Source organism: Colius striatus, chromosome 5 (assembly GCF_028858725.1).
Source record: "Colius striatus isolate bColStr4 chromosome 5, bColStr4.1.hap1, whole genome shotgun sequence".
NCBI lineage: Eukaryota > Metazoa > Chordata > Aves > Coliiformes > Coliidae > Colius > Colius striatus.
Window position 1 is genome coordinate 5,724,413 of NC_084763.1, and position 288,358 is coordinate 6,012,770.

At 39.2% G+C, this 288,358-nt stretch overlaps 2 protein-coding genes across 3 annotated transcripts; one reads left to right on the forward strand and one right to left on the reverse strand.

The window, feature by feature from the left end:
* The first annotated feature begins 2,239 nt into the window (after nt 1–2,239).
* ULK4 (unc-51 like kinase 4) lies at nt 2,240–213,320 on the forward strand. The gene is made up of 37 exons (XM_061996793.1): nt 2,240–2,288; nt 2,537–2,685; nt 5,030–5,129; nt 7,964–8,103; nt 9,347–9,509; nt 11,480–11,581; nt 12,421–12,504; nt 12,810–12,885; nt 13,483–13,578; nt 15,380–15,504; nt 15,633–15,702; nt 16,693–16,792; nt 17,236–17,340; nt 19,346–19,406; nt 20,670–20,851; nt 22,228–22,274; nt 23,054–23,132; nt 35,110–35,217; nt 40,044–40,127; nt 49,731–49,892; nt 56,759–56,941; nt 63,269–63,396; nt 69,584–69,717; nt 73,900–74,021; nt 74,333–74,389; nt 77,464–77,515; nt 77,606–77,700; nt 86,862–86,913; nt 87,013–87,157; nt 92,484–92,576; nt 104,837–104,885; nt 127,189–127,294; nt 148,272–148,438; nt 150,222–150,320; nt 160,122–160,307; nt 210,301–210,389; nt 213,236–213,320. Exons 2-37 carry the CDS (start codon nt 2,548–2,550, stop codon nt 213,318–213,320), a joined length of 3,864 nt encoding a protein of 1,287 aa, XP_061852777.1. The 5' UTR covers nt 2,240–2,288; nt 2,537–2,547.
* Nucleotides 213,321–215,030: 1,710 nt separating this feature from the next.
* CTNNB1 (catenin beta 1) lies at nt 215,031–238,992 on the reverse strand. 2 transcript variants are annotated; one of them, XM_061996398.1, is made up of 16 exons: nt 238,682–238,991; nt 223,590–223,650; nt 222,880–223,107; nt 222,508–222,761; nt 222,179–222,417; nt 221,895–222,096; nt 221,468–221,612; nt 220,961–221,064; nt 220,539–220,877; nt 220,180–220,338; nt 218,632–218,751; nt 218,341–218,491; nt 218,126–218,247; nt 217,098–217,158; nt 216,118–216,338; nt 215,031–215,831 (listed from the first exon to the last, which is right to left on the reverse strand). In XM_061996398.1, exons 2-15 carry the CDS (start codon nt 223,600–223,602, stop codon nt 216,130–216,132), a joined length of 2,346 nt encoding a protein of 781 aa, XP_061852382.1. In that variant the 5' UTR covers nt 223,603–223,650; nt 238,682–238,991; the 3' UTR covers nt 215,031–215,831; nt 216,118–216,129. The 2 variants fall into 2 exon arrangements, with proteins under 2 accessions (XP_061852382.1, XP_061852383.1); XM_061996399.1 differs by lacking the exon at nt 216,118–216,338 and having other exon boundaries at nt 238,682–238,992.
* Nucleotides 238,993–288,358: the final 49,366 nt, after the last annotated feature.

Sequence of the window (288,358 nt, forward strand, 5' to 3'; positions counted from 1 at the left end):
TTCGATTTAATGTATTTAGTTTATTACGTTTCTATCCAATAAACCAGCAAAAGTGATACCAGTGTGCAGGCCTGATCTCTCACCAAGTTTTTAGACTCTCTGCCATACCCCCTTTAAATTGTGACAAAAAGTTGGGTAAGCTGTGTAAATGAAGCTTCATTTCCTCCACATCTGCGCTTTGTGTCTACAGCCTCGGCTGCCTGAGAATGGATGAAAGAAACCCCAGACGCCTCTTGCACCTGACAACGTTCGAACATCCCTCTCACAAATAAGATCGTTTGGCTGTTTGTTTTGAGGGGTTTTTTTTCGGTGTTAAGGGAGTTTAAATTCATATGGAAATCTATGGGGTAGAAAAAGCTGACCATCCGTTACCACTGCCTAAAGAAACATCAAATCCTTACGGTTAAGCGTACCTCCTTCCTCAAACCTTACTGAAATGGATCAGCGTGTGCTAAACTCTGAGGAAGCCAAGATGAATGTGGCTTAGCTTGCTGTGCCCTACGGCAGTTTAGGAAAAGCCCCAGCCGCCAAGACCCAAGGCGGCGGGATGGGCGCCGCCCGCGGCGCCTCGGCCTCCTCGACCGTTAGCCGGGTACCGGCGGTTGCCTGGCAACGGGCGGCTGCGCCCCCGCCGCCGCGCCCTCTCCGGCACGCGCTGCCCTCTCCGTGCGAGCCAGCGCCCTCTGCCGTCTCCACCGCGCCTCGCAACATCCGGGAACACCCCTCCGGCCCAGCCCCGGTGGACCCGCTCTGACGTTGGCCCAATGGAGGCTCCGCTCTGCCTCCGGCGTCTGGGTCCGTCTCCTGGATACGCGCGGGGGGTGGCGCCCAGCGAGCAGTGCGCGGGGAGGAGAGGAGACAGACCCGGCTGCGACCTGGCGCTGTGTTCTTGATAGAGTAAGGAAAAAACCCACCACAACCAGTTCTCGGAGTTCAGCTCTGCCTCTGGTGTCGATGCCCCTCCCGCTGGCTGTATTTTGTGCCATGAAGGGACGAATTTCTTGTCGGCGCAGTTCCAAACCCCCCTTTTCCTCCCTCGCGTTGGGGCGTGGGAGACTGCAGCCGCGGGCGAGGCGCTGTCGGTTTCAGTTGATGGCGCTGAGAGCAGCGGTTTCTCGTTGTCCGTCCCTTGTCTCGCAGGTACGGCCGGCGCTTCCCCGCCCCTTTCCGCGCGCTACCAACGGCCGTTAGCGAGCGCGCGACGCCGCCTCGCGCCCCTGCGCTCTCACAGCCTGCCCGCTCCCACGGCTGAGGGCACGCTCAAAGCGGGACCCTCGGCACCCTTCGCGAAGGTCTCCTGAAGGGTAAGAGACCCGCTGGGGCAACATGCTCTGCCGTAGGGGACCCTCACCTCCGCTGCAGGAGGCTGCTGTGTCGCGGGGGTTGCAGGCTAGCTGACCGCTCCTCACACAGCTTTGACGGCTGGAGGTCTCAGGTTCTGCATGTGCTGCTCAGTTCAGGGTTGACCGTTCTTTCACCAAGAAAGGGAACCATATGTCCTAGTCCTGGATATTGCCCAGAGCAAACGCAGTTCTCTCAGCAACTGGAGTCTGCTGCCTTGGAGTGCATCTGTGGAGTTTCAGACCTGCTCTGTTACAGGTGGTGGTGTGTCAGGCTTCCAGAGCAGCTGTCACACCTTGAGATACTTCTTTTCACTTTTCATGTTGCTTCATTAGGTTGCTTTTTACTTTATGTGAAAACTGCTGATCTTCGTTTTGTGTGCTAAAATTATGGCATTGCTATTACTCTTGAGATTCGAGAAGGCAAGACTAGAGGCTTGTCTTAATAGCCTCTTGCAGCTAATGAAAATCTTACTTAAAAGAGGTAGCAAGGAAGGCTTCCTTTTACGATGGACATTACAACTCTGTCCCAATGTTCATTTGTGTGTCATTAATCTTGCTTTTGTCAGATAACTAGATATTTCTGTACTTGCTATTTAGCCTGGCATACATTTGTGTTGTATGAATGGATGATAATACCTTTCATATGACCAACATGACAGTGTCCTCTGATGTGTACATACTTTCCTCTTGTGATGAGGTACACGTCAGTTTTGAAGTGTTGGGAAGGAGGAACAAAGGAGAGACTGGAGTCATCAAAATTATGGGACTGAGCTGCAGATTGACCATTTATTTAGTTGGATAAATTTCTAGGATATTGTTCTGGAATCTTTGTGTAGTAGGGTAAGACATGGGAGTTTTTTTGTTCTTTCTTTTCTGTTTTGTTAAGCTGTCCAGAAAAAGAACATAAGGAATGATGTGCTGATCTGCATGAATCAGAAACCAGAGGTAGGGAAATGGAGACGTTCCCATCTTTTCTGGTGCTGTGTATTTGTGCCTTATTTTGGGGTGTTTGGGAAACTGATTGTCATGATTGTCATCTACCTTGTCTTCGTAGATAATCAGAAAAAGAGTCTTCCTTCCTATGTTACACTGGCTGTACCTAGCTATGTGCTTTCCCCTCCTCCTCCTCCTTTCTTTAAAGGTTTATTTGTTTATGAGACTAATACTATATTTCCAACTCGTTGCCTGTAAAGTATCCTCAAGTATGGACAACTTCATTCTGTATGAGGAGATTGGAAGAGGAAACAAGACAGTTGTTTATAAAGGAAGAAGAAAGGGGACGATTAATTTTGTTGCTGTTCTTTGTGCTGATAAATGCAAAAGGGCTGAAATAACAAACTGGGTAAGTAATTTTGTTTTTCTGCTAAATCTGCAAAAAGATACAGCCTGAAAAATCCTTGTAGCACAGGTCATATAAAAGAAAAACATCACGTGCTTCTTTACATGGAGTTTGTCACCATTTAAATTAGCTTCTTAAGATTTAAAGTTCTGGTTTAGAGTCTTATTTTGAAATATTTATTTATTTGTCTGATTTTATTGAGTTCTTTTAGGGTTTTTTTGTAGACCCGTGTTTACTGGCTTACTATTTCTATGAGGTGTCAATTGCTTTGTTTGTATTGGTTTGCTTTGTTTTGTTATTTGTGTAAATGCTGGTGGTAGTAATACCTTTTAGTAAATAGTCAATTTCTTACTTACCAAGGGTAAATGACTTTTTAAAGAAAAGAGTAGCATTTAAGGTAAATAAATTCTAGTTTGTAAAGCAGTGCAAAGTTTGAAACCTATAATGCTTTCTGGAAAACAATCTGTAACTGATACAGTTAGGCATGTCAAGTATTTTATTTTTCCAGTAGATGAATTTTATGCCTGTGGTTAACCTTGGCTGGATGCCACGTGCTCACCAAGTCACTATATCACTCTCTCACCTCATCTGGATGATGGAGAGAAAGTACAATGAAAGGTTCATTGGTCAAGATAAGGACAGAGAGAGATCATTGTATCATGGGCAAAACCCACTCAACTTGGGGAAATTAATTTGTTGTCAATGAAATCAGAGTAGGGTGATGAGAAATAAAACCAAATCTTAAAACACCTTCCTCCTACCCATCCCTTCTTCCCAGACTCAGCTTCACTTCTGATTTTCCTCTACCTCCTCCCGAATGGCACAGGAGGATGGGAATACCGGTTGCAGTGAGTTCATCACACATTGTGTCTGCTTCTCTTTCCTCTTCCCATTCTTCCTTTGCCCACTACCACTGGCTAATAACAGGTCCATCTTGGAGCCAGCTGGAATTATCTTTATCAGATATAGGGGAAGCTTCTAGCAGGTTTTTACTGAAGCCACCCCTGTAGCCTCCTTGCTACTAATAAAACCTTTCTATGCAAACCCAATATAGTTTCACATTCCGTCTCATTGTTTCAATGTTAATTTATTAGACAATTAGTGAACCTGCTCAATAAAAATTTGTTCTTTGAAGCATATCACTTCCAGAAAGCCTTTGGGGACACCCTACATACCACTCTGACAAGATACAGAGACTTCTGTGGAGATTAGTCCATGTAGCTGGAATAGTAATGTAAATTTCCAGAAGCCCTTGAGTAATTGTTCTTGTCTTCTTTTTGTTCCTCTTACTGTATTTATTATATTGTGCTATCATTGAAAAGGAAAGTAACAATACACTGTGAGGTTCAACAAGGACAAGTGCAGAGTCCTGCATCTGGGGAGGAACAACCCCATGCACCAGGACGGGCTGGGGATTGACCTGCTGGAGAGCAGCTCTGCAGAGAGAGACCTGGGAGTCTAGGTTGATAATAAACTGAACATGAACCAGCAATGTGTCCTCGTGGCCAAGAAGGCCAATGGCAGCCTGGGATGCATCAAGAAGAGTGTGGCCAGCAGGTCAAGGGAGGTTCTGCTCCCTGCCAACTCTGCCCTGGTGAGGCCTCATCTGGAGTCCTGTGTCCAGTTCTGGGCTCCTCAGCTCAAGAGGGACAGGGAAGTGCTGGAGAGTGTCCAGCGCAGGGCCACCAAGATGATCAGGGGACAGGAGCATCTTCCTTATGAGCAAAGTCTGTGGGAGCTGGGGCTGTTTAGTCTGGAGGAGATTGAGGGGTGATCTCATTAATATTTACAAATATCTCAATGGTGGGTGTCAGGAGGTTGGGGCATCACTTTTCTCTATTGTATCTAGCAACTGGACAAGGGGTGATGGGATAAAGCTGGAACACAAAAAGTTCCATTTAAACATATTTCACTGTGAGGGTGATGGAGCCCTGGCACAGACTGCCCAGAGAGAGTGTGGAGTCTTCCTCCTTGGAGATCTTCAAGACCCGCCTGGACATGTTCCTATGTGACCTATGTGATGTAGGTAGTCCTACTTCTGCAGGGAGTTGGACTAGATGATCTCTAAAGGTCCCTTCCAACCCCTACCATTCTATGACTCTATGATATGATTCTATGATTGGCTGTGGTCTGTGAGGAAAATTATCTTTTCTCAATGTGTGATTTGGAGAATAATTTTAGTGCACTGGAAAATATAAAGAGTAAATAGATGATCTAGAGTCAAATTTCATTTTATGTCATCACGGTTGTGTCTGTGTATTCACTTGCCATCTCTGACTTGGAGTCCATATATATTGTTCCTGACTTTTTTATTTCCTAGTTAAGTATGTCAAAAACTTCATTCTAGGTTCGTCTGACTCATGAAATCAGGCACAAGAATGTAGTGACTTTTCACGAATGGTATGAAACGAGCAACCATCTCTGGCTTGTAGTGGAGTTATGCACAGGTAAGATGAGCTCAAAAGGTAAAAATTCATTGAGTATTTCTAAGAGAGTTCTTATTGTCTCCACAACAAATAGTGAGTTCTTAGAGAAAACTTAGTAATTGTCTGATTATGAGATTCAAAATCCTGTTTGTATATAAAAATGGTTTTGCTTTTGGAAACATTTTTGGAAATCAATTGATATCATATTTCTTTTCTGCTTCACTGTGTATGTATGCTAAATACTAATTGATGTGACATGATGTTGATTTTTAGGAGCTGAAGAGATAGGGCTAGTCAAGGGAGCTTAAAACCAGGTTGTGAATAATGAAGGATAGCTAAGTACAAATTACTTGAGAAAAGTTTTGTAAGGGCTGGCAGTTTTGGCATTCTCTTTTCAGTTGATAACATGCAGTAGTAAAGAGAGCATAGAGCAAAGAGAGCAAGGAGCAAATCAAGTTATAACATACTAATGACTTAATATTATTCAAACGAATTTTTTAATCAAATGGCAATTCTGTAGTTAATAGCAATTTCTTTCAAGTCTTCTTTCTGTTCAGTAGAAGTATTTTGATTTTTATGTTAAGACATTAAATTGGGAGCTCTGAGAACCCAAAACTGAATTAATGATTTCACTGAATTTTGATAGATTCCCATCAATCCATTAAAGAAACCTTTTAAAGCTTTCTCTACTTGTGATGACTATGAGTTTCAAACTCCAAATAGTGTGCTTTACTCCACAGGGAAAGAAAAGAAGGGCAATTGTGCAAGTGAGGAATGTTAAGATTTTGGTATCTGGAGTTTATTTCATAGTAAGAGTTCATATTACACATAGCCTTTTCTTTTTCTCCAGAATTCTGTTTCAAAAATCACCAAAGAAGAGAAGCTACAAGTTCTGGGAAAAAAAATCAAGTCATTCTTTCAGTGATTAAAAATGAAGTTAAAAGCTTGTATGGAGACTTTGGTCTGTTTGCTTAGTCTGACTTCTGGACATATATTTATATTATTAGACAGGCAGCATTTTATTAAGTACAATTTGTACAGTTCTAAGGTATTTTTACCGTGCAACATTGCAGTTTGCTGCAAGTACAGTGTCTTGAGGCTAACTTAGAAATAGAGTAAGACATTGATTTCTTATTAATTTTGTAGAGTCTTTAAAAAGTCTTTTGAAATACAGAAGATGTCTCTCACTTGTATTGAGGTGACAAAGTGAGTTTCTGTTATGTGATGCAGCATACCTCTGTGTTGCTGGTTTCACTGGTTTGGGGTTTCTTGCATATTTGGTCATATTATGGAATTATTTCACATGTAGTTCTCCAAATTCTGTTAGAAAACTCAATCACTAACATGACAGAGAAATTTTTACTATGGGCTTGGTTTACAAGAATGACTGATATACTAAATAGCATAAAAAAAGACACAGAAAACAATTTTAATATTCAGCAGTGTTAAATAATTTGAGGAATACTGTGATGACAGCCCTTTTATTCATGCTATTCTCTGAAAGAAGTTACTGAGCAAAGAGGAAAAAAACCTCAGGAAAATCTATTCTGTCATCTGGCATTAAAGAGCTAGTATCCTGTTCTATGAAAAGCTCTCCTAATCCCTGTTTTCATTCAGGGATTTAAATTTGTGGCATTTTTACTCAGGGAAAAAAGTAATCTGCATGATTTGGCTAAGATATAGATAACCCAGGAAACCCCTGGATAATTCATGAAATAGAAACTGTAGCCTCAGGGGAACAGGTTTTGTGCAGGAATTCTGCAGGATTTGTTGCAAGAGGAGTAAAGGAGCAAATGAGGTTGAGGAAAGGTATGGGAAATGGAAATGTGTTTAGGATAGGAGACTGGCTCAAATGGTATGGGCCTGATCACATACCTCAAAATCAATGGAATGGGAGGAAGCAGATGATATGGGAAGAAGAGAGATTTTTGCAGGGACAGAGAAACAGTAACAATGGGTGAAAAGCATAGAGAGAGAATGTGAAGCCTAGGGAAGGATATAGGTGATGGAGAATATATGTAAGATGATATTTGCAAGGCTTTGTGGGTGTAATCTGATCAGAAACAGAGGAGGGGTTGGCTGGAATGTAGTATAGGAGAGTGATGATTTTGGAAAGTCAGAAAAGGGTCTTAGGATGAGAAATCCAGAGAGTTATGAGTAGGACTTGCTGGGGAAGGAAGGTGAGATTTGTGTGAGAAACTTGGACAACTGAAGTTTATTCCTGCGTAGTTTTGTTTTTAAATTTGAGAGGAATGAGAGGAAAAGATAAAAATGAAAGAACTGGGACATATGAATCAAGAAAAGGACTGTACTGAAATTTTCTCTGTGAAGAACAAAAGATTTTACCTGTTTAGTGTTGTTGACCTCAGAATGTAACCCAGTTTTACTATTACTTTTGTCTGGGAATTCAGTGGCAAATTGCCTGTCATTAGCTTTAGCACTTGTTCACAGAAGTTCACCTGCTCTTGGTGTTGTTTAATCTTTAAAACTCGAGCAACAAGGATCTGATTAAGGGATCTGAATAAACCGATTGAGTACTGTTGCATTGTGAAATGACACAGGGGTTTCTTTTTTCCTTTCTGTTGCCTTTGTAATGTACATCAATAATAAAGTAATTTTGTAGTCATGTACTCAATTGCAGTAAAATGTAAGACTTTTATCACAGTATTTGAAGTAGGTTATTTTTTCTCTACATCTTAGATTTTGTAACTTGCATAATGTCAAGAAATATTCTTACTATCTACTGATAAGGATTTTGGCTTGACAACTTTTAAAGAGGCTTATATAATGTCCTTGGGAATTATTTGCATGGCATCTTCATATGTGCTTGCTTACTATGTGTAAACATATTTCAGGTGGTTCTCTAGAATCTGTTATTGCTCAAGATGAACATTTACCTGAAGATGTAGTGAGAGAATTTGGTGTTGATTTGATTACTGGTTTATACCATATTCATAAGCTTGGAATTATCTTATGTGAACTGACACCTGGAAAGGTAAGGAGGAGTATTATTTGTAGGGGACATTGCATAGAATTTGTATGTCTTTGGCATTTCATTAATTATTTGTATTTTAATTCTTGGAGAAGCTTCCTTCAAGTTGGAGGCCATTTGAGCTTTATAATATATGTGAAGACAATGAAAGACGAGTCTATAGCTTGAGTATTTTATGATCTAATGGACTTCTTTCACTGGTTTATATTTGATACAATGTGATAGCTTCTTTTTTATTTAGTTGTACTGGTTTGAATTAATGAAGGATTTTAGTTCTCTGTCCTCAGACATATAAATTCATTTATGCCTATTCTATCATGCTTCAGAATGGTTGGAAGTCACAGACTGTTCTAATGAAGGAGTGAAGTTAACTAAACTTTATTAATAACCTCCTCTGTTGTTTCCAAATACCATTTAAATTACTGTATTACTCTTGCAAATGTAGACATCTCCATGTATCTTCAGATGCTGTGTATGTGTGTGGAGTTTATGTACAGTTTTGTTCAAGTTCATGTTTGTTTTTATTTTATGTAGTCATCAGAACTACCAAAAATATTTACTTAATAATTGATTTGGATCTTCATCTGTAAGTGATCAAGTTATCTTTCTCTGAGTTTTCTGTAAAATCTTCACAATCATACTCACTTTCTGTCATTTATGGGTCCAAAGGCAGTAAAATATATCTAAATAAAGCATAAGGAGATGACTCTTTTTCCAAGGAGGAATGTTGCTGTAAAATACTCCCGTGGAAGCAAAATACAGAATGCTAAAATAGGACTGGTTTGGGTTTTCTTTTCCCCTCCATCTTACTGACTCGGATATTTCTCTAAACAACATTTTTTGGATTATGAAGCTTTTAAGTACGAGAATAAACAATGGCTGCATAGATAAAACTCTTATCATCATTGGACAAAATCTTTGGAATTTTCTGCTAAATATAATTAAGAAGATTGACTTTTTTATCCCTCAGATGAAGTGATTTACTTATTTCTATATTTTACTTTCCAATACAGATTTTGTTTCTTTTCTATTGTAACATTATTGTTCATTTAGATTTAATAACAAGAAAACAAAATTGCACGTTCAACCTCTTGAGGGTTCTGTTGCAAGACTGTAATATTTTGGTTATAAGAAAAAAGACAATCTTGATGTTGACTTAAAAACTTTTCCATGTGTTCAGTTATAGTGTTTTGTAGTGAAAATTTCATCAGTCATCAGTTTTAATGTATACTGTTTATTCTTCTAGATTCTGCTGGAAGGATCTGGCACTTTGAAATTCAGTAATTTTTGCTTAGCTAAAGTGGATGGTGAAAACTTGGAAGAATTCTTTGCTTTAGTTGGATCTGAAGAAGGTGAAGGAGATGTCAGTGAAAGCACTCCACAAAGATTTCTGAAGAACAGATTTCGAGGTATGTTTTTACTAGCCAAAATGAACTTATACCAAAGGGCCAGAATGGAATTAAGAAAAAAACCTGTTGTTTGAAGTAATTCTGTGAGAAGACCTTGAGATTTGAAATGTTTCAAGGTCGATAATTAATGAAAAATATTACTTTTTGATTTGGATTTGCTGAGTAGGCTTGAGTATTAGCTGCTGTTTGATGAAAACTATGAAAGATAACTGAAACTCTGAAGTTCAGAGTTCAAACTGAAGCTGAGTTTTCTAACTGATGAAATAGTATTTCTGATATTTAAATGATACAGGACAGTGAATTTTTTTGAAGTTTAAAGGAAGTAGCAAAAATAATAACTTCCTTATAACCTTTTGTGCTCCAGTTATAAAGTAGTAAATGGAGAACAAACTGATACTGGAAGTTATTTGGGACTGATAAAGAGAAGCCATTTAAAATGTAATCCTGCTTTGTCTTGGAAAAAGTTGAGCTTTGGAATTATTTAGTGACTTTTAAAATGTCTATGTTGAAGATGCTTTCTGTAAGCTCTAGGATTGAAATCCATTACCTTTGTGTTAAACATAAACACACAGTTCAGTAAGTACTACACAGAACTGCTACTTCTTTCAGTGGAGGCTTGGTACTGCAATACTTTTATTGTCCTTTTTGATGCAAATGGTTCAAGTGATTTCTGTTTTGAAGTTCCACTGTTTCAGTATCTTCTAATCAAGAATGATTTTTTTTTTAAAGCATGAGAACATTACTGTGCTTTAATTCAACATGCACATCCCTGAAAAGGCAGCAGGCTGCAAATACTGTGTTATTTTTTAATTGAATAAGAAAAATTCAGAAACCTGGTCTTAATCTTCCAAATCCTTTATTAGTCATGATCTCAGAAAATCTTGCAGACTTCTGTTTCCAAAATAATCATGTATCATAGCAGTTACTGCTATTTGGTACAATGGAATTCTTGGCAATATTTTATGGGAACAAAGACAGCTTTCTTAATACTTCGCCGTCTCCTGCTGAAGAGCCACACTGCAAATACTAAGACCAAGAACAGATCTTTATTCAGGAAGAAATACAAATCTAATCTCTTTCCTGTTGCCTTTCAGAAATAGCTGTTTTGATGTGCATGGTTAATGACCTTTTGTCACTTAAAACCCAAGAACAAATGAATCCAAAAAAACCTTTTTGAAGGCACTATGGAATTGACACTTTTGCTGAGGTTATGTAAATTTTGTAGGGAGTTTTTTGTCAACTAAGTTAGAATTTAGATGGGAGCTATGATAGAAATAGGAACTCTGTATTTTGTTTTCTATATCAAGACAAAAGGGATTTGTGACTAAGCTGCTATAATTTGTGTTTTATAATGAGAGTAAATAGTGGTTTACTGTGAAAATAGCTGTAACTAGTTTAGATCAGTGATCCAACTGGCCATCTACCTTGTTTGTGTAACAGAGTTTTCTAATTTCATGAAGGTTTATGTCTTGAGATAGCTTTTAAAAACAAACAAAACTCTCAAAACCAAACCAAACCTTAAGTAAACAGAATACAAAATAAACCTTATGTAAAGATTTACATCTTGGGATAGCTTTGAAAAACAAACAAAACCCTCAAAACCAAAACAAACCTCATGTAATTGTTTCTGTTACGTGAAAATTATGTTGGTTTACAGTTCTGCTCAATTTGTTTGGCTCTGGAAGGTGTTAAGGCAAATCACAACATTCTTTGCATTGATCACTATGTTAGAAAAATGTAGCACAAGCCAGCTTGGTTATTAGAAGTGAAATAACAAAATAGCATATGCAATCCTACATAATTCAGTAAAAGTATAGAAGTTACTTATAAAGTACTTGTATTTGGTATCTCAGTTTTCTTGTACCAAGATAATCCCCATCTTACTGAAGCATGAAGACAGTTTGAAGTGTCTAACAGGATTAAATGCTGATGGACTAATAAGAATGCATTATATATGCTGTATTTTGTAGGCTCTCCGTTATACACAGCTCCAGAAGTAATAAAGGGAGAAGACTTTTCCAAAGCCAGTGATCTGTGGTCCTTAGGATGTTTACTCTATGAAATGTTCTCAGGTTGTAAGTTTGTGTATCTATTTAATATTTGTCATGATGGAAAAACATAGGTCATGGTCCCACAGTAAATTCTTGTTAACTTACTAAGGAAGTTCAGACATAAAAAACCCTTAAGACAAATTTTAAACATGTCTTGAAGAATATACTAGCTGTACTTAAAAAAATGGTCTTTATCAAATAATTAATGGAGCACTACTGTAAGATTGGCCTTTTGTCTGTGACCTAAATTTTATGATACTAACCAATGCACTAAACACTGCAGTTTTAAATTGTAGCAGTCCTTGAATTCTAATGGTGTAATTTTTGTCAGTCCTTCTTAGTATTAAACTTTGTGTCCATTATTTTGACCTTTGAAACAGAAAACTGTGTCACTAGTGTAGTACTAGAGTAGTTGGGTTTCCTGCAGATGAAGTACACTTTAGTGTTGGCTGCTGCTTGAGGAAAAGTCTGCTTATGATAGAGGGTTAGAGTGCAGCCTTCTGAAGTCGTAAAAAACACGTTGATCTGTTGCATCCCTATAGTCACATAGATAATGAGATTTCTCTGTAGACCTCCTGTTGTCTCATTGCCAATTCATACAGGGCTATCATGGTTGCTTCCATCAAGCCATCTTAGTTGCCTCTTCTGCCCATGGTTGCTTCTGTGGTTCTTGGCAGAGGAAGTTAATCCAATGTTTTTTATGTAAATTTGTAAGAGAACTTGAGAAATGAAGTCGGGGCTGAGAGTGTTTCTTTCTTTGGATGTTTCATTAGGAAAATGAACTCATCATATATCATTGTACCGGACAGCAATTTAGAAGTTTTACCTAATCTGTGAAACATACTTGTGTTTGTTTGTAGGAAGACCACCATTCTTCTCAGACAACTTTTCTGAGTTGATTGAAAAGATTTTGAACGAAGATCCGTTGCCACGTAGATCAGAAGGTAACATTCTGTTATTATTTATTAAGTAAAATCAGAGTAATATTCTCCAAGTGTAAGTTTTACTTTATACTGTTTCTGGTTTGTTTGGCTTTGGGTGTTCTTGTTGGTTTTTTTGGGGGAATTTCTTTTATTTTACTGATGATCCTTTGAAATCCCAAGAGTGTATATTTAAGCTTTTTCATACATTTAGATTTTTTCAGGTGAAATTACTATTAGAATTTTAGCATGTTGTGTAGGTGATGATTTGGTTTATTTTGAGTGACAGATCTATTTGCCCAATACTTATCAAGTGGTTCTATTTACAGGTTCTGCTTTTCACAAATCTTCTGCAGAGTTTATTAGTTTGCTTGATGGTTTGCTTCAAAAGGATCCTCAGAAGAGGTAAACTGTCTAATCTCTTACAGTTGTTTACACTGTCTTTTTTCACCTATGGAGAAAACAATTGCTATATTACTGTAGGCATAGTAGTTTGTAATTGACAAAGAATGCAAAAATCATTTAATCCCTCATATAAAAGAGCAAATTGTGCTTTTTCTTCTGTAAAGGGATATAGAATTAATGTCGTGATTAAGGATATCTTTGTATTTTTGTAGTTGGTGCTGAATACATGACTTTGTAACAGAAATGATGGGCAGTTTTAAAATTAGATGCCTTACCTTTCCGGAACAATGAGCACATCTATTTTAGGAGGCCTTGATTTCTAGCTGATATTGATAAATAGCATAAGGTTATGATTTATAAGTTAACTCAGATATTTACATGCAGTGTTCTGCATTCTTAGTGTCATAACTGTGTTGTGGGAATTATCTATTCTGATTTGAGGCAAGAAGCTTGTCCTGAAAGAAAACTTACTTGTTGATGAAATAAAAGGAAACAACAGGATTAATTATGCTGTTGTGTCACTGGGTTAAAAACCTTGTATCTCTGTGGAGCTCTACTTTGCCACTGCTTTTTCAGTTTGTTTGTTGCATTTCAAAGGTTGAATTGGACAGACCTATTGCAGCATCCATTCTGGAAAAGATCTCTTAGCCATTGTGGTGGTGATCCTGCAGACAGCCAAGACACAAGCTCAAGGTACCCACTGTTTAAGGAAGACTTTTTTTATAGTAAATACAAACCAAACAATAACAATGATTTTTTTTTTCTGTAATTTTCTTCACATTTGAATTTTGTTTAGGATTTCCATGTTGTTTATTAACTGGAGAATGGAGTGTTATATCATTCAATGAATAGTTTTGGATGTTTAGGAATTATATTACCGTTAGTGTACTACACTGTTCTTGTTCAAGAGACATTCCTTCTGGCTATCGAATATATTGAAATTCACTGCTGAACTAACTGCTCTCATTTTAATTCATTTGCTTATATAACAATGATGCAGAGTAATTTGACTTAGATTTTTTTTGAAAGCTTTTGCAGAATCTTATAAATACAGGTCAATTTTATCTTTAGTGAGATTTTTTTGTTTGTTTTTATATGTTTGGCTTAGAGCATCATAAAGCCTATCAGTACAGCATCTTGGATTTGTGGTTCAGCATTATATCCTTGCAAATGCAGCTGCCCCATATTCTTTGCTTATTACACAAAACATTAATCTAGTGGGATTTTTTTTTTCCTAAATTTGTAATGCTCTACACTTAAATATATATTCTATATATGTATAGTTCTATATATTAAAAATTTGAGCTCCTTCAAAACTCCTGTTACCTTACTGGGTTATTTTTTGTTTGTTTTAATATTGAACTAGGATATCTAGTGTTGATTTTTTTATTCTTTAGTTCTCTAGATTGGAAACTAAAGTAGCCTTCACATATTTAAAACTAATGTGAAAAATATTACTTCTAGAATGCAAAATGGTTTTGTATTCTGTTTCAAAACCCTTTTGTGTGATTTCATGGGTATTTCTGATTCCAGTGTTGCAGTAGTTTTTATTAGAAACATTTCTGCGAGTTTGAGATGGAGCTTTTTGCATTTTAATTTCATTATTACTTTCACCACCAAGGCAGATAAGAAATCAAGATTTAAAGTTTATACTACAAAGTAAGAATTTATTCAAGGTTTTAGCCAGACTTCTGTCAATCACCCCCACAGTGCTCATTTTTGAGCAATTTTCAGAGAATTAGAACAATCTTAATCTCCTTTGAAAGACTGGGATATTTGACCTGACTCTTGAGGGTTTTCTAATGCCTCTGAAATATCCACTGAGGAATGCACTAATTGACAGATATGGCAAACATAGGACGCTGGCTTGAGATGCAAAAGGAGTTCAGTACTTTTTTCTTTTCTAACTGTGAGGCCCATGTGTCTATTTTTTCACAATGTGAGTTTGCTTAATACTTGATATTAGGGAAGGTTATATGATCTAGTTCCATGTGATTAATAGAGAGATATATTAAAAAACCCAAACAACCAAAATCAATAAACATGCAATTAAGTGTGGCACATAAATCACAACAGAAAATAATGGTAGTTTTTACTGATCTTAATGTGTGCTAAAGACTTTGTTATTATGTGTAGATTAGCTGGAATATTTTCTTGTGAAGATAGAATGGTCTCTAAAACTTTTAATATTTCTGAATAACTCTGATATTATGGTAATAATTTAATTTTTCTTATTTATTTCATGCAAGTTCTACTGAAGGAGCTAAAGAATTCCTAATTTTCTCCAAGCCACTTGCTGTAAACTTACCTTTTCGTAATAGCAACAGCAATGATAAAAAATATATGTAACTCATATATTACAGTAGTTTGCTGTTCTAGAGAATAATGTCTAAATTGTATCGTAGTAATTGCAACAAATAAATAATTGATATGATCCATGTTTATTTGGTTGGGTTTTTTAAAATCTGTGTAATTAATATCTTTCATTAACCAGGAGTGAAAACACAAAGTCATCAGTGTCTTTTTGTGCCAGAGAGCCAGTGGGAACTCATAAAAGTCTAGATAACCTGTCATCCTCAAGAGCAGATAATGAGATACCAAGCAATTCTTTCAAAATAGGTAATACTGCTTGTTAATTTGAATTAGTTTGTGTCCTCTGGGTTTCATCAGTCTTACCAACATGCTTATTCCCTATGTTTTATTTATTCTCTAACTTTGACTACAAGTTCATTTTCTCTTTTCAGTAGAAACTCAGACTGAATTGCGCCCCAAAAGTGCAGTTGATGGTGAATCAAATGAATCCATATTTCTTCTCAGGTAGGAAAACCTAAAGAAAATCCTTGAAAACCAATATGTTTTTGGTTTCTTTTTTCCCTATCTCTTCAACCATTTTATTTTTCTCTTTGTAACATTTTGTTACTGATTGCCTTTTGAATTTTCTGTCAGCAATTGATATTGACACCTTTGAAGAGCTACAAAAGCACTGCATGTAGTTAAAGCAATGCTTTTATGGCTTTATTAGATGAGTTTTTGTAAGTAGACTTTTGATTTCTTATCTATCTGTCTAAACAGAAGAATTTATTTAGAACTTTCTTTCCTTTTTACATTATATATGTGAGAATATGCTTTGGCTATGTTTACTTTAAATACACAAGAATTCAGCTTAAGATCTACTAATAAATTCTGCCTGTAGCTTTTCATCACAAGGTGTTGGTAACAATGTATTAAGAACTATATAGGTATGAAATAAAAAGTAGTGATTGGTTTACCAGTGATTTGTTTTAGTTGATGCCTGATTCTTAGATTTGTACTAGCTTTCAAGCCAAGAAGATTATCACAGAATCACAGAATTGTAGGGTTGCAAGGGACCTCCCAAGATCATCTAGTCCAACCCCCCTGCAGAAACAGGTTCACCTAGATTAGGTCACATAGGAACGTGTCCAGGAGGGTCTTGAAGACCTCCAAGGAAGGAGCCTCCACAACCCCTCTGGGCAGCCTGTGCCAGGGCTCCCTCACCTCACAGTGAAAGAGTTTTTTCTTATGTTTAAGTGGAACTTTTTGTGTTCCAGCTTCATCCCATTACCCCTTGTCCTGTTGCTAGCTACTATAGAAAAAAGAGATGTCCCAATCTCCTGACACCCATCATTTAGATATCTGTAAATGTTAATAAGATCCCCCTTCAGTCTTCTCTTTTCTAGACTAAACAGCCCAATACAACAGAACTGAGCACAAAGACACTTAGTAATTAGCACAAAGAAACTTAGTAATTGATCTTTCTTGTCTTTTTTTCCCTTTCTTTTGTTGAAGCTCTCGCCCCACGCCTAGAACTAGCACTGCGGTAGAAGTAAGTGATGCTACTAGTGCCTCAGTCCAAAATCCACCACAAAGAGATTCATGCTTGAAAAAGGTGAGTAGAAAAATAATATTAAATGATGATGGTGTCCAGAATATTAGCCTGGAGTCCGTGGCAAAGTCCACTTTCTTCCCCTTCCATGATTATAACAGGAAAGCAGTTCCTGCAGTGTACAAGGTATTTGAAAAGAAGTATTTGCAGAACTTCAGGTGTAAGAATTAAGGCAGATGCTTAGTCCCCTTTGATTTTGAGTGTATGAAAAGGATAAGGCTATTTTCCTTCTTCTTGATCTACTTTTTGGATCTGGTGCTTTTCAGCAAACATAATTTTTAGTTGACCCTATCTATTACTGCTTAAAGAAAAAGTAGTTTAGAGTACGTTATTTATATGGCCAAGCTGTGTGGTGTAATGTTGAAATGAAATATTTTTGGAATAAACATAAACCTTTTTTTCTTTTTGATAAACAGTTTTTAAAAAAACCTTTGTTCTTGTTCTAGGCTAAAAATATGTTCTCGAGTAATCAAGACATGGAGTCAACATTGAAAGAGCTCATTTACACTGAATCTGATCTTATCATAACACCAATCATTGACAATCCAAAGGTAAAGCAAAATAAAAGATAAGATTCAGGAAATTGTGGGTGAGGCTATTTTTACAGAGAAATCTGTAATCGAGGTGAAACTCCTTTCCTGTATTTTATAATTCTCATTTTAAAGCAGTTCCACCCAGTCATCTGGCAAGCTCCTCTGCAATATTTTGGCAGTCTTCTATAATCCTTTTGTGTTGCTAATTTGGAGAACTGAGTTATTTTGGGATTGAATACTAATATTAAATAATATTTTAAAAGAAATAGAAGCTACTAAATACTATATTGAGTGCTTGTGTAGATTTCTTTCCTGATAACTTGCTTTGGTATCGATGACTAAAATGAAGAGAAATGTTTGTTTTAGTATACTCAAAACAAGGCCATCCATGAAGCCTTCCAGACTAGGAGTTAGACCTTTACAGAATAGCTTTTGTTACTATTCAAACTTTAGCTGTGATAATATTTCTAATAAATATGAACTTATTTTCTCTGGAAAAGAAGACTTGAGATTACAAGAAATAGCCTTCCAATTTCTGTCATGTGGATTCTAATGCACTAACAGTTTGTGATGCATCTCTTGAGCAGAAGCTGACATTTGCTTGACAGTTAAGACCTAAAAAGAATCAGGGCTCTGCATTGCAGTGATGTGCATCGATGTAATGTAATGTGCATCTATGGGCACATGGGTAGTATTGGTAGAAAGAATGATAGGCCTTGGTAGAAGGGATGATAAAGAGCCCCTTTTAGTCCCCATTTTGTTTCTGTGTTAAAAAAAACCAAAATCATTTTAGCAACTTCACTCAGTAAATGGCAGATGCAGGCAATGCTACAGTTTTCAATGGAAGTGAGCATCTTGCTCATTATGAGTGTCTTAAAAGCTTTTAGTTGCTCTATTGCTGTAACATAACAGCTTTATACAACTAGAGAAAGTAACTACCCAACTATTTTAATGTGATGGGGGGCTGGAGCCATTGTTACTAGTGGAGAATTTCAAAGGTAATTATGCATTTGAATGTCGTTTCTGTAAATTCTGTCTCAGGACTCTGACACAAAGCCTTAGCCCTTCACTACTTCTCTTCTTACTACAAGTGTAAGAGATGAGATTAGGGGTAAATGCACATGCTATTGTGTACGTAGAGACTAATCTTCTTAGCATGCAATGCCAGACTCAGAATTAATGCAAAATAGCTCACTAAATTCTAGGGACATGTAATCAAAGTCACTGCCTACTTGACACTCTTCTGATTAAAGGATGATACTGACACCTGGTAAAGCTGAAGAGCTTGCAATTTAATCTTCTGGAAAGGGATTTACTAGATGCTGGCAGAATTTTAAAAGCTGAAATGTCACCTTATATTGTAACATTTCCCTGTGTTCTGCATAGCTGTGGAACTGAAGACCTTTTTTAGAAAATAGCTCTCTAGTTACAACTAGGCTTCATCTGTCAAAGGTTAGGTTCCACTGTGGTTACCTGTTTTGGTATGCTTTAGTTACTGAAAATCACGCTCAAATGCTCAGTCACTGAGCAGTCATGCAGTTCCATGATGTACCAGAAAATAGCATTGTTGGGAAAAAAACCCAATACTTTATGAATGGTTAATTGATGTTGGTATGACTTTTTATAATCTAGAATCATCTGTCTTGATATATATTTGCTGTGTGGCAACCAGTTGCTAAAACACTTCATGAAATCTTAGCTACATATTGGCTTTCTGTAGCTTTTGAAGCCTAGATGCAACTGTTTTTCTGGATACAAGCAAAACAAAAATATAAACTGAAAAAAACTCTTCTATTTTGGATTGCCATTTTAAAAAAACACTTGAAATACTAACAATTTGAATAACAGAATTAACTCATAAATTTCTTCTGCTTAGAAGAAATCTATACCAGAAACACTGGAAAATGCCTCAGTAATGAGCAGTGGTTTGGACACCCATCCTATACAATATTTGCATCTTTGTGTTTTCATGTTCAGCTACTTAGGGATTTCCAGATTGTAATGTGATTGTTTATTTCTCCAGATAATAAAGCAAGTACCAGTAAGATATGACTTGAAAACTCTACATATGCCAACATACTCAGGTATGGATCTGCTGAAGTTGTTTAAAACTCGGTTCTGTATATTATGGTGTAATTATCACAAGATCTATATCATCCCTTTGTAGATGATGAACTGTCAGAGTTGCAGAACTCCTCACTTTTCAGAAGCTGAATTTGTTTGTATAATGTTTTAGCTAGACTGATTTGGAGTAGGCTTCAAGTGCTAATTTATGCCTTTCCTTTCTCTTCTGCCTTCTTCAGTTACAAGCCCAGGCTCAGCAAGTTTCAAAAGGATATAGTCAACACCATTTTAGTATGGGGGAAACCAACTCTTCTTTTTTTCACTTCTGTTGTTTTTTTGTGAACAACTGAGATATTTTAACTGAGATATTCAACCAAATAGATTTAAATTTGACAAAGGTAGAGAAGCAAATAAACCCAGGATCTCAATTAACATGAGCAGTGTTGATCAGCTGCAATACTAGGCAGCCTAGCCAGTTCCACTTTTAATCATGGAATGTAATGGGAATCATGTCCCAGAAGATAGTGTGGAGCTGTTTGGAGTTCAGTTTTTTGTTGTTAATGTCCAGAAAGGCTGCTGTTATTTCAAAAAACAAAAGGCTGCTTGTTGTCATGAGTGTAATGTTTCTTCCCCTGGAAAATTTAGTCTATTTAAGGAAGTATTACACTTCACTGTGCTTGAAGAGGGATATCAGCCAGATATGTAGTCCTGGAATTCACATAGTACCTCTTCATAGACATAAAAGTTCCTTTTTTTTCTTTTTACAAAATATTTATTTTGGAGAATTAATTGGTTGAAGAAATTTTGTAGTTGGCAAGGAACACAATGTCCCTCAGTCTCCCCATCCAGATTGTACTAACAGAAAATATGTTTTATTTGTCTAATATTCCAGGCAAAAACGATCAGATTCAAGTGCCTGAAAGGGTGATATTTTATTTCATTTTACATTTCAGTAGCTAAATTGTTGTATTGACATTCTGATATATTAGACTATTCTTATCTATATTTATTTAATATGGGACAGTCTTTTTTGTGGACACTTTTGGGGTTGTAACTTTGGGATTTAGTTGAGTTGCACAATAAGAAGTATTTTGACACTTTAATTGCAACATTTTTTTGCTTTGTTTCTCTTTTATTTCAGAGATGAATTATATTTGTTTAATATTTTAAATACTAACCTTATAATTAGTTGAAAACTTATTCATGTTGATATTTCTTTCTAATGTGTTAAAGCAACATCAAAGATGCATTATCTTTAACTACTGTTTGCTTCTTACACTTAGCTGAGAAGTTAACAGCTATGAAAGATATGGATTGGAATGACTTCTTGCAACGAGTATGTTCACTACTTGATTCCACCGAGAAGAATACAGGAGCAGCACGTTCTAAACTGAGCTTACTGTACTATCTATGTACTGTGGCTGTCCACAAGGAAGTTGCCAGCAGGCTAATTAACTCTCAGCTCGTAAGTAATAAAGCTTTGATGGACTCAACATGGTTTCTATACTTACCATTGTAGCAAAAATTACCTACTTTGAGTTATATTTTAGTTAATTTATCATATTATTTCTGTCAGTACATCAACATAAGTAGAGAATAATTCAAATAAATACTATATACCATGTCAGGTTTTAAAAAGGAAAACAATTTACATACATTTACATATAGATTTGTTGTGTTAGTAGAACAGTTGGGATAAAAACTAACCTTGATGGAGAGTGGGAAATAACATCTGATTAAATGTTAGTTTTAAGTGACAGACAAGACTGAAAAAAGTTCATGTTTGAACTGTTAAATCAATTTTATTTGTACATCTGTGAAGAACAGCAAGAAAAACATCCAATAAAACTTTTATTAAGCACTGATTCAAAGAGTGAGCATGTTCTCTGAGAGTGTGTTTTAGTATATACCTAAATGGTGGTTTCACCTTTCAAGAGCCATTTTCTACCCAAACCCCAATGTTACTAGTTTTCTCTGTAGTGATTTAACATAGTTGTCAGACTGTTGCATGTGCAGAAGAAATGAGAGACTTCTTTTTCCCATTATACAAAAGCATCACAGAGGTTACCCTGACATGTACACTTTTCAGTTTACTTATTAAAAGATAAACATGTTGTTGGATATAGAGATATTTGACACATGTTGTTTGATATAGAGATATTAAAGCCAAAATGCACTAGGAGAAAAATTCCATGAAGAACATTCAGGTTGGAAGCATTGATAGGTCTTACCATAGAATGATAGGGGTTGGAAGGGACCTTTAGAGATCATCTAGTCCAACCTCCCTGCACAAGCAGGTTCACTTAGATGAGGCTCCATAGGAACATGTAGAATTCTTGCAAAACAGAATTACTGGAAGGTATATTTCATTATCATTGGAGGGTTTTTTGAGGTGACACTAATCCAATAACTGAATTGCCAATGAAAAGCAAATTGTAGAAATCACATAGTCATGGAGTTTAGTTCCTAAGTGACTGATGATGTGTGTTAGTTTATCAAATTAGTGTTGGACAATACTATATGGTGATCTTTTTGTTTTGTAGATTGAAGTATTGGAGTTTTTTCCTTTGCATAGTGTTATTCATTGTGAAAAAAAGGTTTTTTAAACACATTGATACATATTAAGCAGTTTAAAGAAGAATATAGAAAGAAATTGTACTTTTACTCTGAGCTTGGGCAATATCTGCAGTATTTGTCTATGGTAATACATCTGGCAAACCTTATGCAAATACATTTTCATAAAAGTACTGTTATTTTGATTTATCTTCTTTTGTTTTTTCACCGGGACATATCAGATCACTGAAATTCACTGATTGTATATTCATTTTCTTTAAACTACAGTTTCCTATATTGCTACAGCAGCTGCGTGCAGCCGCCAACTGGGATATGTAAGTAACAATTCTTATCAATGAAGTTGTTCAAATATGGAATTATCAGTGTATTTTATTAAAGATATTCTTTAACAGGGCATTCGAGGTGTGCTTTAGCCTGTCAGTCTGCTTTGGTAGTTGACTGGCAGTATGATGGTGTATACATCACTGAATTTTTGTTTGGCAATGAATTTATGTATTGCTATTCTACAGGACCAAAGACTATAGAAAATCTCTAAGTCTTACCTAGCAGTTATTATAATTTGGTGTGTCAAACAGTGTTACTTAAAATCACCAAATCAAGCAAACCATGCCATAATAGTAATGTGTTTTTAAAGAGCCTGCCACAAATATTTTGATGTGATAGTGCCCTCTGCTGTCTCTTTTAGAAATGACGATTTTACTGTTCCAAGGGTTTTTTTAAACAAAGTTAAAACTGATTTTCTGATACAGATTTGATTTCTACTTTGTTAGCTATACTGAAAATTTTAAAACTGCGTATTTTTGTGCTATAAGAGAGCAGAACATGAGCATGATTCATTAGTAAGACTAGAACAAACGAAGGAATCTTCATTATTTAGTGCTAAAGGAAGAAATGTCTGTATGCATTAATTTATTGCTAAATTCAGATGAAATACTGAAATTATTTGATGATAGAAAAGAAATGGAACATGAAGAAAATAAATAAATAAAAGTGAACAGCTCTTCAAAGATTTCCTGCACTTAGCAGTTGGTGTAAAATATAAACGAGACATAATTGTTTTTGTGCACCTACAAAAAATTTACTTCATCTACAGCCGTGCCAAAGTTGCTCGAGTGATTGGTTTACTGGCATCACACACATCTGAACTTGGAGAAAATGTACCTGTTTCTGAGGTAACTTTGCTTTTTTTCTTAGGGACAGGAAGTTTTGTTAATGCTTTTTACTATTTGTGCAAGAAACTTCCACAGCTTGTTGGGGGTTTATAGCCTGCTTTTTGTTGTTTTTTAATAGTATGTTTAAATGAAAATGGAAGTACTTAAATTAATTAACCTTTACTAACCTGTGGAAGAACTACTCACTAATGCTAAAACCTCTAGCCTTTTTCTCTCCTTTTCAGAAAATGAAGCAGTCACTGTCGTATTTCTGGTGTGTGTAATAAAAAGAGTGTGTTGACATATTTGGTTACCCTGGAATGTAATTCTTATAATTAGTATAAAAATAGTACAATTGGTTCTTAGAATTTTTTCCAAACAATAATTGTTAAGGACTTTGGAGAAGAAAAATATCTTTAATCCCTTTTTCATTTTACATGCTCAGTAGTTGGCCTAAAGAAATGACAAGGTGATCTTACTCTCCTTTTTTGTATGTGATACATGCACACAAACTGCGTAACGTTGACAGAATCTACTATTTTAATATCTGTTTGAAGTGTGACTATGATAATTTTTCCAGTAGTGACGTCAGGATTTGGATGTCATGGGTGTCTGAGAGTGAGAAATAACTGAACTACTCAACTGGGTCTTTGAATGTGGGAAGCAAATATACTTCTGTACAGTGCAGATCTGGAGTACAGACATTGGTTAATATCTGACTTTTACTGGCAACGCAGCTAAGACATTTTTTGTTCTTCTAGGTCCCTCTGTTTATTTCTAAATGAATTGTAAGAATGATCATGATGATCTTGCTACGTTGCTTAGCATTTCAACTCTCAAAGCTGAACACAAAACATTTTAGTTAATACCATGGGGATATTGTTTGTTTATAGTTACAAAGTGAGGAAAGTGTTCCAGTGACTGAAGTCAGGAAAGATAGATCAAGTCTTTCAATGTAAACAATTGCATATAAATTAAAATCCAGGTCACAATTGAAGTGCACTCCTTGTATGTTGCAGAAGTTCCTGATATTTAACTTTTTAACGTTTCAGTGAAAGTACTCAAAAGTAGTTTTGAGATTTCCATGTAACTTTGTGCTTTAGGTATTTGTTTAGATGTTTAGCACTAACATGTTCAGTGATAATTTACCTAGCTTCCCAATTTCCATCACAAAAATTACATATCCTCAGTGTAGCTCCTTTTTTTGTTGTTTTTTTTAATATAAACATAAAAATCATTCACAGTGGAATTTAACATTTAAACATGTTAAATCTGAGACCAGTGACTTTCAAAATGAAGGTCTAGAAAGGAAAAATCTATTTTACTGTTCAAAAGGCTTCTACTGTGTTTGCTGTAATGACATAGAAGTTTTTCTTCCAAAGTAATATTTCTGAATTCTAAAAATAGTTTAGAGGGCTTACACAAGATAAAAATGATAAAAAATGGAATCCTAATATTTTTATGTCTTCAAATTTATTTTTGCATATGTAATCCAAAAACTGTAGGCAAAACAGAAAACTTTATGGTTCATTAATAAGGAAAAATAGGAAGGAGTCATTTAGGAATTTCTGATGTACAGAGTTGTGTTCCACTCTGCTCCCCCCAAAGGCAAAAGATGAACCTGTGAGTTTGTTGAACATTCTTGTGGACTTTCAGCTGTTTTATGTTTTGTGGCACTTTAAACCCCTCCCACAAAGCAAACCTTTAAACTAACTTTATATACTATATTAAAACATAATGATCTAATTTATCGATTTATGAGTTAGGTGATGCTCCAGCTGATGTTTCTTGGTGGCTGCTGTGATTCTAGGTATCAAAACCAGGCTGTTGCTAGTCAGAACAACATAATCTAAAATGACTCAGGTTTTTCAGACTAAAGAGGAGTGATCTATCTATTGCTAGTTCTTTCTCTGTTTTGTTTCCTCTTCCATTCATAGTAACTTCTAAAACTGTTTGCTTTCTTGACCCGTTAGAAAGATGAGCTGCCTGTAAGAACTATCTCCTATAGGCCCAAAATTTTGTTCACAAGTGTGAAAAGTCAGTTCAGAGCTTGTGAAGATGCTATTCCGTTTGCCCTCAACATCTACCATGTTATGTACAGCAAGCTTTCTTTCTGATTTTTATCGCTCAGTCATGACCCCCTCGCAGTTCTGTTACATCATTACATACCCATCCAGTTATTTGTGACTCATTTTGAGGTTTTAAGTATCACTGGACCTAATAGAGACTTGTGCAGGACACTGCTAGTAGACCTTACATGTTAAAATCTGGCTCTTTGTTTCTGTCCCCTCTGTCTTTTACCCCATTATAAGTTTTTTGGGGATACTGCCTTTGTGTTTGAGGTTGAATCTGCACCATTAACCTTTTCATTGGTGTTCTTTAAATAATTTGTTAGTAACATTAAGTTATGAAGAAGCAGAAAAAATGTATGAAAGAAAAGAAGCTGTATCCTCATTTCACAGGCTACAATAAACTTTCATATATTGTTTGCTAAAAGTCTTTATTGTCTTTTTAAAGAATTAATGGTTTTCCCATATTATAAAGCTATTATTATTTTTAAAAGTTCCAATTGACTACTTTGCAATTGGTTACCAGCAGTTTGTTTCGGATGTAACCGCCAGAGGTCCCTAAAACACTAAAATGCAAGTAAACTGATATGTCACAGAATAGACAAACATGCAACCGTGTTCTATTCTGCTTTATTCTGCTGATGTGTTCTAATATGTAGGTCATATTAGAAAAAAAATCATAGACAATGAATACTTATACCTTGGAATTCACTTGGAGATGATCTATTTTCATTTAAGTATTTATTGTATAATTGGATATGAAGACATTTAATGTGTAATTTCTTCTATCTGACAGTTGAAATAAAGTTTGTTGATAGCTCAGCTTTTTTTCTGACTTAGTAATGTATTTTTTCCATGGAATTGGCCTTTCCAATAGTGACCTGTATTATTGTAAGCTTCAGAGAGCAGCTTGTTAAGGGAGAGTTAAGAGTAATATATATTAGGGGAGAAGAGAGACTCTAAATTCACGTTCGTGTAGAAACTTTAGGAAATGAGGGGGCCTCCAGATACTGTATCAGAGCTAAGAGGGAAAACAGCTTCCCATCAAATGTTCTGATATTTAATTTTCTACCTTCTTTTTGGAAGCTATTTGACAGACACATGTGGACAGTCAGTAGGTGGCTAGATGTGGAGCTTGCTTGAGTTTTAAGAGATTGACGTGAACTTCTGATCTGCCAATCTCTGTGTCCCATATGTGTGTCTGAAAGTCCCACACTATTTTCCAATGAAGAGAGATATTTTACAGTATGTACTTACAGCTTTAGAGCAAGAGCATGTATGTTGGGCTTCTCACATAGTATCTGAGTATTCTAAACACAGAGCTTTGGGATATTTGGGTTTTGCATTTCTGAGTTTTTAGTGAGGTGGAGTTTTTTGTGTGGCAGGAAGAGGTGTCTCAATGAAGTCCAGGTTCATAAATCATCATATAGGCTGTGACCTTATGGTGAGTGATCAATACAGAACTGATCATGATTAGAAGGAGCTTTTCTTTTTAGATTAGGCTTATTTTAACTTGCATCTGTTCTGTCATCCAGCTCAATGTGCAAATGGTGTGCCAGGCCAAAGGAGGACATACAGCAAGATAGAATCTGGTTTTGTTGATGGTAGCACTAGTTCTACTGACTTGAAATGGCTGCAATTATGGTATCAAATTCAGAATTAATATCTGTTTAGTAAATAAGAATATTACTTAACTGTTGAAGTGCACAGCATGGTCAACAGTAAAAAATTCTCCAGCTGATAAATCTTTTTTGTGCATTTTGTTCATTCACCTGTCATGCATTCAATTCACTTACTAGGACTTAGAGAAGTGAGAGCTCATTCTTTAAAAAGCAAATTTGTATGTCTATTAGTGAGGTTGGCCATATTCAAAATCAGAGTGGTCTTAGATTTACACCCTACTTTTGAAGTTTCAGTGTATTAAACAGGAAAAAAGAATTTGAATTAAAAAAAAATGATATGTTTTGTTTCCTAGTTGGGCAATCAGATAACATTAAAGGTACAGAAGCATCAAAGTGAGTCTGTTTGGAGTTTGGATACAGTTTTAACTAGGGAGTCCAAGCTCACTTGGAGAGGTATTTCTAGCTTTTTTAAAGAAAGGCACCTGGAGCTGACCACTCACAAAGCCAAAGAGCAGTCTTGATCCAGTTAACAGCTGCTTAATGTCTTGTCTTTAATGACAAGTATTTGTCTTGGGAAATCATGATTTTCCTTATATCTGGATTTTAACCATTTGAGTATCACTTTTTGAATTGTAAAAATATAGTCATACAAAATTTACTGTCACAGTTGATTTACAACTGAGACATGTGTCAACTTATGTCAAGTTCCTTTTTTAATATTTATTGGATGTATTGTTCGTAGCTGAGGGAACTCATCTACCTTTAATATTGCTATGTAACTTTGTTGGTTATTTCAGAAGTAAACTTGTTCATATGAGGAAAGTAGAACAGTAAAATCAACTTCAATTTTGGAGTGAAACATTGGGGAAAAAAAAGCTACCTTAATTTTTCTGTGAATGCCATGAAACTGATGTGCAGTTTGAGTGTGAGACTGACATGTTTAAGTTGGTTGTGTATACAATAACACTTCCATCAGAGAACACTTTAAAAAGATTCTATGTAATTGATTATAATGATGGAGTGTTTCATGTCTCACCAGACAGCTTGAAAGGCTGTTTTCAGCATATATACTTTTCTGTAATCACAGATTTTTGTTGTTTCTAACCATTTGATATATTTCCCCATCTCCACTGTAATATTTTGGCAACACAAGCTGGGAGATTTCTGTTTAAAGCAAAATGTGACTTTGTTTTCTGCATCTGTGGCCCTTCCCACTGTATTTCTTTTGAAAGTGGGAAATGTTTCTTGTTTCAATTGCTCTGCTCTAAGCTTTTCATTTTTTAACATTGCATAATAATTTGCTCTCATACAGTTAGCTATTTGCATATTGCCACAGCTAAAGACACATTACCTCATAAAAATGCTGTTAAATAATGACTTATTCAACACAACTAGTATTTGAAGCATTAGATCTCAGTATTTTACCACTTAGCATAGAATAGTCATCATAAATGGTTTAAAATGCAGCTGTTTAAACTCTGTTGTATGACTTTCTGTAATTTCATTTTTCCCTTCCAGTGTATGCATTATAATGGGAACATACACCAAGGAATTCCATTTTAAATGCTTCTTAGCTATAATATTTAATGTTTGTAGTTGAGAGCAGTATTTTTTTTCACTATAAAAATAACTAAATTACTATTGATTACACTTTGAAAATTTAAATTCTTTGGTTGTGAAACAAGTTGATATGTTTTAAGTTGCTTATTCCTCTCTCGTAGATTATTTCCAGGTAGCTTTTACAGATGAATGACTCCCCTTGAAGGAAGTTTTATATGCACAACAACTCTAGAAGCTTTTCATGTTTAATGGGAATTGTGTCTAGTAAGGATTAAATTTGCTCAAAAAAAAATGAGATGCATCATCTCCTTCTCTGTTTCACAAGCAGAACTGTGCAAAGAAATTTCTACTGTGCAAAACCTACTGAGAAACAGAGCTTGACCCAATAGTTCTTGTTAAAAAAATGAGATAAACATAAGGCTAATTAATAATGCTAAATAAATAATGCTTGTAGTGTCAACATTGAGTAATGTTTTTCCTTTAATTCAGCTGCATGGAAAACTTACACAAATAATTAATATGTGTGTGTATATATATATATATATAATATTATATATCTATATATATTTATATATTGTATATTATATATTTTATATATTTATATATTTTATAAATATAAATATATATATTTATATTGATATATAAATAATTCTATAAGTTTTAACTTTTCTGTCCTTAATTTTATGTTTGCCTGAGAGTAGAGGTTGCTCCTAAGTATGAGTGTAAGAGAAGGAAGTAATACTTCATGGATTAGTTTGGGCAAATCATCCTTTCTTAGGCCTGCAAAGAATAAAACCTGGAAACTTCTTTCATTTGTGAGACAGCTGGAGGATTCTTGAATAGGATTTACCTTTTTGTTTTCATCCTAGGGTGATAAGCAGTTTCAGGTTAACTATTTCCAGAGGAAAATGATGATGTGATGCATACTACGTATCTGACAGCTGCCTTTATTATGTATGTGCTGTGCAGTGAGAAGCTTCTGGCTGTTACACTATGTGTGCTTTTGCTGAAATGATCTCAGTTTGTCCCACCTCCAGCATCACTTTCCTGAGGCCTTAGAATATATTTATGTCCTGTTCTCTATGTATGGAATAATTTCCCCTTGGTTGTATTTGGGAAACTGAACTGAACATATTGTGTGTCTTCTTAAAGTGTTTTGGCTTTGTTCATACACAGAGCAACATGAATTGAATGTGCATTTTATTTTTTTCTTAAATTAAAGCACAAAAAGTCAAGACAAGTGAAATAAAATCCCTTATAAGACATTTAAGGTGCCTTGATATTATTTTCACAAAACTGTAAGGGTGGCTATCCTGCAGCATTAAAATTGGAAAGATTCATCCTGTCAGCAGTACTAACTGAAAGTGATGTTAACAAATAAACTGTCAGCCACTTCACCAGTTACCTTTGGGAATACACTCTTAGCTTTCTTGGTAAAGCCTGTACTTTAGAGAGCACAGAGAGGAAAAAATTCCAAATATTCTGAAGCCCCAAGAGCATTTACTGCCTGCAGTTCCTTCTCTCTGCTTAAATTTAGGCAGCTAAATCCACATGTAGAAAGTGCAGTAGGGACACTTGAACAGCCCTTACTTCTACAGCTAACAAGCAGATCTGTAAGCTAACAGAGCCTGCTTTCTGATGAATTAACTTGCAGCTGGCTGACTTAAAACTTCATTGCATAAAGGCTACCATTTACCATACTCACCTCTTCCTTCATTAGCTATCACAAAGTTTAAACAGGAAATCCTTGAGTTAGGAGGCTGTGTTCTGATACTTGATAACTTCTGAGCTTTTTCTTTGTAATGTGTTCAAAATGTTTTCATACATGAATTCTGTTTTCAAAAGAAACGAGTGTGTACCACAGCCTTTCTGTTGCTATTCTGCTTCTAGAGGCTTCAAGAAAACAATACATCAAATCAGTATTTCTTTACTTTTGCTTAGTTTGATAGAAATTGTCTAATAGGTCTCAAATGATTGCAGGGAAGGAGACAATGCAATTGTCTAAGTACTTCTCTTTTCATGCTACCTCACTTTTCATCCCAGGGAGGGTGTGGAGGCTCCTTCTCTGGAGGTCTTCAAAATCCACCTGGACACATTCCTGTGTGATTTGATCTAGATGGACCTGCTTTGGCAGGGGGGTTGGATTGCATGATCTCTAAAGGTCCCTTCCAACCCCTGCCATTCTGTGATTCTATGAAGGCCAAAGTATGGAATTTTGTATAGTTGTGTATCACAGAACGGAAGGAGATGAGTTTGTGATGTGTTGTAGATTTAAATTACATGTGTTTTTTCACTAGTAGTTATTGTTATCATGGATAGACATTGGACTTTGCTTGTTGCATCAGTTTTTGTTGTTACTTTCACTGGCACACTGTGGATAAATTTTGTAGAATAGGAAATGAAAATTAAGGTAAATGTCAAAATTAAAATCGTATATTTCTCTGATTTCTTAGATTGACAAAAGGTTCCTCCTAGTTTCAAAAAGCTTTTCTAGCTAACTATTTGTAATATATTAAAGAAGGGGTGTGCTAAGGGAAAAGAATTTCATGTATTGAAAAAAGTAGCACCAACAGATCTTTGAAAATGTGGTTATATCTAAGAGAAATCTGTTTACAGTGTTACATTGTGTCATTTCCCTCCTTTCTATTTTTTTTTCTGGTTTACAGTTGACATCTGTTACTTTATGAGTAAATGGATATGTCATATTCTCTGGGGGTATGCTTGGGGTCTGAAAGGCTAGGTGAACTAGATGGAATATTGTTTCTGTAGTTAAAGTAGTCTAGCAATGGTTTTTTTTCCTGTGGAAGAAGTGAAATACTTGGTTGTCTTACACTGCTACATTATCAGCAAAACCATCAAATACACAGAAAATGAATTGTGAAGTTAGCATTCTTGCTGTGAGCAAGAGAGACCACACTGAAAAATTTGTCAAGCCTAAGCTTCTTGAGAGGAAACACACGACACATTCTATTAATTCTGGAAAATACAAATCTGTGTGAGGTTTTCAGTTCTTCCTGGCATAATTTTATTGCTGTTTGCAAAGTTGCATCATATAATATTACAATTAAGCGTTTAAGAATAGTGAGTATACTCTATAATATGTAGTAATTATTTTATGTTCAGTGCCTTCTGCCATATTAGCCCTGTCCAGTTCTATGAGTCTTTGGATTCTGGTACTTTTAATTGTACTTTTCTTGTTATGAAGCTACTTATAGTTATTAAAATTGTTCTAATGGACAAATGTATCATAATATTGAAGATAATCAGAATAAAAATTCATGCAACTTATTAAGTTTCTTTTCAACAAAAATGTGACAATTTTATCACAAGTCAATCACTGACCTCATGGCTCATATTCCTTCAGACAGTTCTCTGTTGTTCATTAAACCAGCTTTTTCTTAAATGAAAACTTTAATTAATTCCAGCATTGACTAGGTTTTTGGCAGTTAGTGCACAGGAAAGGAAATCACTTCTTAGTTGGAATTTTGTTAATTCAGTTTTGCTATTTTTTGTTCAAATATTTGAAAAAAAAGCAGGAATTGGAATATCGGGAGAATTACTTTCTGTTCTTATCACTTCAAAATAAAAATAACTCGGCCTGATAGTCCTAAAGTCTTGAAGGGGAGTGGGAAATACTAATTTCTGTTCACCAATATAAAATCCTGTTCTTAGGTTTCATTTTCATTAAGTTTAAATCTTATATTCTCTACTTTAATAAGCCAAAAGCCCACAGAAGATGGATGATCTACCTACTGTATTTAATGTAAATAACAGTTTTGAAAAAGTTCAGTTGAGTAGTAAGGCAGCCAAACAACTTAGTACAAATTAGTAAAGGATTAGTTTACTAAGCACAAAGTTTAATTCATGATTTTGTCTAACAAAACATAAGATTCTGAGAATTTTAGGGCTGTGTACATAAATGTATTTAGATAATTTTCCAACTTATTAACCATACTTTGGGAAAATAAGTATTACAGGTGCAAAGCAAGATAGATGCTGATATTAACAAACAAGCAATCATACTTCAGGTGTCATGATGATTTAATGTGCCTTGCTAGACTGCTAGGACTGTTGTCTGCAGCTCAGGTTATCACTTAACTCATCAATTTAATGTATATAGTATTTAGTAAATACTATTTCTTGAAGAGTTTACCCTCAGTCTACAAAGACAAAGTTGAGAGGTGTTAACTGAATATGCGTATCTGTTAATGCCACATTGCTGAGGTACTTGTGGTATTGGTGCTACAATGAAAGTAGCTCTCGAAGTACGTATTTTGTCACAAAAGCAGGTGTAATTCTGTATAGCTATAGAAAACAAATCTAATAAGAGAGAAAATGCTGTAATTATGTTTTCATCATTTAGTGCAGGGTTGCACTTGAACCGACTTGACTGTTGCTTTCTCAAGCTGATAAATTAAAAGCTTTGAAACATATTGATACAATTATTTCTTTGTTTCAATATGGAAGTGAAGCACCCACTGGAATGGCAGGCTACTTAAAGTTCCTGAATCACATTTGAAGGAGTGTTCTGAAGGCAGCTGAACAGCTGATGAATGTAGCATTACATTTAAGGGGAAAAGGTCAGAGTTTGTGTAGTAGATCTTTTTGCTTTGATTCGAATACTGTATTTCCTGGTTTTCTATGATTTCTCATTACTAAGATTGGAGTTAAGAAGCTGTAAAGGTGATTAAGGAAAGTTGGGGATTAAAACCCCTTAGTACTTTGAAGAAGAAAAACTGTGATCCTGCCAAATATATCCGTAATCTATAAAGAAAAAAAGAGTACGTTTTATTACTAATAGGCCTAGAAGTTGGTGTTTCTTGGGATGATTGTTAAATGATAAACTCACAATATTGTGTGGTTTTTCTACTACCTGATTCACCTTTCAAGTCCCTTCATGCTTTTTATGAACATCTGTGATGGTATCTTCACAGAATATTTTCTTGGAAAGTCTACTGAATTTAAGACTAAATTTCACAGATTATCTTCATTGAACTTCTAAGATTTTTGTGTCAGTATTTTGCCTCTTTCTGTATAGGTGAAGAAACTTAAGCAGTGTTTCATGTTAGCAAATTATGTAGGAGACAAGAACATCTACGAGTTTGTCATGATAAAAAAACATGAACTTCTTAGTGAGAGCAATTCAAAATTCAGCAACAGTCTACAAGTAGTTTTGTGGTAACAGAAGATGATGTTCTCCCCCTCTACTCTGCCCTGGTGAGGCTTCATCTGGAGTCCTGTGTCCAGTTCTAGGCTCCCGAGCTCAAGAGGGACAGAGAACTGCTGGAGAGAGTCCAGCGCAGGGCCACCAAGATGATCAGGGGACTGGAGCATCTTTCATACGAGGAAAGGCTGCGGGAACTGGGGCTGTTTAGTCTTTAGAAGAGATCACTGAGTGGGGATCTTATTAACATTTACAAATATCTAAATGGTGGATGTCAGGAGGTTGGGATGTCACGTTTTTCTATTGTATCTAGCAACAGGACAAGGGGTGATGGGATGAAGCTGCACTAGATGGTCTCTAAAGATCCCTTCCAACCGCTACCATTCTATGATTCTGTTTTGCAATAAATCTCAAGTGACTTACAAGATGCATACAAGCATTTAGGCAATTTTGAAATCATGGTAATAGCAGGATATTCTGATATTCTGAACTGCAAGTCAGGGATGATAATGAAATCCTCTTTTGATTTTTCAAGATTACGTACATTTTTAGTGGTCTTCTTTCAGAAAACAACGAAATTTTTGTTTTCTGCCTAGCCTACCTCTCAGTAAAAATACTTTTCAAGTTATACTATTTCGCTGTGTATTTGTTCTTATGGTTTTACTTGTTTTTTTAGTTGGTGAATATGTGGTAAACATGTATTATGTGAAGAGTTTTATGTGTTATGTATTATTATTGGAGTGGATGCATAATGACAAGTGCTATCTGCTTTGCAGTAATCAACAGCCAGGGTGTGTGGTTTGGAATTTATATTCATTGGCTGTATAGAATGGGATTTCTGTTCTTTAGATTTCTGAAAAAAAAAAATAAGAGTAACACTTTCTTTTTAACTGCTTCTTGCTTAATAACTGGATGAGACTGTTCTTCTAGGCCTTTTGAGGTAGCGGGAAGAGGGAGCATGTTAGGAAGTAGATCACCAGGACTGTTTCAGATGACCTTTACCTTTGGCTAGACAGGTCTCTTGATTCGTGGTGGTTTGTTCAGTGCTGATAGTTTTGTTCAGTTAATGTTTTTAATTATTTTTTTCCCTTGTTTTGGTATTCAATTTTTTTTTCTCTGCTAGCTAAGGCAACGAGTGTGTCTGTAATTCTCATAAACTCATGTGCCCATCTTTACTTATCACGCAACTATTCAGAGGTATATCCCATTAAATCACTTTTAGAGGAAAGGCTGTAGATTCTTTTGCTGTTCCCTTCTGGAAGAGGTACTGAAGCGGCTTTGACCCACAGTTTCCTAACAAGAGAAACTCAAACTTCTTTGGACCTATTGTGAGTTGTTAGTATTTCACCTACAGTTTTTCTTCATTACATTTTTCTCCACATTGCATGTATAATCTTTTTCATAATTATTATTTTTTCTTGTCTTTTCATGCATACTAAATCCTTTGCAAGGATCTCATTAGCATAAGTGAAGAGTGTATCAGTAAGATGGCATTTCAGATAAAGCTTGTTAAAATTAACATTACTTTTTGCTAGTGCAAAGATAATACCTGTTCAATAATTTTTTATTTTATTTTATTTTAGGCAGTTATGCTTCTGACTGAACTCATCAGAGAGAACTTCAGAAATAGCAAATTGAAACAATGCCTTCTACCAGCACTAGGGGAGCTTCTTTACCTCATAGCCAGCAAGGTGAGACTATCAAGCAATCCTTATAAATTAAACAAATATGAAAAAACTTTCCCATGGAAAAGTAGACAAAAAAAGCAAATTTGTTGCATGTATCCTGAATAGTTTCTTGTCCTTGTATGTTCTATGATACTTTTTATACTTCAAGAAACATATTAGTCCAGTCATATACTTCATCTGAGATTAATTCCATTCTTCAAGTATAAACTATTACCTTTTAATGTCATAGAATGATGGAATGGTTTCAGCTGGAAGAGACTTTTAAGATTGAGTCCAGCCTTTGTCCCAGCCTTATCAACCACTGGACCATTTCCCTAAGTGCAACATCTACCCATCTCTGAAACCTCTTCAGGGAGCAGCACCTCCAGTACCTCCCTGGGCAGCCTGTTCCAATGCCTGACAACCCTTGCAGGAAAGAAATTCCTTGTCATATCCAGCCTGAACCTCCCCATGTGCAACTTGAGGCCATTTGCTCTTGTTCTATTGCTTGTGACTAGGGAGAACAGATTGATTTCCACCTCGGTACATCTTCCTTTCAGGTAGTTGTAGAGAGTGATAAAGTCTCCTCTGTATCCTTTCCAGCACCTCAATGTCCTTCTTGTAGAGAGGGGTCCAAAACTGAACACAGTATTTGAGGTGCGGCCTCACCAGTGCTGGGTATGGGGAATGATCCTACTGACGGCACTGTTCCTGTTCCATGCCAGGTGGCTCTTGGCCACCAGGGCACACTGCTGGCTCACGTTCACCTGCTGTCAACCAACACTACCAGGTCCCTCTCTGCCTGGCAGCTTCCCAGCCACTCCTCCCAAAGCCTGTGGTGCTGCTGGAGGTTGTTGTGTCCCAAGTGTAGGACCCAGCACTTGACCTTAATGAAACTTATGGAACTTCATCATCATAATGACTGCTGACCTCCAAGTGCCAAATCTAGAGGTTAGAACATCTTAGCTAGAGACTTTGATTGAATAGGATGTATCAGGACTGCCTATGATATCAATAAATCAATATCTCTGCTCTATATTGGATTCACAATGCTGTGGAAAGGGAAATGGAATGATCCTGACTGATTTTAAATTGAATTATGGTGATTACTGGGTAGACATGATTTAAACTTTCAGTATAGAAGTAGATTCACATTAAAAATAAACAGAGGTTATTTGTAGAAAAGAAATATTGTTAATACTATAAATCAAGGATAACAGCTGCTCTAAACCCTCACCTTTCTTTTTCCTTATTCAAAGAGTAAAATAAGTTACTTCAAACAGAAAAAGCCTAGCCTTAGCTTCTTGGAAGCCTTTGAGTCAACTACATCATCTACTTGCTGTGCTATCACATAAACAGTGTGTGAGGTTGCTTGATAAAGGAATGAAAGTACCAAATAAATCTATATTTTGGTTTATAGGTATGGTTTTTTGCTGGACTCCTGTGTTTTATTGTCCTTATTATCGAGTTCTTTTGCATGTAGTGGTAGTGGTTGTCTTGGTTTTTGTAGCTTAGGAAGCATTGTCTTTTTTTGGTTAGACAGTTGCCAAAATTTGTCAAACATAGAGTCACAAAATTTGTTCTTACACTGAGAAATTATGTTATGGAAAATGTGTCCACATTCACAATTTATTTTATATATTTTAATACTTCCTCAGTTTTCCTTGGGGGGAAAAAATGAACTGAGCATCATTATATATCTTGCAAACTATGCATTTTTAACTGCTAGTGAAAACAAACCTCTAAGTTGAAAATTATATTTGGCAAAAGGATTTTGCACTGCTTGAATTTGTTTAGAAATTTAGTGGTTGAAACAAATCTGTTTACATTGGCTCTATAATGACAAAATTATTTGCATACACTGATCTTAATAGAGTTGGGTTTTTGTTCTGAAAAATTTGACCTGGCAAATTTTTGATGCTATGTGTTTGAAGCATGAAGATTTGTATTTAACTAGCTACTGTCATGTTTCAGGAAGATCTGTAGTAGTAGGTTGCATTATTTCAAGTTAAAACTAAGTAATATTTAGAGAACAGGACGAAACATTTGGAACTACTCTACACATAAGAATTCAAGGCACTGTGCCTTCGTAAAACTTGAAAAATACTGGTTTGACTTTTATGCTTGGAGACACTAATTTTTTTTGGTGTTTTTTAAGTAAAGACCTTCTTAAAGTTCTTTATTTGTCTGTTATATACATCCTTAACATCAGAATACTGTATTGTTGTAGGCATTTTGTTGCTTATTAAAGTGCAGAACAGTAGTGTTGAATGACCATACCAAAATCACATACCAAGTCAGTGGTAGTGTAATGAAACAAGAAAGTTTATCCCCAATTTATATCTTTAAATTGGAAAGAAAAATCTTATCTGCCTCTAATTCATTAAGAACTGTGCACAAAGTGTTTTTGGTTTTATTCTTTTCTTGTTTTGTTGCATTTTGCTGTTCAGCTTACTTGATAGTTTTATCAAGCAGCTAAATATTTGTCATTTAAATCATAAGTTTTCAAGGGCATAGCTGATGTTAGGTATTGATTTATTCCCTCTGGGGTTTTACTAAGTGTTTCTAGGTCCAACCATAATATTAATATTAAATAATGATAAAGATTATTTCACCTAACACTTAAAATCAACTTCAGCTGTCTAGGTGCAGTATGATTCATTAGTTTAAATACAGGATCATTGATTGCACTTCTGTGACTTATAAAATACGAGGGAAAAGTCCAGATAATCAATGATCCTCTGCAGTCCTAAACTCTGACATTACTTGTATACTTGCATGTGAGATCTTACATGGAGTGAAATCTTACACTCCATCTCTGCATTTTTTTTCCAAACAGAAGCCAAGAGCAGTTCATAAATAGCATGAGCAGACCTCAGGGAAGATGTTCTGTTACTGGACAAATTCCCTTGAGGCAAAGCTTTCAAGTTCTATGTAATATTTCTATTAATTTTGTGCCGTTTGTTATATTAGGATGCAAAACCTAAAGTTTAATCAAAATCAACATAGGCTGTGAGCAAAGAGTGGGAAGATTCCCCAGTGTTTGGTGATAGATTTAAATTTATTAAATGTCAAATTATGTAGGTGTGTGTAGATAATTAATTGTGGTGCTAAGTTTCATACACCTTTTTGCATTTTTTTTATTTCTAAACCTTGCAGGAAGTCATTAATAAATCTGAAGAATGGAAGAACTATTAATATTTCAGGACTGCACCACTTCTTAAGGCTTTTTATTTTATAGTACATATAATATGCATGGTTACAGAAAAACTTGACAGAGTTTCTGATTAATTTAGATGAGTAAAATGAGAAACATATGTGCCAGTTCCAGTATAGACTGTCATTTTAATTCTCTTTTGACTTGTAGTCTTCTGCCTTTTTCAGGGGGAGAAGATTCCACCTTTGGCTGTTAGAAAGTAACCTTCTATTCTTTTTTGAAACTTGGGCTGGCAGCATTTTCTTAAACTTACACATCAAACCTTGGAAGGAAAAGTATGATTAAATGTCAACATGTTGTTACTCAGATAAGATGAAGGAGGTGGAGTGCAGTAGATCTGATGTCTCTTGGATGTCAAATCACTCGTATTGTCAAAGGAGATGGTTCCATGCTTCCTAATACAAAGTTAGCAGAAATAAAGCTTAAAATATTGGGAGATATAACAAACTTTATTGATGTACGTTGCAAATAATGTTTTGATGCATTTTTAATAAAGAAAGAAAATGTTTTTACTAGGCAATTTAGTAATAGTCTTGCCTACTGATGTACTGTGCTGTAGTTAAATGTTTGACATTATCACATCATGTGTGTCAAATTAGTGCAGGCCACTCAGAAATCAGGAAGTTTTGAAAGTATGTTTTGTTCCTGTGTTGTTAATCCCCCCTTGCCCAGCAATACTTTTTATTACAAGCAGCTAATTAGAACGCTAAAAATCATTTGCTAATATACCCAGTAGAACTCAAGAAAGGTGTGATTTCTGAAGAAATGGTTGCTTGTCATCTGTTGTCAACTTAGTAAGACAACCTACATATGGATTTCATGACCTATCGTGTTCATACCATCCAATGCTCATTATTTCTCTCATTTCTCAGAAGAGGCTTTTTTTTTCAGTTGCTAATATCTGTGTTACTGGCCTAGATATGGAGGTTGTTTCAATTAATGATATCCAAATATCCTCTTTTAAACTTGAAATTTTACAGTATGCAGCTATGGGGGCTGGGGTAGGGAAGTGGAGTTCACTAGTTTTTAATGGAAGAATCAAAGCCTTCATTGAACTAGTAGTGAATGAGCATCGCTAATAAGTGCTTTCAAGGAAATGTACATAAAGATCTTTGAACAGTGTTCGTATGTACTGAAGGCTATACCATATAGTAAGTTTTATTAAAGTTTATATCTCCTTGTATGATTCTAAACCTTTTTTTTTCCCAAGTTGACCTATTTTTTTAGTTGCTAGACAGAAGTGGTTTCGTTTGTTCAGTATAATTAAATAACATTTCAAGAGAAGCATTACTACTTTTAATAATCAGTCGTCTCTTTCTGAAGCAATTAAGATGATTGAAAGGAATGCAAGTATATATTTGTGTGTATGTGAATTAGAATGTTCTGAAATGTCTTATGGGTTTTGGAGACTATTTGAATAAGGTAATAAAATATCAATTTCAGTGCTGCATGTGAAATAACATTCAATAGTAATACTGCCCTGGAATTGAATATGTTTTCAGGCATATGTTAATTTGAAGGCTGTACAATATGAACCTTATTAAAAAACTGTTACCCATTTTTTTATATGACTGAGATGATGGTGATTTTTATATTTTTGATTTAATCATTTGTGCCATTGGCTTCATTTCAGGAGGAAAAAAGAGAGCACCCCAGAGAATGCTGGGTTGTTCCCTCGACTGCTTACACTGTGCTAATGAGATGTCTTCGGGAAGGGGTAAGGCTCTTTCATTGTCCTCGATAGAATTTCTCCACTGTAATAACCCTTTAGGCATTGTGCAAGGAATGTAGCCTGCAGCACTGCAGTACCTTGTCAACCAAGGATTGCTCTGGAATTTAAATAATCACGATAAGACCATGACCTAAGTGGGAGATTAATGCAAAACCACAGTGTTGTTCTCTGTGCATTCAACATTTATGTAGTGCTGCTTGTCTTTTGGAAACGGGGCAGTAAATATAAATTACTCTTAGTAAATATGGAATTTATTAATGCTGTGGATCTCTTCAGAGAATTGTTCTGACAGTTTGCATCGTCCTCTTGCATTTTGATTTTTGTACATCTTTCGTAGATCTTTGAGCAAGATTTGCTTTCTGTTTTGACGTGATTGATACAGTTTTTGAAAGCTGCATTGTTATCCTACTGAGTTGTTAGCATTGTTTTGAGGCCAAAAAGTAGCAACTAGATTTGTTCTCATACGTTGGCTATACTATATTCTTCATTTTTCTTGATCATAACTTAACTGCATTAGAGGAAGGGAAGAAAAAGATGCATATATTTCCAATGTGCCAAATGAAAAAAGAATTGAGTAGAAGGTTTACATTTACTGTTTGTATGAGACCATTTGACTTTATTTTTGCCCAAGGCAAAGCTCAAGGCAGAAAACATGTCGGAGACTGCTGGAGGGGGAAAGCAAGAGAAATACCTTTTTTTCTTCTTTCTTTGAGATCTTTATTGCTTACAGATTGTGATTAATAGAGGAAGAGTTTAGATGCATTTTAATGTCTTCAGACCTTCAGGTGAACAAGAATGCACAGCTGTGCGTATTGTGGAATATTTCCAGCTCATAAATTACATAAGATGTAATTCTAAGGCATGTTAGACATGTTTCTTAGTCTTGAAACATGTAAAACTTTTCTTATCTTGATACGTTTTTCTTGAAAAAGTAACACAAAATAGAAGTACTTTTCCTGTGCAAGAGATGTAATTAAGTGTAAATTTAAAGTTATATCTAGGCTAAGCAATTGTAAAAGTGCATTTCTACAGCTTCTCTTTGTGAAGAAGCTTGAAGTTTTTAATGGAATTTTAAGTATTTGGACTTGTTTGTATGGGTACAATGCAAATGTACCAATACAAATTGCTCTTTCTCAGTTGTAACAGATGCAACTTCCCAGAGCAGCACCATTTGAAGAATTAAAAATAGTCATAAATATGTAAAGTACTTCACAACATATGGAAATGGAGCGAGAAACTTAACTACCCTCTTTTACTAACTTTTACTACTTTTTTCTTCCACTTTTGTAACAATCCTCTTATCCCCCATAACTTTTTCAGCCACCTATCTTTCTTGGAAAATGATGTTGCAGCATCTAAAACTAGATGGTTAAAATCATAGAATTGTTAGACATCTGTTTACAAGAGGGTTTTTTTTAAGGAAAGAATAATCAGTTATAAGGTTTTCTGCCAGATGTTTTAGATGCAGGGGTAGAGGAGGAATGAATAAAGATGCAAAAACAGAAAGAGAAGGATTTTAAAGTATTCAATTAAATTTACAGTGTCAGTTTTGCATTTTTTTTCTAAACTTGTGAGAGTAGGACTACTAAATTAGATGCATCCAGGACGATAGTAAATCAGTCTGTTCAATCTGTCACATTATTTAAGGAAAAAGTAGGTCTTGCAGTCTTTAGCAACAAAAGTCAGACAAAAATTTTTACTTAATGAATTCTAATGAAAACATCTGTGCAATGTTGTCAGACTGACTTAAAATATAGCCACATGTCTTAGAGATATTTTTCTTTAAAACATGTTTGAAGCTGTAAAACTATAAAATACTTGATAGATGAATCTCTGGAGACATCTAATCCAACCTCCTGTTTAGAGCAGGTCTAAATGCATCAGATTGTTCAAGGACATTTCTATTTGACTCTTGAATGTCTTGAAGAATAACGGCCCTACAACCTCTCTGAGCAATGCTGGGTCCACTCTCATAGGAAAAATATACAAGATTTTCCTTGTATATGATGAGAGCTTCCCACGTTACAACTTGGAACCGTTGTCTCTTGTCCTATGTCCATGCACCTCTGAGAATATTTGTCTCCAGCTTCTCTTTATCCTTTGATCAGATGGTTCCCTGAACCTGCTTTTCTCAAAGCTGAACAGCTTTCTCAGTCTCTCCTTTGATGTTCCATGTTCCAGCCCTCTCACCAACATGATTTCTTCCTATGATGTAGACATGACTGGCACTGTGGACAGAGGGCAGGCAGTGGATGTTGTATGCTTTGACTTTAGGAAGGCATTTGACATAATCTTTTATACTCTATCACTAGATTGGTGAGCTGTGAACTAATTAAATGGAAGATAAGATGGGTAGGAAAATTCACTCAAGTGATGAGTGGTGCAATCTATCTGGCAGCCAAAAACTAGCAGTGTCCTTCAGAGATCAACATTGTTTAATGTCTTCAGTAATGATCAGAGTGACCAACTGGAGTGTACTTTCCAGTTGGATAACACCAAACTGGTGAGGAAGCAGTGTCAATATGCTGGATGTCAAAGATGTTAGTCAGAAGGACTAGGACAAACTGGAGAAGTGGGCTGGTGGAAACCTCACGAGTCTCAACAATGAGCTTTACATTCTTACATTAATAATTAAGAAACTGTCATTAAATTTAACCAAACCATAACTTTATTTTAATTGCTCTAAGCTTATTCAGTTACGTTTTATGTCAATATGTTTTCTGGAGTGACTATTTGTGTATGGTCTCAGGATCTATGAAAATGGCAAACTAACTTTTTGTAGTATATTCTGAATTACCAGTGCATTAAGTGTATGCATTGTAAATACTTCTTGTTTTTATTGCCCATTAAGAAGATTTGTTTGATGTATTTAATAACAATTCAAGAAAATAAAACCACTTCATGTAGTTCAGTACTATAGTTTATATAGCTTTGGGTTTTGTAAGGTAAATTCACTATTTAATTATGAATGGCTCTGGAGTGTACTTGGATCTCTGGAGTTTTGTAAGATTCATCATTATCGGAGCTGAATTGCCCTCTGATACAGAACGGTAGAGTAGGAAGGAGTTTGAGGAGTGTGTGTGTTCCTTTAATTTGCCTTTAAAGGAACAAAATGTTCAGAAAATGCAAGTAGTGTCCTTCCCTATACCTCTATGCCTAAAAATCTAACACTGACAAGAAGTGTACATGAAGGTAAGAGGAGTTTTAGGAAGAGAAAGTCTTTTATCTATAGGGGATCACAAGTTCAGATTTCCTGTACTTCAGTGTGGTTAATTTGAGATAGAAGCTGATATTCAGTTCAGGTAAAGAACAGGCATGTTCAATGATGAATCAAAATAAAGAAATGGGTACATTGATAAACAAATAAATGATAAGCCTAATTTGACGTATTTACACTTGGTATAATGTTACAATCTGTAAAAACCCATGCAGTAAATGTTCCAATGTTTATTTACTAATCTTTTTCAACAACTGTTTCCAACAGTGACACAAAATACCCGTTCCAGGCATCTGTGTCTGTCGCTAAACTTGTAAATATTTTGTAAGGTAGCAGGATCCTGATTTGTACAGCATAAGTGTTCAGCTCTTCCAGCTCCTGTAAGGCAGTTGTGAAAGGTACTTTCCTTTTCATAAAGGATATTCATAGAATCATAGAACGGTAGGGTTGGAAGGGAGCTTTAGAGATCATCTAGTCCAACCCCCCTGCAGAGGCAGGGTCACCTAGATCAGGTCCCATAGGAACATGTCCAGGCGGGTCTTGAAGACCTCCAAGGAAGGAGCCTCCACAACCCCTCTGGGCAGCCTGTGCCAGGGCTCCCTCACTGAAACAGTGAAATAGTTTTTTCTTATGTTTAAGTGGAACTTTTTGTGTTTCAGCTTCATCCCATTACCCCTTCTCCTGTTACTAGCTACTATAGAAAAAAGGGATGTCCCAATCTCCTGACATCCACCATTTACATACTTATAAATGTTAATAAGATCCCCCCTCAATCTCCTCTTCTCCAGACTAAACAGCCCCAGTTCCCGCAGCCTTTCCTTGTATGAAAGATGTTCCAGTCCCCTGATCATCTTGGGGGCCTTGTGCTGGACTCTCTTTCATCCATTTAACTTAATTTATTCAAAACTCCTTTGTTAAAGTTACTCTTGTCTACTTCACCAAAAATTTATCATCTTCTCTTATTTGAATCCTCTCACTGCATCTGTTCTTTTTCTTAATCGTATTTAAGGTTCAGCCTAATCTTAACTAAGTGAAATTTCAGCTTCAAGTTTCTTTTCCTATTCTCCCCCTGTTCCCGTTTATGTTCCAGTCAATTCTCTCACCCTTCTGCTTCCATTGTTTTCTCTCTCCCTTCCTTCAGATCATCCTTTAGAAGGAAGATACTTTCTTTTTTTTTCTGATAGCTGTCTTAGAACTGATGATCTTTCCCATGTGAAAACTACTTTTTGAGACCGTTAATAATTTTTCTTTTTGATTTGGTCTGGATTGTGTTGCTTTGATGATGTCCTTCACTGAAACTAGGCAGTGGAGTCAGAAAATGTGCAGACCTCCTTTTACATTTTTCTGTGTGAAAACAGAGCAGAACCATTGAAAAGGCTTTCAGGAGCTTTTTATCTTGTCCATTTCTGTTTAGCATGTAAATATAAAGTACACAATTATATGCAATTTTAGTAATAACTTTGTAGAACCTGGAAAAAAATTATATATATATGCAGTACTTGCATGGGTAAATTAACATAAACAACAGAAGCTAATTAGCTGCATCTGGCTTTTAGAATATGCACAATCCCCTCACTTTAAAGCATTGCACCTGGAGAGTAAATTTGATTGAGAATTAGTGAATGAGGTTACAAAGGACAATTTTCTGCTCTAGGGATGTACAAGCTACCATGTAAGCAGGATTTTTTTCAATAAATTAGTGCTTGCCAGTACGTTTTGTAGTACACATTGCCCTGTTTCATATGGACTTGTTCTTTTATGAGGGAGCAAGGTGTGAGTTTGAGGGTTTTGGTTCTGACCTGATGAGGAATTTGAATAATAAAAGATACATTTTAAAGTAACTCACAATAAATAATATAAGACAGTATGTTTTATGGTGTATGTCCTTAGCAAGAGCAGTTCTTTTACAGAAATTTGGAGGAGAGTAAAATCACAGAATCTTAAGAGGAAGGGACCTCAAAAGATTATCCAGTCCAATCCCCTTGTCAGAGCAGGACCTCCTAGAGTAGGTCACACAGGAACTCATCCAGGTGGGTTTGAATGTCTCCAGAGGAGACTCCACACCCCATCTGGGCAGCCCATTCCATAACTATTTTCTCAGAAAGTATAGAACAGCCTCTAGTATGAAATTCATAGTCTAAATTATATATATTCTCACTTTTATTTCTTCTTAAGGTATATTTTTGTGTGTTTACTGACAGAACTGGTGATAGTATAAAATTAATGCTCTGAATCATATGCATTCTCACTTTAATTTCTTCTTTAGATATCAGTTCTCTAGCTTAGTGACAGAATTTCTTTTTTTCCCCCCAAAAAAGATATTTTCAAGTTTTATTTCTATATGTTTCTTCTTTCCCGTGACAGCTTGATGTTACAAATTATTGCCAAATTAAGATTTAATTCCTAACATCCTGAATGCTCAGGATGATACAGCTTTACTTCATTATGTCTGTAGTTTCTTTTTATTATGTCTTTTTTAGGTTAAAGGAAAAAGTGTGTGGCAGTTGATTTAGAATGATGGTGGAATACAGTGTTACTTCCTGAATCTTTCTGCTTTCCCAGTGTTTTTTTGTCAGTATTATGCTTTTACTCAAGTGCATGTATCTCTACACAGTATAATATAAAAAGATCATAAAATGTTTTATTAAACCTTTAGAGAAAATTATGCTATTCTTAGGTAGTATGTTGATTGGCACAGTGTACATTCCATGTCTCCAAAAGTTCTAGTGCACTGTGAAGTTTTTAACAATGAAATATCCTGTAGGTTCCATTATTTGAAAAAATGAATGTGTGTTCTTTGATGACTTGATTTGTACTTTTCCCCTAACAACTGGAATAGAAAGACTTGATTAAAAGAAGTTTTCTTTTAGTAGTTAACGTATATTTACCCTTTTGGTATTTGTGTTCTCACTTGGGGCTCGTTTTTACTGAGCATCTGTGACTTCAAATGGAAACATGTCTGCAAGTGTTCAGCATGACTGAAAATTAGGAGCTTTAACTGTATTTTATAAAACTAGTTGAAATCTAAACCCAGTGAAAGTATGTGCTGCTTTTTGATGCAGTTCATGATGTGGGCAGAAGTGTTACATGAAATCACTTTACTCATCTCTTGAAGATCTATTTCTATTCACTAACGTAGCTGGTAACAGGACAGGATGACTCCTTTAGTTAGAGGCCAAGTATTAGTTTAGGTCAAGCATCCCAACCAGAAGTCTAATTAAGCAGTAAATGATACAAATCTTGTTGCTTAGATATTGCTCAGCAACAGATCCCAGAGGAGCCGAGATGGACAATCTCAGGTAGCAGCAAAGGGAATTACTCTGACAGCCTCATAGAGGTTTTTAGAGCACTATGGTAACACATGACCTTTCTCTAGCTAAAACGGTAGGACTGTTTGGCACATGGCATAAGTCAAAGGTGGCTGCAAGAAAGTAAAACGCAGCAGAAGGATGGCGAGGGGGAATGCAGGCCCACTGCTAAACAGTGAGGGTGCCCTGGTGTCTGAGGGTGCAGAGAAGGCTGCACTGAACTACTGAATGCCTTCTTTGCTTCAGTCTTTACAGCCAAGGCCGACGCTCAGGAAGCCCAGTCCAGCAAGGATAACAGGATGGCCAGGACAGCAGAGGTCTTCAAGACCCACCTGGACATGTTCCTATGTGACCTGATCTAGGTGACGCTGCATCTGCAGGGGGGTTGGACTAGATGATCTCTGAAGATCCCTTCCACCCCCTACCATTCTATGTTTCTATGAAAACAGATCTTCAGGACCAAGTTTGATGTATAAAATATGTAATTGGATTTGGAAATTTATGAACTTTCTTACTAACTATTATCCACTGTATAATGCTTTGATTATTATTAATTATTGGGATTGTAGTGCATTTTTAAAGTGTCTCTGCCTGCTTAAAGCAGCAGCGGGGTCCTAATTGCCATTTCTAGTAATTACTTCATATATGAGAGATTTAATCTGACTATTAAAGTTTTAATTATTGATTTGATTTTACATGCATATAGTCAGTTTGAGAAATCATTTTCTTTTTACTTCAGCTGTACCAAAAGACCTCCCAAAACCCGAAAATCATAAATACAATTTGCAGAAAAGTATTAAAAATCAACTGTATCTATAAAAACTTTGAGAACCTTAGTTTTGGTAAACAAGTTTGTTTATTTAAATCTTTAATAGATGGAAATTATACAATATATTACAGTTTTTATTACTGCACAAACAGAGAAGCTGAAATCTTTTTTGGCTTCAGGTCTGTGGATCAGAAAGAAAACCAGAGAAGTGAGTAGAGTTTTATAAAAGAGTATAACTGATTTAGCTGGGAACAGACTTTGGTATTTCTTTAAATATATTGAGTAGAGCTGTAGTTCTTTGGGAGAATAGGAAGGATTAGCATTAAAATGATTAATACAGCTGCTTTTTTTTGACAGCATTATACTAGAGTTTCCAAACGTTTCTACCTCAGCATGTATATTTTAGAATACCTAAGTCAGTAGAAGCAAGAGTGGATGTTGAATATATTTTTAATGAAGTTCTCTACTTCTGGAAGGCTTTTGTAGTGCTTACTGGAAGGTTTCATTATCATTGCTCACAGTTGGTGGGTCTGACTGTGAAGATAAATGTCGGAAATCCAAAGGTTAGTAGGATAATGTGGAGATTAGTTTAAGAAAGAAATCAGTTAGATATAATGATGAATTATTTGTGAAGCCAGGCTATGAGGTAGACCTGACAAATTAAATTGGTTGTCCTCACATTAAAATTCACTCTTGCTGAACTCAAGAATGCCATTTAGGACATAGTCAAAAAAGTGCACTTATTCATAGTTAAAGAGTGAGATACATTGAGGCAATGCACATGCAAAACAGCACCAGCAATCAGTCTTCCAGTTCTATTAAGGTAAAGATCCTGCTTTTAAGTGAAGGCAGAGGTTAAAAAAAAAATAGTAAAAAAGAAGGTGAAGGAGAGAAGAGACTGACTCTGCTTTTATGAGACCTATATTAAGTTAAACTTATTTTGGAGTCAGTAACAGTTTTCTTGAGAACTGCTGCCACGTGATGTTCTTATGACTGGTGATTATTTTGACTTAATGTTTTTTGTTGCATGGAGACATTGTTGTATTATTGTCTGAAAAGTGGATTTGTTACCTGATGCACAACTTGCCAATAACTACACACTTGAGTGAGACATTGTTGATTTATTTCAGGTTTGCAGAAGCCCTGGTGCTCAGTGGTAGTTCTACAAATGAAGTATGCCAAAGGGGCTTTCTGTGCAGCACTTATATACATAAACATTAGCATACTATACATATCTCATTCTATTATATGGTTAGTCACAGTTTTGCATATTAGTATAATATTCCTGTCATTCTAAACATAGGTCTACTACTCATACTCTAATACGGTCTTCAGTGGTCTCTGATGGTTGTTCACAAGTGTTGCCCATAAAAGGAGCTCTAAAAGTTCATTCTCCAGTCAATTTTATCTGATTTCATCCAGACTCTTCCCCAGTCTTCCATCATTATGTTGCAGTCATCGGCAGTTGAGTATGTAGCCAGGTTGATATTCACTTAGTTCCTGGAATGTAGCATGTCCTGACCTGTGTTGAAAACAAAATTTCCCTTTTTCTTTTATGGCATGTATAACAATATTAATACTGTTATGTAGATATTAAATGTACATGTACGATGGCTTTCCACAAAGGATTTTGAAGATAAAATTATTTGATTATTAGTAAAATTATGAAGGATTCAAAATCTATTATGGAAATTTGGGGACTGATGCAAGACTCAATGGTTTATCTTAAACATTGGTTGGGATTGTCTGCTTTGGAAGATAAGGGAGTTATGGAATCATAACTTGACTTGAAAGAAGGCATTTTCTTTATCTTGAAGGGTTATTGGCTCTTCTGAATAAAGAGGGTTTAGTATAGTTAATTTCACTATAGTTAACCTCATTAATGTATGTCTTATAATCTTGCTATCTAGAGCCTGTTGTAGAGGTGAGTTTTGATACAGACATTCATTGATAAAACACTGGTCATAGAGCACCTCTAGCGTAACAAAACCTTTTAATTTTTTTAGTGACTAGGTTTGGAGTGATCATTTAGATTTGAAAGATTTTGTATTAAATTGTGTTTGTATTAAATTGTCTTTGCAGTAGAAGAGAAAGTGTGTGGTGGTAGGATTTGTAAACATGAATTTGGAACAAGGTGAAGTTTCCTATGAAATTACTTTGGCAGGTATCAAATAAGAAACCACACTAAGACAGTATAAGTGAAATAAAACATGGATATAAGTGGTAGTTTAAAAAGCAATGAGAAACGTTAGAAACATTTGTATATGAATTCTCCTTTCCTCTCCTTCCTATAGGAAGACCGGGTAGTGAACCATCTGGCAGCAAAAATAATTGAAAATGTTTGCACTACTCTCTCTTGCCATGCACAAGGATTTGTAACTGGAGAAATTGGACCTGTCTTGTGGTACCTTTTCACACATTCTGCAGTAGATTCTCTGAAGATAACTGCCATTTCGGTAAGGAATTTCCTTTGTGATATGGAAAGGTTTTGAAGTTGATTTTGAAAAGAATTTTGAAATGAACCAGAAATATTTTTGAGCATATTTTCTACATGTGTATGTACTTCTATTTCACATTACATTAAAACATATTTACAAGCTTTCTGAAATTGAGAAGTGCATGCATTACAGTCCAGTGCTTATGAAAATTTCTTGCTATTCATCATTTTCTAGACCATATATTTTCTTATGCTGGGGATAACGAGTTATGTTTGAGAAGTTTAATCTTTCAAAGAATCAATTACATTCTTGCAAAGTCTTTTTTTCGTGATGTTTTACATGAAAAATGTTTACTCTGTTGATCACAGACTTTGTTAGAAGAAATTTGAAATCATCATGTTGCTTTCTATAGAATTGTCAGGGCTAGTGTTGCTTTGAATTTTTAAGTTAAAATAGGATGATAACAAGACAAACAGAGCAAGCTAAAAGTTTGGAAGATTTGTAAGACAGAATATACTTAGCAAGGCTGGGAGTTTAATAATATCTCTTGTTGACAAGACAAAAGCCTACCCAACAATACAGGTGATCTTTCAATGTGAGGGTGATGGAGCCCTGGCCAAAGCTGCCCAGGGAGTGTATGGAAGCTCCTTCCTTGGAGGTCTTCAGGACCCACCTGGAGACGTTTCTATGCAACCTGATCTAGATGGGACCTGCTTCTGCAGAGGGGTTGGACTGGATGATCTCTAAAGGTCCCTTCCAACCCCTACCATTCTATGATTCTATGATTTTAGAAGTGAACACTAAATCGATGTATTTTAAATCAAGTGTGATAATGGATGCTCTTTTCCTGAATAGAACTCAGGCTCACTAATGAGTTTACCGTTGGTTTCTCACATAGCAAATGCTGATGTTGCTGCAGCAGCAGTCTCTGCTTAGACACATATAACATTGAGGTAATGAGAGAGAGAGAGAATTAAAAATACATCTGAAATGAGACTGAAGAAATAGTTATGCATTTATTCCACTGTTTTAAAAAATAAATGTTTACCTCTGTGTAGTTGTGGCAGTCTTGCCTAGAAAATCAACTACTAAAACCCTGGGAAAATGTGTTGACCTCTTAGAACAGTCAATTTAACAGTTAACTTATTTAGTAAAATACATGTTACAGAAGCCTTTGTTCCATGTCATCTGAAATTCTTTGTAAAAACAATCTTTAGAACTTCTATCATGAGATTGTCAGTCTAAAAATGTAAAAAATATATGTAACCTTTACATAGAGCATTTATAGCTTAACCATGCTTGTGAATCTGGCTGGTAGGCTACTTTATCAGCAAGGCTTTTTTTGAGCCTTTATCCATTTGATCTGTGAATTTTATGCTCACTTATCATGGCAGTATATATGGTAAAAGACCAGAGATTAGAATTATAATTTCCTTTACTTATTGAGTATTTTAAACAAATCTGCTCAATCCTTTCTTCTGTCACTACTTTTGCCATGAGAGATGTTTTCATCCTTTGCTTTCCATTCTTATCAATCATTAGACTAGGCAGTTGTTCTTTGTTACTTGATCATAGTTCTTTATTTTTACCTCTTTCAACTAGTCCTGATGTTTTTCTCCAGTTTGTCTGCTATCCACCTCAAGAACTTTGCTTTGAGGTTTACCTTTCCCTTGACTCTCCATCTCTGGAGGTTTCCAAACCCACCTGGATGTGTTCCTGTGCTACTGATTGAGGGGAGCCTGCTTTAGCAGGGGTTTGGACTGAGTGATCTCTAGGGGTGCCTTACAACCCCGACCATTCTGTGATTCTGTGACTTCCAACACCAGGCTTTTAGAGCTGCTCCATTTGTTGGGGCCGGATGGTTATGCCTGTTCCATGTGTCACAGTGAGGAGCATATATCCCAGTCTGTCTGAACTGCATTCAGATGTTGAACAATGAAAGACCATGAGAGGAATGTCAGTGGGCTTTATTTTTTTTCCCCTCACCTCTTGAAAAGTCATTTTTTCTCTTGGGCAAGCTACCACTACTTATGAATCAATGAGGCATTTTAAATTGTTCAGTCAAATAGTGCCAGTGTTTGTTTCATCTCTTCCTAGTGAGGAAATGGAAAGTACTACAGATTTTGAGTTCATCAGTTCCTTAGCTACATGTCGTGGCAGCTGTGATGGAGCAACCTGATCTGTGTGGGCTTCTTGCTCAACCAGGAATGGTAAATACAGTGGTATGTCAAGTAGGTTAGCCTATATATACTGTAGTTCAAAGTTGAATCATCTGGCCCTCCTGGGTTGATACTCATAAGACTTGCAATGGTATTGTTTTTACTTCCTGATTTTTTTTTCATCCCTTTATAATGCAAATTCAAAAACTTGTTTATCAAGGCTTATCAGTCTTCAAGGATTACTCCAGCAGCCCTCTTAACAGGTAACATCTGTTAGGAAAAAGCAGTGTGTTTTAGGAAGTCAAGACAGCTGCAATTACCAGGATTCCCTACAGAAGCTCAACTGATTTGCAAGACCTCCTTTCAATGTCAGTTGCCAATGTAAGAGAAAGAAGTGATTTTTATCATTCTATTAACTTTTCTTAGTCAAAGTTCCTTAGCAGTGCATGCTTTACTGTCGAGGCTGGTGTTTTAGAGAGATGACCAAATTGTTTGTGTATACCGAGTTCTCCCGAGGAAGAAATTTCTTCAACGTCTTGTGGAAATCGGTGGTACAAATGTAGATATGGACAATCTAAATGACAAAATAACTTCCCAGCTAACATTTTTGTCCTGTGAGGCAGTAGGCTTATTGGAGGTCATACCTTTACCTTGGGCAGTTACTGAGATTTTAGTCATGCTGGATGTAGGGCTTGCTCCAGACTAGCATATTGAATGCAGGCAGCAGTGAGAGGGACTGCAAGAGGCATTCACTCTACATCCTTGGTCCAACTGCTTCATTTCTTGTTTTTGTGGTCTTCAGGGAAATTATTGTTATCCATGTAGTCATTTCCTTCATCCAGACAAATGTGTGTGCCTGGATTCCTCCACTTTTTTGTGGCTTGTGTCCTTTATCAAAATTCTGCAGTTGAATTATGTTATACTGCATATGGAGTGAATTGTACAGGGAACCTTCTAAGGTAAAATCCAATGAGGTGATACTCTAATCCTTTTGCTGCTTCGTAGTGAAACACTAAAATAACAGAGATGAACTTATTGGATTTATTACATAATGCCTGATGCAAATCATGGTTATGTATTAATACTGCTGAGCTTTTCAGGTATATAATCTTAACTTCAGAAAAAAATAACCAATCAATATTGAAATCAGGCAGATCTCTTACTGACTAAAGTTTATAGAGATTTCAGTGACATAATAATTTTTGAAGTAAAATAGTAATGTATTCTACAGCTATATTGTACTGTAGAATTTCTGTGTTCATTAAATTGTTGCTATAGATATGTAGGCATTTTTATTCAACGTTACCACATAAATTGAGATCGTCAGTGTCCTATTGTATTTTATTATGCAGTTGCTCCTACCTTGTTTGAATGTATCCTGAAGAATTTATTCTTCACTGATGTCTATATTCACAAGGAAAAATACATTTCTCTTAAGAAATACATGTGTCATCTTTACCTAGAGGTAGAAATCTGTCTGCAAAGTATATGAGCAGTAAGGCACAATGGAATTCTACTTAAGGTTATTTCAATCAATAATAAAAATATATCAAGAAGATTCTCTGTCTTAAGTCTCTGAGTCAAGAAATGACACTTCACCTTGTCCTGCCTGTCAGAGGTGGCAAATGGGGACCATGTCTCAGTATTTTTGCTCTCTTTGGAGTCCAACATGCCTCACATAAGTATCACAGATTTTGCCTGTAGGAAAGCTGTATCTTTTTATCATTTTGCTAGACTCAGGGAAGAAATAATTCTGTCAGATGTCCAAGTGACATTCTGACAAGCTCAGCAGCAAAAAGAACATTTTCTTTCCAGTATACTGAAAGTTTTAAAACTTTAATTTTAAGATAATTTTTAATTTTATTGGTGTTAGATGGCTTTTTCTCCTGGAGGAGGAGTAACAAAACTTAAGCAATTTAAGCAGAAACTAATTTAGGAAAGCTCAACACAATCTTCTGGGGATCTGTTGCTGTATTTTGTTGGTTTGGTTTTGTTTTGTTTTTCTTAAATAATTGGTGGTCCATAGTTTATTTCAGAGACTTGGGTATTGCAGATACATAAAATCATTTTTAGACTTGAGAGACTCAGGGCGTACACCCTGAAAGGATGAGTGTCACCTAGCCACTCTGTGGCATATAAGACCAGAAGGCAATGCATAGGGCATAGCTCATCACAGAATCACAGGGTCTTAAGAGTTGGAAGGGACCTTGAATGCTCATCCAGTCCAACCCCCCTGCCAGAGCAGGACTGCCTAAAGTAGGTCACGCAGGAACTTGTCCAGGTGGGTTTGAATGTCTCCAGAGAAGACTCCACAACCCATCTGGGCAGCCCCTGCCAGTGCTCCCTCACCCTCACATCGAAGTTTTTCCTTGTGTTACTTTAGAACCTCTCATGTTCCAGCTTGTACCCATTGCCCCTTGTCCTATCATTGGCCATCACTGAGAAGAGCCTGGCTCCATCTTCGTGACACCTACCCTTTATATATTTGTAACCATTAATGAGGTCACCCCTCAGTCTCCTCTTTTCCAAGCTAGAGAGCCCCAGATCCCTCAGCTTTTCATCATAAGGGAGATGTTCCACTCTTAATCTTAGAATATCTCAAGTTGGAAGGGATGGATGAAGATCATGATGCTAGAGTTGGAGCTGTGAGAAGGAAAGGTGCTGGTTAAGACTGTGCAGAGAGCAAGGACAAAGGAGGCACTTCGAAGAAAATATCTGCCAATGCCTTAGTCTCACTGATCATTTTCTGTTCCAAGAGTGTTGCTGAGTGAACTTTACTTTTCATCAGTTCTCAATTCCTGTTCCATCACCTTTTGACTTATCTATATCTATTCTTGCCAGATACTAGATCTACAGAAAGTGATTTAGGATATTTTGTCTTCTTTCCCTCTATCTTCTGCTTTTCTGCTGAAGTGTTAATTTCACTCACACAGCAGAGTGCTCCGTGACATACAAGCTAATGGGGGTTAAAAGCTTCTCCCCTTGGCTGTTGGTCTGGAGCTTTTCCTATCTCCAAAGCTGTAGTATGATGCCATGTCTTTCCTACTAGATTTGCCTGGAGATGGTCTGTGGCCTGTGGGTATGATCACTCTTGTTTGAGGTCTGTAGCAGTGAGCTAAGCCATTGTCAAGTCTGCATACACCACGTTAGCACACCAAGTTAGCTCAGTGTTGCATTTGACACAGTCTGTCCCTAAGTCCCAGCAGTTCACTTATAATATGACCCTCGAGGATTTGTTAAATGAATGTACATAGCTCCTGCCCATTAATTTTGAGAACTCTGACGAGAGGTGAAGAGCAGGATTATATCCTTAGGGAAATAGAGCACGATGCACTAAGAAACTGATATTAATATCTGTGTTTTAAAAAAGGGGGGGTAAAAAAGAAAACCTGAAATCAGTTTGATTCTCAGACCAGAAAGGACAGGGAAGAACAGGAGCAAAGTAGATAGCTGGTGTCAATTAAATGTCTGTTTAAAAATCACAAGTTCTTTATTTATTGTCTTTTCTGCTTCCTGGTTTGTGAGGGGTTTTTGTTTGGTTTTTTTTAAGGATGTTTTGAGTAGTTTTATAAGAGCACTGGCGAACTAAGAAGTTTCTGAGGTTCTTACGTGGAAAGCTTCTCTCTGGTGATTCTGTGGGTGTAATTGACTATAGCCTCTCTTAAATGAGACCTCACTATTGAATGCACACCAAGTAAGCAGCAATTTCTAAAGAGCTGGTCTGAGAAAAAAGAAGTGGTAACACTGCCTACTTTTCACAGAAGAAAATTGCTTTCAATTTTTTTTCCCTAAAACCAATTAAGATTTTAATGATTAAGGTTTTCAAGAACAAAATAATTGCCATAATCTGTTTTCCAGTCCTAACACTACATTCAAGCCAAAGAAAATGAAATTTAAAATGTCTAAAGTATCTTACTTTCTTTATCTGGAGAGAACAAAAGCAGTTACAGTATCTTGAAGGTTGCATTTCCAGTGGTATGAAAATCTCTGAATCTCTGTTGCCTTGCAGATCAATCCACCCTGGATGGCATTTGATAACGTTTGGTAGGAAATTGCTAAGTGTAGTATTCACTGAGTGGATCTGTGTGCACTTCACTAGAACATTGTCAGTATCTGCATTTTCTGTTAGAATTCCTTTAATTGCTACTGTTGGGAAATCAATCATTTGGAAAATAGTTGGCATGTTCAGTAAACACTGTTCCTTAACAAGTTTCTAAAACAAAAGTAGCATCTGGATCTAAAGAGTGACTTTTGATAGTGAACTATCATTATAGTGAACTATCATGGCCTATGAGCAGTAAGATGCCCTCCTTTAAAAGGTGTCCAGAATTTCTATGGTGTGTGCCACCTCTTTACTTTCTGCTGTGCTCCTTTCTAGTGCAGTGTTGCCTGATGATGTCTAAATTTTGTCCTGATAAGACTCAAGCGTGGACTATTCTGCTCTAACAGTGTTGTTCTGTAGAGCAAAAGAGTAACGTGACTGATTCTGATGTGGATGTACCAAATATTCCAGTTTCAGCTGCATGGAGTGTATAGCAGGATATGTAGAAGAATTCCAGGTTTCTAAAAATCAAGTAGCTTTTCCCTCTAATATTTATCTACTGAATTCTATTTGAATTCTCTATCTTGTTAAACTATTGGAGAAGTCTCCACCTGTTTTTGTTCTCAATTATTTTTCTTGAGATAGTAATCCCACTAAATAACTATTTTTTTCCACTTTTGTAGGCTTTATGCAGAGTTACTCGTTACTCAGCTACTGCTTTCCAGAGTGTCATTGAAAAGGTGGGATTAGCAGCTGTGCTAAATATCTTGGCAAATGGAATATGCAAAATTCAGCAGTACATGCTCACCATGTTTTTGGCGATGTTGTCAAGTGGGATTCATCCACAGAGGCTGATTCAAGAAAAGGTTTGATTTCAGTTTACTGTTATTCTCAGGCATGGGGTTTCACTAATGGAAAGTTTAAAAAGTAGCAGTGTTTTTGTGTTTTTTAGAATGGTTAACTCAGTGACATGTATCTGAATGGCAGGAAATGAGGAATGTATTTATTTTATATATTTATTTGCTTAAAATGTAAGTATTAAAGTCTATAGTTTTTGTCTCTCTCATACAGATCTTCAAGAGATGGTACTAATGGGTATATAAATTACTACTGCAGCTAGAATTAAATCAATTCACAAAACTCTAGCCTGACCATAACTGATAACGACCCTAAGGAAAAACAATAAGAAATGCATGAGGACAGCTGTTTGACATAGCTCTCTTAGACATTTAAAAGAGAAAATAATGAGTGTCCTGATTGACTCTAAAGCTGTATTTTATGTCCTCCTTAAAGCACCGTGGGCCAATTTGTAAGCGAAATGTATTGCAGAAATTATCATTTTAATAACATTGGGTTTTCTTTTTAGTGTCACTGAATAAAATGACTAGTTCTGATTTATATAGTTTTGGGAAGACATGATTAAAAGCTTTCTATTTTGATCACCTTATTATTCTGTGTTTAGAGAGATAGTGTGGGTTTGTGGTTTTTTTGGCAGTAATTCTGCGCAATTCATAAACCAAAGTAATCCTCCATCTGCTTGCAAAGGATGAAAAACACAAAGAAAATAGGAACTCCATCCTGAGTTTACATCAGATACTCTGTTGTAACGTATGCTGTAACCTGACAGTCATCTTGACTTTTACAATCTATTAGGCTTTAGCTGTGAGATATTAATTTGATTTCTCTACATATTGTTTTAATGATGTTTAAATTAAAAAATAATCTGTTTTCCACCCTTCTCTTCCTCCAGCTTGTAATCACTCATTATCTTCCTAAAAGTAATTTCTGAGCCTTGTCAGAATTGCCAATGTGTTTTTGTAAACGTGTCAGCTGGCCTTAAGCTTTCCACAGATTCCACTACAACAGCATTAACAGGTGGCAAATTGTCTTGTGAAGTCTCAGTTTCTAATAGTGCACATGACTGCGTGTTGGTGGGAGTCCGAGAAGTATGTTCCAAAAATATTCACTGGAACATTCAGTGAAAGAATTCGATGTGTAACAAGCAAACAGCTGCAACATGATACTTTCTGTGAAGCACAGAATCTTAAGAGTTGGAAGAGACCTTGAAAGATCATCTAGTCCAATCCCTCTGAAGAGTCTTTTGTTTGTGTAGAGTTTCTATTGTTAAAAGGGCTTCCTTTCTGACACTACAGTTCTCATGAGCTATTTTAATCATTTTTTTAATGTTATAAAAATAATAAACTCTGAAATTCTCTGCCTAGTTATAGGAAAACAGAAAGTATTTTGATGGCATGCAGTATGGTAATGGCTTGAACTTTGGGGCTTTAAAATCACTGCTTAATCATTTAGGAATTGTAGTAACTGTTTTATGATCAGTTATAAGTGTTGAAATTTTGCAGATCAAAAAATTGAAATATAGGCAAATATAGCCATTCTTTTAACAGCATATAGCAAACTAAGGATAAAAGTGGGACTAGTATCTAAAGCTGTAAGTGGAAAAAGTTGTATTTTAAAAGCTGGTCAAGAGGGTCTAGTTCTATTGCATATGACCGCATTTGGTAACTATCTGCCTTATAGCTCAGATAAATCTATATCTTGTAGAATGACTAATTTGCTCAAATTAGGTTGTAGGATTTTGGAAGCAGAAACTAAATTTCTGTTTTCCTTGAATATTATCTAAAAATATAGTCCTGCTGCTGAATTGAACTGCCAGGTGCTGTCACATTACATGGAGTAATAATATTTTCTTGCCGAAAATGGAATTTAATAATCCATGCACTTTTCAATATTCTATGAGCATGACACACACATCTACCTTAATGAGTGAAGGGAAGAGAAAGAACAAGTGGGTAGTGTTGGCCTACGATTTTGCCTTTTGGAGAATCCTCATATACTATAGCTTAAGAGGCAAAAGGACCTCAGTGGTACACAGGGACTGACGAGGTTGTGGCTATTTTTTAATGCAGCTGCAAACCAACATAAGAAAAGATGTTTAAAGATATACATTCAAGATGGAGATCCTTTGTATGTATTATCTGGAAGCTCTCTTAGCTTACTTAAGGCTGTCCTTGTTTTCTACTCTTTTCAAGACTACTGATAAAACCAATTACAAAATAGAAGCCAAAAGACAAAGAAGAAATGCAGTTCTGTGGACATCTGCACTTGAATCAATCTTCAGAGAACTACAGTAGCTAAAAGGGACTGATTTGCATCCCTGTCCTATACAGACCCTTTCTATTTTAGTTTCCTGTCTTGGGAAAAAAAAAGCCAAAATTATGTTTTTAAAATGAAGTGTGGAAAAAGAATTAAAAATTGGAAATCTTTGACCCATTACAGGAGTAGATAAAACCATTACTAATTACTTTCATCTGGCTGTTAAGATTCTCCTTTGAATGAGTGAAAACCAGTCATATATACTTTTGAATGCAGATAGATTCTTCCATGGTTCTTATTTGTTTGTTTGTTTGTTTTTCCTGAGTATTAATAAGTAAAATTATTCAGGTAGTTACAGCAATGTGTTGTGACAACTACATCATTTCCTTGCATCCCTGCATCACTGGCCATATTCTTTTTTTATCTTGACTATGTCCAATTATGGCACTGAAAAAAGCATTCTAAATGCATTACAAATGTGATCCTCGTATTTCATTTACTCTTTTTCTATGTGTATGTGGACAAGAAGCTACCTCTGATGTGTATGGTCTTGTGGATGTCAGTATGGATTAATAAAAACATACAATGATTTGGTTGAAGACGTAGCTCTTCTAATATGGAGGCATTTACAATGCATAGAAAGGGAATCTGAAAATACACAACAATACATGTGTTTGCTATCATAACTTCAGTTCCTATGTAGTGAAATGGTGGTCTAACTGTTTTCCCCTTGTGTAGCCAATTTGAAAACATCATTACTTTTTGTGATGTGTTTAAAACTTGCTTTGCAGTATTACTAAGAATATCCAGTATGAAATCATGGTCTCTGCAGTCAACACAGTATGTTCACTTGCAATGAAAAGAGTGTCCTTACCCTTCAGAGACTCTACAGATACATCAAACAATTACAGGGAGGGGTGGGAGGGTGGGAAGAACAATATAAGAGTGAAATGATTAATAATTAATGTATTAGATGATATTTCAGCAGTTTTTGGCTTTTCTGATCTGTTGAGTTCTGCAGGTCAGCAAAGATGTGCTTCAGAGTTTATTTGGATAAACTGTTGTTGTTTTGCAGTTCTTACACGAACCAGAAAAGCAAATTCCAAAATGTCACGTTTATTTCTTTAGCCAAATTAATGGAACATTCCCAGATGGGTCTGATGTAACTGACCTTAATTGATAATGTTGTCTTAATTCATGGTAACTCCTCCCTGTGGCACTGAAATACTCTTGCTTTTCAGAACACAAGGACTAAAAAGTCAAACGAGTTTTGGCTTGTAGTTGCATATGTCTTTGTCGTGGTGTCCCTGTGCTTGATCTATCAAGACCATTTATGTTACCAGCCAGTGTTCTGTTGCATACTCTTCCACTAAGTCAGAGGTTTTACAAAGTTTCTTAACATAAAAACTTCTTTTGCTTGTTTTGAGTTATTTCATGAAAAAAACCCAAACTCCACAAACCCTCACTTTACTAAAATTTTGAACTTTGCTTTAATCTTGCTTTAATGTTGGTTTAATTGTGCTTTAAGGACTGTACTGCTGCAGGTTCATGTTGGAGGAGCTACAAGTCATGCTCCACAAGCATTTGAAGTGTTTAAAGAAGTAAACTTTACACAGCTTATGCTTATTAACCACAAGATTGAGGAACTCTTCTATTTATGGAACTACAGTGATACAACAAAACAGTTCTAGAATAATGAATAACAGTTTGCTTTGCTGGGATTTCTGCAGATAATGTCTGCTGACTGCTTTTGAAGACAATGTTAAGACAGCATCAGAGCAAAATCTGATGGTTTGCTGACCAACTCCTTCCCACCTCTTCTTATTCTAGTTTCTGTAAAGAGGTACAATTATTTGCTGCAAAGACTACCTGTAATGAACCACATGAAGTGATGATTTTCAGTTTTATGGCAATGAAATTGCCCTGCAGTTATTCTGTCAGCAAAAGAGGGAATTTGAGTCATACTTTGTGTTACATGTTGAGTATTACTTTGTACATGGTCATGTACATACATGTAGTCATACACTACACACCTCTATTCTGTAGTGTCACTCCCTCAAGAATCCACCTCAAATGTTTGCATGCAGTGTCTGTTGATGAGGCCATTTGTGCTCAATGTTATTGTTGGGTAGAGTCAATCGGTTTAGTTTTTAATTGGGATTTTTTTTTGAGAGTTAGATTTGAAGTAGGGTTTCTTTTCAGATGACATTCTGATCAAGAGCTGACCAAAAAAAAATACCATTGCTGCTGCTAACAAGGTCATCTTTGAAACTGGATTTTTTAAAACTCAAATAGCTCAATTGGTATTCATGGAAGAAAAGTCCCAATGAGTAGCAGGTATTTTTGTTCCTCAAAGACAGAGGATGCCCCATATGTTTTTTGTTTCTTTTTTAGTTCTTCAGGAGTTAAAACATATCATTGGAGAGAGCATAAATGATCCTCATCTTATGCTTTTTACAACTCATAATACTTTGTTCGGCTATTCATGATATGAGAGCTCTTTTTGCCTTCCACTGGTACTTAGTTTTATTCCCTTGGAAGCTAAGCCAGTACACATGAATCACATCTTTCCATGTGTCAGGCCACATTCCAGAAACTAGAGAAGAAAGTCCTTTCAGTATATAGAATAAAATAGAGAGAGAAAAAGAATAAAGTTGTAATTCAGAATCCAGTCAGCTAACCTTTGTTAAGCTTTTCAAAGGAAATGTTTTGTGATTATTTGTTGTTTCTCACTTGTTAAGCTTGAAAAATTATTCTTTCATTTGGATTTACAGGAAGGAAAGAGTTAGCAAGGATCTTAGCAAATTCTAAATTGACTTCATCATAGGGATGGAGAACAGTCAGTGGATTAGGAAAGTCATGGCTCCTTACTGTTTGTGGTTTATCCTTCTTCTTTCTTTCCAAGTCCTAATTTAGGTTGTTCCTTGGAAAGATGTTCTTCATTTTATAAACCCAAAATAAAATCATATTAATGAAATTTATGCAAGAACAATCAAAAAAGGTAGAAACAGTTTTACTATTTGGAGCATCTGTTGTGCAATTTAGGATCTGATATAGACATGATTGTATCCACCAAAGGCATTGTTTTTAATCTTCCTGCCTATGTAGGAATTAACAGGTAAGCATCTAATCATATTTGTGCTGAAATAGTTACATTTTCAGAAAATCCTTCAATCTTCTTCTGAAATAAATATTAAAATTTCCTATATTAATCCTAAGGTTAAACATTTAAAAATACAATATTTTGTAATTCATTTTAAACTATTTTGGACATAGTACCTTAGCTACTTTTTACAGCTTTTGAGGATGTACAAAGCAGCTTTGCAATGGGTCGCTCTGCCTTGGACAGAGTTTAGTTGGTAGCGTTTTATGGACTCTTCACAGAATCACAGAATCTCAACGGCTGGAAGAGACCTTGAAAGCTCATCCAGTCCAATCCCCCTGCCAGAGCAGGACCACCTAGAGTAGGTCACACAGGTGGGTTTGGAATGTCTCCAGAGAAGGAGACTCCACAACTCATCAGGGCAGCCCCTTCCAGTGCTCCCTCACCTCAACAGGGAAGAAGCTTTTCCTTGTATTTCTTTGGAGCCTCTTCTGTTCCAGCTTGTACCCATTGGCCATCACTGAGAACAGCCTGGCTCCATCCTCCTGACACCTGCCCTTTACATATTTGTAACCATTAATGAGGTCACCCCTCAGTCTCCTCCAAGCTGAAGAGCCCCAGCTTCCTCAGCCTTTCATCAGAAGGGAGATGCTCCACTCTCTTCATCATCTTTGTGGCCCTGTGCTGAACTCTCTCCCGCAGCTCCCTGTCCTTGAACTGAGGGGCCCAGAACTTTACACAATATTCCAGGTGTGGTCTCACAAGGGCAGAATAGAGCGGGAGGAGAAGCTCTATCCAATACTCTTTTTGACTTACTTTCTTTTTCCTCTTTGTTATGAGTGACAGGAAAATACCTTACTAATACACAATGCACATGAAAATGACTAACTTCTAAATGTCTACTGTGTTAAAATACAGAGCAAGTAACCTTTTCACGTAAAATAATAAAAATGTCTTTGTGTTTATTTCCACCAAGGATTTTGTGACTACAATTATTCGTTTACTTGAAAGTCCTTCAACTTTTATTCGAGCAAAAGCCTTTCTGGTCCTGCTACAGGTTTTAATTAATAACAAGGAGATGTTTTTACCCAGTTGTCAAGCGAGGTAAGGTGACAATGCAAGATAATTAGAGATGCAATGTTTATTTCCAATGTCATAGCTGAAATAGTTATACAAGTCAGTGTTTTCAGAGTGAACTATTATCTGTGTAATAAGAATCCTTTTATTCATGAGAATGTCAAGGAAAGAATGTTCTCTTTTGTCTGGGGTCATCAAGTGATGATTACTCACAAGGGGAAAACACAGTCTAATAGGGAGCATCTATAACTTGTGATCCCAGTGAGCATTAGCAAGGAGCAGATTTTGCTTTGGGTAGGGCAAAAGAAATACTGCAACAGTGAGTTGTTGCTATGGTGGAAAAGCGAAATAAAAAAGGTCCGTCATGTGCATTCCTCCTCTTGGGGTCTGGTTTAATCCACACTGTTTTTTATATAGACACATTCAAGGTAAAATAATATTTCTTAGCTCTGAGTGTTGTTGGAGTAATTTGTATAATGACCACTGAATTCCTCTTTTACATCAAATATTTTACTTGTTTCTGTGTTTTTAAATGCTTTGCAAGAAATGACTGCTCTAAAATGATAATTGACTCACAGTGGAATAGTTATTTGATTTTAATTTTCTTTCCCTTATCAGCCAAGAGGAAATCAGGCTCTGTTAAAATGTAAACTATCACCATATTTTGAGGGTGGTTGGAAAAGTAAGATGGACAAAATTTTATTTGGGATTTGTATCTTTCCCTGTTCATTATGAAGAGCTGCCAATGTAGTGTAAACACAGTTGTTATGGTATTAGAGTAAAACAGGTTTGGAACTAAAAGTAAAAAAGAATGTGGCTTGTAGGCATCTCTACATGTACATTTACAGCAAATGTAACTTATCTCGTGTATTGACATTTGAGAAGAGTTAAAGCATGTGCTTTGTAACTAAAGGGCTGGATTGGAAAGAGCAGTTGAGTTATACCGTGAAGCCATAGTGAGAGGACAGTTTGTGGGATGCTATCATTACATATCCCTCTACTCACATAGAAATCAGTAGAGATCTCAATTTTTGTAGATCATAGAGAGTAGGTACTTAATCCAAGTTTCTTTTTAATCTGTGTCTTTCTATACTTCCATGAATGTTTTATCAGGTGATGTGTTCTAGTTAGTGTAAAATGTCTCTAATGGTTTATATGTGTCTTTAATGATTACGTTTTTAATGACTGCTGCTGTTCATGTGCCTTGTTGGAATGATCGTTGTTTGGAGAAATGTCTGACAGAAGTCCTATACTAGCAATTACAATTTTTTATTTATAGCTCAAGTATTATGTAATTGAGAAGAACTTTAATAATTTTTAGCAACAATTTGATCTCTGTATTTACAATGCTTTTCAATGAGCACCCTTTATCAAGAGAATGTCTTGTGAATTTAGGATATTATTTAGTATTGTGAATTTTGGCTTTATCCTGCTGTTTTATTGTGATACTTCAGACAGAGATGTTTAGGGACCAATATATAACAAAACACATCAGGTAAAACAATCAGCAAGCTGAAAGCAGCTTTTTTTTTATTGATTAACTGCTTTTCCTAATTGGTTATGTTTTCTTCTTAATTGTCCTTCGGTGAGCAGTATACGTCCTGATGGGATAAATCATCTAGACTAAAACCTTTCTCTTACATCCAGAAAGTAAGATGATTACAATAGGATGAGAGGGGAGAAGTGGCCCATTATGTGTGGAGACAGCTCCTTTCATAATATCCTAAAATCTTGATGAATTTTATTAATCCTAGTGGAGATAATGGATATTCTTTGACTTACACTATTGAATTCATATTGGAGTATTTTAGTTAAATGCCTCCAGTTCTATGATAGAACAGGTACTTCAAAACTAAGACTCATAAATTCAAAATTACTAGTACAGTAAGCAGTAATCAGTTGGATAACTATTAATATTGGATATTCTAAAATTCTCTTCATGAAGGTGGTTTATTTGAGAAATATAAAGAGTATGTAGTAAAGCATGCATAATTTCTGCTTATTGCTTTGACTTTAGCAGTTGCAGCTAATCCTTGTGACAGGATTTGTATTGCTTTAGATTATAAAATCTGTTTATCATGAAGATAATTGATATAAGGCAGTTTTTTCTGTGTGCATCAGTTAAAGGATATGATGCAGATGATAAAACTGTCAGTAAAAACTGTTTCATGGCAATACTACATAAATCTCTACAGCTTCAAGTTGTCATTTGGCATTGGAAAAGGCTTTTGATTAATTCAGTAATCAGAATTATACATACCTTTGCAGATGTTTTTGTGATTATTTTTTAAAAAAACAAATTCTCTGAATGTATCATGGAGTGTTTTTAAAGTATGAAATTAGTTGTGGTGGGAGAGTGGAAATCAAGAGCTTGACAATGAATGTCACTGGGGAAGTTCTACTAGGACTTCGCAAACTACTTGGAGATTTCAACATATCATAGAATCATGGAATGGTAGGGGTTGGAAGGGACCTCCCAAGATCATCCAGTCCAACCTCCCTGCAGAAGCAGGGTCACCTAGATCAGGTCACATAGAAACGTGTCCAGGTGGGTCTTGAAGACCTCCAAGGAAGGAGACTCTCCTCTGGGCAGCCTGTGCCAGGGCTCCCTCACCCTCACAGTGAAATCGTTTTTTCTTATATTTAAGTGGAACTTTTTGTGTTCCAGCTTCATCCCATCACCCCTTGTCCTGTTGCTAGCTACTATAGAAAAAAGGGATGTCCCAACCTCCTGACACCCACCCTTTAGATATTTATCAATGTTAATAAGATCTCCCCTCAGTCTCCTCCAGACTAAACAGCCCCAGTTCCCGCAGCCTTTCCTTGTATGAAAGATGTTCCAGTTCCCTGATCAACTTGATGGCCCTGTGCTCGACTCTCTCCAGCACTTCCCTGTCCCTCTTGAGCTGAGGAGCCCAGAACTGGACACAGGAGTCCAGATGAGGCCTCACCAGGGCAGAGTAGAGAGGGAGCAGAACCTCCCTTAACCTGCTGCCCACACTCTTCTTGCTGCATCACAGGATGCCATTGGTCACGAGGGCACATTGCTGGCTCATGGTTAGTTTATCAATCGGGACTCCCAGGTCTCTCTCTGCAGAGCTGCTCTTCAGCAGTTTGACCCCCAGCCTGTCCTGCTGCAGGGGGCTGTTCCTTCCCAGATGCAGGACTCTGCACTTGTCCTTGTTGAACCTCATGAGGTTCCTCTCTGCCCAACTCTCCAGCCGGTCGAGATCCCGCTGAATGGCAGCACAGCCTCTGGGAAATCAGCCAGTGCTCCCAGTTTGGTGTCATCAGGGAACTTGCTGAGGGTCACTCTGTCCCCTCATCCAGGTGGTTGATGAAGATGTTGAACAAGACTTGGCCCCAGAACCGATCCCTGTGGAACTCCACAGGCCTCCACCTCGACCCTGTGCCATTGATCACCACCCCCTGGGCTCTGTCATTCAGCCAGCTCTTGTTCCACCTCACTGTCCACTCATCCAAGCCACACTGCTTGAGCTTTCTGATGAGGATGTTACGGTAGGCAGTGTCAAAAGCCTTGCTGAAGTCAAGGTAGATGACATCCGCTGCTCTCCCCTCATCCAGCCAGCCAGTTATGCACTCATAGAAGGCATCAGGTTGGTCCAACAGGATTTCCTCTTGGTGAAGCCATGTTGACTCCCCCTAGCATTTATATGTAATATCAAATGTAATTTTGAAGTGAATTTTTTCTCATACAATATTGATACAATTCACCTGTTATTTTTTTTCTAGCTGTCTCATAGTAGTCAATTATAGACCATTTTTCTTCCACATGAGATGATGTGAAACCCTTTAGGCTAAAATACTGCTTGTTTTCTTAGAATATGCAAATTAATTTATTTTGCTAATGACTGCCAGTTTTCTAGTCTGCTTTCTTTTCTCCATGATTTGCAAAGGCAAGTTACCTGTTAATGAGGGGAAGGATACAACCTGAAGTTACTTTGAGGCTTATAATTTCACCCTTTTCTGAATTAGTAGGAATTTTCAATTAGTTTCACTGATTTGTTCTTTCTTGATCAGTTTCAGAGCATTTTGTAGGTGAATAGAGACTGCCCAGGACATTAAAATTCCTTCTTAAAAAGTTTATTTAAACTTCTTTCTTCTCTCTTCTCGAGGAGGTCCCCGAAGATGTTCACAGGGTCGCAGCACCTCTCCCATGAAAACAGGCTGACAGAGTTGGTTGTTCAGCCTGGAGAAAAAGTCGCTCTGGGGAGACCTTATAGCAGCCTGCCAGTACTTAGCTCTTGTAGGGGAACTACAAAAAAAGCCTGAGAAGGACTTAAGACAAAGTGTAATGGCTTTAAACTGAAAGCACGTAGAATTACATTAGATATTAGGAGAAAGCTTTTCCCCAAGAGGGTGAGGAGGCACTGGAACAGATTGCCCAGAGAAGCTGTCACTGCCCCATCCTTGGAAGTGTTTGAGGTCAGATTGGATGGGGCTTTGAGCGACCTGCTCTAGTGAAATGTGTCCCTGCTCATGTCAGGGGGTTTGAAACTCGATCTTTCATAACCCTTCCAACCCAAACCATTCTGTGTTAATTTTGTGATGGGTAGGACAACACAGAATGAGAGAATTTATGAGTTTACACAAAGTTTATGTCTTTCCTTTCTCAGAGTAAATGAACCTACTTTGTGTGCTTCTCAAATGTGATTAACTAATAGAACATGCTTTTAAAAAATTAATCCCTTTCCTCCCAGCAATAAAACCACTTATGTTAAAGTCTATCCAGCCTATTTTAAGTACAACTTAAACTGATCTGAACCATTCCAGCATTGAATCAAATGACTGTTAAATCGTGGAAATGTTACATATAGAAAAAATCCATACACTCTCTGATCTGTTGTCATTTTTTTGTTCAAAGTTAAAAGATTTTTGGGTAAAAATTACCTGATTGTCTGCAAACACTAGAGGGATTTATACCATTTACATTTAAAACATTCATTTTTTTAAATTTAAAAAACCTTAAAGCTTTTTAAAGGAAAACTTTAATAGAAATGTAGTTTCAGATTTCTAAAGTAGCTCTTGTCTATCAAACAAATTAAAATTCCTTGTAACTTAAGAAAAATAAAAGATGTCCCCATAGTGTCTGGGAAGTGCAGCTGAATCTACTGCATCTTGGCTATTGCAGATATGAAAAGTAGTAACTGAGCAGGTCTTTTGATTTATCTTTGTCTCTGTAGCAAAGATCAGGAAAGATAAGGTGAATTGTAGTGGTGATTCCATAACAATCATGGACCCAATCATGTTTAGGGACCTAATCCTGCAAAATGTGTTATCAGGTAGTTTTTATTTTATTGAGTAAATTCACACTTCCTAGGATAAAATTTTGTGTTTGTGTGTCCTGCAGTTTTGTTTCATACACTTGAGGCAGTTTAAATAGGTTATTTTCATACTTTTATTAAATAACATTGATATGCTGAAGTGCAGTCTTAAAATCCAAACCATGGATTTCATTCACCGGTGACTGATGGTTTTTGCATAGGACCCCTAGGGAGTTGAATGTGAAACAAAGATGTCAATATTATGCCCCTAAGGGGAAGTCTGGCCCTTCTGTCTATTCAAATGAGCATTTTAAAATTTTGCCTGAAGCATTCTGTTACAGGTATATTATTAAAGCAATCTCTTGTAAGTTAGCCAATGGCTAATAAATCAGTTACCATAGTTTACTATGAGAAATGTCATTCTGCAGAATGGCAGAGCTACAGAGCACTTAGTAGTTTTAATGTAAGCATTGAGTTTGTCTTTAGAAATCTTAGACACCAAACTGTAAGGCTGGTTTGGACTTTTTCTGAAAATGAATGTCTTTAATGTTTTGCTCATACTGCACATTTTGATCATATATTTCAAAATGAAGTGAATTTTAAAATTAATCTTTCTTTAGCTAATTCTGAGAAGGAATTCACTCCTTATATAGTATTAAATATTCATTTAAACAACTAGTGTTGCACTTAGACTGGTTCAAGGGTTTCTTTCCCCTTGTTCCTTGACTTAGTCATTTGTATTATTTGAAAAATTGACTTCTTGTAAAGGGAAAGTCTAAAATTTCAACAGAATTACCGATTGTAATTGTAACCCCAGATACTTGACTGTAACCACAAATGCTAGAAATGTCTGGTTCACTACTATTTTTGAGATACAATGTCATTTTTTTTGTTATGAGAGGTAATATTTTTCACTTGCTTAAATGTAGACTCGTGATGTATATTGAGAGAGACAGCAGAAAGACCACAGCAGGAAAAGAGCAGCAAGGCGGCAGTGAATACCTGTCAAAATGCCTGGATCTTCTCATCCATCACATTGTGCAGGAGCTGCCAGGAATTCTAGGTAAACTCAGTTGGTTAACTGAACTAATCTTACCTTTGCTTACTCCCTCGAGATCCATAAACAGGTGGAAAGACTGTGTTGTCTGATTGCATCAAGTTTGCATGATGTCAGCTTCGTGTTTTATAGTTATGTCACGATCAGGTGTTTCATGTGGGAATGTGTGATCTCCTATATTCACAGTTTGTATTTGTTGAATGGAAGCCACATCAGCTCTGTCAGGAAAGAGGCAAAAATGTACAAGAGGTTTGATCAGTCTTTTTTAAATGTACTCCAAACATTGAAAAACCTGAGAGCAAATGGCTCATGAAGCACAGAGCTAGGAGAGATACAGCAGGGCATATCTGTTAATCACTCTGAAACATGTTGAATATTTACTTCAGGTAGTTCTTCTGCAAAATTTCAGCCTAGGTACTTCAGTTGTTCTAGACATCTGAAACTGATTTGCTCATGCATAAGAAAAGATGAAAAAATTTTCTCTGAGAGAATATCAGTGCTACCTCAGCCACTCCGTTAAGCTTAGGAATGAGGTCTCAAAGTTTCAGCAAAGTAGCTTTTGTGCCAAAGATATTGGGGAACTTTGTGAATATCTGCTTGAATGTCAGTAGGTTTTGAGCCTTCCAAAACATTAAAAAGCTAACTTCATGCTACTCAAATAGAAATTTCTTTGGGTGTTGCAGCTGAAGTCCTATTGTCATTGAATATTCTTTGCAACTGACTCATTCAGCAATCAGAATTGTTATAGTGGGGTGAGGTACTGGGGAAGAGGGGACTTGCAGAAAGAACAATGGAAGGCATGCATGCCAATTGGACAAAACCTGCAAATTGCAGGGCATAATTTGGACTCATTGGACAATCATAGAAGAAACTGGAGTGGGAAGAAATTAGTTTGAGAGCCAGGGGAGTCCCTCAAGAGAAAGTGATGAAATGGGATGGCAATTTTGGCCATTTGTATAGAAGAAATAGACAAAATCTTGAAAAGGAGAATCTGTTGGTGAGATCTGAACATAGGGTTGATACTGAATTTAAAAAAAAAAGCTACAGAAATTACCTTAGATGAATAAGATAGGTGGGACTGCCTTTCTTGGAAAAAGCTGTGCTGTATGTTATGTGAGGAAAGATGACATTATTATTTGAAAAAGTTAATTAGCAGTGAATAAAGGAAGAAAAGAAAGAAGGGAAGGAAGTGAGTTAAGGAGGAAGGGGAAAGAGAATGAAAGAAGGAGAGAAGAGCAGGAGGAAAAGAAGGGAAAGGGTGGAGGGAGGAGAAAGGAGGGAAGCAATTGGAGGGAAGGAGAGAGGGGTAGAAGGGATGGAGAAAGAGAGTGGAGGGAAGGAAAGAGGGAGAAGGAGGAGTCAAGAAGGAAGAAAGAACAAAGTATAAGATATGTGTGACTAGTCTGAATCATGATTAAAATTCTTATTAAAATTTCTAGTGGGTGAGATCTCCCACAAAATAGAGTAAGAAAGCTGAATAGGAAGACAAGGGAGGAAGTGCTATGAGTATTCAAGAAAAGAAAGGGAGCAAACCCAACCCTGATTGTGTTTTCTTTGTCATTAAATAATAAAACTTTATACATGAAATAATTTTCTGATGAGATGACACCTGAGATGATACCTGATTTTTCATCTTTTCTACGTTATCTCTAGAATGTTGAAAAGGAAATGGTAGCACTGCAAAGGTCACTAAACCTAAATGTCATGCTACTATTTTAAAAGAAGCTTTCCTTCCTATGACAATGCAAATTTTTGCCTTGCTGCAAATACTTGATCCTTTTTTTCTAACTAAATATCAGACTAGCATGTTGGCTATATTTCAGGATTTGGAAGTCTCAGACTATAAAGGTTGGAGGCAAAAATTCACCTTCTGCTGTCTGTATGGACTATATGCAACTAATACAGCAGATTGTGGTGTTTCCTCAGAACCTGAAAGTATTCTACCTGTGATATATATAAATATCAGATATATTGTATATATTATTCCATAATACATAAATACATCAATTGCTTTAACATATATTCTGCTGATTTTCTTTTAACTACAGATATACAACTTCAATGCATTGTTGAGAATTAATATATCAAGCATAACTTTTACCCTTTGTTTTCCTTTCCAAGCTAGATTTGTGTTTGTGTCCATTGTTTTTGTTAAGCTATCTGTCCATAGTTGTCTGTCAGAAGGCTTTATATTGCCATGAGTATGACAAAGGAACACATTCTGCCTGAGGAGGCAAAAGCTATGGACCCCTAAGAAAAATAACCAGGTTTGCAAATTGGAATGGTTAAAAGCCGTTTAACTGTTGATTTAGAATGAATCCTAGTTGGCTTTTATAATACACATTCATGTAAGTGCCTTACTGATCCCTTCTTCTTCCACCAGATGTAGCTATAAACCAAACAGATTAACAAGTTGTAGAAGTTGGCCTTAAAATGAAAGAAATGAAATGAAAGAAATTCTTAATCTTGTGGATAATGTAAGAAGTTGTTAGTAGTTGTAGGTAAGAGGGTAATTTTGTTTCTGTGTTGATAATATCTAACCTCTTTCTAGGAAGTACATATAAAATGCTTAGATCCTGGCAAAAATTGAGGTCACCACATTTCTTCATCAGTTGCAAAATTGGCAGATGTGATGAATATATAGGGCTTAAAACACAGAAATGGAGTAAATTGTTCAGTAAATTATTCATTACTACCCACAGAGTGGTCTTTCTGAATTACTGTATTGTGAACAATTCAAAACAAGTAAGTGTTGATGAAAAAATAGTAGTTTGGTTTATGTATTTGGAGATCCTTTTAGACAATGCATTCTTTTTCTTGAGCAGTATATTATAGAACAAGACAAGTCTCTAAGACTAGGTGTTTTTACACCTGATTTTAGTGCCAGGCTCTGTCATTTCTGCTTATGTTGAAAATTGAACTCCACAGGAGCAGAAGAAAAGCACTGGTATTATTCACGATAAACTCTGTGACTTACTCTGAAAGTAACACCATTGTCTGGCATGAAAATTGTGTAAGATACTTATCCTATCCTTTATTTGTTAGATGTCTACATGATTTCTCTTTTACAGTTTTGTGCAGCCCTCACATTAGGTAAAAAATATAGCAACTGTTATTTCAATACAGGATTTGGCTTGTAATGTTTTGGCTTTAAACAGAGGCAGATTTTTCTCTTCTTTGCCTAGAAGCTGCTACTTTTGTTGCTCCTGTATTTTATCCTATGCAAAAAGGATCTTGCTTTATTGGAAACAATAGTTAATGTAGCACAAATTTAGCATAATGTTCCTTAATTTATAATTTTTACTATTGCAGTTAACATTTTATTCCTTCATTATTTTGTCTGAGGTTTGTTAGGGAGGCAACTAAGTTTTCTCACTGACTTGCTGCTGCATCTTTTATGAGAATGTGAGAAGTCCTGTTGCTTTAGGTTAACCTTTTGTATGAGAAAGTATGTGTGCAGGTGGACCTGCTTCTGTAGGGGGATTGGACTAGATGATCTCTGAAGGTCCCTTCCAACCCCTACCATTCCATGATTCTATGGCTGGTGGACAGATCTTTTGCAAGAAGCAGGGAAGATGTTTGTTTATTCCTTCCAGTGGCATTACACTGCAGGAAAAGCATACTGCTTAAGCATTATGTTACCCACCAATTATGATGAATTCAGCTCTTGGTCAGTTGGAAGTCATGAGAATCTTACCTTTTATTTCACTGGAAAGAAAATTGCATCCATAGAATTACAAGAGAATTAATTGCATGCATATATAGCCACATAAAACCGGTGTAAGTCCACTCTGCCAAGAGACACCAAGCTGGGGGATGTGCATAGACCTGCTGGAGGACAGGAAGCCTCCAGTTGTGCCAGGGAGGTTTAGATTGAATATTCAGAAGAACTTTTTGCCTGAGAGGGTTGATAAGCACTGACACAGGCTGTCCAGGGAAATATTCAAAAGATACATAGGTGAGATGCTGAGGGGTGTGATCTAATGCCCAGTTTGACAGGGTTAGGTTGTGGTTGGACTCAGTGACCTAAAAGGTCTTTTCCAACCAAAACAATTCTAAGAGTCTATGAACATTACTTTAATCAGGAAGGAAATGTCAGGATTGAACAGAGGATACTGGAACAGAGATGTTTCATATGTCATTTGCTGTTGTTCAGTAAAGCAATTTTGTTTGAAATGTTTTCTGTAGGTGACATTCTCACTGCCTTAGGTAATGTCTCTGGACGTAAACACCCATCAAAGCTTCAGGCCAAACAGCTGAAGCTGTGCCTTCCTATGATGCCTGTAGTGCTTCATCTTGTGACATCCCAGGTAGATTATTTTTTTCACAAATTCTTAAACAAAGGTCAAACTCTTGGAGTTTCTCAAAATCTAATTTCTGATGATCATGAATGGATAATAATAATTTATTCATGCACTGATACATTTATGAGCATTCCAGCTATGTAAAAGCATTAAAGACATAAGCCTCATTTTTTGCATGTTGTAACACAACTCTAATGATACAAGCAAATACTTATTTTTTCCTTTTTTAAGATGGCTGTGAAATACATATTGTGCTTTTACTGGTCATAAAGTATGCACTTAATGTCCTTTTTTCAACTTTTGCTGATTTCAAATAGGTATTTCGTCCTCATATAGTCACAGAGGAGTTTCTTTTCAACTATGGGACCTTGCTTGTGAGTAAAACCATCTAAGTTATACTTTGTTTACAAAACAGGCAAAAAATCTTGAGAATTGTTTTAGTGTAATAAAATTAAACTGAATTTATAAATTGGAGGGAGAATTTTCTTCTGAATATAAAATCTCAGCTTTATGTTCAAAGCATTATATATTATCAGAAAATATTTTTTGCAGTAATGTATTGGGCCAAAGGGAAAATATGTTATCCTGTGTTCAAGTATAGAGAAACTCTACACATATGGTAAACTGAGAATTTTTTGCATGCTTTATCTTAGAGTAGAAAAGTTTAGCTCTAAATTACTGAGAATATTCTTTCTGGAATTTTATGCTAGTATTTTATGAGTAGAAATGAAAGAGTAATCTAATCTCTATTTAAGATCTGTCCTTTTGTCACTTTTGTGTATTGCTAGTACTTTAACCCTGTAGTTAGTTGAGGAAAAGCTCAGTGTTGTAAGCTACAGAGCTAAGACATGTCTCATGTTGACATCTACAACCTATTTATGACATTCGCAATAGAAAATGAACTTTTAATCTATGCCAGAAAACAGTATAGCAAAAATGAAGCAGTACTGTTTGAATGTAATTTCCTCATATGAACAGTTATTTCACCTAAACGAGGAAAGAGCATATTCTCAAGTTGCATATCAGACTTAAGCAAATACTTTTAAGCACATGGCTTCATAAATGATAACTAGATATTTACTTCCCCAGTAGTGTTAAGAAATGCTTCGCCACAAACTGCTAGACTGACGTTTGCTGTTCAGACTCCTTTTTCTCCTTTGACTTTTGATTCCAAGAAAATTTGTGTTTGTCCCTACAGTAATATTTTTACAAAAATTAGCAGTGGGGTGAGGAAAAAAAAAACCCAAAACTCTACAAACCCTATTATCTCTTTGTAACATTTGTAGCTAGGCAGCAAGTTTATTTATGGTTTTGGATCAACCTTCTAGAAGGTGAAATTCTTCTGTCAACAGTATAGGTACAGCAGACCAGGTACAATGTAAGTTTTCTTTTGATGTTACACCAACTTGCTTGAACTACTGACTGAGGAAGTCAGGCTAGTTAGACCAGCACAGCTTTCCTCTCAGGTCAAGGAGGAGATTACTGTATATTTCCTGCATCGTGTGCTTCTGTCTCCATCAAACAAGGCAGTTCAGGAACTTATGTATACTATTTAAAGTTGTGCATGAAAAAGGGAGGGGAAATAGCGTATCTGAAAAAAAGAAGAACAAATTTGAATCCATTTTGTGTAACTATGTTATGATATGACTAATGTAATTACTTCTGGAATAGTAACTATGCATTCTACCAACAGTCTACTTGGGAATTTTGTGTTTAGCAACATTCCCACTGGCATCTATAAAGGGACATTTGATCATCAGCTTGTACTTTTTCAAAGTACTGTGCTATAATTGAGGCCTCTAAGACTTTAGCAAGTCACTCTTTCAGTTTTTTGTTTTTCTTTTTGTTTTTTAACTTTTTTAAAAAAATTAACTCATATGATTAAGAAAGGATTAGGAGTGGAAAGCTGTGTGCTTGGTATCTGGAAGGAAAAGAGTAGTTATTTTCCAGTAACTTGTTCATTGAGAGTTTTTTTTTTATTGCTGCTTTGAAGTTGTTTCCATCACCACTGTAATTTTCAGTAGTGTTGTGCAAGGAAATAGGGAAGGAGTTGGGACAGACCTTTCATGTTTTCAGCTGTGAATAGCAACAGGGAGGACATGCTTTGCCCTAGAGGCATAGCTAATAGTAGGCTCTTAGTGGAGTACATAGGGCACAGACTCACCTGTAGGGCAATAGACACACTTTTCCTCTCTGTTGCTTAAAAAATCCAGAGTTGTTTTTTATATAATGCATCTTCTTCTTGTGTTTCTCATATAAAATGAGAAACACCAGCTATTGTGATTTTTTCTCCAATTGGTCTTGAGACTATGGTTAGGTGTTAAACTGTCTTAAATGAGCAAAACAAGTTAATTACATAATAACTAGTAATTTTCTTCAAATGATCAGGAAGATAAAATAAATGGATTTCATAGAAGCAGTTGTTTTTTATGACTGCCTCTGAAATGCATTTCAATGATGAAATATATAATTAGTTTCTGTGTTTTTAGTTGAGGAAGAATCTTTCAGATATTTCTCACATACTGAGAAAAGATAAACTATGCAGATGCTTCTAACAAATTAATATATCCCACTATCAAGTTTTTATTACTATATAAAACAAGCATCATTTTCTTAATGCTTTACATCGTATAAATAAACAGACACGTGGGCAAATTGAAAATGAGAGATAGGTAAATTCTCTGTGTATTAAATACTGCAGTAGTAAAAATGAACACACTGTAAATTCTGCTGAGTTTTTCCTTCTTTGGCAAATGTTAATAATACATCTTTTGTCTCCCCTATGAAATAAACAGTTATACATAGAAATAAAAGCAAAAGAGTGAAATCCAGATTAAAATGGGTCTGATTGTACAGTATTACCCAGATGATTAGTGTTTCATTGGCTCTGTTTCTCTGTGACTAATTTACGTGATTTTTATTAGAACATTATGCTTTTTTTGTGTGTGTTTTCTGTGTGTAGCTGTATCCATAGTGTGTGTAGTATGCATGGAGATCAAAAAGATGGTACAAATAACAGAAAATTGCATGTTCTGGAGGGTCTTTGGTCTTCTTAGTGAGTTATTTTAACATAGCTATGTCCAAGGTAGTTCAAAGTCTTGTAAGAAATTACAGCTTTCTCCTAACAATAAAGACATTTAATTACCATCTATTTAGTTGGAAATATTATCATTCCTGACATTAGTCAAAGTAATAGTCCTTACTGTGCTCCATCTTGAAGTGTCCAGCAGCATTACAGACTTGCAAATTTATAACAGTCAGACCATTTGTAGATTCAATTTCAGCCTTTCATATCTTCATAATTACAACAGTGTTTCCTTAAATAGGTGCATTAACTTTTGTATTTTCACAGCTTCTTTAAGAATTTAATGTTTTAATTATTCAGTGACTATGCTTCTTAATTTTTGTTTCTTAAAGTGTTTTAACATAAATGCTGCTTCCCCTGTAGAATTTTATCAGATCGATTGATTCAGGAGAAACGAATTTGGATGGAGCAATAGGTAAGGTAACCTTTGATATTGCAGTACTTTTACATACAGATGTTTTAAGTGTTGCTTTTTATAAAGAAATATGATGGTTTTTACCAATAGGGCAAGCTGCAACAGAAGAATTGATTAAGACTACTTTATCAGCCTTTGAAGCAGTAACACAGCATCCTGTCTTGTTGACAATCCATCGCTTGACCGTAAGTCTGGCAACAAATCCCAATAGCTGCAGGCTAATTGGCTTAATTCTATTGATAAATGGAGTGTTTTGATGACTTAGAAACTGTTTAAATTGTGGCTTAAAATGTACTGTGTTTCTATCTGACAGGAGAAAATCCTTATTGTTTATAGAGAGATTTCTTTTTCAAAGAAGCACCAAGACATTCAGACTCAGTTTACTGTATTTAGTTGGGAAGTTAGAGAATGAGAAGGGCTTAAAGTTTAGGAATAGCAGTTCTTAAAATTATTTTCATCCAGCACTGGATTTGCTAAGTCTTTTTCAGCCTCAAAGCAAGTATGTTGCTATGTATTAGTGAAAATGTCACCACTTTATTTGTCATGGTGCTTGGAAAGACTACCTCTGAGGCTGCACATCCCATTGCACAATACTTGTTTTGAGGAGATCATCAGTAGCAGTTCTGTTGTTTTGTTTTCTTTAGGAATAACAGATTGCTTACCCAAAATTGTATTACAGTTACTAAACTCACATACTTATTCTATCACTAAGATATGTTTTCTTTTGAAGCTTATGGTTAAGTGATTTACTGTGAGCTAGAGCAAGCTGAAGCCAGAACAATTATGTTGTGAAACAGTTGTCAGCAAATTAGTAGTTTGGAATGTTTGAATAGCGTTTGACAAGTTATTGCAACCTGTACCAATGCATTTTTGTGCCCGAATTCCCACCAAAAGTATAACTTACTGTACTTACTAGGGTGACCATTTAATTAAAACTGAATTGTATGTGTTTGTATTGAAGTTAGGTTAAGGACTCACTCAATATAGCACTTATAATTTACTAATGCCTTTCTTGATTTTATACATAAAAATGAGTGGTCTAGGTAAGAACGTGTGGTCTTAGAATTAAGTGATTTTGGAAGGTGAATCCTATTTGGTGTGTCTATGTTGAGTTTTTAAAGTCTTAATGAGTAAAATAGCAAAATTAACCATAAAGATGCATTGGAATTGAAATAATGAAATGTTTATTTTCATTAATGCTCACAAAAGAGTGATGTTCAAGAAAATGGTCCTTATGCACAAAAATGTAACCAATTAATAAAGAGGAAATAGTTCAGAATTGAACAGCTCGCTTCAAAGTAATATGGCAAAAAATGTTCTAGAAAAGGAACATAAATATAGATGAAGTGTTAAAGCCTGTTGATACCTCTCTACATACCTGTCAGCTTGCAAGGCACTGTATTAGGCTGTGTCATTCTAGAATTGACTCAGTTTTTTAAGATGCTATTTTTACCTTTGTGGGTTATCAGTGTGTCTTATATTGACAGAAATATGTATCATTTTTTATGAAGGTCTATTGACATTTACTTAAATTCCTATTTCTTATGTCAGCACATTAAATAAAATTCCACTAGGTGTTTAAACTTTAATGATCTGGATTTTTTCCCCTTGAAAAAGCACCAAGGAGATGACTCTCCTTTACAACTCCTCTTGCTCCCATCCCCACATTCAGCAGAATGTTATATTAAAGCCAGGGAATGACCATCCCACCCTCTTTTAAGTAACCCCTGGCTAGCAGTAGGTGAGTTTTATTTAAGTCTCTAGATTTCTGGAGAAGCGTTACATATGTTGAAAGTTTTATGTATTTGTTTAAAATCCGTCTGAGCACATCAGTTAATCTTATCTAGCTAAAGATAAATCTTCCTGCCTGTCCAGTGCTGGTAGATTTATGACACATACCAGTTTTGTAGAATATTGTCACTGATTTAGAATAGGTATATATGGAAATTTATTAACTAAAAATAATTACATCCTTGTCAATGAAGGACTCTTTTTCTTCTTTTAAAAAGAGTATCTATTAATTCATTTATTTTTATAAGTAACAGTTGTTCCTGATTTAAAAGAGCCCTCCTGACACTCAGCAAATAGCCATTCAACCACAAAATAAAGTGGATAAATTGCCTTGTATTTGGTGTGTTAAATTCAAGAAATTGTCCAGTGTAATTAATAATCTCTAACCACATCTGCCACTAGTGGTGCAAACAGTAATTAGTTTAATACTATTTGCAAAGTCTAGTGTGCTAATTATACTTGAATGTACAGCAGACATTACTTGAGAGGAAAGTGGTACTTCATCTTCTATGATGCATACGGAATATTTTTAGAATTGCTGTTACTCAAGGGATATCTTCTAATTGCTGCTCACTGAGCATGACTGGAATCTATGAATATAAATGCCAGCACCCAGTGGAACTTGGTGCTTTTTTGAAAAGTTGAAGCAAGATGTGTTAGAGCTTCCTGATCGATATTTATGTGCAGCAGTGCTTAATATGAAACTCTTTTACTGGAGAGAAATGCGTACGATGGGCTGATCTCTGAAGCCTGTACTGCTCATTTAGACCAAGTACAAACACTGTTTTATGGAGGGAGTGGAGGGAAGGACAAACTTTCTTGAGAATGCATTTTTTTCTCCTCCAATTATGGTGTTTCTTTAAAGGCTATAATCAGATATTAAATACATTAAAAAAATGTATTGAATTTTGAATTTAGATTTAATAAAAGAGGTTACATTAAGCAAGCAGAATGAGTAAGTTTTTCCATTCAGTTCTGGTTTTAGTTTAGCTGCAATTGGAAGTCATGCAAATTAATGGGAATTGAAAAGGAACGTTTCAGGTTCTTTTCCATTTTGAGAAGAAAAGAATTGCTTGTTCTGACTTTTAATTCATGTTTGATTTATCTTTGTACATTGAACAAAGAAAATTAAATAGATTGCTTTTTTAGTGATCAAGTTTCTGATTACCATCATTACTGAAGTCAGTTACTGAGGAGATCCATCTCTTTGGGGACTGGCTATACTCTATATTGCTAAGTGTGATAAAGTCAAGGCAAATTGATTGAAAGTGCTCAAATGAAAGCTAGTAGTGAGCAGTAATTTCATTTTGCATGCAGTTGTGTGGATTTTTACAATACATAAACCAAAGACCAACACTAAGTGTGACTCAGCAATTTTGGACAAAACTGTAGATTTTCAGGTATGCACGTATGATGATGAAGGCTGTCAAGAAGAGACTATATAGACTGGAGTAGAATATGAGTTCCAGTTTCTTAAATTGACACAGGTCTAACTGCCTATTTCCTCCATGTACCTCAAGTGGAAAAGTATTTATCAAATTCAAATAATAGTCGTTACAATAATAGTTATTTTCAGATTTTGGTAAAGGTTTACATATAATTAACTGGGAGGATTTTGTGCTAGCTGTATCATTTACATTTTTCCTTTCTTTGTTAAATATGTTTATTTGCCTGAGAAAAGGACATATGCTAATTCAGAACACTGTGAGCAGTGATGAGGTTCATGATGGCAGGCAGTTCCTGTGGGAGTCCATTCTGTACTCTAACTAGCTCCCACAAATGATCTTTATGCTGTGCAAATGATCTTTTACCCGAAGCATGAAAGTTCTTTGGTTGAGGCAAAAGTTGACAGCAGTGATCCTTCTCCTCAAGGTTTTAAATATTATTTTTAAATATCAGGGAAAAAAAAGCATCCTGAACATGATGATTTGCTTGATGAGAAGTCAAGGGAAAAGCAGTATGACATGGAAATCTACTGGTTGACAATATATGAGTTATTATTTTCACCAAAGATGACAACACAGGGGTTAGAACTTTCTGGAAGTGCTTTTTTCTGCTCATCTTAGTCTTTTCTTGTTTCAGCATCAGTGGTGTTCTTCATCTACATGCCACCTTAATTTTGTCAGTGTAGGATATGACTATATGAGCACAGCGTACAGCATTTCTTCAAGCACTTTTCAAGTGGATTAAAATTCTACACCTAATGTGGCTTTCTGACCATGAAACTAATCTGTATGACATAAGACTTTTTTTGTGAAACCAGTTCTGTACTAATTGACATATTGAGTCAGTCAGTCAGTGCTGTCTCTTCCTAGAAGTAAGGAAAAAAACCCCTCTCAGTGGAGATTCTGAAGTTCTGAAGACTTTTCTGAAAAAAGAAAACTTACAGAAAGGGCATTCTTCTCCCAAATTCATTCTCATAGGTATTAAATTATTTTTTTCTATTCCATTCTGAGAGATTACTGGTAATATTAAAACATTGAGGAGCATGCTGTGCCTCCAGAATATGCTTTAAGAAATGTTAAGACACTGTGATCTCAATTCCATGGTCACTTTGAGCAATAATTTTGTGTGTGGAATTTTAATGAGAATAAATGTCAAGGTGATGTTGGATGTTGTGGATCTTATATGTAACTGGAACTGGAGTTAAAAAAAAAGGGGGTTTAGGAGCTGATATCCTTTGCTTTAGTGCATTCTGCTTTGAATTGATGATCTTAAAGATCTTTTCCAACCTAAACGGTTCTATGATTCTGTGAATCATAGGAGAAGAGAAGAGGAAGATAGTTGTCAGTAGCTATAAGTTAAACATATGCACACTGAAAAGAACCAGATATCTCTATAAAAATGTCTGGAAATAATGTGCTTAGTCACTTGGTGAGTTTGGATGTGATTGCTGCCTGGAACGGATAGCGTAGGTTTTTTATGTAAGTTGAATTCTGGGGTGTGATTTTTTACTTCAATAGCATGCTTCCATCCAGTGTAACACCAAATAAGACTTCACAAATCGATGCTTAAAGGCCAGAAACTCAGTTTTAGTCAAGGGAGGATTTTTTAGGTTGATTGTGTTAATCAAATTAAGTTCTGTGGCGCTGAGAAGAGGGTTAAACTATCCGTATGAACATCACCTAAATTGTAGGGGGTAAGGGATAAGTTCAGCTATATGCTAGTTTGTTAATATGTGGTGGTTGGTTGTACGTGTTGAATAGCTGAATTCCTCCTTGCTGACTGACACAAGTGAGTGGAAATTTGGTTTCTTATCATCATTCTTAGGAGGTACCTCCCACTAAACAAGGATTTAGTGTATTGGATCCTTCCACTGTGAGCTCTTGCAGTATTATAACTGCAGATTACTTTGGGGGTACTTGTGAAGCTTGAACTTTGCTTGGTGAGGTTAAGTAAAGCTGAGTCAATATTTGTTCCTAACAAAGCAGGCACATATATCATAGGGTGCAAGCCTTTAGGTCTGGTGTCTCCTGAAGAGTGGAGATAAGCAAAGAGGGACTGAAATTACTTTTCTCTTTCTTTAGTTTTCTATTTCAAGCCCTTCCTATTAGCTGGTGAATACTTAACTCCTCTGAAATGTGGCTTAACTCTCTGTTTTGAGAGTTAAAGTATTACACTGCAGAACAATTTCTATAAAAAATTTACCTTCTTTTCAGAAGATCTGATTTTTGTAAGTAATAAAATACTGTAGAAAAGTGAGTACAGCTTTTGCTGGGTGCTCATACCTCACTGGTAGAGTTTTCCTTGCAGAAATCAGTAAACGTGGAGACAGGAATTCTGGGTTTGAGTGGTGTACTTATGTTTCAAAAAAATTTATGACCAAGTCATGCACCAAACCCCCTTCAAATCCATCAGTAGCCCTTCCCTCTTACCCTCTGATAGATAAGCTTCTTCAAACTAGTTAGAATTTACTAAGTAGAGAATAAAGATCAGTTTTAAAAAATAAGGTGTCTTAAGAGCGGTGCTTTACAAAGATCTGTGTTGCAACATAAGCTATTTATAACTCATCCAGGAAAGGCAATGAATAGAAAGGTGGCAGAACTAACTAATAACACTAAATTATTCACAGTAGTGAAAATTAAAACTGCCAGAAGAGTAGCAAAGGTTTTAAGATATTGACAAAAGGACAATAAAATGACATGCAATTCAATACTGATAAATGTCAAGTGATGCATATGGGGAAAATCATTCCAACTGTGCATATGCAGTGTCAGGCACGAAGCTGCTTGTAACTGTTTTTAGCATCATTTTTTAATGAAAATGATAGCTTTATACTCAACACTAATCAGAAAGACAATTGAATTATTAGAAGTGACTGCTAAAAGATTAGACAAAAAGCAGAAGACCTCGCTATGCTGTGGTAAGTCCATGGTGCTCTCAAGCCTTGAATACAACACAGTTGTGGTAATTCACACTCAAAGGGAATACAGCTCGATGATGAGAGGAGGGACTTGAGAGTATAGAATTATGAACAGTATGGGAAAGATGAATTAGAAATAATTATTGATCATTAAATTAGTGGGTATCAAGTTAGCCACTTCAACATAAACAAGGAAGTGCCTTTTCATAAGGAATAATTGAGAAGTGGAATTTAGTGTTGTAAGTATTGCACATGCTAAATGTATAAATACGTTTAAGATTGGATTGGACAAATATATAGGACAAAAGTCTAGTAAGCATTATTGAGTGCAAAAATCCAGGCACAATGTCAGCTGAGGAAGTTTCTTAACATGAGAATTATTTTGATAGAAACTATGTTTTATGCTTGGTCAATTTCTCCTGCTCTTTCTCTACTGCTTTCCAGTTGTTACAAACAGGATTATCAGGTTTGAGTTGCATTTTTGTTTGGTCCTGTACATATGTATTATAGCTGGAGGTGTGACTATAGTGTATATGGAAGTTTATAGGATTTCATTGCTATTTTGGGTACTGATAGCAGCACAGTTGGGCAGCAGAGCCTTTGAATGCCATCACTAGAGAATTATACAAGGATAGCTTGGTGCAGCTAGAGATTTCTCATGAACTGGCTATCAGGCTGTTTAGCAGATGATGGAAACCCAGATATAGCTCTGATCATATTCAAACTATCTAGTCTGTAGACTTAAAGAAGAGCAGTTCCTACTTTTTTTATTGTAAGTAATCTTAGTGATAAAGACTAAGACAAGAAAACTACCCGACTACCTTCACACATCTATCGTTTAACTCCACATAGATGTCAGCAGTCATTTAAAAGAAAAAAAAATGAAGAATGTTCTTTGACTTGTTTCAGTGTCTCTAGAAAATACCAAAATACTCAATCATGCCTCAGTATACATAACTTACAGAAACTTGCACAGTTGAATAAATTCAAGTTGGTGATATGTTCTGTACTATTACACTTCAGTTTATTTTAGCTCAATAATTACTTGCTTAGTTCATGTCTTGTTTACAAATTTGTGTGCACTTAAGTGAAAAAACCCAGTCACCCAAATGGCATGGGGAGAAGATGAGGATTGCAGAGTTAGAGGAGTGTCTGGTTTAAGGTTCATGTACAATTGAATACTTGCTTCTCCCTGCAGCATGTGCATTCTGATATGCTCGTGCATCATGAAATAAATTGCCACGGGATTAGTGCTTCATTTAGCTGATCTCTCCATCACACTGAACTGACATGAAGCAAGCACCAACTACTGAGAATTCCATTTTAAACACTTTACCAGAAGTGAGGTTTGTGTTAGAAAAAGGTCAAAAAAAGCTACTACAGTTATTTAAGATCTGAAGAATCTTCTTTACAATGACAGTTATATTTATCTTAGAAAAGACTTATGACTGGCTGAAGTAGGTTTGCTAATGTGGAAAGACCATTGTTAATATCAAATGAAAGTGAAAGAATATTTTCAGTTTTGGAAATTGAGTTTGTATCATACTGCTCTATACAGATGTTTTAATCAGTATCAGTCTGAGTCAATGCCGTTGCTGAGCAATTCGTAATATTTTGAGTCCCCACATTGCTTCAGACAATCAAGAGCTGCTTTTTTGCCACTTTTGTGTTTCACAGCTTTAAATTACTGCTTAAATATGCCTTTTTATTTGAGAAGCATTGCAGTAGGTTGAACTGGTTATTTTGAAAGAAGTACATACTTCTTTTTCTATTCTACCTGATAGATATGTTAGGACTGATAAATTACCAGTTGTAGAACAGTTTAGAAACCTGCAGTAATGAAGCTGTTGGAGTGCCATGTAGTTATAATATTTATCTTTCTGCATGTTAACTAGAAAGACCATGAAATATTGCAAAATTATGAAGTGTTGTAGAAGTCACTACATCTATGCATATATAGCATTCTCTATGTAGGCATAAAGGCTATTTGTACGTGTAAGAGTACTTAGACTTCCATACCTCAATCAGAGTCCTTTACTCCTTTTATTTAAAGCATATGACTAAGACATCTTCTGGGGTTTTTTTTCCAAAGTGGAAAAGCTAGAATAAAGGAATCCCTTAAAGTCAGAAATTCATTTAACAAAGACCACTGATGAAATAGTTGCTAATTGTAATTACTTCTGACTAGAGGCTAACTTCATTTACCGGCCTCTTTTAATATCTATACTTCAGCTTCTACAGACTTCCATCTTCTGGTCTCAATCACTGAACAAAAGCACATGGGGATTATAACACAGTCTAGTTTCACTAAATTTTGTCCATGGTGTAGTGAGAATCTACATGGTAATTCTATTTGTATAAACAAATCCAAGGACAAGCTGTGTTCTGTGATGCATATTTAAAAATTGCAGGCTCCTCAAAACCAAAGCAAATTATATTTCACCTATGACTTAAGAATTTGTAATTCATTCTTTATGGAGAATGCTAAAAATACACTTTTTGTAATTTTAGGTATATAAAACTCAGTTACAGCCTAGTTTGATTTCAGATAGAACTGAGCTGACCAGTCCTGTGACAGACGATTGATCTGTAACAATGCAATTGTAGACAATAAAGAATTAACTGTATTATTATTTTCATCATTCAAATCTGAGGTCTGTAAATTTAAGTTTTAATGGAAGACACTGTATTACCAGAGTGGAAGAAGTTAACATTTTATCAAGACTCTCTACTAAGCTTAAGGATATTTCATTAGAGGTAATACATCTTCCCCGATGTATTCTAGTTCCGTGCAGGTTTGGTTTAGAAGGATGTTTCTTCTGAGCTCTATTCAGTAGTTAGGTTATAAATTAAAGCATCAGTATCAATAGATATTCTAATGCTATTTTTTCCTTAAGTCTTGCATCTGCAAAAAATTCTATCTTTCTAATTAAAGTTCTCTCTCAGTGAATTAAGCCAAAGTTACTGTTGTTTCTCTGCATGCAAGTATGCTGCTGTCTGTAGCTTTGACAGCTTACCAGAGAAAAGTAAACTCGGTGGCTTTATAAGCGTGTTTATGGTTGAAATGCCTTGATTAGGCATCTCTTTGATTAAGGGCTCTAGCAGTGGGATAAACATAGCTGATAGTGTATCTCTTCTATTTTTTTATCCTGTGAATAATCTAAGCCAGATCTTTTCAATCCTCTGTTTTAGGTTGAAGACTGCATCCTCCCACCGCTAGTTTCTTTGGTCCACAGTCAGAATGGTAAGTATATGGCCACATCAACTACAGTTTCCGTGAGTTCCACATTTTGTTTTAATTAGACTTCAGTGTGGTCACATTCTTGGCACCTTTATTTTCAAGTGGAATGGAGACTCTTCAGCTTGCGGTTGCTCTCGGAAACCACATCACTGCTTTTAAGCGACGAGGTCACTGCCGAGGAGAAAGGGGAGAGCCTCGACTCAAACAGCAAGCTTCTGTCTCTCATTAGAGATTCATTGCTGCCTCAGTAAGTATAATATTGCTCCTGTAATAGAGAATAACTTGATACTCAATCCATTTGACAGCATATTTGTTTTAACTACCCTTCATATGTTGAAATGGCAAAATGAAGAGAGGAGTAGTAATTCACTGCTGCCAGAGTTCTCTGCCCAATACCTCTCTCCTAGGTTTATTTAGTACTTTGTCATATACACAACACACACAACTTTGGTGTGACACTCATTTCTGATACCATGCCTCAGGCTGCTCTTGGAGTGAAACAGCTTTCCTCTAGTTTCTGCTAATAAACATTCGAACAGCAACATATTTTTGACTGTTTTGGATAGTGTTCCCTCATGTAAGATGTTCTGAAATAATATGAAATGGTGTGTAACTTTTTAAAGATGAATAGTATAGGATGGATTACTTCTCCATGATCTACCCAGGGGTTATTGCCTTTAAATTGCTGTAGTTTCCTGCTGCCCCGAGTAGTATAAAAACCCTACATCAGAGTAGATGAGAAGGCCCTACAGCTTGTGGGCCAGATGTGTCCTGGAACTTCGTTTATGCTTTATGGTCAAATGAGGTTTGTTATTTCAAACTGACTCTCAGGTCAGCATAAGGAGAGGTATCTGTGTTATGCACATACATACTGTGAGCTGATAATGTCTGTGAGTAGAGGGAAGGCAAGCACACACTCAAGATGAGTGCAGTAATGATGAGTAATCATTTATCTGTTGCATTACTCTAATGTTACCGTGTATTTTAATGTGTAGTCCTCAGAAGTTAAGAATTTTGAGGAATTAGCTACCCTAAGTGAGAAATTTGTTCCTCACCACTACATTAAGTAATAGAAAAGTGGAATAATGAGTGCTGGATTATGATGTAAAACAGTGCCTTCCCCAAAAAATGGAATTATCTCTTGCTTATTGACTGAAGTTCTTATAGTTTGAGCACCAAAATTCTGTCCATGAAGGATGTGTAATCTTTTCTCTGTAAGACACCATGGGAAGGAGATCTTAGAGCTCTATAGAGAAGCTTGTTTTCGTACTTCACATAACTTTTTTCCTCTGGGAAGTTTAGAATTTATTGACATAAATCAAAATGGAAACTGGAAATAAACTTTTTAAAGTGGAGTATATTTGTTACTAAAAGCTGTCAGATAATTTTCTTCAGATAGGAGAAGAGACTTGGAGTCAAGCAAAACCAAGTTCTGTCTTTGCTCTGAAGTTTGTCCTTTGTAGACATGCCCATCTCATAAAATGTTTCTCATTGAACTGGAGGAGTTTAAGGGGTAGGTGTCATACTAATTACAAACCAGAAGGAATGCAGTCAGTATACTTCTGTTTCCAAGCTTATTAGCTCAATTGAGACTACATGTGCAGCTACTTTGTGGATCTGTGCAAACTTTGCATGCATTGCATTGTAGATATATGAAAAAGAGTCTTGCAAGTAGCTTAGACTTCAAGTTATTTCCTGAATCAGTTCCTTTGTCTCACCAGTAGAGGTGATTGTATTTGGAAAACTGTTTAAGGTTGTTAAAAGAAAATAAATGTTAAAGTTCATGACATTTGGAGTATCTTGGAGTTTGATATAAAGCAATTTTACTCTAGCTTAGAATAATAAAACAGTAGATAGCTCTTCTGTGATTCAGAAAGAGTTAACTATTGTCTGCATATTTAACTCATTGCTTGAACCTGTGGGGAGCCAACCTCTAGTAAATAAATTCACCTGTGGAGAGCAGGTAATTAATGCAAGAAGGCACACAGGGAATAAAATGCAGAGAAGAATGTGAGGATTTCCTAAGGAAATAAAATTCAAACTTAATTTTGACTTGACATCTTGAAAATTGAATTTAGAGAAGACTCCAAGAGACGTGAAAGGTAAGTTTTGTTTAGCAATGTTCTAGATATGAATAAGAAAATATCAGTGGGAGGTAGGAATGAATCCTCATACACTCTCTAATTCTCAAAAGAAGCTTTATCTGAATGCAGATGAATCTGACCTAAATAGGTCTAAGATTCAATGTAACCTCAATGTAAAGATAATGTAAAGCTCAGTCTTAAGAGTAAGGGTTAGAAAAGTGTGAGACAGAAAGTGAAGAGATAGTTAGCTTGTATTTGGAAACTGAAGAAGTGATTGATGATGACTTTCTGTTGCTAGACAAAGAATGGGACAGAATAACTCAGCTGGAAGACAGAAAAGGAGAGTTATGTAATGGCTGCTTGTTCATGGGCAGGTTTTGTGGGGAAGTAGGTATTGCAGTCCCTTTTGATTCTAGTTTTTAAAAACTGGGAGATGTTTAGTATAGAGGGAGGGACATCAGAGTTTAATATGTGCTGATTTTATTAATTAAGGTTCTAATTTACATATAAATATTTAATTCCTACAAATATCTTCCACAAGTTGATTTGTTTAAATGTGAAATTGACTTCAGAAACAGAATTTTAGTCACTATGCATGAAATACTTCAAAATGAAGACCATTTATAAATAAAGGAATCGAGTGCTTACTATTGTGTTATCTTCTGCATCATGAATGAAATAATAATTCTGCTAAATATTTGTGCATTTGTAGATCAGTAAATCAACTTCCTCATAAGATTTTAATCTAAATGAACAAAGTAGTCATGTTAAATTTCAGTTGACTGAAAGGTTATTTTAATAAAAAATAGAAATATTGTATCTTTTTAATTTAATTCTTAGCATTCCTAATTACCTATCATTTGAAATTTGAGCCACAACCAACAAAAGGAGGTGAATGTGTAAATGAAGTTTTATTTCATTTGAAATATTATGTAGCTTGTTCTTAGCAGACTGCTAAGCCAGTTCTCCAAGTGTGAAGTCCAGGATACTTGTAATAATTTGTAGGTAAAGTGTTCAGTCTTCTTTAAGAGCTGAAGAGAATCCATATCCCCAGATCTTTGGATCTTTTTGTCACAGTTGCTTATACAAAAGATTGTCAAAATAATTCTTTGTAGTGTAGTACCTAAAGTTTAGAGAACCCTTATAAAGTGCTCTCTCACACTATTGTTAGTAAATTGGTTTATTTTGCCAACACTGGATGCATTCATTAATTTAACAATGTATCTCAAGCATGGAATATTTTCCCTTCAGAGAGGTTTCATATATATATTCATAGCTCCTAATGACTTTTATTCAGGCGATGTGTTTAAATTAATTGATAAGGTATTGGCTTTAGTAATCTATGTTTTCTCCCATGGTGTTTGGCTTGATGGATTACTGCACCTTCCCTTAACACTAGTAAAGGATACTCCTGTCTTGGAGGAGAGGGCAATACAGTTTTGAATGAAATACAGTGAAACTGGTTTTTATTTAACCTGAGGAACTGAGATGCTAAGTGTGCATGTTAGTAATAGTGTCTCTCTCAAGTGTAATACATAGAAGACTTACAATTGTTTAAAACAAACTCCAGTTAGGGAAGATATATTGATATGTTTATAATAACACAAGTATATTGCCAAGTGTCAGATTTTTGATGGATACATTCATTATTATTGTTAGGAATTACCATTTTTGAGACCTCGTCTTATGCAGTGACCAGATGTCTTCTGGCATCTGAGTTGCCTGATAGCATCTTTGCTTGCCTCACAAGATGTAGTCATGGAGTCTGAAAAATAACATTAAAAAGCAAAATGTTCTATTATGTTTGGTAGCAATATGTATTGCCCACATGTAGGGCTTCCAGGATCAGTGGCTGCTAGTGCATTAGAGTTGTTTTATTCTTTTATGAAAAAAGGGACACTTTAATCACTAGTGAGCACTAGTTTAAGCAACTGGAATCTGGTTTTTGTAAAGGAGAGATTTTAATCACTGAGGACAGGACATAACTATGACTTTTAATTAGTTAATTGTGTAGACTCTCCAGGGTGGTCTGTAACTCTGCGTCAGCATGTTCAAGCTAAAATGTAGTAGCCATGACATATTGCCCATAGGCTGGGTGCTGGAGTGGGAATTGTTAGCTTCTTTGCAGGAAATTTTCCCACATGCCACATCAGGACTGGTCAGCTGGTGTGCCTCGTCCTCCTTGTCTCAGAGTTGTCCAGCTCAGAAACCACATCTCCCTCTTGTCCAAATCCGAGTACTAAGGTGTGATGCCTGGGGACAGCAGTGAAGAGGTAGCACACAGCAGGGTACATACCAGTACACAGGTGATGGGAAGTGATCTAGTTTACCCAGTTCAGAAAGCACTAGGGATTTCATGTAATGTTCCTGGTGATTTGCTTGATTCCACCCCCTCTCTCCACAAAAAGCAAATACTGTAATGAAAGCATCTTGTTGCACAAAATGCAAGAATCTACCATATTTTACTATAAATGATCCTTTCATTTGTCCTGGGTTAATTCTTTGTGTTTTTTTCTGCAAATGAAGAGATTTCTACTTCCAATCCTATTACTTCCACATGTTTAGAGTAGCACTATTTATAATCAAAGACAATGTTTCGACATGGCTAAATCTGTGTGGTTTTATGCTTACATCTTCCATCATTATATCCTATTGCTGACAGATCCATTTTGATATAAAGAAAATGAAAATAGCTGTGGTTGTAGGGTGGGCATTACTGAAATTCTAGCAACAGCAAGGTCCATTTTGGTTTGCAGCAGCCTGCTTTCCCTTAACAACAGTTTCCATGAGGTGATATGTGGAAATATTTCATACATTTCTTTATAGATTTATCTTCACTGCCATAGCTCTCAATAAACATTGTTTTAAACTACTTTTGTATTGTTCGTTCTGACATTACTTGCAAAATGAGAGTGTACTGTACTTAAAGCAAAGCTTTTAATATTTGAAGGAAAACACAAAGCTCAATGCAAGTGATAAAAATAACTATGTAAACATAATACAGAGCTTAATCATATTGAAAGCAGTTGATAGTCTCGATGAGCATCTAATAAATCTTCTCCCTAATATTTTGAGTCGTGGTTTCTACTTGTTTCTTGAAGATTAGCTTTTTATATTTGAATATATATCAATTAGATCAATAAATAACATGCATATAGACAAAAGGCATGTTTTATATGTTATATTTCAATATAATTTATATTCATAACACCATGTATGACTTTTGTAAATATATATGAATTGTGAATCGCTAAAAATTAATGTGTTTTATTAATGCTGCTTTTAAAGCAGCTTTTAGAGCTAATCTGATGCTGGTTTTAAAATATTGCTTCTAAATGAGCCTTGTTTATTGCTTTAAATGGTTCCAGACAGCACTGTATTTCCATGGTGGTTAAGATTAAGTTTGGAAATGGCAAATGAGGAATTTTTAATATTAACTTTTTAATCCGCTTCTATTGACTTTTTTGGCTTTTGCCCCTTCCTTTTCAGGTATGACCACATTCTGAGAGCTCCAGACCCAGTACCAATGTATGCTCTGAAACTGCTGGTGGCCCTGACTGAACACAGCCCTGCTTCTGTGAGGTGATACAACATTCTCTGTTTTGCAGGGTTCTTTCTGTTTCCTTTTTTTTTTCCCTCTAGGAATTAACAATAACTTACATCTCACTGTCACACTACTTCAACTAGTGCTTGAGAGATTTTGAAAATCCTTTGAAAGTATTGTTATAAAACACTATCTTATGTCTTATGTGTGAATCTTATATGATCCTGGTTATTTTAATATGGATTTAGCCAATCAAACACTAGAGACAAAATTATAACACTTTTAACATAAAAGTTACCATTAATGAAAAAATTAATATCAAACCTTATCAAAAGTGTTGCTCAGCCAAGCATATCCGTACTAGGACCAAGGTAATCTTGTTTCTAAAAGATTTAGACCCGTTGATTAACTTGAAAGCTGTTCAGATTTTCTGCAAATAAAACTGCCCTTTTAAGATCCTCAGTGTGGTTTTTAATGTTAGGTATAGGTACACACTGTTTAAAAGTATCTTAATGTCTCTCTCTTCTTAGACTGAGATGGGTGGGGAGGTGACATGGAACTTAAACTGCATTTATTGAGAGCAGTAAGAAGGCATATCTCTCACATGAGTGCATGCCACGTAGCTATTTCTCTTCCCAGATTTGCCCAGAAAATTAGGTTATTCTTGCACTCATCATTGTCTGTTCATGGTGTTTGCTAAGAAGTCACTGCCTGCTGCTCTGTCTTGTTTTGACAGATGGAAATGAGCACTAGATTTAAAAAAAGGGAATTGGTTTTCTCATTGTTTTCATTACAAAAGATGAAAACATATTCTTTTAGTCTTTTATGATGCTACTGGGACCAGTGCTTTAATATACTAAGTAGGCTAAGAATGAGCTAGGAAGTGGAGTGGCCTGAGATTTTAAATGGTTTGAATACAGTAAATGTACTTGTATTTTTCTTGTATAGAAGCATTTTACATTACTGCAGGATTTTATGCAGTATACAAATGAATAGTCCACCCTTCTATTTTTAGTATTAATCTACAGATATTCTAGTACTTTAAGAGTTACAGAAATACTTTCTATAACTAGAATGCTGTATGGCATAGCAGCATTTTCCCTTTGCTTAATGAATTTCTCTTTTGAGAAAATGTGTGTATTTCACAACCTACCTACAAGAAGCATAATAGCAATGTGCACTCATCTTCATGGTCTTAGAGCAGACAGCAGCTCTCTTCTTCATAATATTGAAGAGCAACTGTGACTATTCAGTGAACTATAATAATTCTAAATACCACTGTACCTGCTGCTGTTATTTAAGGATGGGCTGCTAGATTCCAGATACTAATACATCTGTAATTGTTCTGTTTCTCAAAGGTCTTACTGGTCCTTTTTTACTTTCACTAATTTCTTTGGCTAGATTTTTGAAGGAATGGAATTTATGCTGTTTTCTTGGTCTGTCTTTTTCCTGATTCCTTGACTTCCCAGTAACTTTAGCTGGAAGCAGCTGATGCATCAAAAGCATGATAGAGGTGAATAATGTATTCATATTCACACAAACCGCTAGTGAACAGAGCGGGAAAGGGGTACATGCTGTAGTGAAGACTAGATCACAATTCATTCTGTTCTGATTTGACTGGTTAATCAGTGCACATGGAGCTCACAATAACTCAATAACAATAGCTCTTATTTGCCCCTTTCATTAGGCATATGCAAAGTATCTGTAATTATTGAGATGGCAAGTTAATGGCATTTGACACAAATCCATTTGGATTAACTTTGTTATTTGTGGAAAAACTCTAGTATATATTGCTATTGATGACAGTGACATGAGTCACTTTTCATTGACTCTCTGTGGCTAATCCAAGCTTACATTTCATCTGCAATGCCTGATTTCAAGGATGGATGTTTTCTCCTGTGACTTAATTGAAATGGATAAAAATGGTGGTAGCAGAAAGACTGTGAAATGTTAAATTAGTATTTACATTATTGTTTCCATGTCTTTCAAAATTAGCTATTATTATTAACCTTATTTTGAAATGAAAAGGTGAATTTGGAGGTGTATGAAAGCTATTGGAGTTTATTTAGTTTGTTCCATATGATAGGTTGTTAACAGACATGTTTACCTAACCCATTATCTCTTTCTTGCTTCCTCTTCAATTCCACCATTTTTCTTGTACTTACCTTTATTCCTCATTTCATTCCCTCAGCCTGTGTGCTTACCAAAAGTGGCACAGCATTTGAGCAGTTCTTATTTTAGTACTTGAAAGAATACAGATGCACTCCAATATTTTGGAGTTTTTTTTCACAATTGATACTGTAAATTGACCAACTTGTGATATTAGAGGAAGAACATTTCATCTCTTCACCTTTTTTTTTGACACTCCTATTTTCTGTTACAGATAATTTGTTCTATATGGTAGAGGCACAGATATTAAAATGTTTTTGTATTTTTAATGTCTTATGAGCTTATGGTAAAATACAGCTAATGTACAATACATATTTTGAGTTACTTTAATCAAAATTTTGTAAGAATACAAAAAAACCCCTTTTTTAATCTATCTTTCCCATTGCTCCACTGTTGGAGTAGACTTTAACATTCTGTATTATGGGAGCTCTTTCATTCTATCTGTTTTAATAGAGGAGAATTCTAGTGATGTTCTATTAATGTTGTGCAGAATTAGGTCTTAGAAACCTAAATTCCAGCATCTGTAAGATGGTAACTGTAAAAAAACAGCCACAGGAAGAAAACCCAGTTTTAGAGAAGAGTATTTGCTTGTTTGTTTTTACCTTAGTGGGTTAGAGTATAGATGAGTCAGGTGTTTCCCTTATATACCTGTTTTTACATCATGCAACAATTGCTAGCTGGTACAATCTTACAGTTTTTTTACTAAGAGAATGGCAGGTACTGGGAAGATGGGCTTTGACCAGAATTTACTCCTCAGTTGCTTATTTTATACACAACTCAAAGCTAATAGTCTGGCTTTAAGAGTGTTAATAGTGCTCTGCTAAATATCTTCTTGCCTTGTTTTCTTCAAGATGTTTTCATGTTTTATGACAAGAAATGTTGTGCACATGAAAACTGGTGTGACAATTCATAAAGGTTCATCTTCAGCTGTTTTTGAGACTTATGATTTTTAAAACAAGTCACTGATGTTGCAGAAACATGTAGCTTCAGTTAATGATTAATCTCTGGACCACTAGAAATTTGTGAATTACTCTTGGTGGCTTGTACTTGTGTAAGGAATCGTTGGAGGAGCTCAGCTTCTCACAGTAGGAGCAAATCAGCTCAAGATCTGATTTACTAATGCCAAGTCCATATTCAAAAAGAATAGTATAATAAGGTACCTTGTCCTTTGTGTATTTGTCAACAACATATAGATTCTGTGTACAAATAAGAAGTCAGATATAATCTGCTAAGGGTTGGGGGGGTTTTGTTTCCTGCTTTGAGTCTTGTGTGCAGTTTAGTTGTGGCTTGTAAGGATCAGATTGCTGGATTGCTCTAGTAGTAAGGAGGAGTTGGTGTAAATGGCTTAGTTTCTATTAGTATGGTATATTGATTAGCTCTTCTTAAGTATTTTCATTATTGTGAGATATACACTGTGCTACTTCAGAAACTCATACTGGATCATGGTTCTTAATTTACCTGTTCATCTTATATATAAGGTTATGAAATGTAGCTGTGTATTTTGCTGTGTGCTGTTTTATGCAGCTACTTGTCTTTAGTTAGAAACTTATAGCATTTGATGGCATTAATATATCTGAAACATAAACACTTGAAACTATGGAATCCCTTCGTGTGGTGTTGTGTTGGATTTTTTTTAAGGGTTTTTAGTTGCAAGGAAGGGAGCCAGTAAAGCAAGTGGAGGTGAGGGAGGTTTCGGATATTGCATCAGATAATAATCATGAGTGGGATGCTTTCCAGTATTCTGTTATTAAGGTCCTTTCCTGAGGGAGAAAAATTCATCTATAAAGTAATGATATGACCCTTCTTAGATTTATGGTGAATTGAAGGACAGGGGAGCAAATTAAGGAACCTTCACCACCTCTTGTCCTTTCTATAAACTTCCCAGTCATTAGGCACTGCCCTGGAAAAGGGAGAAGGAGACAAGAAAACAAAATAGGAAGGTGCTGGAGAGCAATAAAAGCATCTGTTGATTCTAAATGACACAGATCTGGTACCTGTGAAGATGACAGGTGGATTGACCTTGTACATTGCAGCAGATTGCATTGACTAATTAAAGTAACTGTCACAATATCTTTGGAATCATCCAAGAATGGTCCTATATTCAAACTTCATTTGCACAACTGTTCATACTGATGCATTGTCTATTACAGATCATTAAAGGCACATTTTAGCATCTGTGTTAGTAATGAATTGATCCTCTTTTCATACATCATCAGGTTCTACAATAACATTTCTCTACATTTCAGTATATTCTGAAGTGCTCTAATATCCATTCCTTTGATTAAAAGTAAAAGAAAGCCACAAGCAATCAAAAACCCCAAACTCTTTTGACTTCCACGTGGTGCTTTTAATTGGTTTGTGGTGGTAGAATTGTGCTTATTTAGGAACTAGGTTTTTTAGGAACTTCTTGTAGGTTATAACAGAGGGCTTGTGCTTCAGTGCATTCCTTTCCTGGTGAATTGATTAATGTGGGCTTGTGTTAATTGCTTTAAAAACACTTTGTTCTTCTCATTAGTAATTTTAATTTCCTAGTTGAAGGTTTAAGTGCTCACTGTGAAAAGTAGATCTTGCTTCTAAATCACTTCTGTGGTTTTATGTGTTTTCTTGGTTTCTGTAATGAATACAAATGAAATAATGAGTAGTTCTGATAACAGGTAAACCTATAGGGCCTAGTGCAACTGAATTAGCCAGCAGAATGGCATGTTAGAGGTGTACAGTGTTAGTGAGAAAGTAACAAGATGGACTGCGAGATCATTAACTTTGGGGAATATTTATGTAGATTTTTGAACCTGATTCTGATTACACTAGTTTCACAGCTATGAAATTTGACCTGTAAAATCTCTATTTTTCTTATTGGAGAGCTAATGTTAATATAAAACAGCACAAAATCCATATGATCTTTTCTATTGCTATCATTTAGTATAATACTTGCTTATATGTTGCATATATAACACCAGGCAGGAAGACTTACCCAGAAAGAGCCTCTTGAAATATTGTGTGTCAGCTAATAACACTATTGTCAAGTTGCACATCATTGTAATTCATCTTCAGTTGCACATCATTGTTATTCATATCAAAGGCAGTGGTCAGGGTTCATTACTGCAAGTGAGTTCTCATAGTCTAGTCATGTACTGACTGTAATACTAATCATCATCTTTAATGTAAAACATAACTCCTTAGTGTTACATTTTAGAAAAGTTCCCCTTTAGTCAAGAAATTAGCTATTAACCTTAACCCTGTAGTTTTGTTTTGTCTTTTGTGTTTCTCATCAATTGAGGAATGTCTACATTTTAAGAATGTGAGGCCATTTGATGTTACTGTTAAGTCAATTATTGAAAAGTGTCGTATTGTAAGGTTCACATATTTACTCTTTAAAGCATTAAACAGAAGGAGAAAATGCCATTCATTCGTGGATATTTTTACTTTCAATAGTGAATTTTTACCATTGTGAATATAAATAGCAAATAAGAAATCAACAGATAATGAGGAAGGGTCAACTAGTTAGGGTACTACAGCTGCAGTTGCATGTTTAAGTGAATTCAATTCTGCCACAAATCCTCTATTCAGCATGAAGCAAATCTAAGCCCCTATCCAATCTCTTGTCTTGTGTTCAGCAATAGATGCCCAAAGAAGGCTTTGGGAAGAACACAGGAGTGTGACAATATTTTCTGCATGCTTTCTCAGCCCCCTGTTTTTTGAAACCATCTAAGAAGATACAATGTTCTGTAGATGGTGGTTCTTGATGAGTAATTTTCATTTCACTTAAGTGTGTTTAACAAAAAATTTGACAAATAACTTTCAACATGAATAGTTATTCCGTAGCATAATCACCTCCATGTGAAAACTGCTCATCTTTAGGTGTTTTCTGGTTTTTTGTTTGTTTAATCTGGCCCAGGACAATGTGTTGCCCTCAAGTTCTGACAATGAAAAAGAAATACATGGTACTTCATAATTTTCTGGCATGTTTTTCCTTTAGCTGTATCTTTTGCTGTCTAAACAGTGCTGCTATTTTTAAAGGACCTTTAGTAGGGGTCTTTATATAATACATTTTGAAAGCTCAAGGGTACCATATCAACCATCTCTCCTTTGTCCAAGTGGTGACTAAATTCCTTCAAACATTTGTCATGGATTTCATATTTCACCCCTTTAAAACATCTTGATTCTTGCTCTGTGCATGCCCATGGGTTCTGTTCCTCAGAATGGCTTCTACTCATTTGTTCAGCTTAGAGTGTCTGTAATACATTGATTTTTCACTCCTCATCTGATTTTTCTCAAAAGTTACTGTTGTATAAGTAAATTTTCTGTCTTTTAAATCTCTCCTATGAAAGTTGCACACTGCAGTTAACAACTCCTTTCTTCTCTAGTTTGTTTTGAACTCTTGGGTGAGGGCTGAAATCTCTGTCAGGGTTGACTTTAAAGTCTTAATACACACATGCTTAAAAAAAGCTTTGGAAAAGTATTTGAGACAGGGTTGAAATAACCTGTCTAAGCACCTGTTGTTTTATTTTTTACAATATTGTAATTTGGTGATGTCTTTTATGTTAAAAATATGAAAAACAGCTTGTAAAATCATTAATGCAATTTTACTATAATGTTGAAAAGGAAAGGACTAGATTGTTGTGCTTCCTTGCCTTCAAACAAGTCTACAAACTTGAGGAAGAATGGAATTGTTTTTCTTGCCTTCCAGTTTGATACAATAACAGTCTGAAATATCCAAGCACAACCTGGTAAAAACTTCAGAAAATACTGATCTTCAAGCTTTAATAGCAACAACATCAAAAGCTCTGCAAAAAGGAATGGTTTAGGGACTTTAAAGGAAGTAAGATTTACTAGGCTTTCATCATTTCTATTTGTGACAATTAGTGAACTTCTTCCTTAAGCTGATTCATAGTACTTCTTAAAATCAGTTTTCAGAGTATAATATGATTGTAGTTAAAAGCTTTTCAATTGTATCACTTCTGATACTTCAGGACATGAATGGGTTTATCAGTAGTGACTGTGATCGCTAAGCCATACTTGAAATTCATCTGATATTGCAAGTTTATGAAGTAGTGTGGTTATTTTTAATAACATTCCAAGAGCCTAATTGTGAGATGCATGTTTTTAAAATAAGATTTGAATTTCTTTTCTACAGAACTCTTATTCATTGTTATATCACTGTGAAGTCCTCATTGCTTTCCATTCTGATAACATGAACTCTGAACAAAATTTCATTGAGATGTTGATTTGTCTAAACTAAAACATAGTTAATCTTCAGTGAAATGTTGAAGTTGGGAATGAATAACTGACATGCTTTGGTACAGTTGAGCATCATAAGTGGAGTCCTTACTTAGATCGCTTTGAATCAAATTGATCAGGGACTTGGAAATTGTCTCCTAAGTCAATCTTCAGTGGAAAGGTTAATCATCCAGTTATTTACTCTAAGAATGGACACATTAGTATAGCTTTTTTCAATGTGACATAAAACATATTAAAATACATTAAGATAGTTTGAATAATTTTGAATGTATTTGCAAATTGAGATACAGATTCACCTGGAATTTTGAAAGTTGTCCCTAAGTAGAGGATTTGTTCTCTAGTAAATTCTCATTTTTAGTAATTCATTTAGAACTCAGAGTACAGTTTTGGTTGTTAAGAGGAAAAAAATATCTGTAAAATGATAATGGAAAACTGAACAGTTAGTGCCAGTTTATAGCTTTGTAAATCAGTTTCTGTCATTTTCTGCAAATTTGTGTGATATGTAAATCAATGCATGGTTTTCCTGATTTTCCTTCTTAGAGATAAGTGGAATAGGAAATGATCAACCATATACCCATGCTGAAACGTGCCACTGAACAAACTGAAATAAAGTGTGGTTTGTAGATGTTAGCACTGATGATATTGGACTATTTTTGTGGCCAACAGTGAAACCAACTGAATTTATTATATATGGAAAGCTAGGATCTCTAGGGGGAAAAAAAAGTTAAGTATCTCATCTTAGGAGGAAGACTGCTGTTTGAAAAATTCTGATGGTACTGGCATATAATTTTTCATCATAGATCCTAACACTGGGCAGGTAGTTCATTCAGAGGCATAATCTGTCCTTTCTGGAGAGTAATCAACAAGGTGAACTGGAATACTGTGGGCTTCAATCTCAAATCCTTGATATTAGAGTGCATGAAGATATTGTATAATCTCAGCAAGGCAGAAAATAGGAGACTTCTGAAAAGGGTTTGGATATATATTTTTAATATTTCAGACCAAATCAATACTTTTTCAAAGCTAGGAGGAAGCATCGACTCAGTTGTCAAGAGACCATCAAGGTAACATGTAATGGAAATTATTAATATAAATTTTTCAAGCAAAACATTCCTCAGGACTTAAAACTCAGGGGAAAGAAATGCAGTTTTTAAATGTCAGATGTTTTCAAGGAGCCAGACTTCATGCAATTTGTTTTTAAAAGTGAAACTGATTTTTTTCTTATACCCTAAAAAGTAGGAAATGTATATAATTCCACTAAGAGAAAGGTTTCATGTTGCTACTGAATGTGCAAAGGCTGCAGCTTTGTCAGAGAGCTTCAGACGTTTTATTTATGACTGTAACCCTTAGTGCCCCTCAATCTTTTGGTCACAGTATTTTCCTGGTTTACACCACATTGTAGGTCTGTAACAGCTGAGGCTGATAACACACACATTTCAGTTCTGATACATTTTTAAAATACTATGATTTTTATACCTGCTTGCAATTACTGCTTCCCTGACTGAGAATCATTCTGTGTTATGATATACTATTTTAAAAGGGGGATGTTTTGTTTCAGGTAGTTGGGTAGGTGTTCTCTGCTACTTGGGAATAGGCAAGGGTAAAACTGTAGGAAGTAATGATAAATCAGTGAAACACAAAATGTTGTCATTTAGATGTATCACAAGGCAAATATTCCTATAAATATAAGAATCTTGAAGCTGGAAATTGAACACAAATTGAATACGTAATCTGTTCTCAATAAGCTTGCTGAGACTGCTAGCAAAATGACTGGGTTGTGTTGACACCCTTCCAATATGTGTGCAACAGTCAGTTTTTAAGCTTATACTGGAACTGAAAGTAAACCCCTTTCATTTCACCACATAATTACTGGAAACTATTAACAGTTCAGCTGCTGATATGTAATAAAACCAAAAATACCATGGGCCAGTACATTTAATACAAATCTTTGCATTATATTCATTGCAAAAATAAAGGAAAATCCTACCTGTAGAGGAAGAAAACAGTAGTTTGGATATGTGGAGGCTACAGTTTTGTATTTGAGAGGAGAATTGACTAAAAATGTTTTAAAAAAGCTAGTTGAGTATATTGAATTGTTAGACAATTTTAGTATTAGTGGTGCTATTAAAATCACTTTGTTAGTGACACAAGATCAGATATTTTACTGATTTCAGTCTCTCTTTTTTCCTAACCCAGTGTAATACTCAACTTGAACACACACAACTGAAGTATCTCGTTGCATTTCCATCAGGCAAATAATTCTGTATGGGGGACCAGTACAACTTGTCTTGTTGCCCAGTAAGAAAGGAGTTAGTCTTATGCTTTCTGCTCATGACTACCTTCATTAGTGTGTACCACAATTATGCCTTAGAAAAGCAAATTAAAGACAGTGTAAATTCACACCCTGATATAAGGTGCATCCTTTTATATGCAAGTGCTGGCACAGATTAATTCTAATCCAGAAGTCCTGTTGTAAGGCTTAGTTCAAAGTGAGTGCCTGGTATTGTTAAGAGATCACACCTGTAATGAAGCCTTTGCTCCGTGTTGAGTTTACTGCAGTGGGTTTGTGTTTTGTTATAAGGCAATTCAGGATGTCTTAGAAAAAAAAGATCTTGTGTGTCTTTTGAAAGCAAAATCAGAGGCACATCCCATTCTGAAAATTGTTAGTGAGTTAAAGATTCAGATTGTACTGGTGGCAAGTCTTACGAAATCAGATCACCAATTATTGCAAATATTGGGCTTTTGCATGTAGATTTCAATCAGAAGAAAATACTTGATATTTAGTATTATCATTTGCTTTATATGTTTGGTGATGATTCTGTGTTTGTCAAGCAGAGTAGGGCCTCATTTAATATGAAGTTTATAAAAGTCTAAGAACCAAGCTCATTTTGATTTAGAACATGACTATTCTGTGAAATAAATTGAACAGCTAAACTCTTTCTCCTGCTTTAAGATATTTCAAAGTGAAGAATGTGAATTCAGTCTCTCTTGTGCACATGTATGCAAAACTGGAATAAGTAGGGTTTCAGCTATGTTTTAATACATTGCTTGATGCAACTTTATGCTTTACTATGTGTGTCATTTTCTTGAAAGGCTGCAACTCTTTCTTGTTTAAATCATAAAGGTATTCAGATGACCCTCAAGAATAGCCACATTGGCTCTACATTTGTCTTAGCTTACCTCAGCAGAAGATATAGCTAACATTGTAATGCTGTAACAGTTGGCACTGCTTACAGTTTTTGAAACCAGTTATTTCATCATTTAGGATTGCTTAGCTATTCTTAGTATATGATTGTGTTTTACTGCCAGTGTGTTCTCAGTGCAGATGTTGCTTATGTAGCAAAGTAAGCAGCTTTTTCTGGGGTAAATAATTGCAGTGTACCCTAAGCACAGGAAGATACATGCTGTGAAAAAATTGATTTTATCAATATGATTGCTGTTACAGTAGTTGCTCTTCCAGGGAGTCTGTGGTGTTTAAATGACTTTTCTTTACATTCAGTATTGTTACACCCATCTCAGCAAAATTTGGTTTTAAGGAGAAGGTGTAAGATTTTAATTTTACAGGTAGATTTGGCTGGGAAACGAACCTCAAATATAGAGAATCTTTGTATCTGCAATCCTGGGACTCTCTTATGACATTTTCTGTGTCCAAAGTGCTATAATTGTCTATTTAAGGGTTGTTAAGTGGTAAAGAGGAGAGTAACTTTCAGGTTCTTCTGTCCTGTGTAAGGAACTTACTGATATTTCCATCATGTATGGATATTTTCTTTCATCAGCCAAGATCAGAAATTGTCCTTAAATTCAAGCTTCTTATCTTAGCAATGATGAGTTTCTTTCCTTATATAAACTCTTATTTATCTCTCTCTGGTGTAACTTGTACTTTTAGATCTTTCTGTGTGTGGGGAAAAAAAAATGATTGCAGTAGTTTAAAGAAGGCTTTTAGTTACACTAAATATATTTCTATAGGTGCATAAAATCATACCAGTTTTTAGTGTTTTGACCAATTTAGTGGATGTGTTTTACTTGTGTCTAGGTCCACGTGTCAGTGCTGTACAATATCATAAATCATAAAGCCTGTACTCCCATGCCAACTTCATCATTATTACATGGTCATCTTTATTACATTTAGGTGAATGCAAGATCAGAGAAATAGGATAACAAAATGACTTAGGAAACCATTATTTATACTTAAATCACGTATCTGACTTCTGAGTAATTCTCAGTTCTTCATTAATATGGTTGTTCTTCTACCATGCCTTTCATTCCTATAATGTTTCCTTTAAACATAACATGATTTCAGCAAATATGGGAGAGGTGACATTGGTCTAAGTGAAGCATTTTTTTATTTTTATGACCCTTTGATATTTGTTCTAGACCCTTTCCAATTTTTTCATTAAATTCATAGAAGGAATGTGCAATTCTTCAGTTGTTTCAGTTCACAGTCTGAACTACTGGACACGAATAAAAACTCTTAAATAGCAACATGTAATTTCAGGAATGTATGGGTTCTTTTTAACAAATAGTTTACCAAACACAGTCTATTAAATCAAATTAGCAATGGTGCACACTGACTATACTATGTATAGTATTATATTTATGGTTTTTTATTAATTTCTGCCATTTAAAAGATTAATTAAATTCTGTTCCACTCACTTGAATCACATCAGTGAAGCAGACCTAGAAGTAATTTCCAAAGCAGTATAACATTGCTGTTTCTATTTAACAGCTGAAGTGAAGCTCATTTTTGTTGGGAGCTAGTCAAAGGCTGAGCTTCTGGGTCGTGGACCTTGGCAACAGCTATTGTAGTCTCTGCTCCTTTTGTGAATTTAGTGTGTTAAACAAGAATTCACTTCCTCTCCTTTGAAATAAATCTTAAATTATGTTTTTACAGATTTGTGGAAGAAATCCATCTTTTTCCAGTTCTTTTCCAAGCCATCACGGTAAGAATTGTTTAAGAAATGTATATACTCTAATAGATGGTATCATATCTCCCAAATCCTGTCAAGCTAGTAAGTTTTATTAAGCATGTTGATAAAGTAATATTTTGATAAAATCAAATCGGAACTGATCTACCAATACAAAAGAATGTAGTGTAAGCAGCCATTTAGGCAGTTCTCACCAACTGACCTACCTGTATAAAAAGTTACTTTCATAGGATAAACAGTTTTCTTTTTTGAACTAAATAAAAATCTGAAAAATAGAATAAATGAGCTTGGTCCTTATTTAGAACTACATATTTGCCCAACTCAAGCAAGAAATAATGAGGAACTTGCATTTTATTTAGCAATATCAAACCTTGGTTTGATCCTATTGGCATGATAATGGCAAGTTCCACTCTCTGCTTTTGGAATTTTTTTCAATATTAAGTATTTAGGATATGATTTTTGGATAGTCATATACTGAATTTCTCTCTCTAAGTAGCATCTGCCACTTATGAAGATCATAAAAACTGTTTGATGGTTTTGTTGATATCTCTGAAATGTTATAAATCAAATGTGTGTTAATCAAGAAGAAAAGTCTGTAGGCTAGTTTGGAAGATGAGTACTGTGCTATCCACTAACTTTTTCATTGCTAAGTTCCACGTTCTCTTGATTATTTTTCCAATCTTTTTATTCATGAAGTTGCATCAGGTAAGTGTCCTGTCGTGTAAGCATGTTCTTGATGAATACTAAATATACATTATAAGTAAATATGCATTATTTATACAGTGTAGGCAGATTGCATTCTTGGTTTTGTGTCATTTGTGAAATTCAATCTGTCTGAGGGTAGATGATGTTCATAAATGAGATTTAGAATCAACTTTGATATTCTTTTCTTAGGTTGAAGAATTTTAATCTTTCCTCTTCCTTTGCAGTGATTTATTTCACGGCCTATCATTTTCAATCTCTTTAATACCACATTCCCAGATAAGCCTTTTTTATTAAAGTAACCTCTTTAGTGATGATAGATTTTTCCAGTAGCATACAGAACACAGGCCTTATGATATTTTGTGTACATATGCATACAAATCTCTTCTTCTGGTGTTAACAATAAAAACATCTTTTCACAGTAGTTAATAGTTTTGACCTGGGATGAGTTACTGCTCTTATGTTTGAAACATATCTAAGTTTTGGAAACTTGAAATTTAACTGCCAGTATGTATATACACACAGACACACACACATATTTATTAGTATATAGCTATTACTTGAACATGGTTATGATGTCTAGAAATATTTCCAGATCTTGAAAGACTTTTCGTAATGTATCTATAGCCACGGAATTTAAAATGTGTGTATGTCACGCCATGTAAGTAGGATGAGTCAGTCGTTAATGCTTTCTCCTGACCTCCCCACACATTGTTTGACCTCATGAGTTCTAGAAATAGGTTTTTTTTAGAAAGCGTAAAGCAGCTAACTGCAAAATTGTCTGCATGATTGGTGAGCTGTGATAGTTTCATAGCTCTCTTAAACCTATTCAACTGTCTTCAACCTCATGGTTAGAATTGTGAGGGGGAGAAGTCTATTGCTTGTAGGGAGGTAAAAAAATTCCCCTTTCAGCATGTGTTGTTTGGAGAGGATACCTGTAATGCCTTCAGTTGCCATATATAGCTTTCAGGCTTCAACAGGACACTGTCAGCTGTGGTCTTGCTTGTCTCAGGGGGTGTGAGATGGGAGACCCTAAAGAAGTCACCATCCTCTTTACTATTACCCTATTTTCACTACAAAAAAATGAATTCAGCAAAGGACTACTAGGCATTTGGGAAGGTTTAATTGGACTGGAAGAATTGTTTGCCTGTTTTTGCTCATGAACAGAATAGAACAACTCATTCATTACGGGTTTTTGAAACAGTTTTCATGGTCTGAGTTGAAGGGAGCTGAGTATCATCTACTTTTCATTACTCTCCATGAATTAGCCTTTGGCTAGGTTTATACTTTTATTAGTTTCAAGAAACAGCACAGATCAGTAATGTTGAGCTCTGTGGTGCTGTACTTAGAAGTTTACCAGATCCTAAACTATTGATTTTTAATTATACTTCAGAGCCAGTGCACTATTTTATACTGTCAGTAAATTAATGTAATAGCTATTGCTATCAAGTTCAAGGAATATCACTAGTAGTTCATAATTTTCTATGCCAAGACCAGATGTCCAATGTATTTTCTGTTCATCATTAGATAAAGTTCATGTTATTTCCCATGGTGCCAGTGACAGGACATTAACCTTTTTAGGCTCTAAAGGGAAATAAAATGGTCTCAAAATTGATGTCTTCAGGAGCAGTCTTCCTTTCTTGGCTGTGTGTATTTTAATGGTTAATGATCACATAAAAAGTGTGGCAACGTGGATTTAAAGGTATATCCTTTTACTAAAAATGATTTTTATGTTAAGATTGAAAGTTATTTTATTCATAATTAAATACCACTCCCCAGTGATGATAGTGTCTATATTGTACAATCTAATTTAAAGAGACATAATGGTTATTTTTACTCTTGATCTGTCCTTAACACATCTTTCCATTTTTTCTAATAGTTAAAAATGATTTTAAAATTAGAGACTTTATTTTCTTTTAAATACACAGGAAAGCTGTTACTATGAAAATACAAGATATGTTCCTTTGTAATCATGTTAATATATTTTGTTTATTTTTCCTAGTTGCGTCTAGACTTGAAATTTTATACTGTCCCTGTGTATTTTGGGACTACTGCATGAGTCCATGTTAAAAAGCTTAATTACGGAATTGGACAGATTAAACTAAAGGATCATCTGTTGTTCTTGATTTTGATAGACTACAGTAAGCCTGTGCTCAAATGCTCAAGAAATGCTTTAAAATCATTGTCATGCTGGCAGGCATTGATCTTCTTGGAAAGTGTGCTTTGCTCACTTTGCTGTAATTGCATTTGAAAATCAAGTTCGTTATCCCATTGAGCACTAAAGAGAGTATGAGCTGAGCATGATTGTATAAAACACTGTAGCAGTTTGATCAAAATTAGTCAAATGTATTAATACTTTGGAAAAAAAACCACTCCATTTTTATTTGGGTAACACCATCTTTTCAGGAAAGCTAATAAATTTGTGGAAAACTTATCTAAATAAGGAGTACATATCTATGTGTAACTCAGTTCCCTTGTTTGGGGTTTTTTAATTAAAAATAGTTTAAACCAAAGCCCTTCAATAAAAAAAGTAGTGAGAAACAAGTTGTGTAGCAGCCAAATGGAAGCAGTGGTCGGACTTCATATTTCATTTTGAGTTTTAATTGGAGAAATGCTACGGGAAATGGTTGTGGTTGGAGATTCCACTCCTTGTGATCCAGTTAAAGCAATGAAACCACCTACTTAGAACCATTTTAAGATGATGCTTTTCTGACAGACTTTTCATATGAAGAATATTATAATAGAGAAAGAAAGAATGGAGAGGAAAATCAAGGGACTCATTGTTCCTCTTTTACTTGGTTTTTGTTTTTTTACTGAAGAGTACAGTTGAATATCATTTGAGAAAGGGGGGTAGAGATATTTTCCTGTTTAGCAGCCACATGAAAAATAGATGTAGAGGAACGTGCATCGGAGGTTTTTGCAACAGCTGAAGCCTTAGTTTGTGTTTGATAAACTAAGCACCTTTTAGTCCAGCATGGTTCACACCTTGTTGGTTGTCTAGAAGAATGGGGACCATGTTTCTAACTCTTGCAGGTACTTGCAGATCATCCTGGACGTATACTTGAAACAGTACAGTGGGAGACTTTTAGTCTTTTATTCTATAGAGGGTGCTACTTTATGCTGCCAAACTCATGTGGAGAAAATGAGGATAGCATACATGAGAAAATAAGATCTAGCACTTAAATCGGCAGTTGGTCCTCTAATGTTGTAAATGAGCTTTGAGCTGAAGTCCCTCTTAAGCTCTGTGCTTGCATGAGAAGATTGATATTGGTAGTAACTGATAAATATTGACATTTCCCTCCAGTCTTTGGACATACTTAATCCTTAATGTAGGCTGAGACCTCTAGTAAAAAATCAAGACAGATATATGGGATTGGTTAGGCAACATAAGTTTTAAAGAACAAGACGTAGTATTTAATTAATAGCTTTGTGTGTGATATTCCTGTTCCTATCTGTATCCTCCATGCTGTTAAGTGCAATGGCTTCTTTTGGTATATTTCATCTGCTTATTAATGCTTTTAGAGAAAATCTGTATTTATAAGGTTTCTGAAATTAGATTGATTCTGAGAGTGGTTTTATTTTATTTACTTTTCCAACTTCTGCAGGATGGGCCTTAGTTATAGTTAGGAACCTTAAATATGTCCATAATGAACATATCTCTTTCTCTTTTATAGAGTATGCATGCTTCCTAAAATACACTAGATTTAGTGGCCAAATTGTGTGCTGTGGCAGTGAGTGTAAAACTGCTGTTACAGATTAGGAAAGTAATCTATGAGGATTCCTGAAACTGAAAATGCCAAAATTGTATTTGAATGAATGGTTTATAAAGCAAAATAATTGCTTGTTTCAAAAGAGATTTAATATCCAAAGATGAGTTAATGAAACTATTGAAAAAGTGTTAGACTGCCTCAGAATTTCTAAGTTGGGAACATGAAAAAATTAAGAGGTGCTGTTTAAAGAAGATAAACATAAAGCAAATGTAAAGGTTACTATGAGTAAGAACACTTCAACAAAGACTATATTTTCCAAATGGACAAATTTCTTACTGCTGTGTTGATGTCTTGTGTCAACATTCAGTAATGCTTCCTATTCCTCATGCTTCTTGTTCCTGGTCATGATCATTATTTCTTCTTGATCCTGGGAAAATTGTATAAACCTTTTTTCTTTTTGGATGTACTTAGTGTGCTTCTGTTCTTTGGGTGTCTGAACACCTTGTCTTCTACAAAGCTATCAGAAATGGTGCTCCTCATGCTGGAAATAGGCACATTTCAAGTCCCAGTTGGACTTTTCTAAGCATCATTATTTAATGAATTTTATGTATGGTAAGATAATGTCCGAACTGCAAATGTACATCACAGGAATGTAGGGATGATAGATTCATTAGGATTTAACAGATATTCAGATTTTATGAGAAGCACTGTGGAAGTTGTAAATAAATGTGAGCAGCCTGTATTAAGAATGTCTGTGCAGATATGTCATCAGTAGGATTGCTACCAGTAAGTAAAAGAGGAACATGTGAGGGAAAGTAGGGAAGCAGAGCCGGCCTTTAAATCATTTTAATATTATAAATCAATATTCTACATAATAAAATGGCTTTTAAAGAGGAAAAAGTACTACTAAAACGTATCCTTCCATCACTCTCTTATCTGGAAAATTATTTTGAACCAGTGTTCTTGTTAGGGGAGGGAATAAAGTTATTTACAAAATCACCTGTAGCTTCCCTTCTGAGAGAAAAATTGCGTCCACTGCCTTTGTGACAGTGTTATGTTCTTTCATAGGAAGGAAATTCAGCTATATTCAGCACCTTAAAGGAATTGCTTTCTCTTGCTAGGGACAAATATTTTAGTGTGTATGCTGCATAATTATTTTTATTCTATATTCAGTGCTATGGGACATAAACCTCATGTATAAACATTATTCCTGTGTTTCATGGCTTTTTTTTTATCCTCTCCTAGAAGCCAAAAGTTTTACAGGTAATAAGCATAAATCTAGAAGCCTTTAATAAGGTTTTACAGCGAGCTATAACATACTGGAAAAGACAATCACAAACAAGTAGTGAAGTGTGCAGGTCTGTGCTTTGCAGAAATAGTGACCAGGATTACTGCTGATACTAGAACACATTTCTAAGTTTTATCACATTGTGACTGTTTTCCATCTCTTTGAACTTGCTGTTCATGTTTTGTTTTACTGATCTCCAATAAGCAGGCAAGCATACTGTTGAAGTGGGTGGTTGTGTGTTACAGTGTAAGGGTACGATGGTAAAGATATTATGATATGTCATATGAGTTATCTTTGGAGAGAAAATATATTTACAATACATTTCAAAATAAGATTTGTAACAATCACTGTTGTGCCTTGCTTGGGAAGATCTCTGTCTTTTTTATTTCTGTCCCAGGAACATCTCCCAGTGTTGCTTCAAAGTGACTTGCAGTCAATCTGAGGCCTCTGATCTCTTTGCTTCTTGAGTTGAGACAAATAGCCCAATGTAACAGGAATACATGGCAGTAATGCAGTTTGAATCTCTTCTAAGCACTTAACAATTCATAGACTCATAGAATAGTAGAGGTTTGGCAAGGGCCTTTAGATATCATCCAGCCCAACAGCCGTGCCAAAGCAAGTCCACCTAGATCAAGTCACACAGGAACGTGTCCAGGCAGGTCTTAAAGCCCTCCAAGGAAGGAGCCTCCACACCCTCCCTGGGCAGCCTGTGCCAGGGCTCCCTCACCTCACAGTTAAATAATTTTTTCTTATGTTTAAATTCTATGCAGGGTTCAAAAAACTTAAAAAAAAAAAAAAAAAGCAGCCATCTGCATTTTGGGGGATACATATGAGATTTTTGTGACTGGGTGATTTAAATCCTGCTATGGACAATTTAGGGCAAAAGCGTTAACATATTCCTAATCATTATATTTTTACTTGAAAACAGCACAACTCTGACCTTTAGGGAACGTGTTAAGTTCAGTTTTGCACCTGGCAGGTAAAGTCAATGCTGTAGGTGTTAACTAAGACCTTTCATTTTAACTCTGTCAACTTCAGAACAGTTAAGGTTTGGAAAGTACTTAAAATCTGTCCTGAGAAGATTTTGTAGTGTTCTTATGTCTAGCCCATTGTGTCCGGAATAATTCTGTTAGTCTTCTCTTATTTTAGGCTGCATGAGAGGAGTTCATGACTTTTTTTCCTATGGTCACTGAATGTGTGCCAGGGTCAATCATCAGATCAGTCCATCAGTCTTGAGATGTTAATATAGAAGGGTATTGAGCTTATGTTCCTTAATAATGGATGTCCCAGGCAGCTGAGAGTGAGAGAGCAAGACTTACCATCACCATGGACCAGCCTATAGATTTGCACACAATTGCTGCTCAGATTTTCTCCTCCAAGTTTTTTCTGCAAACAAAAAGTGTTTCAAGCAGAGTTTATGGATAAAGGTTTTTGCCACCTCTTCAATGGTGTTGGGTTTTTGTTGTTGATAGCCATAAAGCTGTTTAGCATTCCCTTATTCTTTGATCACGCTTGATTTGAGCCTTTTTTTCATGGAAGTGTTGTGCATAACCTTCAGGATCTTGTGGGTACCTGTGTAATTAAAATCCTCACAAGTTTTGTTGACACCTAATATTACTCACTTTCAGTTTAATTTGCACTCCTTTTCAAACGTGTCTGCTATCAACTGTCCCAACTCCACATACACAGCGAAGTGAGATATTGAGTTAGATAGAAACACAGTCTAATAAAAACATCTGCTAAATCCTTAGTCCTGGGCAGAAAGGCAAACTAAATGTTATAGATTGTAAGAGAAAGTATTACAATGGTAAGGAGAAAAACTTTGTGCCACGTTAATGCACGTGTGAACTTCATGTTTCCCATCTCAAAAAGATGATAGAACTGCAAAAAGGGCAAAGAAAAGACACAGATGATCAAAGGTCTGGTCACTGTGAAAGAATAGGCTTTAATCTGGAGGGTGGTGATTGAGAGAGAAGTATGATATGTACATATACATAGCATACAGTTGTGAGTGGCTCATATGAGGTGAACAGGGAACAATATTGCTGTTCACTGTATCATCTAATGTGAGAACTAAAGAAAACCTGCAGTTGTGGTCTTAAAAACTGACAAAAGGTGATACAGTTTCCTGTAGAGTTATGTTTAGTTCTGAACTCTTACGCCATAGGATCTTTGGTTTACTTGAATAAAAAAAAAAGAGACTGGACAAATTAATGGAAGAAGAATCCATTGAAAGCTGTTATGTTCAAAGATCTGCTTGTGCCTCACAGTCCTCAGGCTGTGAATTCCCTGTATACCTGACTTGCACTTGTAGGGCTACTTCTCTTGCAAGGTGTTTTAGATTGTTGGGGTAGGCAGACTTTCAGTTTGAACAGAGTCAGGTTCTGCATTATACACTGAAAATGCATTTGGGAACCTTTTTGTATTATAAGGTTTTAGTTATCAGCTGTGGAGTTTGTCTTGCCACTCCTACTTTTGTATGAGAAACCAGGTTTGATTTTTATGGCTTGAACATACTGACTTTTTTTCTGAAGCAACATTATTTTTTTGACACAGTATCAAGTTGAAAGTGCACAGTATTAACTTTGAGTTATGGTGCTGATTTTTAATCTGTGCTGTTTATTTGCTTGAATGCAAATATGTTGGTATTAATAAAGATATGATTTAAATAGTAACTTTGAGGATTGAGAAACTATTTTGGGTGTAAAGTTCTTATTTAAGCTTTTATTTTCAGTTGCATGAATTATAAAATAGGTTGTGGTTAATATCAACCTCTGTTCCAGTCCTTTCAGCAGAGTTTATGTGTGATAGTGTAGGGACAGTTAGAGATACAGACATCTGACATATGAAATGTTTTGGAAATTTCTTTTTAAGGAAGATAATAATAACAATCAAAATCCATTCCTATTTTTAAGTTGCATCCTGCTCCATCTCAGTGGGAGTTATTTAGTAGGCATATCCTGAATTTTTATCATCACTTCTTAACATAGCTTTTTATTCTAAATATTTCTAATTAAGATTTACATTGTCTTGTTTTATGTTATGTAAGAGGGGTAATGGGCCTAAGCTGGAACACAAAAAGTTCCACTTAAACATAAGGAAAAATTACTGTAAGGGAGAAGTGGCTCTGGCACAGGCTGCCCAGAGAGGGTGTGGAGTCTTCTTGTCTGGAGGTTTCCAAACCTGCCTGGATGGATGCGTTCCTGTGTGACCTGATCTAGGCGAACTAGCTTTAGCAGGGAGTTGGAGTGATGTCTAGAGATCCCTTCCACCCCAACATTCTATGATTCTATGATCCTTAAATAACATTTACTTATTAAAAAAAGCTTTTTTTAGAATACCCAAATTAATTAGGTTCTGCAATTTGATGTAACGTTGGTGGTTTTGTTTGGAGAGTGTAGCTACGTGTATGAATTTTTCACTGTTGAGAAACTTGCTGGATACAGGAGCTACAAAATGGAATATGTATTCTCAGGAGCTTTTGTGCTAAAAACTGTGTATGTTTGTTTTTTTCTCCTCATTTTCAGTTCAAGGAGAATCATTGACAGGTTATAAGACTGACAAGTCCATTTTCCATTTGAAGTGAATATCTAATATCTATGGTAGACTGGTATGTTTCCAAAAGGATGGCATTCATGAATAAGTAAAATAATATTTTCTACTTTGACATTTTGAAATTGATTTTCTAATATTTATCTAAATTACAATTGGAGATTGAGTATTTACATGTGTAAATATGTAACTATCTTGCCATGTACATAAGTCATTGCAGTTATCTCTAAAAATCAGGTGGTACCTAATCTACTTTCCTGTTAGTTCATAATCTTAACAGGAGTTTGATTCATCTCAGGGCTCTTGTTTGCATTAAAAACTTTGGAAACTCTTCTACTTGAGTAGACCTTTTTGAAGTTTTTTGCTGCTTTCTCTGTTCACTGTGGGTTACTTTGTCTCCATTTGAAATATCATTTCCTTTCGGTTTTTGGAAGTTTGGTCAAGATCGTGTTATTTTTTATACAAGCAACTAGAAGGAACATAGAGTCTGGACTAAATCAGATGAAGAGTCTTGGCTAGCCTTCAGCTTTTGTATTTATTGGTAGCCATAGCTGAAAATGTAGAAAGAAGTTACCAAAAAGAGTAGTCCTATCTGACATGCCCACTGAGTACTTTATCTACATCCCAGCACTTTCAACTTGGGACTTTTTGAGCTGGATCTTCATTCACTTATGGCACCCTTGATTTTATACATCTCCCAGTTTGCTAAAACCATTTTCTGGAATATAAAGCTCTTGTTACTTATCTATTTTTAAATGGAGACTGTTCCACACTTTGGAACATTCCTGCTGCATTCTCAGACTATTTCCCATTTCCATACATAATTTTTGAGTTGTAGGACCAGAGTGGAGTGTTCAGAGGGTGGGTGAGCTGTGGGTTTATACAGTGGCAGAGTGATGCTGTCTTTTTTTTCAGTCTTCTTTCTCTATTTCAGGTTTCTGAATGCTGTCATTGAGCTGTCATTTATGTGAAACTTTCTTTCCCAAACCAAGATGATTAGTTCATATATGAACTAATTGCTTTACTTACATTAAATTTCACATGCAGCTTCAGATCCAATCTTTCTCTGTTTATACAGATTCCCTATCCATGAGGAAATTTGAGAGCTCTTGATGTTTAACATGGCACATTTCTGCAGGATTTGGATTACATGAAAGGTTTTTTCACTCAGTCATTATAATTGGACAATTTTCACACCTATTAGAGAAAAAATCCTTGGGAGGCAGTTGGAGATGGGTAAAGGGATAATTGCACTCCTTTTTAATTGAACATTTAACTGGCATCATGATTTTCAGATCCCACATTACTTCTGTCACATCCCTTATCCTCCCCTTTTTCTTGAGCACTTGTTGCCTTTCCCCAACATTTTAATTTAACTAATGCAGCAAAAGTAGTTAAACTTCTGGATTGGTGGCTGATTCTGCCATGAATAAAATCAAAGAAGTTCTTCATCACCTCTCTTGCTGACGAAAGGTGGGGAACTGGTAAATCTCACCTCCCTTTCTTTAGACTTTTGTCTCATTCTCAGTCTTGCAGTGCCCACACCTTGGATACATTTCATTTCATTTAGTTCTTCAGCTATAATTTGATTGTACTTTTGTAATATTTGTGCATATGTGTGTGTATATATATGTACCCATGTATATGTGACATTTCTAATGTTAGAAATCTCAATGTCTTTGTGACTTCGTAAGTGTTCTTCACTTATGAGTGTTTTTGAATAAGTGTTCATTGTGTGCCAGAAAAAAGCAATTTGCCTGGTACCAGGAGTTATGTGTCCGCTGGTTGTGAGCAGGGGAAGAGGAAGGGGAGAGGACAAGTGTTTTGGGAACCTGACAGAGCTGTTCTTGTTTGTAACTGCTGTGTGCCCCAGGGCTAGCTGGAGTGTAACCCTGCAGCCTTCCATCCCTCCACCCTAACTTGCCCAGTCACTAAATCACAAATTGAGCCAAGACACACACGGAGAGCTGGTCAAGAGTAGTGCTACTGTAGCACCATGAGACAAGTTTGTGACACTCAGGTGCAGCAGAAAGACTGAGAGTGGTGATTCTTCCCAACATGAGACTTCACAAGTCTGGTACTGAATTATGTACTTAATGAGCTTGAAGTTATAGGCAGAAATTCTGACCTTAGTGCAGTTCATGTGAATTTTATGAGAAACTTTACATGGGTCATATAGAGATGAATCATCATCAATGAAAATGTTCACCCAAGGTGACGAATTTCTGCATTTAATTTCTTTTTTTCCAGTGGAAGCAATTTATTAAAGCAAAATCTCATTCCTTTCAGAGTCAAACTGATTAAGACCAATCTACTGTTCCTGCTAGTGCAAATATCAAGGCAGAGAGAAAATAAGGAAAAATACATACTGAAATAAAGCTGAGATGCGTGCTTTTCAGAGTGAGAGTTATTGGTCTTGTGACAAGAATGTTGCTGTGACATTATCACTGTTCTTTCAAATGGATGAGGTATATCTTCTGGTCTCATCTAAATAAATATTGGTGTAGGAATGTGGCAGCTGCTGACTGCATGTTTATTGACCAGCTACGTTCTGATGACTGAGGTAATAAGCATTGTGTGCTTCACAACAGAGCTTGTGAAAGAATATTGAATGTCCATGAATAGTTTCTGGCTGGAGGAAAGTTCCATATTATGATTCTGAACTCTGATCATTTATCTAGAAATTCATCTGGTTTGGCTTCAGTCATGTATAATGCATTCTGTATGTTAATGTCTTTCTGAAGAGTTTATATTGCGGGACGATAATTAGATTTTGGAATGTCAGTCTTCCACAAAGCAAAACAATTGAAATCTTCATGTTCTGGTTTCAACTTTCTGGTTTTAACTGTAGTCGTGTGCTCATTGCTGTATATGCTCAGTTTATAAATAGATTTTGTTTTAGAAAATGTTTTTGTAGGCAAGCTCAAAAATCATTGCTTTGCTGAAGTAGATTTATGGTCAAATATATGCAAAAAGATTAAGCTCTACCATGATCCAATTTCAGTTTACGGACTGTAACTTTCTAATTACGATTATAACAGTAGCATCATCTCAAAGACCTAGCTGAAATTTGACCTAGCTGAAATTGTGGTGCTCTGTTGTTTTCTCTTAAGCTTGTCTTTTATAGGATTCAATTTCTGCCATTTGTTTCCTTTAAATGAGTCGCTCACATAGGTACAGGAAGCAATACTGGGCCTTTAGAACTGTTTTCTTTGTCAAATACATGATCCCCTTCAAACTCCTGTCTGCCAAAAATTAAAAGACCCTTTTCAAACATCTTGATACTAAATATGGTGGCTGCCGGTTTTCACTGCAGTTTAAGTGATGGTCAAGCTGATCCCTGTGGCAGATACTTAAGGACTGTTGGGTGGATGACATTGCTTTTAATTTTCTGTTGCTGCATCATGTGATTTGATAAGGAGCTTGGAACTAAATTATATCATGTACAAGGACAAACCAGATTTCACTTATTTGAGTAAAGTATCTTTTCATCTTGATTTATACTTGATTTAACCAAAGCAGAAAGGACGTGTATGGGGGGATGATAGCTCTTTTCACTACTGCAGAGAGCCAAGGATTATTCTGTAAACAGTCCATTTGTTACTGTATATTGTGAAGTTCCGCATTTGCTTGCTTTATAACAAGTTCTGGAGCAGGATATAAATTCACTGCACGTAGCTATCTTTAGGACTCACATCTGGATGGCACTGCAGGAGCATATTGCTGAAAGCAAATAGACAGACAGTTTTGATGGTAACAATGGAGTCTGAGAAAACACTGGATGCCTGAATAAGATTCCATTAAAAGGGAGTGAGAGGGATGTCTAATGCAGTCCATTTAATGCAGAACTCTCCAGAGAGTGAAGTGGGGATTATGCCTGCTGCCCGTCTTATTAAAGACTGGTGTAGAAGGTGCTTGTGGGGTGAATGGTATCTCCATAACAGACGCTCTATTACTCATGAATACATTTCTAATTATATCTTAATGATCTCAGGCACAAATAGGAAAACAAAATTCTTTGTCTCCCTGAGTGGTTACCTTAGTGGCTGGAGGATTGGCAAGGTTTAGATTATCCATCTCTCCTCACTAATCCCAGAGGACTTCATTGTGAGCAATGAGAGTTGTTTATGAGGGTGAATTAAATTGCTGTAAAAGGTTATTTCCAACAGGCAGTTGGGAAATCAGAATAAAATAATTTAGTAAAAATGGGAGCTAGAGTATGCTTAATGAAACATGATTAGATTTAATTTTCTTGCTATTTTGATCATTAAAGGTACATTATCCTTTCTCAGACCTCATTTGGGCTCTTTGCCACAGACCCACTCTTGGTAACAGACTTAAACTTGCCTGTTCCATTAGGATATGAAAAGAGCTAATGATACCCTACTCTTCTCTCCCTGGCTTTTGTAACATTTCTGTTACCAGCTTTTCAGGTATATTTTAGCTGTTTTCTTTTTTCATCCTTTTATCCCCCCTCACATCTATTGTACACACTTTTTAGTGTTCAGGGAGGATAGGTGGAGTGAAATTAAGTAAAATACTAGTATAGTTACCCTAATAACTGTAAAATGGCTTATTATGAGTAATTAAAAATTAACACCCTTAGTTATTACTAGGATCCTGTGTTCTACCAAATTGGACTTTTTAATCAGTTCATATAAAACATGTTTCTATGCTATTTTATTGTAATGATCCAATTAATTGGTGTTTGGGGCGTTTTTTCAGAGTTTAATTTTTTTCATTATTCTTTAGCAGCGCAACAAGATATCGTGCAACATCATATATGGGCTAAAATTTCTGTCTCTACTGATAATAAATGTAGTTCGTGGTGATATTTTGTACCTCTCAACATCAAAATGATTTGGTCTAAGAATCCAACTCCTTTTCAGGCTATGAGTATGTATGAGAATAAAACTCCTCTTTGTTGAAACAGCAGGATCTTCCTGGAGAGAACTGGTCATGGCTCCATGGTTTTCAGGACTCAAGTGTGTTGTTTGAGGGAAGAGATATTTGGGTTATTTCAGTGCTTCACAGTGTTACTCCAACGTGAATGTAGCTTTCACTGAGAGAGACTTCTTGTGTTCAGGGTGAAATTGCTACTCAAAGTGGCATGGGAGACAGAGGAAAGAGGCAAACCTCAGGGAAGCCAGGAACCTGTTAATCAGGAATACCTTTAGGGGAAGAGGACAAGTGCAGATCCCAAGTTCAGAATCAGCCAGAGGGAATGGCTGATGTGGGTTTCTAAAGCTCAAAATAAGTATTTTAACTACTAGGCAAGATGTTTCACTAATATTTCTTGCCATCTCCTATTGAAGTTACTTCAGTTTGTATATATTAAATTTTCTTAATAATGGGCTTTAGATGATCTAGACTTTTGCTTAAAATGAGGAGAAATAAAAGAGCTTCAGCTGTGTACACTATATGGGAGATGGAGAACCAGTGTGGGGTACAGGTAGTGAAAAACATCTGGATCTTGCATACCTCAGTAGGTAATACAATTGAATCAGTCTCAATTTCTGCTTTTAAGAACTAATTTAGCAACTAGTGGGCTATAGAGAAGAGACTCATTCCTTAAGAGCTGGTGGTGGATTCAAGAATGCAGAGTTAAGGAGACCAAAGTTCAAATCCATCTACTGCCCGATTCCAACATACACTTGAAACTGAATTTTCGGTATCCTAGATGAGTGTCCTAGCTTAGTACCTTATTTAGTATATGTCTCTTTTCATGATTTTAAGCAGAAAATCCATTCTGAACCCTTCAAACCTTTTCCAGTTAAAAAATTTGCTGTCATCCTTTGGATAAGTCTGATGAATCAAAGTCCTCTAAATTAAAAATGTCACCAGCAAATTCCCCAAACTCATAAAAAGTTTGTTCCTTGTAGGGGCAAAGTGTCTATTACATCAAAGCAAAATCCCCAAGGCAAAAAAAAAAGTCAGTTGATTGGTGTCTGTCATTCCAAAGTTGTATAAGAACTAGCTTTTAATTAATGCTGAGAACACAAGTCTAACTAGTGAATATTTTGGTATGGAAATTTCTTGGTATAATGGCTGATTGCAGCTCCCAAGTGACTTCACAGTTCAAATGCCTCGCTGACACTTGAGACTCTCAAGGCATCTATGGATTTATGATACTAAATATGAAGTTAATGCTGTGATGGTGTTAATTACTTGTAGAGCTTTATTGCTTTAGAACATAGCAGCCTGAACGTTTCTGGGGTACCAAGATCTTGCTTGCTACAATGGAGTTTAATTCTGCAGGGGAAGATATGTGTATATAGCTGCTTTTCCATATTGATCAGTCTTAAGCAAACTTTTCCTTTGAGGGAGTTGGAGTGTTTTTCAGAATGAATAGCTTGAATAGTAAGGAAGCTATTTGCTTGGATACTTGATGTTTCACAGGAAACAACTTCAGAGTGTCCTCCCTGTGAAGGAGCCCAACTGTACTTCAAAGAGGAGTCTTCTCAGGCTCCCTCTGTTGACAGAATAGAAAAGCTTCCTTGACAATGAGTTCTTTCCCTAAGATTTTCAGAATCAAAAGAAAAAGCTTTGAGGTTTAGTTGGTGACAGAAATGTAGTTGCAACTCACTAGGAAGATGAAATGATGTTGCATTTAGAGGTTTACTGCTAAGTTGCTTTGCACGTCATCTGTAACACTGAATGTAAGATTTACATCATGGCTGAGTATTTTCTGTGTTGTGCTGCAAAAAAAATTGTTGTCCAAAATTTAGACAAAATGGTACATGAATTTCACTGAATGGGACCATTAGTTTCATGTTGTGGGTTACTTTGTTTTCATGAAGATGACTGTTTGATTCACTGAAAATTGACCAACAGCAGCTTTTGTGCCAATAGCTGGGATTTTTTTGGTCACATAAATACAAAGCAAGAACAAGGATGGAAAGGAGTTCCTACTTAAGATTTTGAACATTGGTAGCTTACACTATAAAAATTGTGTGAATTCTAAAAGTGTATTGATATCCTGGCATGTTTTCTGTTTTCAACACTTATAAAGTAGTATTGATGACAAGCTTTCACATGACTTCCCTCTTAATAACTGTGAGGATTTTCTACCTCTAATTCTGAACAGATTGAAGTGTTATTCCTTTTATAGAGTTTATAAATCCATGCTTGCAGATGTAGGATGTTATCCTTACCTCCATACTTAAATTTTCCTTCTTGGAATGACGTGGTTTCTTCAGCTTCCACAAATTTGAAACATGAAGTGGTCCTCTTAAAGGAGAATAAGCAGTTACCCTATTAATAAATGGTATTAAAAATACTGTTGTTGTTCACCTGTCCATTCTTTGAAGCTGTATTCTCACACGATTTGGGAATAAAATGAGATGGGAAAGGACACTGGCCTTATTTATATTTTCAGTCCTTAATGTTTCTTGTACAAAAGAAGTACTTATATGATCTTGACAGAAGCTGTTTTTCTAAAAGTAACAGATTTCATCTTTTCATTCTACAGAGGCAATGTTTTTAGAGCTCTGTTTATCTTATATGTCACCTTTCCTCCTTATCCTCTTGAGTCTGACCATTAACACTGATAAAATTGCATGTGTGTTTCCAAGATAACAAGGAGTTTGGAGAAATGAAGAGGGTATAACAACTGAGTTCCAGAATAAAAGGGAAGATTGTTAGGTGTCTGAAAATCTTAAATTAAGTACATCAAGAGAGCACACTTGTAAATTGATATGCTTGGCCAAAACAGATGTACTTCTCAGAGTATTGTGGAAGTTTGTATCACTTTCTGTTGTAGGTGAGAGAACAAAATCTAAAGCCAGCACTACTGCTTTCTCTGGTTGGTTGGTACTTGACATCCTAGGCTTTTATTAATGTCACCTTTTCTCCATCATCAGTCCTACAAAATTACTACTGTTTCACTGTCCTTGATTGACTTGGTGACTAAACACACAGATTCTCTTCCCATTACCCCAATATGCCAACAGAAATTTGTGGAACTTGCAAGACTTCTCATCATCTGTGGACTGAATATATCACTGTTGTGATACATTTGAGAAGCATTGAGCATTCCAGAAATTGATTACCAGATTAGTAGTTTCTTATTGCATGACTGTACCCAGAGGAAAATATTTGGAAACATTATCTCTGTTAGAAGTGTGCTTTTGAAGAAGGCTGACTTTTGAAAAGCAGAATAGCAAAAGACGTGACTCTGCTAACTTTGATCATCAGTAAGGAAAATAGTATTACCTTAATGTCAGAGATCCATATTTATAAGCTTTCAGTTTTCATGCATAAGGGGTCTTATGCATGAAAAGCCACAAAATGCTAAAGACCAAGTTAGCCAACTGCCTGCTTAGCTGGATTAAATTTTTTTGTTGGTAGTCTTCATCTTGTGATTTGAGGAACAAATGTGTATGCTGTAATAAATGTCCCTTGCAGAGTACATGCTAATAATACCATTTCATACAGAAGAGTTCTTCTGATGTGTCCAGAAAAGTTTCTGGTCCTGTATTTCATATATACAAAGCAATGCAGTATATCAAAATAAGCTAGGTTAAATGCAATATTAAACTGTGCTCTTGGTAGAGGTCTTTGTTATCAACAAAGCTGTGGGGTTTTTTTTGTATCTCCGACTACAGTATGCCAAAGAATCATCACACAAAAATGGAGGCTTTTAGTAAAAATAATTAAGACATGGTTCACTTACATAATTTTCCAACAGATTTAGTGTATGAAGAATCAAGCCTCTGTCTTGTTACATCCCCTTATTTACTTAACTTGCATTCGTAGGTCATATGTAAGCTTGAGGAGAGCCCCTTTAGAATTAGTCACTCTGATACTGAATGAGCAGTGGTACCGTGGTATGTAGTGGTTGTTAGATTTAATTACAGCATCTTTGTAAACGTAGCATTTAGTGCATTGTCTTCTGGATTCTTAGATACATGAGTAGGAGGCATGTATGTGAAGTCTTCCAAATGGGTAACTTATCACATTTGCTGTCCCTTTTGCTATCTAAAAAGTAATTAAAATACTGCAGTTTGCCTATGCATTTCTAAATTCTAATCCAGTTAAAGGAAGATAAATGACAGCTTTAGCCATAGTATCTTGCCAAGATTCATACTCCCAGTTTGCTAATTCACAACTTCTTACCTAAGTGGCTTTAAAAAAAAAATACTTCAGCTGATGTCCTTTGTTAATGTACAACCCTTCAAAATTAGAATGAAAAGTTTAATGGCCTAAACACAGTGCAGTCCTATTTGAAAAGCCTGATTTATCTTCAGTGGTTCCTTTTCTTATGCTAGTATTTCCTTGTTATGCCCTTGGTATTTCATAGCTGTCCTTTTTATGCACTGAAGCAATTAGTTTTGAGAAGGCTGATTCTTCAGGGTCCAGTGCTTTCCTGCCTTTCATTCACCGAAGCTGTACATTTTAATGAAGTTGTTTCATCTGTGTTGCCAAACACTAGAATTTTGCTGCTTCAATTCTAATTATCTCTGCTGGCAAATGCTATGTTTTATTAAAGCTGTCAAGTGTACTGTTCATTAAGTGTCCACAGTCTGTGGTGCTGTGCACACAAATTAGATCAGCTTTGCTCCTTGATAGATTATGAAGAAGTTAAATATTTTTATATAAACCTTGAAAATCAAGCCTAACACCAATTGGTGATTACTTGGATAAGTAAGGCATACCTGTAGCTCTTGAAAGCTATTATCCTGTTAAAATCCATCTATGATGCATATGCTAAAATTCTAGTAGTACAGCTGAGTATACTGTTTGAAAGGTTGCTTTAGAGACCATTTTCCTTCCTCAGGATATTACATTGCATCTTGAATTCTAGTTTATATAGGGTAAGATAAATTTCATTACATATGCTCTGATACAAGTAAAAGCATCAGTTTCAGTCTTTAAGTAGAGGACTGTATGGTATAATTGATCTTAATTAAAAGGAAAGATGGATTCATTTCAATTTTTCTAACCTGGTGAATGCAAAAGATTGCTGTTTTAAGCAACTACCAGCTTCTCTTATAATTGCATTTCTCAAGGGAATTTTGCCAGAAGATGTTCACTTGAAATATGTGGAGCAGTAATAGAAATATTACAATGAAAATATTTACATCAGCTCTCATTTTGGCACTTGGGGAATTTGTTTGCTTTTGTTAATTTTCTATTCTCAGTGTGTGTATCATTGTCTTCAGTAACACAAATAGTTATTCCAACTGCTTGATGTATTGTTTTCTAAGTGTACTTTAGGAGAATTAATAAGATGCTGTGATGATTGAGTAGCAGAGAAACACATTGTTTATCTTTTTAAAAGATGTTTTCCTTACCCTTCAACTATCCACGGGAAGTATCTTGAAATTTATTTTTAGTACTATGGCTTTATGGTATTGGTTACCTTAGTTTTTGAAGAATGTGGTGTTTATATTTTTCACTGTTACTTTAAAATTTATCAGGCTGTATTTTAAGTCTTCAGAGGAACAGATATTTATTGTACTCATTTTGAAATCATAAACGACATCTCAAAGTGCTATGAAAAGTCAATAGAACTTTGGGACTCTTGAATATATATTTTTTAGGGTTTGTCAAGAAACTACAGTCCTTTAAAAGGCTCTTCCTTGTTTCTTCTCCTTATGGTTGAAGGGCTGTAGTACAAACAGAAAAATTATACAGGCTGAAGTTGAATGGGAGACTGTATGTTTTACATATTGGTTTATCTGTTAATGTATTATGCTTTTTCATGTGTATTTCTTAGTATTTATGGGAAATAATAGATTGAGTGCAGAAACAGAAATTAATATTTCAAGGCAACTATCTGAGCCTGTGCCTGGCAAAACCTTTCCTTCAGTAATTACATAGAATCATCGAATGGTAGTCCAACCCCCCTGCAGAAGCAGGGTCACCTAGATCAGGTCACATAGGAACGTGTCCAGGTGGGTCTTGAAGCCCTCCAAGGAAGGAGCCTCCACAACCCCTCTGGGCAGCCTGTGCCAGGGCTCCCTCACTGAAACAGGGAAATAGTTTTTTCTTATATTTAAATGGAACTTTTTGTGTTCCAGCTTCATCCCATCACCCTTTGTCCTGTTGTTGACTACAGTAGAAAAAAGTGCTACCCCAGCCTCCTGACACCCACCCTTTAGATGTTTGTAAACGTTAATAAGATCTCCTCTTCTCCAGACTAAACAGCCCCAGTTCCTGCAGCCTTTCCTCATAAGGAACATGCTTCACTCCCCTGATCATCTTGGTGGCCCTGTGCTGGACTCTCTCCAGCAGTTCTCTGTCCCTCTTGAGCTGAGGAACTCAGAACTGGACACAGGACTCCAGATGAGGCCTCAGCAGGGCAGAGTAGAGGGGGAGCAGAACCTCCCTTGACCTGCTGTCCACACTCTTCTTGATTCATCCCAGGCTGCCATTGGCCTTCTTGGCCACGAGGGCACATTGCTGGCTCATGGTCAGTTTATTATCAATGTTTAAAGGAAAGCATTTGTTCTATTGTAGCAGAGGAGTTTCTGAAGTGGCAGTAAAGATGTGTTTCACAACATCCTGAATTTTATCCCGTTAGTCAAGAAATAAATATCAGGAGTGCTTCATTGGAGAATTTCTTGCAACCAGTCATATGATGTTTCCAGGCAGAGATTTAAATAATGTGGCTTATCTTGAATGCAGTGCTGATTACGTAGTCCTGGCCTAAGCCAAAAAGTGTCTTATAAGCTGGAGATACCACTCTGAATGGCATTCATAGGTAGACTTGAAGGGATTTCTTGGAAAAACAGTAAAATATGTCACTTGATTGCAGCTGGCTAACAGTCAAGCCAGTCTACTTCTGCACCGGCTATGGTATTTAGATGGTCAATAAGGTTATCCCAAAGGAAGTTAGATTGCTGCTCTTCTTTTCAAGCACACATTTGAGACAGAAGATCATAAATAGCTGAGCAAAGAGATACAGAAAATCAACTGGTTTTGGCCACCACTGCTCTTCCCCTGAAGGAACTTTCGGTAGCGATCCTTTGACTACATTCAAGGACTAAAATAGTTTTCATCATCTGAAATACTTCATACCAATCATCTTTCATCTTGTACAGCTTGAAATTTAAAGGTCTAGTGTCAGACGAGAAATGGATCAGAATAAATGGCATATTCTGTGGCAGTGAAGTAGATGAGTGATATCAATATATTGAGAGATTTAGGGAGAAAGGCATGGAAGTCACCTAGGTGCATGTGAGAAGTCTGCAATATGTGAGACACTACAGTTTTTTCTTAATGTTATTTTCACTTTGGATTTATATTTCAATTTGGCTTTGAATATGAAAAATGAAACAAGATATTTGCTGAACCTTCTAGGAAGATTTGAAATATGTTCAGGCTTGTATTTATATCTAGGCTCAGAAAAAGCTTACCCAGTTTTGTCTCCTTGGAAGTGACCTGAGTTATTACTCTCATTAGTGTGAACAAATTAAGACAGGATTGCACTACCCTATCCACTCTTTGCAGTTTGAGTGTGCAAGTGTCTTAACTATAACAGAGGAAAAGAAATTTCTTCCTAAATCCTGGCTCTTCCTCTCCCAGTATAGTCTGAGAAAATGGTGAAAAAAATCATTGAAGCAATCAAGCATAAGAAAGGCATCGTGAAAGTAATGCAAATCAACACAGAAATAAGTTTTTGATCTACATGTGAAATTAGTTTTATATTGGTGTGCAAACAAAGCTAACCAGATTTTATGACTTACTGTGGATTATCAAGATGAAAAGAGTGAAATTAATACCATTAATAAAAGAAACACAAAGGGAAATATTCCTGGTTCTGAATATATAGAGATTAGATTGAGACTAGGTAGAGATTGAGCTCAATGCCATTAAGAAGTCAAAGATTTTAGACCTAACTAGGAACTTTTTCAGTTCAAAAGAGCATGGGAGAAGTTTTTAGATTTCTTTCCCTGAAATGGATGTTACCTATAAAGGTATTTGACTGGTTTTCTAGCATTTTAAATGTTCAACTTTAAGGGGCTGAGAGAGTATTGCATTTGTATCACCACATTTTTGTAACCTTGCAAAGGGAAACTAGATGATTTCTTTGTTTTGTTTTCTTTCCTTGTTTTTACAGAAACACCAAGACAGTATACTTGGGAATACAATGCAAACTGTAATTGCCTTACTGCATAACGTGGTTGGTAACAAAAGCACGAACATGGTGTTACTCTTTGAAGAAGGTATGTCATCTTTTATCTTTATTCTCCTTACTATAGATGTTTCCCAGTCTGTTGTAATATCTAACACTGTGTGAAACTGTGAACTTGTGCGTGTTCATATTCTATAGCTGTTGATAAATAATGGTGTTGTAACTGAGTAGTACTCCTCATCACTTCATCTACCTCTCTTACTGATTTGATTAGAAATTTAACTTTTTGAAAACTGTTCCTCCAAGAAAATGTGTTTACAGAAAGTTTACTGACTGAAAGTCATGTTGTGCCTGTGAAAAATGGTTTTGGAAAGGGATGAGTAGAGCTCTGACCGTAAGAGTTCAGAGTACAGGCAGAGGGCCTCTGCAAGTTCTTTTTCTCATTGCTCATTGTGAAATAATAAGTTGTACAATATTCCTGCACTTCAAAAAAACCCCTAACTTCTGTTCCAGTCCAATAGTGTAGCCTTAACGATGTGGACCCCAAATTGATCATGAAGTCTTGTTCTACAAAACATTCTCTGTCTTCATTTCACTATGATTTATTATCAAAGTTCTCTTTATTTAAAAGTAAGTTCTGGTTTACAAAATGAAGAGGAAATTTCTGCTTTCTGAGATCTAGAAATTTATTTAGATGTGTACACATTGATAGCATTACTTTTGTTCATTGTTAATAAGTGAGTGACATCCAGCATTATGGATCTATACAGCTGTTTGTATTACTTGTATACCTTAGCAATTAAAGCATTCACCCAGAAAGTGGGAGAGCTGAATTCCAGGTCCTTTTCACTCTGAAGGGACTGAATGGACAATGCCCTCATTAAGGAGACAAGCTGGAACTTGACATTGTAACTGGTAACATGCTTCTGTTGTCTGTTTCAAACAGCTCCGCTCTGAAGTTACTGATGTGACAGTGGGGCCAGAAGAAAAGAAAGAGGAGGAAAATATGACTGATTTGGAGAGGGGTGGTTCATAGGGTTATGATTCTTGTTTTTTTTTTCTCAGCAAACAATATATCACAACTATATTTGCTTGGGATTTCTTGGGGTTTAGATGTATATGTTGCTTTACTCTCTTTGGGCACATCTGCTCTGCGTTGGGCAAAATTCTAAGGTTAGCACAGACCTGAGCTGCAACAGGATAGCTTGTTTAAACTGCACAATAATATGCAAAGAAGTTAGCTCTGCCTTCCTGCATAGTGAATTAAATTGCACAACTATTTAACAACATGACAAAACTGCATCCCTTCCCTAAATATCTCTTCTTCGTTGCCTCACAGAGCAAATTCTCATATATATTTTTTTATGCTGCTGGTATTATATCAGTGCTCTTTCACTTCTGCTCCAAAAATAACATGTATCTCTTCAATCATGCTAGTTTCCAAATTAAGGAAGTAGCATAGAAACATTATTAACATCTCTTATCTTTTCTTTTTGCTATGTCATAAATGATTCCAGTAATATTTTCAGACTATTAGTGATTGGATAAAACTAACTCAGGCTCACTGAACTTTAACATCCTGACTAGGAAAAACAGCACAGCAGCCAAAAATATTTTATCTCCAGTAAAATGTTCCCATCCTCATCCTTTTTTTTATTGACTAATCTTCAGAGTACTGAAAACCTGGATTTTGGCCAGTGCTTTATTGATTAAGGTCCTAATTGTTAAGTAAAGAGCTTCTGAAATTTGGTTGTGAGAATGTTATGAAGATATTGATCTTGTAATAGTAGACTCTGTGAGAGAAAAGTTATTCCATACAAATTGGAAGGCTTGGTGTCCTTTTTCGTTACCAAATGTAAATATGTAATGATCATTACAGGAAAATACCTTAAACATTCTCTACCACTACCTTTTGTACTGAGCTTGTCATTTTTTAATTGTTGTTGTGTGATGGAGAAGAATATGGTCTGGTAAAATGGAAACTAGGCTCCCTCTGTCAGAAAGGATCCTGGAGCTCAAATAGAAAAGTTGGAGGTGAGTAAGCAGCATGCCCTTGCAACAGTAAAGACAGAAGAGAGCTGTGATAACCAAGAATAACTGGAAGGTTGAGAAAGGTGACTATTCTCCTCTATTTGTCCTCCTGAGATTTTCTAGACACTATATTCTAGATGAAAAGTTTGACAGAAACAAGTCTAGCAGAGGAGGGCAACCAAGATGTTTAGGAGACTAGACCACACTGTGTGTATTTCCAGCCTCTGTTTGTACCATTGCATAAATTTATTCCTTCACAGGTACAAAGTTTTGTATTTGCCTTTGTTAAACTTTAAGAAGTTTCTGGCAGTCCATTTTTTGAGCTCTTCAGCTTCATGAGCTCTTTCTGAATGTTCACACAGCCCTTGAGCACGTCAACTGCTTGTCTCATTTCCATGTCATCTGCAAACTTGCTGAAGGTGCATGTTATTCTGTTCTATTAACACTCTGTGTCCATGTTGTTAATGAAAGCATTCAATATTCATGAGCTATTCTGCTGTCTTAAAGAGGGCTGAAGACAACAGAGCATTGTGGGTCAAAAAGTATGAGGGTTGAAAACCCAGAATACTTGCTAAACACTGTAAGACACTCAGGGGATCAGTCCTGTCAGGTTTTTTTGTTTCCAAGAGTCCAGACATTAGCAATGAGGATTTCTTTCTGATTCCATGTGTTCCTTTCTTCAGCTGCCAAGAATCAGTGTTTTTGCAGACAGATCATTTAGAGACCCTTGTCACTGTTTCCTTTTGTGCCTGTTAGCCTTCAGAACTCTCTCCTGCGCAAAGAAAGGACTTGTATTAGGTGATGGAGATTTTCTTTTTTAATGGGTTGCAGCTTACATGTTGAACTTTCCCCTTTCTCAAGGCAATCTTGCATGACTGCTCTAGCTTCATTACTAGTTGTGTGGTTTTCTGTAATAACAACGATGCAGTTGTGCATTTCAGCAACTTGTATGGTTGATTGCCAAGCATTAATTTTTCTCTCCCCTGAACTATGTGCTTTTGTGTGACAATGTCAGACATGTAATGGTAACCACTTGTAGTATTTAAAGGTGAAATGGAGAATAACATATGCAGCTGAAGTCACAGAGGGAATTTAAAGTGGCCTGTACCTGTGTTATCAGCTATTAAACATTTGTACTGTTAACATTAATGACAATTTCCTCTTGATAATCAGAAGAGAACAATATGATTCAGTTTAATTACTGCAACTGGAATTCAGTAGGAAGACTGGGATTAGAATGGGGTCTCTTATGAATAGTTGAGATGCTAAAAGACCAAGACAATGGTGGTCATTTTTTCAAGTAGTTGCTACAAATTAAAGGTAGAAAATGTTAAATCATCTTAATTGTCTGTAGTTTGAGCTTTTAAATGCTGAGTCCTGTTTATCCCTAGGTTGTATTCAAAGGCAAGGAAACATCTCATTCTAACTGTTGCATCAAATGCATTTTGTTTATAGGAAGAGTTTGGACATACATTAGAATGTAGAGAAATGTGTTTCAAGGGCATCAGCTGCATCATCAGTATCCTCATTCTGAAGAAATGAACCAAATAGGTTTTTGGAAAATAGATCTTATAGGCTGCAATGAATAACTTGATAGTCTGTCTGCAGCTATTTATTCCTGATAATGTCTCAGAGATACTACATTCATATAAATGGCTATTTTCAGTGTGTATAAAAAGTCATTCCAATTCTGTCTTTAGGAGAAGTTTTCTTTGTAGTTCATAGCTGATCTAGTAAATTGTTTTCAGACAAACAGAACTGCAGTATTACCCTACAAATGAATGCTTTTTTAGCCTTTTTAGAATCTCATTATGCTCTGTAAATGGTCTATCAATTTATTTTCATCCTGGATTTGCAAAGAGGAGATTTATATATAAAAGTTCAATGCAGTCAAGCTGAATTGAATGACCTTTTTCAGCCTTTGCTGCTGTGATCTTGTGTGTGACTTCTGCCTTGCAGTGTAAGCAGAGGTGTTTGCATGTTTAAAAACAGTTTCCATTATATGGTACAGCAAATCCTAACATTTATTTCTTTTGTGCAAAATGTTATTGAATCTCAGGAACTAAAATGAAAGTGAAATTGTTTGGTTTAGAACAATAAAAGTAGCCCTTGAGGCATGAAAAATGCAACAGCTATTAGTAATACATGGTACTTCAAGCAGTTTGTGTAAAAACTGACATTCCCAAGGAAAGACCTTTGTGGAAAGGTAGAACGGTAGCTACAGCAGTTGTTATCTTCAATATCATACTAGGAAGGCATGCTAGGTTCTTAAAGCAGGGATAACTATTAAAAAGGAATAGATCTGCAATAAACTCTCTAGTCAGATCACAATAACTCATTTACATCTCTTGAAAGAAAGTTCAACCTTCATGGGTGAGGTATCCTTATCTATCTTGTGGTCCACTGCTTTTAGTTAAATGTCAAGAGATTAATTAGATTTCAAATGTCTCTGTGTTTTTTTTTTTTTATTGCTAGAGGTTGTTAAATATTGCAAATCCAAAAAGTGGTACTAGTGAGACCAACATCCACCTTTAACCTTTTTCTTGAAGAAAAAGAAAGAAAAAGTGTGTTGGTTGTTTACGTATCGTCATGTTAAGGATCTGTGTGTGTAAATGACAAAGAATTCTAAGGTCTCTAGGTAGACTTCAAAGGTTTTTAACTTACCTAAATCTTTGGAGGATATTCTTCCACCTCTCACTTCCTCACAGGTAATTGTATTTTAGCTTCAGTCTCCAGAAGACTCTTGATTATGCTGCCCATAGCACATGTTTGCAGAACAGCTTCTAGCTTCCTGGCCAGTTCTGTCTCACCTGCTAAATCATCAGTGTTCATGAAATTAGGTGGTTGACTACACTACCTTGGCAACTAGATCCCTGCTGCACCACCTATGCAGTAGTATGAACTACTGTACAACTGTAGTGTTGCTTTGACGTTGCGTGGGGCTTTGATTTTAGGAATACAAAGGAGTTATTGGAGCTGCTGCCTTCAGAGTTGCATGATTTTCTTCCAAGATGGGATAAACTAAGACCGCGATCAGGATGAGGACCGTGGGTTAGTCCTAGTGGCAAGGGAAAGGCAGTAGTTATAAAATACTATAGAATATATTAAGGAAACTAACATGTCCTAAACAAACAAGCAAAACCCCATAACCAAATAAAAAGCAGAAGAAGTGGAGAAATCATGTGCACGTTCAGACTGGTTCTAAATACATTTGCTTATTCTGTAGTAGCCCCTATTTATTTCTAGGAGGCAGGAGTTCTCTGCAAGGGTGAGTGCAAGAAAGGAATATTTGTTTAGAGACTGAAGGCAGAAAATGTGTTGTTTCATGGTGGTGCTTCATACAAACCTCCTTATTGTACATCATAGTATGTACAGATGCAACATACTGTGATTCTGGATGGAAAGATTGGCAGGGAGAGGAAGTCAGAGAAGTCAATATAAGTAAGAATGTAACAACAGTTTTTCTGGGTTTAATCAATATTTAGAAACAAAATACTCGAAGTTAAATAAATGTCAAGTAAGAATTTATTTCAAACTGTAGAAAATAAATGCAGACAGACGTGTGTCATCCTATCTGAGGACCTGCAGATGTTGCTTCTGGATCATTTGAATGTTGTGGGGAAAGTCACCCTGTTAGGAGATGTACACCTTACAGCTTCTGCTGTGAGGGACGTAAGCCTTTTGCAACTCTCTACCAGTGCTGTAGTAGTTCAGCTCTTGAGCACAGAGATGTCTCTGTGAACATCTAAAGATAGCAGTCGTGTGTCACTATGTTTATTTGACTTACAGCTTATGTGAGAAGTCATTGTGGTTGAGTCTGAAGAAGTATCTTCTATGATGTTATGAAGTTCAGAATGTTTTTAGAGTGTATTAAGGCATGTTTTTCTGACCTAAAATGCCAGTCACTCAGGTGGAAGTGTGTAAATTCATATGGGTAAACTCAGAAGTCTGGTATCATAAAAGATAAGTGGGAATCATGTCAAAATAGCATGGTAGCAGGGAAGTCTTTGAGGAAAAAATAACCTGTGTCATCCTGTGATATTCAACAATACAGCCATCTAAAAAGGATGAAAATAGAAACAGTAATTGCTGTGAGAAACATTCAAGTAGAACCAAGCCTGTTGTTGTTGAGAGCCGTACCCATAAGGCACAAAATGTCACAGCATGCTTGCTAAGACTTCAAAGGATAAAATAAGTTAATAAAGACTCAACAAGTTGTAACATCTTGTCTCCCTAGTGCTGTACTGTAAAAGAGGACTGGCCTTTTCTGTGGCTGGAGTAGGCTTCCTGATACTATCTCTGTGGCTGGCCAAGTAGCATATTTTGTGGCATAGCTATCTGCTTAAACTACCTAACAAGATACCCTGTTTTAACACCTAATGAATAGAAGAGAAAGGAATACTAACACAAAACATTCAATACCTTTTTATTCTATGTTTTTTTAGTCTGAGAGGCTCTATGCAGAAATCTGATGATATGACTGATCAACTTAGTTGAATGAGAGGAAGTTAGTTAAATAAATACAGCAATTTCTAAACTTAGCCTGTCTTTGTATTTGTAGTATGCCAAGCATAACAGACATTTTTTTTATGCCTATCCACTTCTTAGACAAACAGAGACTTCAGTTTTTGACTGAGTGATGATGCTGATAATATTTGGAAGCAAAAAACTCACTTGAAAGATGAAATTTTCATGTTAAAATGTAAGGCATCAGTTTTCTCTCTGAGAACGTGGATATCTGAAGGTTTCCTGATGCAAACTCTGGATTGTGAAAAAGGAAAAAGAAGGGAAAAAGTCTTCAAAGCCTCATGCTCCTTCTTACTCACTTAGCTGTAAAAATGATACTTAATTCCTCTCTCCTAGAGATTGTCATCTTTGCATTTGCTCTAGGTACTGCTTTTCCTGCAGCATTATCATTTGACTTTATGCTAGTGCTTCCGTGAAGTGCAACTCAAATCATATGTATTTACACTAGTGGATTTGATCAGTTTGAGAGAAAATGGATAACTAGGTAAAACTGTAGCTATTGCATTAACTAGTAGCAAACTACTGATGACAAACTACAGAAGTTGTTACAGATGATAAATACAAATACCATTGTGATGATGCCTCTGTGTAGCTTGTCAGATATAATTAGTAAATAATATCTATTAAGGGATGAAATAAAAAATGTACCTATATATTTGAAAAGAGACCTATTTTGAAGGCAGTTATGATGCCATAAGTTGCAGAGCCATCATATATTTTCTGTTTACCTCTTAAAACAATATGAAAGCAATGTATCACTGCCAATTTGAGGTTGCAAAGGTGTACAAAGCACTGCAGACAAAATTAAACTACATCAGTCATGGCTGTGTCATAGGTAGTCTTCAGAAGCACTTATTTGATCCTACTGAAAGAAGTTTGTTTTGTCAGTTGCTAAAAACAAGCACCATTTTTTTTGCAGGTTCACATCTATATAGTGGACAGATAAATGGAGTCTGAGGTGTTTCACTGGTTTAGAGAAGGATTTCGGGTTTTTTGTTTGTTTTAGACGTTTTCAGTGGTTGTTGTAGCTCCCAAACAGCCAGATATTTTCCTCTTCTAAGTGACTTTGAGGAAAACTGTGGACTGAACGAGTGCATTCATCTCAAAATCATTTGCTTAAGCTATTTGTGGGCACCTGAAATATTTTTCTCCTTAAGGCAGAAAGGATGTTGTATCGTAATAGAGAAACTGAAGTTATTTATCTTTTTAAAGCCTTTTGAAAGTTCCAATGTATAAACAGATATGAGGTTGTAATCTCTTACTTGAGGCTTTTCCTGTGATCTTCTGATTTTACCACCTAAATATTTTTGTGTTTATACCTAGTGTGTGTAGTTTGATGTTTTCTTATTCTATTCAGGATCTAATTTTATAACATTGTTTCATTTAGATTTTCCCAAACACTGAAAGTTATATTTTTTATGAGCATTTTGTTACTGAAGAGTTCATTTCTATAGGTAAATTTCTTTTGAAGTCTAAAGCCATAGATCTATGTCTACATGTGTGTTTTTCACCATCTTGAGACACGATAAATTCAGATGACTGTCATCTTGTTCAAGTTTAGTCACGTTACCACTCCTTAACTGTTGGAGTTTTCGTACAGTGTTTGGTCAATGCCTTGTAGATTTGATATGATAACTGCTTATTTATAATATGTATTTATACCCATGAGTATTTACATTTTATAGCAGTATGTCTGCACTTTGTAAATTTTTTTTGCACAAACTTATCTGTCCATCCTGAAAAAAAATAGTCCTATTTTAACTTATCTTTCCTAATTGACCCAAGATTATATTTATGTAGAAAGGGTTTATGCAGAGAGACATATCAGCAAAGACATGTGCTTGAGCACATGTGGAGGGTTTCCTATCAGAGTTTTAAGCAAGTCAGTGCAACTTTTCATTTAATAAAGCCCTAACTCAATAAATGTTGGGGGAGGATGGGTTGTTTCATAAATAGGATTTAAAGGTTTCTATCAATGTGTCCACATTGTTAGAAGATATTCCATCAACTAGCTGTTCCCCCTTTTTGATTAAGGAAAAATACATATGCTTCCCTTTGAATTTTTAAGATGAATAGAGGAAGAAATAGGATATCTTAATCAAATCTAAAGCTCTTTTCTGTCTTTTAGGAGATTGTAAAAAATGTGAAGGTTTTTTTTTCTCTTTACCACCCACCTTTTGCAAAGACAAAGGAAAAAAGTATGGAAACTTCTTACATGCATCCATTTAGTTTCAACTTGTCTTTTCTTTCCTAAGGCCCATTCTTTCTTTGCTTATCATGTTGCAAGTTGCTTGCTCAAAAATCCCTCGTGCCTATTCCAGAGAGACTGGGAAAAAAACTGGCAAAATGTTATCAATGGATTTATTCACACTTTTGAAAGATTGTATTTCCTAGTTAACATGTTTGAATTGTGCAATATAGATTTTTAGCCAGTGGTGCAGACATGAAATATGGCTTATTTCCCTGTATGACAACAAAAATACCGTTACTAAATATTTTGTATGAAGATTGAAAAAACAGTAAAATTACCAATGATGGCTCAACATCCTTCCAGTTCATATTTTTGCTGAATAAACACAGGCAGAAATTGGATGTTTTGATCTCACCACCCTACACAAAATGACTTGAAGTGTGAGTTTATGCCATTATTTATCTTACAAGGAAAACGTACTCAAACTGTTACTTACTATGCACTTCCTTCAGAAATTACACTGAATGTTGTGTTCAGAGAGCATGTGGTTCAAACAGCAACACAAGAAGATGAATTTAGAGGCAGCATCTTGTCTGTGCTATGAGGAAAAGTCATAAGCAAGATACCATAGGCAGAATAAGGCAAATACCATAACAGAAGGAACTGGTTGTTGTAAAAACCAAAGGAGTTAGGGGCTTTCACAGAAGATATGGAAAGAAAAACATTGCTTACAAGATTTTACCTTCCAAGGCTATGGGTCAGGCAGTCACTCAGACGGAGTCTGCATAGTTAGAGGATCATCCTGGATACAGAGACAGTCAGCCTGGACTCAGTGCAAGAACTGACTGGGGGTCTGCCCAGCCTCCTGCAAAACCGCCTGTGTTCATGAAAGGCATGCATACAGTCATGCTTGAACCAGCTACAGTATCATGTAGAGAAGGCAGTAACTGACAACTCCTAGCAATAACCTCCTCATTCAGTTCCAGTAAGTTGGCCAATGTTGGTGCTGCCTGTGATAGTCTGCTAAGGCTAAATTGTAGCCTGCCATCCTAGTTCAGTGCAGTTCTGGCAGGCCAAGTCATGCCAAATGTTTTGATTTCTACTTGCTGTGAAATTACTTGTCTTAAAAAATTAATTCTGTACATCTCATAACTGATGTCTGCTTGCTGCAGCTTCTCTCCAGTTCTTGCATAATTTGTTGACAGTCCAGTTTTACAGATGCTAGTTCCTTTAGCCTTCCATTCAGAGCTGCTTTTACTTGACATAGATCCAGACTTCACTTTTTGTAGCCTCTTTCCAAACCCTCCCTCCCTTTAAGCATAATCTTTTTTAAGCCTAGTCACTTTTCTCTTTCTGAAAATATTGAACAAAGGCAAAGGACAGGCCTAGTTTACAGGTAACAACTGCATACTGGTGTGCATAAAGTGTGCTCTCCTGTACTGAAACTCATTGAGCAGCACTAAAGCCATTGGACATACTAGCTTTCTTTCTGAACCAGGTAAGTGTTTCTTCACATAAGTAGAGGGAAACCCTGTGCTCTGATGCCACCCTTCTGTAGGATATCTATTACAGTCTTGAGTCCTAGATGGAAGCAGTGAACTGTGTTGAATCTGTTGCAGAGCATATTATCTTAGGAAATCCTGGGGATATTACTTTATTGTTTCAAGCTACTGTTAAGTTTTATCATCCTTGATGTTTGTCTCTTCACTTGAAGCAACATTGAGAAGGAACAAAGAAACATGAATCCTCCTTTGCAAGCTTCCCCTTTCCCCCTCAGCACCGTTTATCATGTTAAACAAATTGACTGAACTTAATTTCTTTGCCTGGTCTTGCTCTCTAGAATCAGTGGACTGGGCATTAACAGGCTGGAAAGGGAATGTAGATGAATCGTGGTAGTGCCCAAGGCACGTGAAAAGTCAGGGATGAAGCACAGTGTGGGACAGGGTAATGGAGACTCTGTATGGAAAAAAGTTGGTAAAGTTACTGGGGCATCATAGTCCATTAATGCCTAATAAACACTTGTGCCTGTCAGAGCAGACGTGGTAGAGAAAAAGGAAAAGGTACTGTCATGGTTTAACCCTGCCTGGCAACAAAGCACAACACAGCTGTTCACCAATGCCCACCCAGTCTGGGAGCAGTGGCTGCCCTGCTGACATCCCCTAAAGTTTAATTGCTGAGCGTTACATCATATGCAGTATCCCTTTGGCCAGCTGGGATTAGCTGGTCCAGCTGTGTCCTCTCCCAACTCTTTGTACACTTTCGACTTGCTCCATGGCAGAGTGGTGTGAGGAGTAGAAAAGACTTTGACACTGTATAAGTGCTTCTCAAAAGTAATTACAATGTCTGTGTTCTACAAACACTATTTTCAGCACAAATCCAAAACATAGCCCCATAGTAGCTACTGTGAAGAAGCTTAACTCTATCCCAGCCAAAACCAGCACAGGGACTACAAGCTAGGGTTTGCATACTGTTTCTTTTGCTGTTTTGTTGCATGTCTTTTACAGGACACACACTTTAAAAAATCATGACTCTAAATCCCTCTCTTCTGTGGTGTCCATCTGACTGTACATATATCAGTGTTCTTCAACTTCTTTTTCACTCTTAAAGAAATTAGTTGCCTTTGAGGAATGCAGAATCCTGATTCTTCTTAAAGCATCAGATCCACAGCAGGATCCAGTTCAGCTTCTTATTCAGGAGGGTGGTATAGTTCACTGGTTTTGTTTCAAACTTGGGTAGCTTGGGCCAAGATGGTCCATTGACTGTTATTGCATATGATCTCTTTCCAGTGCTTACACAGAAATTGCCCCAAGAGTCTGAGACAATATTTTACTGAATTCCCAGGCTCCACTACTCTCTGCAACTGCTGCCTGCATAAAAAACATATACAGGCCTACCCCAACCCAGTGCCAGTAGACCCATGCTCCTATTGTGTGGGTCCTGCCGAGATAGGGGACATGGAATGTAGGACACAGCATTGAAACACAGGCTGACAGTTCTTGCAGAGCTAGGACTGCCTCTTGGTTAAATAAGCTTAGCCATAGTACAAGCTGATGGAGCTCAGTGCAGCCAATTGAAGCCAAGATAGTTGGGATCAGGTAGCTGTGCTGTCACAAAATGAGAGTCTGTTCGTCTAGATAGTACTAGTGATGAGTATTAGGTACTTTTGGTACAGCCTGAGGTGACAGCATGATCACAGTGTGGTGGGTTCCAGCTTGAAAATCCCAGGGGTAAGGCTGAAACTCATGTAGAGGTCAAAGTAGAACAAACATCCATGCAAACAAAGCAAGGCATAAGCCTTAGACATTTCATAATAAGAATAATAATATCTGAGGTGAGAAGTCTGTGGTGTTAGATTTTAGAGATCTAATCAGATGTGGCATTATTGGTATGGCCAGGTGACAGCAAATTAGAGAGTCTGCTGGTTATCCTGATGCTTATTTGGAAAACAATTGACCTAGCAGAGTGGGATTAAGGCTGCACAATTTAATCTGGTCATAGCTGAAAACCCAGATTCGCTGTCATGTAATGTCTTGACCTCAGTTTAAGCCCTTTGATCGTGGAAGTTTAAATACACTAAAGCCACCTTGGACAGTTGCAATTACTGGTTGCCAGCTTTCATTTCTGTTGTAAATTTAATGCATGAATATCAGGGGGACATCCCTGGAGCCTGTGGCATAGATTCAATGTTGTTTTAATAACCAGCAGCAAATTCTGCTTAGTTATCACTCTAGCCTTTGCTTTTGTTTTTTGGTCTAGTTGTAACAATTGTAAGTCTGTTACTTGCAAATCCAACAATTTGTAAGTTTTGATCTGATGGAAGACTGATGCAAATAGACCAAGAGGAGTGGGAATAAATATTTAATGTCATTTCTTACAGAGCATGACTTTTCAGTAGGGAAATGTATACAGTTTTTACCTTTTTTCTTTGAATATATGTAGGAACAGGAGTCAACTGTTTTATTTCTGCAATTTAAAGCTGAAAACTTCAGAGGATTTTCTGAAGTCAAGGTTCATTGGTCCCTATCACTTTTAGTCCAGGGACTCTTGAAGGCCTAGCTAGAGCAATTAGTGCTGGTACCATTATTCAAAGCTATTGAATGCTGTCAGTTTGTAACAACGGTTTAGGGCTTTATCTGCATTCTGAGGCTGTTCATATCTGATCTGTACAGGTTTTGTCAGAAAGGCAGCTCTCAAAGTTTGAATGCAGTCTCTCAAGGATTTTGTTAGAAGAGAAAGTTGATGCCAAAGCAGAAGCATGCTTAGATATTTGAGGCTGATAAACAGGATTTAATCTAGTGTGACAGGAAGTCTATTATTAAAATAGCCATTTTTTTAGAAGAGTTTCCAGTTCTAAATTAAGCCCAGGATATAAATTCCCTTGTATTTTATCACATGGTAATTGTTGCAGGCTTGATCTCTCTGAGCAGTAAATCAAGAGTCTTTATTGAATCTTTACTGACTCTGAAGCTTGCTGAAAGTAAGAAATTCTTAATCTAACAAAAATAACAGATTTCGATCTAGGGAAGAACTTTTTTTCTAGCTTTTGACCTTAATTTGGGGTGTTAACGAAACCTTTGTTTTTCCAAAAGACCTACACTATATATTAATTTGTAACATCCAAGCAGAGGTTCTTCCATGTATCTGTGAAGCAAAAACCACTAAAAGCTTAGGCTAGTTATAAAGGGGGTTTTAAAGACTATTGCCTCTCAGAGTAAAGTGTCCTGTTAGGTATTCTTGTTCCTCATGCAGGTCATTAAAACCTGCTGTTCAGAAAATCTCCTAAGCATTATCAAACTTCCCTCTGACAAACCCAAGAGATTTTATTTTACTTGACACTTTGTAAGTGGTGAAATAGGTGTATAAGGATCTGACTTGGAATACAGCCCACTGTGGAATTACTATGCTCTGTAAAAAAATAGACTATGAGCTGTAATGCATCTCTGATGTCTGGAAAAATATCTGACTGAAAAGCTGGTATGGAATTTGCTTAATGACAGCCAAGAGACTCAATCCAGATAACACGATTTTATCTTACTACAGTCTTGGTTTTGGGGTTTTTTTGGAGGATGTAAGGTTGTGCTTGTAAATATGGCACAATTGACATATTGAAAGACTGTATCAACAAGAATGCAAGTTGGTCATTTAATATATGCACAATAGGTGACAGAAATATCTGAAATGCATACCTTGTGAGATATTACCCCCACCTGCATCCCTTCACAGGTCTTACAGCTAGAAGGATCATTTGAGTATGAGAATCTGCTTCAAGCAAAATCATCAAGGTCAATATAAGCTACTCAGCTGAATAGTTTAAAGCAGCCTAGTACAACTTGTCAGGGGAGACTAGAGAGTATTCACATCCTCTGTCTTTCCCACACACACATAATTGTAGGGGTAATAACCTCCAACAATTGATCACTAGCAAACACCTGGGAAGAACTAGTGTTTGCTGTCAACAAAGCTGTTTACAAAATGAACAGCCTTAGCATTGTACTCTACTGTATTGTCAGTTACCTCCTGGGATGATAGCACTCAATTTTACATGCATCAAGGGCTTTATCCTCCCCACATAACAAAAAAGCAGCCTGTTTGTGATGTACATAACATATGCGTTAGGGAAAGAACTGGCAGGAAATCCTAGGACTCTCCTAGGTACTGAATTCCATGTCTGAAGAGTAAAAGTTTAATTTGAATACATAGTTTTAAAAGAAATGTTTATTTTATGTCTAGTCTCACAAACTGCCTGATACAAGCATTTAAAGTTTGTGTGTACATCTTCCGTGGATCCTACCTGTCATTTATCTTTCTGTAGCAAAAGTCCCATTACTATAAGCTACTCAGAAAATAAAACAAGCAGATAGCATTTCTAGAGACTGATCCCAACAACATGGTATCCAAGTAAATCAAACCTGACTGATAGAATGAGACACTATTAATGTCTTATCAACACTGTGGATAGATCCTCTGAACATCATGACAGTCCATAGTTACGTAGTTTTAGTTCATATGAATTTTGGATTCTTTTTTTCCAGTGGAACTGGACAGCATTTAGATGTTCTTATAGTTTGGGGGTTTTTAAAGAAAGCTGCCTTCTGATTCATCATTCTATCCATGTTAAACAGATTTGTGTTCATTTTCAATGAGTTATGCTGCTAGGAATGAGGACCATCTCGGTAAATCCTGTCTAGAACTAAATCCCCTGCCTTCCAGACTTTGATTTTCTCTGCTCATGTGTGCTGTGAACTTAGTTTCCAACAGCTTGGATATCTTTTCTGAATTAATTACAGTTTGGTTGAGTCAGTCTGACACAAAAACTGGAATTCAGTTGAAATTTTGTCACAGAAACCTTAATGAGATTCTAAGATGGGAAACTCCTCTTTCTTCTTTTAAATATCTTTTTCATTTTCAATAGCAGCAGCAAATCAGGAATTCCCAAAGGACCAGTGATTATCCTTCAGAAATACTCCTGTGTATGTCTTTCTAACCACATCTTTACATATAAAACAACCACTGCCTAGCCTAGTTGGTGTACTTCGTATTTTACTACTTTTTGTACTGATCAGTCAGGCACATTCAACATGTGATTTTGTTGTTCCTGAATTGTTCAACTTGCATTTTTACTCTCTTCTATTACACTCAAATACTTTTTTAATGAGAGAATCCACTTGGTTTTCTGTCTTTCAATGGCCTGTTCTATACATCTGGTGATCTTAATCACCTGCCTTTTTGTTCCATAGATTAAACTTTAGAAGAAAGTGGAGTTCTGTATTGGCAGGTTTCTCTTTGGTTGAGACGAGTTTTACATGGTCCCTCAGGGAGTCATCAGTCCTGTGCTATTTCTTCACAAGTGAAAGATGCTACCTATAAACTGCCTTCTAACAATAACCACTAAGTGTTGCCAGTCCTGAAAAAGTGAGGTAGAGCCGTGTCATGACTCAAAGCAGAAAAATCTTGCCACTGAGAGGGTCAGGTCTGTAATCCTCTCAGACCTCCACACTCAAGATAATATAGTACTTCTCATTCTACTTTCAACCTAGTTATAGTAAAGATGATAACTGGCTTTTCTTTCCTGCTTGTTATAATCCTTACAGCATCCGTTTTCCTGGGTATGAGGGCAGGACTGCCTGCTCAGGCACCGTTGTTGGATGCTCTACCTTGTGTGTAGAAAAAGCTGGGCCACAGGCTCTTCCCCCAAAGGGAAGCTCTGGAGAGCCTTGACCACTGCAGTGTGGCAGATTCAAATGAGATTTTTGCTTCTCAAACCTAGTAATTCTTTATTCAGTCCCAGCATGTGCAGTCACTGTCCTGGTACTGGAAATAGACTATCCCTTATGTGCAAAATTTTCTTCTTTAGATGCTATTAATTTTTAAGATCAGAATAGAAAACAGTTTTCAGGGCAGCAGGTCATGCAATTGGTCTATTTAACAGCCCTTTAATTTTGTTTTTGCTTGTTCTGACATTCAGAACTCACTGCATCTTGAAATCAGTGGCCATGTAATTTTTGATCCTAGTTTATTCTTCCCTCAGCAGTATTATAGTACTAACACAAATAGTTTCTAAAACATAAATGATAACAAATAATAAACACAGATAACAATGAAAGCAACGTGCCTCTTCTAAAAATGCCATTATCCTAGAAATACCATTTGGGTTCTGTTGCCTGTTTTCAGTTGTGCAAGACAGGAAACAGTGAGTAGTAGGGCTGTGATGCAAAGAACACAAATTGAATCCCATTTTTGTATAGGTAAATAAGGTTTTATAACGAATCTTTATGACATGATGGATTATCTTAGGTGCTCAAGTACTGAGGAGCTAATCCCTGGCTCCAGTTCTGTGATTCTTCTTAGCAATATTTTTGTGGTCTATCATTACCATGAAAAAGACTATGCAATATGTTTTCTAGTTAGTCTGGCAGTATAATTGATAGTTCCCATATGTAACAACATATAATTGTTATCTGGAGTGGTTTTAAAGGAGGGAAACAACAAACCCAAGCGGGTCTACTCTAAGTAAAAGCAAAAGGAAATATCTAGTGAATATATTTTTGGTAATATCCCTGGGGAATCAGTTGTGTAGGCGTGATACAAATGGGAAAACAGCTCTCCAGAGAGCAGTGTGTAGAAAGGAACAAAGAGAAAGCTTTTTGCCGGGCTGAGGGTTTTGCTGCTGGCTGTTTGGCTGCGCGGTGCCATTGTTCAGAGGAAGTGCACCTGCTCTAACATTTTCTTCGTCTGGAAGCAGAGAGGTTTGTTGAATGCTCTAATTGCTGGTAGGCATGAAAGGATTGCCTAGAAGATTGCTTCCTAGGCTGTCCTTTGATGTTTCATATGATTTGGAAGCAAAGATTTCTTTTCCTTTATCCATCTTGCTAATAGGTGAGAATAAAATATCTCCTCTCAGCTTTCATTCCAGAAGGTATCATGGCACATTCTGTCCGATTAGCTGTATCATGGGCCAAAAGACTCCTTTTATCTTTTGAAAAGATTTGTAAAACACAAGCATAGTCATCACAGCCCACATTCATAAAGCACTGTTAGCGACATGTTCAGTTCATTGCAGGGGTCTCGAGGCAGGAGAGATGCTCTGCTGTGAACATTGGGATTGTCAAGTGCTGTAAAACTGTGGCTAGGAGTTTTGGATGCAATCCTTCCTGTTTAATTCCAGTTATGTTAATTTATAAACACAATTTTAACGCAAAGTCCAAGTTTTTTCTTTTTTTTTCCTGCAAAATTTCCATAGCAGAGAACTGCATTGAGGCTTGGTGTTTTGAAGACTATTCTACAAATGCGTACAAGGCATGACCACTGTACCTTGAACCATGTAAGCCTTACCTGCAGCTATAAACAATAGGAAGTGATATAATTTGTTTGCTGAAACTTTCAATACAGTAATTAAAAATGTAATAAGTTAAATGATACATTTGTACTTTATTCTCTTGAGAAGAAATGTCTTATTTATTTATGAAAGAAATTATAGAATCATGGAGTCGTTATGGTTACAAAAGATCTTTAAGATCGAATCCAACCACTACTCACACTGCCAAGCCCAGCACCAAACTAAACTATATCCCTGTGATACTTTAACTCCTGTAAACTGTCACTAACACCTCATCTTGAGAAAGTGGACTATTGGCAACATACTGGGAAGTACCAGGATACTTAAAAATATGTAGCTTTTCTCAGTAGAAGAATCCTTCTCAATTTAATTTGGTATCTCTCTATGATATAGAACTCATATTCAGATCCACCATTCAAAGTTCAGGACAGCATGGGGTGTGCCTTTTGAGTCAGAGCCTATTTTGCTTTGTAATGAGAAGTCAATAATTACTGCATAAGAAGGTATGTTTGTTAAATGTCACACAGAATTACATTGTCTGAAGTTTTTAAAGGTAAATATTGTTCTAGGTGCTATTGGAAATTGAGAGGAAAGTGATTCTCAAATCAGTTGTAAAATTTGGGGGAAAAACGTCAAGATAGCCTCTAAAACTTAGAGAGCCACGTGCAATTTTTATTTTATGGCTTACTGAGTTATGAATATTATTTACTTGTTGTAGAATTGCATCCTCTTTTTTTCAGACTATCCAGTCTGAGATTCCATATTTGGAATGCTGGGACATGTTGGTCTTGCTTTTTGAGTAAACTTCTTACAGTGCCAGTGGGCAAGTCTGTTAAACTTCTTTTGAGTTTTGTCGTGGCCACTGTAAATGATACCAACTTCCTAACTTTCTCTTCTGAGGACAGAGAATGTGTATTTTGTCTTGTGGTGTTGGTAAGGAGTATATTTACACATCTACAGTTGTGGCCTCAGATTTTCATTTTGTTGTGACACAGAAGAGTATTTTAAAGAGCATGTCTGGAACTTTATTTACTTGACCAATAGGTCAGTCTGGTTTATTATTTTAATCTGTGGAACCCAATGTTTCTGTATGAGTCATCTAGCACGTGAGGGAACATTTTGCACCAGGGCTTCAATTTAGATGTCTTTATTAAAAAATTCTGATGTGTTAAATTTTCCAAAGGTATTTTAGGTCCAGGAAAAGGTGGAGGCTTTTTCCCCAAAATGTCCCAATTTAACATGCATATCTTTGTGCAGGTAACTCTGTGTAGGCATATATCTGCTTATATAAAACCCACTATTTCTAATTCTTAGTTAACTAAGTAAGTATGAGTATTCTGGTGTATTTTGGGTGTTTGGAACCTAATACGAACATCCTTAGGATGTAAATACTTCAAGAGAATAAGATCTGGATTATTATATTATGTTTCAGTGGGTGGGAAGAAGGTTTAGCACTTGGTTCACCTCTCCATTCACCAAACAGCAGCAGTGGGGCAATTGTGAGACTCAGGTTGAAACAGTCAAGGGAATAAAAAGTCATTACCTTCAAACTTGAAAGATGGATTTTTTCAAATCTATGTCCTGGATCCTGCTGTGTTGTTCACTGCTAGTTGTTCCTTCCTTAGTGCTTTAAAGGCAGAGAGGACTGCTGCCTAAAGAATTCTTGATGATGACCTGTACAGTGCCTTCACTTGAAAATGGTCTTCTCAGTGTTGATCTCCACGTCACTATCTTAAGGGTTATATGTAATCCATCTAGAAATAGTAAGGTGATTCATTCATTTTGATGTGGCTGTGGGTTTTGTGGTCATATACCGGGAGAAACGAGTGTACTTGAACATATCCCTGTGGGTAGTTTTGCAGACAACACTTTGATAGGGACCAGCTCTTACTGGACTGTTTTCTTAGGTTTATTCTAATTTAGCCTGGTGAAGAAAAAGGCATAGAATAACCACAACCTTTGTGTTGGGTAGACACATAGTTATCTCTGGGTTTTATTTCTTCTCGATGGGTATTGGTGATATCACTTGAATGTATCTCTGCATGCTGTCTCATTTTTGTATGAAGAGTTCAGAACTGCAGCAGAAACTGTAGTTTTAAAAAGGAGCAGGAAATTAAATGTGTGAGATTAGACTGATTATAATTTTGAGAGTTTGGTTTATGCAGACAAAACCACAGGAAATTCAAAGCTTAGCCTGAGCTACAGTCCATCAGTCAAACTTGTGAAAGGCTAGTAATCATAAAAACAAAAGGTGTGAGATAAGAGTGCAAGTCTTGATGATCCTAACCTGTAATAGTGTTCTAAATTAATGTTTTTGTATTTAATTTCCTGAGGAAAATATTAAGGACGATGAATAGTGGGGAGGAAAATATTTCATGGAAGTTCAGCTCGGACATCTTTCAAAGCCAAAGTCACTCAACATCCCACAGATTTGCATTACTCTTAAAAGCTGAATGGTGTCATTCCATATTGTATGCTACACTGTCTCATTTTAATCTTGTACTGATGTTTGTAAAAATATATGCAATTGCTTCGTAAAGGAGAAATACTAAAACCAGTCTGTTTTACTTCAGTGAAATCAATAGCATGCTTCAGTCATTTTTGATAGCCGTGGGGACTAGAAGCTAATATACTCATATACTGCCATGTTACTCCATATGTGCATCCAAGTCCCAGTATGGCTAATTGCCAGTTTAAAAGAAGACAGTTGACAAATATAATTATGTCTTTAATGAGGAACAAAGTGTCTTTCATTCTCTATGAAACTCTGAAAGAAAAAGATTAAGTTCAAATACAATGAACTCAGGCACTTTGAATTTGGAAGTAAGAAAGATTCTGAGTTGCATCTGTGTTGCCTTGAAATGTGTTATAATTTTTCTGATATGTCAATTGATTTCTGGGTTAAGCAAGCTGCAGCAGCTGATGTTATTAAATTCCAAATGAGCTTTAAAAAAAGCTTCACAACAAGAATGTATTTTCAGGAAACATTTTACTACATTGGTCAAATGAAGCATAGTAGAGTTTTTGGTGAAACATTCAGGATTTAATACATAATGTGCTTCTGAATGTGTTTTATGTAAAGCATAACATTGAGATGGAAAACTTCAGGCTCTGATCTTGATGTGTCATTTTGTAACAGCCTGGAGAAATGGCATAATTCTTGTGTCCAGAACTGATGTTAGGGAGACTCGTGTGCCAGCATCCTACAGAACAGTTCAGGATTCAAGGTTATGTCTTTATTTAATGAGTGTTACATAGTTTTCCATGTGGTTAGGAAATCTGATTGTTATCAGTTTAACTCACTGAGCTGCTCCAAACAATAGGAGAGGAGGTAATTACAATAATGGAGCAAAAGAGGAAATGTAATAAATATTCATAATGTATGTGAAATTTGGTTTTATCCTAATGTATTATTTTTAACAACTGCCTTCCACATTGTTCTTTTTCTGATAGTCTATTTTTTTTGTCTCAATTTCTGTGTAGGACTGGCTCATCATATCTGTAATCTCCTAATAGAAACTGTGACACTGTACTTGGAGGCAGATGATAAAAGCAGCACCAAGACAGCAAATGCTCTGCTTCTGTCCTTGCTTGACATTTTACACTGCATGCTGATGTATACAGCAAACATTGTGCGTCAGACTTTACAGGTATGGGATTTATTTCCTGTGTTCATCAGCATCTTCAACAGTTTTTTTAGTTAACTTCCTGTTACCCTAATAATGAACCTCCTCCTATGCTGATTTTATTGAATTTTTAGTGTGGTGGAAAGAGAAAAGTGTGTAGTTTTCAACTTGACATCACTATTTAATGTCACTGCCTGGCTAGTATACCTACACTAGCCTCAGTGTGTGCTGGAAACAGATCATAGTTGACTGTTTTGTTTTATACTCCATAAGTATCTTAATTCAGTATTTGCTCAATGATAGTTCAAAGCATTTTTGCTGACAATTGTATCCAACTTCATTCAAGATCATGCTCTCTGAGGTCCAAATAATTGTGTTTTAATGGAAATGTTATGAATGTTCAGGTTAATTTACATCTTTGTTTTGGGGCTGTTTAATCATCTGTTCCACAGGTGATCCACAGTAGCTGAAAGTAACCTGCAGTCTGAGTTTGAGAAGTGGACTCTGGTGACCTCATGTAGGTTTAAGGATGGTGTAGTACATTATATACATGTATAAAGTATAATTCCTTTAGTGAATTGTTCATTCTCTTTCCAAAGATGCTAAATATATATCATTTAAAGAAAGTACTCAACTCTGATGGGAGGATGGATTTTACTCCTTACCTGAGCCCTAACCACGAAAAGCTGCTGTAGTTGTTACTGAAGTGAAGGTTGCTTACTTCCCTTTCTTGATTAATATACATACTTCATTTCTTTTCTCTCTTCTGCACTAGTTCTTTTTGTCTTTCTTGGACTTTAGTGTTCCAGGTCATTGTGGTGAGTCAGCTCTTCACATCTTCTATTTTAAAATTCCTTCCAGAAGAAAGGCATTACTCTTATTAACAGTGGAGCTTCAGCAGTAGTGTTTTCTGTCTCAGGGGACACGCTCCCGTGTTCACTGAATCAAACCAAAATCCTTAGGTATTAAACTTGGATGGTGGTTTTAGGATTGAGCTTTAAATGGAACACAGTACAAAATGGGTTTTAAGTGTATTTTTTAGATGAAATGTGTACGTTTTCCTCTAGCAGCTTGACTGAATAGGGTCGTGGTCCAAAGCTGGTGCAATATCTTGAGGTTAAATGAAAAAATCTCACAAGCAGGCCTTTCTGGTGTCCTGAGGCAGGGATGGGTCACAAATAGCACTGTCTAGGGTGATAGTGTGCTTTGATAAGAGATGACAATGTTTAGAATTCCAAGTGGTGACAGATCACATATTTTGGTTGCTTGGAGATGTTGTTATTCCTAATTAAAAAGTAAATTCTTACAATGTAATACAAATATTTTCAGATTGCAAATTGAGTAAGAAGGGAAAAAATGGACATTACTGCTAACTCCTAACTTTTCAGCCACCTTGATTTTCTTGTTTTGAGTTGCACTTAAAATTTTCATGATAAAGGGGGAAAAAACTAATTGTACTTTTTTGTACTATAGATGTGTCACGTTGAAAGAGAATACAAACACATGAAATATTTATGGCTGCAGAGGTATCTTCTGCATATAAAGTTTATAGCATTTTGATGAAGTAATGTCATGTAGGTCAGTATATTCAGCCTATGCAGAATGGGGATGACAGCATGAGTCCCTTTTGCTTTGAGCTTATTGTTGCAGACACAGGGAGCATAACTGCCCAATGGGAGCCCAGATATACTTAACTAGAAACGAGTGCATGTCTCCTTCAAACTTCCACCACCTAACGGACCTAATTTGTTTCTCACAATAGAACAGTCACCAAAGGTTGCTTTTTACTTTTTCTCATCTTGTTAAGGCACAGAAATCTGGCACAGGAGGGGACACACAGGCTGCTGAAGACCTTCTGCTTATCAATAAGCCCCTGATGGACCTAATTAGCCCGCTTATTCAACTGGTGAGAATTTGCTTGTTTGTAAGTTGCCGAAGTTGGAATTATTCAACTGAATTCAACATCTTAGAGCTCTGTTTGCTAGTTCTTCATTGTTTATAAGCTCCCACCTAGTACAAAGAAAGGACTTTTAACAGTTTTAAAGAAGCTATTTAACAAGAAATAATTTAACAAGAAAATATAGGCTGCAGTGACTTGTAGCAGTGTTAAAAGTCTGTCCCAGGCATTGAAGTGGGATAAGGGACAAACTGCTGATTCTCTCACTTTGGACACATATGTATAGCCAAACTTTAGCCCTTCAGAACGGACTAGTGGTCACTGCATAGGGCAAGGATGGTATTCAAAATGTAAAACTTAATACTGTTACCATTAGAAAAGTCATTTTTTTTCTCAAGGGTTTAGTTTTATTTTAACGTGATCCTGAGGGATTTACAAGTGGGAATGGTCCCTGGTGATCTGTGAATGTCTTTGAAGTCTGTCTGTTTAAAGTTGGTCTCCAGGGTTTAGCAGATGTCACAGCACTGCACTGAAATCTCCACAGAGTGGTATGTTGTGGTCCTGATGCTACCCATCAGCTCAGCCTCCATCAGACTGTGCCAAAGAATTTTATTGACTCTGTGTATAATAGCTTGTAGTAGAGAAAAGCTTCTTGAGCTGATCAGGGTTTTTGGAGGCTGCCTTAACCTTTTATCCAACACAAAGCCTTTAAAATGGTATATGAGAATTTCCCTGTGGCATATGCTATCTTTCCAGGTTATTTAACTTAGAGGCATTTCAGATTTACTCTGTTCTCTTCCAGACCATCCCCTGTTTTTTTCATTTAAATATAAGTTTTCAGATGTTTTCTGATATGAGTATCTGTAGCTCCTTTACTATCTTTAGCATTGTCTGTCAGCTTCTATTTTGGGGAATAGCTTGATTATATTTTTAAATCATTTTTTGACGTGGTACTTGTTGCTAAATTCTCCTTTGATGGATTTATTTTCATAGAATCATAGAATGGTAGGGGTTGAAGGGACCTTTAGAGATCATCTAGTCCAACCCCCCTGCAGAAGCAGGGTCACCTAGATCAGGTCACATAGGAACGTGTCCAGGTGGGTCTTGAAGACCTCCAAGGAAGGAGCCTCCACAACCCCTCTGGGCAGCCTGTGCCAGGGCTCCCTCACTGAAACACTGAAATAGGTTTTTCTTATGTTTAAGTGGAACTTTTTGTGTTCCAGCTTCATCCCATCACCCCTTGTCCTGTTGCTGGCTACTATAGAAAAAAGGGATGTCCCAACCTCCTGACACCCACCCTTTAGATATTTATCAATGTTAATGAGATCTCCCCTCAGTCTCATCTTCTCCAGATCAAACAGCCCCAGTTCCCGCAGCCTTTCCTCATAAGGAAGATGTTCCAGTCTCCTGATCATCTTGGTGGCCCTGCACTGGCCTCTCTCCAGCACTTCCCTGTCCCTCTTGAGCTGAGGAGCCCAGAAGTGGACACAGGACTCCAGATGAGGCCTCATCAGGGCAGAGTAGAGGGGGAGCAGAACCTCCCTTGACCTGCTGTCCACACTCTTCTTGATGCATCCCAGGCTGCCATTGGCTTCTTGGCCACGAGGGCACATTGCTGGCTCATATTTAGTTTATTACCAACCAGGACTCCCAGGTCTCTCTCTGCAGAGCTGCTCTCCAGCAGTTCGAACCCCAGCCTGTCCTGGTGCATGGGGTTGTTCCTTCCCAGCTGCAGGACTCTGCACTTGTCCTTGTTGAACCTCATGAGGTTCCTCTCTGCCCAACTCTCCAGTCAGTCGAGATCCCGCTGAATGGCAGCACAGCCTCTGGGGAATCAGCCAGTGCTCCCAGTTTGGTGCCATCAGGGAACTTGCTGAGGGTACACTCTGTCCCCTCATCCAGGTTGTTGATGCAAACATTGAACAAGACTGGCCATAGAACCCATCCTCGTGGAGCTCCACTGGCCACAGGCCTCCAACTCGATTCTGTGCCATTGATCACCACTCTCTGGGCTCTGTCAGATACTGACAAAATCTTTTTGGAAATGTTCAGTGGATGCCTAAAACAAAGTAACTGAATTTCTACTATAAAATATTTAATCTTTAGACATTCTTTTCATTTATTTTCTATTAATTTTTTTGTCACTATATATGATAAACAGTAAGACATGAAGAGATGCAAATGTTCCTTTTAAAGTGAAACTAATCATAAATTTAAATGCCATTAACTGTCTTAAAGCACAGAAAATTAGAGGCCAAGCTCTACTCAGCCTGTACCACCTGGAAATCTTTTATAAGTTTTTAATTAAAGGATAGGATAATTGTATAGTTAGCATGTACTGATTAGATTCTGACTTGCCCTTGTGTTTCAGAAGCAGGGCTGCAAATTACCACTAAGTTTTGCTTTGTTCTGTATTTCTGCAAATTCTGGTATGTTTAAAAAGCTTGTTTAAAATCTGCTAATTTTAATAGAGGGATAAAGAGTCAAGGCCATTGGTGCTGCTTCTTTTGTCTGATCGATTTTGGTTTTGAATATTGTTAAATATTGTGTTAAAGACTTTCTAAAAGTGAGGTATTTTCTCTTGTGATATGTATGTGTTTTTCTTTACATGTGCTTGATTGGATATATGGAAGTTATTTTGGACAGGTTTGTTAAATTTTATATCCTTTGCCCATGGCTCTGTTGAACATTTCCTATTAAGATTCGAAGAATTTGAAAATCTGAATAATAACTTTAACATTTAGTATCAACTTGTTTAAGGTATTTCATGCTCTACACTCTTTTAAAAGGACTAGATCCTTTGAGTAGTGGATCTCTCAAGATATGTATGCCCCATGCCCCTCAAAAACACTCACACCTACTAAAGTTTAACTTCTGTGAAGCTGCTACCAGTAGTTCCCTGTATTAGTTTTGCTGTGGGACTTCATGGAATGATTTGGGTTGGAAGAGACTTCAAGATCATCTAATTCCACCCTTTTTCCCTGGGCAGGGACATCTTCCACTAGTCCAGGTTGCTCAAAGCCTGGTCTTAAGCACTGCCAGGGATGGGGCATCTATAGCCTCTCTGGGCCACCAGTGCCAGTGTCTCACCACCCTCACAGGGAAGAACTTCTTGCTTACATCTTATCTAAATCTACTTGCTTTCAGTTCAGAACTCTTGCCGCTTGTCCTGTCGTTACATGCCCTTGTAGAAAGTCTCTCTCAGGCTACTATAAGGTCTCTCTGGAGATTTCTTTTATCCAGGCTTAACAAGCCCAATTCTGTCAGCCTGTCTTCAGAGGAGAGGTGTTGCAGCCCCCTGGTCATCTTTGTAGCCCTTGCTGTGTCAGGTCCATGCCCTTCCTGTATGCTGGGGGCCCCTGTGATGGATGCAGTACCCCACATGTGAGGTCTCACAAGAGCAGAGAGGGGGCAGAATCACCTCCCTCAACCTGCTGGCCATTCTTTTGATGTAGCCAGGACACAGCTGGATTTCTGGGCTGCAAGCACACAGTGGCACATCAAGTTGAACTTTTCATCAACCAACATCCCCAAATCCTTCTCCTCAGACCTGCTCTCAATCCGTTCTCCACCCAGCTTGTGTTTGTGCTTGGGACTGCACCAACCCATGTGCAGGACCTTGTGCTTGGCCTTGTAGAACTTCATGAGGTTCACACAGGCCCACCTTTCATCCCTTCCCTCCAGCATATCAACCACACCACATAGCAGCTTGTGATCAGCAAATTTGCTGAGGGTGTGCTTGATTCCCTTGTCCATGTCACTGAGAATGACATAACCTTTTATTACTGTTTTGTGGCATTCAGTTCTTTGTGAACTTCATTTTCTGTAGGTAATGGAGGTCTTGAATTCTGAATTAACCATAACTTTAACATATTGAGTTAAAGCTATTTTCTCTGGTTTGCTATTTCTAACTATTTTACCAGATTTATCGTTTCTTATGTCACTTTGAATAATTGCTTTCCCTCACTGATTTGTAATCCCTCAAGTAGATGATTGTTCCATGCCCCATTGACTCGTCTGTTTATTTATTTCCTTCGAGTTCTACGTGTTCATCTCTCTTAATAATCCTGAAAAAATCAATACAACTTAAACTTGAAAATGTCAAAAACTTAGGATCAATTTGTCCCTTTTGTAATTGTGATTTAGTCCATCACGTAGTCCCAAGCAAAGTAAGTGTAGGAAGCATAGATGGCATGTAAATGAAACTTCAGAGTTTTTAGGAATGCAAAAGAAGAAATAATTACAAATTCTGTCACACAGAAAGCACTGCAAATATGGAGAGTTCAGTATTTAATCCCAGGTCAGTGTGTCCTTCATTAATCAATAAAAGGGAAATAATTTGATCATTTATTCTGCTGCTTGGTGACTTTGAGTTTAAAAGTTAATTACACTTAGCTTTTTTTGTGTAATGTTTCTCTGCTTCACCATAAGTGTACTTTGATTATTACATTGAAATTTCCAGCAGTTATGGAAGATGCAAGACACCTCCTAATTTTTGATGTACCATTATACTGGGAAAAGGAATAAAATATTTGCTTACTTTTGAAATCACTTCAGGGTAAGTTTTCAGAAACTTTCAGAAACCTAGCCAGTATCTATAAAAATTAGTTTCATTTCTCTAGATCCTAGACTTACATACTAGGTGGAGATCTTCCAGTCTTTTCTGCAGCCTACCAGACTGCTGAGAGAAATCCTGATGGTAGACTTCTTCATTGCTAGTATTACTACTGAAATTTACCATTGATTACTCTGCTGTGCACATTACTATTGAAAGACCAGCTAATCATGTGCATAGACAAATACGAAGCCTCAGTGCACATGGATGAACAGGGTTATCTCTTCTAGGTCCTTTCCGTCTCTACGTTGCACTGGCTGTGCCCTGACTTCAGTTTCAGAGCGTGTGAAGGTATTTGCCAATGAATAGTGAAAATGACTGCAGAAGAATGATAACCCTGTGGACTGTAGGATTTTATTACTTTTATTACTTCATAGAATATTTTTGTTTCACATTGCTTAGGAACACAAGCAGTTCTGTGGTCAGAGTGGAAGGACGTACATTTATTTCCTGTATTGTAAAACGTATTGCTGTTATTGTATTGGAAGTGGTACCTGTTCTATTTGAAGAATTATCATTTATGGAGCTACCTTAAAAACAAAACCAGAAAAAAAAAAAGCCCAAACAAAAACACAACAGAGGAAATAAGAACATATTGTCACAAACTTGGAATTTCAGAATGGGGATTTAATTTCTTAGCAATTAGGTTACATTAAAATTAACAGAAAATGTACTGTTTTAAAAACTATTTTCCCTTAGGTAGGAGATGCCAATTTCACCATAAGCCAAAAGATGTATTTTTTTTATTTAAACCTGTGCATATTTACTTTATGGGATAGCACAGTAAAGTGAGCAGATTTAGTAACCATGTTTTGCTTTTACATTTTATTTAATGTTTGCAAAATCGTCTTCCCTATAGTTCCCAATGGTGCTTCCTTTATAGCACATTCTGTAATCACATTACTGATCTAATGAACATCTATCTCTTATTGTAATAAACTCTCTTTGTGTATAACCTCGTTAATGCACTGAAATAGTGTACCCTCCGGGTAATCCAGGCAGTTTCATTGTAGCTCTAAAATTAGATGCTGTAACAACTCCAACTGTGTGAAAACTGCCACTTCAGCTCAAATGATCACACATTTCTTGCACTGGTTTGCAATTCATGAACACACCACACCTCAGTTCAAGATGAAGGCATTTTTGACAACAGACTGCAGAAATACAGATGTGTAATAACAAGAAACTTGCTGCACTTCACTACTTCAACCTTCAAATACACAGAGCAGGCTCCACATAAAAGGAAGAGAATTTTTTGTTATGACCCTCTATGGCCATGTTATAACTTCCTGTACAAATTAAGTAAATGGTAATGCAACATCTTCACTGCACAAAAATCATGAGGAAGATAAGTGGAAAATAAAACTACAATTCCAATTTAGAGAATGGCAAAAAATATGACTTCAGCTGTTCAGAAATTTATTTTAAGATGCTGGATTTTCTTCAAGCAATACACTAGCCCAGAACATTAACAGCTGCAAGGAGGAGGAGTACTAATGTCTCTACTTTACTGAAGGACTGAATCCATAATCTCCTGTAAGACCGATAAAGCAAAAAGAAACAAAGGGCCACTGGAGTTTTTTCATGTAATTATGAAATATTAAGGCACAGATATTTTCTTAGACTTAGAACTTTTTCATGGGTTTCTCCTCCACTGAAAGAACAAAAACTTAAGTAGCTGCTGTCGTGAAAATCTATAAAGGTATTTCAAAGCCTTGAAATCTACTTGTTCAGATCAAATGGAATTGTTTTGATTAGAAAAATAATTAGAACACTGTTCCAGCTGATTAAGACATGAACTATCCAGCTATATTCATTGTCTAGCAACATGATTCTAGCTTTGCTCTTCTTATTAGACATGAGATACTATTGCAAGCTGAATTTTCATTCCTTGGCTTTCCATATTTACAGGTATTTGCTTTTATTACAGTCATTGCTTTTGTTCATACCAATAATTTTCTTCAGATCTCCTACTCCTTATAACCAATACTAACACTGACTGACAGCCAGTGTTAAATTTCAGGTTACCAACTTACAACTTTTGACATCTAAATCACTTCTTGTCAGTAGTGGAACAGCAAAATGGTGAGAGTTATAGAGAAAACTGCTGATGCAGACATACTTAAATAGGGACATTGCTGAGAGTTCCTCTTCCACCTTAATTATTGATGAGTTAGACTGTAGGCCAACGATTCTCATACCCTCCAGAGTAAAGATGGTATTTCCTATTCCCAACATGTTCTCCTGTTCTTCCAAGACCTATACTGTTGTTGTTTTACCCTGAAATGTTCCCGGATGACAGCAACTTGCTCCTAAAATTCCAGATATTGTGAAGCTCAGATGGACTCTGGTGAAGCAGAGGAGCACAAGAGCCTGAAGTACAAGAGATGAAGGAATTAATTGGTATTTGTGATTGAATAGGATAATGTCATGGCTGACAAGTACTGTGAACGTTAAGAGTGTTTCCTGTGGCTGCGTTTGGAGGATGGTCACTGAAAGCTTGATATCCTATGAAGAATGAGCCTATCTGATGCCAAGATGGCATAGAGATGGAGAGTTTTGAGGTCTTCATTTCTGTTGTTGAGGGGCAAAGAAAAGCAGCAACAGTGCTGATAAATTGGGCATACCAGAGCCATTGGCCAAAGCCCAGCTCCTCCTCACCTAGGGGAAAATGTTCCACTGTCTTGCAAACTGGGGACTCCTGCTGGAGACTTCCTACCCTGACAATAATGCTAACAGGCTTAACTTGCTCATTTGCTTTCTTGAATGTGCCCTCCTTGTGTCAGGAAGAACTGCAAAGGAGATGCTGCTTTATGTATTTCTTCATGCAAAGTTGTTGTAGGGCCAGTCCTCTGCAGAGACTGACACCTGTCCATTCCTCTGATATTTTGTGAATATCTCAAAAGAAGACCTTGGGAACAGTCTCACTTCCAAGTCTGACTGTTGTGATTACTGATTACACCTGAGATTCATGCTTATAGAGCCCAGGGAACTGGCCTTCACTGCAACACAAGGGCAGGACATACCTGTCCAAATGTTCACTGATTGTTTTAATTTGTGGTTTTGGTTAGCCAACAATCAACATGTGAAAATTAAAGATAGTTCTTTCACTATGATTCACATCAGGAAATGATTAGTCTACCTGTCTACACTCATCTTGTATCAAACTGCAAGTCAGAATGCTGCTTTTAAAAGGGGTGAGAGGGATACATTAAAATAGCTTGATTTTTCCTTACTTTGTCTAATTACACTTTATTTTTCAGTGAAGAAAACACAGATTGGCTTAAAACCTCAGTGAGATCAGGGGATTTTTGATCTCTTGATAAGGACTGATGATATTAAATGGAGCTATAAAGCTTGTTCATATTTGTAGCTTGTTCTTTTTAGCTTTGCCATTTCTGTTGATGATGTTATTAGATAATTCTGGATGTTGGAAGGGAAACAATCAAATAGGTAGCATTTAGGATGGAATGAAGGAAAACCATACAGCAAAACTGTGGAAGAAATAGCTGCTGTGGTCCTGTCACTTGCATAGCATTAGGTCAAATAGAATGTGATATGTCTTGGGGCTATGTATTCAGAGCTTACATCTCAGTTCAGTCTGTTTTAAACAGCCTGCTCTATGAAGCTAATGGAAAACAGGGTTGTATTTGCATGTAGATCCCTGGGGAATAGTTACTGGGATGTTCGAGGAGTATATGTATGATGATCACAGATTATTTTCAAGTAACTGTATGGGTTTTCCTTACCACAAAAAAAACTTGGGAAGTTGACACTGCAAATTAAATAAGTAATCATTATAGAGACATTAAATATAACATTATGGTATAAATGGTTAGAGATGTTAAATAAATGGTTTCTTTTTTATTGGTAGTAAGGATAGTCTGTTAACTGCACTTTAATCTAGCTTCTATGTATTTAAATAGTACTTTTGGAATTAAAAAACTGAGTAGGAGTGATGAAAGCAATTTTATGCTTCTATACCTCAGTGGTCAAAACCACCATTGGTATATTTTGTTCAGTTCATTGATTGTAAGGTGAGAAAATCATTTAGTCTAGGATCTTATGTAACACAAGATATAGGACATTCCTAAATTAATTCCTCATTATGGTAAAGAGTAAAGTATTTCTGAGATACATAAAGTGCTCCTCTTGGTTCTAAGGAAGTTGTTTCAGTGCTTAGTCACTCTTATTAGGGAAGGAAGGAAGGCAGGAATGGAGGAAAGAAGGAAGAAAGGAAGACAGGGAGGGAAGGAGAGAGGAAGGAAGGAAAATATTACCTTCCTTATAATCTGAATTGCTTGGTCTTAAAGTTTTGAGCTGTCATCTCCTACCAGTCCTTTTTCAGGTAATTGAATTAACCTGTCCTCTGCTGCCTTTTTCTCACGTGTAACCTAGAGAATATCATCAAGTGCCCTTTAACCCTCCCTTTGATAAGCTCTAGACATTGAATTCCTTCAGTCCTTTGTTGTTATGTTTTCCATTTTATCATCATCTTGCCTGTTCCCAAGAATCCTCTATAATTTTTTGTCGAGCGACCTTCTGCGATAAAACTAGTCACTGTATTCCTGTTGTCATTCCAACAGTGCCAAATGCAAGCATAATGTAATATCTCTACTTGTTATTTCCACATTGTACCTTCAAGAAGGTATAAATTTATTTTGTAGCAGTGTTATACTATGAGAAGCTCATTTAAAGGTGATTCTTAGCTGTGCCTTCAAGTCTCTTGCATAATTTTGCTTCCCAGGAAAGGGTTTTACCATGCCGTTGCTTGGGCCTGCTCCAGTATCTGCTGTTCAAATGAATGCAGAAAAGCTGGAATTCAGCAAAAGATGTAAAATCTGCAAGACCTGCCTCCTAAGGTCACTACTTAAAATCCATTCAATATGTAGAAGATTCGCCATCATGGCTATAATGATACTCTCTGCTGGTTCTACTTCTATTTAAAGCAAACATCCTGTCTGAAAGTAGCATTTTCATTGTTCTTACGATGTTGCTGTTTGATAGAATCATAGTGGAGACATTGTTATACTTCTCCTTAGAGCAGATATGCTTTAATTACATTTTCATCACTTTTATTAAGCTTAATTTACTGGAATTTTGTGCCAATCAACTAGAAATGTTCTTTCCTAGCACAATGCAATTTTCCTGAAACTGGAAAGTTGATTTTGGTTCATTTTTTTGTTCATTTTCAGCTCCCCAGTGAAGATACTGAAATATTTGTGAGTGCCTCACAGTGCTTATCCTTGCTGGTTCAGCTGTATGGAGGGAACAGTCAGGAAATTATGTCTCCAGAAAACATGGGCAGCTTTGCTGAAGTGCTGAAGTCCAAAAAGGATACACGACAACTGAAGCTTTTGTTGAGAATTATAAAGAGGCTGGTGAGTTGGCTTCTAAGTATTTTTCAAGTTTAAATGTTTCTTTTCCATATTTGGATAATTTTTTGGGTGTTTTTTCTTTCTTCAAGTAAAAAGAGTATAGAAGAGTTTTGAAACAGAAATTAGATTTCATGTATTTAAAGAAAAGATTGCCTGCTGTACTTAAAACCTCTTACAAAATGAGGGTTGAATTTCTTGCATTTCAGTTAACTGTTCAGCTATAAAAATAACTCATGTTATTTATGTGTTTATTTAGTACTTTGGCTTTGTATTGGAACAATTTTTAAGTGCTGTCTGAAAGAACTAGCCTTGTAGCATTAAATAGCTGCTCAGAAATGCAGTGCTTGATTTTATGGTAAATAAAATGTCATTTTGTACTTGAAGTAGGTTTATGCAGGGATAGTTGACTCATTCTCACCGAGCAATAGGGATTGTTCTGCTGGAGTGGTTGTAATGTAGCTTGCCAATGAGTGAGAGTCATGCAGGTGCTTAGTCTGATGTTATTGACAGGTAAGGGTTTCAGTTCTGTCACGCTCTGACATGGTGGCATGACTGCAGTGTTGTGTCTTTCAAGTAGCTTGGGTGGAAAAACTTAGGAATCTGTAACTTTCTCTCAGATAATACTACGGATTTTATCTTGAAGTGTCTTGTAAGAAGGTTTGCCTGCATTGTTACCTTGTGTTGGTTGATTGCTTCACTTCTTACTCTTCAAAAGCAGGAGTTTTCAATTTAAAAAGGGTTATATCCTGAGTATGAGAGGTAGCAGACGCTTGAATTTTGCCAGAGTAGTCCTGACTACTAGCAGAAGGCAGCAGGAGTTAAGAGGAAGCAACTTTTTTGTAGAGCTTTCTGGGCTGTACTTGTCTTCTTTCTCCTGCCTATTGTATTTACATCATAGGAAAGTAAACATCATACCTTTCTTCCCAGTTTTGGTCAGTCCTATCTTTCCCTAAAAGAAGCATGAATAAAACTGGAATTGATATGATGGTTAAAATTCATCATTTCTCTTATTCTTGACATCATCTCAGGTTTCTTTCCTTTATTTTCTTATACTCTTCCTCAAAAGAGAATTGTAGCAAAGGTTACTTGTTGTAATGACACTTTTTACTGATTTGTTTGTATTTGTGCTTCTCTTTCTCTGTAAGTGTTGTGCTGTGTAGAAATGGCTTTTACTTTTCCCCTAAAGCAGTAAGTAATTGTGTTTATGCTATAGAGAAAAGAGGCAATGAAGTGTGTGGAAAGAAAAGAGAAATGAGGTTACAATATACATTATCTAGGATATTGAACTTTAGCATAGCATGCAGGATATTTAACACAAACTTCTGTGGACTATCTTAAGGAACAAAGCCCCTTTTGAATCTCGCAAGCTCCTATACTTTTAGATCTGTGCTTTGTACACCAGTGATGCTGAGACTTGTTATTTATAGTATCAGATTTTCTGTTATTATTTTAATGAGATCATAGGATTTCTTTTGAAAGCAGAGTTCACAGATAATTTGACAGATTATTTAATAAATCTTAGGTTACTTTTCTAAACCTTGAAAAGTCCTGTTCAGAGGATATGATTATCTTGTCAAAATTGTCATAATCACAAAAGACGCTGAAATATAATCATACCTATTTAAGAAAGATTCAGCCCACGTCAGCTGTTCGTGCTGAATTTTGAAGCCTAGAGCAGTGTTTTCCTTAATATCTGAACAGTATTTTAATAGAGAGATCATTAAGTGCCCCAATTTCCGTTTTTACCAATCAATGTTTATTGCAGAGCATCTTTCCAATCAGTGCTTACCTTTACTTCACTGTTACAGGCACGGGTATTGCATACATAATGCAGCAATGTACTAAAAGAATTCAATGTGTTTATGCTATAAATGCCTTTTTAACATGTAATTCTAGAAATAAGGAAAAAGAATAGCAGTATGACTAGTTAATCTTTGTCCAAGTGTTTCATATGACTCGAGTGAGCTAATAGAGGAAGATGTCTCATTTTCAGTGTCTTCTGTTTAAAGCAGGTCAGAGGGTTTGTTGACATCCACAATGACCTTACCTTGATGAAAGAGCTACTATGTATTATTTTAATTTAATAGTATTCATTTATTAAGTTTTCTCTGAAGTGGGTGGAAGATTTTTTTGGACAAAGTTGGATATTCATTTTGAGTTAGATTTGGGTTATTTTAAAAGGTCAGTATCAATTCTGATCAGCAAATTCACTGCAGGCCAATATCAACTTCTTGAAAAAACTTCTGCACTGATTTCTGCCCTACAACTTTGAATTCATTGACTAGACAGAAATAAAGATATAGGCCAGACTGGAGAGAAATAAAAAATATCTATGTACAGACTTATGAATGGAATTCCATGAACATATTTCCATTTTCATGTTAAAGCTTTATTTTGCTGTGGAAAGAAATCATTAGGAGTGAAACCTGGAAAATAAAAATTGCTTTTGTAACTGTGTAAGCAGTGATGATTTAAAAGCTTTAAGAGGCAGCATTGACTGTCTTCTTTCTGTTGTGTGGTTTTTTTATATTCACCTCTTAGGTATAAAAGCATTTGCTTCTGTCAAGCGCAGGTTGACCAGTCTTTTTCAGGAATGTTCTGCCACTGACATCAATAAAATAGCAGAATGTGAATCAAATTAATGAATCAAAGAAACAGGACTTAAGGGGTTTTTTTTCAGCCCATTTACTACCTCTCTTGTCTGGTTACTTCATCTTGAGTTAGAAAATACCACTATTGAGATATTCTTCATCTATTTTAGTAGCATTTTTTAACCAATCAGTGATGCCAGGAGAGTGATTTTTGTCCCATTTTTTTGGTTCTGGAAGCCTCTTCCTCCACCTTCACAGAAATTACTATCTTATCACTTCAACTTTTCTCTGAAGATGTAGCACATCTTATTTTAGAGTCAAGTAAATCATCTGGATTAAAATATTTCTTTATCAAGTGGAAGAAATTTTACTTTGGGAAGCAACTAGTTGAATTTTTGCCTACTTTACTGAGTAATTTTTAATTTCTCTTTTTCCCCTGAGGGAAAATAAATCTAGCTGCCATCTCAATTTATCATCTAGTGTGGAATGTAAAGGCAATTACCACCATGACTTGTATAGAAGTAGCCAATGTCTTTCCACTGGGCATGTAATCACTGTGAGATTGCAGCTGGGTAGTCATAGATAGACTGTTTCAACTTTTAAAACAAAGAGAATACTCTTTTTAAAAATTCTATCTAGTAATATGGAAAAAATCCTCTGAGAAAAATGAAGAAGCATCAGGTTTTAACAGCCAATTCTGCACTCTGCAGAGAGCGAACTTTTGTTCTCTGACTTTTACCTGAAGTATTTGTCAGAAAACATATTTGAATTCTATTTAAATAACACATTTTTTTTTCCTTCTGTCTTTCTAGAATCTTATTTTCACTAATTTACATATCAGAACTGTCAAAAGTTGTTTATCCTTTATTTGTGAGCAACTGAGACAGTTAGGATGTCATCTGTGTGTCATCGTATTAGGCTGTGTAGTGAAGATGTTAAGGCCAGGGTGATAATATTTGAGCTGTGTCAAAAGTCCATAGCTTTTATTAATTTCATTGTAGGGTATTGAACACTAATGTGCTTTCCCTTCCAATATGAGCCACAGCAATGTACCTGCAGGTAGATTTACTACTCTGTTTCTGATGAACCAAAGCCTGCTGCACTGGTCACTATGTCTTAAATATCATTCAAGTCGTGTCTCTATTTCTGTCATGTAGGTTAGTAATGACATCATCCTGAATTGCATACAGAGATGTGCTGAGTTCATCTCTCTCATATTGACAACTGTGTGTTTCTGTGTTAAAAATCTATGTATATATTTTTACTGTGAGAGTCCCCAGATTAGGTCCTCATTATATTAATCACCAGTCATGCATTATGAGGAGAGACATTTAGAGCTTGGAGAGAATACACAGTCTGAGTAGCACAAACGTTTGATTTAGGGTAGCAGTTCTGAAGTCCCTCTATAAGTCAAAGTTGCTGGAGATTTGCTCCTCAATAGAATCCTACATCTACAGGGAGCTTCCCTCAAAGAAGGTGAAGCAAAATCCCTAGAGAATTTCATGTAGCAACCCTTTTACGTCCTGAGCTCTGAGGATGTGATGCCACAAGGAGGTGCTTGTGTGGCAATTCCCAGTGGAGTCTGACAAAGCTGCAGGAACCTGTTGACGCAGCTCCTGCTGAGAAAGCACAGCACTCATCATCTCAATTAGCTGGAGAAAAACTTCCTATGCATCTTTCTCCTAATCTGAATCTTTTAAGCATGTCTTTAATTAATTTCATTAATTACTAAGGTAATCCATAACATTCCATTGCTGTAAGAAATAATTTGGTAACAGAGATGCTCGTCGAACTGTGAATACAATACTGACATGTGGTTGCTGACATGGGTAGGTTTGCTCACTGTAAATGCACAGATTATTATATATGTTTCCCCTAAACTATATCTCTCTTAAAAATCCAGATGACAATTTCTGTCCTTCATTAATGCCTGCATCCCTTCTTTTAGACTACCTTTTGTTGGCTTCAGTCTAATAGAATAGTGTTCTTGGGTAGGATGGGCCATTTCATTAGATACAACTTCTGATCCTTCCAAGAAGAAAATGCTAATCAGCATTAAGATACATTATGCAGATTGTAAACAGGACAAGTTTCTTAAAATGCTTTGTAGCAAATACATGGAAAGGATAATGCCTCTTCACCCTTCCCGCTGTGTGGGGAAGCTTTCTCTGTTTGCACACTCAGACAGGCCTTTGTTTTAGAGTTTTAATGAAATTGGAGAGAGTCTCCAGAGATGGGAGATGGAGAGGCCTCCAGTGCCTGCTGTTGCTTGGCAACCTTCTGCCATGGCCCTTCCACCCTGTTACACTGAAAGAAAGTGGAGTGGGGGAACCACTTGGTCCCCAGGAGTGAGGGAGATGACTTCACTTCTGGGTTTTAATCTAGTAGCAAAGTAAGCTTTTAAATATAGCTTTCTGAATTTTGCACATGGTTTGACTGAAATACAATTTAATGACACCCCCTTTAATGAAAAAAGAAGTTACAAAGTCTCTGATGAAGAGTCAGCAGGGATGTTGGTCAGAGTTACTGGGCCAGGCCAGTGCTGTTGGTCAAGGAGCAATGTATTGATATTTACAGTGAAGAGTAAGAAAAACTGGTTTAAATTTCAAAGAAGATGAATGCAGCTAATCACAAGTGCTCTAATTCAATTTAAGCAGCAATTAAACAGTGATTTAAATAGAGCTAGTATAGTGTATTTTGAAGAAATTCGGGATCTAGTGGACATAGTTCTTTTGTGCACAGCCCCTTTGCTGTACTTTGTTGTTTATTGAGAAGAGAATTGAGCCCATACTGAATAATTTAGCTGAGTAATTGGATTTTTTTTAATCTCACTTAAGATGTATTTTGAACTGTGTTCAGTTTCTAAGGTCATAAAGTTCTACCAAATTCTCATGGAAAGGAAATCTTGTACTCTCTGATTCTCTGATGAAACCCTGATGCAAGATTTTTTTTTTTTAAAGCTTAGTAAAGCATTTTCAGTAGCACTAAGAAGGAAAACATTTAATCTATGACAGTGTGGGGTGTTTATTTAAATTGACAGAGCTTAATAATATTTCATCGTGTTCTCAGACATTCTACAAGCAATACCAAGTCCTAAAATATAGATTCCTTAATATAGGATTAGTCACTTGATATAAAAATAATAGAGCTTTTCAGAAAGCTCTTTTTAAAAAGTACTGCCTGAAAACATTATGTTTATATCTAGTAATACAGACGTGAAAGGCCTACTGTAGTTGATTATCATTTAGGATCCCATGGCATTCTCTGTAGTAGTAGACATGGTTAATTTTAACTTGACTAATTACATTTGATGTATTGACATCAAGGACACAAATTTTCACTGTATAGGTCTGATAAGAATTTTCACTTTTAATCTGGAATGGTTTGATAAACTTTCACCTTAGAGGTGTTTGCATGTTCATGACCTGTGTGTCTGGCTTATGTAGCTTAAGAAGGACTAAGTTCAGGCTCATTTATACTTTTTGTAACTCATTGAGTGTTTTCAGGATGCTGAGTAATAATAACAATCTCTTAGCACTGTCCTTGACTTACCTTTATATTTTTGACATTTGCATCCTGTGCTTTCTACTGGAGGAGAGGGAAGACTATTTTAGTATTTAGGTTTACACTCTTGGTTAAGGCACTGAAGGAATTTTAACACTCCTTTTCTGATTAGCCATCCTTTTCATTTACCTATTTGAATTTTACAGTATCTTGCCATTGGCCAAGATTCTTAAGTCAACATCTTAAACTTATATACTGAAGGGATTTCTCCAGTAATTTTGCATCTGTCCTAACAAAACATGTATTGCTCCAGAGTACAATCCAGCTTGTTCCTCACATTCAAAATAAGATCAGTTGTCTGTAAGTGTCTTTCCCTAGTAGGAAACACTGACATAAAAATGACCAACCTGGGTAAAACAGATCCTTGGGCAATGTTCAGTTCTGTGCAAGCAGGAATGGGAATTTAACTAGTGAGTCCTGATTATTAATACAAAAGTATCTTTGTTTTATTCAAACTTTAAATTCTTATGGTCACAGGAGTATTTATAAATCCTTAGTATTCATATAGTCTTCATGTGAGGCCATTACCAGAAACTAAAAGAGCTTTGAAAGATATTGGTTGCCCACGTTCAAGATGAGACAGGTACAGGTACGCATAGGAATGAGGTTTATTGTGACTTTTTGCACACTCACATTGCACAGCCTTCAACAAAACCTCCCTTTTTAATGATATCTATTCTATTTAACTCTGTCTCCTTGCTCACAAGTTTAGTGAGTGTGAAATAGTCCATTATGTTTCAGTATGTATGTAAAACCACGAAGAAGTCTAATGTAGGAATTAGATTCCCTACTGGAAGGAATTGGTCCTTCTGTTGCCTTCTAAATCACCTAGTCCTTGAAAGTCACAGTGAAAGGTTTTGAGATATATCCTCTCTGTTAATCCTCAGTGCTTCCTTATTTTCCTTGCCAATGTTTCAATGCCAAAGTTTTTAAAACTATATTTCAAGTTCTGCACTTCAATATGGCATGTGGCAAATGTTAGCTTGCCTTTCACTTTATCTGCATCCCTACCCTCCTCATCTTATAAGGCTGGAGCACTGCTGAGAAGTGGGTGTTTTCAAAAATCTACAGGTCACACAGAGCTTATTTTAATAGCCAGTGTGTGGGTGCAGATAAGCAGGGAATATAGTTGGAGTGGTTAAAGAGGTGTAAGTAGAGGGAGAGAGTCCTTGGCCATCAAACTGCAAGGATGTAGGACCCTGAGGCAGATGAATTAGGCAAAGGAGAGAAATAGAGTGAGAGGGCACTTCAGATACAGATTGTCTGTCAGGTGCAAATTGTGAGTGAAAAATAAGACATAGAGACAACAAAAGTATACTGCTGATCATAAGAAGTAGACCAAGCAGTATGACCATAGGAAGCCAAAGGAAGACAGTGTTTAAGGAGTTAGAGATTGTTAGAAAGATCAAAGATGAAAATTACTTTAGAAGCATCAGTCAAAATGTACAATGAAAGAAAACAAAATTCTGACTGTCTAGTTTCTGATAGCCAGTTTCTCCCTGGATATCTTTGGCATGTGATGATTGGTTGATATGTTCATTAATAGTGAGTGCAGACTTCTTAAGTTCCAAGTCAGGGTCCATGCTGCTGTTGTAACCCTTGGGAGTAATAACTGTATCTGGGCATTATGAACATGGTGCTGCACATTTTCAGATGACTGTGTGATTCAGGCAAGTGTTCTGAGACAAGATGATGTTTAAAAATAGCATTTGTGTACATTGAGGTTATACTTTTGGTAGATTTCTGCAGTCACTGACCCTTCCCTCCACAAGATCAAACAGTGATTCCATTCAGCGTCTTCAGTGATGAAACCTCCACATTTTAAATTATGAAGACTCTACTAGTTACTTAAACATTTATGAAATGTCCAATGCTGTCACTTCTTTAAACTATTAAAACATAATGTTTTCATAGGAACATCATTATAAATTTATAACAAATGTGATTTGTGGTGATGCAGTGTTCTATGGGCTGTGAATTACTGTCCTACATTTCCCAGAGCAGATGCTTTCTCTGGGATGCAATGCTTAGTTGATGAGTTCATACAATGCAGCATGAGGGTATCTCATAATTTGTGTACCAGTTCTACTCTGCTTATGCAGCTTGCATTTTTAGACCATGCAGGGGACATTCTATTTAAAAGCAATGAAGCAGATGATGACCTCCCTCCTTTAATATCAGTAGGAAGGTACTTTTAGAAATATTTAGTGTTCATTTAGAAATGGATCAACTGATACATTTCATTTTCTAGTATTGAATAGCTCCAATGATTTACAATTCCATTTTTTAGGGAACTGTACCAGTGTACTTAATTGCAAGAGAACTGTTGCTGAGCATAACCATAGTATATGTGGAAAAGTCAGAATGGTAAATTCCATGGTGCATAATATTGTAGTTTGTGGATGAAAATCTAATTGTAATGCTGTAAATCCATGGTAATTGTAGTGAGTAGACTTATTACATGTTACAGTTGCATTGGAAAAACAATGTTATATCAAAACGTGCCCCTGCCTGTGCTAAACAAAATATGGGTCTAAAAATGTCTGCCATGTATACATAATGTGGGTATATATATGTGATGAGAGGTATGTGTACTGAACAGTGGAGTCCACCAGGCTACTGATTTAAACTGCATTATTTGTAACTGGAATTTATTGTTGTCCCATTTCATCACTGAAAAGAAAGAAGAAAGAATCGAGGTAGAATACCTTGTGCTCCTTCTGACTGAATGTGGCCCTTCATGCAAGAGGACAATGTTTTCAGGGAAATGCCTATGCAGGGCTCTCTACACGCCATCCCAGGCAGAGGTTTGCTCTGCAGCAGGCTTGAGGAGATAGAAAGGCAGGAATTCCCAAGGAAGCCTGGGCCCAGCACTGAGTGCTGGAGCAGAAAAGCTCTGCAGAGCTTACTGGTTAAGAAGCATTTAGCACTGAAATTCTAAGACCTCTCAGTAAGTAGCTGTACATTGATTATTCTCATTAGAGCAAAAGTCTACACAAAGCAAATGAGAGTTAAAAGCAAAACCACATTAGTCTTTCACAATGTAATAATTCCCATGGAAATGAGTATTTTAACACATTTCTGTAGCACTAGTTTCCTTCAAAGTTGTACCAGTATTTACATATTATATAAAGTAATTTTCAGTATAAGTGATGAAATAACAGGTTACATAAAGCACAAAAGGAATCAATTGTGAAGATCAGGGCCCTCTTTTGCCATTTAAAACCATTAGTAGAGTTTATGTACTTGCAATATAAATGGGAATATATTCATGAAATGACACACTATTTGTTTGCAATAATCCATAACTATAAGATGACTAAGAGTTATTTGTGCCCAGTATATCACTCAGTTATGTGTGGCCCTGACTCTGCTAATACAGCAATATTTCTTGTAGTTTGATGAGGAAAATTTTTATTGCCGAAAAGCAGATTACTGCTGTCATTGAAAGACTTAAATTATATGCCCTTAGGATTGCTTGAGAGGACTGTTGCTCCACTGTGGAGCTCTGATGACATCAGAGAGATGCTCGTGCAATTTATTCATGTAATTGTAGTTCCAAGGTGGAATATAGATGGTATGTTGAAGGTGATGTTATTTAATAATGAATAATTTTATAGACTCTTCAAAAAAGTCTCTATATCACATGCACCATTATATTAGGATCCTTTTCTTGTCATGTCTTTTATTATACATTTCCACCTCCTTATGTCACAGAATCTCAAGGGTTGGAAGGGACCTTGAAAGCTCATCCAGTGCAACTCCCCTGCCAGAGCAGGACCACCTAGAGTAGGTCACACAGGAACTCATCCAGGTGGGTTTGGAATGTCCCCAGAGAAGGACACTCCACAACCCATCTGGGCAGCCCCTGTCAGTGCTCCCTCACCTGAACGGAGAAGAAGTTTTTCCTTGTGTTTCTGTGGAACCACTTCTGTTCCAGCTTGTACCCATTGCCCCTTGTCCTATCATTGGCCATCACTGAGCACAGCCTGGCTCCATCCTCCTGACACCACCCTTTATATATTTGTAACCATTAATGAGATCACCCCTCGGTCTCCTCCAAGCTAACAAGCCCCAGCTCCCTCAGCTTTTCTTCATAAGGGTGATGCTCTACTCTCTTAATCATATTTTTGATTCTTCATGCAGTTCCTGAACCAGATGCTCCTGATTTCTTCTTGAGTGTTACCTTTTTTTCTTTTAAATGAAGCTGAAAGCTTTGTGGGAATGATAAAGTGTGGATGCTCTTCTTACATTTTGACCACTGCAGCTTTCAACAAGATCCTCTTCCCCTTCTTGCAGCTTCATATTTGACTCTTGCTTAACTATTTATGATCCTAAGAGTACATAATTACATTACATACTGTTACATGCTTGTATATGTACACCTATTAGGCTTGTATACTGTTCTCTAATCCTTGAAAATTTTCTCATTGACTTATAACTTTGCTTATTTTTTAGTATTTCCATCTACACAAGAGCTAAAAGTTTTTCCAATGACTAGGGTTTGAAGCACTTTAATTCTCTAAATTTAGTTGCAGAGATTCCAAAGGAAAATTAATTTCCTGAAAGTACTAATTGTTTACTTCTGAATGTCAGGGTGACAAAAAGTTTCTCTGATTTGGCATCCCAAATCATTAGTTACTCTAAGTGCTAGCAAAGAGGTGTTTTTTTTCTCTTACAAAAGGTTTAAAAGAAGAGACCAAAGAACTCTCTGGGGAACAGAAATTCTATAGGATGCTAAATATTTTGGTTTAATGTTGATTCTGTTTGAGTTCTTCAGTTGTGCATTTCAAGCAAATATAATGTATCGAAATGGGATTCTGTGACATGAAACTAAACTGTGTGAAGCCCAATAGCCTAAAAGCAGAGCTAACACTGGTAGGGTTTTGTCTTTTAAAGCTTGTATGTGTGTCTATTTCCTCACCCTCCCCTTTAAACGAACCCTTTAAATAAGAGATGAACCTAGTTCATGATCTAATCAAGCCTTTTGACCCACAAAGTTCAAATGGCTTTAAAGTGAGGCAAAATGAATTTGTCCATCTCTACTGGAAAATAATAGCAGCAAAAAATCAATCTGCACTCCCAGAACTGTTGTATTCAGCTCTTGCCTAATACTTTGTAGACTACTTCAAGAACTTAAAAAATGATAATACTTTTAGTTGAACTTGGATGAGAAAGTAGAATGCAAATGTAATCACTCTAGCAGTGATTTAGTGACTCAGAGAGATCTGGGAGTGAGGCAAGGTGCAGAGGACAGTGGCAGGATGTGCATTGGAATAAGAAAGGAGCAGCATTGACTACCAATGAATACATGTCTTGAAACAATTCAAAGTCATGGCAGCTCTGCAGTTCTGAATGTAATTCCCAAACAGTATCAATCACATTAGGTTTTGAGAGAATTGAACATCCTGTTTTAGTGGGATGTGAATCCTGTCTGTCATTCTTTGCAGCCTGGCTCACCTCTAGCACTTCTTTGATCCAGCTCCCCACTCAATTTACTGGGGTTCTGCTTGCAGTCATTCTATCCCAGCAGAGAATAAGAGATGAGGTGACTGCACTTCCCTTGTACCTTTCTGTTCCTCCCCTCTGATGGACAGGGATTTCTCTCCCACTCTTCTACAAAGAAGGTGGCTCGGGGCTGGACTTCTGTGTTGCAGTGTCCATAGTGGAGAGTGTGCTCCTGTGAAGTTGTGTACATTCAGGAAGACTGTAGGGAGAGAGAAAGGGCACCAAAGTCACCATATGTTATAACATCATGGTTGGATCAGGTCTTGAAGGAATATTTTCTAGCCAAAACCGCATTATTACTGAGAACAGAGAAGTTCTGTCAATTATACTTGAACCCTCATCCAAAGGATTCAATAGTATACTGTACTTAATGGTATCATGCTGTCAGCAAACACTCTTACCGATCAGCTTGTTTAAAAGAAAGCAAGAAGAGCATTTTTCTTCTAGACAGAATCAGCCAAGGTAGTTGGAACAGCTGGACAAGTCCATGGATATCATGGATACCATGGATATCATGGTCCATATCTACTGATAAAGCAGCTAGAGGTGCAGTACTCTCTGTATCCCTGTGTTCCCTGAAGCCTATTGCTCTGCGAGGCAGCACTCAGGCTTCATATATATATCTGCCATATCTGTCTCTGCACGTTAGTATGGTTCTAAGCACAGTCTTGATTTTGACTGGAAACTTAAGACATGTAACTAGAAGGGTTTGTCAGAGAGTGGGAATGAAAAGAAGCAAATTTGTAGCACCAGAGTGGCTCAAAGGGCTCTTTCTTCTTAATTGTTCCCTGGACAATCATTCACTTAGATGCTGCATTTTATTATGAATCAGAGCTAAAATAACTTTGTCAGACTAATACAAATTATTTCAGACCAAACAAGTGTTTCCTAATGCCAGCTGTAGAACAAAGGACAAGAGAGAAGGGAAACTGGTTGCCCTATGTATTTAGTTACATATTTCCAGATGTCAGGCCTTAAAGTCAGTGATGGTGCTGGAGTTGCACATTTTGGCTTTTAGTTCAGCAGCAGAACAATCCTGAAGAAAAACTTTAGAGAAGCAGATTATTTATTTCTTACATAATTAATATATTGTTAGAGCTAATGCTTGAAATATTGAGATGTCTGACGAGAGAGTTGTCACATCTTTCATATAAAACTAGAAAAATCAAATAAAGAAAACTGTAATATTTCCTGCCACTCACATGGTTTGCAAAGCTCATTATTTTCATGTTATTTGCCTGACATTAATCTTTTCACTAAAACCATGTGGTTGAAAACAGAGGTATAATTAGCATTAGCCCATTTATGAGAAACTACTTGTGACAGAAGCTTATTTATTGCTGTGTACAATTAAAATATGAGGTGAACACATGAGAATTTACATTAAAACAAGATTGCAGCTTGTCAGCAGTTTCCTTTGTTCAGCTGTATGTTTATTGGGCTACAGCTGCTCACCTACTTTTATATGACTTTATAATAATAGTAGCAACATCTTCATTATTGGAGATGTCTAAACCAGTTTGATTACACAATATACAAAGAAAAGGATATATCTGGTATAATACTTGTTCAAGAGCTAAATCTGGAAGTAAGGTTATATATCAACTCTTTATTGTTTTGGGGATTTTCTTACTCCTTGCAGTAAGTGTTGTTTGTGCATACCACCTAAGGTGATTTATGTAGATAATTTTGCAGTTTTATTTGAACAACATCAGTGCATCTACAAACAAACAACTTGAGGCCTGTCAGAAAAAAGCACATGCAATTTTTTTTCCCTAATTCTGTCATCATACAAAGTGATTTCTGCAGTATAAGAACTGGTCTTAGTTTATGTCTTTAAGGACCTTTGAGACTTGTAGTTCTGTTATTAAGAGGGTCAACTTCTTCATGTTCCTTGGGGTGGATAAACTGTGTGGGGAGGTCACAATGAAATATCCACACCCTTTTTCAGCTCCTGTAGCTGGATGGGTAGTATTTCAGAGCCTACAAAGAGGAAAGCAAAAGTTCCATCTGTCATTAGTGCCCCACTGACACACAACATCCTGAAGGGATACAAGGTAGGATTTATGGCCCTCATTTCTGTTTGGCCTAGAGATGTGATGAAGCATAAAGGAGTTCTCAGCAAATCCCAATAAGAAGACATAAAAAAGAGTTCTAGGAACTTTCCTGGAGCTTTCTAGACTGAAAGGTTTTGTGCTTTCAGGAGTAAAATAGGGCCATCATGTCTCCTGTGTGCCTAGGGGACACACCAGCACTATTAACTTGTGGCAGGGTGGTTCACTTTATTCTCTTAAAACAATCAGAAAAATAGTCTCTTTTTTTCACTCACTATGTGCAAGTCTAGCCATCATGAACTTTCTGAGAAGTATTGGCTTGCACAGCTGAATGTCTAGAGAGTTTTTATATCTCAAGCTCAGCCCTGTGCATAGACACAGAGTTATAGCTTGTGACTTAAACAGAATTTTAGTCTTGTTTTCTGGAGCAGAGGCAGGATGAATGAATGCATGAAGACTTCAAACCTGTGCTTCAGATTCAGTAACATGGACAGAAAGAGCTCCTCTTAAGTTGTTTCTTGTGACTTTCCTGCAAAACTTTTCTTCACCTTACTAACATCCTTTTCATTTCCACTACTCAGTTTGTTGCTTTGGCTACTGCAAACTTGTGTGGGAAGTGTTGGGATACTCTTGGAGTCAGCCCAGCAGGTACAGCATAGAATGCTTCTGTAATATGGACAAACAGGCTGGATGAACAAATTGTATCAAACAGCATACTCCAATAGCAATTGAAGCTTCCATATGCACTGTTTAAATTACTAGCAGGTTGGAGGTTTTTTTGTCTGGGAGTTGATGAGGAAAGGGGTATCTCTGCTTTCTGATACTTCTGCTGAGACTTCCTTTGGAGAAAAGTTTCCAAACTACTATGAAGTCTCACTGCCCTGTATGAGCATTTCAATTCAATTCGAGTGCCAAGTGGCACAACTGTGGTCTAGCTTCATGACTTCTGATTTGAATGACACATTTCTGCTATTACTTTTTACTTGCATGTGGCGTTGTTGACGTTGATTTAAATGGGTTATGTTCTCATAAATATCAAATCATTTATGTAAGAATATATTGATATTCTAATGCAAAAATGATGTTGTTTCTAGTTAAGTAATGACAGGTAGCAATTTTCTAGAATGATGCCAAATAATGCATAGTCCTATCCTTGAAGTACTTTCTAATTGATCTCTAGTCCCAAAACCATTGGGCAGAATATGTGGCCAGAGGCTTCTGAGTCACACTTAGTGGTTTGCTTTCTGATGGTGTCTCTACCTTTGCAGCTTTTGTTCCAGTCTGGTTATTAGTTTTAAAACAGCTCATAATGATCACTATACACTCTTGTGAAGTCACACAGTAAAAAGCTACAAACGTTTTGATGTTCTCACCTTTGAAACCTGAGGTATAAAAGTCCCATAGTTTTAACATGGTACTAATTGCTCACTAACAACAGCTTAATCATTGAGTTAAAATTGACTGTGATCTGAAGCAAAGAGGAAAGGGAGAGCCAAGATAACAGATAGAAATGTCACTATATGAGAGCATCAGAGCTTAATCTTGGGTAGCAGAATTTCTTGGGAGGAGTTTTTGTCATCCCCTCAGCATATAGGAATGAGAGGGGTATGATACAATTGCAGCTTGCAATTTTCAAGAGGAAAATCAAATAGTGTCATTGAAATCCAGGGAGAATTAGACATAGCTCTTGAAAGCTTGCATTTAAAGAGTTTTAATTAAAGTGGGATCTTCTATCTTAGTTTAAATTCTGTAGTTTCTTCTGTTTGTGTTCATAGAATCATAGAATGGTAGGGGTTGGAAGGGACCTTTAGAGATCACCTAGTCCAAAACCCCTGCAGAAGCAGGTTCACCTAGATCAGTTATAGTAATTTATTTTGAACTCCTCAAAATGTACCTCTGCTTGCAAACATAGCTGATGTTCATTGGTGTGCTTGCACTCCTGTGGACTTGAAATAGAGATACGAGAGCAAAGTGGTAAGGTGTTACAAAAAGTTTCAGAGATACCTCCCAAGAAACTCAGTCTTTGGTTTTGTGCATGTCTGCAGAGTTGCTGAGGAGGGAGCCTATGCCAACATTCTTGTTTGCCCGTTTGTTCTGGTTCACATAGTTTTAGTCCACTTGATTGTTTTCTTTTTGTGCTGGATGAAGAATCACATCGAAGCAGAAGTCAGATACTATCCTAAAATGTGTAAGCTTATTGAAGGTGTAGGTAAGTAGGCTTTGATTCAAACTTGGAACCTGGTAAGGCAACTCAAAGCCAATGTTTATTTTCTTAATAGCTCTTGTGGAAACAACAACAAAAACCTTTTGCAGTGGCCATTTATAAAACAAACAATGTTTCTGTTTACTGAAACTGATGTGTGCTAAGCAAAGTGTGTTGATGCAAGTAGGAAAAGTTTCAAGGCAGGAAAGGAATGGTTTTGTGACAGCTTGTGTTTTTAGCAGCTCGCTTCCTTTTTAATTTTGAATGGCAGTAGAGTAGTTGTAGTGCTGTAATCCATACTTTGAAAATATTTAAGATAGAAAACGTTTCCTTTACATGTCTAATACTGAAGCTTTGAGGCTTGACTTAGCTGAACACAAGTTTATGGAAAGAAAATATTCAGTGCACATGTTTGAATTTGGCAAGTCTGCTTTCCTGACTTAATGGCCCTGATTTTTATGTATCATTAACTAGCATTGGTTTAGTGATCAAAGGAAAAGACAGGGGAGGAAAAGAGATCAGGCTAAATGAATTGTAATTGGCAGGAAAGAGCTTTATCAGAGAAGTGAAAGTTTTAATCTTCCGTAAAACTTTTGTGTCTCTTTTATTTATTTTAAACATTTGTCCTTTGAAATTCAGTCCAATTTTGAAGAAAAAATGTTTAGAAACTATATACTAAGATGCTCTGTACAAAAAGTTAAGGTGCAAAAAGACTGCTGGAGACTTTCAAAGTTTGTTTCATGGTTGGTTTTGTTCCATTAGTGTTATTGTGGCCGTTTTATCAAGAACATACTTCACAGAATGGTAGGAGTTGGAAGGGACCTTTAGAGATCATCTAGTCCAACCCCCCTGTAGAAGCAGGTTCACCTAGATCAGGTCACATAGGAACGTGTCCAGGTGGGTCTTGAAGACCTCCAAGGAAGGAGACTCCACAACCCCTCTGGGCAGCCTGTTCCACTGCTCCAATTACCCTCACAGTGATTACTTCACTGATTAATCTGTGCTAATAATTAGGTGGATTTTCAGTAACTTCCCCTGTTTCTAGCATTAGTCCAAAAAAGGCCATTTGTTTCTATGTGAATTTTTGGGTGCTTTAACTAGCAGATTCAAAGCAAAATGTATTAATGTCTACATGCTGGTATTACTGCAGGTGGAAACTGGAGAGGTCATTGGGCTTCTGGCAGGATGAAACTTCCCTATGGTACTGTTTATCTGGTTACCAGATTAAAAGCTCTGTAAAATATCTGTTTTTAATTGAAGTAATCATTTGAAACCAACTATCCACCCCATTCAGGGTCATAGGCAGACTCGTTCATTTAGCTATTTAATGCTTTTGTAAATCAGTAAAGACAGTTTCTTCTTGCCTTATATCAAGGTATATATTATAGTCTTAAACCTCTTCCAGCTCCCACATAAGTGCTGGCTAATCCTGACAACAGGCATTGATTCACAGTTCAATGTGTGAGGAAGGGTGCTCAGCACTCCTCTAGGACCACCAACTTGATGATGAATTTCTTGGGGTAGTGCTGTGTTAGAACTGTCTGTGGGCCACAGCTGGCCTGTTGTTGCTGCAGAGCTTTTTTTTCAGACTGCTTCAGCTTGGGTGTTTGATGGATTAATTGTAGAGAATTGTCCAGAGTATTACTGATTGCAGTCTGAGCAGAAACTACACCTTATCACAAAATCTCATTATCTCAGCTTTGAGGCAAGAAGGAGCAAAGGGTCTTTTCTAGACTTGGTCAAGGCAACTATTCTGGGGATGTGTGAATGGATTTCAGTCTCTGCCTGCAGACACAGAAAACTCTGAGAACAGCACATCCTTTGAAATAGTGGGATTGAATCATGTATATCAGCATCCCACTGCTTGTTCAGCACATGCACATGAGAAAGCATGCCTTCACTTGTGCAGCCTTTCCTTAGGCTTCCTGGTTTTGACAGAGACACTAGTGCAGTTCTGAATCTGACCACAATCCTAAAGGAAGACTTAATTCAGATGCTTTGGTTTCTAATGCCTGAGTGGTTGGCTGTCACTGGAGCAGAATGAGGCAGTTTGATTAGCGTGTAGAGAAGACAGGAAATGATGCCTGCCTGCTAATTCACACTGTATTGCTTTTGAGTGACTAAACTCTAATTCAAGAGTTCAGATTTTTATTTTCAAGACTTCAAATTGGGTCAGTCCCAAACCATCATTGGCTTCTGACTCGTTCAAGTTGTTTTCTTCTTTGTTAGAAGCAGCCAGTTGTGTCTATTGAAAGCATGCTCATCCAAAAGGCTACTTTTGGCCTTGGTAGCTTTAACCTGCTTGATTTTCTGCTCTGGTTAGATAAAAAATTAACCATTATTACTAACTGTTTTGATAATATCAGAATATATGATAATATATATAAAATAATATATGACTCTGTCATTTTTGGTTGTTTTAGCCAGGCTGGCTAGTGATAGAGTTGGAAGTAAAATTCCTAATCCCATAATGTGATCACAGAAAATGATGCTGTATTAGAGATAGATGGAGAGCCATTTAGACTAAGGGTGTGGAGGCATACAAGGTGCTAAACTGCTGTATATAAGACTACTATTCTTTATAGATATTGTTGGACTGCAAGCATTCCCAATAAAGTTATTGTAAGACTAGTGACATGCAAGGAGATGAAAGTTGACATGACTAGATTTTTGTGTACTTTCAATAGGAATATATAAATAACCAGTGGGATGAAAAACACATATTGATCCAAAGTACTGTTAGCTCAAGGAAACTGAAATAATGTGATTTCAATAAGACTGAAGAGGTCAGCAAATATTAACACAGTCTGCCATGCTCTCCTAGGGTGATACCCTTTTGACATCTTTCTGCAGAATGATATATGGCTGCTACAGGGGACAGGTTTTAAAGCATGTTCTGTTGGCATGAAGACTTAAAATCTATTCCATCAAATGATGTACACTACAGAGCAAAAATGTTGTGATCTCTTACAAATAGATTTCATGCTGAGGTATCTTCATCTGTCAATGGAGACGCAAACTAGAGATTAATTTGTGTTTTGAGATGATGTTGCATAAATATTATGAGACGTTTGTTCATCTTTTTTTTTTGGTAGCACAGCTCTGTTGTTCTTTTGTACAATGATTCATACAGCAGTCTTCCAAGGTACAGATGCAGTATGAAATAGACTTTCTTATTGATTTAAGCACTTCCCATGATCACTAGACTAAGAAAGGCTGAAATGTTAATTAACACAGTGTCAGTGACACAGCAGAGCTGTGTTGATTTATACAAACTGCTATAGTCCAAAAATACTAGAAGTGGGGAAATTCTACATCCTAAGTTACTAGACTTTGGCCTTACTGCCTTGCCTGATTAGGCCTACAAGTTCAGTATTCCTTCACTTTGGATGAGCAGACAAACTGCTGCTTTGTAATGAGAGAAAGCTATGGCTACATATAGAAAGGCAGATTCCAGTGGAGTATGCTGTATTTAGAATTGCATTGTGACTTTTCATCTACCTTATTATATATTGCAAATTTGTGAACTGAAAACATACAGTAGGTGTAGAATAGTAGTTTAAATATAAAAGGCTTTTAACAGCTGTTGTGCTGCTCTGGTTGATAAAGCAAAAAGGAATTACAGAAGCCAAGCATTTCAAGCAGTATATCTAAGTTGAACTTTAATAATGGAATACACACAGGGCTTAGTAGCAGAAGACCAGTCTGGTGGTTGTCCATATTGCCCTGTGAGGCACCCTGTGTGATGCCAAACCCAAGACACCCTGGTATCCCCATGCAGGGGATCTAACCCCTTTTAGAGAGATGAGAAACATGAAGCTGACACCAGAGTGACCAGCTCACTGGTATATGCATGGACTGAATCAAATATTGTCAGTACTTAACAAGTAATGCTTCTTCATTTGCACAGTGATGTGTTTACAAACAGTGGTTGGTTCCATTTTTATTGGAAGTGCTTTATTCTTATTTTTAACCATGCCCTTAGAAAAAAGCCTTCTTTTTTTCACAAGAATGAATTCCTCCTTGTGCCAATCTTGTCCACCCATGCACCTTGCATATGCACACAGTAATTTAGGATGACATTCAGAAAGAAAAAACACCATTTACAATCAAGACATTAACTTATGTTTTAAAATTCAGATTGTAGAACTTCAGTGCCTGAATTTGCATAGAAAATGTCTGGTTTGCATAATAACTTGAAATCTATTTTCCTTCTCTAATATTTGGTTTTAAACTCCATTTAATCATATTTCTTTTTGGAAGGCACTGGAGCATTAATACTTAATTCTGGTCAAAATATTTGGGCTGGTTATTTTCCATCCTCTTGGATTGCAGTCAGATTTTTTTGCAAGCACTTGGGATCCAGAAGATTATTTTTTTTCTCCCCCTGTTCTTGCTTTGTTTTACCAATTATTCAGGTCTTTCCAATGTAATTAATAACAGAAACTAGGAACAAACTTAGTTTGAGTCTCCTCTGAGATTGCACCGAATACCTTCTGTAGCCCAGCAAATTAACTTTGGGATTTTAACAATTTTTTTCAGAAGACTTGGTTTGTAAGAACTTTTCCAGTGTGTCATAACCACAGCAGAAATGTCCTCTGTTCAGTCAGCAAGGACTTTGTATATATGACATGCTGTAGCCAAACTGTACTCTGCTCAGAAACATATCATTTAAGATGTCAGGAAATTGTAGGTTAGTGTTTGTGAAAGGAACTCTGACAAGCCTCATTGATTCCTAGGACTTTCTTTCCTTCCACAGATAATACTTAGCTATGTAGTTACCTTCTTTGGAGAAATAATTTATTTTCATTCCTATCCCTTCAGTATTTTTTCTGAGCTTAGTGTTTCATTGAACAGTGTTTTCTTTAAAAAGATCAACAGTTCTGTAACTTCAGAAAGGAAACACTTACGTGCCTGTGAACAATACAATACTGCAGGCCTTCCTGCACCAATACAGATGACAGCATGTGAATTAGGGGAAGTGCTGCCCCTACATCCTAGTTTTCTTATTATAGAAAAAGTATTACAAAACCAGAATGACTGGAAGACTTGAGGGTTTCAGTTATTCAAAAGGATTAGATCTGCAAAAACTGTATTCCTTGGGAGAGAGTAGACTAAGAGACTGTACTGATTTATTTTGAATCCTGAGAGGATGAGAAAGGATGAGTTATCAGGTTATTTAATTTAAGTAAGACCAGTACAGGGAGATACATTAATTTCTCTGAAAGTAAATGAGAACTAAAGAAATGCATGCAAATTTGATTTCACTTAGTAGCTGAAATATTTAACAGTTTGTCAGGTGTGGCAATCCATACAGTTACTTGCTATTAGTAGTTAAAAGTAAGGATGGAGTAATGATCCAGATTTATTAAAGCTGAAGTTTAAGTTTGAAGTGGAGTTCAGATGCAAATGCTCAGAATTTCAACAGCTTTCCTTAGGAAAAGTCATCTGCCAGAGCCAGAAGCAGGTCACGAGAGTTATGTTTTTAATGGGTCAGATTTCGTGAACTCCATTGTTTGTTCATGACTCCACATATTTCTGCAGAGTGGATATGAAGTTTCTGTACAATATCTTCGCTATGACACTTTTTATCAGAATAGATCAGAAAATAGATGCAAGTAACCAAAAGCTGAAGATGTCAGTATGTTTGAATAGAAGTAATGGAAAAACAGCCATCCACCCCACGAGCAAAACTCGTATCAGAGCAGGGTATAGAGATCGCTGCTCTGAGGCCTTGTCATGCCACATTTACAAATGTGCCACTGTAGCTGGGTTGGCACAGTTGTGGTGCCAGCCTCCCTAGCACTGATGTAGCATATGCTGAGAGCAGAAGCTTTTTTTTTTTGTTGGCAAAAGTAGCAGCTGCCTCAAATCTGAGTGACAACAGCCACCTGACAAATGCACTCTCATCGCTGTCTAGCTGTAACATAAAGCATAAGGATCTAACTAACCTGCTCTGCTGAAAAACAAGCAAAGAAACAATCCCTGAGACTCCCACCCAAGAGACACAAATGTTTTAAAAAGAGCAGCTAGTGAGAGTTGAAAACAACCAGATGCTGGTTTGAAAAGACAAGCCGTGTTGTTGTGTACCTGGAAGAGCACTTCTGTGATACCATGACTTTGAAAGCACCCATCCACCCAGTTCCAACTGCACAGTTGGAAATCAGGTTTCCTATCCATCTGACATCTCCAAAAAATATTCTGAGATGACAACCAGAATTTCCTCCTTTGCTTAATACACCTTGTTGCTGAGGATAATTGGAATTAGCTGTGCCGTTTTTTCACTGCAGCGAACAGTCATGAAGTACCTCATCAAACTGGGAGAACACTGACACACAGTCTGGTGTACAGCAGTATCTGAAATCACCCTGTCTATTTTTGCAGTGACTGTTAGACTGGGATAATACATGAAATGAAAATGTTGGTGAAAAGGGAAAGGCAGCTTTTACACAAGTTTATATAAAGGCTTTGGGGGAAGAGTAGCTTCACAGTTATCTGTTAATAGGAGTGGAGAAATAAGGGTGTTTTTTTTCTTTTCCTGCTAGAAGTTTGCATTAAAAGGGAGTGTGATTTCACAAGGTTGCAGCTCTCACCACAGCTGAAAGGGAGTAGGCTCATTCTTCTCCATGGCTTTTCTCCCTCCTGGCCCTGCCACACAGTTCTCCCTTTGCCAGTTCCACCTGCTGACCCGGCAAAGAGCAACTGCTACCCTTGGTAGTGTTCTGCCACTTTAGTGAACTGAATTAGTTTAATGTGAGATTGGATAACTACTAGGACCTGTCTCATTGTGTAACAGCAAACTGTTAATTTGTATGGGGAGATGTAGTAAAGCTGTGCCCTTAGGGTGAGGTTTCACAAGATGCTCGAGCCACTTTAGCAGCTTGCTGCTGTCAAAAGGAAGAATCCCTTAGGTACCCATTTTCCCCTCTCAGCTGGTTCAGCTGGCAGAAAATAAACTCAGCCAAAAAAAAGTGTCCCTTTAACGAGTTAACTGAAGTGCCAGAACCAGTGCAACCGCGGGCTGGTGCTGGGAAGACTCAGCAAGGAAGAAGGGAGGAGGGGCAGCCTCTTTGGGCAGCAGAGGGAAGTGAGGTTGGCTCAGCTGCCTTGTGAAACCACACATTGCTTCAAACATCATCTCAACTGTTTTCTTGTTGTGAAGGTGCACTCTGGTGTGGAATTAATTTCAAAGATTTTTAGTTGTTTTTATCTAGCACTCAAAGATACCAAGATATACTTTTTTTCCTCACAATGAAATGATTCCAAATCAAAGGTGAGAGGAAATAAACAGAATTGTGGTTTGGAGCTGTTGGGAGCCAAGGACTACCTACACTGGCTGTGGAATAAAAGGTGTTTTTGTCTGCTAAATTTGCATGCAGTCTACCACTTCCACAAGGAATGCTGAGTTTCCAGCAGCTTCTTCCTTGAAATGGGAAAAAGCTCTCAAACAACAGGTGTTTCTGTGGCCATTAACACCCGAATTAACACCTTTTGGATGGGCCTGGTAGGAGAGCCAGTGGGCCTGTGGCAGCTGGAGGTAAAGCTTTCCTAGTCTGAAGAATTAAAGGGAAAAAAAATCATAAAGAAAGAGAGCACTTGATTAATGTCATTAGAGGGGAAAAGTATAAGATATTGTAAACAGGGCACTGAATAAAAATCAGTATCAAAACACCAGTGGCTGGATGACTGCTGGTGTCACTTGGCATTGCCACGTTGTAGTGCTGCAGGGTTCGTCAGTGGAGCTATCTGGGGAAACCTCCCCCTCAGCTCCCACAGCAGAGAGCCACCTTAACTCACTATTCAAATGAAAGAAAGTCACTGGGGCAAGGCAACTTTTTGTGGAGATAACTGTGTCTGTGGGCAGGATTTTGCCAGCATTGTTAATGATACGGTTTCGGGACTGCTTGAAGCCAGGCTGTGTGTGGGCTGGCGTCAAAAAGGGAGGTCCCAGCCGTGTGTTCCTGCCGCCTCTCTGGTGCCAGTATGAGCCTGAGCTGGAAGCTGTAAAACTAACCCAGGGAAAAAAGCATGGGAGTGGTTGGCCAGATCGCATCCCTGATTTCCCACCATCTGATTGCACAAATGCCAGCGCTGGCACGGAGCAGGGCTGGGGAGGTTGGTGGCAGGAGGGGAAAGGCCCCTCGAGCAGCAGCAGAACTGGCTCAGGCTGGTGTACAGAGGCAAAGAACTGGCCTGGCTGAAAGTGGCAGGTGCAGGGGATATGCTTTTTTCCATTCTAAATAAATCATGTCGTCATAACACATTTCAAGGTAGAGATTCTGCCCGAGAAGCCATTCAGCACTTGGGAGGATGGCTCCATGTAGGTCAGTGAAGAGTGCAGGCTCTTGTTCCCAGCATATCACTACAGCTACTGCCAGCAAGAATGTAGGATTTCTTCATTAATTTTGCTCTGGTTAAGGCAGCACACACCTAAACCTCTGATGGAGTGCAACCATAGTTTCCAGTTTAACAATGCACCGAGGTGTGTCATTAATATACAGCTACATATGCTAAGTCCCGTCTTATGTAAGCAATAACACACAACAAGGCGTGTTTTTGTCAGCCAGTGTGCACACATCTTGGAGGTACTGGGGCAGCAGTGTTGCTGAGGGCTATAACACACCCAGGGTGTGGGTGTATTAGCTGACTAACACACATTTTGTAGTGTTACTGCACTCATTAAATATATTGAAGGGAAAAGTTTTCAAGTAAATTAAAATCCATATTACAAAAAATCAACCCACTGCATAACTGGAAGTGTGCAAACACGTCCCAAAGAGGGGACCAAAACTGCACAACTACTCCTGCCTTTGAAACTCCCTGTTTCGTGCATCTTCCTCACAGGCAGCAGCCAGAGGTTGTGGTTATTCGGCTGAGGAAACAGCTGGTCCATGTTTGTTGAGCCATTAAGTCCCTCACATGATGCCGTGGGGTCACTGCTCAACACTGTAAAGCAACAGCTATAGCTGTTGTGAGTCAGGGACAAGTTCTGTCACAAAGAAACTGGATCCTCTGCCTTTGCTTGGTAAAGATGGCATGACAGAAATGAGGGGAAAAAAACCCTCCTCTTCTGCAAATCACTTCTGCTTCCTGTGCAGAGCCTGGTTTCACTGATCCTTTTCCTCATCTTGCTTGGTTGTTCATAGAAGAGGGAACAACCTAAAGACTTGAGTATTGCATTTACACATTCCCCTTAATGCTTGGAGGCAGCAAGCTTTCCACAGTGTAGTGTGACTTCCCAGAATGATGCATTTTCCTGATCATTTGTCTGCTACTGCCTTAAAAACACCGAAGAAAGAAGTGTCAGACAGTTTATTGTAATGGAGCTTTTTGCCATCATCCTGTGCCTGCTGCAAAGATGAAGTTCATCTATATGTTATTGAGTACAGCTGAAAGTTATTTGAAATAACTCTCTGTAATGGCTCACCAGCATACTCCGTGTAAAAACAGTGAAGTTGTCCTGGTCTGAGTCCCATCTCTAAAATATCTACCCATAAATGGGAAGAAGTTTTATGAGAACACCTCATTTTCTGTATATCTTTATCTGAAATACATTTTCTGAGGGTGTTTTTTTCATCTGTCTTAGAAAAGAAACTTTTCAACCTTTATCTTTTGACACTTGAAATTTCAGAAGGAACAATTCATTTAAAATGAGATGACTAGTTGCTTTTGTCTTGTTTATGGGCAGGTGATTTTGCTAGGAGTTAGATCAGATCTTATTGGCTAGTCATGTTCAGTTCATTGATGGAAAGGTAAAAGCTGTGAGAGTTACAGCTGCAAAAGAGAGTGGCATGATTCTACTGGCTTTAGTGCTTTTTGCTTGATAACAATTGGCAAGTCTTCTACCTTAGATGTTTCTACTCTGTATTTTGTTGTTTGCTTATACCCAGCACTCAGTTTCCAGCTGGTGATCTTATCATACAAACAGCTGCTGTCCTCCAAGTGTGCTGTCCTCCAAGCTTTTCTTTTTTTCCTCAGAGAACATCTGAGATGTTTGCTTTGGTGCTAAAATGATGGAGAACTGGATGGCTAACAGATAGCAATGTATCAGGGATGCCTGTTCATATTCATTCCATCATCAATATTGTCCTAGAGATGAAACAATCCACAGTATAACCTTCCATCCCTCCAGTCATCTATTTACTTATTTATTGAAAGTAGTTACTGATGAAACTAGAAACTTTAAAACATAATGTTATACAGACTTTGCTCCTCCTTTGACCAGAGCAAACTAAGAGTCATTCTGCTGATGTCAAAGCTGATGTAAAGGACAGTCAGGAGTACACTCTTTCCAGTAAAAGTGCCAAGGTGCAATTACACATCATTGTATCTTGTGTGGTAGGGATATGCCTATGCACAGAAACAATACAAGTTTCGCCAGTGTGCAAAGCACTGCATTTAATTGCCCTGACTTAACTGTGCAGTTGGCAATTTGATCATGTTCTTAGCCTAATTACAAATGTTAACTTGGAAGCAGTTAAGCCAGCATTTTGCTTCTCCTCTCCATAACTGGTTAGTTTGGGTGGTTTTTCCCCCTCTATACTTTATGCCTGGTCGAAGATCTGCAGAAAAAACATGCTATATCTATACCTCACCTTGCATGCTGTGGCCCAGTTCTTGTAAGCCAGACCTTTGACCACTATCAAGAGTGCAAATAAATAATATTAGTAACTCTTATATCTGTGAATCATAGTATGGTGAATATTGGGAGGGACCTCTAGAGATCATCCAGTCCAACTCTCAGATCATAGAACCATTTAGACTGGAAAAGACCCTGAAGATTGTGAAATCCAACCCTTAACCTAATGCCACTACTAAACTGTGTCCCTAAGTATCACATCTACCCAGTTTTTACTAATGCAATATTTAGGTGGTTTAGTTGCAAAACAAAGCACTTTTTCTCCTTTCCCAGTTACCATAAGTATGAACTAGGTAAACTAGTTTCTTACTGTGAATATGATGCTTTGGAAAATATCACCTTTACTAGTTATAGCAGAAGTTTTTTAACATGTGAAGGTCTTTGATGTCTTAGAAGTCTTCTTGAAAAACACAGGTAAAGAAAATGATACCTTTCAGAATATTCTTTTATGGTCTGTCATCCTTAGTTAAGAGTTCTTGACAGGACGTAAATAAAAAACTTAACTTCTAATGAACATATAAAGAATTTATTTACACTAAGCTATTTGACTTTCTGGTAAAGTGACAACAACAGTGTATTCTGATAGCAGAAGGTGGAAAGTTGATAATTATTTTTCTTCAGTCACAGTAAAATTGTTGTAGGCAGGTATAAAAGAAGACTAGTTAGCATCTACCTCCTCAGCTTTAGAATCAGAAAATAAATCACAGCCTGCAGTAATTGGAACTCGTTTTACCATGGTGCAGAATGCCAGTGTCTGTGTTGTATGGCACTGTGGTTCAGAATCAAGATTGGCTAAATGGGCTTTTCAGGTTTGCACTTAGGAATTGCTTCATTTATCTTGATAAATTGGAAAGTTGTTGTTTAGGAGAACGAATGAATGAGTGATTAAAGAAATTTCCCTGCTATTGTTAGGATAATTTACATTCTATAGACAAGCCACTGATATAGGTAGATTTTTCCTGACCAATGTGGGTGTAAATCCTTGATCAAAGTTATTATTTTGTATGCTCAGTTCTCTGGTATGTGTTAGTATGTATGGACATAATTTCAGAAGGGAACAAAAGATTTTTATTTACTTGGTGATTTCCCTGGGGATTTAATTTTGATATTTCTAAAAAGGAGTGAATCTTATTCAGCAAGTTACAACATTTCTCTGTCAGTTCCAGCTTGTTCTATGTCCTTGAAACCTATCCCATGTCTCAGTAGCTCTAGTAACTATTTTTTTTAAATTAGTTTGACAAACCCACTGTTACCAAGTGAGTAACTTGATCTAAAAGGAAGTGAACTTTGTTGAAGAGGCTGGTGAAGACCAAACCTTGTGTTGTCTGAGTTTTGCTTGGACAGCCTGAGGAGGGATAGCCCCACTCACAGCGTGCATCAGTAACAGGCACTTCTGCCACCGAATCCCAGTTAAGCTGAAGCGCAAGGGAGAAACTATGAACTCCAGGAACACAGTAAGAGCAAATGCTCTTAAGTTGATGCTTTAAGAGCTCAGGCTCTTGAGTATCCTCACAGACGAGTGCAGCTCTAGCTCAAGTTAGAGGCAACCAGGCTTTCTTCTTCTTTCCATCAGGAGAGGGATCTCTCCTAATCTCTCAAAAGGGAGATTTTTAGCCCTGCCATGTGCTACTTACCCCAGCCATGACGTCTGTTAAAGGTTAAGGTGTAGTTTGTGTTCACCTGAGCAATTGGTTTGCTCAGCATCCTACTTCTAATAGCCAGTGGTTAGCCTCAGTGCACGGGGCCTCTCAATGGCTGGATCCTTGACTGTCCTGTTTATTAGAAGTCCCATTGGCCTTCACTATATGTCACATAAAGGGCACGTGCACTGTATGTAGGGCATTGGTGTCTGGTTCCTCCATTTGAGGCACAGCCTCGTTGTGGCAAGGCCAGTTGAGATAAGGAGATGTGAGAGATTTGAAAGTTTACCCACAGAATATTTTTGCATTAGAGATGTTTGATCACATATAGATGGTAATTTATTATGGGAAAACTTAAACAAAAGTGACCTGCATTTTATTGCTTTCTGTTTCTATTGCTATAAATATTACATAGCTGATTTGATATTGCTTGAGAATATGAAATATTCTTTAGTCCCTAGGCAATATTCCCATCATGAGCTTGCTTATTGGGTTGCTTTTTTCTTTATCTGAATTTCCTACAAGGGAGGTGAAGTTATAAGTCCAGGGGAACTGTTTTTCAATTGGGATATCAAAGGGGGAACATTTCTATGTCTGAGCCATTGGTTGTGCTCAGTGGGGCTGGGCAGACTGAATGGTAGTGGGCACAATATGGTCCTTACAGACTTTGTGCACTGCTATTGAAACCATAATAGCAGCAGGCATATTTGAACATCTGTCCCCAGTGTTGTTTTAGTATGATTTCTGAAATAATATAGAGACAGAGAAGAGAAACAAAGTTATCCTGGGACGTCGTTTACTTGGGAGAAATACTGTGCTGATATTAGTGAGAGAGAGCATGCTAAAAGCTCTGTAACAGTTGCCTGTAACTTTGGGATGTTTTGGCTCTGTTTTTTCATAATAGGTGTTGGCTTCAGGTTGACATTTTCCTAAGCTGTTCTTGATGAAATGGCCACAGTTTTCCTGGAAGTTTGCTAAGAGATATTATGTTGTTATCTGGTCATAGCTTTTTTTTTAACCTCTGCTTTTCTGAGAAGCTACTAGCTGTGGCAAGAATTTGACTTCTGTGGTGACAATGTGGCTTTTCCCATCCCTTGAAATCTCCTCTGAAATTTTGTTCAAAGCTTGAAACCCTTAAAAAAGCAGCAAATTGGTAGATGCTCATAAAGATGTCTTTCATATTAGAAACAGAAATATCTGAATACTCCCCCTGAGCATGCTAAAGCTTCTTGCAGTTATGTGGCTAATTGTGTGGTCCCCCAACAGCTGTTATTCCCATTTAAACAGTGTGTGCATCATCCCAGTCTGAGACTGAGCGTGGACTTGATCTTTCCTACTCCTACATATACTAGATTACTAAAAATTAAGTACGTTCCAGTCTAAGGCAAGAGAATGAAGCAAGAGTCTGCACTTCATGATTGTTGCTTTGGGCTAAAGTGAAACAGAGCTACACATTTGAAAGCAGAACTTCAGATTTCCCAGTATATTCTGGGTCACAACAGCCAATGATCTGGAAAATGTAAATTTAATGCCTGAGCTAATGTTTTCATGTCTGTTGATTTATTGTGATCTAATGTTTTAATTCCTACTGGTCGTTCTTCATGGTCTCATGGAATCAAATCAACAACTGGGGCAAAATCAAAGTGCTGTGTTTTCTCCAGCTCTTTAAAATGTTCACTTCCTCTCCTACACGTTTATTTTCTGTGCTACTGTTTAAAACTCTGCAACTGAGGGCATCACTAAATGCTTTCAGTTGTCTTAAGAACTCTCAGAAGCTTTTGAAAAGAGGCAATGCTTCTTCCTGTGAGGCATATTCTGAAAAGTGTGTGCAAAATAAGGGTATTATAACCAAATAATAGGTGTGCAACTTAAACTACAGAGTAAATTCTCAATTATGTACTCCTAGTGTTGAGATAACTGGTGATTTGGTCTTTGCTAATCTATATGATTCCCTCTGTGTGTGTAGAATTCATATCCAAAAGTCCATGCTTGTGTCAATTCCAATGATAAAACGTTACTATCAAGGACACTTTTCAGAGCTCTTTCACCTCTGCCTATAGATTTAGAGACCATGGAGTGCTCCAGAGACTGCACTTGCTTGACAATCACTACTGTGGAATGAGAACAGTTGGTTTTATGGACCAGTTGTCTATGTCACAAAATTATATCTGACTGATCTTTCGTTTATCCTGGATGAGATGCTGTAGTTATATGTATTACTATGAAGAACAGTATCATGTTTGCTCTGTCCCTCTGAGTTTGAGTGATATTCAATAGCTGAGGGATACACCCTAGGGCAAGTGAAGAAATGTTGGTGACAGGGCGGCCAGCTGAGCAGTGTGGAAGGTTTGAACCGGTTTTCTTAGCTGAAGAGAAGCAGAGTATTTCAGGTTTGCAAACTGAGCGTCCTGATTAATCACAAGTGCTTCTGAAAGTCCATGTGACAGTTGCCTCTGTTTTTTTCCCAAACTATAGCTTGTGAAAATAATTCTCAGCTCTTTCAGACACATCACTTCAAAATCCATCCCTTTGTCACGTTGACCTCAGAGTACTTTGGCATAGAATCATATACTTAAAGGCTTCTAAAATACTTTCAACTGATGGAGAAAACGAGATGTTTGTTACACACTGTGTCTTGCAGTACTGGATTTGGCATGTGATTTATATTTATGCATAGCTTTTCTTTTTAGAAAAAGCATTTATTGATTTGAACATCTCTTAGGTGCTCTCCCTATCCTTGTGCAATACTGAAACACTGGTTAAATATGGACATAACTTTTAATTAGGTTTCCTCAGTGCTGAACTTGCTGCAGTCTGGTCTGTTCTTTATTAGTTTGCTGGTCAGAAGTTGTTGACCTTTAGATTATGCTGAAAAACCCATCTGTTGCTGCAGGCTTTTGTGAAGAGAGATGTAAAGAAACATTCTCTCTTGTCAGTCAGCCACGTAAACAATCTTGACTATAGGCAACAGCTCGGTTTCCAAGATCTCAGTTTGTTGAAAATAAGGAGAGAGAGAGGAGAATCTGTGAACCAGTGCTCCTTGTCCACTGGAGAATCATTTCTCAGCTGTTGTACTCTAATAAAATGCCATTGTCCTATTTTAAAATCCCCCTGCTCTCCATGGGAGAAGCTGCCCTGTGGATAACCCAAACTGCTAATCAAATCCTCTTCAGTGATCCTAGAAGATGTGGGACAAAGCTTCCCTTTGCTTACCTCTCCATGTTCTCCTGATTGCCAGCTCTCAACATTCTCTTAGGGCAGTCTCTTCCACAAGATCTCCTTGTTAACAATCTGTTTTTACACTTTTTGTTGTGTGCCCATCAGCTGCCTATCTCCATACCCTAACCACCCTGACATTTCCCCCCCCATTTAGCCCTTTCTGTCCCACAGACTCCCAAGACTGTCTAGAGAACTTACCCTCTTTTTTCTGCCCCCCCAGTGCTGGTTGGCAGCATACTCAGTCTTTGGTCTATCAATCAACTAGAAGTTAGATGCCCTCATGTTTGAAATACAGTCATTCCAGTAACTTTTACTCACACAGATGCCACTGACATGTCTGAAGTTTCTGAGCACAGTTTCAAATGAGACTGACAAATAGTTGTAATTACAGCACAATGATGCTCGTGCTCCTTCACCTGCATTATGTAAATCAATGACGCCTTTTAATTATGCAAATTTCCCTCCACTAACAGGGTAAGCACGCTGTTCTCAGGACTATTTTGGTTGTGTTCTCAGATGTGTTTGCAACATTTTCTAATTTTAGCTTCCTACATTTTATTAGTCTCTAAGCTCTCAAGCTGTGATTTCTGCTTATCACTGAAATGCCATCGTATTCTTTTCTGCCCTTGTATGTCCTACAGCAATAATATTCTTGCATTTATCTGATGTGTCTGTTGCAAGTTTTGGTTTCACTTAGAAGAAGAAGAAAGGTTTAGCTTTTCTTGGCTCTGAGCATCTATTCAGAAAACACCCACAGTCCACACTGATCACAAAATTGTCCTCTTCTCATAGTTTCGTGAATCTTAGTCCTTATTATCCTTTGAAGAAATACTTCCCAGTGGTGCACACATTTAGCAAGGACTAATACACATGATTTCTTCTCAAGGTCAAAAGCTAGGTATGTTGTTATGATATATTTGGGTGCTTGTCATACATATGCTACAGATACCTGGGAATGTGCCCTTCAAAAACTTTTCTCAATTCTGTTTTCATGAAGAAACTCAGAAACTGCACCATACAAGTGTCCCTGTGAGTGTCAGTTGTGAGGAGAGTCACAGAATGGTAGGGTTGGAAGGGACCTTTAGAGATCAACCAGTCCAACCCCCCTGCAGAAGCAGGGTCACCTAGATCAGGTCACATAGGAACGTGTCCAGGTGGGTCTTGAAGCCCTCCAAGGAAGGAGCCTCCACAACCCCTCTGGGCAGCCTGTGCCAGGGCTCCCTCACCTCAACAGGGAAATAGCTTTTTCTTACATTTAAGTGGAACTTTTTGTGTTCCTGCTTCGTCCCATCACCCCTTGTCCTGTTACTATCTACTATAAAAAAAAGGGATGTTCCAACCTCCTGACACTCAGAAAGTAGTAAGAAATCATTTCAAGGTGATGGGATAGCCTACTTCCAGGCGAGGTGTTCATCAGAGGGCTTGCAAATGTCTGCAGTTTCTGTCTTATGGCTGTTTCTGTCTATTGATGTGCTGAGACTTGAAAGGTTGTTGGAAGTCTGTAGTGGTAATGTAGATTATTGTTTGTTCAGTTCTACCAAGGTGGTTAGTATGTGTTACTTAGCAAGGTCAGACATCCAGCTTATACCCTGAGGTGTACATTTTTCAGAAAATTGTCTCGTAATTGAGACCCAGATGCCCCTCTGAACCCAAGGAGAGGGGAAGTTTTGTGCTTATATCACGAGGTGACTTTGCACACTTTAGATTTTTGCTGCTGACACAGTTTAATCATCTCAATCCAGTTTTTATCTGTATAGAATTGTCAAAAAAACCTTAAGACGTTACAAAAGAGATTTTGGGACAATTTGATCAAGTGAATAGTAACAAGTCAGCTGGTCCCAATGGTATTTGTCCAAGAAATTGCTGAGCCTAAAATTATGATATGCAGCTTATCAGGTAAATTAGTACCTACACTAGAAAAAATTTAAAGGGCTCCAGAGATTATTCTGAGCACTACAAACAAGTCTGACTTCGGTAAGGCTGAGCTATTAGATATGATCATAAAGAAAGAATGAGCAAGAAGATAAATACAGCACATTACATAAGAGTCAATATGATATCTGTACAGAAAAGTCTCCAGTTCCTGTGAGTATGTGAAGAATTGTCAACTATTTGACATAGTGGGCTTGGACTTTGAAAAGACACTTTTTAAGGTTTCTCAGTAGAACTTCCTAAAGCAACTAAGATGCCATGAGAGAGAGGAGAGTTCTTCTCTTAGATTAATAACAGCTTAAATGATAGGAAATAATAAATGGCTAGTGTTGCACCATAACTGTAGATTACTGTCATAAGCCTCCCAGGATCTTTGCTCTGCAGTGCATTCGTAAATTGCCTGGAAAAAGAGATGAAGAGCTCTGTGACAAAGAGTTTTTGATGATACAGAATTATTCAAAACTAAGGCTAATTGTAAAGAGTTGCAGACAACTCAAAATATTGAGTGGATGAAAGAATTGCAGATAACACTCAGTAATGATAAATACTGAATAATGTATAGAGGGAAAAATCATCCCAGCTATACAGGCCTCAGACCTTGTAGAACACTGGTCCAAGAAAAATATCCATGAGCCCAGAAATGGGAGGTCCTCTGTGACTGGTCAGCCACTTTCATGGACCTCTCTCTGGGATCTGTAGCAGTGATGAGCTCCTAATTTTGCTCAAGGTCGGCCTATGGTAATCTTACAGTAGCCTGGCAGAAGACACAGGCTTTATAGAGGCATTTTGGAAGTTTGAGTTTGCTTGACAGGGAGGAAATGATTTCTTTTTCTCGTTGTAAAAGTGCTGGGATGTAGGCAAGGTGTGTACCAGTCCTTGTGCTGCACCAACATGAGAAGAGCTAGTTGGTGGAGGGCTGTGGCAAGTTGGAGTCTGGATCAAGATATTTTAGAGCCTGAAGGCACCTGCCTTACTCACTCTAGTGTATTGAATGATAAGAGAAAGAGTGTAAAGTCTGGGTCCAGAAGGACCACTGCATCTGAGGCATGTTTCTCTGAGCACTCCTTTGGGAGGGGTATTGGAGCATGTGTATACATCTGCACCTTGGAGAAGTAAGTAGCACTTACTTTTTGGCACAGAGAAGCATGTCAGCACCCTCCTGACAGAGGGTAACATCCCCTTACAGATCTACTGGAAGTGCAAGAACAGCTCTCTATATACACCTTTTCTGTCTGGATTCTGTTCACTGTGTCACTTGCCAAGGCTTGTGGGATTGACCACAAATGGTCAACACAGAGACTGAGACCAAACAGAGCTGTAGGAGGAGGTTTAGGCAGAAAAGATAAGACCAAATGATAATGGAAAGGTGACAAAAGTCAGACTCGAGAGTTTGGTTTTTGGAAAGGTGGTAGCCAAGTGCTTATATCTTTAGAATGGGTTTTTGCCTGGTATCCACTAGGTCAGTGTCTCCCCTCTCATCAACCATATCCCAGAGGACTCTCTGAGAGGACTGATGATGGTGATGATACTCCTTTATATGACAGTCTTGACACACAGGATTTCTTGGGAGATGGAGCTGTGGATACCTCAGTGACCTCTTCTAATGATGTAAGGGAATGCTGCCCTCTGCCATGAATTAAGTTTGGCAGTTTTATCTCCCAGGATAAACTTCCAGCAGCTGCTCACGGTGTCTGGAGAGATGGCAAGCAGAACTAGGGTTGGAGTGAGCAGGACCCTGAGGCAGTGCACATGGGGAAGAGAGAAGGAAAACATTAGCAGGAGAAGAAAGGGTATCTTCACTCAAGCTGCCCTTCTGCAAATGTGTCCCTTTTCATCCCTACTGAGGAACACAAGTTGGGTGGCTTTGGCCAGCTCTGTGCGCCTCCTGTACGGACACACACTTTATTCCTCCTTCCTGGTCCAAGGAGCAATCTGTCTGGCTTTGCCCTAGGACCTAGCACAGGTAGATAGAGCCTACCCATTTTCCCTGATAGAGCAATGCACTCAATGGAGGGATCATTTGAAAGACACTACAAAGAACTTCTCTCTCCTCCCTGACTCCATGCAGTGCCAACAGCACATAACTGGCTCTTGCTCTGGTGGATTCCCCTTCTTGCACATGGGTGGCAATTGCAAGGAGAGTTCCTGCAGGGAGAAGAGTTTTGGGTTGTGGGGTGGAAGAAGTACTTTTTGGGAGGCAGGAAAGAGGAAAGAAGGCTGAGTAAGGGCAGCAGACTTTGCCTGCTGTGGCAATTAGTGTGTGCCCAACCCTCTGATTCATATGCAGGTTAAGGTCAGTCCATCTCCTTGTACTGGCCACAGGCTTGGTATGCATGGTAGCCATTTGAGGTAGATAACCATGTCATATACCAAGAGCAAAGTGCTTTAGGCCTAGGAGGTGGGCTCTCAGGCTGACCCAACAGTCAGCAAAGAGAAACAGTAACATGTCATAGAGCTGATCTGTCACAAATCCCACTAGTAAATCAAGAATCGCAGTAACAAGAGTTGCAAACAGTTGGTAGATTGAAGTATGTTCAAACAAACAAGACGTCTGTAGGGCAGCTATGACTAGTAAGTTAATTTAAATGGTACATCTACTGTAATTTATGAGTGAAACTAGGGTCTAAATTCACTGAGTATATAAATGATTGGAAATGATTCATTTACTTTTATTAAATAAGAGGGAGGACTAGCAAGTGCTGTGTTCTGAGCAACTGACATGTGATAATGACTGCTCCTGCAGAAAAGCATAATAGAAAGTGTCTGAGTCACTCATTAACATCTACCACTATCCTTTCTGTAAATTACAAGTCATTAAAGCCCAATATAGCTTCTCTGGAACTAGAACCGTAATTTTACCTTACTAAAATATTTCATTTTCATTTACTGTAGCAATCTTAAAGGCTGAGACTCTTCTTTTGAGCAGGTTAGGGGAAGTAATTGTGATCTAAACCTGATCCACAAAGCCTTGGTTTATATTACTATATGGAGGGATAAATGTTAAATTGTTTCATTGTCATTTGGTTTCACTGCAGAGTGACAATCTTGCTGTCAATGCTCTTAGTACAGGTGTCTTCTAAGAGTAGAGTGAGAACATCACCTCATTTTTTACAGATCATCACCAGTCCACCAGTTTGGGGACCTTTGTCTTGGATTGAATTTAAATCAGCAGTTTGGATGTGAAAGACTTGATGTCTCATTAACAATCCCTTGATCCACCCAGTTCCTCTGGGTGCTGTTTTAGGATGATAATCCAAACCATTCTCCAAATCTTTATAAGCAATCAGTTTTAAGTGAAGCTCTTGGAAGATAAGACTTCTCTTGCTAGTTAGTTCTAGGAAAAAAAACTCAAACCCAACACAGGTGGGCTTTGATCAGACAGGTATTCTTTTAAAGTCAGATTTAGTCATTTGAGATTTTGTTTCTGCATGTCTGATACTATGCTAGAAAATAATACAAATACAGTATTAAAAAACCTAAGATGAAGAGCTTCAAAATGAGCCTCCTGGCCAATTTAGATCAGGTTGAGGGCTTGAACTAGTGCAGTAAATCTCTTCTTTAATGTGCAAATTTACTTTTAACCTGACTTGATGGTAACTTCTAGGTAGCTTAGCCTTACCAAAAAGGATCGTAGATTTGGTTAAACTGTAAATCTCCTTTAAAATTCAAATATCCCCTGACAAAGCACTGAGACTCTCTTTAAAAGTCTCAATATCACTGTCTCACGTTAATAGTTACTTTAATAGGGTGCCACTCGTGTTACTTGTTCTCCCTGTTATGTGGTCAGGGCCCTTGTAGGTCTTTGCTGAAAGCTAGATTTGCTGGTGTAAATAGGCATTGAGTTTATTCCTTTTCCTGGAACAGTAATGAGATCATCGCATCAGCTCTGTGTTGTGATGTGATTAAGTTTGCACTGTGACTCAGTTACCTTGTCCTGGAGGACAGAGTTGTAAGATTGACAGCCACGGTGGCTGGAGTAGCAAAAGGCAGAGTCTCGTGGCAGACATCCAGAGGCTCATTCTGCATCTGAAAACAACCAGTCCCGTGGTTTTAAGGGAATACAGTGTAAGGGTGTCTAATAACTTCTTGTTTAATGAGAATCTGCCTGCCCTCATTTCTGTAACTGTGTTCATATGCAATTTATTGACTTAATCAGGTTAAGTGTATGGGCCGCAACATCTAATTTTAGGGCACACCTTGTTCGTGGTACTTGTGCAATAGCAAATGGAAAACAGTGATGTAATCAACTGTGCATCAGCAAAAATGTCTGAGGAGTTTTAACCTGACACCTCTGAGCGAAAGCAAACTACTTTCTTAAGTGAAAATGCCTCATTTGTAACCTCTGCATATTTCTTCTGACTATGACTACGTGATAGTAGTACTTCAGAGATTTTTTCCCATAGCCAAGAAGAAATGGAGAGGAAGAAGTACCCAGTTCAGCACCCTCCCGTTCAGCAGGGTTGCCTTTAGTCAGTGGGAGCCGTTCCTCCAACGCTGAATTCACCCCTGAGATAAAAGCAACGAGACGGTTCGGATGTAAAATAAGAAAATGCTTGTTCCTACGCTGAATGGGAAATGGAACGTGTTTTGAGATAACAAAAACTACAGAGGGTTGCTTCTCTCCCTGAGAAACCTAATGGTATGATTCAGGATTGAAGTTTAACTCGCCTGAGCAAGCATTTCATGGCCAAATAAACACTGCATCGCAGAGCTGGTTAACATTCAGCCAGAGCAGCTGGACTCACGCTTATTCAGGTTTTCCCTAGGACTTGCTCTGCACTTTTAGAGAAAAGTCACTTCCCTAATTTTTTCTCAGTAGACATTGGCTTCCAGGCTGTTTGTTCAAGATAAACATCAAAATGGGGATGCAAAGGTCAATCTCTGCTGTGTTACAGAGTTACCAGAGAAACAGTCAGTTTGCCTTCCAGAGAATGTACTCCTGTCCAAGTTAAACTGTTTCCTTCCTATAGGGAAAAGGATTTCTTCTTTGGGGATTCAGCAGATTTTGTGACAGCCTCTCCCTTGCTGTGGACTTGCTTCTTAGCTGAAAGTGTTATCTTTTCAGCTTTCCACCTCTTTATCCACCTTCTAATGGCAAAAGCGTGTGAGCTCACGCTGAAGGCTCTGAGATGGTGGCTGCAGAAGGGTCTGCTGACACCTCCCCTTCCCTGTCTTTCCTGTGCTGGAGACCTGTCTCAGCCAGAGGTTAATGCAGGCTCACCTTCCTCAGCTCTTCAAGAGAATACCAGAGCAAAGGAGATGATTATGAACAGGGATCTTAGTCTCCTCTTCCTGCACTGGGGACAGGAGCCCCTAGCAATGAAGTGGAGCAGGCTGTTGGAGCGGTGATGCTTTATTTTAAACGGTCTCTTTTTTTACACCATGGCAACTAAACCCAACAAACCTCATTTATACAGCATCATTAATTGATGGCTTAACTAATCTCAATTTGAATATGTTTGGTAAAAATAAGAGGGTGTTAAAAATAATGGTGATAACATCTTTTGGTAGTAATTTCTTGCTTTGAGGTTTGACAATCAGCGAGCTTTTAAAATCTGGACATCCATCGCGGTGCCACCAAGGCAAAGGAGTTAAGGGAGCTACTGCCTGCTCAGTTGGAAATTAACACTACCTTGCCTGAGGTAACACAACTGGCTGTATGGGCATCCCAGTCTTTTACAGCATGGAGTAAAATAGGTTGATGTAAATCACCACCAATGGTGGTTCAAACCAGCCCATTTAACATTGCATTTAGTGGGTGCATATAGACATAGATTTTGCTTCCCTTCTAAGTGGTTGATGATTTCTTAAACTACTTTAACTGAAGTACTTGTGGTTGTTTGACTCTTAGTTGTATGCTTTTAATGTAGCTACAATTTGTTTAACTACACAATGGAGAAGATAAGCTGGAGTATCTGTGGTAACTGCGAGGCACAGCCTTCTGCAGGGAGAACAGGAACAATTTAAGCAGGCATTTTGTAACTTCTACATCCAGTTCTTGACACTGTGATATATTCCTCCTTGCCTTGTCTCACTTTGATCACAACTGGACAGTTGCATTAGAGTAAAATTGTCCTTGCCATGCCCACCAGCTGCACAGACAGCTAGTCTAGTCCCCCTCACTCCCTCTGCCATGAAGCATTATGCAGAGTTGTCATGCGTTGCCCTTCTTTTTATACTGTCAGAGATGAGTTACCAGCTACTTCAGTTTATCCTTAAATGACATGAGCCTTGGTCTTCCCTGACTTCTTTTATTAACAGTAAGGCAGTACATTGCCATTCATGTCACTAGTTAGTGACATCATGTTGGACTCGCAGCCTTTGTGTCTTTTTCTTCTATTGTTGATGGAAGCCTGCCAGGTTGAAGATCTTGCTCCCTTTTTGCACCCTAGCATAATAAGAGCACTTCTTGCATGTGTTGGAAGTGGCAGCTGATAAGAAAAGATGAAGAAGACTGTACAGCACTATATTGAGAGAGAAAAAAAAGGTGATTTGTCTTCTCTTTGCAAGTTTCTGCTCTAAATCATTTAACCTTGTGTTAGAGCCTGTTTGTTTTTGCAATTACAGGAAAGAAACTCTACAGTGCTTTTATTCATCTGTATTTTGAATTATTATTGTTGTTATAAAGAACAGTAAAATGGTGTTATGTGGGGGACAGCTGCAAGAGTTTCTCTTAGACACGGGCTGCCAAGTTGGGAACTCAATGAACTGATAAAAGCGTAGGAAAACTACTCAGGAACCTGTTCCTGCCAGTCACTGATGAAACCATGATAGTTAAGGGTGGGTATAAGTGAATTGAGGTAAGGAGAGGAAAATCAATACAAAATTGTCAAAGGACTAGTTTCCTGATGTCAGTAAAACAGCAGGTCTTGCAGTGGGTGAAGCACGTGGAGTCCAAACACAACTTAATGAAATGGCAAGTGTTGACACGAACCCAACCAGGATTGTACTGATAAGCTGTGGTTATGTGCTGTGTGACATGCAGTGGGAGGGTGGCTGCTGAAGCAGCTGTGAATGCTGTACTTGCAACTTGGCCTATTGAACTGTTAATTCTGTGTTAAATCTTCTTACGTTTGTTTGGAATCAGTAGAGCAAGTCTGGAAATATATGTGCATCTGTGTTCAGTGCAGATTTGGGATGACCTTTACATTGATGGTGGCTTTGAGAACTGGCACTCAAGTATTCAGACAGTCTGCACTGGCTGGTTTTTAATGACAGCGACCCAGGGGAGACTCAAATATGGGACCTGCTTTTAATTTCAGAGAGCAACAAGAATGAAAAGTCTTTGTTCCAGTGGCTGGTATACTGCAAACTGACTTACCCCCTTCTTTGGAACATGTTTATTTTCTGAGAGTGCTCTCTCCCAGTGATTAGCACTGCTCTGGTATTTGGGTACTGGGAGACCAGTGTGATTATGAATAGATACAGGAACTGTCTGAAAAGCAATACTGCCCTGGTCAACAATGAGAAATATGCTCTTTTCACACGGACAGGTGTTTTGTTTTGAGTTGTGCAGCGAAACTGATGGTTCTGAAACCTGCAACCTGTTTGTTGGATTCATTATTCAAGGCCAGTGTAATTCCCAGTGTCTGTCACTGTTGTTTTTGTTATGGAGTCCTAATTCGTTGTTTCTGTGGGCACAAAAGGATTGCCGGACTCATTTGGTGTTGCAGTGCACTGTAATTTTACACAGTGCAATGCTGTTGAGATTGCCTAGCTGTGTCATCTGTTGGGCTCATCACTATTACTTCCTTTTGACCTCCTCTCTGTAATTGCACTTGAATGACTTACTAGTTGTCATAAAGATACTTAAATGCAACTGGGCTTGTTAAAAAAAACCTAGTGAATAGACCGAAATGATTCTCACTGAGGTCGATGAGGACCAACTAGGCTGCTGCTGCTCTCTGCCAGGCAGGCAGAGCCATCTGTCACATGACAATAAGCAAGCATTGATTTCAGAAGTCCATTTGTTTTTATGACAGTTTTTACAATTTTATGGAAATTGAGCCATTACATAAAGCATCATTTTCTTCAGAAATTGGTGTTTTATAGACTTATGTCCCTGTTCAGTCATTTACCTTCCTACTTGCATTTTACATAAAGTGTAATGGTGCTTTTTTTCCCCCCTAATAAAAATTATTCAAAGCTTTTATTTTATTTGTAGTCTTTTTTTTTTCAGTGTTTGAAAGAAAATCCATGTTTGGTACTTAAGGAAAACCTCAAGGCTAGAAACCTCAGCCGAGTTTTATGTGTCCATAGAAACCAAATCTATCGGGGCTACAATGGACCTAACATTTAATATTTAGCCCAAAATCATAGCTCATCATGATTTTCTAACAAGGTTTTGCAACCCTTTATATTATTCGAGTGTGTATTTTTCATCATCTGTGTTAGTTCTTGATTTTACTTATCCTATTCCTGCTCTTCTTGGAATGGGAAATCCAACCCATGAAGTGTCAAGTTGTACAGGTCTGTAGTTCTTGGAGTCTTGTGTTCAAGTCCAGTTTGTGACCAATGTGACCAATTTTGTTTCATCCTCCCTAAAAATTAATCAGTGCCACAGAAATGTTCTGCTCAGGGGAAGCTGGGGATTTGGCATCCTAGGTCAGACTTGAATTCTACCGATAGATCTGTGTGAAGACAGTTACACAGCATCTGTTCACATCTGGCTCTCTCAAGGCACAGTAGTCTTTTGTCTTTATGAGGCACATTTCAAAGAAGGACAGGGGACAATGTCAAGTTGGAGGCGTTAATTTTTGGAGGCTTGTATGCATTAAAACTCCAATTCCTCAGTAAACTGCAACTTCTTGGCAGTTCCTCGGGGTCTGGCCAGTTCACATGAGCATCACAGGCACGGCCCACTCAAGGGTTTGTGTCCTTAGATACAAAAGCATTTATGAAGTTGAAAATTGCTTGTTTTCTTGTGTACTTCTCCTGTATGGTAATTACCAGTTAAAGGTTCTGGGTGTTACTGGGTTTTCCTCATAGTGAGAAGATGAGTTATCTGTGGTAATGATTCTTACCCTTACAAGTGTATAAACATTTGGTATTATTTCAATTGCCATAGCATGAAATACGTCAGTGAAAGACCTCGATTCATCTGTACTAGATGAACATGAAAAGAAAAGGCATCCATCCCTAACCAGTGGAGCACATTGATAAAGGCTGGATGTAACTCAAAACAAACTTTGCAGTCAGACTGTTTTGTGATTTTATGGGGAGATATAAGGGATAACAGATGCTGAAATTCAGGCATCTTACGGATTGAATTATTAGGCCATAAAAGACGGCAGCACTGGAATCAACAGGAATCAACATTTAAGAGGGATTAGGAGTTACTTGTCAGAAGCTGTTTTAGGAGAGAAGCTGACAAAGAGAGACTATGGAAGGGCATTTGAATATGAGAAATGACAAACTCAAGAGGAAATCTAGATATTCAGAGAATCTGTGCCTTGCTTTAGTGTGTGTTCATAACTGCTTTTAGGCTTTTTACTCTAAGGCAGCCAGGACCCTCTATAATAGCTCCTAAAGGAACATAAATGTGGGATCTGCGCCTAAATTGGAATTACTGTGGTAATAAAAAAACTAATCAGTGGATTTCCCAGTTCCTTTTGCAAGGGGGAAGTCACAAGAGACCATCGGGGTGAGATGCACCTGGGAGGTGGTGGTCTCATGGGATCCAGCAAGATGAGGCCAGGCAGCTGCTTGGGAGCTGCGGGAAGAGGGATCTGAGGGCCTTGCAGGGTTTGTGTTAGCTCAGTATGTGTCCCTGTTTTGCCAATGTTATGTTTGAGGCCAGCTGGGATAACTGTTTGGATGGAATGAAGCTAGTCTGAAGTGTTACCTCAGGGAGTTGTTGGCATGCAGATGACAGGTTGCAGATGAGCTCCCTGGTACCAGGGTGACGTTTATTTTTAATGTCATATTGATGCTTATGAGCATGCATAACTTATCAACACTGCTCTCCCATAGCACCTTGGAGACACCCTTTGCCAGCCAGGACTGCTATTTACTTTTGTTAATGAAGTTGTTGTGGGCAGCTGGGTCTGATGGATGTGAAGAAGTTGCCCTGTCCAGTTCTGTTAAGTCAAACCTTTTAAACTCACTAGTTCCAGAGGATGGAAACTGTGATAGTGAATATTTTCTGGGTTATTAAGACATCTTGTGTTTTCTGAAAGTGAGCTGAGAACAGTGCTCACAATAAAGACCAAATCAAAAATGCAATGAGCCAGAGAGCATTCTTCCATTCAATAATTACCCCGCGGTTTCACAACCTTCTCTTACACTTAGACAATGCCCCTCAGAGTTGGTAATTTTACAGTTTTACAGCAATCACAGAGCGTGCTTTTGTGTGCCTGATGTGTACGCTGAAGGGCAGAGACAAGCCTCAAAGTGGAAGGTGTCAGAAACTTCCAAAATCAATTAGCTGTTCTATAGCTTGTGGGAGAGCCATTCCTCATGTGTGTGTGAACAGGCCCCAGGACAGCGTGCCCTTCAGACTGCTGGGGAACCTTTCCAAGTCACTGCTGCAAATTGCTTTGAACTTAGAATAAACCTGCACTCACAAATTAGAAGGAAACAAAACACCTTGAATGAAATCTTGGCCTTATCAAAGTTAAAAGGAGCTTGCAGCTGACTTCAGTGGAACAAGAATTTGATCTGTAAAGAGGGGGAGGGGGAAAAAGCAACCCAAAAAGATTTTTGAACACTGAAATCAGAGCTAAGCTGTCTGATGTAGGGTTTGGGGCTTTTTAAGTCACAGGTAGCTGCTTGTTTTCACATGTATTTGCAGGATCTGAAGGCCGCAGTGTCTTTGTAATCGTGCGTCTGCAATCCCTGCCTGCAATAGGCCTGCCAGAGCACACCTGCAACACTCATGCTTCATAGAATCATTTCTTGTTTTTATGGCCCAGCAACACTGCTCAGGCCTGTTCAAATGAGTTGGCAATTAGCAACATAAATATAACTTGTCAGACTTGATCTGTTCTTCCCACACACGTGTTCTCTCTCCATCCGAAGCATGTGCAGAGACAAGAGTAGCCAGGAAGCGTGCTGTGATGGGGGGATATGCCAGGAAGGTTTTTGCCCTTTTAGAATGAGCTCTGGTGCATTATGGAGAGCACAAATAACTTGTGGCCATCCTAATGAGTGCGTGGTGTCTCTGTGAGCCCGCTGTCCTCACTTGTTCCTCTGCTACGCTTGCGTAGCCTGGCAAGAGGTACCGTTAATTTTCATTGAACTACTTGTAAACTGGTTGCACCTTAGTGCTTTAAATCATCCAGTCCCACGTACCTGCTGACAGCATGTCTGACATCCAGACAGAACGCCTCACAAAAGACCACTGTATTGGTCTAGCATGATGTAGAATGGCTTTATGAAAAGCAGGTCCTGCCTGACTAACCTGATCTCCTTCGATGAGGTGATGACTCGCTCAGTGGATCAGGGGAAGGCTGGGGATGCTGTTTACCTGAATTTTAGCAAAGCCTTTGATAACTGTTTCCCACAGCATTCTGCTGGAGAAACTGGCTGCTCGTGGCTTGGATGGGTGCACTGTGCTGGGTAAAAAAACTGGCTGGATGGTTGAGTCACCATCCCTGCAGGTATTTAAAAGACGTGTAGATGTACACCTAGGAACACGGTTTAGTGGTGGATGTGGCCGTGCTGGTTTAACTGTTGGGCTTGATGATCTTAAAGGTGTTTTCCAATCGAAATGATTCTGTGATACCTGGGCTTTTGTTGCTGTTTCTGCTTTTTTTAGAAATGCTGCCATGGATATATAATTGGCCTAATAGCTAGAGTGCTCCTGTGGTAAATGGGAGTTCAGCTTAATGTCTCTGACCTGGAGAGCCCTGCTGCCTCTCGCCTCCCTGATGAGTCCCCATGCTGTGATGTTACTCACTCACTGCATGGGAACCATCCAAATCTCTGCCTCTCCCCATCCAGTGGAAACTGCTGCAGCAACAAAAATGTGACCTTCACTTGCCTAGAAAAGGGGAGAGGACTGCAGGAGAGCACAGAAGCCTATAGCCTTCTGTGAGGGCACTGAGAAAGGGTTGGAGTTGTGGTCTCTGCTGTCTGGATCATGAGTTTTTATTGGCTGTGATAGCAGTTTGAGCTTGAGAAGAGAGGCAGTTTAGAAAACTCTGTGTACCACATGCAGGTTTCTGTGCCTTCCAGCAACTACACACTCCCCAAGCACTGGGCAGCTATCACGGTCTCTGCTTGGGATTCCTCTTTGGGAGCCGACACCTAAAACACCATTGTTACAGTCTCTATCTTTTAGGCTCCAAATGCTTTGTTGGGTCTGACCCTTCAATATGCAAAGGCAGAACTGCATTAATTTGTAAGAGCAAGTATGCAGGCCTACAGAAGTGATGGGTCCATTTGATCCATTGGGGAAGTGATGGATCTATCTGTATAGTTCCTCTAGGTACTGCCAGCTTCATGGATGTGCTTGGAGATGGATTTGTAATGGAAGAAATAGTTATATTTAGTAAGTTTGAATGCAAACAATGAATCTGTTGGTTTTATTTCACATAGATGCTCACCTGAACAAGTCCCTGTTTACAGTATGTTCTTGGTTATTGTGCTCCTCCATTAAGAGGATGTTTCTGACCGTGTCATTGTGAGCTGTGAATGACAAACCCATGATGTGTTTTATTTGATTAGAACAACAAAAAGCTCAATGCAGACAGCCTGGCACAAAAAGGTACCATTAAATATGCTGGGATAGGTATAAGATGAGGCACAACACTAGAAGGTTTTATCCTCCAGCCCAGGCATTGTGCCTCATTTCTGAGGTTACCATCCCATTGCCTTATTTGCTGGGCTGTCACGCCAGATATAGCACTGTTTTTGACACCACTATATTTTGTGGCATTTGCTCCTTAAAAAATGGGGATAAGGTCACACTAAGCAGCAGTGAATAGCCATCAACTTTCCTTCAGCACCAGCCTGGCCAGCATTTGAAACAGCAGCGTTGGGTGGGGATGGAAGGCCCAGTGTCCTATTGACAGTACCTTCAGACAGTCGAAGGTGGAAGCAGAGATGAGAAGTCTGAGACACACATTTAAAACTGCTGGACTGAACAATGAAGACATGATTTGAAATAATGTCTAGAGGGCAACAGGAGTTTGCTTAGTTCTTTGATTTTTATGTTTCTGTAGTTCTGAAAACTCAAGTTTTTGAACTATATTTGATGGTCTACATAGTGCATAGAAAAAATACCTTGCTGCGTGGTTTTACTGCAGTATTGGCTGAAGATACAATTCCCATCACAGAAAAGCCTCCAGCTGGGGGTAAGTGTCCCTTCATTCACAGCATGTGCTGATTTTGAAGTGGTGTCAGTGTTGGACCTAGGAATATCTGGTGGTTGTGATAAACCAGCCGTGTTACCCACATGGCTGCTCTCAGACAGCATCAGTGAAGTTGGGCAATTTGAGCTAACTAATCCTGTAATTACCCTAATTAAATTAGCTGGTTTACATTTTGAGGGAAAAGTAAGGAAGCATCACTGTATGAGGGTAAAATATTCATGTTTGGGAAAAAGCCAGTTTGTGAGAGAGAGCTTTTATGAACTGCTTTGCTTGTACCTGTGCTTACAGGTATAGTGATGGCTTGTAGAAAAGCATCTGTTGAGCATGGCAATGGTAAACATCTCCAGCAGCTGTTTATCTGAGAACACTTGAAGGTGCAGCTAAATATGCTCCTGAAGCCTTTCTTAAACCAAAAAAAAGTTTCAATTAAAAAGCTCCTTATTTTTACCCAATCAATATTTTTCACTATTTCCCAGTTTACTTCACAGACATCAAGCTTAGAGTTTACCTGAAACCTCAACAAAGCAGGGGAATTTCTTTGTCTTCAGAATGGTGAGAGAGGTTTTTACTGCTTAGATTAACTTAGTCACAAAGTGTGAGTTATGACTAATCAGAGAAAGCAGTTCAGTGTTATGAAACCAGCGTTAGGAAAAGCAATTGTCCCTCAAGTTTCCATGCTTTCTTGAAACTTGAATTGCAAGGATCACTTCTTAGACCAAGAATCCAAACCTCAATTTATTAACAAAGACCATTTTGCAGCGAGTCTTGTATGTCTGTTCCTGCTCTCATCCATAGCTGCATTGTAACAGCTGAACAGCTACCCTAGATGTTAGGAAATAGTGATCTTTGTGTATCAGTTATGGTGTTCCTGATGGCTCATCCTGTTTTAGTAGCATTGAAGAGGAAGGCTGCTGAACAGCTGTTGGCTGGATAAGGACAAGTCATATAGAAGTTCTCATTAAATTGCAGTAAGTGCTCAACTAAACTGAGATTTGTTTGTATTTTTAATTAAAGGAATAGCTATTGGCTATGGCATTGGAGATGTGTTGTAGCCAGCCCTAACAAATAGCCATGTTGTAAGACATCAGGCTGCTCATGATGTCAAAGGCCTGATCCTTTCCCTCCTTGTGGTGTCACTTTTACTGCTGCAGGGATTTATGGAAGCATTTCATTAGAGAGGGGAGTAGCCCCTATGGGTAGATATTGCAGAAGCCCATTGCTTGCAACTGAAAGCTGCTCTGAACAGTGAAGTATAATAGGCAGATGGGGTAGATGAGCTCACGAGTCTTTCTGTTTCTGTCCATTGCTGTTTCTGTGCATATAAAGCCATTTTAATCCTTTCCATTCCAATGCATTGTATCCACACAAGTGTATTCTTAACAACAACAGGAGACATGCTGCAACACAGGCAAGCTTATAGTCAGACCCTGTGACTCAGCTGGGATGAGTTATTGTTTGAAACAGAGCCTTTTAGAATCAAAACTTGTTCTTGGTACCAGATTTTGTAGCTGAGCACATTTCGAGTGGTTTATGTTTAACACAATCAGGCTTATTTGTTAAAAGGCTACAAGGCTTGTACAGATGTCAGCACCCGAGTCAGGATGCATTAGACATATCTGTAACCTTTATTTGACCTTGCAGTTTTATGGAGCACGATCCAGTCCCAGTGACCTTCTTTCCCCCCGGTGATTTCTGGCTCTTTTAAGTCTGTGGGATAAGGAAGGGGAACAAAGATGGTGAGAGCAGAGCTATGGCAGTGACTGGTGAGCTGCAGAAGTTACAGGGAAGTGTTTGATAAGAGGAATGAGCACTCTTTGGGAATGGAAAGGAGCATCTTGTGGTGAAAGCACTTTTCTCCCTGTATCACAGCTGTATTGGTATTATGGTGTGAGTGTGGTGGTGTTCTCACACACAGAACCCAGATTACAAAAGATCTCGTGTGTTATAGCAGGTGGCAAATACAGAATGGATTACTGAAAGACAAACTGAAAGGGTGACATCTAAACCTTAAAGTAAAAAGGTTTAATGACCTGTAAGCAGGATTTACTAATAATTTGTACTTAGATAATGGCATCACTGTTTTTTGCCAGCACACAGGATACATCTGAGTGTACTTCAGACAGATCCGTGTCCCCCGTTACTGCTTAACTACAGGATGTTGTGATTATAGAAGTAGAGACACTGTTGTTGCAGAATGGCTGCTGATAAATTATGGTGGGGTGGCAGCTGTAAATACAGCTTCTCTTGTGATTTAAGAGGGAGATGTGAAGGCGTATCGCACAGATGCTTGATCAATGGTAAACAGGGCCAGCCATGGCTTGCTAAAGCTTGAAAGTCCCTGCCAGATTTTGGGATTAGAAGTCGTCGTTTCAAGCATTAACTCCTCCGGCATCAAAACAATCAGATGCTCTGGTCCTCCTCTTTCCCTTTCTCTTGAGCCAAGATTTATTTACCTGTGCAAGCAGGAACTGACACACAAACCTGTTTTACAGCAAGCTTTTTTTTGAGATACAAGAGCTGCTTCAGCAAGCTGCCAAGTACTCAGTGTCTGTTTGTGCCACGGTGTCGTGCGACTCCGTGCCATGTCCCCCGTGACCTTCTCACTCACCTGCTTAACTGGCCAGGAAGTGTGGCTGCTTGGAGCTGTGTCATCACACTACCAAAGGCTGGAGAAACAACAAACCAGTCGGTGCACGTTAGTGCGATAAAACACGGCAGCAGCAAAGTCAGCTACAGCCAGGATTCACTTGACACAAAAGGGCATGTAGCTTTGGTCACTCGGGCTCCTGCTCTGAAGGTGACAGTCCTGTGCAGGTGATATTTCACCATGAGTGATGAGGGGCAAGAAAAATGTCAATATGCTACTGCTAACATTGCAGTGGCTTTCAGCTGGCTCCTCTAGAGAAAGCCCACGCTTCCTGATGCTGAAGGCTGATAGCAAGCTCGCTTATTTTTCGCTGAAGTGAGAAATCAAAATGACTGCCTCCCCAGGATCTCCCTGGAATTCAGGCTAAATGGGGCTTGTATTTGCATTGGGACTACAGATGAAATCAGGATTGGCAGACTGTGATGTGTGAATCTGCACACATAACAGGGACTCGGCACGAGAGTGAGACTCGTTAATTAAGCCAAGACATTTTAGATGCTCCGTGCCTAAAATTCAGTCCTGTTCAGTAAAAGGGACTTTCTCTTGGGTCTCTTTAATGTCACATTCCATTTACAATGGTAATAAATGCTGTAACTTGTTTCCCTCTCCCCTATCCCACAAAAAAATGACAGAGAGGAATTTCTTGCTAAGCCTTTGATAACAATTCTTTCTTTTTGTTCCAGATAACTTCAAACGAGAAGAGCCCGGAGAGCCTGAGGAATGATGGCGCTGCGCTCATCCAAACCCTAGAGAGCCTGGCCCGAACTGCCAGGTGAGTTCCCTCAGGCTTCCAGGAATTTCCAGGGCTGAGAGCACTCGTCTCCTCCTTTGTCTGTGATGGCTTTCTCCTGTAATCACCTGTGTGCAGTATAAGCTGCTGTGTTTCTGTCCCGTGCCCTGCTCGCCTCGTCGCTCTCATCCCAGCTGCCCTCGTTCAGAGCGTTTCTGCCACGTCCTCACGGCACTTTGGTCCCCAGCTGTGGTGAGCTCTGCACACTGCAGATCAGTGAGGGGGCATGTGCTGGTTTGGGGTCTCTTTTCTTTTTGAATTGTATTCTTTTATCCCAAACGTTCGGTGTCTGTAAGTGGAGACCATCAGTCAGTGGAGTTGGCTAGATGCACGATGTGATGTTTGGGCCCTGTTTGAAAGCAATTGTGTTTGGTGTGCTTGCAAGTTGATTACTTTCAAATGTGCAGCTGAAGAACAGAACTGCTTTTGTTTCAGAATAGCTGTGGCTTCTCCGAGAAGGCACGTGGCTGAGGGAGATGCCGTGGCCTCTTCTGTGAGAGCAGAGGTGCTAGTTCCAGCAAGTTGGCCAGACCTCAGCTCATCTCCCACAGGCTTCCCCTCATCTAATTCCCCTTCAACATATGAATGAATGAATTACTGTTCTCTGCCCCTCAAACCAAATTCTGTGCTCCAGCTGTTAGGCTGCATCTCACTCCTGGTTGGACTGAAATTCATGGAGGAATTGTCGTTTATAGGTTAGTTTTTTCAGTGCTCTTTGTGGTTCCAAAGGCAGCCTTGATGTGGGCCAGTTGTTTGGAAAAATTGGCTCCTCAATACGATGGCAGGGTGTATCCTGAGTTGGAAGGAATGGGGGGGTGTGGAGAGGAAATGTTGGAATGTGGTGAGTGTAAGGAGATGCACAGTGAGGGCTAAACAAACCTGTGGAGAACAGTCTGCGTCCCTCTCGCATACTCAGCTGCTGACTCACAGGGTTTCACATGACAGATGAAATTATCTAACTACAATAAAAAGTCATCTCTCCTCAAGGGAGGCACTAGTAGCACCACTGAAGGTGACAGTGGGGAAAGGGTTTCTTCTTTTAGAACCAGTTTTCACTCTATTTTGTAGCTTTTCAGCTTAGGTGCACTAGACAGCCCAGTCTGAGTCTGCTTTTCTGGCTGCTTCTGGTTGTCTATGCTCTATACATTTCTGTACTCAGAAAACCACATACTACAGAGCCCCAAGTACACAGCACTCGCTCTTATTTGGCACAAGATGCTCAGCAGACCCAATTCTAGCTGATGCCAATGAGGAGTGTTTTGATACATTAGGACAAGCCAAGTTCCTCTGCTGTGCTGAGCTCCCGCACCACAGCAGCAACAGGGGAGCCCCCGAGAGCTCATGGGTCTCATTTCCCCTCCTCCCCTTCTTTAGGGAACACATGTCCCTATCCATTCACCTCCAGAGGAACCAGAGAGGGATTCAGCCTGGATCTTGGGGCTCATATGGACTGGGACATGGGTAAACTGGCCACGGGCTGGCAGAAGCCTGGGGCTAGCAGGCTGTTTTGGGTTTAGCTGAAGGGCTGGTTTGTTTGTGGAGGTTATGGGTATCCTGCCATCTCCCCAGAGTCCCTTATGAGGCATCTCTCCCAGAATACTCCTGGTGACCTGATAAGCTTGGTTTCCTCACCTATGCTTTGAACCCGTTAAGGAGCCTCTCTGTATCTCGTGCAGAGTTGGAAACACATTAGGGATGGCTACAAGGGAGCTCCTGGCTCCAAGCCACGCTCTGAGCAGTCTAAACTTCCACCCACATATTGTTGCTGGGTTGAAGTGATTGAGGAGTGGTTTTGCTCATTTTTTACTGCCAGGTTTCTAATCTTTCTCTCTGCCTGTGTGGCAGAAGGAGAGATCCAGCCGAGCAGCCACGTGCTGAGACAGGGGCAGGGCCTGGACTGCCGGCAGCTCTCGGTGCTCTCCTGCTGCTGGGGATTGCCAGACTCAACAGGGCTGCATCCTCAGCCAGGCGGTTTGAAGGGGGACACATAACCAACCCATTCTGCTCAGCAGCTACATGGAGCCAAATCTACACTATGAAATGTGGGCTCGTAGCCTTTTATTTTTCAGTGAAGACAGCAAGATAGAATTGTTTCAGGTAGCTATTTCTTCTGGTTTAAACTGCTGCTCATTAAGAGTGGCTTAGCATGGACTGATAACATTTGAATTTCCTGACTAGTTCTGCCTTCCCCAAAGCAAAGCATGCAGTGTCAGTAGGTGTGTGCCATTAGCAATGGAGGAAGCTGCAGAGTGGCCTACTAGTGTTCTTTCAAAGCTGAACATGAGGGATGGTACTCTATAAAAGACTTGTTTCTGGGCATGAGCAGTAATGTGTTAGAGCCTCTGTTTCAATGCTACAAAAGATGTGTTTCCAGAAGGAAAAAATTGGGCAACATACTTATAAATTTAGGTGAGGAAGCAAAAGGCCCCACCATTTGCTCTGAGGCCTGCAGAGCTGTGTGTAGTGGGGCAGGAGGTGGGCAATACCTGGAGCAGAACTGCAGTAAGAGGGCTGGATGTCTGAGAACACATCTTTCTGTCAAGCTCCAAGTGTGTGTGTGTAGACTCATGGAGGAGGCATGATAAATTATGTCTTTACTTTTCAGAGTGAGGTAGCAAGTGACTGTGAATTTGAGCTGAAGTCCATTTTTGTACAAATATTTGCTACAGGGCAGAATCACTGGTTGCATGGTAACAGAAAAGCAGGGTATAAAGTGCAGTTAATGGCTGTTAAGGATTTTCCAGCATAGATGAAAGGCAAATGTGGAATTTGAACATAAAGTTTTTCCCTGAGGATGTGTAATAGATGTTACTGGTTCTCATTCCCAGCTCTCACGCCGATGTTGCTGTTGCTTCCTTGGCATTTGAAATCCTGAGAACAGTGGGACATGAAAACACCAAGTCACCCAAATGAAGCGTTTTCGACTGGCCCTCTGCAACACAGAGGTTGTGTTTGCTGCTCAGCACCTCACTCCTGCAGAAACAGCTGCAATGGAGCAGAACTGACAGAACTACTGCAGCAAGGCGAGCTGGAGCTGTGCACAGGCATAGGCGTGAGTCTGGGAGGCTTCAGGGAGGGAGGGAAACTGGTTTGGGTGTGTGCTTGTTCTTGAAACCCCTGTGTACGGATGAACTGTTGGTTACTGCTTGCTGGCATTGTGTCATGTAGCTCAAGTACCTGACAGCCAGAGTTTGAGAAGTGTACATTGAAATAAATAGTATATTTTTTTCTCCCTCAATATAGTGTTTCACTGTTTCCAAGCTGCTGTTAGAAATGTTTCTCTTTTGGCCCAGGTGTTCTTAAAAAGGTCACTTCATGCCAATAACTGGCACCAGACCTTTTTATCAAGCTGGTTTTCCTCATCTGGCAGAGCCAGAACTGGCCCTGTGCTCACACTGAGGTTGGGTGTCTGTGGGGCATGTGCATCGGATAGATTTTATCTGCGTTTTGCCTAGTAGCATGTGCTGTTTGTGTGTGTGTTGCCTAGCACAGCCTAAGCTGCAGTGGTGGCATGTTCTCCCATGCCAACACTCCTGCTGGAACTCCTCTTTGAGAGGATGTGCCTGGCTGCTGGTTATTTCTCCCCAGTAAGAGCCGATACTTGAGGCAGTGTCCTCTACAGCCAGATGCTACAGGGCATGAAGAATGAAATCCTTCTTCTCCCCAAGTGCCTAGAGCCAGCCCAGCATGGTCAAGTCTAGGACTGTAACCACTTCCTCTGGAGCTTTCCTCTTTCCAAGCAGGAACTGCCTGTTCTGCTGCCCCTGCCACCTGTGCTTGGACAGCCCCTCTCTCCAGGGCAGGCACAGCCACCCCCCAGGTAAACAAACCCCTTCACCTTGTATTTTTTACAGGAATGATTTTCATACATTACTTTACATATCACTGTTTCACAGCTTAAGAGCTGGGATTAGAGCTGGAGTGGCTAGAAATGGCTGTTATTTGATAGTGGTTTATAGGAAAGGTCTCCCAGACGGAGTGTGGCTGGCTGAGAGGGACAAGGCTGAAGTAGCAGGTGAGACTCATCCCTCTGCAGTTGTGCCTTTGCTCTGCAAGTCGAGGGGCCAGGGGCTGTAGTTTTATCCAGCTCCCATCATTTCAGCTCCCAACTTGAGGTGTGATCCTTTGCAGCAGACAGAGCCATGCCAGGCTGCACACATTTCCCCAGCTCCCACCCCCCTGGTCCCTCACCTCGGGGACACACAGGTCCTGTCACACAGCCACTGAAGACACCTGAACAGGGATTTGAGCTACTGACCTAGCTGCCACTTTGTAAGCCAAGGATCCTTCCTCTGATGCTGGTGCAGAGCTGCAGCCATGTGCTGCTCTCACTGTCTGTTGGTGGGCAGAGCAGGCCCCACGTGTCGTTGCTTCCCACCTGGCTGGACTTGCCCTGGGAGCAGCCCCAGAACACAGCCTCAGAGGGTCAACTTGAAGAATGTTTTGTCCTTAGGACTCAGGGCTCTACAGCTTAACTATTCCTTGGTGCAATGGCAGAGGGAGTGGTTCCCAGCTTCCCTCCCTGCAGTACTGCAAAGTTCTTTTGCAATTCCAGGACAAGATGTGGCCAACTTGTTGACAGGTGAGAAAAGAGTTAATGATCTGAAATAATTTGACACAGAGTGAATTAAAAGTTTACTTTAATTTTGAACCATTTTATAACTGCATTTTTCTCATGAAGCATCTGTATCACAGCAGGCTACAATAACTTTGGGATAAAAGGCAACTGGTAAACTGTCCAATACAAGGTTCCAAATAAACAGTTCTTACTGGCCCCTACCCAGACATATCCCAGATAAAGTTTTTTGATCAAAAACATGAAATAGATCCACCTGCTTATTTTAAGCATATTAAAAAGGAAACTAATTGGACCATTTCTATTTGTCTAGTTTTTTTTTATACAAAAAGGCTACACAATGTTACACTTTGTCAGGATACAGTTAGAGCGGTTATGAATTAGTGTTCTACACCTTTACTCAATCCTTAAAAATCAGAAACTGCTGGAGCATAGTCACTATAACTTAATACTACGAGAGACTTTAAAAAAAAAAGAAGAAACAAAAACAAACCTAACAACAGTTACTGCAAAAAAGAAAGAGGCTACTTCCAAAGCAAGCAAAGGTCAGTACCATTACAGAGAGTTAAAAAAAATAATAGATTTTTAACAAGCAAGGCTAGGGTTTGATAAATTCCATCTTGCAATTCATTCTTGTGCATTCTTCGGTTCTCGAATCACTCCCCAAATCCATTTGTATTATTACTCCTCGACCAAAAAGGACCAGAACAAAAAGTTTACTTCAATTGTTCCCATAGGAAACTCAGCTTGGTTAGTGTGTCAGGCACTTTCTGAGATACTAGCCCACCCCTCGAGCCCTCTCAGCAACTCTACAGGCCAATCGATGCAAGTTCACTCAGATGATACAGCTGCAGAGAGAAAACAAACAGGTGTGAGAGTTGCAGAGCCCAGGGCAGGTGTCAGAACACACTGAGGCTGCAGGAAGCCGCTGCGCCAGGCGTTACAGTTAATGACTTCCACGCGGCACGGCAGGAGTCAGTCTGGAGCGCACTGCTCACGTGGGACCCAGCAGAGCCAATCCCTCCCTGCCAACCAACTCCTCACTCCAGGCAGCTCTTTTAAATACTTTAAATTTCTTTAAATCTTTTTTTTTTTCCTTGTTTTGGTTTGAAATTCAAGGTGGGAGCTTCTTACCTAAAGGATGATTTACAGGTCAGTATCGAACCAGGCCAACTGATTACTGTCACCTGGAGGCAGCCCATCCATAAGGTCCTGGGCATGGCCAAGATCTGGCAGACCATCAACTGGGTAGTCAGCACCAGGGTGGTGGCCACCCATTTCATGTTCCATCATAGGGTCCATACCCAAGGCATCCTGACCGTATCCGCCAGAGTGGAAAGAACGGTAGCTAGGATCTAAGAAAGTTAAAGGTGGCAGAGGGAAAAAAAGCATAATGTTAACAGATGTTAGATGCCTCAGAAGCTGCAAGTATCAGTGTGTGAGAAGATCGTGGTAGCCATCTACTTGTTTTTCTACTTCAGCCAAGTTCAAAACCATCTGTTGCCTGCCCTTAATGGCTATTCCGTGGTTGGAAACAGCCTTCCGGGAGGATTCTGCAGGCAAAGCACACTGCAGTCAGAAGCACGAGCAGATTCCAGCCAAGCCATTAGTCTGCACAATCCACCATACTACAATCCAACAGTACTGCAGCAACACCAGGCTCTGAGACTGTAGGCTTGCTTCTGAGGGACTAGTCAAAAATAGCTTAGACTCCTTAGGGATAGGCTTGCGTTGGAGACTACGCACGCTTACAGGCTAACACATTCCAGACCAGCTTGTGTGCTTTAAACAAAAAACCCCACACTATTGGAATTGTCAAGTCTGTTTGCAAAGAATGTAAAAGATTTCTGGAAGCAGCAGCTCAGGGGGAGACTGTCCCCCTGGCAAGTCTCAACACAGGAGACACCGGTTTTGCCCACGTGTAGGGCTCCGGTGTCAGTGCTGTCCCTGGGACTGCAGAAACCGGTTATATGAACTGGCAGTTGCCTCTGTGCCTGCCAGTTTTGCAATATTTTGCTGAAGAGCAATTCACTCTTCACTCATTTACAGTTCTCCTTTCAAATCTCTGACTTGACTTCATCCAACTTAAGTTTAGTGAAAGGGCTGAGACGTACCGTCTGGGCGGTATCCAAGAGGTTCTCCCTGGGCACCGATGTCGAGGCCAAGATCTGCCGTCTAGATGGACACACAAAGTCACAACAATGGTGTTACTGTCAGCTTTCTGGGCCCAGCACTGGTAACTCAGCACTTAACAAGTTCTGACGCTTGCCCCGGGTCCCCTTTTAGCAACTGCAGCACTTCTGATAAGACCAAGCGCCTTTTTACCCCAGTGTCCGCAGCCACTAACGGCCAGGTTTAGGCATGGGAATCCAGAGAGCACTGCAAAGAGGGTTCCCTGGGGGGTGACACAGATGGGGCAAGGTCTGGGAGCACTGTTCCTCGGGGATGCCTTCCCAGCTCCTGCAAGGCTGCTGCCCGGGGATTCCCAAGCAAGCAAGAGAGCTCTGACAAGTTCTGAAGGGAGCCCTCCCGGTCTGTGCAGTTAGCGCGGCATTTCCTGCCTGCGCTGCAATGCCATAGCTCTCATCTCAAAGACGTATTCCACTTCAGCTTCCCCCCACCCCCACAGGACTGTGGTGGATACACTTCTGTTTTCCTAAAATCTGTAAGCACTGCAATAGTACAAATCAAGGGCTACTGCCCTTTATTTATTGAATACATCCAAGACAAGCTGGGCTCCTCAGTTTTAAGACTGAGGGAAGATGGAGACCACAAGTTGCATCCCCACCCTGAAGATCATCCATTGTTTGCTGGACTGAAGCCTCACAGGGTATATTTTATGATTATGCTTCCCTCCAGTCCCCCATGCCTCAGGTTTTGCATTCAGAGTTCAGTAGGCTGTGACAAGCAGCACAACAGTTCTGTACAGCTTTGCACACTGACAAACATAACATGAATTACAAGCTTCAGCAGCAGGAGAGAAGGACTCAGCTTATTGGCAGAGGAAGAGGCAGCTGCTTGCCACAGGGCCACTGAACCTGAAGATGCAGGAGAAGGCACAGCCTTGTGTAAAGCCAGGCCTGTATCACTGATGACATCTAAGGTCTCCCCAAGAGCCATGGATATGGAAGAGAGGACTCACCTCGTTCCAAGCCATGGGCTCAGTCCGGAACAGAGAGCTTGTCAACTCAACCGAGAGCCGTTTCTTGTAGTCCTGGGGTTTGTCCTCAGACATTCTGAACAGCACTGCAGCTGCGTATGTTGCTACGGAAAGAAGTGTGATTTTAGTAGAGGTTCAAAATCTCCCAGCAAGGTTTCAAACCTGCTTTGGAAAAGTATCTTTAAAGCTCAACTTACCGACACCCTCGTTCCTCGAATGAAGCAGTTCTGTTAAAGGCGCAGTTGCACCTTCAGCTTCAATCGCCTCAGCTGCTTCCTTGTCTTGAGCCAGCTCACACAGTACCCCTGCAGCTACTCTCTGGATATTCTCAATGGGAGAATACAACAACTGCAACCAAAACACAAGGGTTTCTTAAGCTCTTCTCCTTGAAACGAGCTCTCTGGCACAAGCTGACTGAGCAGTTCTACCCCAGCAGCCTGAGAGCCAGTTTACTACTTTTCCCAGAATGTCCTACAGCTCTTGCTTACCTGCACAAACAGTGGAATGGTATTTAGACCCCTGATTACGATTCGATTATGAACATCACGTGCAAGAATATGCAGGGCTCCAGTGCAGCCCTCGACGATTTCTTCCATACGCACACCCTCCTGGTTGGGGAGAGAAATGAGTTGAGGTAATGCCTGCTGTCTTCTAAAGTGACTGTCAAAACTATGATCAGCATTTTTGTCAACAATCAACCAAACTTGCTCCCTACATGTACCCCTCTCCCCCAGCCATATCCACCATCTGCTGCAGGCATTCAGATTTACCAGCCCTGCCGGGAGCTGGCCCAGTTTACCCAGCTAAATTCAGTAAGTGAAGCACCTCCATGGAACTCCTCCCAGTGTTTCCATTTTGATTTCCATTCATGATGAAATTCATGTCTGACAACACTGGCTCTTTCTCTTCAAATACATTAGCTTGGCAGTTTACTAAATCTGAACCAGTGCCTATCAGTAACAGAGGCCCCTTCCTGCCTGCAAGTCACTAACTGCGCTCCTATACCAGGAGGTACTGCTTCTGCTGCCCATCCCAGGGCAACTTCCCTTTGCTGAGACTCATCTTGCCACACTGACTTGGTACCTAAACAGGTAACAATTATGGAGCCTGTACAAGTTCTCAGTACTTTTACAGTTTAAGCATGCTTGAAAATGCACATGTCCTGATTTTGTCTGGGATAGAGTTAACTTCCTTCCCAGCAGCTGGTACAGGGCTGTGTTTTGGGTTTGTGCTGAGAACACTGTTGCTAACACAAGGGTGTTTTGGTTACTGCTGAGCAGTGGTGCACAGCATCAAGGCCTCTTCTGCTACTCACCCTGCCCTGCCAGTCAGGAGGCTGCAGGGGCACAAGGAGCTGGGAGGGAGCACAGCCAGGACAGCTGACCCCAACTAGCCCCAGGGCTATTCCAAACCATGGAACATCACAGCCAGTACAGAAACTGGGGGAGTGGTTGGGGAGGGGCTGATCACTGCTGAGGCATCAGAGAGTGGTGAGCAACTGCACTGGGCAGCACTTGGGTTTGGTTTTCTGTTTTCCTTGGGTTTTATTTCTCTTTCTTTTCATTACTATATTATTAGTGGTATTATCACATTTCATTTCAATTTAGTTATTAAACTGTTTTTATATCAACCCATGAGCTTTGTGTTGTTTCTCCCTGATTCTCCTCCCCATCCCCTGGGCTGTGGCATGGGCAAGCAGCTGCCTAGTGCCCAGCTGCTGACCTGCAAGAGCATCCTTAACCCTATGCTGCTGAGGAGGAAGAGGCAGTTCTGGCTTCCTAGGAGAGAACTACTTGCCTTGCCAGAGCAAGCAAAACCACAATTTCTGTCATCTGTTAAGAGAATTAAACACCCAATAGGTTCTCAGTAAAATAAGCACCAAGGTTTTGGCATTCTTGTTGACTCAAGAAAAACTTCATGACTGCCAACGTGAATTTAAGCAAATGAGAAGTGAGCAGCTACTCAGACCAAACCCCACGTGGCCGAGGCAGTGGCAAAGGCACGGGGAGACAGGTTTCAGAGGTCAGTTGACTCACCACGAACTGCTGCTGCGTTCCCCCCATGGAGGTGCGCCGCTGGGTGTCCTGGTGCGCCCTCACCAGCAGCTGCACGAGGCGCGGGATGGCTCCCTGCTCGCGCAGCGGCGCGTGGTTGGCGGGACACAGCGCCAGGTTGCGGATCAAACCCACCGTCGCCTGCAGGGGAGAGACAAGGGAAGGGGGTGATGTGTGTGCTCCCTCATACACACTTTTAATCAGTTGATCTCAAATGCTTAAATCTCTATGAGACAACACCAACTCGCTCGATCGGAGCAACCTTCCCCAGCAGCTTGGAACCAACGGCACGTTCCCAGCCTTGGAAAGCCGCAGTGTGCGGGCTGCTGAGCATTCCTCACCTTGATCAAAGGCCAGTGCGAGGGCGGGTGCAGCAGCTTCACCACCACGGGCAGCCCGTAGTGCAGACGGACGGCGTTCTGGGCCATCTCGGCCTCTTGGTGCCTGCTGGTGAGGTGACGCAGTGCGCAGATGGCGGGCTCTGTGATGTCCTCCCTGTCTCCAGCCCGAAGAACCGTGCGCACCAGAGCCTCGATGCCACCAACCTGGCACACCATCATCTTGTTCTTATAATTGTTGCAGGTAAGGTTAGAAAGGATGCCAGCAGCACAAGTCACGACGTTAATATCATCTGATCCTAAGAGCTGAACCAGAGTTCCTAGAAGGCCTTCCATGCCCTCCTGCAAAGAGAAGGAAGAAAAAATTACTCCCTCTCTTCTGCTATGTTGGCTTTTGATCCTGATCTCTTAGAACAACCATTTACCTGCTTTGTTGCAGCATCTGACAGATTTCTCAGAGTCCAGAGACAGTTCTGGACAAGACGCTGGCTTGGATCTGTGAGGTGGAGTCCCAGAGCCTGCATCCCACCTAGGACACAGTACAGAATTGATACCATTACTCACATGCTCATCTGGTGCACAGTCAGGTCTTTCTCCTCCTTAAGCCTGAGTGCATCTCTTGCAGGCTACTGGGTCTTTCATGGCGTTAGTATCACAATATGGCTCAGCCCTAGCCCTTCATATCACACAGAAGATTCTCTTTGTGACACCGAGTCTTTTAAACATACGCATAAAGGGGATCATTCTGACAATGCTCAGACACTAACCCAGCTAAGAGCAGAGTGGACTCACTTTTTATACTTCTTTTATACTTCTCTATACTAAAGGCTTCCAAAATTGGTTATGGACTGAAGGACCAACCCAAGTTCAGTTCTTGGTGCTGGCAGTTTCTATTCTTGTGTGGGAAGTTTCCACGGGTACAGAGTACTTACCAGCCTCAACAATTGCAGGTTTGTTGCTGGAGCAGACTGACAACACCTTCAGCACCCTACTTGTGGTCCACAATAGTTTCTCATAAGTGTAGGTCCTCATTATGTTCACTAGAGCCTGGGGTCCACCGCTTGCCAGAATAATCAGCTGAAAGACAGCCAAAGTAACACCTGTCAGTTCCTGTGTACACCAGCAGGTAGCAAGTGTTGCTGGCTTACGGCCATCACAAGGCACAGGTCTCTCAAATACTTTTCACATCTGCTGCTGTGGTCTGCAGCCTCATGGAGTCTCATGGCAAAGTAATACCCGCCTCCCTCATCTCTTGCAAAGTCAGGACTGACTGGTAGAAGTCCAAGGGGGCTCAAGAGAGGAGGTCAGTACACAGGAAGTCAGTTTGCACTTAAGTGCTCCAATAGCAGAGACCCTTACCTTGCTTTCTTGATTGCCATAGGCTAATATCTGCAGGCAGTCCGTTGTGATGGCCAAGAATTTGACGTTTGTCTTGTTGAGCAAGGCAACCATTTTCTGCAGCCCGCCAGCCAGACGCACAGCCATCTTGGCTCCTTCCTGATGTAGCAGGAGATTGTGAAGAGTCGTAATGGCATAGAACAGCACAGAGTCCACTGGGGACCTAGAGAGGGAAACAAAACTTGTGAGTACCTGGCCCCCATCAGTACTGAGAAACACGAGTAGCGTTTTAGCAGTGCACATACCCGAGCATTTTAACCAAGGCAGGGATGCCTCCGGATTTGAAGATGGCCAACAAGCCCTCACGGTGATGTGAGAGGTTGTGTAGCGTGCCTGCAGTGCAACGGGCTGTCTCCACGTCGTTTGTGTTCTGCATGGTACGTACGATGGCAGACACCATCTGAGGAGATCTCATAATGGCATGGCGAGACGCTTCCTTTTTGGATAACTGATGAACCATAACTGCAGCCTTGTTCACCACCACCTGCAGAAACAGGCCAAGAAAGCTTTTAGTTTCAAGGTCGTTGAAGAAGCCCTACAAGCAGGCTAACGCTGAGGCAAAGAGAATGCTTACCTGGTCCTCATCATTCAACAGTTTGGTCAGTTCTGGGATTGCACGAGTCGCAAGTTCGGCGTCGTCTTGGTAGTTTATCAAATTAACGACAGCGTGTTTTAACATCTGGGATGGCTCAGCCAGGCGCTGCACGTTGGTTGGGTGAGCAGCATCGAATTGCGTGGATGGGATTTGCATTCCTTCATCCAGCGTTTCAGGAAACATGGCTGCACGCACTCTCTGAGCTCTAGTCATTGCGTACTGGCCATCAATATCTGAAAAACAAGGTAAGTTACCTCACACCAGTCTTCTACACTGGTAATAATTCAGCATTTAGGTCTCTGTACCAAAAGCTGTGTGTCTAAGCAAACAGTGTAATACAAACAGCCTTACCAGCAACTTGCTCCTGGGTAAAGGACTGAGAGAATCCCTGCTCCCACTCGTACAGCACTTGTGTCGTGTCCACATCTTCCTCTTCAGGGTTTCCTTTGCCACTCAAGGAGGGAGCGGTGGTTGTGGCACCGGAATGGATACCAGAGTCCAGATAGGATTGTTGCTGCCAATGGCTGACTGCTGCTTTTCTGTCTGGCTCCATTGCCATGTCCAACTCCATCAAGTCAGCTGTAAGAGACCATCAGTGCACACTTAGCTTTGGTTCAATTACTCCAGCACGTTTTAATTCTTCAAGAAATGGCACAGAATTCAAACAAAACCAACCCATTACAAACAACTACTTCAACCCAGCAGAGGCAGCACCGTGAGCCAGGCAGCAGTTTAAAACTGAGGCTTTATGCTGAACCACTGCAAACATCTATAAACCTGACTAAGAGGCAGAGCAATCACTGCTGTTGAGACTGTCTAAAGGAGTGTGTCCACACACTATGATTTTGTACTTGACTCTGCTTAAAGGACCCAAAATGCTTACAAGGACAAATGTGTTTGCAGGTTTGAGTTTCAGTGTAAGGTATTAATTACTGTTGTAGAGCAGATATTATTCAATCCAGGTGACTTAAAGGTTAACAAAGAGAAGTAAAGAGGCAGTTTAACTGCTCTTTATTAGAGCCACTGGATTCTAACAACAGAAATGGGAATGTGTTATATACCTTGGGTTGCCATGTTCCTTGTTGTGCTCCCAGAACTCTTTCCTGCTACCTTTCAGAGACCCTGAAAAAGAGGAAGGTTAGAACTTATTAAACACTAATCAGAGCTAGTAAGACAGGATTTCATATTAGAGCATCAGAATTGCAAACTAGGACTTCACACATCTTACCATTTCGTTACTGCAGTGAGAATATTCAAGTGCTAATTAACAAACCCCCATGGACAGAGATGCCAAAGAGTGAGATCTATCACCCTGACTTTTTCTGGCAGACTACGTGCAAGATAATCTCCTCTTATAGCCACAAGAGAAAAAGAACTGAAGACATACCGTAGTAGGGCCATTTTTCACTTCTCTATTCCTACACAGGATGAAGTCCAGACATTACATTCCACAGCTCGCCTATGTCGAAAGGCATGGGCAAGGTATCAGTCTCCCTCATTTCCCTCACAGACAGCCCCTTTTAAGATACTAGCAAAACCATTTGATACAGGGTCACAACATGGATTTATTTCTGTGGGCCATTTAAGGCAAGCTGCTGTTATTTCAGTGCTACAAAGACTACCTAAAGGCTTATAACCGAACCTCTTCCTTTACTCCTTTCTCATACCACAAGAAGAAAGGTTTCTTCCTACACAAAATACTCCTCCTTGAAGTTAAGCTGAGAACTGAATCAGCCTCATCGACAAATGCTGCTCTCCTTTAGTCACACACGTTAAGTCTCCAAATTCACCTTTTTTTTTCCTCCACACACAAAGCCAAGATAATTGGGGGCAGGAGGCTGAAATATGATCAAATGTCCTATCAAAATCTTCAGTATGCACCTCCATTTGATATCACCACACAGTATGGAAGTATTTGTACCATAAATCTGAAGCTGTCTCTTCAGTAACACAGAAAGAGAAACGTGAGGCTAAAGCTTCACAACAGGTCACTCAAAGTTGTCATATTTTGATTTCATTTGCTCCCCTTCCCCCTCCGAGTCCAACACTGTTTTCAGCACAGAGTGAGCTGGTGACAGCCTACTCTGGGAGCTCGCCAAGTAGAAACATTTGTAGTGGCAACTAACTGGTGCAGAGAGCAAAACCATCTCTTCCAGCAATCAGCTTTAAACAAGCCAGTTAGGTGTTAGCACTGTGCTGATCAAAACATTCCTAGACAATGAAATAAAGGCAAGACACTAATCTCTTTAAAGGACGGGTTTGCAGGACTGTGTCAGGAGAGCAAAGTCCATTTGGCGCTGTGTTGGTGGTAAAGACAGATTTCCCAGCCTAAGAGCTTCCTTCAGGAGTACCTTTTAGAAAAATCCTAATTAAATAGAAGACAGGCCTGCAGTTTTAACAGTCTCACTGAATAGGTTAGGCAACTATGAGGCAAGCTTATGTTTCACTGTCTGAGCCAGCTGCCAGCACACTCCAGCAGCTCCTGGGCAGTCTCATCACTTTGCTGTACAAATGCCAGTGCCTTTTGTCCTGACTCTGCACTCTCACAACTTTTGTCAGCAACCTTTCCCTGGCTCTTTTCAAATGGAGAGCAGATCTGCATCTGCAGCAGATAAGCAGCACTGAGATGGTTCAAGACATAACACAACATACAGCAAATACCTGTAAGCTAGAGTACAAGTATGCAGCTAGAGACTCTAAGGTCCCTACACCGGTCCTGCTCCACAGCCTAGAAGAGACTAAAGGCAACTGAGAGTCTGCTTCTCACCATCTGCATGGAGGATGCACTGAAATTCCAACCATATTTTCCACTCCCTTGAACACTGGATCCTTCCAACATGCGAGTTTGGGAGTAGCAGTGGTAAGGGGAAGGAAAAACTAAGTCATGATGTCAGTTCACCGTGAACACACAAAAAAATTCCCCCAAGTCCTTACACTGGAGGAAGAACAAAAGCTTGATAGATTCCTGCAGGTCTTATGCATTATTTTTCAGCCCCACTAACACCCTCCAAACAGAAAGAAGTGGAACAGCACTATTACATTCACTTTTATCTTTGTTCCTCATAGTTCTCACTAAATCAGATGTGACATGACTGATAGAAAACTGGGCAAGATCTAGCTGCTGTGCTCAATTCACAATATGCTTAGCACAAAAGAAGATCTATTTTTATTGTAACCTTTCCCATCCAATCCTATCAGGAGTCTGCTAATAAAAATGATCCCCAAACTTGGTCTGAAGTTAATATACCAGTAGGGCTGACTGTGCTTTGAGATTTTTACTATCATCTCAGATTCAACTATCCAATCCAGGGTTTTGGAACAACATTTATCACTTCCTTCCACCGTTGAATTCTGCACAAATGAAGGTGGCTGGCTACAGCAACTGCACTCTGAAATGGTTGTTCTCATTTCAGCAGTCTGAAGAAATCAGAAGAGTAGCTTCCAACAGACCAGGCTAGCCACCGAACTCCAATATGACTCCAAAATACAGCTGAAGAACATGTACAAAACAGCAATGAAGAATACTTGATTAAGTGTTCAGAACTACAGTATCAATCAGATATTCAGTCCTTGGAACACTGACCTCGGATCAGGCTGACAGCTGCATCAAAAAGTTTCCAACATCCCAGTCTGTGTTTCGCACACCTGTGACCCTCCAGCAATTCCAGGGAGTATTTGTCAATTTAGATGGGAAACTGGGTTTAATCCTAAGAGTTCAAAATAACTGCAGACCAAAGGCAGCCAGGGAAAAGGGGTACATTCTGTTGATTTTCAAGGTTTCTTTAACTGAACATTCTCCCATAGTTTCCTTTCCATTCTCTTCTCGTTTTACAAGCTGGTAAAAACTGAGTGCAGACAAGCTGCTGACTTTGTTCTTCCTGTGTGTCACTGACAAGGCTAAACACCACACTTGCAAAAGCAGCAACAACCCCAGACTAGGTACAAATGTCTGTGCTGTTCTTTTCCTGACAGAAACCAGGTCAACACATGTGGGGAGGGGGTGAGGCAGTGGGAGACTGGAACAAAAAAAAACAACCCAAAATCCTGCTAGGATAATTAAGCTTGTAGTCTTCAACCATGCAGCATATAGCAGCTCCTTTAAATCAAGCTCCTATTCCAATTTATTTGAGAACACACGACTACTGGCATTATGTTGTCAAGGTCAGCAATACATCAGGAAGAGCAGGAGGCCTCAGCATACTTTACAAACAAACTTCAACACAACAGCAAGCTCCCATAAACCTCACTGGTTTTATAAAGACTACCTGCTAGTCAGAAGTCAAGTCTGAAATCTGATAAATGCCAAGTTATACACAAGTTCATATGGATGTACTGCCAGGAGTTATGGGACTGGGAACTTTTTAACAGTGTCCTCCTCCCTCACGATACCATCCACTTGCTCAGCAAGCAGAATCGGCTTTGGGTTTAAATGGAGGATGGGCTTTAAAATATCAAGAAGTTCCTCATATGAAGAGGAATTCAAGGCTTTGTGTGCCATCAGGCCCAGCCTTGCATTTGAATTCTAAAAGACTGAGAAAGCAGTTCTGCAAGCTTAGCAGACTTATGAGCAAATCATTTCAAGTTACTACAGAAGACACTTCTAATTTCTTGTTTTTCAAAGGAATGAATGAGGAGTGTTTTGATGATGAATAAAACGGGTATTAACTTCTGATTCTGGAGAAGTCAGGCCCATGCTAAGGAAATCAACAAGCCTATAGTATTCCTTTAAACTGAACAATCACTCTGAACAGCCTCAAGTAAGAACTAGATAATATTCTTTCTAAAGCTGTTAAATACAGGGAATTGTTTACTTCTCTGTCTTACAGAGGGTGAGAACTGTGATAAAAGCCTACGTAAAGGGGTGAATATCAGTATGATATTTACCTGCCTGGTATATCAAGACCACAATACATTTGCACCTCTGTCACAGCCTCTCTCAGATAAATCCATTCTCACTGTCAGCCAAACTGGTCTGTTTACCTACAAACCTGCTCCTTTTTGCAGCTTGTATTACATTAAAAAAAATATACCTTCTTTTAAAGTTATTACCTTAATAAAATCTCTTCATTAAGACAGCCTCAGATTACACCTGACTGATGTGATAAACTTTACCAAGGGGAGGGGAAGTCCAAGTTTAAGTCCTCCAGAAATCTTTGGCTTGAAACCAACAAAAGATTTGTTACTAAACTATTTGCTACTTGTTACTAAACCTTGTAGAAGTTGAAACTGATACATCCAGTCACCATGACCTGTTTAAAGGGAACAGGCCTCCCGACTATGTTTTCATACAGGTGTCTTGTCTCATCCAGCACAGGCCAAGCAACCACATCTTTAACCATCAGTGCTGAATGACACATTTTCTAACATAGAACAAGCAAACCTCCATCATGCGACAGTTACAGCAGTTAAGATCACATAACTGGAAAATAGCTTTCCTCCAAGTGCTCTGAAGTTATTGCAACTATTACCAAAGTGTCACTGGAAGCATCCTTCAGGTCTAGTTTTATAACTGGTAGCTGCCTGCCAACAACGTTACATCTGCTTTAAAAAAAGTCAGCAGAAAAAAACACACAGGCAACACAAGTTCCCAAATAACACCAACCAGGTAACTAGAGCACTCATTCCTGTGACCCAAGAACATAGATACAACAACTTAATGTAGCAGAAGCTTCCTAATTAACCTTAGCTTTAAAGTGGAAGATGCAGGAAATCCTGTCAATTAAGGTTACTCTGTTTTTTTCCTGGAGAGGTGGGGGGGGGGGGCATGTGGGATCATTTAAGTAAGACAATACTGATAGTGGTGGAAACAAAGAAGCTTTTATGGCATCTAAGCTCCTTTGGGCAGGAATGGCTGACCTGCCTCCTGAAGCAATCTATGGGCTAACCTACCCTACAGCTATAAGCACTCTTGCACTAGGCAAACCTTCTACTGCTGTTTTTGGTCTTATGAAGACATAGAATCGTAGAATGGTAGACATGATCCAACTGAGATGGTCCCTTTAATATGAATTAGGAATAGCACTAAACTGATTAATAGAAAGCTCAAAAGAATCCCTTTTCAGGAAAGCCTATAATCAGTTTACATCTGCCCACGACTGTTCTTTTAAAAGAAGAGCCAGAAGTTTTAATCAAGCTGAAGAAAGCCCGAGAACTGCAACTTGAGGAGTGAAGGAGGAATAAGTTATAGGTGAACTCTGAGTACTGATTTATAGATTGCCTAGCCACAGATGAAAACAAGGATGGTATTTGTGAAATTAACAAATCAAGGGTATGTGCATTCACTTTCTAGCTGACACAATTCTAGTTTTGGGTTAAACACAATAACCTGGGAAGTAAAAAGGACTGTCATTTGCCTTGTAGGCCTACATTTAGGAAGCTTTTCTATTTTCAGACGTTAAACAAGTTCAAGAACTTTTACCACCAGAATTCTTGTGTCAACTTTAATTATTCCTTATGCAAACTGGGATAAACTCCTCCCAGATATGTCAAACACCACTTTGAGGATTTTTAGCCAGTTCCTGTTGAGCTCTGGTGAAGTATCCTTTGTAGGTGTGGTGGGGTTTGTGTGTTCAGGTTTTGGTTGCAGGGGGGCTACACAAATGGCTTCTTTAAACAAAGGGCTGCTAGAAGCTTCTCCTATACCTGACAGGGCCAGAGACAGACCTGCCCCTGACCAAGGCTGAGCCAATTAGTGATGGAGGCAATGCCTCTATGATTAATGTATTTGAGAAGGGGAAGAAGTTCCTGGGCAGATGCCGAACTGCAGCAGCAGACTGATCTCCATAGACACTAAGGTCAGTGGAAAAGGAGGTACCAAGGCATCAGAGGAGAGATTTCCCCTGTGACCTGTGGCAGAGGCCATGGTGCAGCAGGGATCCACTCACAGGCCGGGGAAGACCCCACACCAGAGTAGATGGATGTCTGAGGGTGGCTGTGACCCCCAGGGAAGTCTACGCTGGAGCAGGTTCTGGTTCATGGCAGGACATGGGAACCCATGGAGACAGGAGTCCATGCGGGACCAGATTTTCTGGCAGGGCTGTGACCCTGTGGGGGACCCATGCTTGAGGAGTTTGTTGCTGAAGGACTGTTTCTCCTGTGGATGAGACCCACCTTGGGGCAGATTGTGATGAACTGCAGCACACAGGAAGGACTCACACTGGACAAGTTCGTGAGGAACTGTCTCCTCAGGGAGGGACCCCACACTGTAGCAGGGGGAAGCAAGGAGTACTCCCCACAGAGAGAAAGCAGAGGCAGAGAGCAGCTGTGATGAACTGACCATAACCTCCCATCCCCATGCCCCAGCAGCATTTCCTTCCTGTGAATAGAGGAGGGATGGGGGAAAGTGTTTAAAGGTTTGGTTTTATTTCTCATTTCCCTACTCTATTTTGATTGATAATAAATCCAACCATTTCTCCTCAAGATGACTTTGTTTTGCCCATGACAGTAATTGCTGATTGATCTCCCTCTCCTCATCTCTCTCTGCAAGCCCTTTGTTTCTCTCTGCCCTGTCCAGTTTAGAACAGGGAGTGATGGAATGACTTGGTGGGCACCTGGCACCCAGCCAGGGCTAAACTACCAACCACAGGTAAATTCTGGAGGCCCTTCATGTATCAGATGCTTCTGTAAGGTAGGTAAGAATTCCTGCGAGTACAGTTTTAGTGTTGTGCATTTTAAGAGATTTTATTAATTTGCTGTAGTAGTGGCAGTTGGGGTTTAGAATTTTTATACACCACAAACAGAAGACATTTTATTTCAAAGCAGAAACAGGTAGCATGCTTGACTTTTACTCTGAAGACCTGCATTTAAACAATGTTTTTGTACAAAGGTACCACACAGGATTAAACACAAGTTTTCCTTAAAGACAATCCATATCCACAAAAAAAGCAGTGGCCAGCACTCCCACCTTCTGTCTTAAAGTAGCAGCATTTGCAATCCTCAAGACATTTTGTCCACTCTGAAATGAATCGCTGTCTCAGTGACTGCTGATTAATTGGAAGTTATATTCAAGCATTAGAGGGCTTTGATAACTGAAATTAGTCACTCACTAGTAGTGACTTCTGGATTAAGAAATTCAATTTTTCCAATCCCTCCTCACACCAGTAGTTTAATTACCTGGATGGACAAAAACTATGAAACTGAAAACTGTCTCATAGGGTGTAAATCATCACATTATTTAAGACAAAGAAATCCCAACTCGGCTATTTTTGGAGGCAGTAAAGTTAAAGCTTACCTTATTATCTATACCAAGAATCAGACTGTAAAACTTATTTTTCATACTAATGTCAGGCTTCCTTCTGCTTTCAGCAAGTTGATATTTAATACCACATAAAAATATCTTGTTGTAGGCCATCTGAAGATGTCTCAAGTAAGTGGAAGTAACTTACACTGTATGTGACAAAAGCAAACAAGTCAAACCATACAGACAATTCTAAAAGGAAAAAGACACCAGAGTTTCACAGCTCTAAAGAGTTCTATATACTTTCAGGTTAGATGATAGAAACACTCAGCTGTAGCATTCTCTACCACCTCAGAAGAAATACCACAGCAAGAGACAGAGCAGCATTACTATAGTTAAGTATCGTGCCAAAATGTAGCAACCTCAACTATTTCGTTAGTTCTATCAGAAACCAAGAGCTATCAGTAATCTTAACCTGCCACAGCACAGGCTTACACTGAAATTCACCTTATTGATCCAAGGCTGTAATAGAACAAACTCATTCATAAACTCTAACTCATGACAAAACTGCTCTGGTCATTTCCTCAAGTGACATTTGCTTAACATCATTCTCTCCAACCATGAAGCAAGAATACTTTGCTCCAGTGACCAACTCAGTATCCTACATAATCCACCCAGCTCAAGTTCATCCAAGCTAGAATACATCTGACAATGCATTTTACTGATGCCAGCAGAAAGGCAGATATAGAGATGCCTTGCCAACAGCTATATGTTCTATTTTAGATTTAGCTAATAACATCACAAACTCAACTCTGAACCCATAAGACAACACTCAAGTTGTCCTTTAAATATCTCTTAATAAGACCTGAAAGTCTAAGATCTGCTTCTCCCATCAAACATTAGGACATTATGAAACCAGAACAGGGTCTGCTTTATTGACCTCAAAGGTTAACATGTTGCAACTTCCAAGCTTTAAATATCCCTAATACATGCTGAAAGAGGTAACAAACTAACTCAGATAATCCCAGGAATTAAGTGTAAGAGGGGGTATTTGACAGCACAGACGGAGATCTGCCAATGCTCACCACAAGTCACCTCTGCTTCCAGCCACTCTTCTATTGCTGCCTCATTTCCACTTGGTTATTTTTTCCTTCAGGCATCCCAGTTTGCCACTACAACAGTTGTTTTGGCTTTTTAGCCTTTGTCTTCTGCCTTAGAAATTAGCTAAAAAACTCCTTTCCATAGCATAAGCTGATGAGCCTCCCTACACTAGCTTTTAAAAGGTGTTTTTAAAATTAAGAGCTTATTTTATGATATAGCATCAAATGAAGTGTTATATCTGTCTATTCTCAGTCATCTCAGCAATCTTAAGACCAATTAAGAATACAGAGTAGAGTCTCTATTCACATGCTCATTACCTAAAGCAAACAGCATGCAAATATTTCTGTTCTTGCTAGACTTCTCTAAGTTGATTACAACTGCTTAATGGAACTGAAGTGCAGGCATCTGCTAGTCTTGACTTAAATACCGGGTTAGCTATATTTTAAGGAATAAATCCTCTTTTAAATTCCCAGCAAAGGAAAGACTCAAGTTACAACGTCAGAAAACTCAAGGCTCATCTTTGAATCTTTGCAGCCTTACACATAAAGCACAGGGGAAAGGGCCACAAGAACTTTACAACGCAGCAGCAAGGCTCCATTGTACCACACCTCACACTGCCCTTAGGACTGAAGAACTATGGAGGGATCTGATACTACAGAACTCTTATTCTCCCCTTCCACCCAAGATGGACAGCAGGCTGGTAAAGAATGACACTTTCTAACCAATTTGCCAAACAATCAACCGATACAGCTCATCAAGTTTCAAGGGTGGTTGAGACCACAATCCGAGTGTAATAAGATCCACATTTTGTGTTGCTAACCCAAGTACAGAACACTACCCAGAACATCAGCAGTTCTAATCCACCACTGAAGGCCAGCTTTAGTTACCTGAACTTTTGGGCAGTGGCAAGATGCATCAGAAACTTGGGGAGCTTTCACTGCCAGATGGGATCTTTTAGCTGCAGGGGCAGAGTATCACAGAGACACAGGCTTTGAGCAATGAACACAGCGTTTAGGAACTAACAACCTGTGCAATTAGTCAGGGTCTTCACATGTACTAAGGTTTAACTATCCTTTTCAAAACAACTCATTTAAAGTTTCAATAAAGCAATGATTACCATTGGTCAGACAGTCAGGGTCAGCCAGCAAATACTTAAGACAACTGATCTACAAAGTGATGAGAATCTGGAGAATTCAGAACAAGAACATCAGGTAAGTTATTAGAAAAAAAAGTTCACCAAGACATTATTCCAAGAAATGAACTCTCAAACTTTAGAACTTGCCAGGAAGCCTCCCCAAAAATGAAGCTGGCAGTATTACAGAAAGGTTCTCTTTGACACACAATACTTTAGGACAGACATTTTAGAGAAACTTCAGTATTGATAGGACATCTAGATATGTCAATGGCAGCACTTACCCAGCACCATAATTTTTTACGACTCTCACTGGTGCCCTACAGAGTTATGTCTGATGCTGGCCAGAGCCTAAGGCAGCCAGAGTCACACAGGTGGGCATACTATGCAATGTGAAGATCACACCTTTTCATAGTCCCACACTCTTTGCTACCTAAAAGTATGCTTATACTGTAGTAGCTGAAATCTCACTGCCCTGGATCTTGTCACTTCAGAGAGGTTAATGTTTGGATCTACAGCACAATTGTTTTGCCTTTTTCCAAAGGAAATATTTATGAGTTGCAAAAGGTCTGTCAACACAATCCTTTATATTGAACATCATGGGCAAGTATACCAGTAACTTCTAACACGATCTGCAAACAAAACAGTATGTTTCTCAAAGAGCTACACTTTCTGCACTAGGTTTTTGTTTGTTAGCTATAGAAATCGGTGGTTGTTTGCAAGAGCTGTAAGCAGCAGCTGTGCTCAAGCTGACTGAGAAATCACCAGGTCATGTTTGAAAGTTTTTCACTTGCAAGTATACTGCGACACTAGCAAAATCTAAAATCTGTCAGTAGGCAAGATGGGCTCCAAGTACCTACAAACCCTTCTTCACTGTCCCAAAGAGATGATAATCTTAAATGTTAAGATGTGAGGAACTGCTTCAACTACTAATGTTGCAAATCCAGTTTGATAACACCAATGAGTATTAACCATCTCCACCTTATGTGCATATCAATCCTTTGACAGCAGTTTGCAGCACAGTATTCAAGGACTGGTATGGCAGTTTATGAACTTGCATTAAGTTCATAACAAGATTATCAACCCAATTGGTCTCATGTCTAGTTTTGACCAACTAAGCACAACCAACTCATGTAAGTAACCTCAAAACAGTTACTAAGTCACTTGTGCTCAGCAACGAATTTATACTCTTGAGATCTTTTGGCCAGCAACAAGCATTTCCTATTAGAGTTTCATGCAGCATTTGTTATATTTGAGTATCTCCATAGCTGGGCAAAACATTAAGAGCTGTTTTATTATCATCACAGCTTAGAAAGCTACCATCTCTTTCTTATTTGGAGGACACAGCTATGTATCTACATTACACATATTCCTGCCTTTCTCAGGGATGAGCTAGTGTTTCTAAGGTTCACTTTACCAGCAGTTCTTGCCTAATAAACTCAGTTTTATAGCTTTTGGTCTATGTGTCCCTACTTTCACCAAGTGTTTTCAGTCACTGTGGGAGTAGCCAGGATCAAACACCATCCTTTAGTCTTACCTAGTCATACACTAAAAGCAAGCTGCCATCGTGGCTGTAGAGATAACCTATGAGAACTTAAGTCAAATATTGTAACACACTTAAAGCAACAAACAACTGCCAGTCTCATGCTTCCTGCCCACTTGGTTTTGAGTCTCAAAAACATACCTAGTGGTTGTGTGGTCTGTATATCATGAAGGTTGATAGTCACTGTATTACAGAAGTATCTCTCCCTCCTGTGTGTAGAACTTAAAAACATTAATTTGCACTCTTAACAGAGCCAACAATTTTGCAAATCATCTCTCCTCCAAACAAGTATCTAACCATAATCCAGTTTCTTCTTAGACCGCAACCATGTAGCCAGTCCTGAACATGGATGTTAAACATTAGTCTCCACGGTTTAAGAAACAAGAGTGATTAGTCATAATTGCACTGACACTAATGAAATACTTGTCAATATGAAAGTGGCTGCCTCTGCTTGTCTATGAGAATAACCACGTATTTAAAGAAAGACATAGCAACACTCCAAAAAAGTACCGTTTAAACAACAAACATGCTAATGAAGTCTAAGACAGCAAGTTGTTTCTTCAACGCCTTTTTAATGAAGGCAAACTGACATGGCAACAGCATTTATCAGTACCTTTAGGATGTTAAGATTTCTGGCCACTGGAGGGCACCTGAATTGTTGCCAGGACAATACAGAACTACTTGCTACAGTTGCTGCAGAGTTGGCAAACTTCTCCAATTTATACAAGTCTATTTAGCACAGTAAGTCAGCGCAGAAATGCTCATTCCAGCAAATATACTTACAGTGCACACTGTGCATTTGCCAACTCAGTAAGATCCAGCTAGCTCATACCACCTCTTCCAAAGCAGCAACCTAGAGCACTAGATTAGCTCCTTCAATCTTTAAGGGAATTCATTTATGCCTTAAACAAGGCTCCAGTGTTGGTTTAGTGTTAAGTAATAGAGCAGGTACTTCTGCAATACTAATCCAGCCAGTGTACACTGTTTCCTACAGCAACTTGGAACCTCAACATAAAGTTCTTCCGTAACGAAAGCTGTAAAACAACATCTGCACCCATACTTCCCAAGGCAACAAAAGCATAGGACACATTGGCTTTCACACCAAATCAGAGTTCACAGATTCGTGAGGGTAGGTTGAGCTACAGGTAATACATTTCTCCTGCTCACCATATCTATTTGACATTCCATACAGACAGAAATGCCAGCGTAAGACTTCCATTTGTTCTCTCCCTTGCACTTGAGGTTACCTACCACCACAAAAAGAAAATCCCTTTTCTGGCTCCTTCCTCCTCATGAGAGGCAACATGAGCCACACAGCACAAGTCACACAACACAAGCCTATTAAGATATTACCCTCTTGGGCTAAAGCCTGATCAGAGACTATGCAATAAGATTTACTTGGAATCAAGTTCCAGATAAGGTAGCCTGACAGAGGTTATGTTGCCAAGTCTAACCAACTCTATTGGCATGCTCCAAAACCCAGCCAGCAATACTTCCCTGCCTGTCCAACCGGGACAATCATTTTAGTTAAAGAGACAAGAAAAGTCACATGCAACACTTGCTGCCAGGGAGTCCGCCGAATTTCACCAAGCTAATGCTGTGTCATTTCTAAGTCACCGCAAAGCAGAGGGCTCACGGCTCACACATGCCTGCTGAGAAGACACAAGCCAAACCCCAACTGCCTGCACAGTTTCTCACAGTTATCAGGCTTCGTGAAGTATGATATTCAAGATAAGTAAGGTCAGTCCTGATTTTCCTGCCACGGTAAGCAGTCTACCAGAGTCACAGAACAAGTCTGGCTACGAGCAACCACAGGATCACCACAACTCCCGCCTTACCAGCTTTAAGTATGAATCGACAGAAGTGATTTTGATTACTGCTGGATTTGCACACCAGTCTGCCTACTAGATGATGTTTCTGCAAAACATCTTCATCTACAAGTTTCACACCGCACATTCAGACTCCAGTTTGTATGACTGAAGCTCACAATAGCCATGTTTCCTGCTCATTACTGCTACTTCCTTTTCTACCCCTCCAAATACTGCAAAGTTAGTTTAGAAGGCCACTAGTACTAACTTGGCATCTTCCATAGCAAACTATCAAACAAGAAACCCAGCATATTTATTGCTGAGGCAAGAAAAAGCTTAGCTTACTAAGGCTGTAACACAACGTCTGAAGAACTGACATTTTCAACCAAGCTTTACTTTGTATTAAATCCTTGCTTTTAGAAGCTATTGTGCATGGCATTGTCCTTTCCATCAGCATGTTTTTACTTGTCTCTCCCTTAGACTCTTTGAAATGATCACCCACACAGACCAACGTGAACATTCCCACGCGTATCAGTTCATATCCAAACAGAAAACATCTGAACTAACAGCCAAGTAAATAGGACATTTCTCTAGAGCAAGTCCAGAAGAGCAAGACATTCAATAGGACTTCAGACCAAACACCTGAATTCAGAGTGTCTTCCAGCCTTATCTGAACACTTAAGCAGTCTCATTTTCAATAGGACCCAAGCCATTAGGCAATCGACAAGGTGGCCACATCCCTGCAGCTGTCAGCACCTTTTTATTAAAAGTGCAAGATTAGCATTAGGTTCCTGGACTGCCAGTTAACAGAAATTCCCATTATAACCTAGCCCAAACACCACCAGTAAGTTTTGCCCTTTCTGCTCTTTTAAGGCCTGGTAATGGTACCTTTTTGTCATTCAGAAGCAAAATCTTAATTGGTAAGTTGCTCCCTGGTGTGTGTGAACTCAGTATCACAAAAACCCCAACACTCTTTTGGATAAGTTTTGTCATCTTTGCCTTTCCTATAGGCTCAGCATATAAAGATCCTGTTTTACTAAAACCCCTCCTTGATTTCCGTCCGTCGACCTCAGCATACCAGCCCAGCCTCTTTCCATTCACCACTTGCATACTTTGGGGGATGGGAGGACCACAGATGTCTGGAATATACAGAGTGTCAGAACAATGGCTGCTCCATGAGAAAGAGCTCAAGAAGTAGCCGATTACAAAGACCAACAGCACTATTCCTAAAGTCACAAGTTGCAAATAGTACCTTCATGGCATGCCCTTTCTTCCCAGAAGTCATAATCTTCACTAGAGGTTTTAGGGAAGAGACTCCAAAAAGAAGCATCCTGAAGTCCTACACCAAGTTTCAGCTAAGGAAGAATTTAAGGTTTTACTAGATTTAAGAGACCTCGCTGCTCCAGGAGTAGCTAATCGTGCACAAAGAGGCAAAATAAGCTTTTCTGGGGAAAAAAAAAAAATACCCACAGCTGTGGCTCCTTGTTCCACGGAAAATCAAGTACAAGTAAACACTCTATACATTCTACAACAAGTTGCTTCACACAGCTCAAAAGTGCGTTAGTTTGGGAGGCTGGAGCAATCGGCCACGGAAAGTGGCCAGTGTTTCCCTTCGCAGCATGAGGGCCCCCCCACGCTGCTCAAGTCCCAAATCATTCGCTACAACACTCTGGTAATGGGGGTGTTAAAAAAACAAACTTAATCAGATTGCTCCCAGCCTCGGGGAGCTTCATTTCGGTGTCACGCAGAAGCAGCGTAACCTCTCCAGCAAATGCGTGTGCAAACGAGAGCTAAAACCCACAAGGCAACAGATTAGTTATCTCCCGCTGACTATAGTGACCGTGATTAGTTAATCAGATTCGGTACAAATAAACTGGTCGCCTGCTCTCTCCCCCTTCTATCACCAACGGTGGTCTGCAGCCCACCGGCGAGTCAGTACCACCCCCCACCGCTTAAATTAAAAAAAACACAGCAAAAAAAGGAGGGGGGAGGGGGAGAAGGCACGAAAGTACTTCGGGCCTCGACTGCAAAGGCGGCCGGGAGCAGAGACCCGCGGAGATCCGGGCGGCAGCCCCTCGCCCCAGGATGAGCCTCCCAAGAGACACCTCGGGAGCTGCAGCTGCCGCCTCCCGCAACCACGCAGCTGTCCCGACCTCCCAAAACACCAGCCCTCTCGTCCTTTCCTGCCCCCCACCCCCGTCGCTCTCCCACCCCGGCAGAGCCCCCCACCCCCCCCTCCAGCCCCGTCCTTCCCGCCTCGGCGCCGGGCACACCCTGGACCCCCCAACGGCCGTGGGACGCACCACCCGCCCCGGGGCGCCGGCGGCCGCTGGGGGAACGGGGGCCCGGTCCAGGCTTCGCCTCAAGTTCCCTCCGGAGAAAGCGACACTAACGTGGCAGAGAGAAGAGAGCGCAGGGTACCCCCGGGCTCCGGCTGCTGCTGCTGCCGCCCGGGCGATCCCGGTCCGGTCCGTCTTTCCTTCCTCGTTCCCCCGCCGCCGCCTCCTTCTCCTCCTCGCTCGGCCCTTTGCTTACGGCGGTGCCCCCGCCGCTGCCTCCCGGGTAGCGACCGTACGGAGCGTCGGTATTAGTCCCCTTGCCCCGAGCGCCGCTGCTGCTCCCAGCGCTGAACCGAGCGAGAGGCTTAAAATGGCGTCGCTCACAAGGAGGTTCTTATAGTGAGCGGCGGGCTCGGCTGTATCCTGCCGCCGCGGCCGGGCCCGGCGCGCAGCATTCCACAGGCACCCAGCGCACAGGGCAGGGGGAGGAGAAATAGTGCCCGGCTCCCAGGGCGGAGGGAGACAGAGAGCAGCAGCGGCGGCAAGCGGCCGAGGCCGGGGGAAGGCCGTGGCGGCGGCGGCGCGGCGGGGGGAGGCTGGGCCGGGCCGGGCCGGGCTGGGCCGGGCCGAGGCGGGAGCAGGGGCGGTGGCGTGAGAGGCGGGCGGGCTCGGCCGGGGAGAGGACAGCGGAGACACCTTGTTCCGGAGGTGGGGAGGAAGGGTCCGAGTTCCCATCTGGGAGCGAAGTTGCTGCCTGAGGGGGGAGTAGAGGGGGTGCTGCTAAGGGGATCAGCCCGGGGTCCCGCGCTGGGGGGCGAAAGGCCAGTGACCACCCCCCGCTCCCTTTAAATTGGTATTTCATTGCTGGCGATTTTTAAGGGTTTTTTTTTCCCCCTAATTATTTGATTTAACGCATATCACAACTGTAACGAAACTCTGTGGTCGCAAACGCTCGTCGCCAAGTGCGGCTGGCTCCCGGACCCGCGGCAGAGCGGCCCCGGCGGTGGGCTGGGGTCTCCCGCCGAGCTGCCGCCGCCGCAGCCACCTCCCCTCCCCGGGCCCAGCTCCCGGCCCCGGACCCCGGCAAGGAGGCGGCGGGGCCCGCTCGCGGCGGTGGAAACGCGCTCCGCTCTGCCCTTGTAAATATTTGTCAGGAAGCAGTTGCCAAAGAAAGTATCTCGTTATGCAATTTATTTATTTCTTTATGGAAGAAGCAAGCTTCTTCCCCTCCACCCAGCCACCCCCCAGCCCTCTTCCTCCTCGCCTGCCCCTCGCTTCTTCAGCGAGTCGTTAAAAAAAACAGGAAAATGACACGAATTGCACGAGGTTTTTCGCGGCGAGCAGAGCCCTGCGAAGGCACGTATCGTGGCAGCCTCGGCGTGCACAAGCTTTCGCAGCAAAATGTTTCACAGACTTTCCTGCGTGTGCCGTCTTGCACAGGCAAAGCCTTTAACATACCGGGGCAAACAAACAAAAAGCCTCACATGTATACGCACAGACTCCTCTACGTGAAACAAGAACCGTATATACTAGTGCTTTTATGCAAAACATCCATTGCTAGTGAAAGATGGAGTTTTTATGGGTTTCTTTTTGCCCCCAGGATAAACTCGCTTTGGCAGTAGCGGATGTTGGGGGGTTGAATTCTTGGTTCTGTGCTGGAGGGGCTTCGTGCAGCCTCTTGTTCCCCACCGGCCTCAGCTCCGGTGTTTCTTGCAGTGGGGAGATGGCTGGTTCACAGAGGGGTCACCTTTATACCTGTTTTTCCACTAATAATGCTGTTTTTAAACAGGCTTTTGAGTTTCTACTCCGGAAGTTACACTTTAAGATTTTTTTTTTCCCCTGTTGATTTATTGAGTAATAAATAAAGGAGCCTCTTCCACAGTGCTACTCGATTACTGTGTCAACTGCTTTTTATTTTTGGAATTGGTGCTTTTTAAAACAAGGGATTTCTTCCTATTGGGAGAGAAAAAAAAAACCAACAATGTAAGGCTTGCTGCATTCAAAAACACCCCAGCCCTCACGGGTGGACTGGGCACAGGTCCACTGGTAAGGAAAGGAAATGCCACCTGGACAGCCCTGAAGTGAGAGGTTCAAGAAATACAGCTTTCCTCATCACACTGTTTTCACTTAGTATGGTTGCCCGTTTTGGCAATGCTGACCAAAAGCAGGGCCAGAAGAAGGGTAAGCCATCAGCAAGAGTTGGCAAAGCAAATCCTGAGGAGCCATCACCTTCCAGGGGAGTTAGTGCCACTATGAGCAAAAGGACCTTGCCGTTCTCCACATCAGAAGTTTGGTTCCAATTGAAGATAAGAATCAGAGAAAGTGTTCCTGGAGTTTGGTTTGGGCGTTAAATAAAGAGTGTGGGAGGAAGAGTTAATTTCTTTGTCCGTCTCCGTTTCTCAGCTGCATTCCTCTACAACCTTGGGAAAATCCGCTCTGCCTCGGTTTCGCTCTCTGCAAAATGGGAATAGTAATACTGACAGACCCCTCCTTTTAGATCCCTGGATCAAAGGTACTCTATAAGTTCAAAGTGCTGTTTCCGTAGGGCATTATTGCCAAATTCGCTATAAGCGATTCCATTGGGTACTTGATTACAACAGTAGAATCAGTCAAACGCCCTTGATGCGTTGCATGGTCCCAGATACCTTTCAGAGCCTCTTTGTGTGCCATCCCACCCCCTGAGGTCTGCAGGGATGGGGCTTTTGGAGCCTGGATTTGGCAGGAGCAGGAGGGGTACAGCCCGTGTCTCTGCTTCGGGCCCCTGAACTGTGGACCGCTTTTCTTTTTTCACCCGACGAGGACAGCTGGAACTAGCCCTTTTAAAAACAGGTTTAAAAACATACAACTTATATATATATATATATAAATATACATATAAAAAGATATAAATTTCATAAGACCTGTAGTGCATAATGCTAAACTCTTGCTGATTTTTGGTTGCTTTACTTTTGCGTGGTTTGCTGTCATTTAAATCTGCGTTTGTTTCACTGCGAAGTGCTTAGAGTGCTTTCCAGCCTAGACGTATTGCTCATAGAAATGTGGTTCATAGTAGCTTTGCAATTTTTAGCTATTAGGTAGCTAAATATTTTCTAAAATGTTACCTTTTTTTTTTTTCCCCCAAACAAAACAAAACAAACCCAACAAACCTACCCTGGGAAAACTATTATTTTAGTAGCTGGAAGTGTTGCAATTGTGATTAACTTGTTATGCTGTTCTTTCAATTATAAAAGTGTTTCTAAAATACCCTTTGTGTCCCTGATTTTTCTAAAGTACAGCAGGTTGACAGTCCACGATCAAAACAAGGAATGTGGTATCAGATATTACAGTGCGGGGCTTCATGAGTAAATTCACAGACAGTCCGCTTAGTCCCCCTTCCTCTACTTCTTTTCTCTCCCCTGCCAAGAAGCACTGAGTGTGTATATGGAGCTTCAGGAGTTTCCTTAGGGCTCTTTTATACTTTAATAGGTTTGTTTTGGTGGCTGTTTGCTAGACAAGTATGCTGCAGACGTATTTTTTTTTTCAAAAGGTCAAGCAGTCTTCTAACATGTCCATTGTGTACCACTGCAGTAAGAAATCCTCGGTGCAAAGAGGAGCTTCATGCTTAAATTTTAAAAGATAATGATTTAAATCTTTTTGTTAGCCTCTTTCTCTTTTTTTTTTTTCCCTTTATCCTTTTTTTTCCCATCCTCAGCGCTGCTTTTGCAGAGGCAACTTTTAACAGGGTAGAAAGCAGGAAGCCCATTAATTAAAAATAACAAACAGCTAAAGGTAAACTTAGTTGGTCACCTTTCCTCCTGAAATCTTGGCGTTTAGCTGTGTTTGTAAGGAGCAGAATGAGTAGCCATGGCACTAAGGACAAATAATAAGGACAAATAATAAGGACAAAGCAAAATTACCAATTACAGAAGCATCTTAGGGCTCTGGGCCTGAATCTTTGATTTCCCATATGGATCTTAAAAACGTATGCATAATTGGCTTCCACCGTGCATGCTCTAGGAATGTATTCAAGAATCAACTACAGATATTTTTTTTTGAGACACTGACTAAATATATATTAACTTGTCAGCAAAAAAAAAACCCCAAACAACATCATTCTGATCCTCTTAAAAAAACAACTTAAAAAAAAGAGGAATCTTTTTCCAGTGAAGTCAAGTTGTAGCATATTAAAAAAGTCACATATTTTCACTTCCATACAGGAGTGAAGGGGAAAAGAGAGGAGATGCTGGCAATATTTAAACAGTCTTGGAGATACAGGACTAACCGATGTAACTTCTGCCTCATACTTGAGAGCAGCAGTTGGTTAATACACGTCAGAATCTTGGCTGGGTTAAAGCAAATAAGCTTTGTCATTTGGGCTGTTTCAGTGCGGGGGAGAAAAGTGGGTTTTTATAGAGAAAGAGAATTAGCCAAACTGCAAATAGTGGTGAGATTTTGCTTGTCACCAAAAATATGCCCAAAAAATTACATGAGTGTGTAACTCTGGGTCATTTTGAAGGAGCAGGAGACCCAACAAATTTAGCAATAAATTTGGTGTAGAAGATAGCGATGAAAGCATCTTGTTAGCTGTTTGGAATGACAGAGATTGGAGTAGTCTATAAACGGTGCTTCACGCTTCGGAAATAGAATTGTCATTGGCCACCAATTTGATTTCTCTATTCTTTTTTTTCTTTAGAAAAACAAAGTTATTCTTTCCCTCAACGTTTTGTTTTGGAAATGTGCAATATGCCTTAATGTCTTCCTCTCTAATTCAGAGGACATGAATGCCTACAACAGTTTGACTTTATCTATCAGGTACGTTTCAGAAACTGAAAAAAAAAGATCTCCAGCTCATCGGAATTACTCATCAGACTGTCTCATTACTGGCATATTAGGCAGTGGAAAAGAATAAACATGTCTCCCAATACATACAGTTTAATTGCTACTGACCAAGCACGTATCGAGATGGCTTTGTAGTCAGGATTTATTGCACGATGGTGTAAACAGAAATGCACAACATCGATCCTTTTCAAAACGTTGTCATAGCACAGCACTTCAGTTTTCCTTTAAAATTTCCCCCTGTGCCTGTCTCTTAATGATTATGGGTCTCGTACTCCTCACTTAAAGCAATTGCAGTGGTTGTGTTCAGGCACCCTGGCAAAAATACCAGCCAGAAACACAGGCAAAAACAACAATGGGCGCAGAGGTGTGACACCGGCTTTCTTCTTCCCAAACTGAACTTGGTCTACCTGAAACCCTTGCTTTATCAGTGTTGTAAGCCTTTATTTGTCAATACTCTAAGTATATAGCTGTGCTCATTCATATGGGAAGCTGCTTTTAAAAAGGCAGTCAGTAGATAATTTTTACCCTTTTCCCCCCATAGTTGTAGGCCAGATTTCCTTATTCCAAGCAGCTGATTCTAATATAGACTCTTAAAACACAAGACAGTAAATTATCAAGACCCGATTTCTCCGTTCAGACTGCTCTTTCTTAATTACAGTGCCATCTGAAAACAGGAGAGTGTCGGGGCAGGAGCTTCGTTTGAACAGATCTCCAAACAGGCTGTGCATGGGCTGGGGCTTCGGATTTTCCTTACGCCACAGTGAGATTTCCTCTTCCCTTTCCAAACTAAAGCCCCCTGAGCAGCTGTAAACACCACTTGCTATCTAGAGGCTTGGCTCCCTTAACGCAGTCCGGTCATCTTAAAGAATCCACTGGTCAAATGAATTTCAATGACCGGTAATCAAAATTTTCCTTCAAGCCTGCAGCGTGCAGGTCGTAGTCATGGCATTTCTGCACTTATGGCAAGGAAACACTGTCTTTCTTGGTTCTCCATTTCACACCCGCCTGAAATATGGGTAGCACCATACCCCGGGCACGTTTACGGTTACCACTGAAGAAAGGGTAGGAGCAATGGAGGCAACAGCTAGAAACTCCCAACGCCACAACGCGATTACAGTATGTTTTCCCTATTTTTTTTTTCCTTGTCCTTTCAATTCACAGTAAATTTCATTCCAGCTCTTAGAAATCATCACTCTTTCCCCCCTTTTTATTTCAAAATGGTCGCATATTTTTCATTCACGAAAAGGTTAAAGGCGTTTCCCCATCGCAGGAGGGATTATCTTACCAGAGGATTCTGGGACTGCAGATGTATACTGCGGCAAAATCCTAAATTCATCGGCAAAAAAAAATCATTTCCAGACCCCAGCTGCTAAAAATAATAGAATTATAGTAAATCATTGATAAGATTAAAACATAAAGCCATTTTTACCTTCCAAAATGCTCTAAAACACGAGTCTTTTCTCTTAATTCGTTTCTTAAATAATGCAAATTTTAAAGTAGCTTTTCTATCCCAAGCACGCAGCGCCATGAAATCGATAATTTTTGATCTTTTGGTTAGTAGGCAACATGGTGAGCTATTGCAGTGACTGCAGGCAGCAGACATGTTCTTGTCAGCTAAAAATTTTCATATTGTTTTTGAGTCCACGGAGATTTGCGGATGGGATACAGCCAGTTATAGCTTCAGCTTGCGCTTTGCTGGGGGGACGTAAACCAGCACCTCTTTAGATGCGTGTATAGATATAGATATATGTTTTAAAAACAAGAAGCATTACTGGATTTTAAACAAAAAATTATGTAAAAAGAATGGCTGGTGTGATTATAATCGCATCATGCAGGGTCCACGGTTTCCATTTAGTGAAATTTCGCAGAGGGCAACTTCTTAAGAACATCCCTGCTGTGCAGAGTGAAAAGCATGAACAAACCAAAGACAGAATTCATCTGTGTTTATATTTTACAGACAATGAAAAACCTACTCTTTGTATGCCTTTTTTTCCACCTTATTATTTCACGAAAACTGCAGCATTTTCCCCGCCCCCACCCGAACACTCACCACCCCAGCACTGCGGTGTTCGCTCTTTCTTTCTTTCTGTCTTTCTCTCTTTTTTTCCACCTCTTCTTCTCCTTTTTTCGCTTTCACAAATTCTGCACGCGCCATCTTTGTCTATTGTTACTCTTTTCTAATTTCTCTTGCCCATTCTCTTTCAAAGCAGCTAATAAACAGAAGGGGAAATGCCTGATCAATGCTTATGTGTTATATTCTCTCCATCTTTTTCTTTCTGAGAAATAAAACGTGTTTTAAAAAAAAAAACCACCAAACTGACACCCCACACCCCAAAATTTCTGTATTTCCATAACCTGTTGTATACAGTGGTGATAAAAAAACCCACCCATTATTAACATAATAGCAACAGCTGCAGCCTAAATAGAAGCTATGAGATAATAAATGTGCTACAACAAATTAATTTGCTGCAGGTGCTTGTGCTCTGAACTGCGTAACCCAAGCCATTTCAAGTCTGAATACAATTATTATTCCCCCCCCACGCGCTAAAACAAAGTGCAGAGTGAAATGTCCTGTTATTATAAATATCTTGTCCTGTCCCCTGAAACATTTTCACCATCAGCAAAGAGTGGAAGAAAGGATTTAAAAGAAAAAAACAACCTTAGCAGAAAGCTCCGGCATTTAAAAATACTTAAAGAGGTTTCAAGTCATGTCCAGGCTTGAAGAGATAATGTCTGTTTATACGTTAATTTGCACCTATTGTCTCTCTTAACCAGAGCTCTATAGGTAACCACGCACATACGTGCAATTGGCAAGGCAGGAGCTTTGAACATCTCATTAGTAACAGATGCATGTTTGTGTATGTTGGTGCTTCCATTTAGTTCACTGCAGAGAGAGAAGAAAAATATCTCTTTGCAGTTTGGCTTGTATGCCGTGCAGTGAACTAAGCAGGGGGTTTTACTGTTTTAGTTGGGGTTTTGTTTTTTCTGGTAAATATAGTGTTTATGGAAGCCACTTATTAGTTACCTTACAGGCATACACCAGTGTGCTGCACGTTGCAGCATTCTTCAAGAGTAGGAAGATGGGAAATTAAATAAAGCCAAGTGATCTCTTTTAATTTGGGCACCAAAATGTAAAAATTAACCATATGCTTTTTTCTTTTTTGTGTGGGGTTTTTTTGTGTGTGTGTGTGTGTATATGTGTTCCCTCCTCCCTTTTTTTACTGCTCACAGGCCTAATTGTCTAAAACCTGGTGAAAAGGCAAAATTAAGGGCTCGCTTGTGCTAGCTTTTACTTTACTAGCTTTTTCATTGCCACAGCACACACGGCTTGTAGGTTTTTTTCCTTTGCAAATGTAATTAGAGAACTTGTGTGTTTTAAAAGATTGATTATTCTCACAGAGTAACCTTGAAATGTTCTTTCTGTGATCTTAAAAAAAAAAAAAAAAGCCCATCCTGTATCATGTGTATCCTAAGAGAACTAATCAAACTTAATTCCTCACACAGGACACATTTCCTCTGTGTTTTGGCGTAGCTTTGTAACGATCAGAGAAGCTGGAAGAAAAGACTTGTGCTGAAGCAGGGTGGACACTGGTGCTGCCTGGGAGGGTGGTGCAGAGGGAGAGGTGTGCTGAAACCCCACCGATTGTGCAACCCTGGTTTGGTGGTGATGAGCGCTTGCTCACGGCCCCGGGGAGGTCAATTGGATTACTCATGAGTGAGTGCTGCGTTGCACAACTCGTCCCTAAGCTAGAATTTGCATGTCTCATATCCCTTTTACCCGAAGAAGAAAACATATAATCAATTAAGCAAAGATGTATATACTGGGATAGTGAAAATGGTTTTGGTTTTAATGCTGCTTTTCTGTCAAACTCTTGCTTTGTTTTCTGTGGCTTCTTCACATCTACTGTGAAGATAAGATTCTTAGGTCGTTAGCTGGCCTCAGCTTCCATCTATGTCTATACCTGTTTTCTCAGAGTAACAACTGGGAAGTGGATTCCTTAAATTGAGGCATTCATCTCCATAATAGTTCATGGTAATGTGTCTTCCAGTCATCATCCAAGTGAGTAAATTGTACAGCATTTCTGCATATGAAGCACAGGATGAAAATGCGCTTTCGCAAACTTCTGTGCCAGGATTTGTCTGCAAGGACATCCTTGTCTCTACATTGGAGAGATGTGGATTTTGAGGGTGGACCACTCAGTGGATAGGGAATTGGCTGGATGGTTGCACTCAAAGAGTTGTGGTCAACAGTTCAGTGTCCGAGTGGAGAGCAGTGAGGAGCGGCCTTCCTCAGGGGCTGGTATTGGGGCCGGCGCTGTTCAACATCTTTGTCAGTGACATGGACAGTGGGATTGAGGGCACCCTCAGCAAATTGACTGACCACATCAAGCTATGTGGTGTGGTTGACACACTGGAGGGAAGAGATTCCATCCAGAGGCACCTGGACAGGCTTGCAAGGTAGGCCCATGCAAACCTCACAAAGTTCTACAAGGCCAAGCACAAGGTCCTGCACATGGGTTGGTGCAATCCCAAGCACAACACAGGCTGGGTGGAGAAGGGATTAAGAGCAGCCCTGAGAAGGTTGAACTGAGAAGTTCAACCTAACCCGTCAATGTGTGTTTCAAGCCCAGAAAGCTATCTGTATCCTGGGCTGCATCAAAAGAACAGCCAACAGGTCTAGGGAGGTGATTTTCCCCCTCTACTTTCATTAGACCCCCATCTGCAGTACTGCATCCAGCTCTGGGGCCCACAGCATAGGAAGGACATGGACCTGTTGGATTGAGTCCAGAAGAGGGCCATGAAGATGTTCACAGGGCCACAGCACCTCTCCTATGAAGACAGGCTGACAGAGTTGGGGTTGTTCAGCCTGGAGGAAAGGCACCTCTGGGAAGACCCTTGTAGTTAACAAGGGCCTACAGGAAAGCTAGAGAGTGACTTTTTAATGGTAATGGCTTTGAACTAAAAGAGATTTAGATGAGATACTAGGAAGAAATTCTTCATTGGGAGGGTGGTGAGGCCCTGGCACAGGTTGCCCAGAGATGCTGCAGATGCCCCATCCCTGGATGTGTTCAAGGCAAGCTTGGATGAGGCTTTGAGCAACCTGGTCTAGTGAAAGGTGTCCCTGCCCGTGGCAAGGGAGTTGGAACTAGGTGATCTTTCACGTCCCTTCCAACTCAAACCACTGTGTGATTCTGTGATTTCCATGCCTGGTGTCTCCTCACTGCTGAAGTAAAGCTGATGCTGCAAATAAGTGGTGTTTTAAGCTCTGTCCCTTAGACCCTCAATATCATGCTCTTAAGAGCTGGGTGCTATTCCTTTTCTCGTAGGATGTCTGTATTTTGCTGGCAGGTTGTTTCATTAGGGGAATTAAATCAACATTTCATAACTCATCATTGACCTAAATGATTCCTGCTACTGAAGTACCCAAGCACCTGCCTGGCTCAGGTTATCAGGACCATATCACACAGGGCAGCAAAATACACATCAAAACTGGAGACCCAAAGCAAGACCAAGGGGGCAGGTTGTTAGGCAGCTATTGGAGTACTCCATACCATCCCTTGCTCCTGTTAGCTGGTGCTTTGGGAAATGTGCTGCGTGCTAAGAAAAATGACTTGCTTGGCATTCAGCAGGAAAACTGGGAGAGAAATGATGGTTGACCTAGGCCTACATGGGAGAAATGCCTGTGTTGGAGAATGGTGACTTTACACAACAAAGCATTACACGGTGGGAGTCATGGGTGGCTTCATTAAGAAAACAGATGCAAGTACTTCTGGAAGTATTACCCCACTTGATTAACTTAATGGTGTGTGTGGGGAAGTAGAAATGACAAGCTGTTTATTTTTCCATTATAAAACACTCTTCTCTCACCAAAGAATGAAAAGGAAGAAGAGGAGATCTGATAGACAGCTCTAGAGAAAAGCAGATAGTTAAGTGTAAGACAACCTGTACAATGCAGATAGTGTGGCAATTTTTATTGCTGTATGACTGTAACAAAGCAGAAACTAGCTGTTTTTTTTCATTGGTTAACGTGACTCAAGATTAAGCTTTATTGTGAATGTTGAGTCTGGGCCTAATTCAGTCAGGTGCTGAGCACCTAATTGAGAAGGCGTTTGTTGAGAGTTAAGGAAGGCCAGTGGGACTACTCACATTAAAAAAATACACACAAATTATTAACTCCCCCCCAAACTGCACTTTATTATACCTGGCAATATCTGCCCTTCTGCATAATTATAAATGACTTTTTACAACTTGCCTCAGCTCATTTGCTGCAATCTGTGCTTATGCAGGTCCTGTTTCTGCAAGTGTGTTCTTCAGCACTGGAAATGTGAGCGTGAACGTGTGAGTCTGAAGCCCTTTCCTGGACTGTGCTCATCCACAGCCTCACCCGTTCGTTTGTGCGCGTTTTGCAATGACGTTTTATTATTGTTTTGTGTCAATATTTGCTACTGCACTGGCTCAGCCTTTTTCCCTCCACCCATCTTTCTCCTCGTGTGCACAGTACCAGAGAAGTGTGGTTTGACTGAAGCTGTTCCAAGGGATATTGCCATTTACAGCAGCGTCACTGGGTATAATTTGTCAGGCAACGTCCACGGGGCTGGAGGGGAAACAGGGAGCAGATGAACTCTACATGTACCCCGGAGGTCCCTGCAGCCCATCCCCAGCCAGCCCACTCACCAGTCTGAAGAGGGCTGTGCAAAATATCAGGGCATGGGTGTTGTATGGCTAGAGGTTTTTGGGCTGGGGCATGGGTTCACAATTTCTGAGCTCTTCTTTTGCCCCTCGGCAGGTCTGGACAAGTCAGACTGTCTCTCCTTGCACCAGATTACCTCCATCACAGAGGGATGGTTTGCAAAGCCCTTTGCCCTTCCTTTGGGCACTCTAGAAGCAGAAGTGGGGAAAGGGTTTTGCCAATTTTGTCAACAGTGCTTTGCCAACAATTCTATGGGTCAGAAACGAAGCTACTATGGTTTCTGGGAAAGCCCTAGGTGAGAGAGCTGGGTTGGCAGCTTTTTTCCTTCTTCGCCATCCCAATGTGGTTGTATTTGCCATTGCCTTTCCCAACCAGCAGGTTCCTGCTCCCATTTAAAAGCCATGGAACTTCTTAAATTGGGTGGATTTTTTTTGAAGCTGGTTAATGCCACTGCACAATGAGGCCTCTGTCCCTCATAAACAACATGTTGAGGCCTCCTGTTGCGGTGCACAGTTCGAAGGGACTTGAATATGGCTGAGCTTGTGCTGCGGAAGGAAGAAGGAGCTGATGAGGAGGTCTGTCGGGGGAGGGATCTGCAGTGTGAATGGGAAAAAAACCCAACAGGAGAAGGGGGGACGTCAGCTGCCAGCACTGTCTCCTTTGAAGATCTCCGCAACCGGAGGGAGGATCAGGTTGCCAGCAAACTCTCTCTTCCCAAAACATCCTGCCCCTAAAAAAAGGAGAGTGGAGCACAGATTGCCAAGGGCCTTTTCTAGTCGCCCCCTCACCCTGAACATCTCTCCTCCTGCCACTGCCACCATGGAGGGTCCTGTGAGAGGGCAATAGTCTCCTCGAAGGGCTCTGCTGTATCCGGACTGAGGGGCAGGGGCACGTGCCCCATGCATGTAACTCCCTGACCTGCTGCGTTTAGGATACAAAGCATTTTTTTTTTGTGGTACAAACAGCCAGCACCTGGGGTTTTATTTGCTTGCAAACCCATTTGTTTCTAAGGTATTGTCACGCCTGGGTAAACCAGCAAACTTCACCCCTGAATGTTGTTTTGCAGACTCTGGGGCTGTGTTATTCAGCGAGTGAGAAAGAGTAGAAACAATGAATTTTTGGCATGAACATCCAAACTGATTACGGCTTTAGCAAGGAATAAAAAAGAGGAAGAGCTTTTGGCATGGGCACAGTTAAATATGAGTTTCACCTTTTGGAAAAGTACAGATGATCTGAATCTGTTCATTATTTGAAATTCATATCTGGTCCTGTGCGAGAAGTGTAAAAACTGACTTTTAGGAACGTCCCTCAAGACCTTCGTACACCTCCATTCTGTTGCTCTCCCTTTCATCCTCTTGTCAGTCAATACTTAACCCTTTTGGATCCTGACCTCTTGGTAGTGCAAGGGCTCGGCATAGAGCTGGTCAGCTAGTTAAAAGGGTATTTTTGCATATTTTCACAAATCAAAGCACCACGCTTGGTTTACTGTGATTTGTGCATTCTATTACTACAAGCACACAGGAGCTTATTCACTGAGGCATTAAGTCTCTCCAAATCTTCCTTAATTTGTTTCACGGACCTTTATTTGTTTGAAAACTCATCCCCTGCATTTATTATTATTTTTCATTCTTTCTTCTGTGTTAAATCAGGTGTTTAAACAGCACCCTCCCCCCCATCAAATCAACACGTGTAAAAGTTTCCACATGATTTGTACAGTCATCGAGCCCCCCTAAAGAGTCAGAACAAACAGTCTGAAAAAGAGCATATGATGCTGGTTAGGAAGCTCTGATACATTTTCCTTTTTAAATCCTCTTAGCCCAAATGGGAGTAAATGTGTAAAATAATGTCAAAACAAACCCAAATGGTAGCAAATGTGTGAAATAAAGACGAAACAAAAATATTCAGCCATCTCTACACATCTGAAACGCTTCGAAGCATGTACCAGTCTCAGGCTCGTGGTAATATCCTTGACTGTCATCTAGTTTCAGGAGTATGAGGAAATTGGTACGGAAAAGGTGACAATAACACATCTTGTCAGATCCGAGAACCCAAACGAGGCAGCTGTACATCAGAGAGGAAATCTGAACCAAGAGACCGATAATGAGTGTGGCATGTGGGTTTTTTTCCCTTGCTTACGGGTGGAAAAGGCAGCGAAGTCTCCGTTTGAAGACAAAGCACATAGTAATGTGATCATAAAAGTCTCCTAATGGGTGCTATGTGATGTATGGTAAATGTATTCCTTTCAATACATCTCCACGCTGTCTTTCAAGGTTGCCTCAAACCGTACTGGGGATATGATAGCATCGGCATAGCCAGATGTGGGCAGAGCCGAACCTCCCGTTTCATTATTATTGCTGTTATTTGTGCTGTTATTGTTTAATGCATATATTACAGCAGATCCTCGGAAGCTCAGATAAAAAACACCCCATCACCCCGTTCCTGTAAGGCAGACATTGCCAAGGCACTGTCAGTGCTCTGGAAAGCCTGCAACTGATGGAAAAGAGGGACATTCAGAGGGTGGGGAGACGAGTGCCGTAATTATAGGTGGGGCTGGTAGCATTACCTATTATTAAGGGCTTGCCTGACACTTCCCATTTTAAGACCTGTTTTTGGTGGTTTGTAACTACTTAGTAAACTTTAACCATTTGTCTTTCACTAGACTTCCGTCCTTGGCTGCTGGTGCCGCTCAGTTGTTATTACCAGGCTGATTGATTTCATTTAGGCTTGGGGGATGGCAGGGTTGGGACTGACAGAGGAAGCAGCAGCTTTTAAAAAGAAAACAACAGAAAAAACCAAAGAAATTTTGTCATTGTGCCTGTCACTGCTTATCTGAAACAGCAACTCAAATATTATAAAGTCACTCTGTTTCCTTGTGTTCCCCCAGCTGTCTGTCTGCATCCATCTGTGAGCTCTTGTCTTAGATTTGTTTCTCTCTTCTGCATTTGTACAGCACCTTATACAGCTGGGTGCTGCTCCACGACTTGGTACACCTGTGTGCTACAGCCCTGCCAAAAGAATACTCTTGATTTTACAGAGGGCAAACGCTTTTAGGAGGCAAAGAAATATTACCTGTCCAGAAATCCTTCACAATCTCTTCGCTATCGGCTGTGACTCCCGAATTGCTTACCTTTCCCCTCACACTTAAAGCGCTGGAAATGTTTCATATTCTAATATGAGCAACTTTTCTTGTCAACAACAGCTCCTTTTGGTAAATGCTGTTTCTAAAAATAAAAAGGCTGGTTTTCAGACTCTTGTTTAAATAGAGACAGAGGGCTGTTCAGGGATTGAGCTGAGCTAAAGCCCATTCCCTCTACCTGTGTGTTGGGAAGAAGCGCAGAGAGAAAGGGAACAAGCCACTGAGTTCATGTTTCCACTGAAAATGCAAAACTGAGGGCCAAGATCCATTAAGATTGTTATACTAAGTCAATATGACCTTTCCTTTTGTGTTTTGCTCCCTTCGATTGAGTGGAAATTGGACAGAGCAGCGAGCTCTGCGTTCGAGGCTTCTGAATTTCTTTGTCAAAGGTTGATGTTTTCAGCTGTAAGGGGATCATTGTATGGATAGTGATTTTTTTTGTTACCCATAAAGCCTCACAGGCCGTTTCACTCACCATCTTTGTAATCAGTATTTCACATCCCCCTTAAAGAATTGACAGAAACTTACATAATTGGGCATTTTAGAATAGATGCAACAATCACTGGATTTGCATTACAACAACGAGTTGTTAACAACATCATGCTTTCTGAACCCGAAGCCCAATCCTGCCAAGGGTTTCAGGTTCTCTTGCTTCCCTTTTAGTTTTAATTATGAGCATTTTTGTTCCCCAGCAAATTAAACATCCCTGACATTTGCAGGACCTGTCCCTACATTGAACGAAGTCAATAATGAAAAAGTTTGAAGGCTGAATGTCTGAAGCTGTTCCTATTTGGGGTTAAAGATGCTTTCCTAAATGCAGACCTGTGTTTTCTCCTTGTAACCTGGTTATGGACTGTGTAATCTATGGCACACTTTTAGTGTGTAATCATGTGGAAAAGTCCTTGGCCAAAAAAAGCAAGCAAACAACACTAGATCTCAGCAAACCACAAATGTGCTTCAAGATCCAAGTGTGGGCAGACCCAGGGGCTGTGCATCACACAGAGGGTAATTTTCTGCTGATGTAAAAAAATATCCCAAACCCAAAAACACCACACCCTCTAACAAATCTGATTTGACCTACGATCTTCATGTGGCTGTGATTCGTGATGAGTTTATTCTTTCCTTCCTGGGTGGTCTCTGTTAGCTTTCTATGATGTAGCAAAACACATCCCCCTACCCTTATAGTTTAGTTTCCCTTTTCGGACCATGCACTTCACACAGGTGCACGTGCACAGAACTCCTGCAGGGATCAATGGGGGTATATTATGCAGGGACTGACAAGAGAATACAACCCTGTCTTGCTGATGTTTTTTTTCCCTAGGATCAGGTGGAAGGGTGGTGTTTGCAGGACACAGTTTGGCTGGCACCACGCCAGGCCCGTGCCAGCTGCTGCAAATTCATGGTAATAAGCCTATTTCTATGCAGCAGAGCTTATTGCTAATAATTTCTGTCAGCTTCTAGCCGATTAGTGTTTTGGGTTGGTTTTTCATTTTTTTTTAATCAGATGTTTACAAGGAGTATTTTAGTTTATTGTATGTTTTTAATGCAGTGTTTTAATGCGCTGCTAATGGTTATCAGCTCCATCTGACTCATCCAGCCCACAAACCAATTTACCTTGGTTTCTCATGATAAAAGCTAAAGTAAAAGATAAAGAAATATCTCCCCAAAAGCTTGATTTCTTTTGCCTCCCTACTACTTGGAATTAACATGAACAAATTTCACAGTAAGAAGCAGAATCTGCAGCTAGCCAGGCTGTAACCATTTGGGCTTTAGGTGCTTGCTGCTGGAGGGGGCACCAAATGATAGGTGAGCCTGTTAGGAGTCAAGACACAAGCCTTTAGAAACCATCAGCCCTGAAGTGATGGTCTCACCATCAGATGCATAGAGGCACTGATAAAGAGCCATTTTTTTGCTAAAGTATCCTGTTTTAGCTGTTCTTTTAGATACAATAACTAAAGTCATGGTGGGAGAACCCATAAATGTCCCTGTGAGCATTAGACAATCTCTGTTCATTTTCCTATGGTGCTACAGCTCTTTTGCGTTTGTTTTTAATTATTATTTCTAAACAATGAGGAAGAAAATATGGAAAAATAAATAAGGGGCCAATACCAGTCTGGTTTCCAGGTAACATATATCTGTATCACAGAGTAGGCATCAGAGTTGGCATAGGCCATCGGAGTGTCCTGGGGGTTAAATTGTTCATAAAGACCAAAACTTACCAGGAGCTGGTCTTTCTTCCATGGCAAGGCTGAGTGGGATGGAAGAACCTGAATTTCTTGCTGATCCTGTGTGTGGCTAGACAGGTCCTCATCAGCAATCTCACGTCTTTCATGAGCTTGAAATACATATTAGCATTTTAAAACAACAAGCAATAGCTGTGTAAGCTTCCAGGCTTTCCAAAAGGCTATTTATAGCCTCATGTACTGAGAACCAAATTACTACATATGCTGCCATCCCCAGCTGATTTTATTAGGCGAGCCTCTGTTGGATCCCCATCCCAAAATGACACTTCCCGCTCTAGAGGGGCTCTCAGATAGTTGCATCTTTGCTCTTTGGCTCTCCTCCAAGCAGGATTTGCAAGGCACAAATCTTTATTCAAGTGGGAACTGCCAGATTTATTCCTGGTCTGTATGATAGAGGAGAGCTGGCCTGATTCCTCCATTCAGGCCTGCTTGAAGTCCTTTTCATGGCTGGCACATGGGAGGCAAATTCCTTTGGCATCTCATCCAGTGTAGCCTATGACTGTCTTCTGAAACATCCAGTTTGGAAGGGAAGCCAACAAAAGCATCTCTGATGCTCCTTTGGGGGTGACCCCACTTTCTGGGATGGAGGAAGGGAAAGGAAAGCTGAGAGTGGTCTTCATGGAGTTACAGACTAGGAGGCCAGAAGTACTGCTGTGCTTAACTCATCGGGTCCTCTTCTAGAGGGAATCTAATCTGGATTTCAAAATTGCCAGGGACAGAGAACCCAGTAAAACTTTCAAGGGATTCTTCTAGTAGTCTAATATCAGCACTTCTAAACTCTAGTCTGAAGTTGTCTAGTTTCAGCTTGCAGCTTCTGTGTGGTGTTACTCCTCTGTAGCACACAGCCCAGGATGAAGCTCTGCTCCTACAGACTGATCAAATCCATTCCTTCACTTTCACTGCAATAAAGTGTCAATTTTTTACTATACAAGGCAAATTTTCCACACCTACTCTACTTTATAGCTTAGAAACAGCCTTCTAAAGCACAGAAACCAGGCCAGGACAAGGTGGCTGCATCTGGACAGTGCCTGAGATACGTACAAGGTGATGTGGTGAGTTAAGGCTGTTGGGCTTGTGGACTGGCTCCACAAATCCACATGGTAACCTCTGGGTCACCATGGCACTGGAGGCTGGTGTTCCTCACTGGGAACCCACATTCTGGCAGCCCCTATGTCCCATTGGAGGTCCCAGGAGGCACAGGCCGAGGCATATGGCAGAACTGCTCATGACCGAAAGCACCATGTCTTGTGGCTCACTCACACAAATGCAAGTTAGATCTCCACCAAAGAGGTGTGAAGGACTTGGGATTTCTGCTGCCTGGTAGTTGCTCAGCAGAGTCACACCCAATAGGCAGGTTGTTTTCACAAAATGAGGCTGCAAGGTTGTTGGGATTCACAGATGGGCTCAGGCCTTCACTGGATGAACCGCTGTCAAAATAGGAAATGCAGCCTCTGTATCTCAAGGTTCTCCCACCCTTGTCTTAGAGGCTTGGTCTTTTGGCCACTGCATCAGGGACTGGTACTCACTCATCTGTTCACCATGACCAGGCTCTCCTCGCTTTCCAGGAGAGAGTCCTTGATTCTATAATGACCTCCTACAGACACACCTTCTTTACCATTTTCTATCAAGGTTCATTAGAAAACATGGAAAACATGCTGTTTGCTTACTAAGAGCTCGCTCTGCATCAGTGACCCCTCTTTGTTCACTCCCAGACTTTGTGCCATCTTCCAATCCTATGAGCAAGGGCTTTGTCTTTTCTTCCAGGTCACTGATAAAAATGCAAAGTAACTCTGCTGTTTTTGTTAGCAGAAAGGGCCCGTGGGACTGTTCCTTTGCAACTTGTGGGTTCATAAAAAATTTGGGTTTCTTATTATACCAACCACAAACTCTCCCCCAAGGTAAGCTTCCTAGGAAATGGCTCCTATCAATATCCCCCTGGTATTCCAGAGCACAGCTCTACTGCACAGGGAGAAGAGATTTACGCATATTGAATTCACTGTTATTACTTTGACAAATAGCATAATCCCTCAGAGCTGGTTCCTGCATAATCACTTCTGTATGTTTCTACTGACCTTAGAAACAGAACTAGAGATAAGTATAGTTGAGAAGATGGAAGACAGCTTACCAGACCCTCCTTTGCTCCAGGCTGATACAGGCTGCCTGGAAACCGTTAAAAGATGCGCTCCAACTTCCCAGCGTTTTCTTCAGTTTTGCAGTGGCAAGGGCACCCTTTTAAAGGTTTGGGTTAAAAGAGGGACGTGTTTCGAAGGACTGCAAAGGAAGAGGAGGCTTTTTTTTGTTTTGCATAACAGTCCAAACATATCTGTGTGCATGTTTTAATCATGGCACGGCCAGATCTGCTTCTGTGATGCTTTCATGCATCCGATGCTAGTCAGAGAGAGTCAGGCAGGGTTGCAGCCCCAAACAGATGGAATAAGTGTAATGATCAGCCAAAATCGGAGCCAGCATTATCTAGTAGAGGCATTTTAATGGCTTATCTTTAAGAGCCTGTATTAAAATTGTCATGACTCCATGTTGCCTCTTCCTTCTGATTAAGCACTTTGCAGAGCCATGTTCATGTTGTGATTACACATCTGGGAGTATCGATGGCTTTTGCCCCCCCAGCATGTTCTCAAGAAGAGTATGTCTTTTTGACATATCCAACTGCTATCAAACCAAAGTTTGTAGAGGTGTTTATCCTTTCTGTCTTTTTTTTTTTGAGGAGTTCTTCTACTTCTTTCAAACACAGGACTTCTGTTTGTGTGGGGTTCTGAATTCTCAGAAGCAGCAAAGTCAAATAGGTGAGATCCACATTTTCCTCTAGAGGTGAAGGTTCCCTGCCATATCACATATGGTTACCACCAGTGGAGCTTTAGCTAATGAAACTGTGCTAGTGCAAACTGCATTTTGTGTCTGTTTGAGAGGAATATAATGGAGCTGACTGAAGGCTCTGCAGACATTAAAAGCCATGCATGTGTTAGCAACATGGGTTCTGTGTGGTGCTGCATCTTCAGGCTTGCTGTTGTAAAGGCGTTTGTAACATTTTCAAGGGTTTCAGCATGAAGAAATCTGAGCAAATGCATTTACCAGAGTCTGTCAACAAGTTATCTGAAAAACAAGATCAGGGTTCTCAGATCAGATTGATTTCTTTATTACCATAGCACATTACATGCCCATATAACACACAGGGCACACACTCAAATCTTTTCTGCTAAAAATGAGATTCAGTAACAACATATACTTTGTGTTTCACACTCCAACAAGTGTGCAGCAGCATGCAATTTTATGACTTTGTGAGAGAAATGAAAACAGGATAACATGTTTAACTTTATTTCACTGTTTTTGAACGTCCATATGTGCTTTTCCCCAGTTCATGCTATATCCAAATGCTAGCAGACCCAGCAGAGCAAGGAGGAAGCATGGAGACATCTTGTGCTCCCCTTCAGAAAAAAGAAGTTTATTTAATAAACATACTGCTAATTCACACCCAGGTGTCTCCAGTGCTGTCACATACCTTCAACTGTTATTTTTCCATCATATATGCAAACGCATTAAGACTGAGTAAAATGGAACTGTAATTGTTGAAGGCCCCACACCAGAAGGCACTGTATCCTTTTGTTTATTAACCTAAAGAGATCCCAGCCTGACTAAGCATTAGGGGTTCTTTTTTCCAATGGTTTGCCCGTGATTAGTGCCTCAGTGAGATTCTGTTATAATTCAATTTGTTATAAGCCATGTCATTTTATCAGTAGCATGCCATGTGTATTGCCTGTGCATTTTCTTAAAGTCTAATTAACCTTCAGTATCTCGTGGGTTAGTTAGTGTTGAAGGCTTGAGTGTTGGGGTTGTTTTAGCTTGTGTTTGCTTTTAACACCGACCTTTTCAAATTCCCTCCTAGATAATGGGATATGACTTTTAAATGGAAGATATAGCTTTCAAAATGATTCGACATAATAAGAGATGAAACAACTGAGGAACTGAAAAAGCAAATAGTGCCTCTGACTTAAAAGGAAAACAACTATCAGTGCCCCTAGCGATTGTCTAATTTGGAGACTTTTGAAAAAGACAGGTCTTAAGAGGGAACAAAAAAAATAAGCCCTAGACTGAACACCAACCACCGCTTCAGAGCTGTGGATTTCAGCTGGCACCAAGTAAGAAGGATGCAGACAAACTGTACCTGATGTAAAGCTTCGTGGCACAGAGTTATTCCCATCATCAAATGCGATCAGGAGGAATGAGCCCAGGCTGGACCAGCACTCTGCTTCGGGTGCCCACGGCAGCTTTGGTCCCACGTTGTGAACCTGGATAGGAGGAATCAGTTTATACTGGGCAAAGAACAGTTCTGATTGCAAAAGAAAGCGGGAGTGTGCCCTGCTCTAACTTGTTGCGCTCTGGCCACATCAGCTGCTGGGTTCAAACAGTTCAGACAGACCCATGACTCCCATAGTGCTGTCTAAGCTGTGTCCTGAGCTCAGATCTGGAGGACCCAAACTGAGGCAGTGACGCTCACTTACCAGTCTCAGGAGCCATCCCTGGGAACTGCTGTGGCTCTGAAAGTAAGATCTGCTTTTGGGTAGGGTGGGGATGTCATAAAGAGAGAAGTCTTCAGCATCTGCTGGAAATGGGTGCTGTCTCTACATCTTTTCCCCCCTCCAAATCTCAGGTTTATTTATGGTGTTTAGTGCTGTTTGTTTAGTTCCACCCCTCACCTCCTTTTATTTTTTAAGGAAAGATACCTGGGTGCCTGTTGTTGGAAATATCTGGAAACCATTACTCTAGTATCCTCTAGAGACTCAGATAACAGAAGGCAAATAGAAGAAACACGAGTGTGTTTATTTGGGGGTTTTAATCATATGCATTTAAAGCAAATCAGCTGATCATTTGAAACCTCAGCCCTGATCTGTGAAGGCTGGGGATTGCCAATGCCATTAGCATATGTACTGAAAAGTTTCAGCTGATAAAGTTGTGAATGGTATGCTCTCTGGTATGCTCTCTCAAAGGAAAGTCAGGCTGGGGAGACGAGGTTTGACTTCATTTACTCCATGTGACCTTAGACTGCTGCTTAAAACAGCCTACTCTTTGTTTCTCCAACTGTCAAATGAAGATAATGATTCTTACCCATTCTTGGGACAGTGCTTTGAAATTTATAAATGAAATTATTATTTATATTCAAGAGGTTCCCAGACAAGGAAAATGAGTGATTTCCATAAATGCAATATATTTCTTCCTTGCATCATTTGAGTCTGGAACTGTCATGTCTAGTTTCTGGCACTCGCACACATTGAGGATGGGTGTTGCAGACAAGTACTTATAATGCTTGTATATATATATATGTATATATACACACACATTTCATCTCTACAGCAGGCCCCTGTATGTAATTTTCTGTGTATACTTACAGATGTGTGATACACAGAATACCACTTGAAGTAGATGTGAACGTTTCCCATCTCATGTCTGTGGGGCTGGCAGCCTCTGGAGCTTTTTTATCTTTTTCAGATAGAGTTGATAAATATCTTGTGTGACTTTATAAGGTCAAAAGCTCTATCAGTCGGTTGCCTGGTGAAATATATACATTATAAATATTACTAGCTAAAAGGGTGATGTAATGTTTGTCACAGGATGGTGCCAATGTGCTCACCTTAATATGATATTAAAGTAAGGTCCAGTTTGTGTAATTTTAGTCTCTGTCCAAATGGGAATGAAAGTTCTCAGTGGACTTCTGTGCAGGGGTGGTCAGATGCCCAGGGAGCTCCAAGGAAAAGCTCTGTTTTTCAAGAATGGCCCATTGCACTGGACAACTGTGTCTCCATGAAAGAATCTAATATCCAAGATATGCTGCCTGCAAAGCAGCAGCTGCACTTCCTTCCCCACTCAAAGGACCAACTTGGAAGCCCTCTCTGCCTTCTGTGCTGGGTCTTCAAGCCCCAAATATTCACTAATAACCTAGGGTTTATTTTTCATCACCTCCTGATTCTCTGTTCTCCTATATGTAAAGAGATCTTCAGAGATGCCAGAATTCCTGTTACAGAACTTCCTGGCTGTCTTTGGTTTGGCTGTGCTTGCTCTGAAAGGAGGAACTACATATTTGAATGGAACCAGTGCACTATGTTTATCCTCCCACAGCCCTTACTTTATTATATATCTCAGAAGAAAGTTCCTGGGGTTTTTCTCTGGCTCTTGCTCATGCTTTTTTCCCCATGCTTATCCTGCTTTCCCTCTGTGCTGTTTGCTACCGTCCTGTACACTGTGTTGAGTGAATGAGAGTAAGAAGACAGAGTTGTAAAATGAATATGGCAGAAATACACATTGTTGAGGAAAACAGTTCTCTTCATTGTCATTTGTAAATCAACTTGTCCATTCTAGACTTCTAAAAAAGAAATAGTAATAATGCTTTATATTAGAGTTGATGAAAAGGAGAGAAAATACGACAGAAAGAATTAGGCATGAGTACTGGGAAAGTTATTACCACTTCTCGCACTCAATACGTGTCTGATAATGAGAAACAAAGATGTTTACAGATGTCCCCAAAGGTGAAACAGAGCATGGAAACTCTTCCTGTCATGATTGCTTCATGCTGGCTGACCCAAACTCGATCCAAATCTGTGTAGATTTCAGTTCACATCCCTTCATAAAGCTGATCTTTGCAGTAAGCCCTGAAGGATGCTGACAGGTAGGCCTGACTCTCCCTGGGGCTGACACTGCTCAAGTGGCTAAAAGACTACAGTGACAATATATTTACTACAGAAAGGGCCGTGGAGAACCAAAAAAGCCTCACTGCACCTTTTCCATTGCACAGAGAGGACCTTCTTCTTATGGGTAGTAAAGTTTCCCAGTGTAGCTAATTTCACAGCTGACAGACACTCTCATGTTTCCTTAAAGCAGTTAAAAAATAGGCGAGACAATCCATTGCCTTTCCTTCCTAGCCTGGTTTTGAAAGGCAGTAATTTAATATGGATGTGGGGTTTTTTTGGGGCAAGGGGTAGAGAGAAGAGTAAATTTGCACTGAGGAGTGGAAGATTGAATAAATATGAAATAGCTTCTCCTCAGGAGCTGAGGCTGAGGAAATTACCTATGCTCAGCCCTGGAGAAAAGTAGGACTGCTGCTGTTATTGTGTGGGGGCTGCAACAAGAGCAATGAAAGAAACATACACTCAAAACTCACTGCTAAATACGCTGGATAGGGAACAAAACCAAGCCACATCTCCTATCAGTAACTGATAACAAAGTCTGCACAGTGTGGAGAATCAATTCTCGAAATCAATAGAGATTTAAAGACCTATGGAGGGAATAGAAACCATTCTGCCAAAATACAGAAGGTGCTATAAAAGCCTACTTGAGCACTGGAGAAGAGAGGGGATGCTGGAGGGGGCAATGAGCATCCTGTGATGGGATGCAATTGGACTAGGGGGCAGAGGGTCAGTGCAGAAGCCCTTCTTGGCCAATGCCTACAGTCACTGCAGAACATCTGCAGTACCAAAGGTTGGCAGATCCCACCATCAGAGGGTCTGAACTTATTTCCCTAACTGAAGAGGTGATGATCTACTTCCATGATCTACTTTCCCAATGGAAGCCTTGGGCCTGGGTTAGGAGGAAAGTGAAGATGCTGTCTGAAGGGGGCACAGCAGAGGATGTCAGTGAAAGCAACGGTCCCAAGGAGGTTTTAGTAGACTTAAACCCAGTGCTCAGCTGACCTAAAAAGTATTTCTAACAGATCCAAAGAGTCCTCTGCAACACTACATGCAGCTCAGGATTCCTTGGTTACACTGAGTAATGTTTCACTGCCCCAGACGGGCAGAGGTGGGACTGTAAGACATTTAGCACTGGAGTCATTATGAGGCTCTGAGGTGTACTTCAGGAGTTATCTGGGCTTTGGCCAAATAACACATTAGGCAGTGGTGCATATTTATTGCCAGGTTGTCTTGCAACTCCCTGTCTCTCATTAAAGCCTCTAAGTCAGCACAAGTAGAAATAAGAGAGACCCACCGAACCATCTAGTCCATCTTCTATCCAGTGCAGGATTGCCTTCTTGGGTAGTCACTTTGTGCTTTGGAAGCGTAGTTTTAACTGTATGAAGAGATGCATCACTTCCTTTATGAGAGTAATCAATAGCCTAACAGACCTGTCAATAAGTTTTCATTTTCTTTTACATTTTAGCCTTTAAAAACATCATCCTGTTACAAATGATGCCCGCTGGTGTTAATAACCCTTCCAACGTACACAGATGTCTATTGGAACTTCCCCTGTTCATTGCTTAGCCAATACATATATCTTTAGGGCCAGACTTTTACACACTTGCCCATAATATTTTGCTTTGTAAGTAGGCCTGTTAAAATGTAGGGGAAAAGGATGGAATAAGAATTAAAGTGCTACTCCACAGGAATAAAAGGTGCCCCAATCCACCCCTAAACTATTTTAATCTTTCCTTAAAAGTCAGCCCAGACAACCCCTTAGACACTATTGTTGCTCTCCACTGAACCTGCCCTTTTAGATGCTAATAAGGTACCCAGGAGTGAATTTAGTATTCCTAGTGTGGTCACACCAAAGCCATATGGAGTGAAAGCTTTTCTTCCCTTTTCCAAGAGGTGATGTCTTTGAATCTGCAGCCAAAAATTTCCCTTTCTCTCTCTTTTTTTTTTCCCCTCACATTTAATGCGCTCTCTACTATCACCCTCAGGCTTCTTTCAGCATTACTTTCCTCATTTTCCCTTCTGAGGAATAACTGAATTTTGGATTATTTTCCCTAGATGTCCAGGCTCAAATTTCTTCAAGTTGAGAGTCCTTTTTCTCCCCATAGGTCGTATCATGTCATCAGCTATTAAGCAAGAATTCTAACTGTGGATTATAAGTTACGGATTTCATTTTCACTGGTTTTCAAGGAGGAGAAAGGAACTGACAATTACCAACGTGTCTGAATTTAAATTCCACCCCTCTGCCATCAGCAGCAGAAATAATGGGAATTTTATTCTTTACAGCTTAATGTTCAGTGTGTTATTTCAGATCAAGTATTTTCACCAATATTTACAGCTTAGAGATTGAAAGCATTTTCCTTGATAACCCAGGAAAGAGATCACTTAAAGCTTTATTCATAGCCAGATGAGAAGATGGCATATTTAGGGTATACAATAATTCAGCCTCAAGGAAAACGAGTATGGGAGTAACCTTTAGGATGGGTGTAGGATTGACTGGGGGAAAACTGTAGTCTAGCCATTACAATTCATTCTCAATTCAGGATGCTGTATTTGGCTATGCTGTAAGCAATGCATTTTAAACTAAGTTTACTGCTGAAGTAAACTGAAAAACGAATCCAGTTGAATTATACATTCTCTAATGGGTGAAGAGATTTTGTCTGATTCTTCCAAAAGCTGAAATAAGGTACATGGATGTTGTCAGTATACAAAAAGTACTGCAGGAAAAGAAAGTGTCTGTCACGCAGGGAAAAATTCTCCACTCATTAGTACCTAGAGGGAAAATTCATTAAACTTGCCCTTATGAAGTTGAACAGAGTTTGCTGCTTTGCCTGGATGGATTGAAACACAAATAATCCACATTTCAGCTCCGTTTTAGAAGACAGAGATGTTCCTTGCATCGAAATTTCTTCTACATCACATTAATTCACGGCATTAGATTGCCTTTTCTCATGTAATCAAACTGATACATGCCCTAAGCTCCTATGCAAAGGCATTATGTGAAGATGGAAGGATGTAAATTCACTTGAAGGAGACAACTGAATGAACAGTGTATCAGCAAGCAAACCACACCAACCACACCGAGACTGTTTATATTCCCTGTGCACACGTATTGGAACATTCCTCAGCACTGAGAGTCAAATGTGTAAATAGACCAAAAAAAAAAACCCCCATGAAAATCTATGGGGTATCTGAAATGGTTAATTGCTGTCAGTTCTGCTTGGGCATTGTGTGAAATAAGTATTTACACTTTAGTGGCTGGTGCTGTTAATGACTTGGCATTCCTATACAGAAACAACCAAAATAAGCCCAGAATTTACAAGGAAATTGCAGAGCTACACTTATGGGTTATGCCAGACCTAGGTAACTTTTTGGTGCAAACTTATTCAGCCAAAAGTGAGGTTTTTGTGTGCACTAGTTTTAAATTGCCAGCCCTCTTGGGCGTTTTTTCTTCTGCAGAAAGCAAAACTGATGCAAAATCTGAGTGCATTCAAAAGTGGTTCTTCAAAAAGCTGATTTGAGTCCAAATGTTCTTTGACAGCCACAGTGAGCAGCGAGAATTGGGCATATTTTCTCAAAACTACTCTGTGTTGCTTCGCCTGTAACAGAGGAACTCCAGGGCACTATTCTGTCTCCATGACATGGAGTCACAACCCTTCTGTCTTCAGCTGTTGCTAAAGGCAGTATTCCCCAGGCAGTCAGGGAGGTTTGACTGTAAGAGTTTTCATTGTTCGAGACAAATCTACCTTTCTTTGTTGATTCAGCTCATCCTCACACCCCCATCCTCACACAAACTCAAGGCCAAACATGTATGGATACCTTCAGACTTAGCTTTCTTTGCCTCAAGCGTCTCCAGAATTTCCTGGGGCATCCCCATATCCCCAGCCAAGTGCTCTGCTGGGGTCCATTCTACCATGACAATGTTGCTTTAGACTGGACATGGTGTGATAATGGCATGTCCAAACTCAAGTCCAACTCAGGCCCAAGTGGAGTGGTATGGGGAGAGCTGCTCCCTTGACCTTGGTGCCTTGTGTTAAGGGCCACCTTGGAGGGGTTGGAGGCACCTGTGCATTCATTGGCCATGGGGAGACACACACTTGGCTGTTGCCTACGGCATTTTCAACTGTTAGTTGCCTTTTTTTTTCCCCCAGGAGAGTTAAATGAGACTGTGTCAAGAAGACTTTACCACCAACAGGTATTTTACTCTAAGACTCACAACAGAAGGCTTCCCCCTTCCCCAGTTCTTTCTACAGAGGAGGTCTCACACAGACTTAAATTAGACCCAGTTTCAAAAATGAATTTACTTTTCTTTTTCTCTGAGTACATCCAGAGAGTCTGAGATGATGAAATGCTGTGGGAATGGTATTGTGGGAATAATCTGTTCTATCACTCCAAAAATTGCAGTTCCTGACTTAATTAGCTCACATGGCTTGAGATATGTAACACTGACCATTCCAGAAAGCTTGATAATAAAGGGTAATGATACAGCACAAACACTTTAAATTAACATAAGCTGCTCACAAACAGACTCACTGGGATGCTGTGTCTCAGTTTTAAGGAAATTCTCCCACAGAAGGGAGGTACTGGAATCTGTCCTTTAATTTGCCCTGCTTTGTCTGATTCTTCCTCTTTCATATGCTAACTTCCATTCCTTTCCAGGAATACAGACAATTTTGCATATTCAAAACTTTTGGAAAAGTATCCAAATCGTTTGATATTTATCCAGACCTAACACAGAAGTTTCCAAGCAGCACTGAACTCAATAACCGATAGAGCTAAGTAATAATTAGCAGCAACAATTTAAAAGAAGTATTGCAATCATCAAACTGTAATAATAATGGAATCAAAATCCAAGCTTGGCTTGGGGACATGGAAAGAACATTTCACATCCAAATGTGAGTTCTATAATAAAAGTATCCTGTGCCACTCTGTAGTAGCGGCTGCAAAAGGCATGCCAGCATCCAAAAGCATGGAGCACTTGGCCTCAGCAGTTGTCAAAAGCCTCCTTGAAGAGCCAGCCTTCTGTCTGGAAACAGAGAAGTGCTACTGTGGACGTTGTGGAGGGGAGGAGAGTCTGAAAGAGGATGGGAACTGACACATCTGAACTGGAGCGATTTGGGGTAAAGCCAAAGTGGGGGGTGGGACATTGCAGAGCAGGGATGGCAGCCTCAGGATGCAGTCTGCACCTCTGGGGTGGGTTTGGATGTGTCTTCAGCCTTTGGTGCCTTGGCTCATAGCAGAGCTCTTCTGGGAGCCCACGGGAGCCTGTCCCAGCAGTGTGGGCTGGGAGGAGTGGGAGGCTACCTGCTGAGCGCTGCTGTGGGGCCCACAGCACACTCACTTCTATTCATCAGTAAGTGGCAGTGGCTGAGAACTTCATTTGCCTTTTACATGTGTTTTGTTATGAGCAAGGGCCGTTGGCATCAGACAATTACCCCTCTGGGACAGAAATAATAGTGGGGAGCACATACCTTCACCTCAGCCACTCCAGGCTGTAGCTCATTGTGTATTTGGTGCAAGCCACCAGGAAAGGAGGGTTCAGACTCAGGTGCTAGACTGTGCAGTGTCTAAATTATAGTGGCTGAGGCTCAGACACCAGTTCCCTCCCGTCGACTTTGTTGTCAGGAGATCGTAGCCCAGCAGACGGGTGGTAACAAACACCTAGAAGGCAATAACAACCTTTACTCAATGAATATGAATGAGAGCCCTGCTTTATTTAAAGCTGCTGTCTGCTGACATCAGTAAGGTGCCATAAGGCAGTGACTCCTGCCTTGGTTTCAGATCTGATCTGGCCTAGTGGAGTTTGCACGAGCCCACCTTTCAGCCTATGCTGAGATGTCCTTGGGGTTTAATATCTTGCTTTCAGGGGACTCCTTTAGGCTCAGGGCCTAAAATCTCACCAATTGTATTCTTCATGGGTTTTTTTCTCATCAGTATCTTGGGACCATGAGTTGCTCAAAATTTCAGCTGACAAAAAGGAGATCAAGATTTGTTTCATCAATTAAAACAAACCAGTGAAGGGTTTTGTTATCTACCAATATTTTTACTGTAGTGTACAAGACCTGTTAGACATTTCTGCTCTCTGGCTACTTTCCCTGTCAATACTTTGACCTCCAAGAGTGCAACAGTGCAAAGGATTTTAAGTACGTGCTCAAATTTCGAGACAGAGCAAGGGAACTAAGAAAATACTTCAATGTTGCCACAAATGTGTGGTTTGGCATTATCCTGCCACCTCAGTTTTATTCACAGAGCCTTATGGGAGGCAGACTGATTTTGTCCTTGTGCTGTGTTCGTAAGAAAAGGCTTAAGTTTGGAAGCATGATGGTTGGCGATGTGAATGGAGTCCTGGAGTTACCTGGAGACAGGTGCATACAAAATTAATTCATTACAAATAATTTCTGTGACAATCAATTGTCCTTCAGAGTGGAGGATTTATTTAATCATTAAGAGATATGGAAGCTAGCAGTAACAGAAAATAGCATGAACATGAGCCGCGTATTTTGTAGCCCTGATGTTTGAAAAGATTGGGGTCTTCAGCTTCGAGACCTTGGAGTGACTCCCTGGGATGTCAGTGGAGCTTGTTCCTTGATGTTGGGGCTGTCTTGTTTGGCCATAGTTTGAGTTTGTGCTCAGCCATTACCATAATCTTATGGAGACAGGGTAAGGTTTTTGCACACGGAGAAGAGGCCGAGCTGTTTTATACATGCAGCCACAGCTTGCATGAAATGTTTTTCCCTTTGGGATGAACAAGAGAGAAAGAAAAATATTCAGCTAGGCACTTTGGTTTTAGAGAGGCCCTCTTTTCTAACTACACCAACTCCTGCCTCCTTTGGCACCAGTGTTATAGTAGCATAACCAGCGAGGCAGATACTGAGTGAGTTTAATGCTGTCTGCACTTTGCCAGCAAGCCGAATGTTTTTTCTGGCTGCATGGTAAACAATGATCAGAAGTACACCTGGCCAAGAAAATTATGTGCATCTCCAGAAAGACTATTTGTAAGTTCTGTAACAGATCTTAGTTTTGACCATTCTCTATGCACTTCAGTTAGTCAGTGCTGAAGCACTGAAATATTCCCCAATAACACGAGGTTCGATGAGTTTGTGCTCCTTTAGCCAACTCCAAACTTCAAGAAGAAAATAACTCAGACTCCTCTGACTGCAAAATCACATTGTGTAATTTAGTGGCTATATACTGATATATGACGATCAGTTTAGGAATCTATTTCTTGCCTTTTCTTTCACCATGAGATCTGCAGGTATCCAAAGGCTTCCTTGATGTTTCTCCCTTTTGTGCAGCCACCTGAGTCGGGCAGGAGCGAAGCTGCCCCGTGCACATTTCTGGTGCATTGGCACAAGTGCTCTAAGTAAGCACACTGGGCTTTTTTCTGGCTTGTGTTTTGTTGCCTTTCCGAGCTGACCTTCTGGAGACGTGTGTTGAAGTGAACTTGAGCCAACGAAACACCAGGCAACAGACTGGAAACCTTGGTTTAATTGAGTCATCACGCCAAGTACACGGGAAGCCTGGTGACAATGACAGAGCGCCGCGCAGGGATTTGGAGGGCTCGCTGTTTCGCTGGCTCTAGGCACGCCAGGCCCAGATGAACTCGCTGAACTGGAGGTACAGAGCTGCCACAGATGTGAGCCATAGGCTGCAGAGGTTCTGCTGTGCAAGAGAGATCCAGCTGTCTGCCGTGTGCCTGATGGATGCGGCGCAGCCCACGGCTGGGGGGCTGCTCGTACCCATGGGCTGCCTGCAGGAATTTGCCCAGAAAAAGAAGTACCTCCTGCTTGACACCCTGTGTGGGTGTCCTGTGTATCACCCACAGGCAGAGGCTTGGCAGGTCTCCAGATGCAGAGCCAAACCAAACTCTGCCAGAGCCCCGGGGGAGCTCTTTTTGAGAAAACAGTGAAGGATCAGACCTGAATCCTGAGAAAACTGTTATCCCCTCTGGAGGCAAACCAAAGAAAACGCTCACACCAGCTCTTCTGCATCAAACCAGGGGTTTGGCGTTACTCTACTGGCAGTGTAGTCGGTTGCCTGTCTGGAAAAGTAGATGTAAAGAAGGAGCTCTGTGTCTTTGTTTTCTCGTGCAAGTTTTGTTTCCAGAATTGCGGCGGTAACAGGAACATCTTCAAAACCTCGGCTGAAACCTCGGACTGCAGAGGCAGGAATTAAGCACAGCTGTGCCTAGTAAACAGTATTTAATGAGAGCTCCATGAGAGCCCATGAATTGGGATCTTTTTGTAAGTGATACTGCAGTCATGTAGGAGACTAATTTGGAGAACCAGATGCAGGACACGTGTGGCTGCCCAGCACTCACGACAGACATGACTGATTTTGTAATCTCCTGTATGTTCCTGATATTTCTCTTCCTTTCCTTAGGCTTATTCCTCACATTTGTTCCCTGCGTACACACACACTCACGTACTCTCCCAGTCTCTGCTGGTCAGTGGCAATGACTTTTGTGGAACCGAAATTTAATACCTGGTGTCTGGAATACTTTCATACCAGGTGTATAAAATAATTTCATACTCTGCAGACTGTCTCACTTTGACACACTGGAAAGTGAGCAACGTTTACTGACTCTGAGAACTGGCTGCCACATTTCCTAGTACGGCCTAGATTTAGCTTGAAGGCTGTAATTAAAAAGAGCCCGTGATGCACTGATCACCGAAGCAGCATTTGTTTATTTTGCCCACAGTGCAAGTTGGCCATTTCATTATTAGTCTATCTATAATTAAATTAATATAAATAAAGCTGGAGTGTCTGTGCTTTACCCAGCTGAGGGTTAGACTTGAGTTTTAGCAGAGCCAGAGGAATGAATCTAATTTGTTTAACAGGTCAGTCAGATTGCGACTGGCCTTGTAACACAGAGGTGATAACCAGAGATGCCAAAAAGAGCCACCCACCTACAGACTCAGATCAAATGGGACCTTCTACGTGGGGTCCTGTGGTACACGAATGATACTCACACTTCAAAGGCAACCCACAGAAGAAAAGTGAGCCCGTGACCTTTGGTTCTTCACAGCGAACGAAGCAGCCCGAGAGACGGCTGTTGGGCGTCCTTAACTCCATTTGATACCGCGTTAGGCATATGCAGGTCATTAGACCCTGAACTGGTTGGATTTGCTGTTTCTCTGTTTTGCCTAGAAGGCCTGCTGGAGGAATTCTTTGGGATTTGGGGCTGCTAAGGCATATGCTTCTAGCAGCAGCACGCTCCGGGACCGGAGCACAAGTGAAACAAGCTGAGCCGGTAAAGCACAGCCCCGCCGGCGGGTCTGGCCCCAGTGCACCAGGCACGGATGGAGGTCAGCTCTCTGCCTGGCTTCGTGGACATTGCTGAGTCAACAGGGCTCTGTCAGGTGGACCTGGTCAAAATCATTTTGCTGTTCTCCTGCAAGGCATTTGAGTTACACAGGTAATGACAAAACCAAGAGAAGCAGCAAACTACAAACTCTCTGACTAAGAAATCCCTGTTCCTGTGTTTCCTTGCACTTCCCTACCTGTTTCCATGTGATATCATTATCCTGCCAGTTCTCTGGTGTCTACAGAGTATTTTGGGGAACAGAAGTGATAAGACTCCAGCTTTTAATGCAAAGGGAAAAAAAAGGAAAAGGAAATAAAGAAATATGTCTAAACTTTAACATTATAAATGGAAAAATAGGCATAAGCCTGTTACATCTCTTCTCCTCTGGCACCTTTAACAGTTCTGGGGGAGAACAGCTTTAATGCATGATGGTCCTGACCTCATTGTGAGCACCAATCCAGACCCCAACTGCACATTAATTTTGTTCTGACCTAAGTAGGGTCCCAGCTCTGCTTGTCAGCAGCAGAGACCGTATTTCTCGCTACTGCCGCCACCAGTGATGTTATTGACTCTTGCAGCACCATCGTCCTCGCTCACTCACTGCTCACAGTCCTGATCCTCTACCCCTTCCTTCAGTTTAACAGCCATTACAGTGCCCCAGCCCCGAGCAAGGGCTAGCACTGGAGCAGTAATGCAGCAAGGAACAGCAAGGAGAAAAAGCATACTCACAACCCGAGTCAGCACATCCTTCTTGCTCACCCTCCATCTGCACAAACCATTCCTGAAAGGTGATACAAGGGTGGGATTGTGTGCCCAGGTGAGAGCAAGGGGTTAGGGCTGCTCAGGATAGAGCCCAAGAAAGAAAATCCTGAGGAAACTTCAGCCTCAGCCCCCTCAGAAAGGAGTGTGTGAGGGCATGTGGTCTTGCCAACCAGGAACACTGCTCATTTCCACATTTTGGGGTCACTTCCCCCATAGTTTTCCCTCTGGCAATAGCAGTGAGTGCATCCTGAGTGCCCAGGAGCTGCAGTATTAGCTACTGTCCCTTCCTTGATGAACACACTAACGTGTGACCTGCATACTACAGAGGAACTGGCAATTTTAGATCATTACTGGGGAAAAAAACCACATGGCAAAGTTTAACTTGTCTCCCCGCTCGTGTCTCCTGCAGCAGCGAAGGAAGAAAAGGCCTGACACCGCACTGAATCCACTTTTGTCTTAGCAGCCTACTGGCTGCATCTGTTTGAAAGGCTTGCATTGTGTCACTGTTCTTTGTTATCAGGTTTCCCATGGCGGTCAGTGTTACATATCTTACGTTGTTTGAGCTAATTAAGCCGGGGAATCAGGGAAAGCACATTTCCGTCAGGGATTTACTGCCAACAGATATTTCAGCTGAAGGAGGAAAAAAAAAAGAGGAAATCTCCCTTTACATCCAGCATTTCTGAGCTGTTTCATAATATTCAGTGTTCATTTTCAGCGAAACAGACTGAGAACAGTGACCAGAAGTATGAACTTGAGCCGTTTTCCTCTGTTTCACTGAAGCACTCTAAAGAAAGCAAAGTATCTGTGGAGCCACAAAAATAAAGAGTATTTGAACCACCTTGGTTGGAACCAGAGTTAAGATGTGTTTGTTAATAATTTACAGGCAAATGGCTGCCCAGGGAGGGTGTGGAGGCTCCTTCCTTGGAGGTCTTCAAGACCCGCCTGGACATGTTCCTGTGTGACCCGATCTAGGCGACCCTGCTTCTGCTGGGGGGTTGGACCAGATGACCTCTAAAAGGTCTTTCCAATCTCTGCCACTCTATGATTCACTCTATGAAATGATTGTTTGCTCTCAAGGTGCCTTGTACTTATGTTTCTTTACAAGAGAAAAGTGTTTTACGTCTTCACCACTATCTATTTAGGATGGTGGCAGAGGCAGGGGGCCACGGTTCACTGCTGTCTGCACCCAGCACTGTCATTCACGGCACCCTACATGCTATGTACTCTGTACACACAGAAAATCATCTCTGCAGTGTGTTTTCCAGCACCTTCAGCTGCCTAACAAGTGCTGCCTAGGATGCAGAGCCTTGACTGCAATGTGGTTGTTGGCCCAGCCGAAAAGGGAAGCTCTGCTCTTACGTATGGGATGTCGTGTGTAGGTTCATTGTTAGGAAATCCTGTGTGTGAACAAAGCCCTACTTTTCTTCCAGATAGTTTTAATAATTGCTCTAGATGGGATTAGTGATGATGACAGTCTCTTAATTTTCACCAGTAGGTCTAAATGGCTTTGCTGAAAGAAGTGAGGATGATTATCCTCTGCCTGCCAAGGGAGACCCAAGCAACTGGGAAGCACTGTTGATTATTAAAGGCATCCAGGGGTTTGGATGAGGAGCTCCTGTTTTCAGCTTTCTATAACTTTTGTCAAGCTTTGGCTGCTCAGCGTGAAAATTGTCTTCAGCTGTCTTTTGAAGCATGGTTTGTTGTTTTTTGGGGGTTGGCTTTTGAGATCTTTTGGTAGTATTTTGATAAGTAGTTTCAGTTGAAACATTTCAGCTCTCCAAAACAATAATGAAAATAAGGGGTTTCACCCATGGAGAAAGAAAGGGCTGATATAGTCTGATATCGCTGTACTGTCAAACAAAGTTTATCTAGCTCCTAGGTCTCTGGACAGCTGCAGTTTGCACATGCTCACCATGGAGGAGAAATGTTTTAGCTGAACACCCCTCATATTCAGCCTGCAGTGAGCAGGCTGAAGTCCGAGCTATCATCGCTATCAGTTAATCCTTTGGGTCAAGTGAGGCTTGGATAGAAGAGATTCCAGCTTTGCTGATGACACATACAACTGTCAGTGTGAGGCTGGATCGTAACACTTCAGCCTTTCCTAATTTATTTTCTTCTAATAAACAGGAAATTGCATGCCAAAGCTGTTCAAAAGATTGTGTTGAGATGCAAAAATCAGAGACTCCAAGTCAAAGAGGAAGAAATCCACAATTAAAGTTCTCTTCATAATCCCACACCAGTCCCTTTGTGCAGGTTTTATTATTATGATCCATCTTTAATTAAATGATGATGCTAATTTTTTTTCCCCAAGTCCCCATCCTCATGTAGTGCACAGGATGATTCTGCTGTTAAAATTAATGAAGACTGTGTTAGGAAGAAAGCCCTTGGCTGTAGGGTCCTCACCCCAAGCGCTCCTGCAGCTGGAAGATGTGCAGCCCATGAGGCAGCAGGTTACAAGAAGGGAGAAGATTACACGATGCTTTAGGAGTCTCATCTAAGTGAACCTGCTTCTGCAAAGGGGTTGGACTAGATGATCTCTAAAGGTCCCTTCCAACCCCTACCATTCTATGATTCTATGACTATGGGATGGGCACACCTATTCCTGCCACTACATCCATATATGACACTGACCAAGTCACTTAGAGCAGGCTTTTCACTGACGGATGCTAAATGCAAACCTGTTCCTTGCAGTGCGCCTGCCTGAGCACCCAGAAGCTCCTGACCCTTGCTGCTGCTTTTCCCAGGTGAGACACGGGGGAAGCATCACCACAAGAGAGGATCTTCACCAGCAGGCCAGGGGTCCCTGCTTGATTTGCCTCTGGTTTATTTTTCCCTGAGAGTAAATGAGCCAGACTGAAGTGCAGAGCAGATGGATGCCAAGCTTGCGTTCAGAGAAGCATGGTGCGTGTGTCTGTGGGTACAAACCTGGCCTGGAGCATGCAATAAACCCTGGGGGAGAAAAGAGGTGGGGAGAAAGGTGGTGTGGAGCTTCCTGCAATGCTCCCTTCTATGGTTTGACTGAAAAATGGATCGTGTGGATAGGCCCTTGAGCTTGGAAGGAAGATGAGTGGTACCTACACAACACAAAGTCTGTGAAAGCAAGCCTTTAAAAGACATCTCTGAGCTCATCATCTTCTCTCACTTCCCTTCCACTGTGAGGAGAGACTAGGCAAGAGGAAGGGGAAGGAAAGAGCACGAAATGTTTTCTTTTATTCCACAGAAGCTCAGCTGCTGAACTTGTTACAAATTTTATTATGTACAAAAAGATGCTCCTAATGTTTCCAAACTGTTTCTCTCCTCGCTCTCCAGTCCCCACTCCCATTATAGTGAAATCCATTAAGAGTCCATTGACAAGTGCCAAGCACTTGGAGAATGAGCAGCAAAGGCAATAAGGCTGCCTTCTCCCAAGAAGCAAGAAAATAGTGTCCTTATCACCATCCCTGGCACAGCAATCCAAGCAATGAGAGCTGAGCAACCTCCTGGGCTGAGAGCAAATGAGGAGCAGCAGCAGCAGCACAGCCTTTTCCTGAGGCTGTGGTTTGAGACAGAGTTGCTGCAGCCTTGCAACAGCCGTGGCAAACGTGAGCTGCTCCATTATTGAATTGTGTGGCGCTGTTTTGCTTTTGCTCTTAATATTGGTAATTATGCAATTTCTAGACAACTTCCCTGTCATAACCAGGGCAGCAATGCTGACAAAATAGGCTTTAAATAAGCACTTGTCAAAGTAACAGCTATTTTTGTTTGCCCTATTTAGCACTATGTTTAAGGTCTACAGTGGAAATCTCAGACAGTTTTAAATATATGGTGCAGTTGCTTTATCACTGCATCACAACATTCAAACTCCCCAAAGCCTGGAAAACCAAAGTGTTTTAACAGAACCTTTTGGTGGTTCCTGCCAGCACGTGAAGGTCGCAGCTTTTGCAAGACCTGCTTGAGACCCAGGTAGCAGAGACAAGCTTAAGGTTCATGAGCCCTTCTTCAGGCTGTAAGGGCTGTTGGGCAGAAAAGGATCCATATCTTGTTTTTTCCCACCCCTGAGACCTCCAGAGGGTTCTCTAGGGGAAAAGAAAGAACAAAAACACCAATGCAGGGCTTAGCAGTCCTGTTGTTCCTCAAGTAAGAACCAAGCAGAAAAAACAATCCCTAAGCCTCTTTGTTCATAGTGAAGAACTTCATGAGCCCAACGTGAAGCAATGGTCTGCAGGCTCCTCAGGCACCGGGCTGCCTTGTTTGCCCAGCGCTGGCAGCAGGGAGCACAGGTACAACTTCAGCACATAGCGAGAGGTTTCTCACTCAAGCTGCTGCAAAGGAGCAACTGCAAGGCCTCCCTTGGCCAAGCAGCAAAGTAAGGGTGTTCACAACCCAAAAGAGATGGAAGCTCACTCTTCAGGTAGGGAAAGGGAGGCTAGGCAGCCAACAACACGAGTGTGACAGTCACCGAGGAGTGCTTCCTTCAGGAAATGAAACCACCAAACACAAAGGGATTGCTATGTAACACATGGAAGCACTTGCACACTGGTTCATTTAGGCTACTCCTCTTTCTTAATTCTCCTCTGTCTCCAGACTGGAGACTTCTTAGCCCGTTTGTGATACGTTTCCAGAGAGTTTCTGTAGCTCTACTAGGAGAGTGACCTCAAATAGTTACCTTAAAAAAGCTCTGAGAAGGAGGAAAAGGGTTCAGGAGGATCCTTCCTACCTTTACACAGAGGACAATGGGAGCAACAGCATTTGGGGGCTCCTATATTTTGAGCCTTCTCCTCATTCTCATCTCTACCAGCGGATGTCAGAGAGACGGCCAAAGCAAATATAACACATGGGAAACAGTCTGTAAATCCAAAACAAAAGGAGTTCTCTTTTATCAGCTGTTTCCTGTTGTCAAAGGATAAACTGTTGCTTTAACCATGTATTTTTTTTAGTGCTCTGGGCATAGAAACTTGGTAAATTATTTCACTTTTTGCCCAGAATTCAATTTTATTACATGCATTAAAACAATCCTGGTGTTAAAACGATATCAGCTGTGTCCATTTGTCCCCATTGCATTGCCTCTCTTCCCTGGTGCAAAAGATGAAAGAAAAGTCAGTAGTGTAGCAGGTTTGGCCAAAAAAAGAGCTTGAATTTGTCCTAATGTATTGGCCTTTCCCTTCTTGCACCATGGCTGTGGAGAGGCTGGTGAGGATGCAGGGTGACCCTGCGTGCCTGGAAATCCCCGGCTGCTTTGCTGCCACTCTCTATCTGCTGGCTCCTAAACCAGCTCCTGCAGCACCAGTCACCCACCGCTCCAGAGGGTGAGCTAAGGAGCCCAAAATAGCCTCTTTTCTGATAATACAGGGCTCTGCTTATAAAGGCAGCACTCTGGCATCCCAGATAAGATGTACACAGCCTCCTCTGGTTACGTTTTGCAGCCTCCCAAAGCCTTTCTCTGCCGGGCAGAAGGGCTCGTGCTCTGCTTTTCCTTCCTTGTCTGCGGGTGCTGCTGAAAACACCTTTCTGGGAGATGCTGTCAGTGGGGTCTGATGGAATCCTGGCCAGGGAGAGGGTCTGCTTTGCTCAGCACAGCACTGACAGGAGGGACCAGGGCTATGTCACGGAGCACTCCTGAGCTACAAGGGCTAAGCAGCCCCTTGGAGAAGAGGAGGATGTTTCCAAGCTGTGGCCCAGGGTCTGCTGTGGGTACAGGGCAATGGGAAGCACCTTCTACTGCCTTACCTGCAGGTGCAGGTTTCATAGCATTGGGGTGAGAAAGGGAGTGAGCTGTGAAAAGGGAAATAGTTCCCTAAAAGTGTAGGAACCACAGGCTTGCTGGACTGGTACTCCCTAGCCTAGGGAGGTAAATGTGATCTCTGAGATGTGATAATCTTGCTTTATGACAAGCATTAAGATACATTCAGCTTGGCTGAATTGCTGGCTGTAGATACCTCATGAGCTAGCTTTTGGAGCACTCACAGGGTGTATTTTGTAGGCAGAACACCGTGCTCTCCTTTGGCACCTCTGTTTTTATATGAAACTACAATACTTGTGCATGGATACCCCATCTAACATCACTGTCTGGGCAGGGGTGCTTCTCTGAGTCTCAGCTGGCTCATTTCTGAGTGAGAAGATGTATGAAGCCTGGTTATGTGAGCATGTAATAAGTACAATCCAGAGCAGGGAAAGCAGTGGGCAACCAGGGTTAGACAAAATGCTTTCCTTCAGTAAGCAGGTCAGTCCTGTACCTTGGGACTAGGTACTCTGCCTCCAGAAATGGTGCTAATTAGGAAACACTGGGGAAAGTGGAATTTCCTGCTGCTCTGGCAGCTCCTCCTCTTGACACAAGAGCCTCAGAGCTTCGCTTAACACATTGAAAGCAGACACTAGCACAGCCCCTCCATTGCACCTTTATGGGGGATAAAACATGGAAGATGTGCTGTAGTGCTCTCCAGGGAAACTTGTCAGAGTTGTGTGAAGCACATCTCACCTGTGCTCCTTCAGCACTCGCCTCTCTCAGGTCGGCAGCCAGCGTGGCATCATCAGTTAAAGAGCTGCAGAATCTTCTGGATGAGGTGCTCTAATATATGCTGGTGCTTGGGTTTTAGCTAAGGGATTTAGCATATGTTTGCATGCATGATGCTACATTCCAGTGTAAATAAGGCATAGATATGAGTTGATAGCCATGTTCTAGAATAGAATATGACTAGAAGCACTGGTTGGTTTAAGATTTGATAATTATGTAGCCCGAGCAAGCATGAGCTAGGACATAATCAACCTACCTAAAGTATTAGTATTATCTGCAACAGACCCTTATTTTTGGAGCATTTACAAGGTAGTAAGCTGTTTTTGTGGAGCAAGATAGAATCACAGAATGGTAGGGGTTGGAAGGGACCTTTACAGATCATCCAGTCCAACCCTCCTGCAGAAACAGGTCCCACCTAGATCAGGTCACACGGGAGCATGTCCAGGTGGGTTTGAAGACCTTCAAGGAAGGAGATTCCACGCTCTCCCTGGGCAGCCTGGGCCAGGGCTCTGTCACACACATACTCTTTGGCCCTGAAGACAATGTGCCTAAATGTGATTCTTTAGGATGTGTTATCCTCTGATTTCCACCAGAGGAGCCCAAGAAAACCCAGGGTAACCAGCAAGCTTGTCTGAAATACAGCTGTCCCATTTTAACCCAGAAGTATGTTACTGGAGATCTCACTTCTTAGAGGTGAGGAGCTTACTACACAGCTGAACCATCTTCCAGGGCTCCCATTAGCTGTGTGAGGTGCTTCACTGCCTCAAGCGATGGCCAGTCCAAGGGGTTTTGTTTGAAATTTCAGCAGGGGTGGATTTCTCAAGCCCACCAAAAGCTGTGCTCGAGGTGAAAGGGGCTGTTTAATGCTGCTTTGTTGTTTGCTGAAGCTCTGATATTCATAGTGCAATGCCAACTGTTTTGTTAGAGATGGAAGCAGATGCTTAGCAGGGCGTTGGGCACCAGTGCTGTGTTTGTGGGGTTTGGAATATTGGTGTGTGTAGCCCTAGTGTCATTAAACAAGCAAGCCTAGAGAAAATAAGGAATGTTTTGCTGCTTCTGAGTTTGCTCCACACATTGTTGTCTCAGAAAGGTTTCTATTTCTACCAGCCCCCAAGCACTAATCACACAATCACAGAATCTTAAGGGTTGGAAGGGACCTTGAAAGATCATCCAGTCAATAGGAGATAAGAGTCTAAGTGCTCTGTTGGGTCTGGTCCTGCAATACCTGTCAGATGTGTATCTTGGATGTTTTTGGCTTTTACTGTTCATTGATTTTCAGTTTTTTCCTCTAGGATTCTTTTGGAAACGGGATCTTCTCAAATCCCGTGTGCTCGCTTGGGAGGGTTTTGCAGATGCTGCTTCAAGTGGGAGCAAACAGGATTTTCCCTGTGTCTTCAGGGAAATCACCATGAATTTTTTTTGTAACCAAAAGGTGAGTCTGCTGATTCCTGTGATGCACAACAGGCCCCACCAACCTGCAGGCTCGTAACCCCAGTTCTTCTTGAGACAGATGCAGTCAGATCTACATGCAAGGAAAGCTGTTCAGAGGTACTGTGTGACCAAGGAGAGGTTTCAACTGGACCAGCTGAAGAAGAATCTTTTTGTCTCCTCCCTCCCTAACTCAGCAATGACATTTTTTTCCTTCTCCTGCCTGTTCTTATCACAAGTGAAAAGGGAGCCCCTTGAAAAACGTTTACAAGCTTTGCAAATGTTATCTTAAGCCTTTCCTTTTTTCCTCCAGGAGGCATGTCACCAAATGCATGGACCTGGATAAAGCCCCTGAGGGAGCAGAAGGCTGAAGGTGGGGCTGAGTCTTTACCTGAGATATTACACACTTACTGACCATTTTCAGCACTTTACAGCACAGAGAGGAAATGCTAAGTAAATATTCTTGGTTTTTAATAAGTCTGTCTAGAGTCCATTCTTTCCAGTCTTGAATCTAAGAACATCAGCTGATTTTTCTTGGCACTTAGGTCCTCCCCTAAAAAAACCATATCTATACCTCTGCAACCTCTTAAAAAACAGGGGGCCAAACAAGTAATTGAATCAGCCCAAGTGCTGTGGCTTTGACTGGGGATCCTTCCAGCTACACGATAATGCACCAGGATTTGTGGTTCCCCCAAGGAGCATGAGGCTGCAGAAATGATCTGCCCAGGACTGCACAGTCTTTCAAAAACAGAAGACAAGAGCTAGAATGTCTCTCCTTCCCTCTTGAGTCACGTTTTCATTTCAAAGGCGGTGCTATCCTTTCTCAACCATGTGTTTAGAGTCTGGTTTGCAACAATTATGACCATTCACACGAAGCACTCCATTCTGCATTTAAGACTGTGTGGCAATAGTGATTGAGAATCCATGTCTCCCAGGCATGGGGTGAATGAGTGCAAATAAAACATCTCACCACTGCTGTTTAAAGATGTGGCCTTCTGTTTATTTGCACAAGGGTAGAGTGTCACGTTATTTTTTAGAGCATCTTCATCTTGTGAGGTAACTGCATGCAAAAGTCAGGAAGGCTTTTGTTGCAGGGCTAGGATCAGCCATGATACTGCAGTGAACTGGTGGATCAGCTGCCACAAAATACTTCTGCTTAGCCCAAATTGCTGTGCTGTTGTCAGCATGTAAAGAATTGGTCCCTAGACCCCATTCCGAGCAAGGTCAGACTGACAGTTGAACAGATTGTCCTTGTGTGTTAAATACTAATGAAAAAGAAGGGAAATAAATATTTCAGTCCTTCTCAGGTCTGATAGGCAAAAAACTGATACACCAGGCTAAACTCTGAGGTCTCAGCTCCTGAGCTGTAGTGGAAAGCTAATTGAGAAGCCTTACAAGCTTGTCATACTGTCTTCCTGCTGGGCTGGCTGTGTGCCACATGTGGTACAAGGCAGGGCAACCCAAAGGCCTGGTCCAAAGAACTGATGTAACCTGGTACTCTGTGGGTCCCATCTCTGCAGCATAGTTGTGCTGCACACCTCCTTTCCTCATTCACACCCCATGGAAACATCATCCACAGCAGCTCTCCCTCTCTCCTGGGCTGTGACAGACAGGAGGAAGCAAAGCAGGGACTGTGGCTCTCTCCTAGCAAACGTTTTCCTTAGGTTTCCTTCCCTTCTGCAGGTGGGATCCTTTCAGTCTAATCCCCCTCTGCAAAAGTGACCTGTTAGTTCTAGGGCCAAAAGCAGGTGTTTGGTAACAGCTTCCCATATTCCTCTCAAGGGCAAATAAATGCTCCACTAACAAACTTTCTCTTTCTCCCCCACCACATTCACACACCAGCCAAAATGCCATGGCTATTAACCATGGACACTTAGCAAAAGTAAAAGCCAGTTCCCTTAGTGCTTCCTACAAGCCAACTTGATTCTTGATGACATCAGAAGAGCCTGTTGTTAGATGGAAGCGTCTTCCAGCACGGAGAAGACCAGACTGGAAGTGGTAAAGCCTTTTCTTTCCAGCTATCAGTGATTTTTGCCAGTGGATGTATTGCTTGTCTCTCAGTCCCCTGCTGTGGCTTTTTATTTTTAGTCTGGATGTTGGCTATTGGCAATCATGATTGCAGTCTCTCAGAGCACTGCTTCGGGTGACATTCATCTGGAGAATGTTGAAACATAGGGGAAATAATTATAAGCAGCAGCTGCAAGACATTTTTCACCCCAAAGGACACAGAAAAAAAGCCAGCATAACTTTGAACCACGAGAGTTCAGCTGAGGATAGGAGCCAACCCTTTCATCAAGCTAGCACAAATCCCACAAGTAGACAGATCTATGCAGTGTGATGACTCCTGTGTAGAGTTGGTCTAGATCTGCTGTCTCACTGCAGATTTGGACTGGGATCAACTCCTCGCTCCTGACAACGGGCCAGGTGTGCCTCCCCTGCCAAAGTGCCCTCTGCAGCTGGAGCAGCGCTGTGGCCTCGCAGAGCTGTGTTGGGTCTCCTGCTGAGCCTGCACTCAGCACAGGTGGGAGCTGCCACATCCTCCCAAGCAACAGAACCAGCAAAGATGCAGTTGTACCTGTAAATTTCTTTACTCTGTTTCCACCCATGTGGGTGCTGATGGTAGGGAAGCGCTGGCTCAAGGAGCCTTCTCACATCAGGAGTGTTCCTTCCTTGCAAATTGGACGTTACTCCTCTGCTGCTGCCGGGTCACTGTGATTCAAAACAAGCAGGGCAAGCTCTGTGCTGGGACTGAGAGGTGCCACCCACATGCCCACTTAAACCAGGTTTTGGATTTAGCACTGGAGAGTGATTTAGGTCCGAAGGAACCTTCTTGTCCTGTGTCCTGTTCAAAGCAGCGATAACGGGTCTGAAGGATCTGTGTCAGGACACAAGGGCTGTTGCACACCTGCCTTTGAGCCAGGCTGCTGAATGACAGAAACACGATTCACCTTTGAAAAATACCTGCTTATTTGGATACCACAGAGACGAGAAGCAGCCTTTGACCAGAGCCTTTCCTGGCTCTTGCATTATCATGGTCCTCTTTGCCTGGCTACCATTCAGATCATACCCACCAAAGCTTTGCTGTTGCTAGTGGGATGAAAAGCAAATAATGAAGGACCAAGCTACCTGAACAACCCACCACAGCTGCCTGTTCCGCTGGGGCTGTGGAGATCTGCAGAGCAGGATCCAGGGCTGTGCACTAAGTGAAAAGGAAGCTCGGTGGAACCTGAGATGCCTGCAGCCCTCTCAGTGTCCTTGAGGGTTTGCAAGCCAAGTCAGCATTAAAACATGCATGTCACTTAAAGGTTTGGGGTTTTTTCTCTTCAGTGTAAGGATGTGTATAGCTAGCTAGTTAGTCAGCTATCCACCAGCCATTCTAGGCTGTCATTTTTCACACAGACCCAGACATATGTATTTATACACATACATACATATATATGTCAGCATTTTCTGGAACCTAGCATTTATAGGGTGCAAGACACCTCCCAGTGCTAAATCTGACATAACAAGCCACCTATACATTCAGGAACATCCGTGGTGTACATTAGAATAGGCATAAAGGCTCTTGCAATTGCTGCTGTGAAGTTCAGTCCACATTAGTCTGATCGCACTGTTTCACACTTGCCCACGGGCACTTGGGCTGCACATGCTTTGCTCTGAACCACTGTAGGATTCTTCCCCACTCCTTGGTATCAACTGCAGGAGAACTTGGACTGCTGGGGTGAATGGGGGGATTTGCAGATGAAGGCATTGAAGCTTTGCTGGCACTCAGGCAATCTCATCTCTGTCTCCCCTAAAGCAATCAGGTCCCAGCCTGAGCTAAAGCACAGCCATGCAAGCAAGCACAGGTTCAAAGTGCAAATAAATACGTGCTCGAGGGCTCCCTTTGGGCATGGAAGGTGAGCAAAAACAAAGGTAGAGACATGGTAAACATACCCAGCCTGTCTGGAAGGAAGAACAGGTTTGTATAGGATGGGGAGCTGGGAGAACCTATCACCGCTCTGCTTTCTGAACTCTGGCAAGTCTTCTGACTTTCCATCCTTCTCACAGACAAAAAACCATATACCTAATTGAGATGGGAGGGAGATCTATATGATTAATATCTGTACAGTATTCTGAGTTAGACATAACCTAATTCAGTCATCTCTGAGGCTTTCACCCAGGTGCAGGAGGGAGATTGTGTTAATGTCAGACAACGAGATGCTGCCACTCTCACATCAAACCTAGACTCTCTCTCTGCAGCCTATGTGCTGTCTGTACGTGTATACACACACACACATCCCCTCTAAGGCACATATATCTGTTCTCCTAACAGCAGGCACGTGGCATCAAAAGGACATTGGAGAAACTGAGGAGAAGGATGCCTCTGCTGCAGGTAAACTAAGGCTTCCATGGGGTGAGGATGGATGTTTGCAGTTTTCCCAGATGTAGGCCCATTTAAAAAAGCACAGAGGAAGAGTACTCATTTGAGATGAGCAAGAATTTCTGTAGAGACAGATGAGTCTTGTTCTACAGTTCCTTTTCAAGTGGAGACTCCAGTGGAAGGACATTTTGGGACTCCGGGTCCTTTGAGGGGGAGCGAGCTCCTGATCAGACCAACAAGGACTTCCCTGTTGCATTCAAATGTTGACTCTGAAAAGTGAAGTGAGAGAAGTTTTGCTTTGCTTGACTGAGCTTTACCTCAGCAGTTATTGTTTTGAAAAGGGAAGAGATAGCTGCTACATCTCCTGGGAAAGTGAGAAGCAGCCTGCTTGGGAAGGGATGGCTATTAAAGTGAAGTTCTCAGCTTAGCTCTCTATTTTTGGCTTTATGCATTCACATCTGCTTGAATTTCCCCTGCAATAACAGCCTTGTGATTAAATGACTAGGAAAAAATGGTCTCAGAGCACCTGGGGATAGGCAGAAATGTAATTATTCGTTTATTGATAGATAGTGAGGTAGGTATTGATTTATGCAGGGTATTAAATGCTCTGGAGCAGGGGAATGAAATAACACCAGTGTTTTAGAAGAGGAAATATTCCCACCTTGTTTTCTATTTTCAAGCACCTGTAGGGAGAGTACTGCTTTGCTAATGTTAGACCATTTGAATGCTTTGAATTATTTAGGGATCTTCAGTGTAGGCTGATACAAGCACAAAAGCTTGCCTATGAAGAGTCAAATTTGCTAAAAAACCCCTACGTGTTCTTCCTTATGATCCTTTATTGTTAGTCACCTATGGTACTTGCCTAAAGGAAATACAGCCAAGCAGAGAGTTCAATTAAGAAATCTATCTATCTGTCTGCCTACCTATATATCTGTTTGTCTCTCTCCTTCCTGCTCCGTGGATGATATTACAATTGCTAGACATTACATTTCTGTAATCTTTATTTCAAGCTAGGCTCTCATAAGCATCCTATTTCAGGAGAAATATGTCATTATCCCTGTAACAGTAGAGCACTAGCTTTATAAAGGGAAGGATGAGAAAATTCAGTTAATACATGAGTGAGTTCCTGTGGAGCAGAAGCAATGAAGCCCAGGGAGGGACTCATCCGTGCGGGTTTCTGATGCCTAATAGCAGCTGAGCTCTTGTAGTCAGTCCTTCAGCAGAGAAGCACAGAGGGTCTCTCTTCTCTACTTAGTCCTTTATTTTCACAAAACCCATAGGAATGAGATATTTCTGAAACATCACCCTTCTGTCAACGTGCCTGAAAACAAAAGGCTTTGAGAGGTACCAGGGGAGACTAAGGGATGGGCACTCAGACAGGCTGCGTGAACCTCATTCGTATGGGAAAGTGGCCTAAAAATTAATCAACAGTCCTCGAATCGCATGTGCAGGAGCAACTGTAGCATACCCTAGAGGAAGAGGAAAGGAAGGGTGCCATGGCACTCACCCCATCCCCAAAACACATCAGCACACCTTCTGGTGTGCAAGAAGGTGCACGTGGCCTCTGGCCTCTCCAAGGACACCCTGTGACCCACAGGAGAGGCAAAGCCAAGGATCTCCAGCACATCCTTCCTTCATCATACAAGGACTGTTGCTTCACTCCATGGCCTCAGTAAGCCCCTCCTCATCCTTCTCCAGCTGTTCCCCTCCACAGCATTTGCTTCCAAAGCTACTGGCAATTCCTTTTTGGCAGGGCTTGGGTTTTTTTCCCCTTTTGCTTTCTTTCTTCTAAGGTTTCTGTAGGTTTTCCAGATCCTCCACAGAGCATCTCTGGTTCACCACAGAGTTTGCTTTGTTGGCAACTTTTTGCAATGCTTTATCTTTTTTTTTGTTACTGCAAAACAACATGCTTCTCATAGTTGTGTCCTCTGGTGATGGGCACGTTTCAAATATATCACTGACACAACAGGAGGTGTAACAGAAGACATTTATCTCCACGTGCTATATTAACGTTGACAGATAGGGGCTGTAACTGCCTACCAACACAAGCGTGCCAGAGCTCTCCTCCTGCTCAGTGAGGTCTCTTTTCATCCCTTTTGGCTTTCTCTTCAGGCCTCCAGTTAAGGTTGCTCAAAACTCGGGGTTTTGTTTTGGTTAGATATTGGGCTACCAAATGCACGCAGATCTCAAACACAAAATGCTTGCTTCCTATAGACAATAATCCTTGTTTCCCAAGGGGATCAGAACTAAGATGAAGTGAATGCCTCCCACTTTGAAACAAGAATATCTTTACAGCTTAAACAACTGTTTTAAGGCCTGATCTCTGCTTCTGTTCCCACTAGTTTTGTCAGTGCTAACGTGTCTGGTGGATCAAACACCGCTGCTGAGGTTGAACACTGGTGCATTTTCATCTTGTGTATGGTCCTGCCCAACACGCTCAACCATCAGACTCAGCCCAAGTTATCTTGTAACCAACTTGGATGATTGTAAATGCCAGGCAAAGAAAAAAAAACACCCACCCCAAGCCATCTGCTTAAATCTCTTCCATCAACATTCTTTGTTCTGAGAGCAGCAGCCATGCCTCCGTGCCCTCGAGGAACTGAAGTAGGACAATTCCAACCATAAGTCAAGTCCCAACCATCCTAAGCTAACTAGCATAAGCTAAATAGGAAAAGTACAGCCCTTTGCACTGTTTTAAATAAATCTGCTTAAAGCACATCCTTGGAGGCTATCTACACAAGAAATCTGCTTCACAGCCCCCACGTGTGAAGTGTTGGGGTAGCTTTGCCTGAGAGAAATACAGTCCAGCTGCAGTGGGCAGAGAAGCAAAGCCTCAGAGTACTTTAGGCCACCTCCCACAGGTATGTGGTTTAAGAGTGGGAGAAAGTGGCTGCTGGAGGTAACTCTCCTTGTTGAGAGAACTTAGTTCTTCAAGTTTCTCTTCCTCCAAAGATTGCATCATACAGCCATTCCCTGTGCTGCACAGGAGTACAGGCCCTAAATATTGAATGATCAAATACTCCGTAACATGACTGTCAGCAACTCATGAAGAAAACATGAACTCACAGATGGTCAGGAAAACTCTGAAGTTGGCAATTACAAACAGAGGAATTCAAGGCGGTCGTGTGTCGATCATAGATCAGCTGTAACTGGATTGTTGAGCTATAATGAGGCTGAAGTTTTCTTGCTCATTCAGACTCCCAAGTACAACGTTAGTGTTGGTCTTTCACCACTGACTCAGAAATGCCGGTAAACACCATCAATTTCTCTAACATGTTTGGATGTATTGGCTTAGATGACTCTCAGAAATTTCCAGAACCAGATTTACCTCCATTTTATCTCAAGACCTAACGCATACACACTGAAAACTTTGGCAACAACAAGTGAAAAGAAACTGCTGTGAAATACTGTCTCTAGCAACAAAGAGTGAAAGAATTTTGGAATCCCTTTCAAAATGCTCTTGGAGCTGCACATCACACTTCCAGGAGTAAGATTACCATAAACATTTCCATGGGAGTTCATGTACTTCAAAACTCGCAGTAGTATGTAAATCTTCTTCCAATTTAACGTGGGTGAATGCAAAACCATTTTGAATCACTGTGTAGTATCTAATATATTATCTCTCTACCCAGTAAGCACCTTCTCTGGAAATATAACTTCTGTATCCACACTGCACACTATGTCTCTGTGTACTTTTCAGCTCAAACTTTTCCATCTTAACCTTCCTTTTGTGTTTGCAAGTCGGTGATGTTGACGTCTTCCATTTTCTACCCTTTCCCTTGTTTTGAAGATATGTCAACAGAAAAAAGAAATAGGCAGCTCCCTTCATGCTCCATCTCTGATGCAAAGCCATGAATCAAAAGT

Coding starts and splice junctions, on each gene's coding strand:
- ULK4 (XM_061996793.1), top strand. CDS start 2,548: ATGGACAACTTCATTCTGTATGAGGAGATTGGAAGAGGAAACAAGACA. Junction 16,793..17,235: donor GAGATTCATGCTTGAAAAAG/GTGAGTAGAAAA, acceptor TTCTTGTTCTAG/GCTAAAAATATGTTCTCGAG. Junction 87,158..92,483: donor AGAGATTCATTGCTGCCTCA/GTAAGTATAATA, acceptor CTTCCTTTTCAG/GTATGACCACATTCTGAGAG.
- CTNNB1 (XM_061996398.1), bottom strand. Junction 222,097..222,178: donor GCCTTGGTTAAAATGCTCGG/GTATGTGCACTG, acceptor TTCCCTCTCTAG/GTCCCCAGTGGACTCTGTGC. Junction 220,339..220,538: donor CGCACTGGCCTTTGATCAAG/GTGAGGAATGCT, acceptor TCTCCCCTGCAG/GCGACGGTGGGTTTGATCCG.